Raw genomic sequence first — 288,358 nt, forward strand, 5'->3', positions numbered from 1 at the left:
TTCCAAGTGGATGGGCTAAGCACCAGGCTCTAGTGTTGGCTCCTGAGATAGCAGCAGCAGCACCAAGTGAAGTGCAGTAGATTTGAAGGCCCAACACCGTATTTTAATGCCTACCTTTCAATTCTGAGCTAAGAGTCATAGCCCTGAGGAGAAAGGAGACTACAGCCTTTCTCTGCAGGATATATTGTAGCAAATGCTTAACTTGAACAGTTTGCCTTGTGAGCTAGCTGCTTCTATCCAATTCTGGTTAAAACCACTGCTGGGTAAGGAGGATTGTGTGATTCGTATATGGCAGCGTAGAAACTCACTACCTTGGGCAAAAGAAGCAACCTGCAGAGCTCAAGTGATGCATGGAGATTTTCTAGAAAATAAAGGTTTATCATGTAGAGGAACATAGATCCTTCGGGCCTGTCTATCATAAGGTGAATTTCTGAGCTGGTGAAAAACCTGATACAGACATTCTTGCATCAGCCAAAACCAGGCATCTGTTGGCTTCACTTGCGTTCATGTCTGGCACAAGCTGAAATAAGAATGCCTGACTGCGGCCGCTTAAGGGACACCCACAAGAGAGTTTGCACTGACATAACTAAATTAATTTCAAACAGATTTTAGTTAAACTAGTATAATTATCATCTCTTGACAAGGTTTCAGTCTATTTTTGCGTATCTTTTTCCTCCAGAGTGGTGATTGCCACTGACAAATAGCATAATCTAATTCTGTTTCGTTAAGTCCACAGCACTTTGTTGAAGTGAACAGGGATTACTCTGGCAAAGCCAAAATATGTGTCAGGCTGTTAAACATGTTGCATATTTACTGACACCTCTGGAATGAGTTAGCTTTAAAAAGGACGAGGACAATAGCTTAAATTGTTTTTGAAAGGCTTTGAAACAGTGTCTAAGGAATAAATGTGAAAGGCCTGTAGTAGTTACACCCTAGACTAGTTCTGATGACATACCTGTGCAAAGCCACTGTAACTGTGGGAAGAATAGAGCCCTCGGGGTGCTTTTTGGGGGTTGGGTTTTTTTCTTTTTTTAAAGAGTATCTGTGAGCAGTGAGATTGTCATGCAGAAGCACAGCATTGCTCCAATGTATATGGTGTCATTTGTTCTATGCTGATAAATTCGCATCTGCAGCCACCATTGCTGTCTATCAAATCTGGGTATAAAATTGAGCCGTTCGATCTCACTGCCACTGAAGTGTGTCTGCATGATCACGGAAGATGCGTATTATCTCATCTGTTTTTCACAGACCCTCCGTGAGACGGTATGCTTCAAGGTAACGGATCAGACACAAAATGAATTCCACTGCAGACCACTGCCTCAGAGGCATCCTGCTTTGTCACAGCATATAAAAATTTGGCTTAAGAGTAATTTTATTCCTTCACAGCAGGTCATTTAAGCCCTGTGCACACTAGGGAAATTGCTAACTTTGGCTCGGCTCCTTTAGCGATAACGGTTGCCCCAGTGTGGACATGCGGCTGTCTCTGTTTTCATTAATGTGTCAAGTCACTTCTCTCCAAGGCGGCCTTACAAGACACTGGTTCAATGAACAGCAGCTGCTGGTGGCCAGTTTATTTTTGGGCTGCCACTGCCACTTGTCCAGATGGAGCCAAAATAGTGCCAGCCATGGTGAGACTTCTGGGGAAAACACCAGAGGTGGGAGGTGGCACAATGTCCCAAGCACTGGCAGTTCCTGCAGCTGGGATGCCCGGCCACCATGCTAGCATGGCTGGCGGTGCTGAGCATCAGTCTCATCAACCGAAGTTTGCCACGCTTGCACACTAGCTGCAAACTAGCCAGCTATTCTTGTAGTAAAATCTTTTGCTGGACTTGCCACATGCATTTTCCTCAGAAATATACATTTTCGTCTAATTGCCTAGGAAGAGAGAAAAGTGAGACAACTGCAAGTTTGATTTTGAGTGTAATAAAACTAGTTTATTTACACAGTAACATGAATGCCACAGAGTACACAGCAAAGTACCACAGCAAACCAGAGTGTAACTGCCCCTGATCACAAAGGAAGGCTTGAAGTTTATATACTTATTTATATAAAAACGTGTAAATATCAATATGAAGCACCAGATAAAGCAATGCAACAAGGAATTCCAAATACAAATTACCCACAAGCATGGAGTTGAAATTAAAAAAAAAAAAAATCCCTTATTCAAGAGATTTAAAGAAATCCCATTTATAAAAGTCTATCAATTTTGGAATCCCTAATTTAAAAATAAATTTCCCACTTTTATTAAAAACAGTAACATATTCTTAAATGCTCAGCATAATTAAGTTTTAAAAGAAAAAAACCCAAGAATTTCAACTGCAAAACCTTCTAAATACCAACAAGCCAAAGGACGAAGAAACAGAAGTTTTGAGTCCTTTTTGAAGAGGTGTTATTTATGAAATTACTATATTCAAATTTACACACTCTTAAATATATATTATATATACAATATATAATATATATATTTTCAAGCAAAAAGGGGCAAGAATACTTTTGGGATACCAAAATTCATATACATACATATATATATTAAAACATGCCCACACACACTCTCATATATATATGTATGTATATATATATATAAAACCAAATATTTCCTCCATATAAAAAAAAGTTCCAACCTCTTCTAAATCCCTGAAATCTTCCCCTTGGATTTATGGAAAAAAAAAATCTTTATAGTCTGAAGTACAAACCAAATTCTAAAATTCTGTAGAGTGGTAAAATGCTTATGTACAGGTAAGTTGAGTATTTCATTTCTCACTGGCAACTCTGCTTGATCTGAAAGCATTCTGTGGTTTCCAACTAAATGCTGAGCGGAGCACCAATGCAAGGAGACTTAAAGGAAATTATTTAAATTACATTCTACATGTATTCAAAATCACCATCCCTCTAATACTGCATCCAGTTGAATAATAAAATCCATACAAATGTCTACTAGAATTTCTCTGCTACACAGCAGTGGGAAAGACTTGCTCCTCCTTCTAAAGTTGAGGGTGCCCTAAAGAAATTTCTCCCGAGTATTTCCTTTGAAAAGTATTTTTTGTGTATTCCTCCCTTGAAGTGTTTGGAATCCAGATGATTGTTTACAGAATATTTCCACAGGTGTATTTTTATAGAGGTATTTAAAATTCTATTCTGCAATTCTTTGATGTTATCTTACTACATAACGATCATCACATCTCTCCCTACAGGGACTGAAGGGCTCTGATTGTGCTCTAGGTTTTACAGGAGTTTTGGCAGAACTAACGCTACCTCTGCAAAATCTGAGTAAAATAGATGGCCTAGTCATGCAGGGAATAATGGTCGTGTACTGTTTCTACAGAGAAACAGCTTAATTCCTATTTGGGGAAAGGACAGTGCTTTAAAAGGTCTGATTTGGTTTCCATTATATCCCTCAGAAAAGTTACAATTGATTTAAATAAAAACAGGACTATTTAATTTATATTTACATATTAATTTAATTGCTACTACAAAAAAAAATTAATTTAGGTGGGGCATCTCAGCACAAGAATTGATAAACAGATACATTTTATTTCAGCAGCAAATACTGTTTTTACAAAAGTTAAGGATCTACAGTGTGAAGCTGCTGAATAAATTCTCCAAGTAGCTGAACCCTAACACACATGTGATTTATTTAAATAATATATTTTTCTCTCTAATATGTGGGAATTCCCCTGTGTTAAAATGTCAAGATGATCCATTCATACCTTGTGGGTGCTGCTGGGATGTGCGGAGCATGAAAGATTTAAGGTGGAACATTTCTGTAAATGCTACATGCATTCTTGTCTGTGGGCCAGCAATATGATATCCTAGCTTGAGTTACTGATGTCATCATGTCTGAATATTGAAGTGAGACCAGGCTTCTATATTGGGACATTCCAGAGGCTCCAGAATAGAATTCTGGATTCCCTCATTCCTGAAAATTTGTAGGCAAGATTTTACTAATAGATTCTCTTTATATTCACCTGGTTATGCATATTGACTGGATCAGATCTGAGGTTTGAAAGATAATTAGTGAGTAAGTAATTCCCATTTAAGAAATACAAAACAAAACCACTTTCCATAACATCTCAGGAGTAGTTTTTTAGAACTCCTGTTTTAACTGAGGTTTGCATTTCACACCACAGAGTACGGTGTGCGGCACATCCACTACCTACAGCAGGAGCAGCGCATCTTACCTTCACCGCTTCTTCCAGACTAACCGGATTCCTCATCTCCTAGAAGCTGAGCGTCTGCAGTAGATTGTCAAAGCAATAGGCTTCTTTTGATGCTGTGGTCAGTCTAGACCAATTGACTTGTTATCCGCTACCTTCCTGTGCACATCCCAAATTTGAAAGCCCACAATTTTTTTACTTCAGGTTTATGCTGTACTACAAGCAACTTAAAGGAACTCGTTCACATAAACTCCAAAACCGAATCTCATTGAATAGATCAACTCAGTATCTTACGAAGTACAGCATTTAATTTTGTAAGGTCTTTTGCATCTTAATATGGGCAGTATTACTTCTAGGGCTATTATGAAAATAATAAGATTTCCACCAACTGACCAGCTACATTTTAGTTTTTTGACAAGGCACTAAACATTGTGAATCCAATCACTGTGCTCTCTCTGTAACATTAGAGAGGTTTTTAATGGCTCTAATAGGATCAGAAACCACTCATAATTCTTCAAACAAGCATTTGATTTTTCCAGAAATTAGTTTCCACTGGAAAAATCTTTACAGTTCACGTTAAAAATATTTGAATGACAACTTTTATTAATAGAAAAATATATATTTACAGTCAATACTGTTATCTTAGATTTGCAGCTCTTCCTATTTCTTGAGCTCAACTGAAAGTGCGACATTGCTAAAAAAAAATTCAAGATCTGTGCACATATTCAAGTAAGTTATAACATGCACAGCCAGGGGTTTTGTTCCTGTCATACACAGGATCCCAGTTACAAACAGAGCGGGTTTTTTTCCTTTTGCTTAGCAATTATGCTGTAGCATTCTTAGGATTTGTTTACAATCAGTTTAATGCATACATTCTTGGACATTTATTGTGGCACAATCTGTTGCCAGGATGGAGACCCACCACAAACACAGTTACAATCATCAGTTATGGGCATATCTGCAAAGTGAGCCTCAAGCTCCCCAAGGAATAGCTCAGGCCAGATTGTGTTCGACTACTTTGACCATTCTTTCTTTTTTAAAGAAAAAAAACCACACAACACTACAAATTGCTAAAGTTTACCCAGTGCTGCACAAGAAAGAGATTGGTAGTGAACATCTATCCATGCTTGATTATACTGCAGAGCTAAAGTGAGTATTGGTTCATCACAAAAGATACAAACTGAAATTAGATAGCTAGAGATAAAAAGGCTTCGGACCAGCTGCATTAAATACATATGGTTGTAAAACATTCAAAATTCAACTTTGCATGTGCGTGTTGACATGAAAGTGACACTGAGAACATGTGTCCATAAACACGGAAACACCTAACAGCTTCAAGGAATGAGCCCACTGCAATGGCAAGTGGTCCAAGAATTGTTCGTACAGCCTATATGAGTTAGGTGAGAAGTTATGTGCGCACTCGCACTATGAAACAAACACAAAACCAGACCACAGAGAACAAGAAGCCCTACTCGTAGCTCAACACATTGTGACTAATAGCTAGCTGAAAGCATGCGAGTGACTTGTCGTGCTCGGTGTATTTAAGCTATGAGAGCATTGCCCTCCTGTGTCCAGATAAAGCAGGGCTGCATTGAACATGTGTGATTCTTTGTAAAGGTTCTTCTATGAGCTGCTCAGCAGTAGTGTAGAAACTTTCTTTCCTGATGTAGTAGGAGTACCTGAACTACATACATTGCACTTGGGCTTTTAATGCACTGTCCTCTTTTTCTGCCTCAATGCCGCCATCCTAACCTTTTTGCCAAAAAGAGAAAGAAAAAAAAAAAATCACAAAATATATTACCCTTATCCCTGCCTGATCCTTCACTGATACAGGTGAATCAAACAAAAGAATAATAATCAGAAGTTTCAAAAAAATCTTTAGAAAGGTCACAAAGTCTATATACCATGGCACAATCGATGTAGGCTTCCACACACTATTCAGCTTAGCTCCGATAGATGCCAGAGAAGAATAATATAGACATTTCAACCCCTCCAAATGTACGGTGTGGATCCAGAGCTAGTTTTGCTGACTTTAAGCCTGCAAGACTGTTTGTTCAGTTTCCATGCATCTGGTCCAAGCATGCATATGCTGTCTAAAGTGGCTATTTGTTTCAAGGCTGAAGTGAATTGAATCCTCACAGTTTTAACAAATAAAATGAAACGTCAATCCATAAAAAGAACACATGGATATCCGTGCATTTATGTGCCAGGAAAATAAAGGAAGGGGCTGCACATCTAGCATCAGGTAAAGGCTGGTGTGTAAAGTGAACACTGTAATGTACAGCTTTAAAAAATACATACAAGAATTGCACATAGATCCATAAGAAAGAAGCACAGGCTCATAACTAGGGCTGTCAGATACCTGGTCAGAATAGTCGGTATCACTTTTTCCCCTGCATCCAGATCAACTCTTCAGAGTGATGCAGGAAACAATTCAGAGCCTAGCAATACTGAGCAAACATACCGCCTGTACAACTGCAGAGGTTCCATAGGAAACGGCCATTAGATCAGGGAAGGAAGTCAGCAGCGGCCTCTAAAAGTGAAAAGCTCCTTCAGGTTGAGTTTTTAAAAATTCTGTCTCTTTAATCCTCACTAATTCCTTCTCTAGTCCAGAACTCTGCAATGCTCTTTGAGCTATTCTGACAACATTCCATTTTTAGGGTGTTGTCTATAGCAACATTAGAAAACACTAGTTACAACAGACAAGAGATATGCAGCCAAACACTGCTGTGGGAAAAACAGATCATGATACTGTTAGTTGTGGCTGCCAAACTTAACAGCTCCCTCAATAATTAAACAACAGTGTTTTTGCCCCCTTGTTTTTACCCTTCAGAGAACTGTGTCTGCAGTAAAAGTGTCTCCATGTGGCCTGTTAGCTACACACAGACAAGCTCTAAACATTTCTATCTCCTGCCAACATACCAGCAGAGCCAATTTCAGTCCCACTTTGCAATATGGCACAAGTGACAAGAGCAAACCAAAATAAAACAGAAGAGGTGGCTGTTATTTTCATCCCCAATTCATAGCAGTGATTGTCAGAGAAGGTTATGTACGTCCTATCCATTTCAAGTCAGGCTTTAGTGCCTTTTGCGATGGAAGGGGAATTTCAATTGCCCACCATGTGTTGTATTGTTCTTGTATAAACGTGATTATAGCTACAGTACATCAACAGTCCAGACTGGTGAATGTCATGTAGGAAATGGGATAGACAAAGTGTGCATATTCTGCTTTTTAATGCAGAGGTCTTAAGCTAAGGGTAATGGTCTGATTAAGGCAGTATTGTTGAAATCACGGATCCGTGGTTAGAAAAGATACGGGTAGGCAGTGAGTCAGAGGCAGAGAAAGGAGGAAGAGGACTGAACACAGATGCTAACTCCCCACTGACACTTGCCACAGTCAGCAGGATAACCACATCTGGGCAGGAAAAAAAGAAGGCGTAAAGTGTAAGAGAAAGATGAGAATCTGTTTGGTTGAGACCAAAGGAAAGAGGAGTCCAGCCCACTTGTGGGGGACTGACTAAGCTGAGAGAAAATTTTGCATGGTATACGGGATGGAAGCAAATGAATGTTTTGTGGCATGGTGGATCACTCATCTCACATTTACAACTAATCCATTTCTGCTTATGGTCACTGCTATTCACTAACCAATGCTACATACGAAAATGACAGAAACTACCTAGATGAGGAGGGCAATTTGTTTACTGCAGTGGTAGAAATAGTGGTATCAAAGTTTGCTCTCCTTTTCAGCCAGATATTAATCAAGTTACATACTGTCTGATCCAAATGCAGTCATGTATATATAATCAATCCCTAACAGGCCTGGCAAAAAAGTAGTTTCTGTCATATTGGGTACAGGATGCAATTTCTCCAATTAGAACCTATTTGCTCAGAGTTGCTGGCTTTGATATCTAGGCTATTTTTTAACACTTACACAAAGTGTGAGCCCTAGGGCAGGCTGGAATGAGGGCTGGAGTGGAGATGGGGGGTGCTTCATGAAAAGCAACAGGCTCTACAAACTAGTGCTGCTGCATGATTCTCACAATGCGATGAAGTGAGTCTATAGTGGCAAAAGCCAGATATTGACAACAAAGCCAGTCTTCCAGAATAACTCCACAGTCCCTGTCCAAGGACTTCTCTGCAAACTTGATCATCAGCAGCGTCCTTTTGATATCCAGCCAGTTCTGAAGTACAGCATCTCTCCGCGAGGGGTTGGAAGATGTACTTAGAGCATGGAACAAGTCCTCACGTGGACCCCAAAGCAAACACTGAAGGATTCCCTTGGCTTCTGATATCAGGATCCTCTCTGAAGGGTTGGGATTCAGCAGGCAGCTGGCAAGTTGTTGAAGCCCTTGAGAGTAGAGGGAACGGCAAGGAATCTTGGGGAGATCAGCACGAGTATACTCCTTCTCCTTCAGCTCTGGATTCTCATCAAAGGGATTGGGTAAGTGCAGCATTTCGTAGATGAGGATGCCAGTCTGGAACTCATCACACTTTTTGTACTGTGTTGCAGTGATGATTTCTGGAGCCAGGCGAGACTGATCCCGTAGGACCTCAGGATCCACCATATGACTCTTCTGCTTGGCCTGGGAGAAATTGCTCACTATTAACCTGGCTGGGCAAGCAGTGTTGGGACTGGGTTCCATGGACTCAGAGCTCAGAGGGCTGCCTCCTGGTCTGGAATGAACCAGCAGCAGGTTCTCCAACCGCAGATCACAGTGTGTGATATGATAAGGTTTCAGATGCTCCAGACCCAAACACAGCTGTAAAAGGAGTAGACAGACCTGTCTTTCATATAAATCTGGGCTTTTTGCATGGCGGGGTGCAGATTCTCGCACAAAGTCGGCCACTGTTAAGTATGGGACCTCCCGCGTGATGACCACAACACGGCTGCGTGGCTTGCTGATGGTCCCCTGGTTGCTTGAGCTGTCTTTCTGTGAAGCCTCTGTATTGGAAGGAGTGTCTCTGTTCTTCTGCTCAGGCTCTTTCTCCTCTTCTTCCCGCTCTTCTTCTTCTACCTCTGCTGCATCAGCATCCTCCCATGGAAGGAGACGAACTGGCACTTCAGCAAGGAAATGGCCACAGTCCTGTTGGATGTTAAAGTTGATAGCCAGACTCTGTCGGATAGATAGGCTGTGGTAATACTGCTGGGATTCCTTAGCTTTGCTCTTACAAATCTGGGGGAAGAAAATAAACAGAACAGACATAACATAACTCTTAAATTGGTAAATTCTGTATCTTTTTTTTTAATATGTATCTTGTTAATGGGTATCCACAGTCTAGCCCTAAACACAAGCACTGAACAATTTTTTACTGAACTGACCTTGGCAGATTATCTTAAGGCACATGAACAGTTTCCACTGGATAGTAAGCAACTGCAGACCAATATGTGTAGGCAGCTCTCCCTGTGCATATATTATTCAACAGAAAATACCGTTCAGGCAGGTTGTGCTTTTAGTCAGAATAACAGCTGATATATGGTAAATTCACAGTGAAGCTTACTTTACAGTTACTTGCTTATCCATATAATTTTATTTCGTGTTCTTCTCTCAGCTTTGCGTGAAGCTTGAACAAGATAAAAATAATCAATAGCAACAGGAGTTACAAAGAAACATGCATAGAATATTTGAGGGTATGATCAAACGACTGCACATGACTGAGTTAGCATGGCATAACAAGTTACCACCTGTCAGCAGAGTTAAGTGACTGGATGCATGCTCCTTGCCTACTGTAATTGGAAACTGAAATCTATTAGCTGGAGCTGTATCAAGCTAACATATCATGTCTGGATAAGGGGTGTATGTGTGCATGGCAGGGGCTGTTGGCAAGCATAGTTGCTGTGGCTCAGGTGATGAATGGAAACTCATTAGAACATGGTACCTTAATTGCTTTCAATCATTTGTCAAGATCTTAAGTATATGTGTTTATTTTGCCATAATAGCTGTATTTAATTTCTGTCCAGAAATATCTTGTTGATACATACACTATCACCATAATAATTATCTTTATTAATTGTTTGCACTGCCATAACAACTGGCAGCTCCAACCCCCTTACAACAGCCACTGGACAACCTCTATTAGGGCCTCTGTTCTAAGGCATTTACTGATTAAAATTACAGCCCCACAAAGACTCAGGTGTGTTGACCTTTGCATATTAACCTTAGTTCTACTGACTTCAGTGAGATCATTCAAAGTGTGTAAAGTTAAGTGTATGTTTTAATCTTTACAAGTTTAGAGCCTAAGTATTCTGTTGGTATAATGCACCAAAAGATCTAAACTGCAAAGCTCAGAGGAAGAGAAAATAGGAAGACGTCTCTCTTCAGATGAAGTTACAGCTTCCCTTAGCTCATCTCTGAAAGCCAAGGAAAGCCAGATAACTAAGGTTAGTAAAAGTCAGCACTAGTTCTACACAGTCACAACCACCAACAAGCCCAGATCTCATTCTAGCCCTAAATATAAGCATAAGGTGACTCTTCTCCCTGTTTCTTTTTTTCCCCTTCTCAAGAACTTATGTAGGGTAAGTTATAAACTTACCTTTCACTAAAAAAAAAAAAGAAAAAAAGAAAAAAAAAGAAAATGTTTTTCATCTTTTACATGCTTATGCGGTTAAGAAATATATAGTTTAATGGGAAATTTAGTCTTCTACGCTTGTTGATCAGAAAAGTGCGTTGTCAGATAATGATATGAAAGTAGACACAAGTAGTAACACTATTTTGATTGCCCTCCTGTTTTTGGTTCTGTGCATATTTCCATACTTCACAAGCATTTAAATTTCCCTACGTATTATGTACGCTATAGCTTGAACTGCCTGTTTATAACTGCCATGCACAAACAAAACAAATTTGAAAAATGCATTTTCTAGTCAATTTTATTTAAGAGAGGGAAGTCATCATTTTCTGGAAATGTTGATAGTTATCCTCTTTGTACAGTGGCTCTTGCCAATTTAAATTTTCAAATGTATTTTATACTGTTAGAGCTGAAGTGAGTTATCAATGGAAAGTTCCCCCCCCTTCTCTCAAGGGTTACAAAAGTTTAAACAAATACAGTAAAAATACAGCATTAACCTTTGAATTATATATGAAAAGAAAATGTTAGCTGATTGTCTTGGAGACTGAAGTCCCCAGATTTATTAAATACTTAATACTGCACAGAAGGCAGAAGTAGAAAAGTGTTGTATGGACCCTACCAGCGTGTATCAAATCTGATTGGGAGAACAGCGACTAAGGAAAATGAGAATAGTTTTGTCTTCTATGCCCTTCAAGTCCACATCCTTTTTCTTGTACAGCCCGCCGTGGGGATAATCAATTCCAACTGCAGAAAAGGTTCACTGTGTTGTAATCCAGCCTTTAGTTTTTAAAAATATTTAACTGACCTAATCCAAAATATAAACTCATTCTGAAAGAGTTTAACCTTAGCTATTGTAGTATATTTCATGTTACCCACAGAGGATTTCTAATGCCACCTGCCAGCTAAAAATGATATTCTATTAGCAATATATAATCCACAGAGTATTTGCTCTTAAAACAATTAATACTTCTCAATTTGGTGCATAAAAGGCCTTTTTTTAAAGTTTATGAAAAGGATTTCTCCTTGCCTATAGGAAAAGCAAAGCAAAGGAATCGACACTTATTCCTAGTTTCTAATTTTAGTCCTAGGCAGCCTCTTTCTCCTACTTATTTCAGAAAAGGGTTCTCAAATTTAGTACTGGAAATTCAGTTTAAATAATAGGAGATAGCTTTGCACCTCTTAAAAATCAGCCTTGGTTCACTCATTTTAGAAAATATTGCCAATCCTAGAATTGTGATAGTTCAAAAGCACACTTTCACAGGCCTCTGTGGATGTGGTAATGCTTCCTTCTAATTTAGAAATGACTGGCCACGCACATCTGCACCAAAAGGCATTCAGCTATTAGGGCAGAGTACGCTGCCTTTGCACCCATTCCCTTTTCCTCTGAGCCAGCAGAATTGGCCTGCAAGGTGAATCTGATCTGCATGTTGTCAGCTGGATCATTCCTAAAAAATGGCTTTCCAACCCACTTAAAACACCCCAAAAGAGCGTTGTCCTTCTCTATCTTCTCCTTTCTCTTTCTTCCTGCTATTCAATCCTAAGTCTATTTTACTTCAAATTAAGCTGATAGCCCTTCTCCTAGCTGATATTAAAAATATTGATTCCCATCCTTTAACATTACACCTGTACACTTGGGAAAATGTAACTTTTCCCCTCTTCATTGTTTTCTTTTAAAAAATAACCAGCCCTCATTCCTCCTATTTTTATTCCTAACCCTCTGATTCTTTTGCTCTTCTCTGGATTCTCCCCATTTATTACATCTTTCTGAAGAGTGATGCCCTATAATGAATACAGCATTCCAGTTAAGACCTCTCCAGCATCAAGCAGAACAGAGCTTTATATATAATGATCCTTGTAACACTTTCCAGGGTGAACAAGTCACATTGTTAACTCCGTTGTTACTGGGGTTCATGAAAAGCTTCAGAGCAGTGTCCACTCTAAAGTCTGAATCCACAGCAGAGCCAAACTTTCCCTAATGTCAGTTCTTAAATACGGGTTTTTGTTTCAGACTCCTCTCTTTATATCAACAAAACAGAAATTAAAGACTAAATAGTATTATGATTAAAATAAATACTAAAATGACCGCATTCATGAAAACAGTTTTTCCCTCCTTATTCTGCTGTCAAAGAAGATAATCAATAAAGAAAAAAAAAAAACTCTAATCCCACAAATGCCCAATAGTGGTGGCTTTTGGACACTTTTCCTTCTCTTTTTTAATACAGGAAAGTATATGGGTACACGAACATGCGTGCAATATCTACAGAGACAAGAGAGCTGAGATCTGATTAGAGATGTATTTTCTGCTTCTCGCTTTTTGTTTACAAACAACATGAAGTGAGAAGTGGAAGAGGCAGCTGGGTTATTTAAGGCTGATTAAATTGCTGACTATACAAACACTAAAATTTGTACACTAGATACTTTGTAATTGACAAGGCAAAGCTAGGCTGTCTAGAAGCAGCACCCAAAAACTGAAGTATGACAACAAATCAGACACCTGAATGTCTGAATTCATAAAACAGTTTCTAAAAGACAGACCTGCAGTAATCTGATGTTCCTTTAAGCGTCTGGCTACTCTTCAGACTTTTGCTGTGAAATACAGCTGCATGACTGCAGATAAGTCCTGGGGTTTTAGATTGCAGAGTCCAGATTCCAATTTACCAATATCTTATTAGAATGGAGAAAATGTACTGAAAGTAGTGGAGACAAACTAAGTTTTGTTATTGATCTGTTGAAAGACAGTTTATACAATGTAAATTTTATTTACTGACAAACTCCTTGTACTATTTTATAATTTTCTGACTTGCAGCTTCTACTCAGAACTCTATTTTATATTACCATTTTGCAACAGAGTAGTGAATGCTAGTGTTTAATACTATTAATGGGTAGTAACGCTCACCCTAGCATTTTATATTGGAATAACTCCACTATCACCTAAAACTATTGTCTGAATGACCAAGATTTAAAATTTTCAAAATGGCTTGAGTTATAGTAAGTTATGCAGCCAAAGTCTATATTTACATTTGAAAAGATTTAGGGAACAAATTGTGAAATTTGGTGGCCTCATTAGCAAGTATTTTAGACTGCTTGTGATGAATTGCTAAAGGAGCGGATACAGAGCTGCTTTTCTGTTTGTGACAGTTAATGCTTTGTCAAAACTGTGAGTAAATATACGGTCCAGTTTTCTTTGCATGATTTTTAAAGCTTTTGTCTGTTCCAGTAATCTACTCTAAAAAAATATGGAAATCCTGTTGCCTTTTACATATATATGTTGAATTCCTACTTTTGGGCACAGGAAGAGAAAAAGGTGAAAATACTTTGACTAAAACACCAACAGAAAGTAGGATCAATCAGTCATTTACTTTAATGAAATACAATCAGCTGAGCTATGAAGATATGGTATGTGATAATAGCTGGAAGAAAGGTGTTGATAAGGGCTTGGCAAGCCTTACTTCTAAAGCTGATAAAGACTGGTTGTTCAAAAGATGAAGCAATGTTGGTAAAAAGCCCTTCCATATAATGCAAGAAAACAATGAGAAAAAAGGGGGAGATAGGAGTAGGAAGGAACGGAAAGTTTCCATCTTCCTTTTCACTGGAATGCACTGTCGTCATGTATCTTTTCTTTAGTGCACCCATATGAACTACACTTCCATCACGTTTATAGGGACAGGACAGGTTTCTTTACATCCTGCCATTTCAATTCTCCCCCCTGCCCCGCCTCATTCGCATCCCTAAGAAGCAAGATTTTAATGTTTCAGAGCTTCTAAAAACTGTTCTGCATTAGCTTTTCTTTTTCCTTTATGAGTCCAGTAGCCTACTGTGCCATCAGCTGACTTCCACTTTACCAGCAGGGAAGCTCATCTCCACTCTGTCCTATCACTTTACAGGGCGTCAGTGAACTTAAAGGACGATGAATATTGTGGGAAATGAATTTACAAGTGCTGAAAATGAGAAACACAGAAGATCACAGAGACTGCACCATCTGTGCTACTTTGTTGTACTGCACAGAGGGACAACTGCAAATGAAATTCTGTGTAGAATGAAAGCTTGCTAATCCCAAATTGATAGCTTGTTCTTGGCACAACCTTGTTTTCCAAGCAGGCCAGTTTGATCTCTGATTGACCTCATTTTCTTGATCTGGCCTTGGAATAGAGCTTTGACTTTTTAGCGATGTGCCAAAATACAGAATTCTATGCTGCTGTGACTGAACTCAGAATGGGCTAAAAGTTTAACATACGTAGCTTTATTTTGCTCTGAAGCATGAAATTCTGAGATGACCTTTAATAACACTAAGCTCCACTAGGAAACTGAATTACCATAAAAACACCCTAGCACACTGTGACAAACTACACATAACTAGAAAATAATTGTCAGCTGCAACTAGGAAACTGTCAGCCAAATTCAGCCCAATACTATTTACTTCTGCATTGCTCTGTTTTATACTTGGGACAGGAACCTTAGCAGAAATCCTAAGGTTTTACTGCTAGAAGAGCTTCTGCTGCCCTGTAGCAATCAAAGCAATAAATTTTAACTGCTCCTTTTGAGCTGTTTGCATCTTTGCAATTCCTGTTATCTTACCTGAACTACATTGCAACATGTTCCAGAACACCCCTGCTGCAGGCCATAACCCTGCTGGGTTATTACGTATGTTTTGTTCCGTGTGGACTCTGAACCATTATTTGTATGTGTCTGTCTATCATATTGTACATTAATTTCCTTGAGAGTTTAATACTGAAAGTGGAAGTAGTTTACGTCACTGACACAGTAATTATGCTGTCTAGAATCACAGAATGGTTTGGGTTGGAAGGGACCTTTAAAGGTCACCTAGTCCAACCCCCCTGCCGTGGGCAGGGACATCTTCAACCAGATCAGGTTGCTCAGAGCCCTGTCCAACCTGACCTTGAATGTTTCCAGGGATGGGGCATCTACCACCTCTCTGGGCAACCTGTGCCAGGGTTTCACCACCCTCATGGTAAAAAATTTCTTCCTTACAGCTAGTCTAAATCTGCCCTCTTTTAGTTCAAAACCATTCCCCCTTGTCCTGTCACAACAGGCCCTGCTAAAAAGTCTGTCCCCATCTTTCTTATAAGCCCCCTTTAAGTATTGACAGGCTGCAATGAGGTCTCCCCGAAGCCTTCTCTTCTCCAGGCTGAACAACCCCAGCTCTCTCAGCCTTTCTTCACAGGAGAGGCGTTCCACCCCCCTGATCATTTTCGTGGCCTCCTCTGGACCCGCTCCAACAGGTCCATGTCTGTCCTGTGCTGAGGGCTCCAGAGCTGGACGCAGCACTGCAGGGGGGTCTCACCAGAGCAGAGCAGAGGGGCAGAATCCCCTCCCTCCACCTGCTGGCCACGCTGCTGGTGATGCAGCCCAGGGTACCGTTGGCCTTCTGGGCTGCGAGCGCACATTGCCGGCTCATGTCCAGCTTTTCATCCACCAGTACTCCCAAGTCCTTCTTGGCAGGGCTGCTCTCAATCCCTTCATCCCCCAGCCTGTATCGATACTGGGGGTCTAACTATTATTCACTCTGAGTAATTTTTTTTTTTTTAAAAATAAAAAAGTTCCCTGTCATATCACTGCCTTATTCACTCTGTGTAGGGATACTAAGAATTGAACTCGTCCAATCCACTTTGTACGAAAAGCTGGTGCTCTCTGCTGCTTTTACTTTAGTGTAACCTTTCCACTACATATTTGGAACTACTGCTAAGACTGTGGTTTCAGGGGAATGTTTATCCATATTGTCCCAGATCTACCAACTACTTAGAAGATGGTACTGCACTTAGTGAAGGAAAAATACCTCAGGGATTGGAATTGTATGAAAACCTTTCTTGTAAGGCAACTTCTGTTTTTTCCATTTGGAAAAGCAGTTTTCTGATCACGACTTACTTACTGTTTTTATTTATAATGTTTCAGTCAAAGTCATTTCCACATGGCTTCCTGCAACTTTTTTGCACAGGATGTTTACTAGCAGATTAGGTGAGAGTGAAGCAAAAAGCATAATACAATGCTTTGAAACAACACACCCCTATAAACAATGTTTCCTCTAATATCCACACCAACAGAACAAGTTGTGCTTGTTCTCCATCAAATTTATCACAGCATCTTTTGCTGGCGATACCACCAGAATGTAAAGGTGCACTGGTATATTCATCTGCACAAAAGGTTCATTCTTCTAAATTTAATTCAGCAGTAGTCAAAAGGTTAAAGCTTAATTTTTAACAGTGCTTTTGTAATTCTACTTTTGGAGATACAGTATTAAAGCGTAATTTTTTTTGACTTATGCATTAAGACTCTTAACACCGTTTGGGGGTGAATCTCTTGTTTCCTACAAAGAGAATAATAATTAAAAAATCCCATTATTACATTTTTTCTCAAATCTAATATTAAAATCATAGAACTTAAGAAGTGTCTGAATTGTTAGCCAATGTTGCTTGGGTAGTTCTACAAAACTCAAAAGAGCTACATAAATTTACACTGTCCGAAGATGTGGCTCCATATACACTTTCAAAATGTGTTTCTAAGACTTGATCAAAAATAACAGGAAGACTGTATTTTGGATTCAATTTAATTTTAATTAAATTGTAATTTTAATCTCACTATTTTTGCCATCCTGTTTTGGGGACAAGGGATTTAAAATGGCAGAAACACATAGCTTATTTGTTGGAGGTAGATGATTATGTAATTTGGCTCACACAAAAAATACCCATGATAGTAAAACTGGTATATTTGTTAAAGCAAAATTCCCCAAATCTCTGCGTAACGTAATAGCAATCTGTTGTTATGAGATTTTGTACAAATCTGATCCCGGACTGATGACTTGTAAGTCAAAGATCATCTTGGGGCAAATGTTAAGACAAAGTTGAAATTTACTCTAACTGATTTTAGGGGAAAAAAAATCCAGGAACCACAGTTTAAACAATGCTATATAATTCAATATATTAGCATAGAGAATGCAGTAATAAAAATATGCACCAAAGAAACACGCAACTGAAGAGAACCCAACTTAGCTGAACATAATACTTAAGAGATGTGAAAGAGAAAATGGAGACAGCAGTAGTCCTATATGCTGGTCCTGCTCGGCTTTTAAAGAAATCGGAGAATGTGTAGTGAGAGTATCTTCCTATATCACATTAAATGCTAGGGAGTAACTTTTCCTCTTATTGTAACAGCACAACAGCTCATGGTAACCTCCAGCTCAAGGATATTTTGTGGATGCTTCACTCACTCTCAAGACCATCACACCTATTACGCTGCAATAAGTTTTGTTAGTTGGAGAACTATTTTTAAGACATCTGAATTATGAGAGAAAAAAAATATGGCAGTATTTGACCATGCTACATTGTTGTTCTTTATTCTCACTATCTTTCTACAAGAGAAACATATTTAGGAGGACAGTAGATAAGAAAACAACTACGTAGGTCTTGCCTGTCAGGGAATACTTTAAGGGCACATCCATACTGTGCAAAGAGGAATCACATTAGTGATAATCCAAACCCACCTATATAGAAAAATACCACTTTGGTTCCTAGAAGCAATCATTTTTGCATCATTGTATTAAAACTAAAAAACCCCAAACTGAGTAATGCCAGACTGTTGATTCTGCAACCAGAGTAGATTGCCAGATATATTCATGGTCTGGTTCTCGGCTGTTTTGTACCACTGGACGTGGCATCCACAAGACATCCATATTTCACTTCACATCTTTTCAAAAGGACGTCCTTGATAACTAAAGAAATATAAATGTTTATGCCCACAAATCTGCCTTAAAAAGATACTTTTTCAAGTTTCAGAAGAACATACCAGTTGCACCAATCCTACCTTTTTTTTTTTTTAATATCTTTCTTGTAAACAATCATGCAGGAGCGGTAACAACGTTTTGTTCCTGTAAAGCACCACCCTTCTGAGAATGTCAACATGCTCTATAAGGAATAATCGATTAGGCCTCACACACCTGTGTTGGGTAATAAATGTTTTATCTCAGTTTCAACAAGGAGGAGTCAGAAGTTCAATGATTTACTCAAGGTCACACAGGAGGCCTGACAGAGCTGTGAGACTCAGCTGTCTTTCTCACTATCATCCTACCAGATAAGCATTGAGAACTTTAGAGATACAGCGCTCAGAAAGAATTACCTATATAAAAGTCCATAAAGTAACAACATCCAGTGAGCTAGCTGCCAACTATTCATTAATATATTAGCAGTAAATCTAGTAAATCTTATTTCTTTTATGTGTTAGCTGAAGAATAAACTGGACACAAATCAATTGTTTGTTTAGTAAAAGGCCACAAAACTAACACTGACAAGTTCCACTTTTTTTTTTTAGTATAGCTTATAAGGCAACACTGATGGCTAGACAGAGCTTTTGAAGGCTGGTAATGAACACTGGTGAAAATATAAGACCTTGAATGGGAACATAAAGATGTATTACCCTAGAATTTACATTTAAAACTACATGGCTCTGAACATGGAACACTCTGAAATCTTTCCTAACTAAGAGTGATGATTTAGTATCATCTGCATGCAGATGAACCGAAGGATTTTGTTATTGCAAGTTTCCAAAAAAGTGCTGACACATGTTAAAATAATACAGCTTTTTCTTCAATATTTCATTAAACAATGACCATGGTAAAGACTGAGTTGTGTTGATTTGTTTTAATAATTTTGGAGCTGCAATAAAAACAGATGAAACTTAAACAGCAGATACCAATGCCACACATGGTTTTTGATAGAAGGAAGAGCCTGTACCTTGGGAATCTTACTTCTCATGCAGTGCTGCTGCAAGCAGCATGCACTTATATTTGAAGGACCTATCACTACTGGGTGTGTTGCAGATTAGGGTTATTGTTGTTACATTTTGTCACTGACGTCTAGGGTTATCATTTTTCAAACCCCTCTTACCTTGACTGCGTAATTGTTGAGAGGATCTTTTGCATAAGAAGCTGGGTAGTAAACTGCATCGCCTGCCTCGCAGCATGGCTTGTCACTGGTTAGCCTGAAATCCGACCAGCTGTCCACCCCGAATCGCAACTGGTCTTTTTGTCCGGCCATGAACAAGTCTTCACATTTAAGTGCCAGCTTCTTCAGTGAATCAGCGTGAAGGCTTCGGATTTTACCTACCACCTCTTCTCGGTTTTCAATTCCTCGATAAAGTGCTTGCCTTTGCGGCTTCTGAACACCTTTCCCCTGCTTAGTCTGCGAGATACGTCTCCCTGTTAGAGACTCCATGCTATTGGAACACCGGTCCTTAATACTGATAGTGGTTAGGCTGGAAACACTGTTAGTTGCTGAGGTGGTTGCCCTTAGTTTTTCTGTAGGCCTGTCCAAGGAATCTCCTGACTCATTGTCCAGTACCTTGAGCTCCAGGCTGACCGAAGAGCAGGCGCTGCTTGCTTCCCAGTTGGTGTCAATGTCATAGGTGGGATTGGCCACAATGCACAGGTTGTTCTCCAGAGCCTGCTTCTGGAGATCTCTGGGAGTCGGCTCTGTGTTAGCTCTCAAAATTGTTTTCTTTGGCAGTGGAGGTGGTGTTGGCTGTAAGTTGTTCATTGTCTCCTGGTCTACTAGTCCTCCAAAGGCAATGGCATCATCCAAAGCTCCCTTCGGTTGCCTCGGCTGTTTCGGAGGTATCATGGCTGCTCTAGACTGTCCTGTGTAATAAGAAGATAATAGTAATAGAAGATCAAAGTACTTTGCATCTGCTGCTCATATTTGCACTCTGCAAACAAGTTTAAGGCAGAAAAAAAAAGCTGACTAGTACGCCCCCAATATCTGAAGAAAACCTAAATACATATCTGAAAAGATGAACTAATTAGAAAGCAAAATGACCAAATCAGCATTACGTATATATCATCACATACAGGCAGTCTTTATTTGACCTTGGCCTATATATTAAAGTCAGTTTCAGTGCTAGCAATGCTGGCATTTCACATCACATGGGATTAATGACAAAAAGTGCAAGCAAAAACCAAAAGTCAATTTTGGCACTCTGGCCAAATTGTAGTTTCAGTAATTATACCCAGCCTCCCATAATTCCTTCTGCAGGCAATGGACTATAATACTATTCCTTACTTCCTATTCAAATGTGCTAAAACTATGGGTGGATGCTGTTAAGTGGCTTTGGGTACTGTTTCTTTGAGAGGTGCATTTCTCTGGCAGGTGAGGTGATCTTTTTTAATATATCCTGATAATGGTCTGTAAAGCACTTGGGATCACTTGGATTTGAAATGTGCTGAAGAGGCTGAAAGCATTATTTCAGAATGTAAACCAGAAAACTTCAGACACAAATAATGTAATTTAGATACTTCGGCGGTCACATCGGAAAGTCAGGATTGCCCTAGCAGATTCACTAGGTGAAAACAAGGAAGCCTACTTCCACTCAAGTTGACCAGTGTGTTGCCACTGCTTTCAATGAGGGAAGGATCATATTTTGAGATTGCAAAAATATAAATATCTTTTACCCTACAATTTACAACTCACACCCCCTCTACCCTAACCATAACTTTCTCTAATACGTTCCCCTTACTCACTTGCCATGGGTACCTTTGTTGGCAATATTACGTTCATAGATAACCCGACCTAGATTCAGTCAAGAGATTCCAAACAGCAGGTCACATACACGAAAGCATGGGATTTCCACTGACAGACTGGTTTCAAACATTCGTGTGCTTCTAGGGAAGATAAACATCCTGTCATGTGTTTTGGATGGCTTTTAGAGAGAACAATTATGTTTTATAACTGCCAGAGTCCTTGGAAATGAAGAATAAATAAATAACAATAATATAAGAGAGAATAAAAAACAATAAATGGACAATACAAATGACCAACTCGCTGCTCTGGGACAATTAAACAGTTGTTACTCCTATCAAAATGAGATTTTTCCACTCTTAATAATCAACTGCTATTTTCAGAGAAATTATTTTATAAGTTTTCTACTACTCCTGTGAGGTTCATTGACTATCATGGTAAGGTAGGAAGCCAATTTTTACAGTTGCAACCCAGCAGACATGAAACGGATGCTCTGTATAATTGCAGATGAGCACCTTTTCTAATAAGGGAACAGCAAGTAGAAAGACACTACAACTATTTGACTATTTATAATATGTGCTGAATCCTTGTAAAGAGAGGACTGAACTGGCACACTGAACCAAACTCGGGGGATCTCAGATTCAGATTTGAATTACATCACTTTGGCCCATAATTAATAATAAATGACTTTGCAGTCTATGAAAGGAAAAAAAGATAGCTTCCTTTACACTTTAAGATATGTTGTTACAGTTTTTATGAATACTACAGAATCTAATCTCTTGGCCAGGATGCACAAAAACCTGGAATGCTGGGTTAGAATGCTGAAAAAGACTTCCTAATTTCAGAAGATCAGAGAAGACTGTATTTTAAATGTATCCACAAACAGAATAGCCTTGGCTCGTGAATTCTTAACAATTATTCGCTTTTCAATCATTCCAAGGAGACAACATCACAAATGAAAGTTATATCTCTATCTTTTGTTTAAGCTCAAGAAACCCTCAGAAGAGCCTTACGGATTTTGTGATAAGCCTGGATATTCCAATGTTTAAAAAACTGAATTTTGAGCAGGGAATTCCATTAGCTTTGTACATGCCTGATCATCAGGGAAGATTGCATAGGACTACTCCTCTGGGTCATCACTTTTTAGCCCCCACAAAATAAAAATGTTCAAAGGCTAGAAATATTGGAGAATCCCTGCATCTCTCTCTCAAATCATTGTCAAGGTTGCTTAAAAAAATTTAGCACTCAGGGACCCCGTACTGCTTCTTTCTGATCTTGGTATTGCAGTGAGTGTGCTCTACAATAGCAGCTCTTCCTCTCACCATTTGATATGCTGCAGCATATAACACTGGTGCCAGTTGAGCAGTGCAGGAACTCTATCAGAAAGGCACCTTTTGCAGAGATGAAGAGTGGCGTGATTCAGAGTCAAAAGCAGAATCGACGTCTGCATGCCAAACACACGCTTCCAGATGCCACAGTCTTCTGCTTAATCCTGAGACAAGTTCATTTCTACTTCATATCCAATTTTCTTACTCATCCAAACATGTGTTGTCTTCCACAATTGCTTACTCTTACAAAATCTGTGACCTATGTACTTCTCCCCCTGGCAACATTCTGTGTTAAAGATCATTTGCCTATTTTCTCATTCTTACCCTCTTCCCCACTATGCTAAAATAGCCTAACTGCTGGGGTTTTGAGAAAGGCTACTATTTCAGGAGGCAGTTTCCTAATACGCATTGCTTGTGTGGCTAATCCAAGGACCGTACAGATGGTAGAGGGAAACCGCAAGAAAACAAATTACAGCAAGATGCACATCTCAAGCAGTAGCAGCAGAAGCCCTCTCCAGGAAAGGTAAGATTTATAACAGCGTTGTTGTTCTTCTTTTCTGCTTTAATGGCCCTGTTCTCCAAAAGCCATTCATACAGAAGAGACTGTTGCAGCTACAACCAGTGACTTTCGCTAGTTGTTGCTTTTGCATAGCTATTGGAACTGTGACATCAAAACATAACTGAAGAAGGTTTTCATAACCAGAAATTGTCTTTGCAGATGTCTGGTGGGGGTGGCAGGATCCAGAGAACTGCATGTACAAGTCGTTACGTAGTTACTTTTTCAAGTATTCTCAGCTGAGAAAATGAGTATAGTTTCTCCCCACAAGAACAAATTTTCCATATTGAAATCTATCCATCTGTATTACGTGTTTGAAAAGCTTCTTATCTGGACTGTTTTTATGCTGAGTTCTTAATGCTGTACATTTCTTTCATGCCCATTGGGCCAGTCCTTCCAGCTCAGCTTTCCCCAAGCATGGCGTGATACTGCATATCCCACATTTTTTTCAGTTCGTTGTCTAGCAAGAAAAAGGTGGTCTTAAATTTTGTCCCTGTCAAAGGCATAAGAATATTCTTTTGCATACAAGTACTGGCAGAGCATTTGCTGCTTTTTCTTGCCTATCACTTCCTTCTCTTCTTGCATGCTTAAAACCCATCATTTCCTCACCTACGGCACAGACTCCAACATTACAAGGTTCAGGCTGAGCTACACTCTTGGGAGGCAAATGAAAAGGAGGAACAGGTACAGTACTAGGCTACCACTTACAGAGATCTTTGAAGTGGCTTCCAGACTGTTCAAAGACAGAAAAAAATTAACTCTTTACAGACAGCAGCCTTCTAGAGAGCTTTAAGTAATTCTACAGTTCAATAACATCTTCCATTATAGAATCTCACTACGCTATTTAAATATTAAGTCTCCAGACACCATGCAGGGGTCTGAAACTCTAAATCAGCCCTAAAAAAAAGCATTTAAGTTTTATTTTTCCAGGTAACTGATTTATCATCAGACTTTGCATTGCAACCTGTTTATGTTAGCTCATGAAACTATCAAATCTGACACACTGAGCTCAAGTTTAATTCACATTTATATTCCATAAGCATGTTTTTCTTAGAGTAATGACATGCATAATTATTGTTTAGATTACTTGATAGTCCATGTATCTTTCTTTTTTGCTTAGACCAGATCAGCAGTATACATGTCAAGAAATTTCAGAACTGTGAAGGAAAATGCTTCTTTAATTGGAAAAAGAACTAATAGTAAATTAGGCAAGCCAGGTGGGTGACATGCTGCATGCTTCCATCCTTCCTTGAATAGAACCGTTCCTGAGATGTATACTGCCCTGCAATACATAACATATGTTAGTCCAATACACCAATGACAGCAGGCTTCTCCTGTACTTTCTCCAAACTCATTTTACTCTTGACGTGGTAATCTATCCTACAGGCTCCTTTACTCTTGAAAGCATTTTTCTGATTATATGCCATTACCATCTCTCATCCAAGGATAACGTTCCTTGTGGCAAGATGTGAATTAGAAAACAGAGCTGAAAACAATACTCTAGTATTCACAGTAGTAACTAGGCTATTGCCATGATTACTAACTCTGTTCTCAGTTTTAGTGACCATTACAGTACTCCTTAATCCCTAATCCCTAGTGCAAGGATTTAGATGAATGAACAGGGCCCAGAGGGCTAAAATGGCCAAAATGACTCTCAGCTCTGCCATTCACCAACTTATCACATCAGTTTGACAAAAATTCCACATTTTGCATTGCCAAGAACAGCAAAAATTTATAATCATGCATTTACAACATGGGTAACCAATCTTCCAAGACCACAAAACTGTGAACTCTCTACAGTGGAGACCAGCAAGAAAGAGGAATTTCGAGTGGCTCTTATGCATCTGCAGGAAACCCACGTAAGATAGGGCTGGGCTGATCACACAGCTGCATCTTGGAGCCGTCCACAGCATTGGCTTTGGCAGCCTCTGCTGACCTGTTTCTCCTCACAGCCAGGAATGGAGTCAGATGCCCAGTAATTCTCATGTCTGTACATCCCCATTTCATGTTACAAAATCCTGTTATAAAGCCCGATTAAAGTATTCACTAAGTAAAATCCACAGGTTGGCCGCCTCCACTGTACAAATTCCCCCTCTCTACCCTTGTCCTACTACTTCCCCCCCCCCTTATACTTGGATATTGATCATCCTTTGCAATCTGCATTTTTATTATAATACATAGCCTGGAAAAGATTTCTCTGTATAAGTAGCAGATCAATTATACTGATCTTTAATACGAGTACAAAACACATCACTCCTTAATAAACTCATCCTGACTGATAAAAATAACCAAACCATGAAAAAACCCACAAATGCATAAAAGCATCTTCCAGCAACCAGCATACTTCACAGCCCCAATTCCAACAAATGCAGTACACAGTAAAATTATTCAGTACGCAGATTTACACGAATGTGATCGTTAATCCTGTATTATACTCCGTTGTTTACACATTTATCGTTAATTTAATAGATAAAAATCTAACCAGAATGATAATATATATAACAGAAAGGAAAGCTAACATTTGTTAAGTAACATTCATGATGAACCTCCAGTTTCTCATCAATAGTTTGAGACTGTGCACAGAACTATAGTAAGCTGGGCTGCAGGTACTAGATAAATAAAAACTTCAGATGCAACAGCTTGTCTGCCTTGGTGTCTTGTCAGGTCACCCATCCTCCACTACACCATATTAAAGATATTACTTGTACTAATTATATATTATACACAATGCATCAGACTGATACTATAATCACTGTCTGTCACTGAACTGTCAGTTTTAGTCAACAATTATCTCATTACCTTATTTATAGCCTGGCTAAAGCACACCGCCCTGGTCTAGCTTACTGACTGAGGCAATACTCCATGGCAGATGCTGTGATTTGGGATTTTTTCCAATGTCAGTAATCATAAAACCTAGAAACTTAGCCTCCTTTTTTCACCTTTTCTTTGGGTGTAAGGAGAAAAATAGCTGATAATAAAATGACCTTTTTAAAATGATAGAAATACTATCCTGAGTATATTGAGAATATCTTAACCTACTTACAGCGATGCAAATTCAATCAAGTCAATTTCCCCAACAAATTCAGACAAAGATAGAAAAATTTAAAGATTTTTAAAGGAAAGGATTTTAATCATCTAGTCTGTTGTCTTCCTTATCATAAGCTACAGGGCTTACCTGAATTAACTTCTGTTAGAATAAGGGCACACCTTAAAAAAGAAACATCCAGCCGCTTCCTTACACATTTGAACATTTGTTTCTGCACCTAGATTCAAGCGGCGGCCACTGGACTTTGTTAAATCTGTTGATTTTTGATACCAAAGGTATCCCTCATCACAGTTCTGCTCACCACATGAGCATCCACACCATGATCAAGCCAGACTCTGTTTCTTTGATAAGCCAAACAGATTCAGCTTCTTGAATTAGTCACTATAAAGTGCCTGTCACAATACTAGGCATTTTCAAAGCTTTTCTTTAGAGCCTGTACAATTTTTGGTTTTTTAAACATTCTTCTTAAACTGTGGTCACCAGGGCTTGGCTATGGCCATGGCAGTTGCAGGGTAAAAATGAGATATACATAACCTGTTTACTCCTGTTGAAGTTTTCTCTTGTTTATACACCCAGGAACATACTGGGCTCTTTTAGCCTATCATCACGGTGGGACCTCAGGTTTCCTAAGTCTTTTATGTTGTATCTGATTCCCAGAGGAGAATCCTCTATCTTGTAAGGCTTGCCTGCATTTTTTTTTTTTTTTAATTCCTAGACGTATGATTTTACATGTTAGATGAACTAACAAATACAGCCCATATTTATACATGAGCTATTCTCCAATTTTTGCATTTGCAATTTGGTTCCTGACAAATACTTGCTGGCACACTTGCAGTTTTTGTGGGCAGGACCATAAACTGATGATGGGACAACTCCTGTGGGAGCAGGGGAAGGCCAAAACCAAATATGTTTGAGGGCAGTACCTGATATAAACTACTACCTGGTTGCAGATGAAAATTTAGCAAAGCTTGCCATTATTTCTGTTCATAAAATTTCATGTGACATGTCACAACTGAAGATAAGACATTTATCAAAGTAAGGACATAATATTATCTGCTTTTCAATAAAAACCATAGAATATATATTAGATTAGTTTTTAAAAAGTGAATATTGTGCATTATGCTGCAAATTGCAATGTTCACATGAGGTATTTTACAAACTACAAACTGTAGTGTGTAGCTACAAAAAGGTAACTGTAGATACAATTGCAGTTGAAGCAAGAATCAAATGTTATGTAACTTAATTATATTACATATTCTCATATTATCCCTCCTTTCAGTTACACACATCAGTATTTGTTAATTCTACAATATATATGATTTTCCTACTTAGGTGATGCAAGATGTGAAAACAAGTAGGAATTATTCTGTATCCCTACGTAGTAATCTCTTGATAGCTATCTGAATTAGAAAGTGAGGTTGCTTGAATAAACCAGAGAACAGGTTGAACGGCAGCCAGAGAACTCGGTACCATTTAGGGTAGCATTGCTTTTAACAACAAGCAGCAAGCTTGCCAAGCCAGACCAAGTCAAGCCTAAAAGTTAATTTAACTCTTTCATACCTAAAATTTACTTCGGTGACAGCAAATCTGAAAGTGACCCAAGGATGAGGAGAAGATTTTGAATAAAATGCTAAGGGGTTCAGTTTTATAAGGTTTTACAAAGGAGCATTCACACACAGGAACAACACTGACAAAAATGAGGACTGATGGAAGTGATCACAGAATCACAGAAGCATTTAGGTTGGAAGGGACCTCTTGAGATGGTCAAGTTCAACAGCTGGAACAGGTTGTCCAGGACCATGTCCAGTCTGGTTTTGTGTATCTCCACAGGTGGAGACTCCACAACTTCTCTGGGCAACCTGTTCCAGTGTTTAATGGTATTTTATTGTGTTTCCCGTGAGTTGACTACTCCCAGTTTGTGAGACGTTGTGGGAAGGACAGAGATCTATGGACAGAAGCATATCTAACTCATCTAACGATGAAGCAGTTGCCATCAGGTATAACAACTTGCATAAGAAAATTGAGCTAAATTGAGTAAAGATTTAAACAGAAGATTCACAGTATCATTACTTTGGCTATGAAATGCAAGTAATCCCTTGACTGCGTGAGCACTCTGGCTAAAAAATAGCAATCTCACCATGAGGAATAAGAGATATTTCATACATTAAATGATACCTTAGCTTGATCCTTTTATATGTCCAGTCTGGTTAGGAACATGGGCTAACCATGCTATACATAGTTTTGATGTAGCTAGGTCTACTGCCTGGATTCTATCTGTAATGTAGCTATGTCCTAAATACAGAAAATATATAGGTAGAGATATATAGGTGTATCTCAATGAATTGAAAATAATTAATTAGATCTTTGAATAATTCACCATAAAAATATAAATTTTAGTTCTCCTCCTTAAAGTTAAAATTTCTCAGTAGATGTTAGTATCACTCTTGGGCAGGATATTTTTCCTCTTTGTGCTTTATAACCAATACCTAATTAAGGTGTCATTAGCAGAACACACTAATAAGTTCTCCACTAATTCACATTTAAGCAAAAAAATGCAACAGTATCACTAAATGTCTAAGGAATGCATGCACCTGAGGGTTTAAAATTTAGTCCTTGATCCCTCAAACCTGTGTGGACATGCCAAACCCCTGTACTTGTGAGCCATCTCAATGCAGTCAGTTTACTCTTGTCCAAATGCTTAATAAGTTGATATGCTTACAGGACTGGAGCGTTACTGAAAAACGCGTATTCAGATATTCTTGAACGTAAATAAGTGAGAAATTTTTGTTCTTCTAGAAAATCTGGCTGTAGGTATTCCTTGATTTGCAGTACTGCAAATCAAAATGCTTTAGAAAATTAGGCTGATAATATTGATACTATGTATCGGGAGATGCTTATTTGCCTTGCTTGCTTATCTTCCAGAGAAGCCCTGCATCCATGTGTCTTTTTAATATGAGTCAGGAATTCAGTGACAGTTGAATAGACTGTGCAGTACCTTCAGGACATTCATACCTCAAACTCTTCTGAAGGAGCAAAAGTAAACTCTCAGACTAGGATAAGAAAGGTTTTAGTCAACAAAAGATGACTACAAATATTTTAGCAGTTACTGATTCTCTAAAATAAAAAGTCCTATCTTCTGTTGAAGTTTGGAAAAATATTGAAATCTACTTATTGTTTCTAAAAAAATTAGGTAATTTGCTCTGTATTTTAAACCTCTCTGATAAAAATTCCTCCAAATAGATAAAACAATGTGTCTTTTAAAAGTGTTTGAGATGTTTATCATTAAGGGCAATTAAAAGATAGTTTTAAGACAAAGAAAACCTTTGAGTTTGTTGAATCTTCACTTTCTTGGTTGTGTATCTCAGAATGAGACAACATAATTTTATTTTCTATAAATTAATATTAAAAAGTTTGTCTTTAAAAACTAACCTTTTGAAAGTGTATTGAACTGTTCAGAAGAAAAGGTTCTTCACCTTCTCTGGAAAGGTGTCCAAAATCTGATCTAATTAAATTTTCTTCTGTGAGAATACACTTACCTAAATTGCTGTACGTAGCACTGCAAGGATTTAAGTCAGGAGAATTTGAAGCTTCTTCCTTTTCTTCCTCCCCTTGTGGGACACGGACAGATGATACTGGTATGACCGAGGCACTGCCACCATTGTCCTGTTTCACAAACACGGCTCTAGGAACACGAGGGGACAAATCCTCCAGTGTCGTGTCATCGGGCACTTGACTGAAACAAAACAAAATCACCTGGAGACCACAGCTGGGTACCACATCCTACTGGCAAAATACCAGATTAGGCACTAAATATCTTCAGCAAAGGGAATGAACTGGTAAAGAAATAAGCTCCTTTCACCCTCCTTTTTTTAAGAACAACTTTCTACAATATTTATTTTCCTTAGTAAGAAGAAAGAACTTTTGACTGAAATAGTAACATGTAGTAGTAGTTCATGCCTTTCATCAAAAGGGATAATAAAATGTTTTACAGCTGACTACAATCAACATATGTAGGCATATATATGCAGGTATGATTCTGCATAAAATGTGTAGGACTCATAGGACAGCAGCAGAGTTTAAGGTGCTTTTTACTAATCAGAACAATTTTGCTTTAATCAAAGATACCAAGGCATAGCAAGGGGGCTGTTAAGTCTTAATAAATGCATAAAACTTTAATGATACATTTTCATATACTGGTAGGATTTGGGGAACTGACACTTTGGGAAACAGACCAGTAGCTCATCTAAGCCAGTAATCTATTTCCCATATAAAATTCTCCAGGATTAAAATCCATCTCCATTAGGCCAATTGCAAAAGGCCATGAAATCATTCCTCTGTGCTTGCTCTTAGCTATGAAGTTTTAATCAACCTGTGATGACTTATAGCACAGAACTGTGAAATCATGGATTCAATCGGTTTCCATGGATATATTTACTGCAGTATGATTTAAAAATTATGCGTGTTATATATATATATTAAAAAAATGTTCAGGTTTATTCAGTCCTATTGAAAACATAGCAGCAATTATCAATAATATGCCACATAAAACATGTCCGAGCAAAAATATTTCTGTGCCTTTATGCTCTCTCACTCACAGAAACAAATACTCATCATAGGCCAAATCTCAAGAGCATATGTCCTATTCTCTACTTCTCATTATTAGAGCCTGATCAAATAGAACAGCAAGAATGTTAAGTACTTGTGACTTCCATAAGGGATAGGAGTAACACACTTCCTTCAAAAGATGATCACCACATCGTATGTCTGTACAGATATTTAATTTTTGTGGTAAAGATTTAAAACTTAACATAACTTCTGATGAACAGAAACAAAAATTATGCATTTTTAAATAGGCAGAGCAGCCGAGTTCCCGTAATACAAATCCTTATAGTGGAAAGAGAGATTAGATCCTCAAAGAGTTAACATAAATTGTAGGCATATGTCTCTCTATGCCAAAGCCAAAATACTGAAAATCATGATACACAATCTTCTAGCAATCCCAGACTACAAAGATTAAAACATGCCAATACTTTGCATAACACAAGACCCCATGTACAGTGCAGCACGCACATGCTGTTTCTACTCAGACTCATGAATTTTAACTGCAGGCTGATACAAACAAAACTCATTAGAACTTGTTAGTAAAAGAGAAAAAATGGCATAAGTTCAAAAAGATGTAATCTTTAATCAGCATAAAATTTTTTGTTCATTTTAGTACCATGCATAGGAATGGTGTGAAGAACATTCCATGTGCCATAAATATATCCACATTAAAGAGTTAACCTAATATAATTTCAGAGTAAAGCATACATAAAATTAAAGCAGTAACAAGGCTCTCAAGATGGTGAGAAATTAAACTAAAGACTTGTAGTTGCTGTAAATCATATACATACCTGCATTCCTCAGTAAGAATGTTTTCTTTAACAAGAAATAGGTTCTAATAGCTTTACAGTTCTGTCATTGCCACAAACCAGGAATTATCATATCTCAAAGTAATTTTTTAGTATCGATTGGTGAGGTACAGAACATATTCATTCTCCAAACCAGACACATGCAAGCACATACACTAAACCTAAGCTCAGAAGCGTTTTGCCAAAGTAAACCAACAGCTAGAAAGGAAGAAAGAAAAAAATACCAACTCACCCACTGTACTCACTCACACAATTCCCCATTAAAGGAAATTCTTTCAGGGCCTTCTTGAGTCTTTTAATCATGTCTTGAAACTCTGGCGAGCCATTGATTCCACAGTGTTCTGATGTGCTACAAGTTGTGCAAGCTGTAAGCAACAGGGCTGAACTCTGCACAGAGTGATACACCTACTGCACCTTAATGTTTACCTTAGGGGGTTGGTCCCAGGGACTTGCCAAAGCGCCCCAGGAAACCAGTTAGTTACAGCTCTGCCTTCTTAACTCTTCCACTGCCTTCGTGGATGAAAAATAGTTCACAGCCTACTACATCACTGTTTTGGTATGACAACTATGGTCTTAGTCATGTTAATTAGTTAAGGAAAAGCAGGTTCAAATTTCAAGAGGAGTTTTAAGAACTTTGACTAACCTACTGTTAAAAGTAAGTGAATATCTCAAATCTGTATTCCAACCAGTTTTAGTGTCTGAATCGAATACATTTTAAATCACAGCAGTTAGATGTCAGGCCATAAAATCTGTGGGGAAATGCTTCCCTGTAGCTTAACAGTAAAGACTGAGAGATCAAGCATACATACGCAGTACAGTGACTCAACAAGCAAAATGCCAACCCGTAATCAGCGTCGACAGAACACAGAAGGAACAAAAGGGGAAAACATCCTTACTCAGTAAGCTACAAGAGCCAAATTCCCAATTGCTTTTGCTTCATGAAATAGTCTAAACAGCTAAAACTACTAGTTTTTGAGAAAAGTAGAGCATCTGATAAACAAGCAGTTCTCTGAGATTGGAACCATTAAAGCCTGATAACTTTGTATCTGCTTGTTGACAGCAAGTGATACTTAAAGCTATCTCCTTATTTGGGATATTTATAGATATTTTGCCAGGATGGATTCTTTGATGCCTTGCATAAGAGCACATATTTAGCTTTTACCATAGTGGGCGCAGCCTCCTCTGTCCAAGCCTTTTTCTTTTCCCTTTTTTATTTCAAAAACAAACTTCATAGGAAATGAATTACCTTAGAGAACTCTGCTCCTTGGGCACATGTGGCTGCAACTAAACAACTACTGAGCTAATGGAGGGAGCAGCACTCTGCGCACAGAGAACACATTTGTTTTCCTAAGAAACTGAGATTATGTGCAGCAAAAAAACTTGCCATAAAAATGACTGTCCTTCAGATAACATGCCACTGAATTCACACACTTGTCATTCACGTGTGCACAAGCTCAAAATTGTCTTAAAAGTGTTTTTTCTGCAGGGAAGAATGCTCCTAACTCCTTTCCTCAGGCCCTCCTCCTTCACACAGTTTTTGGAGGATAGTCAAAAGATGATGTGGTCTAACTTGCCTTGGTCTTTTGGGAATAGTAAGAATCCAGAAAGCAGGCTGTGTAGTGTTAATTTTTCTAAGGACAGTGGAATCACAGCTATTGTTTGACCTGTATTTTCCTCTATTCAGAGCATGCCTTCTCAATTAGAGTGATTAATAAACAGCAATGAATATGAGGGAGATAAAGTGGAATACTTGTAAGAAGTGATTCTGAGAATGCATTCCTGAATTAGTGTCAGATCTAGAGGGCAAACTGAGGGACTACAGTTCTCTGTAAGACAGCACATAAATCCAAGTGGCAGAAATTAGTGACAAAAACACAGAGAAAAGCTGATGTGGCCTTAGACCCAGCTGAGACTCTGATCCCCACCCTGACTGGACATCAGCAAAGCAATAATGGTAGTTGTACAGTTTGAGATGCGAGAGCCTGACATGGAAGATGACTTAGTTTTACACAAAAAAAACCCATGGAACTTGTAGATACATTTAGTTTCAAAGAGATCCCTTTGAGATCCCCTCAGGCCCTACATTTTTAAGCTAATAAAGCTAATATAAAGCCTAAATTGACTGAATAATGCTTGAGGAAAAATGCAGAGAGGTTAATGGCTTGAGGGTGGTCAAAGGCCACCTTACACAGGAACTTCCACTCCGAACACAGACCACTTTATTTCTGCAAAACACTGAGCAAAGATGATCGGTGCCCAGGTTTCAATCAGAATACATTATGGGTACAGAAAACCCATTCCAGGGGCTCATGCAGTTCAGCTCCTCATCACCACCATTAGCCAGAAATAGTCACTTAAAAGGAAAATGAAAGAAACTTCTCAACTAATAATCTGAAATAAGCCATGAAGTTTATTCCTAATTCTTATTTAGAAGTTGGCTTAGTCCTGAAGCATGAGAATTTATATTTTTTTTTTAAAAATCTTGTATAATGCAATGCTTGCATGGATAATGGGAATACATTTGATAATCCAGTAAAGACATCCTGCTAAGCTCTTTAGTGTCAGTGAAACTTAATGGCAGTGAGTTCCACAGATTAATTGTGCATTATAAAAAAAACCCCATTTTTCTTTATCCATTTTAAGTTCTCAGTCTTTCCATTTTGCAGACTGTATTAGAGGAGTTAAGAACAATAATACATGATTTACCATATCTTAATCTAAATTTATAAAATAATAAATAGTAAAGTCCCTTCTACTTGGTTCTTTAACAGTCCTCAGTGTTTACAAATCTTCACATAAAATGTTACCAAACATTTTGCTTAATGAACACGCATAAATTTCCAATTCTGTTAGCATAGAGGTATTCTAGAGAAAAATCTCACAAAAGTTTTTCACTGATGAATCAGGGTAAGATAGATGGTTAATGCTCTTAAAAGCATTGTAGAGCACTGCTGAGTAAGGTAAATAAACCTTGCTGATACTAAAAAAAAGCAAATCAAGATAGTTTTGGGGAGAAGGGGGAGTTGATAGTTCCCCCTGAACTTTTGAGGTGAGAATTCCTCCCATTTCAGTAGACTTGCTCAAGCAAGAATTTTCAGCTATAATATCCTTCAATTCTCCTCACCAATTTATGCAAGCTACACTTAAAAGATTTTTGGATTCAGGTGAGAACCTTACCTTAGCACTTACACAAGAGGTTCTCTAAACCGGGAAGGACTTTTTTTTAAACACAGCCCTACTGTGATTTAAAAGATTTTGTTCTCTTCTCAAGTAGTTTCTGAAGCAGCTGTGGCATCTGCAGGATTGGATCAATGACAATGAGAAAGTGGGATGTGGCAGTGGTGGTTATTCCTGCCTGTCTCTGGATGTGATCCTGGTCTTAATACATGACTACATTTTTGAAGAACAATGATTCCAGTTGTTTTTACTGAGTAATCTGTTATAACATTCATATTCCTCTAGATACACAGAGCACTTAGAGTAATTTCATGGCTCCTGTCCCACTGAATCAAGAGAGCCTACACGTAAGCTCCATTCCCTACGCTGTTCAGGTTCTCAGTCAAACCACAGATGATATGCAATGTGGCACACCTCTAGGCCCAGTCACCTATACACCTATATTTTTTTTCCTTAAATAACAGTTAGTGGCATAACAGAAATTACTAAAAAACCCACTGAAGAGATAACCCGCTTGGGGCATTTTAAGTCTTGGTGCTCTAAATCACTTCACTGGAATTATCTTTTTGCATTGCCTGTATATGGAAATTCGATGCCTAACTCAGATTCTTGAAATCACATTTGGCTTACTGTAATTTAAACCAAACAGTGTGAACAGTCGTCAGTCAAGGCAATCAGCACAACAAAAAGCATCTACTATTGAAACGCTTCCACAGCAGCAGGAACTGTGCAAGTCTTTGGCCAATTTTCTAAAAGATTCTCATCCGTCACTGACATTTATGTTAATTTCAGGAGCAGCAATCTGGCTGGAAGTTATTCGAGGTGAACTATTTGTACAATGAGCGTGGCACTGGGGTAAGATTTGAAGGATAACAAGAAATTTCCAAAAGCTTTGATATCTATGTCTTCTGATAAGTATAGAGCCCATGAATGTGCCCAGTAAAATGCCCAGGGGCTACTTTCACAAAAAGTAGCCTTAAAAGAACGCAAATTGCTGAGGTAGTGTGTAACTGCAATGGAGAAGCATGTTTTTAAGAAAAAACCCAAATCTTTAAAACGTGTGTGTGTGTATATATATACACACACAAACACAAAGCATTTCACTCCTTTTGGAAGCAAGATTAAACAACAGGATAGTAATCTGTAGCTATGGAACAACAGAACTACTAGCTTAGTTTCAAATCCTTTTGACAAAGTTAACATCGTTTTAGGAATTAGGTTGGTAATCCCAACTTTAGCTGTGAAGAAATACTTTCTTACCTAAACCAGAATGGAATGAATATACAGACCTCACTACTTGAAGGAAGTACTTCAGTAAACATACAGTTTTATCTTTAGTTCATCCAAGTCTGGCCCAAAGATCCTATAAAGGAAAGTTATGGCTGACTTGTAGCTATGAAAGGAAACTGTTCAGTTTAATACGTAACTGAAATGGAAATGGCTGTGCACAAATCAGCTGTACCTTGATTTACAACGGCACTGCCATCTACAACAGTGCTGAATGAGGTTTTAGTTCTGCTCTGATGTGGTTTATGAAGATAGGAAAGGAAGAATCAGAAGGCTGTGCTGCAGTTTTCTTTTAGGAAACGTCTCAATCTAAAAAGCCGCTACTGGGTATAAGCAGTGATCTCTCAATGAAGGAGAAGAGAAACCTTTATCTTGTGAAACTCCAATAGCAACAGTCTGATCCGCTAGATAACAAAGCCTTTGAAGAATCTTTTTTTTAAACATCTGTATGGATTCCACACTGTGCTGTACCACCTTCATCAATTACAATGACTTAGGCCAGAAATATCATGTTATCTTTTTCAGAGGTCAATTTTAGGTTTTGCCTGAGAACAACTGCTGCATCATGTACTACAGGTGTTCTAAGAACACAAGATTTTCATTCCAATTAATGATAAAGCTGATGTGAGTGCTGATTTTCAGCAAAAAATCCATCTACAAACTTTTGGTAAATTTAATACATTAGTACTTGCTGGCTCCTTTTGAACCATCATATGTGCATCCTGGCACCAAACAGAAAGAAACAATCACATGGATAAACAAATACCAAGTTCTTTTGTATAACAGAGAGATAGTTTTCAACTTTCCAAAGAACTATTTTGCAAGTGCTGTTCAAAGGGAAAAACTGACCTTTCTAGTGATAACTTGAAATACATTTAGGACTGTTTTGTGCTTATGTTATCAATCTTTAGCAGCTATGTTACATTGCAAAGTAAGGAAATATTGTGTCTTCGTTTAATTTTCCTTCAAGACCCTCCAGTAATTTGACATTTTTAAAGCTTATCTTATTTTCAAGGTCATCAGTTTGGTTTTTCAGTGAGCTTACTTTTGTTGGCATTCTCAGTTAGAAAAGTGTCACATTCATTGATTGCTATCTGCATGTCTTCTGTTTTCTCTAAGCCTCTGCAAGCTTAACTCAAGATTTTAAACATCTTTTCCATGCACATATTTTAATTTTAGCCTGAATTAACACTAACCTCTTACTAATACCTGAAGAGTTAACACAGAACAAGTATAGCATCTCGTCTGTTATGTCTCCTGCTTGTGCAAAAAGTTGACAAGTCTGATCCTCACCTACTATTAAAAACAAAAGCCAAAACCCTTAAACAAAAAAAATTAAATTTATTTTTGACACTACAAGGTTTCACTTGGTCTCTTTAGCAATATTAAAAATTAAGTAAAATCCCTCATAACTTAAGGCATCAAATTGCATCAAGGTAACTGAATATAATAACTGAAGGATAAAGATATCCACTGTCCAGTGTTCCCACGTATATTTCTCAGCACTCAGTATTTTCTTTGAAATTTGTAGAAACCATAGAACAATATTGCTAGAAAGAAGAAATTCCAATTCTAACATTTGGAGAATTCCAATTTTCACCAGGGAAAACTGTGAGATATGGTTTTAGCCAATATCATCATGACTTGCAGAAAAATAAAGAGTAACCATACTTTTTGAAATAAGTGAATGAGACAGGACAGAATGACCGATTGCCTTCAACAGTAAGGGCAGAAGGTATTCCGGTAATAGCGCAAAAATATAAAACATTATAACAGCACCATCCCTAGGGTAATCTAAGAACAAGTGCCAACTATGACCGCAGCCATTAGCTTGTTATTGCCCTTTTGCCACCGAGATAAGCAGCTGCTCCTTCCTGACTGGTCCCCCTGTCAGATCAGCAAATTGATCTGGCTGAAAAATAACTGCAAAGTTATTTTTCACTCGGATAACTTCCCCAGTCTGGTTCACCACAGGTGACCACATGAACTGTCTTGCCAGCACTAGAGCCGGGCACTAAGGAGGTGGGAGCAAGTGAATCTCCTGATGGCAATCTATTCAGTAACGCTGCTAAAAAAAAATGTTGGTACAATCTCATTTTCTCTAGGTTTCCCTGGAGATAATAGAAAAATTGGGTTCCTCTAAAGAGGGGTTGAGAGCACTTCTCCAATTCTTTAACTTGCTCTCTAAAGCTGCCTACTTCTCCTCATTTAATTAGGGTAAGTCTAGAGACACTAGACTCCTATGAAGGGTTATTCTAACCCTGGGTACATTCCCCACTGTCTTCAGCCTTAAACTGTAATGTGTCCCTGTATTTACATGTCCCTGTAAATACAGGGACACCCCCTTTTGTCATCGCCCCCACCCCTGTATTATTGTGGTACTGTACATCTTGCAGAGATGCTGAATGCTTAGAGCTCCTACTGACTTTAATAGTTTGTGAAAGTGCTTAATGTTTCTAAAACTCACACCCCCAATTTGTACTGGGATTTTTTTAAACCCCATTTGTTAATTTTCACGTACCTTTTTTTTTTTTTTTAAATAAAATTCTTGACCTTGAGATTGCAGTTCATTCAAGTCTGCAGAAACAGACAGCACACTAAGGTTTTGGAGACCATCCTATTTTGTATTGGGGCAATTACTTCAAACGTAAATCTACAGAAACCAGCTTTACATCATACTATGATAAACCCTATCAACACCTTACATTACAAAACCCAAAGCTGTCCATGTCTGACAAAAGACAAATAGCCTGAAAAGTAGTCCTGATCTTCACGAGAATGCTGTATCAGTGTTCCCAAGATGTGATAGAGAAGTGATTTAATTATACTTGATGCAAACGGTCACTTCTTGGTTAATTTAAGACATAGTTATTTTACCTTAAGGCAAGCAGCAATCAGTTTACGGTAAACTCAAACTATGCTCACACCAAGATTTCTATTAGTTTAAGTCAACTTTAAAACCATTTTAACTAAAAATCACTGCAACTTTCTTGTATAGACAACAGAGGAAGAAAAACAAAGAAGACTGCCATGATATATTTTCTGAAGCTCACACAGAGCTCGAACTTCACAAAATTTTTTATTTCCTACCACTAGGTTATTGTTATAATGAGTTAAAGAATGCACGTTTGAAGCTATTTTGGAATTGGTTTGTATAATAACGTTGGAAGACATATTCCAATACATCGACAGCTGTGGTCTGTACTCGGGGAAATGCATACTATGCCCACGTGACTGATTGCAGCAAATGTCTCCAGCCCTCTTAGGTTATGCATTGTCATGAGCTGTTGGAACTCAGTGGTATGTTGAAAACAACGCGTATCTGGAAAGAAACACGGTTCTTTGTGTTCAGAGACAACCAAGAAAGCATGTGTACCCTTGATAAGGGAACAAACAGACCTTTAAACCAACAGACAAACCTAAAACGTGCAACTACCGTGAACTTACAGGAGTAAAATAAATATCTACTGACCAAATACTTTCACAGGAACTGAAACAACGAATCATTTTACTAAATTCTGATTTAAAAAAAAATTAAAAATGAAATCACTGAACAAAACTGTCAGGCAGAAATGGAGCATCCAGCTCTACTGAATCCAATATTGTTAGGGGACAAAAGATATTCATCACTAAAGGCCTTACAAACAAAGATAGATTATTTTATAGATAATTTAATTCTATTATTACTTTTTTACATGGTTTATTTTGGGAGTGCTGCAGTGATGTTGCAGTGTAGCATCAGGTTAATTAGCATCTCTTGTATTCTTGGGTATGTGAGATAAAGTTAGCACATCACCTTTTATGAGTCACAGATCTTTTAATTTCTATTATACTTTTCAATAGTTGCCTTCTATTTCTGCAGAGGAATTCTTTAGTTTCCTACAACATAAGAACACTTTCTTAAACTAGAAATTCTGGAAAATGTATATGATTCAATGTAACATGGCTATTGTGACATAGTAGTGAATCTGCAATACAAACTCCAAATATTAGGTACTGTTTCTAATATTTTTTTTTATCCTTTCTGATATCCAATATGCTTTAAGTTACCTAAAATAAATATATTTTGGAAAAATTACACTTAATGTAATAAAACTCCTTAATTTCTTCCCTTTTCAGCAGCATATACAGGACAGTTCACAACTAAGTAAGTGACTAAAAAGATGAGCAGATTACCTGGGGATTTTCTTGGGAATCTGAGGTGGTGATGAATGGCTTGCTATTTTCTGTTCAGAGCTCTCTGGAGACTTTTCCTGCGTTTCTCCTTTGTCTTTTGCTAATGCATCTGCGATAGCAGACTCCGCTCCACTCCTGTTTTGGTGGTCAGCCTTTGGTTCAGCTTGTGCCGGTTCACATCTATACATGAAAACAATCGACGGCTTCTCACTGGAGTCTGACTTTGCCTCACTGAACCAGTGATGACGTTGAACTGGAGGAGGGGGGAGCATATGTATAACAGTTCCATCAAGACCCACCAATTTTCCTTTCTCTCTTTCTTTCTCTTTGTCTTCCTCATCATCAGTTTTCCTGCGGCGGAAGAAGCTCTTAAACGATATCCAGCGTTTGGGTTTTGCATCAGCAGCTCGGCGACCTTCTGAATGAAGGATTGACTCAGCCTCTGTTGACCTGGTGGGACTGTTTGGTTTGGTCCAATTGCTGAAATGTCTTTGCAACAAGTTACTTGCATGATAGGGTGAAGAAGTGGACCGTGGAGGAGGAAATGGCGGTGCTTGCTCTGTTTTGGGACTTGTGGTATTTGGGGTGGCTCTCACTGGCTTTGGAGAGTGAGTGGCAACTGGCTGTGAAAGTGACTCTTTCTGCATTTTAATGGCAGTGTTTTCCACCGTCTTGGATGACTCTATTTCAGACTGTGACGTAAACAGAGACTTGGGTCGTACCAGGGTGTTTTTAGTAGCATCTGCATCAGGGGGTAAGGAATACAGTTCTTCTACGCTACAAGACTTGGGTCCAGACTGAGGCGTTTCTGGAGGAGACTGCGGAGGCTGGATAGAAGCCACAATCTGTGAAAGCACCATGCTTGCGTTCTCTCTACCGCTGCTGCTGCCAACAGAAGCCTCTGGTGTTACGTCTATTTTTGCTGCAGGCTCTTGTGTTGTCTTCTGAACTCTTGATGGGGAGCTGTGGTCAGAACTATGACTCCTCTGTGGTGATATCTGACTTTTACTGAGACAGCTATTAAACTCTTGGACCTTTTGAGCCACAGAACCCAGCCTGCATTCAGAGCTATTAGTCACCCCCTTCACTTGGGAAAATTCAGTGGGTTTACTTCCTATGGCTTCAGTCATTTTGCTTTCTGTTTCTATTTCTTCATATGTGTGGCTTATTACACTAGTAGTTTTATCTTTGATGGATAGCTCTCCACTGGTCCCTAGAAAACTTTTATAGATAGCCAGGTTATCATATGCATTTGGATTGATTACAATAGGAACTTTAATAGCATTTTTGGAACTCTTAGCGTAAGTGGGCTCATCATGAATGATAATAGGAAAAGGTGGCATGCCAGCATTATTGTAGCTGTTGAATTTTATCTCAGATAAATTGGGAGACTTAACTGGGATAGTTTTTGAAGAAATGTTTGTAGCTGTAGGTGAAGTAGGAGCTGACTTGTGGTTTGTCTTCCTGGGAGGAACAGAAGGTCCTGAGCTGTTAGCACTTAACTCCACCTTAGGTATCTTCTGTCTTGGACTAGTACTAGAAGTCCACACTTCTTGATATCTGATTGCACTGGATTTTTTCAGATTAGCATTTACTCGTACAGGTGATGCTGCTGAGGATGTAATAGGTGTGCCTGGAGTTACTGGTGAGCTTGGGTTAGATGATGTATTCTTGGTTTCTGAGGTTTCAGTCTGATTCTCCTTACATTCATTGGTCATGGCAGCTGATACATCTACTATGGTATATGGCTTGCAAACTGGTTGTTCCATATTCACCACCCTGTAAGGTTTAGCTTGCTCTTCCACAGGCACCAAATTTATAGTTACAGCTTGACCAGCAATATCTGAAGAACTTTTATTCTCTTGCTTATCAGTCTGCACAGCAATTTTGCCGTCCTTCTCTTCCAGTCGAAGCGCAAGGACTGCCTTGTGAGTTTCTAGACTTTTTGGAGCATTTCTGGGAGCTTTTGACACATCCTTCACTTGTTGATTATCACAAAGACTTTCATATTCTGGTTCAATCGATTTGAGGTCCTGAGGAGTACTAGGAGATAACCCTCCATTACAGAGCTTCTGTGAAGAACTGCTGGTTGTTCCAGAACGGGACTCTTCTGTCAAAGAAGAATCAGGAGATGTAGAATCAGAAGACACCATGCTCTGCATGCTCTCTTGGCCATAAAGAATCACAGCCTCTTCCCCATAACCATTTAAAATTTCATCGTAACTGTCGTCATAATCTACTGCACAGATCCGCTGGAGAGACTTGTTTCTAAGGGGCACGGTATTCCATTTTTTGTCAACACAGAACTGAACAGGAGATAGGGTGTTAGCTCTAAAATTAGCAAAGCGAGGTTGGCCCCTCATACGAATTTCCATTGCTAGCAACTCTTCATCACTTTCATCCCAGCTCTCATGCTCTTCTTGCATGCTGCCAAAAAACGTGTCATCCTCACTCTCGTCTCCGCTAGAGAACTCTGGATAACAGAAACGTCCACCTTCATTACTTATTACTTCAGTGCTTCCACTCAGAATAACGTGCTTACTGTGTGAATCCTTCATTCCACCCATCATGCAGCTTGGAGGGATCTTTCTTTCTAATGATCTTTTATAACAATTATTTATTCTTCCCAAGAAGGTTTCTCTTGAGTTCATTTCATTTCCAGTTAGCTGAGGTGTGGTATCCAAACCCGCAATCTCCTTCAAAACTTCTGTCAGTCCATTATTATTGTTATTTGGTATCTTACCTACACCATCATTGTTGCCATAAGGCCTACGAACATGGCTATAACCTTCAATTTCATCTTCATTATTATTGTTCAGTGGTTTTTTGTTCAAGACAGCTTTGTTTCGGTTCCAACCTGCAGGTACTGATTTATTCTCACAATGATCTGGCGTGCTGATTTCGCCACATACACCCTGCCCATCTACTACCATCATGGTGGGTTTCACAGCTATAGTGGGTTTCTTTGCCACAGGTGGTCGGAAATTTCCTGTATTTCTCCCACGATGGCTGTTACTTTGGTTTGCATTGGTTTTCAGATTTCCATGTGAGAGGGTTTTTTTTTCAGATACTGGGGGTAACTGATGCAAGCTTTTGGGCTTGAAGCAGTTCTTACATTCACCAGGTTTCCAGACGTGTTCAGTGAAAGTGTTGCAAGCAGACATTTTCCCAGAGCTTTGTGCTTGATGCCGTGCTGTTCAGTGCATGGTAAGAATTTCATCCATATGTTTCCAGTCTGTTTACTTAGTATGGCTACTGTTTTGAGCAGTGATCATTCTGAAACACAAAAGAGAATGAGGATAAGAACGGGGAAAAAACAGGTTGATCATTATACTTACATTTTCTACACTATGAACGACTTGGAATAAGCAAGTAGCCTTTTGCTGATGTCTTAGCTTTTTTTAACGTAAATTTACAAAACTATGTAACTGAAATGCAAAAAAAGTTGCAAATATCATTCTTCTCATACATAAAGAATTAAAACTCTGGCAGGTAAGCCCTGTATTACTGAAACCAGAGAAAGAGAGAGAGAAGTGGCAATGACTGAGAATTTAGAATAATTCTCTTGACTAGTTCAGGACCATTGACCTTTAATTTTGCCCAATAAAACAAATGCTAGGAAGAGGATATAAAACCGAAGATTAGTGCACATTGCTTTCAACATAACTACTTAAACATGAGACAGGAAAGTAAGAGTATGTTTACTCTCCTAAATGCAATTGAGATAATCTGTTTTAGCTTCGAATGAATGAGCTCAGCTTTAGTGACAAAATATGTTCAAGCAATTTGAAACTCTGCCATTTTAGCACTTTTTTCCATCAGAGTCAAATTATAACTGGACAGGTATTTTGTTTGAAGGGACGGGCTGGACTGCAATCCTGGAAAAGTCAGATAAAAATGCTGAGGAAACCTTTCTAGAAAGTCACTCTTTCTTCTCTTTTAGCTTATAATAGCAGCAACAAACCATTCTTATATCCTCAAAACAAAGCTATGGATTTTTAGTCCCTGATTTGTTTCACATGTAGCTTTTCTACCTACCTCCCCTCCCGAAATAACAATTGAAAAAGAATTGAAAATCTCTTCCAAAGTGAGCCTTTTTATTTCCTGAAATGACCACCCTTAAGTAAAAAACAAACATGAATCTGCTGTGCTTTACAGTCATTGGAGTATCCAGGATTTGAGAGTTTCATGAATTAATGCCTGAAGATTTTTAGCCAAATCCACAAGTCTGGTCTCTTCGTCACTGTTGCATAACTCAAATTATTGGAGACGTTTTACAGGGATGAAAGAATCTGTATGTCACCGCTACTTCTGTAAACACAGGCACTGAAAATCAATAACTTTATATTCTTATAGGCTTCAGGTGAAAATATACTTGCTGATCACATAGGTACACGGTAAGGGTATTAATAACCCATTCAGTTAAAGATGCAGCTCTCTATAGAGCCCATGGTTAGTAACTCAGCAGCAGAATTCATGCTGGAATTCGCCACGGGCACAACTGGTTTTCATCAGTGTAGCAAACAATAGAAAGCATTAGTAAAACTGACACTTGTATGAATTTGTCAGTCTCCTCACGTACTGCTCTGTGTTTTGGCAAAGGGCTGTCCTATGCTGGAAAACTCTAATATAGCAATCCTGTTCCAACACCAGATGGGGCTGAAGTCTAACTCTATTAGTACCTTCAGACACATTCGTGGTACCAGGGCTATCATATTTCATATGCTGACTAAATATGTTTCCAGACAAAGCTTTTTGCCAAAAAGCCAGTGCCAAAAGCTTTCTCTGTATGACCTAAGAGATAGAAAGTCTGCCAGATAGAGATCTGCCCAAACTTTCAGCCTTTGTTTTATATACACAAAGTAAAATGCCTTAGTATTTTTTTTGATCTCTGCCAAGATTTGTTGCTTCAACACTTTGCGAGCCCATATATTGTAAGCAGAAAAATTATATTAAAAAATAATTCTCCTAAAATCAGAGAGAGAGAGCGCGAGTGAACATACTAGAATTTTATACCCTGGTTAGCTCCTTCCTTTCATGTATTTAACAAATAAAAGGAGTAAAGTTACACTAATGGGAATCTAAACTAAATGTTTTCCTGGAAAATATATTTCTCCATTACATAAAACCTCTGAACAAACAATTTAAACGAAAGGGTTAGTGCATATGTGTGTGGTTTTTAAGATTTAACTGGGTGATATTATTTCTCAGAAATTGCATAAACTGCATTTGCTCTAGAATCCTATCACAAACCAGACAGCTTTATGGTGTTCCAGGCTAAGCATTTTCTGCTAATAATGCTGGGGTAGAAATGAGAAAGCACTCTATTACACACCTTCATATGACTATTTTTATGTTTTACTGCTGGCTGTACTCACTCTCATTAGCTCAGATACACTGCTACTAATCAGTTTTCCTCTAACGCAAATGAGAGCTACACTCTACATATGAATGCAGACTACAGGAAACTTAGCAGAACCATAACGCAACGCTCCAGTTGGAGTAAAAACAGTTGGAGCATGGTCATATCTCTGTGTGAACATACATCCCACATCCCAGGAGTACCACCTGCAGCAATTTGGCTTAAAAATAAAATACATGTTGACATGTCCGTGTAAATGCAAACATGTAACTTGTACACAGAAAATACCTAAGAAATGTACAGCTATTTTTGATCTTTTGCACTTCAACACCTAATGGAAATGGTTTAAACACAACCACGCACTCTAACATGATTTTTGACAGAGTCTGTGAAATAGACAAGAGCCACTGACTTCTCAGATTTATAAACTACAGCTGGGTTTCCAATTGGCTTCAGCACATGCAGGATGAGCAATTCCGGTAGCATGCTTTGACGCTGCCTGCAGCTGTAACAAAGAGGAAACATGCACCTTCAAACAAGAGGAAATGTATGTTAAAAAAAAACCCCAAACAATTCCAACATTGTGCTACTTCTATACTTAAAATCAGAAGCACTCCTGTGCTATTTCAAATTAAATTCATAGTGACCTTTATATGTCTAAACAAGTATTTGCATTCTAACAAAAAGTTTCTCCATTGCTGTACCACTAAGTGATTTTTCTGATGTTTTCCTCTGCCTTTAAAGAAAATATATTTACTGTTTCAACTACAGATTCCCTATTATGAGTGATAATTATAGTGAGAGTGATTATGAGTAATAACAGAAATGAAATCTTTTTTCAGTATTAAAAAAATGTAAAACATTCTTCACGTGTTCAGGCTACTGCTTCCATTGCTGTTAACAGCAGCTACAACTTGGTAAGGGGCAGCAGAGTCCACTGAAGGTAATGAAAATGCACACAAATACAAGAAGAAAAAAATATCCTGACATTATTCATTTCTAGATTCTTCCCCTACTCTTCAAACAAACGAAGGTCAACAAGAGATCCAGGCAGTCGCACATCAGATCTCTTAAGCTCCTATAGTGATTAGGTATCTTTTCTTCCGTAACTTCACTGCTTCTACCACAGCCGATTTAACTGCTAAGGAATGGGAATGTGTACTCTACAGAGCTCCTGGCTCTTCTGAAATGAGTAGTTCGGATGACAGAACTTACTTGAAGATACTCAATCTCTGCAAAATCAAGGCAATAACAACCTCAGATGTTAAATACAAAACAGCATTAGGCTTCTAAAGAAAGCATTAACAGTAAATACGTAATATCAACATTGTGCATTTCATCCCTGTACCTCAAAACCTTTTATGTAAGCTGATAAACATAACTATTCACCATTTATACATGGAAACACTGCAGTGCAGTGACGCTAAGTAACTAAAACTCACCAAGTGAGTCACAGTGACAGGAACAAGTACAGACAGACAAGTTCTGCTCCTAATGTGGTGCTGCAGCCAGCAGATCGTGATACTTCATTCACTAAATGGCTGAGTCAGCACAGATAGTTTATCAGCTTTAAAGGCCAAATCACTCTTTGTGTAAATGAGCCTAATGCTCCTCATTTCAGCAGATACACAACTGCACACAGGAGGGCTCAGTCTGGCCCTGTTAAGTTGGTATCAAACAAACAGAAATGCAAAAACGTATTTCACTTTCCAGGTCAGAGAGAGAAGATGGCAGATTCAGAGTTGCAGTGCAGAGATGAAGTAATCAGCTGAGATATCCTCATGTCAGGAAACTGAATCTTGCATAGAAATGCAGAAATATTTTTGTGGCTCTTTTTTGTGGACATCATATTTGTTGAGTGCATAGAGATGTAATAAACATGCATTTCAGGCATTTTCCCTTTGTTCTAAGTAATTTCAGGCTGGCGGTTCTCCCTTAGATGCATGCTGGCTGAATCACAATGAAGGCCTTCTCCAGTAATACTTTATACTAACATAATCCAATTAAAAGGAACTTAATTGGTGTGCAACATTCCCTACAATTTCAACATTTTAAAAATGAATAGTCTCAGTAAGTACCAGATGGTGACACGCACTAATTAATCAGGCCTGCTCAATGAATGAGCATATTAAAATGAATGCACCTATTAGACACATTTTCAATGCTGTATGCTGCAAAAAACTCCCCTTAAATGAATGCCTGCTGTATTACTGAGCAATATGCACAAGTGTGCATTTCATCATTTGTAATTGTAACACTATCACTCTTTGATCTCTTCTTAGATCACTAGATACTTGGTACAGATTTCCTTTTGTTTGTCCTCCTCCAGGGATAAGGCATTTAGCTTTAGCTATCCATGAAAATGGGCCTGCAATTTTTATGCTGCAGAATAAACAGCATTGATCAGCCGTCTTATCAGACAACAGTCCAATAAATCGCTGCTGAACAACCCACGAACCTCTCACCATTGGCAAGCATGTCCTCGGACTGAAAAACTCAGCAATGGGAATCCAAACTAGGTTTCCTATATAGGAGTGCCCAAACACCACAAAACCACTACGGCGTTGTGGTTTTGTCGGAACCACTTACAGGGATCTGGACAGTCACTGATCATCATAAACAATAGTGTAAGTCTAACATAACAAGAATAAAGTGATGGTTATTCTTTGCCAGTATCTGATTTCTGTTTCTTTTAAACTTTTATATAATTGTAAACATTTTAAGAGACTTTTTGGAAAAACTGAAATGCTCCAACTTCACACATACTGTCCTGCCTGGGTGGCAATGGGCTGTGGAAACACTCCATCTCCCAGAGAGCGTTGAGACGTTCTGACTCAGGGCCACTGAACCAGCCAGCACAGATAAATGGCACGACAAACAAATCTGACATGTGCTAATTAGGTTTTTTTTTTGTTCTTCATGCCATAAAAAAAAAATTATAATTCTTCTTAAATTTTATATCATTTGTCCAACTTCAAAGGAAACCAAAACCCCAAGGGAAGCTAACTGCAATATCTGTTAGATGCGTGAAATATAACGCAGAGAGAAGAGCTTCACAGCCAGAGAAGTCATGGTCCCAATTTGAAGGCATTTTGAGAAACACACTTGTTTACATTCAGTACCTAGAAGCACTGTGCTTTGAATAATTTTGCAGCATGTATTAATGAAATGTAAATCAAGGAGGAGAAAAAAAAAGAAAAAAGAAAAAAAGATCCTATATAGTATCACAGCAGAGTTTAGAAATAAAAACTAAAGTAACAATATTAAAAATTGTGAGTAGCGCACTCACAGATCTCACAGCACTTCACCAAGGTGAATGAGTGTTTTGTAACATAGATTTTTGTAGAGAGGAACAGCGACTCACAATCTGGTGAAAGATCAAGAAATAGACCCTGACTCTGAAGTGTGATGCCCAGTTCAGTCACGGCACTTACTTCAGACGAGGTATGCCAGGAAAAAATGTGAAACTAAATAATGGCAAATGGCATTATGGACTGCCACAATTTTATTCCCAAAGTGGACTAATATTCACCCAATATCGGATCATTGTTGTAACAAGCCAGAACTGTGACTACGGCAGACAGCACAGGTGGAAATTTCCATTAATGCTAGGCATTATCACTTCCGTTAAAAAAGAGAAGTTCTATCTTGTTGCAGATAGTTTTTTCTTTTTTCCTTCCAGTCAGAACCGAGTGCCCTGGTAACTGTCCAAGGCCATAAAATGACAGTTCTGCAGAAAATGCAATGAATCTGCAGTGGATATTGAGGCGGCAGTGACCTAGACTAAAAGGTTGCCGACTTACTTTAGAACCACTCTTCAGCTCCGTGGTACTATGCTGCTGAGATATAAGGGGTATGATGGATGGACAGGACAACAGAATCACTTCTACCTGAAGTACTGAAAAAAAACCTAGTTGCAATCTTGCTGCAAGACAGTGTGAAACAATCAGGAAAACAACTTCAAACTATTTCTGTTTTTAACCTCCCACACTATTTTCTCTCATTTAAAGAGAGTTTCAATTACGGAAATATTTCGTAAAACTAAGTGAAGGAAACCCTTGAATGTTTTTGCTACCTAAAACCTATAAGAACAAAACATGATGGAAATAACCAATGAACTGGAGCGAAAACCTGCCTAGGGTTAGACAATCTGTAATGCGTCAGAAGAAAACAGGCATTTCTTTACACTTTACCTAACCCAAACAGATAAGCCACAGAGCAAGGAAAAGGCAAGAAATCCTCAGGATCTGCCCCGGTAATCTGATTAGATTCTCCATCATCACATTGAGAACACAAAAACAATAATAAGGACAAGCTCTCACATTTGGTGTTGAGGCCCAACAGACCAGCCAAGGCATGTATTGGAATATGAACTCTTCTGAGTTCCAATAATAAGAAAGAGATTCTTAACTGGAGAAAACTATTAAAAGTATTTTTTTTCCTTTTGGAAAAAAAATCACCGTTTAGCATTAATAAAACTTAAATTTATAATGACCATTCAGACATCTATATATATGATCATATAATGATCATTCAGACAACGATATATTCTTTAGGGATGCTTTTTACTTGCACAGAAAATTAGTTTTCATTTTTTACTTTTTAAAAAGAAAAACCCAGTAAGATAAGCCAGACTTATAAATAGTTTGTCTACCTTGCTTCATAAAAAGGGCTGTGTACAACATTCTAAAATCTAGCAGCAAATTAAGGGTAAGCACATCAGCTGACAGGAACAAGCATGATAATGATAATTAAAAAACCCCCTATCTTCAATTTTAGTGCATTTAAGTTTGTCCCATCTCTATTTAAGCAAAATTATGAGAATTAAGCCCTTCACAGCATATTAAAAATGCACTGGTATAACTATATCTTGACCAATCTAATTATCTTTGATTTACCTTTCCCAGGCTTACTTGAAATCCTGCCCTTTGATCTTTTTTGTTTAAGCACATGAAAACATCTAGAAGAATAAACTTTACCAAACCTTTCCTAAACCTCTCCAGAATGTAGTCACAATAAACAACAATGAAATACCTGAAAAACATCATACTGCTGCTATAGTTACAAAACACAGTAACGGTTGTGGTTATCCTTCTGCTGAGCACAGCTTGAGAATGAAAACAGTGTATATCATCACTGTATTATTGAATCCATCAATTCTGCAACTTCAATTTACTTAAAACCCTCTCCCTTGGACTACTGCAACCTCTGGCTCCAAAGATCTTTATGCTGAACCTCTGATGCAGCAAAAACCACAATTGCCAAAAATACATTAATTTCAGTTTAGCAAAGTAACTTGTGGATAGCAAAGTACAAAGTAGTATTAGAAAGGATATGAAGGCCCTTACTAAAAAGTAGCCAAAGACAAACAAAACACTGTGGTATCAGGAGCAGATAACTTATGAGAGAATTAGTGGCTTGCAGCCAGTGTAAGAGATCAGCTATAAAACAGAAGATAAAACACATTGCAGAGAAGCCACATGATTACTCTCCATCAGTCTCAACCCCCTCCCCAAGATCCTATGAATTATTAAATAAAGACTCGAGAGAATTAAGTTTAAAAATAAAACACTATCAGCCATTATAAAAAATGAGATATTAAAAATAACTGATAAATTAAGAGCACAGCACAGTAGGGCTGACTGTGTAAAGCCAAGAACTGCAGAGAAACTTGAGAACCAGGCGGCTGAGCTACACATAAAATTATGTGGCCCTTTATCATCAGAGCCTTAGCAAGGAGCTAAGCACAGTATGAATGGGACATGGTTTTTTATCATTTCTGTGAAGGAAACTTGCTCTTCTTCCTACCAAACAGTGAAATAACGGGCAAAAGAGAAATGACCAATTACTTGAAATTTTTAAGAAGTTCTCTCAAATTACTAACTGCAGGACATGCAAATGGTGCAACAGAATACGCAAGGCAACCAGCAGATTACATGCTTTCAGTGTAAGAAAATCAATGACATGATCTACTGAATATTGTGTTCAGTTCTATTTATGACATCTCAGGAAGAAATGCAGCATAAAACAACCACAAAAATATTTTAAGGGACGAAAAGCTTTCCATATTAAGTGAAACAAAAAGATTAGGATAGTTTAGTTCAGAATTGAGACAAATAAAATAATATTATATTAAATGAACCATCACATAAAGAAGATAGACTGGGTGTTCCCATTTAGTGTCCGTCTCAAAAAAAGGGCAACAAGCCCAATGCAGCATATTTAAATCAGTAAAAAGAAAATTATTCCATATAAAATGCTTCCTGAAACAAGCTGGCACTGAGACCAAGAGGTCAGCTGGATTCAGAAAACGATTAGACATTTATACACAGGATAAGACATTGACAGTTGTAGTAGGTGGGGTGAATCCAAAGCTTCCAATTTCAGAGCTTAAGCAAAGCATTAACTATTTGAGTTGAGAAAAAAATTCGCTCATTAGCAGATTATTCCTTTATTGTCCATTTAGGAAGTTCGGGCAGCGTGAAGGGCAGGGCCGCTGCTGGAGTGCGGGTGCCTGACCACAGCCAGCACTATTCCACTGCACACGCTTCCTGGCGCTACGCTGCATGCAAGTACCTGTCTCATGAAATCGTGCCCCAGTTGTCAGTCTCTTCACACTCGCAGATCCTGTTCTCCCACTTCACCAGATCTGATGCACCAAAGAACAACAGAATATGAGATGTCGTCTTAAAGATTCCTGGTCTCTACTCTTCCACCCAACCTGCACTACGTATCCCTTCCACCTCTGTATGGCACGTCCCTTTTGCTTAGGATTTTACCTATACAGGCCTTCCTTTTGCAAGGCCCTTCTCAAAATTAGTCTCTTTGATAACAACATCATTCTGATTTTTCCTTTTTATCAGATCCTACTCTTTACTTTCAGTGGTTTTAGTTTAATGTAGCAAATTAACTAAACGGTGACATACTACTGATATCCCATGGCCTCCCAGTGGTAAGGCCTTTCTCTTCTCCTCCCACGCTTTGTTTTGTCACTCTTGTTCCAGGCTTATATTTCAGCCCTGGAAACATTCTTTGTGTTCATTTCTACTTCTTATGACTACACAATCATGTTTGATATTGGGCAACTGGGACCTCAGGCTATAAACTACTTGGGGCAAATGACTGCGTGTTACACTAGCACGTCTTGCAATGATCCATACAAGTCCATAGCAATGCGTAAGTAAGATGGTGGTAATTACAAAGGTAAGGAAGCCAGATGGGAATCTTACAAAAGATTAGGATTAGTACTGTTTGAATGTTGCCATACTACAAGATAGAAAAATCAGGATAAGATGACAAAGGAATAATATAAAAGGAATTTTTCTCTACAACTAACCTAAACAATTTAACTTTTTAAGACACATACATTACTAGTTTATGGTGGGAAATATAAATAAAAATAAGCCACATACGGATATCTCATTCACTACTTGGAAGAGCAAGTGCCTGGAAAGGGCTTGAATCTTTGTAAAAACTCCTTCAGTTTCCCATTCCACAGCAACCATCTCCTCCCACCGCCTTCCCTTGGTGTGGTCATTTTGCCTTGTTCCTTGCATCTACAAAGACAGACATTCTAACTTGAGGATCTCTTTGATAATCTTGAGAAACTAGCTACAGGTAATTTTTTCGCCATCAAAGCTAGTTCAAGCAGCTTATTCTCACTCAGACTATTCTTCTAATTAGTATGTCATTTATTCATCCCAATAAGCTACTTTACCAGGCATGATGAATGCAAGAAATTTTAATCTGCAGTCATAAGCCACAGCAATGAAATGAGCGATGAGCTGTAAGTCAGAAGGTTAAAGATATTATTATTTACTAGTGTTGAAGTTAAAAAGAAAACAACAACAACGCTTTACAACAGATATTCTTAGGTACTCCTTATGCTTTGCCTAGAATCCATCCCCATAAAATGGGAAGCCACTGCTGATGAGAATGCTATTAGGGATAAAAAGCACCATCATAGGTGAAATTTTATTCAGAAAAGGAATTAGCAGATACTGAACTTGTATGCTTTTAGCATTCATAATAAACAAGAATTGATTTTTTACTTATTCTGATGATTAAGTGTTGTGTCTGACCATCTTTTAGGATAACACAGCCCCAAACACCAGGATTGTGTTCTCTGCAGTTTCTCTATGCATCACCCTGCACACATTTCCACTACGCAATCCTGCTTGCAAAGCAGTATTGGTCAGGGGTGGGAAAAGATGCTATTCCAAAACTGTGTGCACGCAGGTTCTCACAGAGAATTCGGTTGTACAGAAAAAAAAAGGCTTCTGCTAATATAGAGCCTTCTGCTTCTTTTTACCATTTGGTATGAAGGTGGATTTACCATAATGGTATCAAATACAATTACCTACATTATAAATGATTCACCAAGTATAAAATCCTAGTATGCTTATAACAGCAGTGTGGAAACAGACCCCAAAGCCAAGAAAATCAATACCTTACTTAATTTTAAACATTGTGTTGTGGCCCACTGAGAAGAACCCAGTAGTTTTCACGCTCTTTAGCCTGATTATCAAGTGAGCAATATCACAGCCCCTGGAAAATCTTGAAGTCCACAACACACCAGGGTTCCAGGCACCTTGGGAGGGGCCCCGTGATGCAGCTGTATCCCTCCATGGTGACAGAAAAGGACTAACAGCACAACACAGGACATCTAACAGTCAGTAATCATGGTTTTTGGCTATCAAAAAAGACAGGATGTACGGGGGAAAAAAAAACCCAAACCCAAAAGTAATTTATTTTAGTCCATAAAATCTGATTCCATACTTAAAAATAATCCATACATGGGGGAGCTATGCAGTGAAGGCATCATTAAATGTAATCAAGGACAGAATCAGAAAGGAAATGCAATAGAAATTCTGTATTGGTTTTTATCTTTACATTCAATGACTGTTTTTTGCAGCTAAGGGATTTGCTCAATTTACTTAATGAGAGGAGAAACACCCTGAATTTTCAAAGATAGATGTTTAAACCTATCAAGTATGTAAACCACTCTAATCTTTACCCCAATACTGTAAGACAAGGGAAAGAAGGAATCGCTAACTGCTTCTGAGAAAGCTGACTTCATGCAGGCAAAACCTACCCTAAGAACCAATCTGCTTTGTGGGCAGCAGGAGCATCCAGCTGCATCCAGCCACTTAAAACCAGAGGTGGCTTATCACAAAGAGCAACAGCACCCAGAGTCCAGCCTGGCACTCCCCCCCACCACTCCCACAGCCCCTTCTACTCCGAGCGTTCCTGCGAGCCCAGGGTGCCCACGAAGCTGTTCCTTCCACCTATGACAGCCATGCTGTCAGAGCGCTCAGATACTAATTAAGAGGCTGCTGATCATACTTGAAAATAACTAGTTTGAAACCTAGCCAGTGCTCATTCATGGATCAGGACACAGTATGAAACAACAAAACTGAAGCACTATAAACAAGCTCTAGCAAAGGAAAGAGAAAGAAAATCAACACGAACATTTGTTTTCAGAAATGGTACTCTTAAATTCTTTCCTTAGTTGATCTTTCCAGATATAAATGTTTTCCTAAAGGAGCTGATTGCCAAACAATTTTTGCTGATTGTACTTGACAGAAGCCTAAAAATGCAAAGCTTTTTCTATCCAGAAAAAACACAATGTGAATTTTCTAGTCTTGTACCGCTAAGATAATTGAATACTAATCTACAGGGATCTGAAGGTAAAAGCAGAATCACGCTCATCTGAATTCTTTACCTTTCAAACAAGGTTTTTCTGACAGTATACTTCATTAACACACAGGATTGCTACAAGTCCACCATTATGCAGGGAATGGATTTCACAGGAACCACACTAAGCCCAGGGCAATTATGTTTTGTCACTGCCAACCCAAGTAAAATATGAAAGGCTGCTAGTACCTGCCCTCTTGGAGGGTCTTGAGGGAGGTTTTATTCCTGCCATATGCAACACTATGCCATTTTGAACTAAACTGTTAACGATACTAAGAACCGGTCTAAGAGAAACTGAGAGACCAAGACCTACTCCCGCGCCCATATAAGCAGCATCAAGTTGCAAGGTAGTAGCAATACTCTTCCCACTGCTCCCTGTTGAGTCCTGGGCTCAGTCTCTATAGACAGGTCAGGAGACAATATAAATACGCCGTCGAATGAGGAAAATTGCTCAGGAATCTAGATCATGCTTCCGCAGTACTGCTTCATCAACACTGTGCACAAGAAGGTGATGTGTATGCCAGGTCTCCCAAGCATGCTCCATAGAAGAGACTACATGCTCTCTGTAGTACTTAATCTTGCAATTTATACAGAAAAAAATCCGTACGGCAGATTTCAAGGTTATGGGCTCAAACTTGGCTTAATAACACATGGTAGCATATGTTTTAGTTATATAAACAGTATATGGGATCCCAACTGTTAGTCAAATGGTGAATTGCGATGGTAACTGCAACAGCTATGCAACACAGTGTTACTAATATCTTTTGCCCTCATACTTAAGAAGTACTATTGATTCTATGATTCTACTTTGTCTTTTTTTAATAAAAAAATGAGCAAATTGAACTCTCCAGTCTTCTTTGTAAAACAAGCTGCTCAAACCTTTAATCACTAATGACTTTTGCGAATTGGTATTAGCACCCTTGGACTGTTGCTCTCCAAAAGACAACACAGAGTTCCTGGAGCTTCATACCAAACACAATGGAAACAAACCCTTCCTACTCTTGAAATAGATTCCTCCGCATGTGGAGTCCAGGCACCATGCTTTTAAGGCCAGACTGTTATCCAGAACTCATGATAATGGGGTGGTCATGACTTCCACAAGCTTCTGAGGATCTTCGCTTCTCTCAGTGGAGTCAGGCAAGCCTGGTCTAAACCCTTCATTCCCAGTTTACAATTGCACATAATAAATACAAATTATTTGCTCAAGCCTTTTTTCGATGTAATCAGTGAATATCTCTGCTTTCAAATTTCCTGCTCTCCCTATTTACATTTTCTTTCAGACTACTCATTAAAAAACCTTGACTAATTTTAGGGCAAAGATTAACACATAGTATCCTGTGCAACTTGGTAACAACCCCCTACTTACAATCAGTTTCAGACCTATCACCTATAGCCAGGTCTAAACCACATAATATATACTGCATTTTTATCATTTTAGTTTCTTAATAATAATATAGCAAAATATGAAATTAAATTAAAACATATTATATTTAAAAGTTAATTTAGCCTTTTGTGTACTTGTTAATGAAGATACCTATTCATAGCTCACTAAAATTCAGCATCTGGAAAGAAGACATACAGAGGCATGAGGAAGAGACAACGTGGTTTTGCAAATGCAGTGAATTTGTGTGTTATTTTAAAGGTATTTTAAAAAGCAAACCTTTTGGTTTCCAACAGTATCAGGCAGTTATTCAACAGAAAAAACAGTTTGAGCAATTTGCATAAAGATTCAAGGTTTAATTTTTCGGATTTCCACAGAGATTTATAGAAGTATTTTTTGGCATAAGCAGAAAATTAATCACTACTAACTTCACCTTCTATGGCTGTTTTAAGTACCCCCTAACTCAAATAATTTCTTGTATAACAATCACTTACAAAAGTGCCAGCTTTTTTAAGTCAGCTGTTTCAAAAAGCCTTTTGTTGAAACCAAGTATGTTAACAGTGATCTCCAAGCCTTAATTTTGATAGAAATTGCAATATGTCAAACTCAATAAAGGCAGCAGAACTATGTTTGGATGCCAGAATGTAGTATATATAAAAAAAAATTATGAAATTCAATAATAGAATATTTATCAGCTGCTTATCACGTCTGTATGCAGCTGTAGCACTTGGCCCCTGTGTTGCTTCATACAAGTATACTGAGAAACTGAAGCAGATTTGCTCTGCACTGTGCAGGTTTCTCAATACATATTAATACAAAAATTTTTGCTACATGAAAGTATTTTTTTCTCCTTTTTTCTGTAGAGAGCAAAATAATTTCCTTACTTTCATATGGTATTGCAGGGACAAGAAGACTAAAGAGAAAAGTGGAAAGACACAAAAAAGCTAACAGCATTTCTCAGAATACACTGCTTATAAAAAGCAGCTTCATATAACCTCTCATGTACGTTCACCTCCAGTTCTGCCAAAGCAAGGTACTGCCTTATAAAACACGGCCGTGTTCAGCAGACACCACTGCGATACAGCCGACCCGCTCTGTACTCTGAGTTTCTCTCGGCTGGTGTCAGGAAGCAGGTGCACAGCCAGCTACACTCGCACCATTTTAGTGGTGCTTCTGCTTTGCTCCAGTTGACTGCTATTCTGCTGCCAACCCCGCTGCGTTTTGCCAAGCGCAATTCAGTACCAACATACTGTACTTCTGTTCCAGCTGAGAATTCTTCCAAGTCTGATATAATTCAACATGATTAACAAAAGGACGGTTTCATAATGCTAATTAGCATTGTGTAGTCAGAAGATAGACTGTAGGCCTATATCTCTAAAGTCCTGTGTTAAATTTGTTCTCTAGACATAAAAGACTGGTATATTAACCATGTCTTATTTTCACATTTTTCTTTTCAGAGAAGCCTGGATGAATCATAATGCACACAGATAGTCCAAAACACTCAGCAGATGATTTCGCTTAAATCTCAAGTAAGACAAATTAGACAAGATCTTCAATCACTGCCTTGGGATGTGTGGGCGATGTATTACATTTTACAAGTAACAGCATTTGGAAAAATTCAGTTTTCACTCTTCAGCCACTGTACTCTTTTAATTACATGCTAAAACTTGGAGAAATAAGAACTGGAAAGGAAAAGAGGAGAAGAGAGACTTCACAGAGATAATGAGTTGGCTGCTTGCTGAAATTAGGCAACTCATCTTTAATGTCTGCAGCGCTGAGCTACAGAAAGAAAAAAGCAAATTCCTCATACTGCAAGTGCACTCCCTTTCAGCAATGGAGCCGTTCTGTAGTAAGTAGTTTTAAGCAAGATATGAAGCTCTAGCAGCAAGTTCACTACTTGAGTGAGGGTTTTTATTTTATAGGGTGTGATGGAAGAAGTAGTTTGAGGCTATGTAAAAGTAATAAAATAAATTCTGCCTCAAATCTCTGTGAACCTTTAATATGCCAGGATCCACAGACAAACGAAAGCCTCAAAAGATCTCTGGAATCTTACTGCTTGGTATGCCTGTTCATTTCCTGGTGCACACTTTATTTTTACACTCTAAAGCGTAAAGAAAGGAATTAGGAAATGCTGTCAAACTAATTTTTCTTAAAAGTCCAATTTCAGTCTTCCCTATGAAGAATGTGATTCAAAAACTTTTGTAGTTATTATTGTCCAAGGATTGTAATTTTTTTAAGCTGTTTGAATGGATTTGGTCAGTCAACCCACAACAATATGGACAATACCTTTGTTTTCTTGTAGATGCAAACATTGGATTGTTATACCAAGATTCGGCATTACTACTACTGCTAAACATACTCAGACAGATCTCAGGTGAGCACATGCTTTTCTTACAGCGGTAACCAAGTTGAGAGCCTTACATGTTCAAAGGTCCACATCAGGTGGCTGGCTTAAAAGTTTTGCAGATAGAACTAAAGCACAACTGAGAGTATTATTTTCCTTCAATATTATTATTGTAATATATGAGGATAAATGTAATGCTGCAAGTATACAACTTCAGTTGAAACATAAACTGCTTGTTGATATTGTCTCTTTCAGTTCTCCTTTTCTAATCATGAAAGTGATTCTAAAAATCGCTGTGCCCAAAACATTTGGGAAAGATTGAAATTACTATCTGAAAGTTAAGCATAGTAGTAGTTTAGGGGTCAAAGTCACATAAATAGTGCCTTCCTTAGAAATACACCTGTATAGTTTGTATATTGTAGTAGCAGAGAAGTATATGTTATACATATTTATAAACACAGACACAAAATTTAGAAATTCAGAAGTATGAAATATGTTGGTGTATTTCTGAGATCTTCAGCTTGAGATCTACATAAGATACACACATCACAGGCAGAAAGCTAAAATAAGTGTGACCAGATAGGACAGGAATTAAAATTGAGGAGTTGATAAAAAAAAGAAAAAACTATACTAGTATAGTATAGGAAATATTAATTTCAACAGCCAGCTTATCCCAGAGAAAGATGTAAACCCACTGAATGTTTAAACATATCTCTATAGAAACCAGCCTATCAGAGTACAGCTGGCAATGACATACTAAAACCCACCTAGACGCTTCTGGATACCTATTGTAGCTGACTCCATGTGAGATCATACGGCTTTGCTCACAGCAATGGTTTTAGGAACGATTCCCACCGTTGCCTTCGCAGTACCAACACTACCATTTGGAACATTTCACCACCACACCATTTGAACTGTTCAAAGCAAAATTTTAGGCCATGGTGAATGTAAGCAGCGACGGCTGTTTGCTGTAGCACTTTGGCTGGTTAAAGGAGGTTCTTTTTTGTGTAGTATTTTCCGAAATACCAAGCATAGAAACCTACACATCGTTTACAAAGTTCCAATAAATAACTTCCAACACAGAAAATACAATCCAGCTTTTAAATAAGCACTGTGTATCTTCAATTAATATAGTAACTTTGTGGACACGTGCACATACAATTTATGGCAATTTATTTATTTTAAAGAAGAGGTGGGGAGAGGTCATAATATATAACTTTATGAGTAAGGAACTTCCAAACCCAGTCTAAACTTATCTTCAGCTTTGATAAATCAACAAACTCTATTCCTCCCTCCCTTCTGCCTATTTCTAAAGTCTTTCTTCTTTCTCCTCTCCTTGGACTGCTGATGTGCTTATTCTGATCAAAATTCTTTAAGGATGTCAAGGGGATAAATACTGCTATTAACAGCTACTAGTTTCCATTTGCTTTTTAGAAACGGGTGCATTACACTTTGAGGCATTATATACACTACTAGGTATTCACAGGATGCACTATTACCGAGAGGCAACACGCGGAGGAAGTAGTGGAGACTAAAACATTTTTTGCAGTAACAGGAGGATCCTCCAAGCGGTTTGCAGAGTGTGCTCCAGGGCCATTCAATTGTTCTACAGTGTTAGTATTTCAAGCGGAAGATACTTTGTTTTTTCCAGGACCAAAGTATAAACGCAGGGAATCAGGTATTATCCAGTACAGGTAACAGACTTCTACCTAGCAATTTTCTGCAACTTAAATGTAAACGATGCATGAAAAACGTACTCTTATTAAATGTTAAACACAAGCGTTTTAACAAAAAGGTAGGGAACACAGCAATAATCTCTGCATTTTGTCATCACCAACAACCGCAGGCCTACAGCCCCGAGGAGCCTACAGCTCCTGTCAATGTGCGATCAAATTAATAAAGAGCAAGTGCAGCGTCAAAGAAATTATGGGTACGTTATTATGTGCATTCAGAAAGAGACAGCCATGAAGCATTGCCTTGCTAAATGTTATAAAAGTTCTTATAAATATTCATATGCAGCATTTGTACTCTAAGCATTTAATAATTTCTTTAAAAAAAAGGAATGGGGGAAGGGGGGAGGAAGAAATTACTGTTTCCTCAGTTCTGAAGAGCTCAAAGAAACTTGTGCACAAGTGCTCTATAAATTACACAGCAACTAATTGTTGCTGTCTAAAACCAGAAACTTACAAACTTTACAATTTTTTCAGGTAGATTTTTTTTTTTTAAATTGCATCTGAAGTGTTAAAATAGTTTGCAGGTACTAAACTAATGATTTTTTGTTCCTTTGAATTACTTGAATTTGAATTTTGATTATTTGAATTTCTATGTCATTAGCTTTTGAAAAACAAGATTGATCTGTTGCTTCTGACATTTGTATGAAGACAGATTTAGTTGGCTGTACTCTGCATTTTCAAAACCCCATTGTCAAGATGAACCTAACGTCACAGCATCAGATAAACATGGCTGCTTTGCAATGGCAAGGCATTGTGCAACTCGGAAACTCGATCCATCCATACGCAGCTGTTGTGAGCTAAAATAGCAAGACTGAAAATCCTGCCATCGCCCCTTGAAGGCACTGCATTTCTAACTATATTCTATGGCATGCAGCCTCTTGATTAAGCCTCTCTGACTTAAAGTTTATCAATACTACTCTGAATTAATATAGATTACTGTAATACACACTGACAATACAAAAGCCTGTTCACAAAAGAGAAAAGATACTGCAAAATAGCTTTGACATAAAATTATAAACCTAATATAAGAGCTAAAAGATGTAGAGTAATAACATCTGAACTCCTCAGAAATCACACAAGTAGAGACAGCAGCGAGGGACCAGCTTAGACCTCCTGCCTTGCTGTGATCCTGCCTCCAAGCCAGACCAAGATAACTGACTGTCTGCCTCTGACATTCTTTTACCTACCCTTTTGTACCAGGAACATCACTTCTTGTCTGAGAAACACATGTTACACTATAGCTTTGAGTATGTATATCTTTGCAGTATCTTTTCAGATACTACACTCTGGATATACATCCCCACTCAAGATGCTATAGCTATGAGGAAAAAAAATAATCTAAGGAGATGCTTATTAGTGTAGAGCCAACTTCTTCACACACACCTTAGTTGGCAAGTAGACCCAGTGTTGGCTGCACAGGATGGAAAAGCAACATTAATAGCCGAAGAGGCTTATTGCTATGGGACTTGTATCAGTCAAGTCAGATTGCTGTCAGATGTACCTGACACTGCTCTCAGGTGTATCGGACAAGTCTCAGTGGAGTTATTCCAGGCACATACCATGTTTAGAAATACAAAGCAAAATGAAAAGTGATGCTGCCTTTTACTTCCCTCAGGAAAACTGCCTCTTGCAAATGGTTTTATCATTTTCATTATATCCTGTTTGATTTGCTTTACCATCTTGACTGGAAAAATAGCTAAGACATAATAGAAAAAGATTTTTCCACAGGCTGGTTCTAATTACATTAAATCTCAAGTGAGATAGGACATTTAAATAAGAAACAACAACCGCAGAGTCTGAGATAATAACATACCAAGATACTAGGCTTTTTGAGAGTACCGTTAAAATGATACATTAAACATTACAGTGTACTCCAATCACGTTTCAACACGAAAGCCATTTCTTCTGTGGCACACCGCTGCAGAAAGAGGGTTAGCAGTTATTGCAGTCAGTGATCAACTCTGAACAATTATGAAACATGATCCCTCATGCTGGAAGTTACATAGATCTTTGTAACATGAACTGCAAGATACATGCTTAAACTTCTGCATGAAGTGAGGCAGTTGGGAATGCAAGGTGACTGTAGGATTAACCACCTCATGAACCACAATGTAGAGTTGAGGAAGTTTTGAAGAGCTCCTGGATTTTGTTGCAAGTTGTACCTTTAACATTTTGTCATGATAACTGAATTCTCTTTTAATGTGCTTGGGAAACTTATCATCTTTAGATTGCTGAAAACCACTGAAATATAAACATGCTAAATGAAGACCGTGGCTATGTGGTCTGTAAACACAGTGAAACCTGTCATAGTCCCAAAGTTTGTGTCTTTAATGTTATAAGCCACTGCTCAGCTGTGCCTCCAGTATTGGTGCTTTTGGGACCCCACAACAAATTCCCCTGCTGGAAACCAAAACTGAAGAAAGAGAGCTTATGTGGGGAGAGAAAGAATTGAATTACTCCCCCCCACGCCTCCCTTTCCTTTGGCTACGTGCTAGACCAGGCTAAAGGGAAGGAGAAGGGTTGGCCTGTGGGAACGGGGGTAGAACAGTTCATCAATTCCCTTTGCTCGCAGATAGTTACTAGACTGACTTAACTAACATCAAACCACGTATAAGTGATTCACTAGTGTATGGCTAGAGCTGAAACAGTTATGTACATACAGATTTTGGATATCAGTTACATACCTGTTCAGCTGTTTTTCTGTAGTCGTCACAGTAAAGTTTCAAGGAAATTATCTAGATACTGAGGATTAAGAGACTTACTTTCAGTCAATAAACAGAATCTGTGATTCTAAATTCTATGCACAGAGAATATAAACTGCCACAGCAGGAGTTCAGTAAGTAAAGATTCTTGTCTAAATAGCAAAATGTATATTAATTCTCTATTAAAATGTAATCAGGTACGCAAAGTAAAATTGAAAAAGTTTATTTCAGCACACAAAATAAAATTTATTTTCCTGTGTGTATATTCTACACTTCCGACTTGCAACACTAAAAGTGCTCTTATGCACTAATTACCTATGTTTGTCTAGTGAACAATGCCACAGCACTGAAGAATGATTGCTCACATGCAGAAAGTTGAGTAGTAACACTTAATATGACCACATTGCAAAAACATTTTCTAAATGCAGCTCAGAGATATCTGCACAGCCACTGCTGGAGATGCCTGTCTGAACAGATCTAAATATGAAAAGAAAATGCAGACAGATATGAAGGTAATCAGTAAAAGACACATGCAACTTACTACCTATGAAAATATTTAATTTGCATTTAACAAAGAAGAAGGAATTTAACTTGTACATCTTTCTCTATCAGCTATTGTTTTTGTTAACTTCCTTTAGGCCCTTATGCTTATAAGACATTTGTAAACTAAAATTAGTTGAAGGCGCTCACCTTGATGTACCCTCACCGCTTCTCTTGTACTGGCTCTGCTGTTGTGCCGACACCTCTGAACCAACTCAGCTTTCAAACTGCAGCAAATCAACCTGTGGATGGGGAGGAAGAGTCATTTTCTGCCAGGTCAGCAAGTTGAATGGGCTCATGAAGATAAGCAATAAGCACCAAACATTCAGCCACAGAGGGGACAACACTGCATGGCTAGGAGCAGCAGCGAGGTAGCTGTTGTAGCTCTATTACCCTCCGCACCCCAAGAAGTAGCGGTCAGTAGAGATTTCAGCAGATGAACAGCAGCAAGTTTTATGTAGGTATCATGGCAAGACAGATACTGTTCTGAAGCTCTTGGGCTCACATTGATGTACTGTGTTGCATAAAAACTTTCCATTCTGCTCAAGTATACCTTCAGAAGAATACTTCAGTCATTTAAAATTCCTGGAGCAGTCTGTCACCACCTCTGCGGCAAGGGCCACATTAGCACCATTCTTCTGTCCAACAGATTCCCTAGGGCCAAATGTTTTCCTTGGGAACTGTGAGTAGCTTGGGTAAGTCACAAAAGATATGACCTTGTTTCACCTGTTCTCAAGATACAGACTAGTGTACTTCACATGGGGCTATGCACTGGTATTATCTATTTGCAAATGCTCTTAATCACGTTAATTGCCTCCTCCCCTCCCCTTTTTTTTTTTGCACAGTTCCTGGCATATACCTTCCACTTGGGTACCACTTAAATACCAATGCGTAATTTTACATGCAAATTAAACAAAAGGCTATTTCTTCCCCAAAGAGAGTAATACTTTGAAAACCTGCTAGTCTTGATCGTGAGTTGAAATAAAGGCTGATAACAACAGAGGCTGCACAGATCATGATGACCTGAGTACTGAAGAGAGAAAGTAAGGTGAGGAGTGTTTTCTGAAGCTAGGACATCCATAAAAGCAAATGCCACTACTGCAGTGCTAGTAATTCAGCAGCCTAAGGGCAAAAAAAGGGAGACTGACTTCAACAAATTGGATGTGATATATTGCACTTTTAGTGCTGTATCCCATGGCTACTAAATTACTGAATCTTCATGGATTGTTTTATGTCACGTGCACTCCTGATTTGCTATCCAAGTTTCTTCTTACACAGGCTGGTGGTCTCTCATTAAGACCAAGATTTACAGAGCACAGATTTCAGATTTTATAGAACCCTCTGTGCTTTCTAAAGATCCACCTTTTCTTCTAATCAACTGAAATAACACTTTTTGGCTAGGACTCCTGGTGTGTGGTGCGGGGCTTTTTGGGTTTGGTTTTTCTTTTTTTCTGTGTTTATTCTGTTTTTTTTTGAGACTTGCAATGCATATGTCTCAGTCAGACCTCTAATGATATTAGTAAGAGTTACCTGTACCGCCTCTCCCACTATTTGTCCCCCTTTAATTCTTTGAGATACAAATACTTTTATGTTACAGGAAATGAGGACAACAGAAAGCTGTAGATCCCATGAATGTAAAAATTGTCTTGAAGGCATGGAACAATTCAGCCCTAATTACAGCCAGCTGGAGTCTGCTCTCTTTGCAGTGATACTTAGATAATTAACCAAATACTGCCTGATACAAGACTCAAGTACGTGACTACCACTCAGATATTCAAGTTTAATTTTTGTATCCATCACTGAAATCAAGCTTAATAGATATTATCAGTTAAAGTCTTGAAAATCAGTGACACACAGTCATACGAGTTAGGCAAGGATTATTTTTTCTTTAATGAGCTTGGTGCTATCTTTCTTTAGCTGCAGAAGAAATGTCTTTTCCATTAAAAAGGCAAACGCATAAATTTTGATTAATTTAATGTCCCCTTAATACCTGTGAATTCGCTCAGTTTAAGCCCTAAACTTAAATACACAACACTGGTGTAATAAAGTAAACCCCAAAATGATCAGATACGCATTATTGTAGTAATACATGTTTAATTCTCACGGTATGCTATCTTTAAATTTGTGGGTTTGTGTTTCTTCCTAAGTAAGCTTTACATGGATGTTGAAACCAAACAGTGCTATGTCAAAAGTCAAATAATACGGATTTGACTGCCAATATTTATACTCTGAAACTATTACAAAAGAGGATGGCAGAGAGAGTGCTCAAGAAGTCTGAAATGTTTGGAAGGCAAAACTGCTAACAAATCCCTTCTTCTGCTTGTAATGAAATACATTTTTAGATTGTTATGTACCTGAATTGTATTTGCAGCAAAAAACAAATCTGAAAGAGGAAGTCAGTACACACAAGAGAAAGTTGTCTTCCCCAATTCTATTTTCAGCAGTCCTTTCCCTGAGAATATGAATTTTTTAGACAGATTCAATCCCTCTGACTGGTTATACAGCTAGTTAGTGCTCCACTGATCAGGAGAAAACAATTTGTCACTGCTTTTTATCAAGTGGTAGCTCCTGCGACTTTTATTTCTAGTTACTAACTCAAGAAATCTACTGCAAAAAATTTGGAATATTTTAACCTGGAAAAGATGTTTGTAAAAACAGCAGTACACCAGAGAAGTTGTTGGTAAAGACACAGTGCAATGAGAAACATAACTAATCAGTAATTGTAAGATCTTGGGTAGGGGCATAAAGAAGAAAAACATCATGCATCTCAGTAGCATACTTGCAGTGTTCTTAAAAAAATCTGGGTTGGGAGGCAAGAATCTAAAGAATCTGGAATAGGGATTCTTTTCATTTTGTACTTTATTTGTCCTCACACCTTCTTATCTAGTATTGAAAAAGGAACAATCCCAATTATGTTTGCACACTGCTTAACATACTCCTTCAGTAGGAAAAGTCTGAATTTCATTAAATATCTTTGGAATGCCACTGTAATGCAAATCACAAAGCATCACCACAACAGTGCAATTTAAACTGTAACTAGCAGTTTTTCTCTGGAGAATACACAGAATTTTTATTACCGGAAATGGAAAGTAATGAATAAAAATAAAAGTTTTAGCCAAAAAATAGGTTAACTTATATAAATAATGACATGTAAGACACAGCTGAAAGAGAAAACAAGCCAGGTATTTTTGGAATTATTTAGAAGTCTATTAAAACCCCTACCTATTCACCTATGAGGCATTTTTGCTTAAAATATATATATGCTAATGTTCATATTTAAGATCGTGATGATTGGGCTGAAAAAAAATCCTGCTTTTAAGAACAAAAGAAGAAAGACGATGCATCATCAGCAATTGTTTCTGAAAGCATTTTCAGAGAGTTATACTGAAGAGAGTTAAGGAAATTCATGTTTGAAAGAAAAAGTTGCATTGTGGATAAATTAATAAGAAATGCTTTGAATCTGAGAAGCCTCCATTATTCCTATTATTTTGTGTTAAAAGGCGAGATAAGAGATGCTGCTGAAGCAACCCATCGTATAAGGTGGATGCTGTAGTGTACGGGGGGAATCTGACTCTGGCCAGAACCTGGGAACAGTGGGACTACCTGCGCTCGACAAAACACTAGCAGCTTCCAGCGTTTCAAACACATACCTAAGTGACTGCATTAAGGAAATGGCTGCACTGTAAGAAGTGAAGACATCCTCTCTTAACACCGAGTGCAGCACTGCTATCTTTGTTCTGTTTCTCAGGTATATTTTTAGATGTGGCTGCTTTCTGTTCTCTCATTCCCTCACTCTGCTCTTAATATTAACAGACAGGCCAGAAGTATGATATTTACCTAACTGCCTATATGCCATTTCCTAATAGGGAGAATATGGAGCTAATGTGACAACTTTGATTTACAGGTTGTAGCCAAAAAATAGCACCAGTATTGTAGGCTATAACTCTTGAGTATCTGGACAGCACTTAAAAAAAGAAAATCTTTTTATAGCAACTACATATGTAATCTCTTCCAACTCAATAAGAAAGTTATTCATACAAAATGATTCTTGCTTGCAGCAGGTTCAAGCGTGTTGATTATCTTTTTCAACCCTAGAAGTTGATCGTTCTCTTAATTAGCAGGATCTGAGACATGTCCTTTTTTTTTTTTTTAAAAGAATGGGAATGTGTTTCTTGCCAAGAGCACATCAAATAACAGGCTAGAGAAGAATGAAAGGACCCAGCATGAAAAATATAATCTAATTATCACCAATGGAACAGCTGATAAATGAAATGACAAAGTAAAATACACTAGTTTCATGTGATGAAAATTAAGGGAGGGTGAGTTTGTTACGAATATTGAATGAATGAAAATTGGAGACCTCACCATAAGCAAAGCCTCTTATCTCCCTGTCACTGAAAATTCACTGCCCCCACAATAAGCAATCTACCATCCCATCACAAAAAGAGCTAGAAGATCTGATACCCAGCAGCAGAGTTGTTTTGATGTAAAATACAGGAGCCTGTTCAAAATGAAGAGCAGTACTGGTTTGGAGCTTTATAAATTCATGAGATGATTTTTCCATTTTGCCTGTCCTGCTTATTTGAAGTTTCCAGGGACAGCCATCAAACCAGCATGAATTTAACAAACACAAGCATCAGTCTCCTTTTATCAGATGAACTGACAAGGACAATATTTTTAACATACCTGTGATAGGACAGATTTCATAGGTAAGTGTAAGCGAAAATGGAGACTAATGCAAGCTAGTGAAAAATCAGAATTGCCCTTTGGAAAGAATTGTGTATAGGGACATTTAATAAATCTGTTTATGCTACTGTTGCTTATCCTGCCAATGTTTCCATTTTGAATCATCACCTTCAGACATTTAAACCTCAACTGAAAAAGCCTGGTTGGACCTGAAAAACTAGCAAGTCGGATCTCAGGGGAAGAACAAAGTCTTTTCTTAACTCCCAAAACCCAAACACATCCTGAATTTAATATCTTTAGCTACTTTTGAGATAGAGCTAAAAATCTTGGGTTTTGAATCTTTCTTTCGTTCATATGTAATTGAGGTTAAAATGTTACTCTATCTCTTCCCTGGTTTAGAGATATAATTCTGCAATTGCTGCAGCACTGATGGGGAAGGCAGCCGGCCTGTTCTGGACAAGAAGCACACAGAACACCGTGCCTCTGCTCCCAACGCTTTTTCAAACTGTAAGTACAAATTAATTGATACAGGAGTTGAAATTTGGCAAACTGTTCAGGAACGCACAAAGGAAATGCAGTACAGAAATGTAAAATCATTAAAGGAATATTTTAATTGTTATTATCTTAAAAATACATTTAAGCCAATAGCCCCTCCCTATCTCCTGCAGGTACCTAGCTTTATCTACAGTATACATCAATCACACCAGACTCTGCTTCAGTGCCAGTATTTTATGTTCCTTCCTTGCTCTACGTGCCAAGCCAAAGAGAAGAAACAAAGGCTGGTGTTGTTCCTGGGAAAAAAATGGGTTCTGCAGGAATTAGTGGGCAGTTTCCTTTCATGCACACATAGGCCTGCATTCTATATGACAAGTTAACCTATGCAAACACGTTCGTAGTGCAATGTCTTTTCAACGGAAAGCGTCCCTACAGAAATGTGTGTGGGTACTGCATGTGGGAGAGGAGGTTGATAATAGTTTCAGAAAAATGCTCTTCGATGGTAAATTACTGTGTGGCTGGAGAACTAGGGAGGCTGTTGAACAGAGGTGTGTTCAGCTGCCTACAACCTTCCATTGTTCTTGAAAAGGCGGCGACTTCCTCGTCATTGAATCTTTCCCCTTATTTTGCTCTTCCTTCCTGATGATAAATGCACTTTTTATTATTCTAACCAATTCAACATAACTTTTAGAAATTTTGTCACTCATTTAGATTTCACTCAGTGAGTCAAGCGGAAAAAATGTGTTCTCAAGCTGAGAGAAAACCCTCCCATTTAAATCCGAGCCAAGAGCACCTCCCATGCAACATCCTCCAGCTGTTCTCAGAGACAGAGAGAATCTGTTCACGTGGCATCCTCAATCAGTTTCCACCTAGGCCACTCTGGAGCATCTCCAGCAGGAAGGAGATCTGCCCAAAACAGCAACCCCTGGCTCTTCCCAGGCCTCCTCCCGCACGGCTCACCCGGCACTTTCTCGAACTACACAAACCTCTTGATATTCAGCCTATTAAGATCTTCCTGTGCCAGCAGACAAATCTATCGCACAGCATTGTTATTCCTGTTCCAGGGCCACTGATTGTCACTTTTATCAGCTAAATAATAGTAATTTGAATACAGCAACAATTATGAGAACCTATTTCCTCAGCTACCATTATCCCCGCTAGATTTACAGTTAGTGCTGTTTTGACAAAGGCTGGATGCATAAAGTTGCTCTGCCAGGCAGCAATGTACAAGATAACAAACAAAACATCACCTTTCAGTTTTCTAAGAATTTTTCCTCTAAAACGATGACAGTTGTAAACTATTTGTATCTTCTGCTAACCTGCTGAATAAAGACATGCCAAGATGGTACATTTTCCTTAGTAAGAATGAGTAAGAGTTTGTGATTGGTATTGCTTTTTAACTTGTGCTGCTAATATTTCAGGGCTCTACAGTGTCTTACAGAAATCTGAAAGCACACTAAAGTGCCCCAGTTCCACAGCTTTTGCAAAACAAGGACATGAGAACCGGAACTGTCGTCTTCTCTTGTTCTCATTAGACACGTCAACGAATTAGAGATCTATAAGTATATGTGCACACATTCAAAGAGAAAGGACCACAGAGATAAGGAGAAGAACAGAGAAAAAACATTAAAAAGAGCACAGTAAATATGAAAACTTGAAAGAAAAAGAAAACCATTTTTCTTATAAGTCCTTTTCAAGCTTCATTTGTCACCACTGCAGATGAATGGAATCTGCAAGCCCTCCCATCTTGCCAATACAGAAGGAGAAATAAAGACAATATACAAGCAACTCTGGCAACAAACCAGACAACTGGTAAGATGGGAAACCAATTAGGGAAAAACCCCACCAGCCTACTGACCAACTGATGCATCGGCCAAGCTGTAAGTTTTTGGTTGGGAGGCTCCTAAGGGCTGGCCTGACTGTGCTCTCACAAGAGACATAAGGAGCCTTAATGTGGATTTCAGATAGGAACAGTTACGTATATGCTAAACATTTTCAGAAAAAATGTTGCTGCCTTTAACCCTTGCAGAAATTAGGATAGAATTGTTCTTGGGCAGTAACAGTTCTCCCATTAAAGTTTTAACACAGCCTATGATACATGGGTGGAATAAAAACCTCACCTGGCCTGGTAAAGGAGAACAGCTATACTTGTAAGGTTCAGAAATGTAGTACTGTTTTTTCTACCAAAAGTCACATAAAAATACTGTCAGATCTGTTCCCTCTCAAGAACAGAGGGTAATATAAGAAGAAACTATTATAAATGTCTGAAAAATTGAATTCTTAACATTTTTGAAATTGTAGCAAGCAAAACCACAACACATACAGATTTCCTTTTTTTTATTCATGCCAAATGGAAGACACATGGAGATATGTAATTTTTGATACACGCAGTTACATTACTGTTTTCCATCAGCGTAACCAAACTCAGGAAAATTCTATTGTACAGAGGTTCAGCGAGGCTTTGAGAAGTTACCGAAGACCTTCTTTTACTCTCTTCTCTCAAAAGACATCGCATCATCATCTCAGACTACCAAAGGTGTGGGAATTTTCCCCCCCACCCTTAGATCTTCTGTTTTTAGTGGCTGGTTACACTTCACCCACTTTTACAAATGGACAGAGCCTACAACGGGATAGCTAGGAGAAGCTAGGGTCTTTCTACTCCCACTTTAACTTTAAAAAGTAGCACATTTTTGTATTCCTGACTAGTACATTGACATGATGAAGACATAGTACAGGTCTCAAGTATAAGATAAAAGTATTTTAGATGTTTCATATCTGATTATGAATGGATGAAGAGCAGAGAACAGGATAAGCAAGTAAGAATGGCAAAGAAAAGAAGAAAATGGAAAAAGAAAAAAGATTTTTGAGGAAATGTTGATTGTTAGCAGAAATGAGCAACTTTCATAGTGTACTACATAAGTGTGTCTTTTCCTATGTTTCAGAAGTCACACAAATTACTTACCGTGTAACTAAAAACAGGTACAGAGATGCTTCTACAACTTGTTCCAAATTGCAGTTTTGCTAGGCATTTGGTAGGAAGACAGTCACTAGCAGAGTAATGGTGAAATCTGATTTAGTTTTTCAATGATGAAGAGATGGGATGAACCCTCAGGAAGAAATTTCAACTACCAAGTAAACCATCAGATACTAAAATTACAACTTCTTGCTAATAAATGAAACTCACAAAATTACAGATTCATCCAACATTTGGCTCTTGTAAGACTACTCTCTTTAAACTCTAGTAGTAGTAAAACAATATCCTCTATAATCCATACGAATTATCTTATGATACTGTATTAGGGAAATAAAAAGATGTCAGAAAAATTAGTTACCACTTAAGTTCGAGGCATTTCATCCATTCTACCACCAAGAGTTGGCTTTGCAAAACCTTCTGCAGCTACTGGCAATAAATCCCGCTGAAAGTTTCAAAACTTCCTACTTTTCCAGACAAATTCGCTTCACCCCCTTCTCTTCATGACTACTGGTCAGGACAGCAACATTTTCTGTAAAAGATAGACAATGATGTTATTTCAAACAAATTTCAAATGTGATTTATTGTTAATTTTCCTTCTTCAGTGGTCTCCTGATCTCTTAAATGCTACAAGAGCTACATAAAAAGACACCTGAATTCTTTTCAGAATTCTGGTTGCATAGCTGGCACACCAGACTCTCTTCCTCCTCCTTAGCATTCAAATTTCTTTTCTGAACCCCAGAAGCATATTGCTGCAGTTTCCTTTTAATTTTATCTGCTGTATAGCCACACTACTAGCTTTGCAATAAAAGCATGGGTTGGAGCGCACACACTGAAGAACAGCCTGTAGAAGCTAGCTGGTATAACTGAGGACTTCTCCTAGTACAAGGAACAGGCAATCTTTGATTTTTTTTTTATTTTTAATTACAATTTCCAAACAAAATATAAAGAATGAGTTAGGAAAAAAATGAAGAAAACTAGCTACATATATTACATCTTTTAACAGAACGAAAGCACACAAGTTTGTCACTTACGTTTGCATATAAGCAGTTCATGGTGGTTAGACTTTCATTCCAGTAAGTTACTCAAATAACTAACTTTCACCTTAATCCAGCATAACTGAACAGTCAGAGACATTTATAGGCATTCTCATCTCCTAATAGAGCAGCAGAGAAGTATTTGTTGGTTTTCTGACAGTGTCCTTGCTATGCCTCTAACATTCCCAGAGGTCTTTTAAGTTACTCAAGGAGGCAGTGCTGCCTAGTTCTTTTTTGGTTTTTGTTTGTGGGTTGGGTTTTTTCCCTCTTTCCCCGCCCCCGGTATTCTGCTACTGTGACTTCAAGTATGAACACATTTGTGGATGACAAAGTTGGTGGAAAGAAAGTAAACACAAATGCCCAAGGAAATTATTTGTATTATGAAAGCCACAGATAACATGGAGCAAAGCGCTTGATAACTTCTATGAAAAGAAATTGGTCTGGTGAGCATACACAGACTGTACAATAGCAAGACAGCACTGATGAGCATGACAAGCAAAGCCATCAACTGCTGAGCAGCATAAGCAAAATGCCTTGACAACGGTTATCACAACAAAAACAGTTTTTTAGGACATTTGAAAGGAAGATACTGAAATAGCTTCGCAGATGAGCAGCAACAGGTGAGATGAGTAAGAGCCATAACTATGCATTATGTGCTTAAAAATGTAATTAATGAGAAGGGTGAATACCCTCCTAATGAAGACAAATAAAGGAATAGCACTAATTTAGTCTTAAACTTCAACTTGTGGCTCATCATCTAAATGGAAATATTAGAGGTAAGTCAAGAGGTTACTCTGGATGGAGAAGATTTAACGTTCTCTGCCCAACCTGGAAGTTACCCAGGGAGTTACCAACCAATTCGCTTTTGCAGATGGGATTAGCCAGAAATACAATGTAGGGGAAGAACAGAAAGGAGAACAGAGCCCTGCAAAGCCTCCGGAAAGAGTGGTGAGAGAATATCACAATCCTTAGTTGTTCAAGAACCTCACTTGGCAGCAAAAATTTTTGCATATTATCAAGTTCTTTGAATTAAGAAAAAAACAGCCCTGACAACAGAGAAATCGGAAAACGCTTCATGGCATGGAATGGCTGCATTGAACGTGTATTTAAAGTCTCTCAATAAGGCTATGTGTAAAATTTTAATGCCTTCCAGAATATTTTTTTTTCTGGCTAGAAGAGCAAGGGACTGGGAACTTTATGGATTTAGGCAGCATGCTCAATTTAAAGAAGCTGACTAGGGGAGGGGGCCAGATTTCTCCTCCGTCAGTACTTGAGGTGGCCACGGCTCTACCGGCTTGCAGTACGTGTTCTCAAATTGTAGGCACCTCTGGGCATATCTCTGTAGGAAACATCAAGACAGAAAAACATTGCCATAGCCATATCTGTGTCTAACTTAAAAGAGACATAATAACGATAGAAATAGTACTTAATGTATGGCAATATTAAAATTCACCAAGGGCTAGCAGATAATGTACATAACATCCTCAGGGTTCCCAGGACTGTTATCCCAGGAACTTATCTAAACCAAAACCAAAACTAACAAAATTGTAACAAAACCAAATGCAGTTACATTTCTAACTGTGCTACTTCTTTAAATATAGATAAGCTGGAATACTATAACAAAATACCAACATTTACATCCATTTTCTAATTGCAGGTGCACGTAGGCATTTTTACTTCTGTCCTAAAATCCTGCAGACTTTGCACAGCAGTAGTGAAGGGTTTGCTTTGCCATTTGCCTTTCCTTGCAGAATTGCACTCCAACAGCTCTGGCACAGCTGGAAATGGCACAGATTCACAGCTTTATATAAATCAGGTGTTCCTGTGGCTGGTAAGGAACATTTAGGTGACTTTTAAAGCTGCCATTACATTATATTTTATAGGTGCCACAGAAAACATTTTATCTCCAACATAAGCATATTGCATATTAAAAGTTAGCTAAGTCAACAAGTGGTATGGAGATCATATATAAAGTTGTTACTGCACTCACAAACAGCACACTGACTTAAAACATGCAATTTACTACTCAAAAAGAAAAGGATCAAACCCTGGCACAAACCCTGACCACTCTATACTTACTTACGTTTCAGTGCTCAGTACTATAGATTAATTTACAACATTTTAAGTTAATTGATAAAGATGACATGAAATCCTTACTTTTAGCTGCTGTTCTATATTTATTAGACAATTAACATGGATGGAATAAATGAAGATGTAGATAAATCCCTCTCAATTTTTTTCCTTGGCTTTCTGCAGAGGCTGCAGGCAGTATGAAAAGAGCTGCCATGTGACTCAGTCCCATACAAGCTGTCCTCACAAAACAAAGAGCGAGGAATGCTAAACAAATGAATCGCAAGCCATTTCTGCAAAACATCCCCTACTTTCTAGCAACTGCCAACGCTGGGAGCTATCTGTCCTGTCAATCTGAGTGACAGCCCATGAATAAAAGGGCACCTAATTACAAGATTAGTAACAGGAAGTCTACGTTTCAAAAACCACCATACGAGTTAGGATTGCTGACTGTGTAAGGAGGCAAAAACTGAAGCAAATCCACAAGGAAACAAAGCCATGATTTGGGAAATATTTTTCCTACTAATGTTGACTGCGAGTGAACTCTTCATGGGCTGTGAATGAGCGGTGATACTTTAGCATTCTGTACATTGCCTGATTTTTATCGTAAGAACTACTCTTTGCTTTCAGATGGCTTTCAGATTTGCCAAGCTAGGATTCTGGCAACACTTATGCTGATTAGTATATCAGCGTGTTGATATCTTGGACAGAAAAACCTGTAAAAATACATAATTATAAATATGCATATTAGATTATCCTTTTTGCATGATACAGTGGAGAGGGAAAACAGATTCTTTCCAAATTGACTGTATCAGCAAAGCATAACACAATATCACAGGGTCAATATCCACAATCAAAGCACTTCATTAAACCATGGGATTTCCTTCACAGGCCTCCCGCACACAATGGATGCGTGACAGCTTTGCCAAAGAGGCTGCAAGAATCACCTGGCACAGAAAATACAGATCTGAAGACAAGAATTTCTAGAGCTCCCTCTGAAGTGCCTGGGGATGTTGCTGTTAGTTATTACTGTGCACGTAATAACTCGGTGTTATTACCCATGGCTGCTCGGGTGCTGGCATTTTAAAGTGGCATTACCTAATGGTTGACCAGGTAGTAAATAGCGCTGCATTCTGTTTTCGGAGGGTAATAACTTCATCACTTCAAAATTGTCTCCTTGGGTGAAGAAATGCTGTAGACAGACTACATCCACTCTTAGAGAAAGGGAATGAATCAATACAGGGAATGTGCCTTCCTTTCCAGATATACTGATGTTTTTAATATAAATTCATACATGTACAGGAGAAAAGACTCAGAAAACGGGAGTTTAAAAGTCAAAACTTTTTTTACTTTTTAAAATATTAAATATAGCATGAATATACTGTTTAAAATAGAACTGATTCATGGAGAGAAAGGAAGTACTTAATGACTTGCTTATGCTTAAGGACTCTTAAAAACAAGTATCTGTTACTCATGCATTCGAAGGATTTGCTACTCCTGAACTACTGATTTGAAAAGCTTTTGACACCACAAGATGAAGACACATCCCAAAGGGCTACCATGTAGGTTGAAATTCTGTGTGCTCTCAGAACACTATTCCTTTCATTGAAAAAAGGGAAGATTAGCAAGAGGAGAAAAAAAATAAAGGCATTAATTGTTTTGGTTCTGGGCATGAGGTGAAAATAAGGTTCTCTGCCCAGAAAAGCCACCAGCTATCTTTCTTGTAGTCTGATCATCCAGGCACAGGTTAAAACCAAACTCTGAATATACATCTACCTACTATTCTGTGAGCACATCCAGCTGACCCTAAACGGAACAGAAAATACTATATCTTATAGCTGTAATCGCCATCCTAAAAAGTTGGAAACAATTCACTGTAAACAAACTGACTTTCTAGAACACAAACCTGCCAATCGTACCTGGAAGTGACATCATCTTGGGTATATGTGTTGGGAACATATTTTCTTTTACCAAATAAAATACCTTGCCATGAGCTACCAAGATCAGGATGTTAAACACAGCACCTCTGAACTGAAATGGTTCAAACCAAAAACCAACTACCCTCATCCTCTCGCCAAAAAACCCCAGAGAGTCATGTCAAGAACTAGTGATCGAATTCTGAGACGCCAGGGACTATCCAGGCCCTCAGCTGCATCTTTCCTACTGCAATTTTTATTAATTAATTTTTGGCCTAATATTACAGACCTAATATTATTTACTAAGAGGAGAAAGTTAGTAGAAAGAAGACAGAAGGTACTACTAATCAGCCATCCTTATGAATGAATCACGTAGTACAAACTTCTTCTAGATTAAAGAAACACATGTTTATTAAAGCTTGGAAGAGAGTTTCAAGCTTAGCCATAAGGAACTTATTAAATTCAAAAAGAGCTATACAGTCCTGTGAGGGAGGCTATGGGATAGAAGACAGGAACAGGAGCAACACCTGTCAATAAAGCATCAGTTTTGCTGTTCTTTGCTGTAACAACAAGAAAAATTTCCTGTCTCAACTGTTACTGAATATCTAGGCTTTTACTGGTCTTTCACATTCACAAAAATCTTATGAATATCTGAATGTGGCTTTCTAGAGGAGGACTCTGGCACAGCAATACAAGCCTCAGGTAGCAATATGGAGGTAGGGATACAGGAAGAAGGAAAAATCGCAGTACTATAGCAACAGGAAAAATTGAAAGCAACAATAAAAACCCCACCCAAACCCAAACCCTCAAATGGCTGTTTATGCAACTTTCTTTCACAAACTAAACCCAAAACTTGCACTGGGATTATGATTTGAATTTCAATCCACTCCCCCACTCCTTTGCTGTTTGCCGAGTTTTATTAGAACCATCTGTGAGATCCTCCCCTTCCAGTTTCTTATGTCTCTTAATCTGGCAGCTGCACTTTATCATCTATTTAAGAATCTTTGTTTCAAAGTTGTTGAGACAGAAGGTCTTTGACAGGCTAAAAATTATCTCCAAAATCAACAAAGAAACCACATCATATGCTGTGCTTTACAGATTAAAGGGGAAGAACGGAAGTTGGAGAATATATATATTTTTAATGGGAAGATAAATGAAGGTTTTAGGGATCAAGAAAATTTTTACCAATGCAATTTATCTGACAAAAGCCACAATTTACTGAAGAACTGCAAGTTGCCACTGCAGAATAGTTTCAAAATCATCATTAGCATAGATTGACAGAAGAAAAAGAAATGCAAAGAAGTATTTCCTTACAGCATCTCGCTGGCAAAAGATAAGCAAGGGGAGTGCTAAGAGGAGGAGGAACGTTGAAGTATAGTAGCTGAGTTTGAGTGATTTCCTTTATACATGATACAATTATTAAAAGTTTTTGAATACAAGAGTAATTTCTTTTTATTAAACGTACCTCAGAATCTAATTGTCACTGCAACATCCTGTACTGACCTCGCCATAAATCCTGAACACTGAGTGTGTTTGTATACACAGTCCACACACATGATATTGTGTCTCTCTACTACACCTTTTAAAAGTGAGTTAACTTTGCAGTGTTGTTTGTACACATACCAGTCATCCCAGGAAAGATCCATTCATCAGTTAAAAAAAAAAAAAAAAAGCTTTGCAATCCTCTCCTTAGCTTTATTAGACTGTACATGCTGCTGCTTCTTAAGCTTCAGTCTTTCTATATAACACTCCTAAAACATATTTGTTCACTTATATGTACAGATATACATATTACCACCATGCACTTTATCACGACAGGATAACTGTAGCATATGGCAGGGTGCATCATCACTGATGAAAAATGGCAAAAATCCTTGTGGCTTTAATTTGTTCTGGTATTTTTCTCCTCCAAAGTGTTTCTGGAGAAGCATTTGCCTACTTGCACAAGAATGGCGCAACCTTAACTTTTGGGGGATTAACAGAGACAGACTTTTCTTCCAGGTTTCTCCAAATCATCTCATAAAACATTTTTTTATGTAAAGAAAATGCACTTTAAGTATGAACACAAAACACTCATGTTTTTAATATTTGAGGACACTACTTCTACTTTTTGATTTATAATATTATGAACATTTTCTTTCTTTTTCCCTGCAATTAAATACTTTGCTCTTCCCATGTTGTTGCTATTGAAAAGGTAACAAATATAGACAACATTAAACTGCCGTCAAATAATGTTTGTATGTGTGTAAATTTGAAGAATCTGAGAAATTAACTGGACTTTTTAAAATTTCCCCAGAGTTACCTCAATACTGGAAATAACTTTCTCCACATATGCAAAAAAACTGAGTTGCATTTAACTCTATAAATCATATCTGAGACACGTGCCTTGTCGTCATCTCTCATGACCTTTCTGATTCTGTTTTATACAACTTAAAGTCCATGTCTTCCCTGACCAAATTCTTAATTCCTTGTTTAAATAAACAAGATCATTTAAAGTTTCCCAAGTACTCAGACTTTGAGAAGACTTCTACAGCTTCATACACTGGGATTTGCCATTTTCTTCCCACCCTTTCCTGTCAATCATTATAGAACTTTTTTGATTTTAAATAAATGTATTAAGCAGTATTTCAAAATTGTCATGAACAAATTGGCTTATCTTCTCCCTTGAACTTTACCATAAAATAGTAGAAAAATTAAAGATAGGTTACTTGCACAGGCTCTACAAAAAAGATGCAAATGTAATAATTTGAGTTGACAGATCATGCAAGACAGACTTTAAAGGTGGTTTCAGAAGCCCTAGAAACAGTACTGTCATAATCTAACTTTATAAATTTTATATGCAAATAAAAATTTAAAAATAAGGTAGACCTGTAAAGATTTACATTAAGAGAAAATCCATATATATTTTCAAATAACAGTATATTCTGGAATCTCTCACGAATATTTCATATTAATGAAATAAACAGAGTGTGTGCATGTGTGATCAACTAGGAGGAGAGATTTTTATCGAAATACTTAACATTACTTTTGTTAGCACATACTTCATTCCACTGACTTATTAGCAATTCTGGTAAAAATAAGATCTCTTGTGAAAGAGCGAGCTTTGAACAAAACCAAAGCTTGAGAGAACAAACTTATTCTATAAGCTAGAAACAACAACAAAAAAAGCAATTTAAAACAACCCCACCCTCTTTGTATACCCCTCTTTCAAGGTATCATGAATATATTTAGCCAAAATTGCAAACAAAAGAATGCTTGGGACCATAAAAATAAAATTACACCCTGTTGCAAATACCATTTTTCTTGCTCTTGAATACATAATGTTGATTCCCTGGTTTCAATTCAATAGAGAGAGATGTGAAATGGCACCGAATTTTCTGATACAACTCCAGGGCTGCATCTCAAACAAGCCTACCATTAACACTGCCTCAGACTGCGGCTGTCAGCTTCAAATACCCTCCCCCACAGGACCAAACACTCATGGATGTACGACAAAGTTATCAGAAAATCTTCCTGAATTGTGATATGAAGAGAAACTGGCAGATTCAATGCATGCATGGCATTCTCCTTATGAAATCTGTTCATATAAAATGTTGCAGAATGAATTTCCTGAGAGAAGAGGAAAAGAGTCTGTTTTAAGTCTGCTGAATAGGTTAATACCACATACAAAAGCAAATAGACAGTCCCCAAGATCAGTCTACTTGAAAGAACTTTTGTACAGCTGCAATTTGAGTACCAAAACAAACACAATGTGAATCGTAACACCTCCTTCTTGAGTCTGTAACTTTCAAAAGGACAGCAAGTTAATGCAGCACTCTGCAATCCATTTAACTCGCAGGAATTGACTGTCACTTACACTGTACGCATACGTACTGTTGATTCATTATGCGGTTTGTTCTTTGCTTTCGCTAAGAGAGAGAATCATCTCTGTTGATCCTGTGTGTCCCTTGAACCGAATCGCAGACAAGCGAATATGTCACCAGCATTTAGGGCGTGAAGTAATGTAGCAGGAAGCTGGTATATATTTTGACTGACCCTTAGCACAGACTTTATCAGAGTGTTCACTAGTTAATTATAAAATTCCTGTGAAAATTCTGGTGGATGGCAATCAAAAAAAATCAGTAACAACTCATATCGTGGGAAAAACTGAAAAGCAAAAAAAAAAGAAAAAGATTCAAGATTGATATTGGATTGCAAATAGTACATGGTTTGTTGTTAAACCAGAAAGAAAAAAAAAAATTTATGAATTATGTAGTTTTAGAAATGACCTTGATGGCTCTGTCAGACTAGAATCTCGATTTTTCAATCCTGCCATTTCCCTGGCTTGTCAAACGCACAGTTTCCCCATGCACTTACACTGAGACTACCGTTCTCACGTGGATTGCCACAGAAGTATTTAGCCCAGAACACTGACTCAGCTTTAACACAAAACATCACTTGGGCCCAGAAAGCCAGCATGCCCTGGGAGAGAGGGCTCGTGGCTGCAAGTGGAGTGCGAACAGCATCCCGGACAAAGCTGGAAAATTCTAGAGATGTGTGGCACTGAGCTCTTCCCACAGCTATGGCCAGACAAAGAAAACTTAATTCAGCAGGAAGCTGTAGAGAAATGCTTTAGCTGAATTTTTCTAATCACTGAAGTCAGAAATGCAATCTTTACTTAATTGTTAAGCCACATACACGGGCCATTAGTCAAAATTCCTTTTCTTTTAAATAGTTTTACCAGCTTTGACATTTCATAGCACTATGATTTTAAGTCTGGTCTGGACAAGAATTCACACTGATCTTTAGGAAAATTATTTTCAAAAGACTATGCTAAAATATCTTCCATGTATTGCTATCATTTGTCAAAGTTTTACTTAAAAGCAGGTATTAAGATAAATGAAATGGATCAAAAATGGAGTACTTCCAAGAACATAAATGATGGTTAAATTAAGTTTGTGACAAAAGCCAATCCACACATTTTGCCTTCTCAGTGAAGTACCATTTGACATTTCAATGAGAAAGGCACTAATATAGTATATAAATCTAAAGCAAGTAACTACAGCAGAAAGCAAATGGAATTGGTCTAAATAGCCAGAAGACAAAGAAACGCAACAAATACTCCTAGCGTTGAATTAGTGAGATAATGTCAGAAAATGAACATCAGCTCAGTTAAAATGACCAGAACTGTAGGGTCTGTCAACAATATAAGCAGAGGTTGAAGACAGGTCAAAATTTACAGTGCTCTGAATATAAAATCTAATTGAACACTGACAAATTTAACAAAACTAGTAGTATTTGCTGAAAAGCCACCTTAAGGCAAAACAGCACTCGGAGTGAGACTAACACCCCACAGCAAAGGTCTGAGGGCATTAGAAAGAGGCTTTGCAATTTCTCACCATGCTATTTCCCTCCCCTCAAGTCTTTTAAGGCACTTTTTCTTGTTCTGACTGCAGTTTAAAAATACTGATGGAAATAAACTAGAGTTGTAATAGGGAACTGCAAATAGCACTTAATATTTCTGAAATATTAAGATACATACTAGGCATTTAAATGACACAAAATTCAACAAGTGTTCAATGGTTCAAGTTTTTTTCCCCCAAAGTTATCGAAATTCTTTTCCATGTGACCTGCACTGTCCTGTCCTTATTTCTTCAGTGTGCACAACATAGCATTGCACTGTTTAAAACCAACTGTTTAACACTTCACCACAGCATACTAATTGAACACACCAGGGAAATTTTGGATCATAATCCGAAGCACCTCCATTTTTCAACACAGTGAAGAAAAGGAAGATAATTTCTTTAAACTTTTACTAGAGACAGGTTGGGCATTAAATGGTTTTGGCAGCTACACAGATTGAGCTGTATAAAACAGCTGCAAGCTGGAAACAATTGGTACTGTGCAATACAGAAACAGGCAAGGACAGCGGACAATACACAGTAAGTATTACTCTAGTTCTGGCTTGTCATTAGACTAACAATACAGTTTAGCTGTAGCATCACTTCATGCTTCTAAATAGGACAGAGCATTTTCTCAGAAAACGTATTAAAAGAATGATACTGAAGTTTAGTATCAATGTAAGAGTTACACACTTGTGTTGATGTAGGAACTCATATGAAAAAGGAGAACCTGAGAAGCTTTAATTCTAAACTCTCTTGACAGAGAAAAATGTTTATTTGAAACCTTCAGTTAAAGCAAAACGAGACACAGTTTAAAATAGGGTAGTAAAGTACGATCAAAACAGTAATGAGAAAGGAGTCACTTGATAACATGCATAGCTGAAAACCCATGTGTGAGAAACAGTTCACTGGGAATACACAGAAAGGAGGAAATAGGTGAGAGCAATAAGGGGGGAATCCTGGATCAAAAATAAGAACTGCTGCTGGACAGGAGCAATTTGACTGGTCAAAGTGACATGGCTCAATTAGCTAAAGAAATTGTCCAGGGTGTAATGACCTCAGTGAACGTTATGCTTCAACAAAACAGTTACCAAAGCTACAGAGAAATCTGTTAAATGCTCCGCTAGAAAATGATTTTATTATATGTTAGTTCAGAATAAAACTCCAAATTGGAAAAGCTGAAATTACAAGTTACTTTTTCAAACATTTTATTCTTAAACACAAATTTAGGGAAGAAGAGTCGACTGTCAGAGTTCTCCATCTGTGGAGGATAAATTATTAACTTACAGTAAGTATTAACTGACCATAATAGACTTCATCTAAGAAGAGATGATGCAATTCAGCTGATAACATTTGAAATAACAGAGGTAACAAACTGCAGATAAAGCAAAGTTGCCAAATATCAAAGATGTTGAAAAGATGATCAGAAGAATCATAAATACCCCAAGAAAAGCCCCAGAGAGGACAAAAATGGTTTACAAAGATGCCAGCAGCCTAGCAGATCAGAGCAAAAGTCCAGCTCGTCCGTTAGTCTGTTTCTGGCCGCGGCCCAGAGCATAAAGGCATAAACAGCAACACTTTCTCCAAACCCTCTCCTGATCTCCAGCAATTTGCAGCTTAGAGACTTCCTGAGAAAGAAATTGCATCTTTGTACTTGATAGTCTTGCATGGAATTTTCCTTCATAAATTTATCCAATTACCTTTTGAACCCATTTACAATTTCGTATCCACAACATCCTGTGGAAGGACATTCCACAGCTTAACAGCTTTGTCTGAAGTACCTTTGTGTGTTTGTTTTGAGCTGCCAGGTTCTTGTCAAGGGGGAGTGGGAGGAGGGACACCAAACCCAAAAACTGATTAAGAAACTTCTGTCACCTCTATTTACTTTTTCCTGTGCCATTATGATTTGCGCTTTCTTTTACAGGCCTCCCTCAACCTATCTTCCAGTTTGAAGTGTCCTGATGTATGTAATCATCCTGAGTGGATGCTGCTCCATACCTCCAACTCTCCGCCCTGCATTCCTCTTTTGCATTCTTTTCAAGTTAGACTGCATGTCATATTCAGCTGCTTTTGAGAAGAGAGTGAAAGAATTTGAGAGTAGTGAGAACAGAGAGGCATGTTTAAAAGTAGAGAAAATTTTTTTTGGAAAAAAACACATAGAAAATAAATAAAGGTTCACTGCAATGCTACATATTTGCAAGCAACAGAACTGCTCAAGCATTATTAAAAGAAGACTTAAAATAGGGAAAAAACCTTTAAGATTTGTAGTGGAAATCAAATTATTTTTCTGTGCCTTCATGCTTTACAGCGCTGAAATAATTTCTGTGTGCTGTTTCCCTCTCAAATGAGCACTTCACTGCATTTTGTAACTTTCTACCCCATCTACAAAGAAACAATCATGCTAGAGGCAGTACACTAACAAGACTTTGTATTCTAGTTGTATTTATATTTAGCAAGGAAAGAAGAGAAATAATGGCAGTGAAACAGATTGCAAATAAATGGAGAGTGGGTGGTGGTAAAGGAGGATGAAGAATGATTACTAGTCATCTTACACTTTTTTTACCTGGAAGTTACTTTTATTTTCCAGTATTAAAAGGGATCTTTATAATTCACTTCCAAAACATTTGAGAACGCATTTTGATCTAGTACATTGGTCAGTCTCCGAAAAAAGGCTCCCCTCAGACTTTGGATGCCCTCAGGTCACTATTGCCTGCACTGAAACACTATGGAGCAACCTGTTATAGGCAAAGTTGCTTTTCTCAGCTTACTACTACCTGATTGTACACTGGTGGTACAGTAGGAAACAGCTTGTTGTAACTGTTCTTTACTAACGGAGTATTTAATGAATTCCAGCTGAGGTCAGATAAGGTCACTACAAGTACAGTCTCCCTGGGATAAACACCTTGTATTAAGAAAATGATTCAAAATATACCCACGGCAGGCTCTGCACATACACATCCAGTTTTCCTCTCTTTTGTAAGCTTCTATACAAGGTCAAATGTGAGTGCAAGAGGCTTGGTAGTTCTAGAGATTGATATTGCTCATTTGCTGCTACAAGATGTATTCTATTAACATTTTTGAAAAACTGCCCACTTCTAACCTCCAGTATCTCAAATACCAAAGAGTCTATTATTAAAAAACAACACAAAAAAACCTCCCCCCCCCTCCCCCCCAAAGTCCCCAAAAAACAAAAGGAAGAAATAAAAATCCCACAGGAGATGCACATGAAATGTATTCCACACAGAAATTTCAGGGTATATTTCTTCAAATCAAAAATGTGCTCATAAATGCTGTAAGTTGCATTAAAAATGTTGGTTTCCATTATTTAATAAAAACTACCTGCAGGTGTCATTCATGAGAATATTTTCATTTTTGTAGTCTGCTCAAGCAATCTCAATTTTTTGTTGCTGTTAAGTTGCAGCAAGTATATTTCAGATTTTCCTGAGAGTAAGATAGAGGTGAGGAAAAAAAGATTTTCCAGTGCTACCACATCGCAACCAAGCTGTCCTGCTTAGGAATTCACTTTATAATTTAACTTTGGTGGCTCTAAAACTTTTGCCGTCTTCATAAAATCCCTCTAATTTGGCAGAGTTATGAGGGTTTGAAAAAAAAAATCCATTTTTGTATTTTCAGTAGACTATATGAAGTGTTGATAAAATCCAATATTTACTAAATACATTTCAGGAATCTGGGAACTAGAGAAAAAAGCAGGGCAAGACTAGAAGAAACCCTAGGTTTTCCACATATGACTGTACTTGAAAATATGCACATAAATGAGAGAAAACCCACTGATATTTGCACACTACGTAACACTTCCGAGATTTTAAGACTTTTCAGCATATGACTTCATAAACGTAATACTGCTATGAACAGCTACAGTACATTAGCAGTCAGTGGAAACCAAATGAGCGTATTATGCTGGTGCTCCGCAACGACTGCAGTGGGGAATTCTTCACATCTCTCTGCTGCTCACTCTGCATAAATGTATCCAAGTCTGAGCTGCTGCTCTGCCACAATTTTCCCACTGTAATCTGCCACCTATTATTCTCTCAAACCCCATCTGCAGATCATTCTTCTATCAAATGAGCTGGTTAAAATTCCTTCTCCTTTTTTCTTTTAAACCCAGGGGAATTTCAAGTAGTCCAGCACTAACTGACAGGAATTTATTTTAACCATTTATTTAAAATACCAACGGTTTTGTATTGTTGCAGCTTAACAGCTCTCCTTGGTTTCATGCAGTCTCCCTTCCCTTTACCTTTTTCAGATACATGCGTTAGCTTGCTGGGTTCTGAGACGTATGGCTGAAAGAGTGATTTCCATTATTTTCTTTTAGACTCAGACCTGTTTCCACGCAGAATTTTGAGCATTACACATATATAGACAGAAAAGCACGTGCCATTGTGAAAATAGCTACTTAACAAGTAAAAATATTTAAAAATGTATACTAAGGTAACCATAAAACCTCTTTCCCTTTGCAATTTAAGAAATTTGGAGGTAATTTTCCTTATGTATCTGTCCAAGCTGATTGGACCTCGATCTTTGAAGATGACAGTACTTAAGATTAAAAACCTATGTATGCATATTGAACTGAAGTTCTTTTTCCTCTACAAGATACTGCTCTGAATAAAAGCATCATACTTGTCAGCATTTTTCTCCATGCCAGAGGGCTGAGAAGGAACTTGACCTGGATAGGATTGTTTCCTAAACTTTGTTTTTAAAATGATGTAACAGGCCACTTGGTTTCATGTAGGCTGACTAGTTTCACGCAGACTGCCGCATATACTCAAACTTTGCATTTTAAAATAAGCTGTTTAATATATTTTTGCTGACTAGAGTTTGAGAACCTCTTTTGTAGGACACCAACAGAATAAAAAACAATGGAAAATTGTTGGCTGTAACAGGGCTTGCAAGTAATAAAGTTGAATATCGCTTACATCTATGCGTTATAGAAGAAAGGCAGAAGACAGAAGCCATGATACCTAATGCTATCACAACTTGCTCCCCAGAAAAATACAACCTTAGGGGCACGGTTACAAAGCTACCTAACCAAGTGTCAGGTGCCTGTACTTCATTGCTCATCACACACACAACACTTATTCGTGAGTTTCAGAAGTTACACTTAAACTAAAGGTTCATGCTTCACAGTAAAAATCAATTGCAGAAAGTATCAAGCACATGCATTAGGGTCCTTCCCCCTTTTAGCAAAAGATCCTTGAGCTATCGTTTTGCAAGCTAAAGGGAAAGTATTTTTTCCTCTGAATTATGAACCATGTACTAGCTTACAGTTGTGTTTCAGCTTGGCTATGCACCATGTACTTCTTAGGTGAAAACTAACAGGGAAACACAAGGGGAAGGAAGACACAAACTGGAATTATATTCTGATCATTTGAAATCAAAGCAGGAGCTCTTGGGCTTAGATCTGAGCACTAATAACCTGGCTGTAAGCAAGGAGAGGCAGACGCATGGAGACCACTCCCACAGCACAGAATAGTAAAAGATGCCAAACAATGGAGAAAGCTGTGTCATGAATATTCTCTCATTCGTTTTATAGAGATTTTAAGCCTGAACCGGTTTCTTGATCTGGTTTACCACATGGCCAGAGCATCATCTGCTGTGCAGCAGTTTGGGCACAGGCCATTAAAGCCAACAGTGCCCTGAAAGCGCAGCATGCCCAACAGCCCCCGCCACCAAGACGCTAGAAAGGGGGCCCGCTATCTAACCTCCCCCCTTCCAGAGGACAGATGTGGAACACAAGATTGTCTTGCTCTCCCTTTCACAGCAGGTGACAGAACCTATGAGGAGACTTCTTCCTCTCTTATGCTAAAGCAGCCTACTGAACAGTGAATTGAATTCTCTAACATGCAGAATGAAGGTAAAAGAAATACTCTGTAATAGCCACTTCTTCCTCTATCCTGATATTCAACAAAAACTCAAACTGAGCATCCTTGTTTTGGGTTTCACTAGTTACCTGGACTTCAGAGAGTTTGCCAACGTAACAGTGTACATCTTGGCTTGCTTTCTCACTTCAGAAAAGTTGACTGCAACCTTAATTAGGTTCCTCCTGAGCATAATATACTCTCTAATAACTTCTTCCTAATTTTTACTATTAACTATTATATAAAATCACTTAATTCCAGTAACAGAGCCTTAGCTTTGTTTCAGGGTTATAGGTGACAGCACAGAAGACAGCCTTCGCAACAGAAGGCCTATAGTTAGATACCTTACACGTACACAGCGTTAATGGTATAAGCAATGCGCCTTATCTGCATTACCTGTATCATTAAGAGTGAAGTTACACAACGCTGCTGTTACAGATGAAAGACTGAGGATTCACTCCTTCCCCTGCCTTTGCTGCCAGCCATGCAGTTCTGCTTCCTCTTCTGTGCCCATCAACTCACTAACACAGCAGAAAACTATCTACTTTTGCCAGGTTCATGTTCTGCCGAGTGAGTGAGTTAAAGCAGCTGATAAAGATCTGAGGTGGTAGCACCAACACAGGTGGGGAGGAAGGGGAAGGGCAGAGTGCTCAGGAACTTCCTTAGCAGCAGCAAGCTGCTAGATTGGATTATGTCCTTGCAGATAACTTCGCTTGGAGAATACTTTCCGAGTTGCTACATCTATCTTAACTCTATTATCTGCAAGGCATACAGTAGTGCTAGCATACAAACAACCGTGCAGTTGCAAGTTTGTCTCTAGCGTTAGAGAAAAATGAAAAGTAAGTGGAAAAACTGATAGCGAATACTTGATCCATAAGGAATCTTTCTCCTCCTCATTTACCCTGATAGACCCAAAGCTGATGAGTCAATGGAGCAATGTGCCCACAAATACGAACATTCAAAACCTGCTAGTATGGTTCAGCTGGCTGCACAAAGTTCAGCCAGTGACTGACACACCTGTATTTCAAGTATCAACTTCTACAGTGTTCCTGAAAGAGGCTGCAACCTGCAAACCTAGTGGCTTACAGAAATTGCATCGGAAAACCTTGTTGCAGTAAAGTAAACTTCAGCAATCAAGTAGTTTGCCTAAGTTTCATCATCATTGCTTGTATGGGTACGCTTTATTTACTCAAGAATACTTTATTGATTTAATTTAACTTAGTAAGGAACTGACCTGGGCTAAATCAACACAAGGATTTGAAACAAACACAAGAATATGCACTAATAAGTGGCTATCATTTTTAATTAAACCTGCTCATGGTTTCCCCTCGTCCCCAAATTTACGTATCACTTATTTTTAGGAAAAACCTTAATTTTTAGGCTGTGGCTCCATTATAATTTTTTCAGCAGAAAAACAAACTTAAACAAACTCCTACCTTTTCTCCCCCAGCTGTTTGTTCCTATGCCAGCCTAACCACCCAAGACAACATTGCTTTATGCTGGCAGTTGGTCTTTTTTGGCAGGGTTTTCCTTCCCCAGTTGAATCACTTCCCTGCTTCGGTTCACCACGCGGCTGCACAAACACATGTGCTGGCACAACACAGGAGGCAGCGCAGAAGTGGAAATGAATGACCAGGAAACGATGGGAAGTCAGGCTTTACCGGGCTGCAGTGCCACCATAGATGTAATCCTAGCTTTAATTTGCGCTCTGTTCTCCACACAAGATAAGCTAAAGAAACATTAAGAGATGGGAAAGAGTGACATAAAACTGAAAACGAGGGAGGGATATGGCAATGATGAATAGGGAGCAGATTCAGAGTAAAAGTATTTAAATGGTTAAATACTGAGATGATAGCTTTTAAGCACTCCACAAGTCACAAAAATTCTAGGTTCCAGAGAAAATTTAAACACACTTCACTTTGCCAATGCAAATACACTATTTGATATCAAAGTCTTCAGAACAGTGCCATGTAAAGTTGCCCAAACTAATGATTTACTACTTAATGCAGAGAAACATTTCTAGATTTTGTTACATTCCAAGTTTGGCTACAATATCCTCTCAAATGTACAAAGAGAAAAATGTCTTTTGTGAATAATGCCATTCCTGAATGGCTTTATTCAGAAAATTCATGAAAAGAAATATCAATTTGGTTAAACACCAGAGTTTAAGAAAATGTCTTAGTTCAGACTAAAAAGTGGTTTTTGAAGACGATGGGGATGGGTGTGGAATTCAGTATTTTGCTTCTGAAGACAATATGCTTTAGTGTTTGCAAGTATGTTCTCAAGGATGCCAAATAGCCTGCTTGATGAGTTACAGAAGAGCTAAGCAACATCCTGGCAGTTGTTAGAGCAAGCAACGAACTTGTCATCTGATGCCATTACACACCAGCGGGCGTCAAGTCTCGTGAATGGAAGGTTTTTCCAAGTTTCCAATGACCGTTGCAGTCCACTAGGCAGGATGACGGGGACAGCTAGCTGCCTGGAAGCCAAGCTGTAAGAAAACCCTTCCTAATTCCTCAAAAGCCAGTTCAGAAGGTCAAGTTGGCTCAGAAGGCAATTTCCATAGATCCCTGCTTCTGAGAAAGTCTACGTGGCTTTGCATGCTGATAGGTAACAGATACGAGTTACTGGAGGCTTAGGAAATGTTCTAGCAATAAATCTAGGCAGAAATCCTTTACAGTCTTATCTGAAGTTCAACATTAAAATTACTCCAATGAGACATTTTGACATCATCAAAATCTTGTAGAAGCTTTGCAGAAGACTTTTGACTTCTGAGCTTCTCAATGATAAATATTGTTGACAAGGAAAATCAGAGGAAGACCAACAAAAATGCCCCACATCTATTAGATACTTACTGCCACTTTTCTGCCTCTAAGCAGTATTTGTTTCCTATGATTCTGTCACTAAATGTCAAAGCAGTCCAGACAAGCAATTGCAAAAATAAAGATTTAACTCCATTTTACAGTAAGTATTATTGTGCTATGGTAAGTAAGAAAACTCATGCTTCAAACTGAAATAAAAAGGTCGGGATAGACTTCACGAGTCAGCTAAAAGGCAGTTTTTTTCCTCCAGATTCTGATTTTATTCTAACTGTAGCTGTGTCAGATTTATGACTGATTCCACGTACCACTTTTTTTTTATTATTATTACTACATGCTCTGTTAAACCATCTGCGATTTCAGTGACCTCTGAACAGACCATTTACAATCTGCACTGTTTTAACCTGGTAGTTGCCTCTAGCCAGCACAGGTGGACTGCAAGTCCTGTATCCCAGCCAATGTCCTATTACAATTACTCTACCTTTTATTTAGCATTGTCCTGGTTTCAGCTGCGATAGAGTTAAATTTCTTCTATTTAATACAAATGCCTTGATACATTGTATCCTCCTCCCTTTCCGTTGTCAGTCATTACATTGTGAATTTCCAAATATACACTTTTCTGTGATTTGTGATGTGCCCTAGCATGTCACAGACATTACGAGAAGTAAACAAAAACATATAAAACCAATAAACATTTAACAAACATCAGCATTTAACTTAGCACATCATCTAAGCTATGTTGTTCAAAAAAGTGGTCATAAACAACAGAGTTTTATACTAACACTAAGTTTTGATGACTAAACTGGTTCTTTTATTCGAACAAACTGAAGGTACAATGGACATAGTAGCTGATTACATGCTGGAAACTACAGTTATTCTGTTAACTAATCCACAGGATTTCAGCAGTTCTAAGCATACAGTGGTGGAAGGTCTCATGCTTATGACTCATGCTACAATTTTTCTCTCCCCTATTGTTTTGCAAATTCTCTGCTTAATTTAAAATCCATTTCAACTAGAAACTTCCAGGCTCAGCGGAAACTTGAAGATAATATATTCCAAATGAGTGATGTTTCAAAAGGGTGTGTATCTACGACATCTTAAATCAATCTAAATCTGGGCTGGCACGGCCCTACCTCTGTCACTGCTTCTGAGCTTCTGCCGCTTCCTGTCTTGCGTGATCCCACGGTGAGCTAGTTCAGGGAGTTGATCAAGCTGGAAACCGTGCAAGTGCCACCATGAGGAGCCAGAGAGAATGGCGTGTGGCAGTGGGGTGGGAGGGATACGGGACATGTCACACAATAAGATTATGGCAATCCAGATTTAGATAGGCTTAAGTGGAGATACACCACCAGGAGTCATTAATCATCCTGAACGAGCCAAGTCTTAAAGGAAATTGGCATTCTGAGGTTTGGGTTTCATTTTAAGGCATTGATTTATTTTCATAAAACATTTTAAATCTGTACATTAGCAGAAAAGCTATCCTACATATACCAGCAATATATTCTCTTAATGGAATACATAATAATGAATTTTTGTCTCTATAGATCTTTAAGAGCAGATTCAAACTTCAAGGATTATGAGTTCAGTCAGAAGAATGCCCGATTTCTCTGCCTTACAGCTGGCAATAACACTCAAACTGGTTTTGATAATATCTAGGATACTACAGTAGCTATGCTGAAATCTAGGACTCTTCTGCTTCATTGCTTTAGCTTTGCTTAACAGCCCATTTTTGTGTGGTAAAACAGTGATAGGAATTACAATATATTGATAAAGATACACTAAATAAAATTGTACTGCTTTTACAGGAATACGCTTCAGATTATATCAGAGTTATAATAAAAATCTCATGGGTCTGTAAGAACAGTAAGAGGGGTGCAAGACAAGATTAAATCTACTTCCCAGTAATAACTTTTCATGCTGAGTATCCCATGGCATGACTCCATGAGACACACACATCTTCAGAAATAAATGCACAAAATGGCAAATCTTTTAACATCACCTTTCCGTGCAAAGAATTTCTATCAGCCTATCACCCGTTTTCAGACAGGGAAATTCCCACCAAGTCATCAATAATAAATACATCCAGCTATCAGTTCACCTACTAATGAGTAGCTTTTAGCATACAGTGCCTATTCAAGGAAATCAGGTCTGGAAGATGAGAGCATAGTCCTTAATAATTTAAAAGACTCATTATTCTTATCCCAAAAGACAAACAGAATTTGACATCTACTCAGATTTCCAGACCAAATCAAGATACAGCATTTCAGAAGCCATTAGGATCTATCAGTCAATAAATATTCTCAAAATGTTCTTCTGTAGAATAACTTGCCAGCGGCAGAATTATCCATCTTAAAAAGCCCATATTATTAGAGACAAAACATCAGGAATCTTAAGAAACATGCACTGTTGAAAATTAAATCAAAAGGTTTGAAAATTATTCAATATAGCAGATGCTAAAGATCTTTAAAATTTGCTATTTTAAGTAGAGAATATGTAGGTCTAGTCTGGTTGTGCATAGTATAAAATACTAGTACTCTACACATGTTAAGTATGCCCAGAGACAGAACTAACACTCAACATCAAATACTGACTGTGACAATAGAATATAGAGAAGCAGGAGAAAGGGAAAGATAGCTTATAGACTCATCCTGGGACTAAACACTCAAGTTCTGCACGGCCATAACGATGATGCATATTCCCACCAGGTATTAGAAGGGGTAACACAGTGATTGGTAAGAGTATCTGGAAAAGAACAACTGTTATGTAATAGCTAGGTCTACTTGTTATGGCCAGAACTGCAGCGTATGTCTTAAAAAACCAACAGAAATAACCCTAATACAAGTTGCTTAGTTTTCTTGGTGTCTCCTACTGTGAACATACACCTTACTTCTATAAAACTGCTTTTCGTTTCACTCTGCACAAACACTCACTGGTAATGAGGGTTTGCCTACAGAGAAAAGTCATCTAATTAGATCCCTACTTGTATCTGGTCCCATACTTGTTCACGATATTTTCTTCTGTTTTGAAGTCCTCCTAAATGAGATAATCTAAATGCCAGAGTAGCTGGCTGGAACACCCGGTCATACTCTGTGGGCAAGGAGGGAGGTCCTATGTTCTCCCACTGGCTTTGTTAAGCAGGCATAGGAACAGGAGCTAGGGAGCTTTAGGTGCTCCACCTCATTTCTCACTCCATTTAGATTCATCATATACTCCAAATTCCATGGGTCTTGGATGGGGATTTTTTCCAGGCATTGTATATGAACTATTGTACCTTCCTTTCCTTAGCTACATAACTAGCGAAGTCTCCCTTCCATCAACAAAATCAATGGGCAGAATTACTATGAGATAGAGGATAAAAACGCTAAAAACCCAGATGTGCTTACAGCCCATGCCTGTTATATTCATACAAAAAGGAGGACACAGACCACCCACTTTACTATAGATCATTCTGAAATGGCAGTAATTACGGAAGACGCAATTTCCTTAATTGCAATTTCCTTTTTATAAAATACCCCTTTACCCGTATCAGTTTATATTACAAGCAGTGAACCACAGCACTACACTGCCTTTTCAAAGCTAAATGTATATGACACTTGTTCTTCCTTAAAGTTCTCTTTTACCACATTAATGTTTACCTTCCACTTAAGGCTTTTAAAGAGCATGTCATAACACAAGGAGTGTTCAATCGATCAAGCTATTTGATAACATTTTGGGGCTACACGGAGAAAAAATGTCACTTAAAAATTATAAAACAGAAGAAACATGAAATAAAACAATGAAGGGATGACTATAAATTCTTTAAAATAGTCAGTACTGACACAGATTATCAAAAGAATAATTGTTATCTTCCTGTAAACAGGACAGTTTTTACTGAGGTTTTTGCATTGCATATTCTTTTGAAACAGGATGCAAAGATTAATGAATAGGTAGTGTCTTTTCAAATTTTCTTTTGCTACTAGAGTGTATGCACTTAAACCTAATTAAAATCAAACCAACTAATTCAAGGCAGTTAAGAAAACCAGCTTAGAAGAAAGGTGATCTGATGGGGCAAAATTATTATTTTAGTGCATGATCTGGGACACGTTGAAGATTAAATATTAGCACCATATGTTCATGGAAGGAAAATAAAAAGACGTCCTGTTAAGAAATACAGTTTTTCCTTCCAGCTTTTATGAGGTTATATCAAGTTCATTATGTATAAAAACTTAAATGCTTCAAAATAAAAATCTGTGTATATTAATTTGTCAGTCCAACACCACTGAATGCCTCAGCCTATAAATATCACTCCCTGACCCACACAATTCTGGCTAATTAAACATTATTCCTATTTAACAAAAAAATTACAACTTCCATTCCTCATTGTCTTTAAACTAGCAGCTACACTTAAATTTGTTCATCCAGAATGTCGCTTCGTAAGTGCACCCTGCCCCCATAGACCTCTGGATGATCTGCAGTGTGTCAGAGGCTCACAGTAACTGGAAGCCAGTCTCCTAACAGTACACGCTACTGCCTAGCCGGGATAGTCACCATGTTATTTCTCATGTGTAGATGAACATACAAAATTAGGGTGTACAGTGGATGAAGTATAAATACTGCAAGAAAAGCAAGTATTGCCAGATAAACAAACCTTGGTTTTGAACCAAGTGGTGAACACTAAGAAATGTTTAACACTACTTTTAATCAAAAGCAGTACACTGAAAACAGTAACTAGTGGAATTCATCCGGACACGTATTCAGCTCACACCATATTTCAGTTTTGACATACAAATCTTTTTTCCACAGAAAAGTGCTTTTCTAATATCCAGAAGTAAAAGAATTTTTGAAAGACCATTCTGTCTCCAAAGAGACCATTAGGATCAGTTTTCCATTCTAAACAGAAATTCCTATCATCTCAAACAGCTCCAGCTTCTCCAAAATAACCAAACTATCCTGAGCTTTCTAGCGTACTTACCTGCCAAAAGAAACACACACTTCTAAAGGAGGAATAGTAGAAAAACGAGAAGGACTATTTAATGGCAATGAAGTTTGAATGAGCGAAAAATATTGTTGCTTTTCTTGGAATGACAATTATCAAAGGTTTAGTTTAAAAATGCTCTTTTTTAATCAGGCTATTAAGATGAGCTGCCCTTACCCATTTGATTTTTCCACAGATTGTTATCTTTAAAGATCTGCTATCTGCGAGTTAGAGATGATCTGTGTTAACACTTTAAAGATTTGTTATCTGTGCATGTGAACATTAAGTCATGTGCAAGCTATCCTGAATTTTCTAGATCAATATTTCCCAAAGTTTTGGGGTTTTTTTACCTCAAAGTCTCAGTCCTTAGTAACTTGTATTTGCACATCCCATTATAAAACTTTTGATGTAAAATCTTAATGACAACACGGTCCTGACAGGCACTTCCTAACACACAGTAATGAGCCATATACACCAGCTATTTTGTGCTATATGTAGTCAAGAAATACACATAACATATATACTCACATAGAATAGAGCGTAAGTATGCACCAGAGTATCTAACTTTTCACCTTCCCAGCCTGCATATTACTCAGAAGGGATTTGTGCAGTTATGAACCTTATTTTTCACATGTACTCCTCTCATTGTCTCAGACACTAAAAGTTTTAGAACTACTTTCCCATTCATAACAGGTCAGAACATTTTGACTACAGACCACACACAAAATGCACAACTTAACAGCTCAGGTATTTCAAAGGCTACTGCGATGCTGCTGTGTAAGTTACAAAGGTCATGGTGCTTTCAGCCACCCTCTAGGAACCGCCAAGTTAAGAATGCCAGAAAGCCCCTCTTCCAGCTCAACTGCAGTGGAAAATAGGGTTCAGTATGCACATTTATTGTCCTTGAAAGTTACAGCACAGAGACATTAACTTACCAGGTGTATACAGAACACAGGAAATAAGTAATCCCCGAAAGGAAGAGTCCCACGCTTTCTTGTAGACAGGTAAGAAAGATTACACGTATAAATTACTTTTTCAACTGGCTTTCAGACTAACATTTCACTAGGTATTTCCTTCATTAAGTTATTGACAATCTTTATTTTTCTTTCCAACACTGTGTGGGGTTTGGTTTTTTTTTCCCTTTTTTTTTTAAAAAAAAACAGGAGAAGGTACATACTCCCTGAGGGTCTTAAGTTACTTCATTGCTATAGATTAGTTTTCTCTAGTTTTACTCCTTTATAACTCATTCCTCTGCTCAAAAAGATTTTACTCTCCCTGTGAAGAACTAACATAACATCAAAGCTGTAATGCTACACTTTTCCCAGTAGTAAGAGAAAGGGATAGGTGAGATACTGGATCTGGATTTATACTGGAATTTTGTACGGTATTTTGTGATACAATTTATGGCACAAAATCTTACAAAACTTTGAATTTTCTACTTTTTATGATTTGCAGTTACTGTATACAGCAATAAAGTCATTAAATATATACCATCTTCATGAAAAGAATCCAATGTTAAGTTCTCCATTTTAAACATAACACAATGTAAACTCTTCTGCAAATGCCAGTCTTTCTGTCCGTAGACACACACAAGCTCATCTTTGTACTGCTTCCTCTTTTCTCTGTTGAAGAAAGCCCTGAAATCAAATAGGAAACGCTCTGAGGGACAATTGTTGAGGTGTTCCTGAGGGGCAGTTACAGTTTCATGGCTTAATCACTCCAGCTTTCTATTTTGTTAATAATGTAGCTGAATAAAAATGATCTGATACTACTTGTGCATTCATTTTAATGAGTCCCTGGAAAGAAACGCCTGGAGCCAAGCATGCCCAGATCTCCTGAATAAGCAGGAAAATTTCTGCACAAAGATTAGAAACATCTTCAGTTTATAGACATCAATAACGTCTTTTTGATCCTGAATCCCTGTTTTGCTCCAAAGAAAAAAAAAAAAAAAAGAAAAAATTACAGAAAGTTTCTTAAATACAAAAATCAGTGCCTGAGCTAACAAAATCCTCCAACCCCAGCTTCCCCTTCCAAGTCTTAGTATATTAATCTCTTTTCCTTTTAGCTGCCCCAGTTCTTGCATAACAATGCCATTTCCTGAATTCAAATCTCCACAAATAAACCTTAAAGCTGCATAATACTTTATTAAGCTCTATCAATATTCCCTTAAGCAGGATATCCTTTTAAAACTGGGGTACACTGTCACAACTCAGCATCATTTTCGTAGCACTTTCAGAGTAAGAATCAGAAGCACTGCAGCAATCAACAACCTAAAGATCTTCTGAAACATAAAACTACTACCCTCTCCAGAGGAGATTTTTAACAAGCTGCCAATGTTTTGTTTAAATTCTCATCGCTCCATACAGCAGCCATTTATTTCTCTGTGGATATGTATTTGGGCAAGCTAATAGGGAAATCCTTTACAGGTATTTTTAAAGGAAGAGAAGCACACTGTTAGCATCTTCCACCTTTCTGTACAGCGTGAAACCATGTACCTTTCCCGAGTATTCAAACGGTCAATGCTTAAACCTTAACATAAGTGGTTATTCCAGTAAAATACAAAAACTAAAAAAGTATGTGATCTAAGAAAGATGCTCAGTTTTGAGCTGCCTGCTAGGTAGTTCTTTTCATTACTGGTATTCCTAGTGAAAATGCTCACTAGAGGCTAAAAACAAATGTGTAATTATTGTGTTCAAGCTCCTACCTGAACGCAGGCTGGAGTTTCTGTGTGTTAGGTATCATATAAAATGTTCTACCTGAAGTGTGACTTGCAGGATGAGGAGGACGCCAGTTGATGGCAATGAAGATTGTAGATGGACATGGTCCAGAGGAGACTTTTGACTAAAATTATATCACAAGCAAGGAAAAAATAAATCATCTTGAAGAGCAACTACTATGAGGGAAAAAATGTACTGGACGTGAGAGGGCAAAATTTATTTCACAATTAGGTTCATTAAAGAAAAGTATTCACTATCATAGTGAATCCCTGTTCTGCTCCAAAGACAGGAAAAAAAAAAAAAAAAAGAAAAAATTACAGAAAGTTTCTTAAATACAAAAATCAGTGCCTGAGCTAACAAAACCCTCCAACCCCAGCTTCACAGTGATTCACAGTGAAGTGAATCTACATATAATCTACTCAAGACCCATGAGGTATCTTTTCTCAACGGGGTTGGAGAATAAAAACAGTATTACTAAGAAAAGATTAATTACCTGTTGTAAGTTTAACATTTAAAAATGTATTTGTAGTAATCCCCAGTGAAAACCACTGAATGACATTCAACAGGACAAGACAGTGTTTTGCACATTGAAACTATAAAAGTTCATTGCACAAGGAACAATAAGTAAGGACTTAAACAAGAAGCAGAAGGACACAATCTTTCAATGTCCCTAGTCTACCTTGGTGGCAACTTAAACCTTTTTTTTTTTTTTAATCAGCCACACAGCAATATGCATACTGGTCTGTCCCACAACATACTACTTGCTTGATGGAGCAAGTACTCAGTACCTTTAGAGTCTCAATTATTTAACACAGCAAGCAAATGCTGAGACCGGAGTATGCCATGGCAAGATGAAATACCAAGCAGTAGAAACAGCTGAGCCAAAACCACACTGTGCCAATCCAGTCTAAGCAGCACTTTCCTAAAGGAATGAGGAACAGAAAGCAATGCAATTTTTAAAAACTGATCTTGAAAATATACAAACCAGGAAACAGCCTTATAGCTCTTGGAGTGGTGCTACTATGATCAGCATTTCGTCACTCCCTCCCCATGCCCTCTTTAACATAAGTTCTCTAAAATGAACCTGAAAAATCAACTAAAATGGAAGTGAAGAATCTAGAATGACGGATTAGATCTTAACGTATAACTATCTAAAAAAAATGGAAGCCTGAAAACAAAATTATGGTTTATGCCATATTTCAGCTCACTGTATTATACTGACATCTCTAATTCCTAGTATCTTAGAAGTCTTGACATCTGTATCAAACTTCTAATCTGAAACTAAAAATTGGGTGAAATTTATGTAGTATGAATACAGCAGTGTACAAAACATTATGTACTATAGAGCCTGTTATAGCTTGCAAAGGTACAAAACATGCTTACAGGGTTTTCTGCTCCAAAACATCCAAACTTATTCAGTAATAAGTTTACTTTCAAAATGATCTATTACTGCATACTCAAATATGTTTAAAGCAACAAGCTCTTGGGTCTTTGTTTTTCTCTTTAAACAGTATGCAAGCAGCTGAGCCTTTCTGAGCTCATCAGTATGTTAACAAAACATTTCTTAAGGTGCAGATTTACAATCTGCATAAGAAGATAAAAATCTGCACTTTTGGTCAAATGGACTATCCCTCCACTTTGACTGTGGATGTGCTGATGAAAGTGCTTGTGGGTTGTGTGATCAGCTAGATAGATGTGATTCCTAATCTGGCTGGAAACTAATCCCCCACACAAGAAAATTTCCAGCCAGAGTAGGAATTTGATTCAGCTGGTCACATCTCCAAAAGTGCTAATACCACCGAGACACCCCTTTTTTTGGCAGCACTGCCTAAGATCAGCTTAACACAATCAAGAAATTGCATCTGCTGAACCACAGTTAAGTACCTCTGGGATGTTCACTCGTAAACAGTTTCATGCTTTCAGTATTACTCCACTTCAGGATTATACAGAAGAGGCAACTCTAATTTCCTAGCATGTCATTTCATCTTTTTTGCAAGTTATTTCTGACCACAGAAACACATTTAGAGAAAACACTCTTCCAAATATTACTATAATTCTTAGGTAAAATCTTGAACTGGGCATGGTATAACAACGTATTTTCAATAAGTTCTAAGACTTGCTCCATTGTACTAACTTCCTATAAATCACATGTCTATATTGGTATTCTAAAAAAAATGAAGTTTGTTGCTATGTGTCCTCCCTTAGCAACTGCCACCCAAATAAAAGGAGAGTTAGGACTACAAATGCACCTTAAAATCTGCAGATTTTGCAAAAAGTACTAGCTAGTAAAGGCAGAAAGAACCAAGGTAGTGCGCTCCTGATGAAGACTTGGCAGAGTTCAGTAATTGACTGGCCAGCCAAACAAGTCTTACGTGTGCAGCTCCGGCCTAGACACAACTCTGCTGCCTCCGTCCTTGGTAGAGATGACAAAAAGGCCATGGTGGGATGCACTGGGTGTGACAGAAGGGGATGGTAGTAGTGGGAACAGACTAGAACAGGGAAGTGAGGAACAAAAGGGCAAGTGTCTTGGAAATTAAGCTCTTTTCTACTTACAGAGATAGTTAAAAAAACCCAAACAACCAGTTTTCCAAGAACTTGTTTTTTTCCCCAAACTGAGAGGAGTAAAAAACTTCTTTTCAAAGATATTAAATATTCCACAGCATTTTTCAGTTTTGAGCTTATGCCAAGCAATACCACCACGCCAAACAATTCCAAGTTAAAAGGTTCAACAAAATATATTTCAAGTCTTTTTTTGGGGGAAAAAAAAAATGTGTAAAGTAGCTCAGGAAAATTAATGCACTTTTGTGAATCATTTTGGTCATAAAATTGACATTTTTCACTGCAAAAACTTCCATCCACTTTTTCTAAACATGAACCAATAGACTTGTATTTCCACCCCAAGTCTTATCTTTCCACCCCAACACTTAAAATTTTCCAGTGACCTCAAGCGCTTCCATTTCCCTCTAAATCCCAAAAGGATAATAAACATCATAAAAGCCCCATCTGAACAGATACCAGATCCATTACTGTGTAATCTATTTGGACAACCGATCCATAATTATAAAATACTTATTTACATTTGGCATATGGATATCAAACACAATCAAGTTCATTAGGCAGTTTGGTCCAAGGACACATTTCTTGCAAGAATTATTCCAAGCTTTCGCAAGAAGTTGGGGTATGTTTTGAATCATCCCAGTTTATTTAGAATATAATCAATCTGTAGAAGAATAATTGTTTAATTTACAAATCACATATTCAATAAATTCTCACAAAATCACCTCAGTAATTCCTCCTCCACACACACACACACAGAGTAAAAGCCACAGGAAAGAGAATGCTCATACTGATTTAAATTGGTCACTTCAGTTTTGCTTTGTGTTTTTTCTTCCTGAATAGAAAAATGGAAGTAATTTTCTTACCCTGGCAACAGCTTGACTCTTGAATACACATTAACAATTGGCTTTCAGTTTTGAAGATCAGATTTGAGTAGTTCTCTGAAAAAAATCCAAAAATCAGCAGCTAGTACCTAAAGAAACTATTTTCTTTTGGGGAGAAATTTGTACCTTGTTTTTTAGACTCTCACAAAAAGGATGTAGTCATTAGAAGAGAGACAGAATTTCAGGTTGGTCATTTTTTATGTGTCTCTGAGTTAGGGCTGAGTCAATAGGATAACAAATTCACTAAGTCCATCTCCCATATTAGTTAAGCTGAACTTGTGGGAAAATGGAAAATGACACCTAATTTAGCATCTGGAGGGAGATGGTAACCAAAGTTATCAATATATGATAGTTATCAATATATGATATAGGACAACCCATTTGCATTTTATGCATATGTAGCAACTGAAGAAGAAAAGAAAAAGAATTGAAAGTTACCAAAATACAACTGCTGCAATGCATCATGTCAACAGGTATTTACTGTCATAGCCAAATTTATTTGTTAATATGTAGTGAATATATTTGGCACATCAGAATGAGATAGCTAAATAATTCTGCCAAAATGTTTTTGAGACAAAACTTCTTCTATGAGAACCTGATGGTAAGCAGACAGGCTTTTTATTCTGATTTTCATTAGCGATGCAAAACCAGCAAGACTAATCATCAACTGCAACAAGTTACAACCTCACTTGTGAAAAACGAACCATTTCAAATACTATAAAGACGATCAAAATTATCTGAATATAGGCTATGCAGCCTAGGAGGAAGACTGGTTTTGAAGATGGGGATTACAGTTTGACAAGTTTCACTTTTGTTTATATTCAGTAGAAGAATACAAGTAAGAAGGTAGTCCAAAAAGCAGTTTTCTCAGTTTATAAAAAAATAAACAAATATTTTCTGTATATTCCTAATTCCATGAAGATGAAAGTCCTAAAATTTTGAATAGTGGGGAGCATTACTTTAAACCCCAAAAACCTAAACAAAAATGATTTTTCCAGAACTGCGACACCACTTGCAATATACTCAGAAGACAAATTCTGCTCATGTTTTCCAGCATTAAAAAACAGATGTTTTTTCTTGCATTAACAACACTTGATCATAAAATAAATTTAGCCTCTGTGCAGAGAGAAGAGTGAACATAATGTCTCCCTTAAGGCACAACTTTGAGGTATGAGGGATATTAGTTCAATTCCTTTTTCAAATGCTGTAGAGAAGGATGACAGAAAGAAACAGCTTCCAGTCGTTATGCTCCTAATCTGTCTACTCTATAGATGGCTTTGCTCCAGATTTCTCTAATAAGCTCTATTGCAGCACAACCCTTCACTGTCCTTATAATATGCATACTGCAATCTGTGTGGTCTAGTTAGACTAGTTCAGGGAAAGCTTTTTGGTTTTGAATTATTATTTTTTTAAAACCTGGGATAGCAAGAGAAGGCAATTTCATTTAAAGAACCCACAGGAATCTCATAATATTTCACATATTCTTATTTCTGTGTGAAGATAGACATTTGTGCGGGATGTGGTGGGGAGATTTTGGGTTTGTATATTAGTTTATTTTGGGCAGAGGAAGATTGCTAGTTTCCTACCAGTGTTTTTGTGAGATTATTTTGCAAAACTGCCTATAGTATTGACTGCCTGTTAAAATTTGAAATATTTGTGGAATTCATGAAGCAGAAGCAAGACATTGATGTAATCAGTCAACAGCAAAAATTATCAAAAGGGGAAACAAATCTGTGTTGTTTGGGTGTGGGAGAATAATGAGTAAGTACCACTGGTACATTTAAATAGAACAGCTACATTTAGGGAAATAGATTGCATTCAAGTATACACGGAAGGAGGAGGAAAAACAGGAAGAGGCATAAATAAAGGCAGAGGAATGAACAGAATGAAGACTGACTGGGTAACAAAACCCATGCAAAGTGGACCATCTTGGAGAGATCTGACCTAGCGTGCTAGGAATTCTTCGGCAAAGGACAGATAACATTTAGAACAGTACACAGGATTTAAAATTCAAAGCATGCTGTTTCACTAAGCCCAAGTCCTGAAAATAACTTTATTTTAACCACATCCTAGATTTCGTCACAAATGCTATGTTTAGCCTATGAATGTTTCATTGCATTTTTAAACAACAAGTTACTGACTATGTCTCCAACTTTTTCTTTTAATTCAAATAAAAGCATCAGAAATGTACACAAATAATCTGAGAGTACGGGTAAATAGTATTTTCCAAGTTCCAAACAACTTGGAACATTGTCATCTCCTCACCCAGCCCTCCCAAATCCTACTACTGCCGTTCTGCAGATTTGGTGCTCCCTTGGGTCCACTGACACAAGTTGTTGCGAGGGGAAGCTGTAAAACAGGGTGTTTGCACCCTCTGAACTGATTCCATCCCTACCCGTGACGCCCCATCCCAGGTACTAAGCCCAGGTATAATGTTTCCACAGCCTGCTTTCCAGTGTAGCCCTATGAATCTGTTTTCAGCACAAACAAGGGAGCAACAAATTGTGATAAGCAGATAGGAATGCCAAAATGGCTAAGGAGATGAAAAAAAAATGTGTAACAACTCATTCTTGGAAATGCTGATAACCTGCATGACCACAGGTTGAACTGATTTGGGTAAACAATAATTCAGCTAAATAAGCACCGCTCATCTCATTCCCAGTTTTTCTGGGATCCATTTCTTGACACAGCTATAACAGCACATGTGCTAGCATAGCACAAACCCAAGAGACAAGAGGCAGGAGGAGTAGGGCAACTTTTTAAGCTGGCTTATGCAATATGTCCACCAAAACACTAACCAGAGACTGAGGGTGCAGATTCAAGTAACAATTAAAGGATTACATGGCTAGCGACAGCCAGAACCAATAGTGCCATTTCCTTCTCTTCTGGCCCAGGAGTGTGTTCTGTTACCTTCTCACATGCTTCAGTCCCATGTTCATCTGACTCAGATGAGCTCTTTCAGGGACCAAAAGCAACATAAATCTTTAACAAAAGTTATGGTTGAGCAGAATTAACAGCTTACTGTTATTTAATTATATTCAATACAGCAATATTGCATAGGTCCCTCCCCCTTACCACATTCCTGGTGCCAGTCTGACTCCTTCCTTTGTGCTGGTTCTGATGTTTACGAGCCTTCTCACCGAGCCAATCTGAATTGCAAACCTATTGCTAAAACTGTCTTTTCTTCACTGGATTAATTTTCTGTTGCTTTAACAAGTTGAATCAAGTTCAGTGGAGGGCCCACAGGTGCTGGTGACAGGGGAAGAAGCAGAAGCATGCAGCTGGTGAGAAGAGGGAAGATGGAAGGAAGAACTAGGCTATTATTTTTGGATTAATTTAGGTGCTGTTTCATGCTACAGCTGAGAGAAAGAAAGGAAATAAGATCTATAAAGAGAAAAGTACTGCTGCAGGGTAATTAAGACCTAGGAGTAAACATGCCAAATGGTGTTTGCCACATGACAACAAACAAATGTGAATCAGAATGTGAATCAGTACTTGAGCAGAGGAAGGAATGTTTTCTCTACTATTCAGGAAGCACTTCAATTATTTGGAAAAGGTGTGAGTCATTAACTCCCGCATGTACAAGTGAGACATCCAAAGCTATAAATACCTGACATACTTCAAGGGCTCTTTGGAATGGAAGAATGGAAATCTAGATGTACTTTTCCAAAATTACAGAAGCATAAAGCCATGCATCATTTCACAGATTTTGATTTGTTGTGTTTAGGCTCTTCTGAATTGCATTATCCAAGCATGACGAGCTATAACCTTGAAAGGACCTGTTTTCTTGCTTCTGATGCTTTGGATAGCTAAACAGCTATTTGGGATAAAAGACAAGAGGTGCACAGGAGTTGATGGTATGCTATTTTAATGCAACATTTTTGTATGTTTGAATTTGTAGCTTATCGCAGCCATTAGGTGAAATTACTGATGGCAACCAAGAATCTCACTGGCAACAGTTGCGTGTCATAAAAACAACCCTCCTCCTCCTCATTCTTTTTGATTTCATGTCTGCTTGTAGGAGCTTAGCACCAAGGCAGTAAAAAAGTTTTACTGTGATCTTGCAACATCGATTTTTATAACAACTGTAGGATTCTTCAGAATATAACACACTCAAGCTCTTCTTAATCTGTTTATAACTCCTAACATAATTTATTCCCTTTAAACACAGGTTAAAAGGCTAATCGGACTTCAGAGCAGGTTTTCATTCTCAGGTGAAAACCAACACAGTATCACAGAACACCAGTGCATTAAGATTATCAAGCACTGGTGAAGGGCTTAGTTCCTAATCTAGATTTAGCCAGTCTGGCTGCTTAAAGCCGAATATTACTATATAATCGAAGTATAGATTCTGTTCCTTCAGATATGCAGCTTTAACATTTTTCACTACGAAAGTCATCAAGTTGAGATGGTATTAAACTCCTATACAATCCTTCTAGAGAAAAGTATGTTTTCTCCACATGATGTGTTCTTCAAAATGACTCCTGCAATGCCTTCTACCTTGGATAAGAGATTCCAAAGAATACTGACAGACTATACATGATCATGCTACAGGCGCCTTCCAGAAAGGAATCATAAAATACCCCAAGAGTTCCGGTTAACCCAGGTTCATAGAGTAAATGCACATTACTCCGCTGTGACTGACAAACTCCTGGGAAAACTGATTGCACAACAGGAAGAGGGCAAAACAGGGCTTAAGAGCTTGGACGCACATAAGACTCATTCATTTACCCCTGACCCCAAATCTCGGAATAGAAATACACAAGAGGAACACAAAAAACATGCTTGCCTTTGTGTAAGCACATGGAAAGTATGATTTTACAGTACCATAAATATTTAATTACACTTTTATATCACTAGCGATATCCTTTCTTAATTCAAACTCCTTTAAAAATTCCTATTAAAAAACCTCATTAGAACTATATTTCTATTTTCCTTAATTTCATAAACAGACTTATGAAAGAAATACTTTTATGAAGAACTTACTTCCCCCCCCTACATCTATTTAAGTTTTTTGGAATGTAAAAGCCTGACTGCCCAGACTATTGCTGCATTTGAAACACTGCAGTCTGCATTTAACTAGTGCTACATCACACACAATTTCATTACTGTTGGGAAACCAGTAGAATGTAAGGTGATATCCCTTCCTTTGCTAGCAAGTTCCGCGTTTTGTTAAATTCTGTCACTTGGTGCAAGCTTTTAGCTGTTGCATACTTCATATACAGTCTTTTCAGAAAGTGAGCAACCTTCTATATATTTGACAAAACAAATAAGGCTGTTTTGAAAGCCTAGAAGTCTGGAACAAATATTGCTTTAGAGCAAGTAAACAAAAAACCACTGATGAGCTCACCATCAAAAGTTTCTGCAGGGCAGACTGCAATGTGATAACACGGAGAACCTCGCAACTACAGCTGGATTATCCTATTGATGTATTTGTACATAGTCACCAGGGTAATGCTAACAATTTGTGTAATAAAAGACATTTAAAGAACATTAAATTAGCTTGAACTGTGCCATTTATGAATCTTATCTCTCCTATCATTCCAGGAAGCAGAAGCAAACTGCTACTGTACTGAGACCTGATGCGGTTGCCTTTGTGTAAGTGTCTGAAGAACAGTAAGGCTTAAATAGCTGTTGCTGTTAAGTCATGAGCTGAATTTGCAGCACATTTCATACAGTGGTTCTCTAACATGGCAGCAATAAGAAAAACATTAGTTTGTCTCACTTTCAAGAAGTCTAAGGTAGTGGTAAGGCTTTTCAGACTGGAATCACAAATCACTTAACACTGTGCAATTTAAAAAGAATCTAGAGGATGCAGGTTTTCCACAGCAGGGCCCCTATCAGGCTGCTGAGCCAGCTAGCAATCTTCCATGATCTCCTTGAACGCACATTCTTGGACTAAAATGCACAAGTGGAAAAATCTAAATATGCAATGAAACAGACATACATGTATAAACTCATCTAAATGTTTAAGAGAAATATCTCTTAAAAAGTCTCATTCAAATGATGGCAACATACTAAAGTGATTCTTCTCAAAACAAACAGCTGTAGAAAGCTACCACAGAAGTACATTTTGGGTTTATGCAGTAAAAGTATACTGTCAAACAGTGGAGGCACAGCCAGTTGCTGTTCACTCAGCCTAACAACTTTTGTCTTAAACAAGTGGATTGATAGATTTTCCTACTGCATCCATGTATTGTTTTCTCACATTACCAGTCATCGGAAGAATGGAAAAAATACATCATTCGAGAGTGGGCTGAAGGTATCAGTCAAGAAGTAAAAACTTGCTCTTGTCAATGGAGTAATTTATCAAGCTACTATCTCTCAGTGAGAATATGGTGAATGACTGCGCAAGCTCATTTCAGTGCAAAGTAAAGCAAGCTAGGGTTAAGAAATTTAAATCCCTAACAGTGATGTAAACTAACCTGCTTCATTCTGTACTGAAATCAACTAAGAGGTATTGCAGCTCTGTTCTGCATCTTGGATGCAGGAGCAGTAACCTGTAGTTGAGGGATGACTGACAGGTACAGGACAATATCCCCTTCACGGGTTCCAACTTGATCTAGAAAGAATTTATCAGACTGCACTAACAGAGAGCAGAATCAAGTTGAGGGAATGTGGCTGGCAGGTGTAAGAACTTTATAAATATCTGAATCAAAAATAAAAGTCTAAATGTATTAAATATTCTGAAAAAATCTTTATTAACCAAATTTTATTTTTTGGTAGTAAATGGCCTCATTTTTAGAAAGAGTAGTGGTAATGAGACACACACAATGGTCAGCAACAGTCATCCACAGGAAAGATTTTGGGAACACATCAGTGCTGCAGGCTCTCAGCTTTGCCCCATCCCATTTTCTCTTTGATGTCACTAAGTTATTCATGTTATTAGTTCGAGCTTTATCTTTTGATCAAACTTTTGTAATATGTAATTTGGAAATTAGTTTCTTAGAGGGACAAGAGCTGTCAGATAGTAACCTGTATCAGATCAACCCCAAAAAAGTGGTAACAGCTTAGGACAAGTCAGAGCCAAAGTTGGAATTTCAGAGCATACGTGCGAATTATTATTTTTTAAAAACCACAGTGTTGACACTACAAGGGAAGAAAAGAGAGGAAAGATCATATCTTCTGAGCCCTTGATCAAATTACTTCATAATTCACCCACTAAATCCATCTCCTGGTTCCCATAAGAGACAGCAATCTGAGACAGAACAAGCTTGTTGATTTTAGGGCATTAAGGGAGAAAAGGGAACAAACTACAATGTTGCAACTAAATCTCTAGAGGACGTAGAAGCATTCAGAGATATTTTAAATGACAAAGTAATTTTATGGAATTTCTCAGATATAAAATAGGGGGTCAACTTGAAATTATCCACAATCTATGTGCGAGATATACAAACTAGGAGCACAGAACTATATAGTGTCTGCAATTTCCTATGGTTTCTCTCAGCGAACTTTTTTCAAAGTAATTGTCAAAGATATTAGATACCAGTATTTCGAAGATGGTATCTGATAGTTCTTAATTTATCCTAGCCTCTCATCTTTGAAGCAATTCCATTTCTGCCTCAGTGCCTAATTTCCATTTTACACATCCTGTAATTGTGTTTGTCCTTTTGTCCTTTAAAGTTGACTTCTAAAAGATTCCCATCATTAACACATCTACAAAGAACAAACAACTTGCTCCCTTTCTGGGTCCTTTCGTTGAGATATAATTATTAAAATTATAATTATTGTTCCTTATGTATTTTAGAAAGTTGAAAGTTGCTTTAAATTGCTCTTGTACAAAAAGTTGTGGGCTTGAACATTACTTTCTTCTGGAAGGGATGTATGCTTTGCAGAGGTTTCCAATCCTTAACCTTAAACTAACTTGTTGCATGAGTTACTGTTCATTTTGTCTTCTATCAAGTCCTGGCTATTTTTGATCATATTTAAATTCTTACAGTTTCTCTTTGCGTATTTAGGAACTACTCCTCAGCTCAGAAATCTTATGCAGGGTTTCTAGAATTCCTTACTCAGATTTTTAAACATTTCACTTCAGCCCATCTACCTTCTCTCTCCTTTCTTAAACATAGTGTTCTCTTCTTATTTTCTTAATAGGTAATGCATGACCTTTTTATTCTTAGGATATGGACGTGCTAACACTTTTTAACCTGTAAAACTAAAAGCTGGCAAGTCCTCATCAAGATTAAAAAAATGTGAAAAATAACTTACAACATTGAGCTATGCCTATTTCATGATAGTATATGAAAGTATAAATAGTGTCCACAGCTGTGCAATTTATCCTTAGCCATTAAATGTCTCCACAATCTTACAATTTCTAAAAGTGTCTGCACTGCCTACAAATGAGCTGCATCAATATAAACAGCACATGAACAGCCAAAGAGCCTATAAAACAAAAGCCCTAAGTACAGAACTTAACTTTAAAAAATAAGAGCTCGTAAGTATTTCACAGTTGATCAATTTGCCAAAAACACTTTAAAATGTTTTGATCCCACAATCTTGAATTCCTGGTTTATACTCCTTGAAGAAAAACGAGATCTTGTTTGAAAAGCATACTGCCAGCCATCTCCTCTGTACCCTGACTTGTCAGCGTGCTTATGTACTGGAGATACTTTGCATCCTGCTGAAAGTTCGAGAATTGTCTAGTTTGACCAAAATACTCAACACCCTCCTGATAGAAGAGATGATGAAATAACCTGGAAAGACTGACAGATTAAAACAAAGGATCCGTCTAACAGCTAGGCACAGTAACACAACTAAATGAGGGTTCATTGTCTCAAGTCCTAAATAAAGAAGTTCATCATATAGACTATACTATTAAACAAACCAACACAATTCACTTACAGCACTTTGCAGAGAAATAAGCAAGACTAAAATAAGCTGTACATTGTATCTTATCTCCATGTTAAGAATGAGCAAGTTTCTTAACCTCTTTGTCTCAGTTTCCAAGGCTACAAGTGAGGCATGACAAAGGCAGGAAGAAAACCCAGATATTTTTTGGCTCCCATTTTTTTTTTTCCTTCCCTTTTTGCTGTTCAGCCATCTTATCTTCCTAAACTATAGGCTTTAGTTATTTAAGCATACATATTATTCTATATGCAGCCTGTTTTTTTGGTGATTCTAATCAGCTTTCCTTTTTGCAAATCTGGCCAATTGTTTGGTGATTAAATTTGATTGCTTCTTGCTTATATGCACTTGGAAATAATCAAGGAAACAATACCCCGGCCAGTACTAGCTGAGGAAAGGACACATTCCTATAAAATAAAGTTAAACCAAACTATTTTCAAAGGTATGCAAATGATGTGAGAGAAGACAGGAAACCACACTTAAAGTTTAAATCAAACCTATTGTTTTGTAAAATTTCTGGAAAAGCTTTGAAAAATGGCTTCTACTTTTCTCCCCCAGAATTTCTTTGTTCACTACAAAACGAAAAACAAAGCAACAGGAAAATGAAGTGATGTCCCTCCTCCGCAGAGAAGTAATGAAGTCTCCTCCCCCTTCCAAAGGGGATCACAGTTTGCCAGCTTTGGCAGCCACTGTAGTATTTAAAATAGAAATGAATCCCAAAATGTGATTTGGCAAACAACTGCTGAAATATTCAGTAAGTCTGTTTTCCCTCTTTTCCTCTTCCTTTCTACCACTCTAATAATACCTAGAGAAGCTTTTAAAGACCTCAAAGATTAAATGCATGCGTAGCTAACATCTAGACAAAGAGCCCCATGAACTTTAACACACATGCAACATATGAATCAGACAGACCTATCTTTGTAAGGAGAGTGCTCCTTGTATGGCCAGTTCCCAGACTGCTGTGACATTTCAAACAGCTGTTCTTATTCTTACATACAGCTTGAGTTTTAATGGAGGCACCCTACATGTCTCCTAGACCTGAAAGCATCAGTTGATTTCTCCCAGTTGATTCATTAGTAAAAGCCAACACTATGAAATTTTGTAACTGGTTCCATCAATTTTTCAGCACACATAGGCAGGACTAGGATTTCCACAACACGATAAGTTTTCACTTACAATGAAGTGAATCCTACAATCCAGAACACACGATATTTTATAGATATTTTAGAGACAGCATGTAATGCTGTGTTAAAAGAAAATATAAGAGCAAAAGATGATAGATGAATCAGAAAGATATGAACCCTTCACAGGGATATCCAAATACACTGCCAGACTGAAGCACACTGGCTGGAGCCAGTATGCAAGAAACTCCTCCCAAAACAATTGTTTTTGAAAAAAATTATTTAATATGAAACACAACTTGGCACAGGGTGGAAACAATAAGCTCGTTGTCACAGATGTTTGAAGCAACAACAGAAAGCACGTTTTACTAACGTAGGTAAGAAACTAAATGTGAGGAAAACACCACAGTTTGGCTTTAAACAAATGTTTTCAACAAGAGGAGCAGATCATGTGGCAGGTATAACTGCTATTTCATTGGACTTAAATCTTTAAAACCACTGACTTCTCACTAACTAGGATGTGTTGTATATAAATTAATCCATCTTATGCATTCACAGAATAAAAGCAGTTAAGTATTTCTGAAACCACAAAATGCTAGTTTTCACATGCACCTAGCCAGCCCGCAGACTGCTTCGTACAGTAGTTTCAATAACTAAGATGGGCAAAATGTCTTCAATATATTTATGCAATATCATAACATTACCAAAACATTCCTGTTCAGCATCTTGCAACATACCTCCAGAACATTTCAGGACCAAAATTTTCTCATTCAAAGAGTAGAGAAACTTTCCAAGCGTTTTTCACCAACTTTTTGTCTTCTGTATGTTTTAAGTTTTAGAATTTTTATAATGCAATCCTGAGGCCTGACAGTCATTTCTACTTTGCCATCAACGAAACTGTTCAAAGGCAGCATCAGGAAGACTCAAAGATTGATTTCACAGATCATTGGTCCATGCAGTGTTTGTAAACTGCTGACCCAAAACCATGGAGAATTGCTAGGGCCTTGTGGATCGAAGGGAGACTTACAGCTTGCTAGACAATTTAAATTGATTTGAAACTTGAGGCTAGCCTGTCAATTTTTCCTAAAAGAACTTTTAAAAGAGTTCATTCTAAATGAGTCATATTAGCCCACACAAGCAAATCAGAACATTGTTCTGGTTTCCCCTCCCTCAAAATGCATCATGTTCTCTCAATACAATACTACTGCACAAATAATTCAGGGCTTGCCAAAAGCTACCGCCAAGCTCTAATTACAGCAGTCCTATTCTGTATATTCTTAAATCAAACAAAACCTAAATCAGTCTTCTAAAAAACAGCCAGTACTTCAAAATCTCCAATGCAGATTAAGAAATAAATCTCTGCAATAAAGTATTAGCCAGACCAGCCTGCTTCAGAACCTCTGTGCAGAAAGGGCCTCACTTCTTGCTGCAAGATAAGACTGTGGTGCACATATGAAAACTGCTATGCAAAAGAAATGACAAAAAGCATCAATTAATTTCACCAAGTTATTTTAATGCAGATCATTACTACTAAATGTTTCAGGCAACTTAATGGTATCTCCATTTTGCCTTTTTGGCTGCTGTTTCCAACTGATTCAGCTCCACAAGTGAGAATGTTTGCATTGTCAAAGTTTTTGTCACAGTCAGCATCTTGTTGAGAACACTATGCCCTATTTTAGATTTCAGTATATTTTACAGAAGAGTTAAAAAAAAATTATGGGTGCATGTCATTCTGCCAATCATTCTCATCTTATCAAGCTTTAGTCACGACCTGACAATACCAAAAGATTTGAATGCATTTTAGTGTTTTGCAGACAGCCTGTCTGATCCCTTGTCACAAATGATGGAAAAAGTGATCCTGAGGTCAACAACGCAACTTGTAAAAATGAGGCTTCCTTACTTAAAAAGTATTTACTCAGTCTCTGACTTGGGAGTTTAAAGGCAGGATCTTCCATACCCTAAAAATGGCAAAAACCTATTTACTCTAGGTGCTGTTCTCCTAACTTAAAATTGAGATTTTTGATTAAAACAATCTGAAAACTAAGCAACAAACTAAGCATCATCCCAGTTTCCAAGCTTTTCCTGTTGCTGAACAACACAGAAGTTAATTCCAAATATTACTCCCAAATCACATGCTAACTTTAAGTATTCAGCCATGAGAAAAGTAAATACTCAAGAGCAGGTTTGACTGCAAGCTTTGATATGCAGTGTAGCTCTCCCAACTCACAGACAGAAATATTTAACTAGCAGAACCTACAGTTGCTCTGAACAGACCATAACACATGACCTGGCATATGCTTTGACAGCAAGTTATACGAGAAAGATGACAATACACAGAGTTACAAAACCAAAATATAAAAGTGCCAGGATAAGCCTCTAGAAATACACTTTGTGATATAAAGCCATAAATCTTTCCCATTTGAACTAAAGATTTAAACCTCTCTGAAGCAGTAGCCTAACTCAGTCTAACTGCTGAGGTCAAAAGACATACCCATACTGTATTATGGCAACTAAATAAATATTTACCATAGCTGTTTTCAAAAGGCTGGGTTAGCAAAGTAAGTAAGACTATGAGAGTGTTTTGGGTCCTCTTTTAAACGCTGGAATAATTGACTTCAAGCAAGTTTTTAGTTCTCTTATTTGTTAAATCAGTGAATTATGGAGTTTTGGGTTTTGATTGGAGATGATTGAAAAAGCCATTTCACTGTACTACCTATCTGCTTCTAACGCACAGACAGCTGGAATGCTCATTAAATGTTTCCTTAATCAGCACTTTAAAGGAAAAAAAAATTTAGTAAACCAAAATCAGACCAAATTTCTGGAAAGAGATGGGAACTTTAGTCTCACTCCCCGGACAGTGAAATGCTAGGTTGATACGCTGCTGTGAGGAGTTTTTAAATCACCGTCACCTTCTACTGCACTACTCTGCAGATAAAAATGGACTCTTCCTGAAATATGAATATAACTGGAGATTTAACACTACTTACTAAAACAGCATTAACAGCTGCTTCAACACAAATATGTCTGTAAGATGTACATATACACAGACAAATGTGAGCTCAGACACACAGTTCTCAGTATGAAAAGAATAAAAAAGTCTCGTCTTTGAATGAAAGTTTGCAGAATATATTTCTTCCCAATAACACTAAAAAGTTGATTTTGAGATAGAAATCTTTTCTTAACCTGTGGCTTTCAGAGCAACATTGTGTAGACTGATCACATCTGTCTAAAATCCTCATGGCCAAAGATATTTACAATCAGACAGTCCTCTTCAACTATCAACAGAAATTATATACCTTAACTTTCACAAATACTAAAATGGATCTGTTAATAACTTTAATAAGTGTTTTCTATAAAACTATAATATATAAAGATCTTTAAAAATCTATGAATACATGAGATATGAATTAGCAGAAGTTGGTGCATGAAAGTGCCAGAACTGACTAGTTTGCAGAGCCAACAGCAGCAGCCAACAGCAAAATAAGCCACAGCTCCTAAAATAATTTCTTCAGTTCAAGGACTTTTTTTTTTCCCCCCAAAAGGCATATTCTCTTTTCTATGTCATCGTCTTTTCACCAGATTCCAAAGTAGGCCCTTCAGCCCCAAGATTGCTTTGCCCACTAGCCTCTACCTACAAAGCGAAAGAAGAAATAAAGCAGAGAAAATGAGTAATTTGAACAAAAGTTCCAAAACCTAACAGCTTCCACAGTTTGTGCCAATATTTTCTCAGGAAGTTATAATTTTATACAGAGCAAATTCCAACGATTTTCAATTCTAAAGGTACTAAAGAAAATATTTTCTAATCAAAAGATTGCACATTTAAGACTCCCATATGAACTGTGGGGGACTACAGGTCTGACAGAGCTAGAAGCCAGGAAAATCTCCTAGGTTTTACAGGGCTATAAGCAGCAAACAGTTTACTAAAACCAAAATAAAAACCTGAGGTCATACTTAGAACTTTAGAAACATAAATGTTATGTAATGAAAAGCACAAAGCTCAGAGTTGCTCATCTGAAAAATATGCAAAAAAACTTTCAAAAAGACACATTTATTCCAACACATCTTAAAGAGGCAGAAGAGATTATGTCCCCTCTATTTTCACATTGTGTACAGCTTTTCCAAAAGGAAATGCTTACCACAGATCCTCGCATACCCTGTAAAACAGTGCAGACACATTAGGGTTGCACCAATTAGCAAAGCACTGTTAAGATAGTTATCTTAACAATGAGAAGTCTTCACTTTTCTCTCTCATGGAAAAAAATAAAGGCGGCGGACTTATATTTCAATATTTTTTTCTTTATACTAAAGGCGAGATTTCTGATTTTTCAGGTACTGCTCAATTATTTTCAAGAATCATATCCCTTCTGCTCTCTGCATATTTTCTGTTCTTAAATGACACTGTCATGTACAGCCAAGGATATGAAAGTGATGAGTTAATATGATGTATAGAGTGTGTTCCTTATCAGCCTGAGAAAGGTGCCTTGTGAAGATATGATTGTCCATTCTCCCTGTACTTTTTAAGCTTTCAGAATACAAATTGACATTGAGTTCATCTCTCAAACTAATGAGCAGAATTTCTTTTTTGTGGTGTGACAGCTCTCCATTCTAAACTGGATCATAAAACCACTGCCAAAAAAACCCCAAGCATGTTCAAGAAAAACTGTTAGAGGTACAGACTGATGACTGCAAATCAATCAATCCCATACTGACTAGTCCTAGAAGGATACAGTTGTCCAGGCTTTTAACTATCCACTGGAAATAATTTTTCAGAACTCTTAAGCAGATTATGCAGGCAGGGCAAACATTTTACCGTGCATCATCCCATGAACATACATATATCTAATACACATTTATCTTCCCTGCAGAACGATTACCCCTGAAACTTCTGGGAGAGCTCATGGAAAAACAGTGATGGAAAAGAAACCTTGAACCATGTGGCAAAATCAACTAAGTTAAAAGTAGCTGGGATCTACAGATTTAAAATACCTAAGTTACAGACATTTCATAAACTGGGAGGAGAAAGCCAAATAAAATTTACGAGAAACCCTCTATTGCCTCACATTCACAAAAACGAAAGAAAAAGTTTTAAAATTATAATCAAAACTCTTCCCACATCACTTGAAATACAAGTTTGAATGGAGAAGCATCTCGCTCATTACGAGCGAGAGACAAATCTAGGACACCATTCCATTATAGAGAAACTTACTTTGATATGAGACTGTGCTGATGAATGCTCCTCTATAACATATACACTAAAACCATAACCATGCTATGATTTAAAAAGTAGAGCATACATTTATTTAGAAACTGATACTGCTTTCCAATTATTTCATTTGTTCAATAATTTTTTTTATCCACAGCTCAGCTATTTGCATCCAGCACAACCACTGCAACTATGAACCAACACCGGCTTCTTGTTTTTCCAATATATTTTCAACCTTTTTTTTGTGATTCTTATTTGATGGAAAAAGTACACCAACTCTTTTAGCCAGCACAATATAAAAAAATTTCAGTGTGTTATCCATATACTACCACTCCAAGGACTACTGGCTGAACTTATAACCCCCTCTCAGTAAGCAGCGCTTGCTACTGAAGACAACGTTACTCATTATATGCATTCATATTTCCTTCTGCATTCTACAGATTTCATTTTGTTTGGATGTTTAACAACTTTTATATGAAGGCACCCAAATTCAGCTTTCTATATAGACAGACTGTGACTTAATACGCAAAGAATTGCAGGTACTCAACTCTAGGGGAAAAAACCCAGTTATGTAACATCTGAAATCTTAAGAAATCTAATTCCCACTTATATTTAACTGCTGTTGCTTTGGTATTTCATCTGTTTACTGTTATTTCCCATATGAATTATTAGCATGCATGAACCTTCCATCAAGTGTTTGGCAGTTCTGTAAGAATATTTTAGCAAATACTATTACACAGCCTTTTCCATAATCTCCTCTGTAGGGGGTTGAGCAGAACCCCCTGATAACCCGTGCCGGTTATCTTTTTCAACATGCTTCTATACAACACTGTTTCTCAGTCTGCAAATTTGGCTTCAAAAGGTCTGTCCATTGCTATCTCCATTGTTCAGGAATAGCTCTGTTGATTCACACTGATAAACAAAGGTAATGTATGACCATAAGCAATGAATTAAATCTACAAAGGACAGAGTAGGAAAAAAGCCTGCAATGTTATCACCATTATGCACTGTAAAGAAAAACTACAGGCTTGTAAAAAAAAAAGGGGGTAAGAACTTGTTTTTTTTTTTTTTAATGCACCACTTCTTGCTATTTACAATATTATGCTATCTAGTATGATTTGCAATACTGCATTTAAAGAATGTATTTACTGAATACCATACTGATGCTGAGTGGTAATACCAATCAGAAAGGAACCTGATTCAGCTTCTCTCTTTGAAAGCAAAGAAACAAGCAAAACAATCAAACACTTTGCACATTCCAACAAGCAGAAAAACAAGAGATAATTACACAGAACACAGTAGAACTCACCATGACTAAAGCTCCAGTGCAGCTGAGGAATCTCGGTCTAACCGCTTTGCAATCTCACCTTAAACCTGCAGGAGGTTTTTCATGGCAACTGTTACTAACAGTATCTATCAACTGCTAAAACCAGGTACTTTATATACCAGAGTGCAACATTCCTTCTGATGTACCAGTTTCTGAAAAACTCTCCTAAAAGAACCACCTTTGGAAAAGATTTGCTCCTACTCTAAGAACATAAGTGGGTTAACTTGTAAGGAACCATGAACCAGCACCCTACCTGCCAATAGGTTCATAAAGCAAGATGACAATTATGATACGGCAGCCAGAACCAATACAGATTACAGGGTAAATGCAATGTACTTTAAGCTCTGCTTGTACTGACATTTTCTCTAACAGGGATACTGCCTTTGCTGTAGAGGAAATACTTACTAGGCAAAATTCATAGGCACAAGAGCACTTCAAGCTTCAGCAAGCTTTGTCCTAACACCTCTTGGTTTTCTGCACTTCCCAAGCAATCTTTTCTAGCCAGAGATAGTGACCTTTAAATATGAGTCTGCCTCATTTTAAGGCCTGCCGTAGTATTTTTTACATTTTGCTGTTACAATTGAAAGATACATTACTGACAGCTTCATTAGCAGAAGTGCAGATTTGAGACTTTCTTGCTAATAATCTGATATTGCAGCCCTTCAAACAACCAAATTTTGAAAAAAACCCGACATTATGAAAACACAATTTTACAGATATAAAGCTCTAAAATAGTCTACATTTATGCCTTGGATGTATATTTAACACTAAGTTCAGCGAGTTGTTCCACTGACTAAAACAGACTGCAAACTGTTGCACGATCAAAGCGTATGTAACTGATCATACTGAGTTTTCATGTGCCCCATGTTCTCTACATCTTTACTATGAGCTATCTCCCTGCTTCTAAAAACCAAGAATGTCTACAGTTTACAGTACAAAAGTCATTAAATAAACTATCTTCTCCAAGGATCATTCCACACAGTAGGAGTCACACTCCTTAACCATATAGTTACAGACTTAAAAGTCTGAGACTGGAGAATATTGTGCAATCTGTTTTTAAGCAAAACTACCCAATCTAGATGAGGGAGGCAGAGAAAGACAATAAGCAAGGCTTAAAGCAAATGAAAAAACAATTACACAATATGACTTACTCCTCCATAGAAAACTCCTATACTAATATTTATTCTTGTTGAGCTTATATATATTTGCATTAAACTTCAAAGATTATTAAAGCAATATTGATGTAATTCTGAGCCTTTACAGAGAGAATCAGTGATTTTAATGGGGTTCCAAACAGGCTGAGGGGTTACTCTGCAGAAGAGAATTCGGGGCTAATACAAGGTAGAGAGAAAGGCAAAACTTGCATCAGGAAAAAAAGTGCTAAAAGACTAATAGTTACACAAGGACAGTTTCAACTCAAGAGCTATAGGATTTTTAAGTGTCTCCATTACTGTCATTCATGCACGTTTTTGAATTTACTGGTCAATTTGGGGGGGAGATGATAATATTTTTCCTTTTTAAAGCTGTTCTTCCTTCCTCTTGCCACGTTGTTAAAGCCCACAGAAAGGACACCAGCAAGTATAAAAGCAAAGCAATGATACTCACTAAGAGGCTATTTGGCAGCTGAGACAACAGCAAGCACATCTGTGCTACCTACAGAGACTTACAGTAAGAGGGAATATACATGAAGTCAATGTAGAAGGATGTCTATATTTGTTCATGTTTATAGCGTACATTTAAATGTCTTTTGAATGCATATGAAGGTTTTTCTGACAGGAAGAACCTCAGAGCTGGAAGACTGGATATAAATATATACATGCAGAATTTACATCTTTTGTATTATATACTGTCTTCCTTCTTTGGTGAGCTTTGTAGAGAGGCCTATATACATACAGGCATCTATCCAAGAAAGAACATTTTTGGATTGAGATTGGCACTTATTTAATGGTTTTAGAAAAACATTTAAGGTCAAACTGTGAATATATCACTAAATAGTTTCCTATAGAATCTCTATCAAATAATGCAATAATCCAAATCTGCTTAAACACCAATAAGGTTGTACTTGGCAAATTATGTGCTAGTAGCAATGTTTTCTGAAATAGCACTAACTTTATGAAGTCAGTGATCTTACTTTTTAGCGCCACACTGAACTGGTGTCTCAGACAAGATGTTACTAAAACAAGTATTGCTAGAAGCCTACAATGTTTAGCCTGGCATGATTTTTATCCATTTGTTTACCTTCATTTCAAAAACTTTGCTAAGAATGTCTCCTGCAGTCAACAGTGATGGTTGAGCATTTTTCAGAACTTATGTTTAAGTGCATGTAAGGTTTTTTAACTGAAATATTACTCTTAAGTAAAATGTGGGATAAAGCCTACAATGGAAAGGTCTAAAAATGTCTTTCCCAGGTAACATTTATAATTTTTTGCACTTTAAAAGGATAAAATAATTTTTTTCCCCCGTGTTGAGCATTTCATTTTATGTGGAAATTAAACATCCCCTGCTCTAAAAGCTGGTAACTAAGAAAAAGACTCCTAAGCAGGAAGAACCATGAATTCTGGAGGCATTTTGAGGTACAGATAGTGAATGAATGCTGTTAAATACTTTTTACACCCCATATTTACAAATCTTTGAAATTTAAACGTAACTATTTGGTGATCAAAGTGCAGATGTTCAATAAACATAATTGTAATCTTTGTTACTGCTACTATACTTCATGCAAAAGCATCTCAGTTAAGGCCAGGCCCATACATGACAGGCACGAGTAGCGAGCCCGCGAATAATTACTACTATTCGGAGATTTTTCCAAGTACTTACACAAAAAGTCAGGATTACAATTTTCCCAAAATAAAACACTTTTAAAAAATCGTTTACGTATTGATTACAAAATACTTCTCCAAGTGGTGCACTTTAAAACTGATTTTGCACTCATCCCGCACAGCAATATGTGATTACAGGGAGGAGAGAAATAGTGAACTAGGCTCCAGAGGGGTTCTGAAATTCTCTTGTTCTTTGTGTCATCTAATAGACAAACCCAAAAACATTTGCGGTAAAGCTGTTTTGTAACTCAGTGTTTGAAAAGCTAATGTGGTAACTTTTGTAATAGCCGATGGGGTCCCATAAGAAAATCAATTTAAAGAAAGTGACCTCAAAGCTACTCCCACTACGTAGTTTTCCTCTATCCACATTTTCAACAATCAGGCAATCTCAAATCAATTCAGTCCACTTAAAGAGGTATGGGGAAAGAAATTGCTTTAGTGACTCAGCCACTTATCTATCTTAAGAAAAAGGAAGACTGAACATTTCTCACATGGTTGATAATTTCTGCTTATGATTTGGAAAACCCCAAAGAAAACACACAGCCTATGATACTAAACCACAATTTATTGAAATTGCAGCTCAAATATTGGACAACTAATTAGAATTGTTACCAAGTAAAAACAAGTCATTTATCCTTGTCACTAACAGCTCAGAAATACTAAAGCTCTCTCATTCTTCTCAGCGTATACTGTTTACTTGTTCTACTTCACTCTGCTTTGAAATAATGAAAGTCAACTAGCGAGTCTCATTCCAGTTTACAGTCTGTATTTTTCCACTCTAAATTTAAAACTGTATGGTAATGGAAAGTCTACATTATTGTGCTGATACATATGAAACAATGAAAGCATTTCAGCCTTAGGCCAATGTAAATCCCATTGCAATGCTTAGTCCTTAAACAGTGGTCATGTGTGAGAGCACATATGGGTGGGAAAACTGGTAAAACCAATAAAAACTCTACAGACAAGGTCTCTGTACCAGCCTATCACAGGTAATGCAATCATAGAAAGCGGCACCATGCTCCATCAACCCTTTCTGGTATTAGGATGGAGAGTCCAAAGCCTCTTTCCCTTGGCTGTGGACTGGGGCCATGCATCTCCTCCAAAATCCATGTTACTTTACATACCTACAGAGTGGATTTTGCTTCACTGGTGATTTTTGGCTGCCACTAACAGGCAGTAAACACTACATATGGCTTGCAAATAACTTGACATTATTTCTTTGAACTTTGCTTCAATAAGAAACCAAAACACGTTTTACGGATTATGATTTTTGTATCGTAAGTAGATTAAAAACATCTGGAGTTATCACATATTAATAGGAGAAAGATAAGAAAGTTTTATTTTCAGCTTCCCCATGTCAGGTGTTTTATTCACTATCTCTTTTCACACCACGTGTACTCACAATGTTCGCATTACCAGTGCTTTTCACAAGCGCAACACTAGCTCCTCATTATACCCATGTTATTTGCATTTCGATATCTGCCCATACCCGAATGTCAGGTATGACACACTGACTACACGGGAGGGAGCAGCTCGGCAGGATTCCTCGGGAGCTGCAGCAGCACAGGAAGTGGGAACAGTGGGAACAGCACAGGAGACCGACCTCATCTCTGATCTGTACCTAGAAATCCCCAATTTAGACCTTTTGGGCTCTCTTTTCAAGGTCTGTGGAAAAGAGGGTCTAACACCCATACATACAAAAAAAGAGAAAGGACTGTTGAGCTAACACCACCTGAAATCTGATCTCATCAGGAAGCAACTAGAACAAGAAAAGCAGTGGCAAGGAGTAAAGTTGCAGATCCCTTCAGAGAAAAGGGGAAAGAAAACACAGGCAACTAGCGGGGATGGGAAGGTCTAATTCTAAACTGGGATGAGAGGCAGCTCTAGGAAAAAGGGAAGCCCCTAAGAGCAAAGACTAAACAGGAAAAAGGAAAAGGAAAGTAGAGACATAGGAGTGTAAATTCATGAACAAGGTAGAGGAAGCATGTTACAACTTGTTAACTTACAGTAAGCTTTTCACATACATATTTTTCCCAGCACAATACAGGTTAACAGTGATTACCAATGTCTGTGACCCTAATCAATAACTTACAATAGTTATCTTAATATTTTACTACCCTCTTTAGGCAGGGAAATATTTAGGAGCCATTTAGCCAAATAGCATCCACTCCTTATTTTTCTTTAAGTGATTGATTCCAACCAGTTCCTTTATTTGGAAAGTAAATAGAAAAGAATATGTATTTTGGTAAATATGTTTGCAAGTAGATTATCTAAAGAAATGAAAAGTCAGAAACACAAATTACCTAAGAAGTTGAAATGGTATTTTGCCTCTTCACTCTCTCTTTCACTGAAGCAACCATAAGACTTACTGATACATAGGGAATGCTGTTGTTTCAGAATAACCGTATATTTATTTACATGGTTAACGTATGTTCTAAAATAGAAGGAAATGCAAACTTTGTGTCCATGAGTGAAGCTTGCTCTCTTATCAATTGCTCATTTCCACACGCGTGCAGCGGGGTGAAAGTGCCTACTGGCACAAAGGCCAGGCAGGAAAGCCTGTTGGCTCCTCGCTCTGCAGCTGGTACCTCCTGGCCAGGCTCAGGAATCATGCCCTATGTGTCACTGCTATTCAGGTGAGGAAGAGGCACTCGAGCCAAACAGAACAATCCAAGAAAGTAATTTAGGAAGTCTGTGAATTAAGTTATAATACGTGAGATAGCCTAACAATAAGGTAAATCCATCATGAAACGAATACATAAGATTAATCATGGAAAGTTACTCATGGAAAAATTGGTAATTCACTTCTTGCATACTTCTACATTTTAGAGAACAAAATGAGGTTTTCCTGAAAACACACTGCAGCAGTATCTCTGCCAGGAAGATGCTTCATCTGGATAAATCATCTTACAGACAAAACCTTTTAAGCTGGTGTGAAACTAGATTAAGAGCTCTAACTAGTCAAAACGACCAACTAAAATATCCACAATATTCTGCTCTGCTACACCACTGGAATCAAACTGTCCAGATGAGGTTGCAAGTCAAACAAAAGTCACATAGAATTAAGTGCATCTAATTTGTAACAAAGGTAGTTGTTCAGCTGGGAATTTTATACAAGTTTAAGTAAACTTTCTAACTATAGAACCTAATTACTGGAATTCCATAGAGTCTTGGCTCCTGGAACAACTGCGTGTTCTTTCCTTCCTGCCTATATATCTTGTGTATTATTTTTTCCTCAAATATCCGAGAATAAAGTGCTTTAGCAGACATTGGACAGCCTTTAAGCCATGACGAGTAAGGGGAAAAACTTTGGAGCCCCTTATGAAGTGATTAAAGAAGAATGAAAGCCAAGCTCTACCAAATAAAACGGCAAAGACCTAAAGCAAACAGCAAATCTCCGAGAAGGGACCCCTATTAAATTCGAGGTCAGAGATCCACCAGGCAACGCTCCTCCTCCTCCTCGCGCTCACCTAAGAACAGCCTGGACGTTCTGTGTTAGGTATCAGCTGCCTGATAAGTAACTAGCCACTGCAATGTATTTACATCGCTTCACTTGCTGTCCAATGCAAATCCCAGCCTTTCCAGTCTAGTCTCAACCTCACCCGCAATAAAAACAGGCAAACAGACCAACCCACCTAAAAGTCCAAAATAACCTTCAAAAGCAAGCACCGAAAGCCTGAAAGGAGGATGGAATGTAGCTACACACGTATACACTAACACGTAAAGCCTTTTATGTCAGGAACACACAGTAATAACAGAGTAAGGACGGAGCGCCGACAGGGACAGCATCCACCTGGCACCTACAGCGGCTTTATCGTCGTGAAATTCCTAGAAGGTGTCAGCTCCGAAGCCGCCCAGCGCTCCCCGGCAGGCTCAGGCACAACATATTTAGCGCAGGATCACACCGCAAAACTTCCAGCCGAGGTGTAGGCAGAAGAAAGGGCCCTTTGCCGCCACGGGCCCCGGGGGCTGTCGGCGGCGACCCGGGGGCCCAGCGCCGCGGCTCGGGGCGAAGGCGCCGCACAGCCCCGCGGGGGCCCCGGGGCGGCTGCCGGCGCCAGCCGGACCCTCCGGGCGCAGCAACGACCAGCGCCGCCCATTGGGGCCGCGGCAGGCCGGGGCGGAGGGGCGGGGAGGGCGCCGGCGGGACCCCCTCAGGAGGAGCGGGCTGGCGGCGGCTGCACCCGGCCGCTCCCCTCACACCCCGCCGAACCGCCCCGGGGCCCCTTCTCACTCTCCCCGCCCGGGGCCTCGCTGAGGAAACCCGCGCCGGCGGCGCGGGCAGGGCACGAGCCGGCGCGAGGCCACCACCGCCGCCGCCCCCCGGCCTCCCCTCACAGCGAGAGAGACCGTCACCCCCCTCCCACTCCCACTCCCAGGCTCGGACCGGCCTCTCACCTGGCAGGGGCTCCCCGGCCCCGCGGCACCTTCCGCAGGCGGGCGGCGAGGGGGAGGCGGCGGCTGCGCCGAGGAGGCTTCGTCAGGGCCGGCTCCCGCGGTCGCCGGGCCCCGGAGACCAACCGACTCCCGGGACAGGGCTGCGACCGCCGCGCCCGCGCGCAACAACTAACTCCAGGCGCCGCCGGCCGCGGCCCGGCCCCGCCCCCCCCCCGCACGCACCGCCCCCCGCGCGCGCAGCAGGGGAGGGAGACCCCCGCCCCGCCCCGCCCCTCCCGGCCCGGCCGGCCGGCTGGGCAGCGAGGCCGCCCATTGGCTGGGGAACAGCGAGGGGGCGCGGCGCCGCCACGAGTGGCGCGAGGCCGGCTGGCGGCCGGAGGAGCCTCCGCGAGGTGGGCGGGGCTGGCACGGGAAGACTACAACTCGCAGCGTGCCTCGCGCTCGGCGCGCCGCCCGGCCCTTTAAAATCTGTCCGCGCACATGCGCGCGCAGAGCGATGTGTGCTTCCGCTGGGAGAAAGTAGTCCCGGTGTGTTGTTTGAACTCCCGCTCCGCGCCGGGCTGCTGGGCGAGGGGGGGCGGCGGGTACTCCTGGACCGGCTGGGGGCTCTCCCGAGGGGTTCCTCCGGGGGAGGCGAGAGGGCTGCGCTGAGGTGGGAGGCGGGGGCGGAGAGATCTGAGCGGGCTGGGGGAGCGGTAAAGTGGCCGTGCGCGTGCAGGAGGCGGCAGCGGCTGCGCGGGCTGAGGGGAGCGAGCTCCGCCGGGCGACCCCTCGGCCGTGCGGGAGAGCCGCCCTCCGGCAGGTCAGTAGGGAGGGCCGCGGCCGCAGGCTCTTCTCTCCCCCTCTCCTTACCTGGGGCGGGGGAAGGGGGTCGGTGGGCGCCCCGCTCCCGCCCCGGTGGGCAGCGGTGAGGCGGGGAGCGGTCCCCCTCGCGGCGCTGCTGGCGGCCCAGGGCCGGCCTTCCCCAGCGGCCAGGCCTGGCGGGCTTCGCTACCGGCCTCCCGTCCTCCCCGCGCCCCGAGCTTGCCGGCGGGCTGCCTGTTTGCTGTAGCCCGCCGGTGAGGGGGGCTGCGGGGATCCACCAGAGCTCGCGTTGGGTGAGGGGGAAGAACTGGGTGAGGGTCTAGGAGCTTGGCTGTCTGTGTTCTTCCTTATAACCCTCATCTCTTCCCTCAGCTCCCGCAAAGCGATAAGAGGTAATAATATTTGATGGCCCCTTAATTCTATTTATTTGTTGTTTCGTTATGTCCACTTATTGTTCCCTTGTCAAGCAGGTCGTTTATTATAGTACCGTTTTCTGATATGTCTTTCCAATAATAGGTTTTCACACTGTTCCTGAGGAACTTAAGTGTCTTATCATTGAGGTGGCAAAAAAAGCCCCAACCCTAGAATTGAAAACACTGGAGCCACGTGCCTTGTGAGGCGGTATTCATTCAAGTCCCCTGAAATACCAGCACTAGAGTGAAACCGGCCTGGTCCTCGCTTCCTGGAGCAAAGTGAAACTGGTTAGTATTGTTATGGTGTTGGACTTTTGAAGAGGGTTAGGAGTGGATGTGGAGCTAGCTGTTGGAGATATTCTAAGGAAAGAACCCCAAAATCATCTTGTGAGTGAGAAAGATTTGTGTATCTTGGTGTTAACTTAGTGGCATCTAGGAAAATGAGGGAAGGCAGGACAAATATAAATCCTCTTTTTCACTCGGCAGAAAAATGGAAAATCCTGTTCACAGAGAAATGGAGCTTCTGCTTTCTAGAGAAGTGGCCTCCAATTTTTTTTTGGCTGCGCGTGCCTGTCAGTAAAAAAAAGTTTTTAGCATGCACTCCCAATGTATGTATATTTATTGATTTATCAGTTATATACAGGTACTACTGTACTGATATATAGATTATAAAACATACTCAAAAATAGAAATTAAGAAAGGATAAGATAAAGATGAAATAAACTATTTTAAAATATTGTTTATTAAGTTACAAAAAAATGTTGTCTTCCCACACCTCAGTGGATTGCCTTGCATGTGTGACCCACTTTACAGACCACTGTTCTAGGGCACTTAGGTTTCAAAATTTGATTAGGACTACTCTCTTCTGGGCAAATAGAAGCTGGGTGTCATGTCAGTGCTAGTGCCACTGCAGGGGAAACTTTTTCACTGGTTTAAAGTAAATGGCTTTTTCAGCAGGCAAGATCTTGTTAGATCTTTGAAAACATCATTCTGTCCTGTGGAAAGTAAGTTGTGTAGGTGGACTAAGCTTGGCTAAGGCCACATAGTGACAGAACTGGGCACAAGAATTTGGGGGAACCGTGCTCTAGCAAGTTTATGTATGTTATTCTGAAGTGATCATTCCTAATTTCATAAGAATATAAACATAACCAGCTGTTGAAAACAAAGAATTTATTTTCATGACCTGGTTGATTGGTGTGGGGTTTTTTTTTTGGTGTGGTGTTTTTTTTTTTTTTTAATCCAGGCCATATGTGTAGGGACACAAACTATCTGGTATTTGAAGATATTAGTGAAATGCCTTTTTATGTTTTTTGTTTTCTCACACATCTACATTATATGCTTGTTAAAAAGGATGAGATACTCTGCATTTCTAGAACTATATCAGTTGCTGGCAAATACTGTAACTATAGAGTCCAGGAAATTGAGGGAAAGTGATTACATTTTTTTTTTGCTGTCCTTAGGAATCTGGCATGTCTTGAAATAGAAGTTGATATTACTAATTTTAAGAAGATCTAGGCTTAGAAATGGTAGCCAAAACAGAGTGTTGAGATTAATCTTAAATTTCTTAAGTTAGCTTTTGTATAGGATACTAGCAGTTTTCAAAATAGAAAAACTGAAGATTGAGTGGTCTAACCCCATCATCTTGATTGTAAATTGAGTATTTTTTTTCCTTTCATTGCTCATGGTGAGGCATATAGAGGGTGACCTGACAGGTACACCTTTTGTGGCTCAGAAAAGGGAGAAGAAAATCATGTTTCTTACAGGGATGTTTCTTTAATAACTGAGAATACGGTTCAACTCCTCTATGTGTACCTGATTGTTAGGAGGTGGCTGTAACAAATTCTAGTACTTTGCAATAAAGCAACCAAGAGGAGAGAGATTCTTACTGTCTTCCATCTTCTGTCCTTGCAGGACATCTTCCCTCGACAAGCCTAGGCTTTCTGCATATGATGGCCAGGGACTGCACAAAGAACTGAGAAGACGTGACGATTTCCCCGGTGCTCCTAGACTTCTGGATGAAAGCAGTGAGTGTGAGCTGTGTTTTTGCTTTGTACGCGCATCACAAGAGTTATTCTTAGTATTAGAGCACAGGAATTGAGAAAATTGTAAACTAATGTGTTCAAGTTAACTTTGTAAGCTTTCTTTGTTAGTGCATCTGTTTGCAATGTGTTTAAATAAAGGGTCACTTAGTATCAAGGTGTGCCCAATTAGCAAGGTATACCTTCTCACCTGCCAAAGCAAGCTCAGCCTTCCATAGTAAGTGCTTCTCTTTGATTAAATAGGATTTAGTTTAGGGCCAGTTCTTGGATGAGATTTTTCTCAAGCTTACCACTGACTGGGGCAAAGGTTGCATGCAAATTTAGAGCATGTTTCACTGAAACAAGCTGATATAGGTTTCTGAATTCTTGCTGTACCTCCTGCCCTCCCCAGGCTGTGGCTGAAAAACTTCAAGTACTCCCACTCACTGTTACAGAAGTGCACACAGAGCTGTGCTGATTTGTTTGAGTATTGTGGCATGTGCTGTGAGAAACTGTTAGAACACAGGTGAAGAGGCTGAACTTACAATAATGGGGATACTCTTCTGGTAATGATCTGTGAGAGAGAAGGGTAACTCAAGGGAATATGCATGTTCTTTTTCGAGGACAGTAGGTGAATGAAGAAAGGTGATCTTTTTTTCTTTTTGCTAGTTGTTCATGTACCCTAATAAAATGCCCTTTCTAATCTATAATTGATGGGCTTTGGAGAGCTCCCAAAACTAGGTTGCTTTTTGCATCCCCTTAAGCTTTTTTATTTTTTTATTTCCATGATTTCCCTTAGAAAGAGAGGAGGAATGTTTCTTGCATTCATGGGAACTGTTCAGTAGGTATGAATTTACGAAGAACAAACTAAGTGTGTTTTCAGAAACCATTATTATTTTCCCCAGTGGATTTGTTCATGAAAGCAGCTAAGGCTAGTTGATGTCTGTTTGACATATACAATGCAAGTGGTAACTAAAACTGTTGTTAGTAATGTAGGTTGGCCTCCATGGGCAAGATCTGCAACGTTGGCCATGTTGTGTTATTGTCTGACTACAGAACTGGCTTGTTCCTTTACCAGTGACGTAGTTGCTTCAGTGGTGTTGGTAGTGCAGTCATTAGTTTTTATTATGTGTAGGCTAATACTGGTCTTTGAGTTTTGAGGGCAAAACAACTGGATCTGAGTTTGTACATGCACTGCCAGTGTTACTCCCACTGGGATAGGTCAGGTGGTAAGCAATTTAAAATGGACTAGCCTTGTAATAATCTCTTCTATAATGGGATTGTTGGGATGTATCTGTTAAAGCTTTTTGTATGCAAGTTAATCCCACAGAGGGTTAATTCTTATTAAAGGAATAACTTGCAGTGTTCATACCTATCTGTTAGGGACAAACCTGAGACTGATGTTCTATTTCTGAAGGGCTACTTCATAACAGTTTGATAAGGACAGCTTTTGGTGAATTGCAGCTAGAGCTAGTTTTGAATGACTCTGTTTATCTGGGAGAAATCTTCATTCTGTGTTACAGGGTAACAAAACCAATTACGGTGCAATAACTGAATACTTCTAAGTTCTAAATGAGGAAATCTTCCTTGTTCCTTGACCTTACTCTCGCAAATGCTGATGCACTTTGAAGAAAACTTGCCTTTCAGAACTGACATTAAGAACATTACTGACTAGATTTTTTAATAATTATTTTTAATAATGTTAAATGGAAACTGTGCTAAGTTGTCTTCAAAGAGGCTTAATAATGATTTTGGTCATAGAAACAAATGATCCTGCTCTCCTTTACAGGAGACTAGGGCAATAGCTGACTTTGGCTGACTGATTGATTTCAGTCTTTTGGACCATACATCTTACATGGCATATAATGAATAACAAACCTTATACTTCACTGTTTCTGAAATGCTTATGGCTTGGATTGTTCGTACTGTTTCTTCAGGTAAAAGGGAATCTAAGACTATGGAATGTGTCTTTTGAGCATTATGGCCAGGATAAGTAATGAGGTGAGCAGCTGACACCCTTAACCTGTAGTTCAGAAAACTGTGGTACCGTGAGAATGGGAAGAGTTGTTTTAGTCAAAAGACTGAGTAGCATAAAGTTTTTTTTACTGATGATAACAGTGCGTGAAGTATGTAAACAAGAGAATGAGGATAGTGAAAGTGTCAGCTATTAATTGAATTCAAGAAACTTAGGACTGACGAAATTTATTTCTGAATGCTTTTTACATTTTTTTTCTTCCACTAACCAGTGCAGAACACAGAGGATTTCTTGGCAATTGAGTGAATTAACAGGGGGGCGTCTACTTTTGTTTTATTTTTGTGTTCAAATACGAAAAGATAAATTCATAGCTTTAATTATACTGTGGTGTCTGAGGGATTGTTTGCAGCCAAAAGAAACTCTCAACAAAGTGTTCTTAATTGTCCTTCAAAATATTTGTCATGTATAGAACTTGCTAGGACTTTAAGTAAGTGGTGGTATATACGATTTGTGCTTTCTGCTTGGAGGTGTAATTCTGAAGGAGCTTGAGCCAGTGAATCTTTGCTGCTGTTGCCCTCTGATGCTAGTGCTCACGCATGTTTTTGGCAAATTGTTTCGAAGAGCTTATGAGATCAAAACTTTTTTTATCTACCTGGTAAATTAGTTCAAGGACTTGGACAAATTGAAAACCAAACAGTTTGCATGAACACCAGTGTATGCGTGGGGTAGGTGAGCGTGGCTGGTTGTGAAGAAGACTGGGAGTAATAAGATGGGGAAGCAGTAAGGCCCATGGTTTAACTGTAACATAAAACTATATGATGTAAGAAATCGGGGGGGTACTCAACCATAACTGCTCTGGATCCATACTGCTACAATAAACAGTTGCTGAATGGCCAGTTCTGTTCCTTTTCTTTATCCTGATGCTTACCTGATTATGCAGCAGTTCAGGGGATGTTACTGGCGGGAGGGGGCATTGCTTTGCTTCCACTTTAGCCCCCGAACCAGCTTGCTGCGTTTTTGTGCACCACTTCTGGCTCAAGAGAAACAGACATGCAGTCTGTGGGAGGAATAGGACAATCCCCTTAGGTGCCGCTAGCTGTGATGTTAAGTTAAACTGCCCTGGTAAACTAGCTACTCAGATGGTACAACTGTTTGTCCCCTGGATGTGATAGATGTCCCAGCAAGTGCAGGGAATGAGAGAGATCTGGGGATTTTTTTAAAAACAAGCTGAATGGATGACCAAGGAATATTTTTTACTATTATGGTGGGAGCTAAATATGTACATAAGCCTGCAGTACCGTTGCCTGCTTTAGTTGGATGCGTTCTCAGACAATCTTAACCAAATGGCGGTCAAACCAGGTCTGACTTAACTGTGTCTGTTCTGTAATTCCTTTTATTTCAGGTAAGTGGTATGAGATGAATTAGTGTTTTTTTGTGAATTTTTGTGTTTGTTACTTAAGAAAGAAACAATTTGTTTCTCTTGGAATTCCCTTGGCTGCTGTTTCAAAGCCTTGGATATAAGATGGTGTGTTTTCTAACTTTGGAGTATTGTTTGCTGAAAACTAGTAATTGACAAAACATCAGTAATGCAAATGAACTTTTTTTGGAAGAATGGACTGTCTTTGTCATTTCTGTAAGAATAGACTAAGTAGTAATCGCAGGCTTATGAATCTGAGGCCATAATTATATGTTGATCAAAGGTTGAATTTCTGATGTTATGGAGTTATTGTCCCATACTAGTGTTCAAAATATGCTGTGCCTGACAATATATGGAAAGAGAAAGTGTCAGTCTCCATAGTTGGAAAAGCAGTGGACAGCTGTGGCAAAAGAAGTTCTGGTAATACTATGAGACTATACAACAGAGAAAACAGATCAACACCAAGCAAAGTACTGAAAACGGTAAACCGTGAATCTTCTTTCACACTTTTAAATCTGGAGTTCTGTAACATCACATTTCCGCCAAGAAGACTGGGGGGGGCGTGGGGAATGTTCCCAGAACAGGATAAATGGCACACAAAGGTGAGAGAACAAAGCTTGTTGTAATTTTAGTTTTAAGTTTTTTTTTTTTACTGGCCTTCTAAACCTTTTCCCTTGGTACAGTGCTTCTCTCATGTCCCACTTCTCCACAGCTTACTCTAAGAGTAAGCATAAACTTCGTTGCTTGCACTTTCACTTATCCAGTGTATTTACAAAGACATCTTTGGATACCTAAAGGATACAAAATTTAAGACTTCCTGTAGAAAGATATTCCATTTAAAGCTACCATATCTTCAACTACACAAGCGTCTTGTTGGAATACCTTATTAATCACAAATTCTATAGGATTTCTAGAGCAGATGAGCAAATCTTCAGAGTCTCCAAAAGTCCTAACTATATAGGCATATTAGAATGCTCTTATTTTTCCTCCAGGATGTATTTCTTAATGAGCAGGTTTTACATTAATTCTTGCTGCTTGGATCTGAATGTTTGTGATTGTCTCAACAAAGGAGGACTCTAAAACAGGAGCTGGAGGTTTGTGATTCAAAACAGAGTACCAAAGCAGTGATAAACTGGGAGAAATTTGGAAAACTTAGTGGAGGCAGTGTAGCGTTAGAAGATTCATTGTTTCTGTTGGAGTTTAAACTTTGCCAATGCAAAATCAAATAATAACCGCAGGAAAAAGATGTTCTTCATGTGTGCCTGGTTAGCAGTGTAGTTATGTAAAAAACATGGCATAGTGGTTTTTTTCACTCCTGACATCTAGTCAGGTACTATCATAGGTAACCATGCTAACGTCTTCTTTTGGAGCAGATTTCTGGCTCGGGGTGCATTTACTGCAGTATGCTTTAGTTGCACATGACTCATGCTACTGATGAAATTAAATCGAGATAACCAATATTTGACTAAATCCTCACTGTTTCAATATGTGGCAAGCATGACAGAATAGACTTCAACTACTCTTCTGCTGACTTTAATTAAGATAAGAAAGTATATTTGCTGCAGTTGATGTACAATATGAAGAGCCAGTGCAATAAGTATCCCTTGTTAGAACAAATGAATCAGAATTTGTGGAATTCAAGTTCTGTTTCCAGAGTCATGGGAAAGAATCTTAGCTTTCGTCAGGAGAATAAATGTTGAGCTTTAGATTGGAAAGAAAAAAAAAAAACCTGAGAATGTCAAGTCAGCTTATAAGATAATCCTAATTTTTTCTGGTAATCATATTTCCTCCCACTTATGACTATTTTGGGGCCCTCAGTTACTGGAATAGTTTTAAACGTTCTTCATTTCTGACACCACTAGAATTTTAGTGAAAGCGCTGAATCTCAGGCTATAGGGTTATAGAAATGTGAGTCGCTAACTCTTGGCTGTGCTACTTGCATCCCTTTTTCTTCTGCCAGCTGCAATGCTTGTTGGATCCTTTGCTGAGCCATTTCACCCTTTAATCTGGCATAAACTAATTTGATAAATGAACTAAAAGCTATTCTGTTTCTTTACATGCTGAAACTCATGACTTGTCCAGTGAACAGAGGTGCCAGGCTGAAGATGGTGGGATATGAGTAGTTAGATAGGCTTAGGCTGCCATAAAACTGCAGCCTTAGGCAGTGGAGAGCTATTGTCTGCACCTGCTAGCACTTGGCGTATCTTCATGCAGGCAGACGACCTTTCTGAATGCTTCTCCTGATGTCCTGAAAACTCTACAACAGGCTGCTAGCAGAATGAGTCCCAACAAGTTATCTTTGGTGATTGGGGGTGGCTCATGTAGCCTAATATGACCATTTACCACGCATGGAAGTGGGAGGTTCCAAACACATTATTTTTTTAATAAGCTCTGGTATTTATTTGAGCCCACAGAGTCCTTTTGGCTATGTACCTCAGCTGGTAGATGATACCCAGCTTCCTCTCTTCCCTGCCATTCTCCCAAAGGGGAAGAGTTAGGGAGTTAGAGTAGCTCTATGAGAAGTCCAGTAAGTCGTGGAGACTGCCATAACCAGGTGAGAAAGGAGGGAGAAAGACCTTCCTCCCTCTGCAGCAGTGAGCTATTACTCTGTAACCTATCCTTAAATCTAGGTTGTATCAAAATATGCAAATCTTGAGAAAGAGGCCTGAAAATTGTGTTCATCTAATGCTCAACTTATGCCACCAGTATTTTGCCAGTTTCCCATTCTGCTTCATCAGTTGACAGTAGTGTATAAATCGTTGTGTGACATTATTAGGATTCTGTAAACTGTTCACTAACACCAAAGACTTAGTTGAAACGTGGAAGCACAAATCATATTTTTGTTTTAAGCTCCGAGTATAGGAAAAAGAAAGGCAGAAAAAAGCTTCTGAATCATATTAGTTTGTGATCCCTGGCTTTTTAAATGTCAATTTAAAGTCACAAATAGTGCCTGATTCATCCTGCTTTCTGAAATTTGATGTCTTTGAACAAAATGGCATAAATTTAAAACTTCTTGGTTACTTGGGGAGAGGTAATGTGACAACTGCTTTTTCAATAGTTGTGGTTTACTAACCTGGTTTAGCTTTTTGTTTTTAAAGACTGTACTCCAGCAAACCAGACTTTATATTTGATCACATTTAAACTAGTATACCTCAGGACAGGTATAGGCAGGGGAAGGCCTCCTTGGAAGCAGTGGAAAGAGGTATTGGAGATGACTGGATAATTCAGCTGAACATTAGCATTTAGTGAAGCTCTGAGCAACTAAGTCTTCGGTATAAGAACAGATGAGTCTAACAGGCAAGGTAGTAATACATGTCTTCTGCAGCTGGCACTACTACAGCTACCTTTGGAATTCAGAATGGGTTGCTAGCATAGTGGAAAAAGATCCGAGCCTGAAAACGAGGCATATTTTCAGTCCTAAAAATGAATGCAGGTCCTACATTTGTTTAACTTCTTGAAAGGATACATTTATCAAATAGCAACTTAATCAGAATTTATTGATATAGGTTCTTAGCTTATAGGGTCCAACCTGCAAAAGCATAACAAAATCTAAGTGGCTGCTACTGTAGAAAGTTGTACAAATTTACTGTGTGCATAACTACCGCGTGGGACAACTGATATAGTGATGCTTCTCTTACTGTCAGTCTTTAAAACAAGGGTGGGTAACCATTATGTAGATTTGAATTCCTCTTTGTGTTTCTTTTTTTTACAGAGGATAGGTGACTGATGCTAAATGGGTCAGTCTGGGTGATCACAATCATCCCCTTTAGCCTGTGTATGTACTGTAGCTTTCCAGACAGGAAATAAGCTTTTTTAGTTCTAGCCCAGGAAACTTTCAAGAAAGTACAAAAATCTTGCAAGTATTTGTATTAAACTAACCAAAGTGGTCTTTGTCTTGACGTAAGATTTGATTTGATTGTTCATCTGTTTACATTTGGATATAAAAAGCTATAGAATTAATAACTGCAAGTTAAATTTAGACTGTGTAACTTTACGTGAATTGTTTTGAATGAGTAGTGATATGAAAATCATCTTAATATCAAAGATATTTTCCTTACTTGAGAAACCTTTTCTGTTAATATCGTCTTAACCTTATAAAAACTTAAAATTCATTACAAGTATGAAAAAATGTGAGTTCTGTTATAGATGGGTTACTTGCATTTCCTTTATAGGAAAATGCTTTAAATGTTTGGGTTTTTTTTTTAGGCAAGTTACTTGCATAATTTTATTGCCAATTGTAAAAACATACATTCTGTCTCAATGCCCAATACATTTCAACAAAGTATTTCTCAAGAGAATTACAGAAAAGACATTTATCAGAAGGGTTTGCAAAGCATGCAGAAAATAACAGATTACAAGAAACTTTCCAAGGTGTTCCTAAAGTTTGTTCTTGCATTGCTGTTATGTGGAAGAGTATTGTAAGTATTGATATGCAAATAAGCACACACAAAGGGTTTAAATTTTTATAGTGAAGAAGAGTGGGAAGATGGGGAATTTCAAATGCATAGTAAAGGCTAGAAACTTTAAAAAAAATCTAACTTCAGCTTTTATCTCTGTGTCTTTATATTACAGACTTGTGGGAATTATGTTTAGAAAAATGTTTTTTCTTTATTGATGCACAATTCTTTATTCTCAAGTCTGAGGTCAGTAATGTTTGTCAGATAAGTGTTTATAATTGACTTTTTATGGAGAGATTTAAATAGTGCTGTATAGATGTAGGAACTTACTGGTCTATAGCTCTATTGCATGGTTGGGTTTTTTCCTTCCAGCTTGTGTGAATATGGATCAGTGACTGACCTATAGAAGACTCTGGGCAAGTGATGAGGCAGGGTTGTGATAATGCAGCCTTGCAGTAATATATTAACTGAAAGTTATCATGAAAAAGGTACACTAGTTTGTCATATGCAGATAAATTTTACTCAAATGAGTTGTCAGTTTACAATAGGAAATGTATCTGTCATACCTCCATTTTTGAGACTTGTATAAGTGTCTCTGGTTCCGAACTTGCTTGGTAGCATCTCACTACTGAGGATGTATTTGTATACCATTGTAATTAAAAAGACAGAAATTTGAACAATTGGAAGTTTTTGCAGATCAGAGAACAAGTTTCCTGGCATTTGCTGTGGCTTTCTACTGCTAAATAACTTGGTGCTTAAAAGATAAATGAAATGCAAAGTAATCACCCCAAAGAAGCTAGACAGTACATCAGCAAAAGCTGACGAGGAATTAAAATGGCAATTTATTTGAAGGAATAGAGAAGAAACGACAAATTAGTGAAATAGTTGACAAATCAGTTGCTTTTTGGATGTTGAATGTGTAGGAGGGGTTGTAAGTCTATTGTGTTAAATACTGCAGTGACAAACCATGATTTGTAACTGCCTTTGAGAAATTCAAAGACTATGGGAGGCTTGTTGAAACCCGTAAGGAGATGGTGCCATGTGAGAAGAAGGTGATGGAGTTGAAAGAAATTGTATTGATGAGAGGACGCAGAGAGGTTGATAAGATCTAATTTTTAAAGCCATAGAGAGAAATTAAGGCATCAGATGCCAGTTCTCATTGTAAAAATGAATTTGTCTCTCTCTAAGTGATGTTGCCTCTACAATCACTAGCTGAAGCTAGTGTGCCTCTAGCCTTCATTGTAGAATTAAATGACCACTTTGAGGTTACAGTATGGTCAAGCAGCTCATTCTTGAAGGAATCAAGAGACCTGAATATTCCCTGGGTTCTTTCTACCAGTGAGTTCTCTAGCAAGTTTTTTGCTTGTCTCTGCTCTGATTTTTGTGACCTTTCTCTCATACAGATAGACCCACCTGCAAACATAACAGCTCCCAGCCTCACTCCTGGCAGCAGTCACTCTTAAGTCTGAACTGCTGTACTTGTAGTAAGGAGGAAATACTTGGTTATTCAGGTAGGGCTTGCATATTGCTGTGAAGGTGGTTGCATGGTACTAGTGGCATGAGTGTTAGTTTGTGAACTTTAATCTAACTTTGGCACAGAATGTCTCTTCAATTTTTCATATAGTGGAGACTTCATTTCTTTTCAGATTTAAACCCCTATTTTCATGCAAATAATAGTATGTCCTCTGTAGTCTAGAAGTGAGAACTTATCTTTTGCTTATAAACAATGAAGAGCTTGATGTTACAGTATCTTCTTGGTCCCTCAGTTGTCTGTCCCTATTATTTTGTGAAAGTGTATGCAGTTCATTATGCTGTGTCCTCCACTTGAAGGACAGAATATATTGAACAAGTGGACTAATTAGCGGAGTGGCAAGCGTAGCAGCCCCAAGCTAAGCTTTTCATTTGAAGAAGAGAAAAAACCTGCTTAAAGCTGCTACTAAATTAAACCTACTTGAAATCACTGAAAGTTGGGTTCTGTGTCGTGAGCCTCACACATAACTCCTCTCTGAAATGACAACTTGCCATTGTTTTTTACAATTTGTTTGAATTGGGGTAAATACTGCTTGTTGTACTCAGAGTTGAGAGTAAGTCTGAGCTTAATACAAAGGGTGAGAGAATCTTTGTAGGGGCAGTATAATATTGGAAGTCCAGTTCTAGCTTCAGTAATTGGAGAGAAGATCCTGGGTTCCTTGCTAAGGTTGCTCTCGATGGATTTTTCTAGTTAATAGGTGAATAAAGTGAAAACTTTCCATCTCTGTTCTGGTGGTAGAGGAAAGAATTGTCTTTTTATTCTGATACTCCTCTATTCCTGTGGCCATTGTAAGGAATTTTTTCAACTGCTTCTATGTCCTGTCTTCTATTCATCACTGTCTCTGTCCTGAGAATAAACAGTGCTTATCTCTTCAGCTGTTGGTAGCCTTCCTAACAAAAAAAAAGCAGTGAGGGCATTTGCTGGTTTACTTCTGTGTTGACCAGAAGCTTTGAGTCGGACAGTCTACCATGGTAATGTCTGCCATAAAGATGACCTTAATTTTGGTTTTGAGTAGGTGTTGGGACCAGATGACCTCCAGCAGTTCCTTCTAGTCTAAAGCAGTCTTTGAATCATTAAATGTGAATGATGCAAGAGATGTATTTCTTGATTTATGGAAGTGGGATTAATTCAATATAGCAGAAAATGTGGACTTTCTCACATTGTTTCCTTTTTGTTCCTCCACAACTGGGCAGGAACAGCCAACAAAGAAAACATGGTGACTAGACACATGCCTTGCTCATTAATGCTTTGCTGGGTGGATCTTAGTCAGCAAAGCCAGCTGGAATCTGCAGATTTTTTGTATGTTTAGAAGATATTTACATATAAAATGTGTGATTATCAGGTGATGTTAGGAAATGTTACTGAGAAAGGCATTTTAAATAGGAATACAAACAAGTTCATGGTGATTAACACATGGATACTTGAGTAGAGGAAAATTTCAGTGTGAAGTAGATGAATGTTTCTGCTTCTTAATTGAACTGTTAGCTGTAAATGAAACATTCTCCAGTTGTACAAAAAATACAATTTTTACAAGCTGAGATTTCAAACAGTCTTTCCTAATCAGCTTGATTACTTGGTATAGTTTCAAATAATAGGCTTCTCCTTTTATTTGTCTTTTACATTTTAAACTCCAAGTACCTAGGCATATTATGCTGTGGATTGGAGATACTAAGTAGTGTCTGGTGCAGTAGTGTTTCTGGTCTCTCAGGACTCTCTATTTACACATTGCAACCTGCTCTTAGAGGTTTACTTATTGCTGTTCCTTGTCAGGAAGCAATAGGAGAGGTGACTAGCCTGTTTTGAGAACTATGTACTTGTTGCTGAAGAATCAGTGTGTGCTACTTATGGCAGCCAGGTGAGGGTTACTTAAAGGTTTACTTACTTAAGAGTTACTTAAGGGTTTCTTCTGGAGTGGATATTTTATCATGAAAAACAACGCTCAGTTGAGATGTGAACTGAACCTGCTGGATTCTTTTTAGTGAGCTTAGCATGGAGCTTTGGAATGCCATGGGCATATTTTGTCTGCAGTTAAACATAGATGACCCTTTCTAGAGGTCAGGAAACAGTTCCAGGGTGGGAATTAGCTGTTTTGGGAGACTGTTACAGTCCAGGAACGCCAAGCTTCCATTACTGTAATAAATGTTTTATCTCAGGAAGTCTGTAAGCTCAAATATGATTGTTAAAGTTTTCATAAAAGCTGAATACTTTCTGCTTTTAAAAATGTAATGTTTAAAAAGCAATGTCATGCTCTTTTGAATTTGTTCTGGGAGAGGTGGGGAAGAGTAAAATAAAAATGAATGCTTTTTCAGAGGAGCCTTTTTTAAATGAAAAGGGAGTGCTGGTGACTGAAAAGACAGTTGTCTAACTGAAAAGCCCTTGAGCTAACTTTCAGGATTAAATGTGGTAATGGATCCTCAGGTAATCTGTGTACTCACTTATAACAGGCTGCAAAAGGTAACCAAGAAAAGTAAGTTTCCTGAATTTGCAGCACTATGCCTGCATTTCTGTTGTAAAATGTTTAGGTTCCACAAATCAAAAAAGACAGAATATTGCCTAAACTCTTGTTTTCCACCCGTTTGCTTTGTCTGTTTCTGATCAAGGCAATGAACTTTGGATTATGAGGTTATACTGAGGTGAAATCTATGTTGTAGCCCTTCTGAAAATACAAATATTTTTCCATTTTCCCACTATTTAATGTTGTGTAAACCAGAGTGTTACTGACCTTTTGTCAAGGATCATGCAGACTTTAGTTCCTATTTCTCTTTGCAATAAGAGTTGTATAATGCGTATTCAAGTCAGATTCTCTCAACCACGACTAGATGTCTGAAACTAAGCCATGACTAACAGTTAGTTGAGATGCCCAAAATAAAAGGGTTAAGATTGGTAGCATTTTAAAGACTGTTTTGGAAGTTTACTTGTATTCTTAGCTCTTAGAGATTTTGTATATGACCTTCTTTAAACCAGCTATGCCTCTTTACCCATATATAGGGGTGTTGGGATAATATTTATGCTTTAGCTCAGAGGAACCATATTTACTTAACAAATATATATAGAAATGAAATCATCAAAAGGCAATGTAAAAGCAGTATAAATCTTCGGTGTTTGCTAAATACGGTAAATACTCAAACCTGAATGCGAAATATCTTTCAGAACGTTTATAACTAAACATGAATTAGGACTCTTTTCAAACATGAGCGCTTGAGATTTTGTGTTTTACATGCGAGATCTCCATTCTTGTGTCTGTTCAGTCTTCAGCCTGTTTGAGAAGATTTATATTATCTTTTAGGACTAAATTTATTGTGTACGTAGATCAACTCTATTTTGCTGAGCTTGTGCATGTTTCCCATCTGCAGTTCCTTGTTTCCAGCATCTGAGGAGAAGCTGTGGAAGAGGGAAGTTGGAAGAGCAGGTTATTGTAGGTCTTAGCCACACTTTTCCCAGGTTCTTGTTTGCTATTTGGCTCCAAGCTCTAGGCAGTGATGCTCTGCTCTTAGTCACTATTTTCCCCTGGCTTCTTTTGACTTCTTGCCTATGATATGACAGGATAGACACAAAGAAGAGATTGCAGCATCAGTAAGACAGTAGGAAGAAGTTAGCCATGTCCTCGCAGCAATTTATTCAGGCCACTGGAAGTGGCTTGGGGATCAGATGAAATATTGCAAATGTTTACCTCTTGTTTTGAGCACTCAGCCTAGGATATTTAGGCATGCTGCAGGCGTGGCTTCTTTCTTTTCTATCCTACTTCACTGCAAAATTAAGTATTTTCATTATGTATGCCACAGATGTTCCAGAAATGTGCTCTCTACCTGCCTCTTCCCACACCTCACACACATCTCTGGATGTCTGATTTATTGCTTAAAACTGGAGAGCAGTAAGACTGCTCCAGTAGGTTTATGCCATTGTTTCTTTCCCTTGTTTTCCATTCATGACGCTAAATAGCATGATTTCCTGTTGCTTTTGGAGGATGAAGATGAGGATAGATAAAGCTTTATTCTAACTTGTCTACATTCTGCTGTGGATATAAGTTAATTCTTTTATGGAGCCATGGAGGTATCTGGGTTCTTGTATGATTTTAAAATTTCTGTGTGCTTTCCCTTTTGGTGGTGAGAGAGGAATCCTGGTATGTGCCTATTAAGAGCATATAGTTACAGTCTTTTTTCTATTTCCCTAAAATTTTTTGTTCATGTTTTGGGTGTAGTCTTTTCCTGTAGTATTTATCTTTACACATTTCATCTGTGGCCTCAGACAACTTTAAAATTTTGTTAGCACTGGTCAAGGGAGCTATCTGCTGCTCCAGTAGAGAGGATGCTTTGGCAGGATTGTGCTGTCATTTCTATTTCTGTGGGTGGTGTTTGTTTTGTGGTTTTTTTTTTTTTTTAATTTTTATGAATCCAGACAAGGTTCTGTAACTGGTGTCCACTGATATCTTGATACTTGCTTGAACCTCATGTCTGTTCTTTTGTGCTTGTTTTCCTTATTTGTTTTTCCATCAGTCTGTTTCTGAGGTCTATACAATTTTTATCCTGTGATGCCAATGATATGATGTGTGCGAAACAATCCCAAATTAAAGAGTGTTAGAAGAGCTTTGGCTGAAAAGGGATTTTGGTGCACTTCATGCAGTATACATCCAAACTTTCATTTCTGATATGTATTTATCTATTATCAGAGAGTTTTAAGAACAGATTAGAAACAAACAGTCCAATCCAGATCTTCATTATTCTTGCTATTAGAAAGAATTTGCTAGTATCAGTTCTGTTGATCTTCTAAAGGGAAAGAAATAGCAGATCAGAGTGTTTATATACCTATTATTTTGCAGAACTAAGGCTATCTAAAAATTGTGATTTTTTCTAAACGACGGGTTTTTGTTTGCTCAAACTCATTTGTTTTATGTTGGAATAGTGCAAGGCAACAGCAAGAAAATGAGAGCAAAAATGTATGGAAGCTGGCACGTCATATTTTTTCTAAAGATGGGTCTTTTCTGAAAACAGAATTAGTTGCCTGTTTTGTGTGAGAATCACTGACTCTTCCCACACTTCATTTCCTCTAACCTTTGTCCCTGTACCCATATCAGTGCATTTGAAATATCCAGTTCCATGCTGCCTTTGTGCCTCTTGAGGTCAAAGTAGATGCTTTTGTGTTGGGTCATGAAGCCTGTGGTGAGTCATTCTTTTAAGTATATACTCAGTCTCTTTTTCAGTATATTCTCACACCCAAAGTATTCAACCCCATATTCTGTAAAATGGTCAGTAATGACTTGTTTTGGTGGGTATGTGCATGAGAAATTCCAATCTGTATTCCTCTGTGGCAGCAGCCAGAGTTTCCTCTCCTAGAATTTAAGTGAGCTAGGAGTATATGCTGTACTTCCCTCACAACTTTTGTGATGAATAAGGCTTTGAGAGAGAGCGAGCAGAAGTGCTAAAATACCTTTAAAACAACTTTTCAATCTTAGCAGGTGTATCCACTCTTCAATTATTTTATTTTCAAATATGTAACTTTTTATTTCACTGGCCAGTCACAATCAGGATTCCTTGACATTCAGAGTTCTCTCTAGTTCAGAATACTTGTTTGGTATTTTAAATCAAAGTAGTCCTCAAGCATTAATTAATACTGTTTCCTGTTTCACTTCTGTGATGCTGGTAAATGTTAGAGCTGGGCAAACACCATGGAAAAACTTCAGTCTGTTCATTTACATTTTTTAATAAACTGCTTTGCTCATGGCACTTCTATGTTTGCATTCCACAAACAGTGAAATGATTGAGTCTTACTGACATAAATGATCAGAGGAACTGAACTTTAATTTTGAAGGAAAGTAACCATTTACTTACTGATGGGGAAGCTAAAAAGGATCTGGTAAAGTCTTGGATGATTTATAATCACTGTGGTTTCAGAGAAGCGTCTGTGCTCTAGGCATGGTTTGTGTCCATTACAGCGTTGGTGGCTGTGGGTTTTTTATGGAGTATCCCTTTTGCCTTGTTAATGTAAAAGTAGCTATTGGAAAACTTTGTCCTGTGAAATATGAAGTCCTCAGATCCTAGAGAAATTTTCAAATGACAGAGCAGGTAGAGGTAAACTGAATTGCCTATGGAAATTCAGAGGAGGTTTTTACGAACAAATTACAAAAGCCAGTGCCATCCCTGGTAGTCAAATAGTGGACTTACCTTAGGTAGAGTGATTAATTAAAATAAAAAATTCTCAAGATTTATTTCAATACTTACTTTTTGTCATCTGAATGGTTTATGTTTTCTGATGTGAGATCTATAACACGAGGATTAAATTAATTTTGCAGAGTTGTATATGTTAGTGGTATTATTTTAAGTGGCATCTCATACTATCAATAAGAAAGTTAATTCAGAATAAAATGAACTATCCTAATCCGTAGATGCTTAATACCTGCAATGAAGAGGCTGGATAACAAAGCCTTCCCTCTCGGTACCTGTACCACAGTTACTGATTTTAGCTGTCTAGGGGTGGATAGCACAACTAACTGTACAGTCATCTCATTGTGGGGTTTTGTTTTTCCTTGAGTGATCTAAAAAGCTTGTTTATTGCTGATGCAAAATTTCTTTCATGTATTTGAAGGGAGAAGGGACTTCAGTGTGAAGCTGTTATTGCTTTTGTCTGCAAAGTTGAGTATATACCTTTCCTATGTGAATAAGGGGTTAAATTCCAGAAAACAGGAGGATTTTATATATATATGAGATGTCTTGTATATGCCCTATCCTAATGCATTTATATAAATAAGAGTAGAATATAGAATTTAACACTTGTGGTTTTTAAAAATACATTTTTGCAGATGTTTGGCAGCTGTTACTTAGGTTTGAGTATTAATAGCTTTGTTAGTGTTTGCCACAAAGATCCAAATAAGCTAAGCATAAACCAAGCTTTACATTTTTCCCTTCTTTCCTTAAGCTGCTTGGAAATGCAGTGGAACTCTGGAATTTTTTTCTGCAAGTCTTTATTTTGGTCTCTAGTGTTTCTCTGTTTTTACTGGCAAGAAGTAAAAATAAAAGCAGTTAGCTGTTCTCTGGTATATACTTTCTGGTCTGACAGAAAAACCTTCATCCCATTAGGTTTGGCTTACAGTTTTCCTGAAGCCACAAAGGCCTTTGTCTAATGAGTTGCCTGTAGGGAAAAAGTCAAACCTGATTTTTGCAGTCAAGGATGTTGGATAATATGCTTCTGCTCCAGTTTGATGGAAGAAAATGCTGCTGTCAAGAGAGAATCCGAACTTCCTCTAACAGCTCCAAAAGCATTGTGGTTTTAATTGGAGATGTTGCTTCAGTTTTCTTTCGGATATTCTGGCTACGTGTGGACAGACAGAGGAAGTGATGATCCTACGTTTTTTTCTTCTCAATAAATCATCTGAGTTTAAATTATTCATGTTTTGAAGTGCTTGGATTCTGATGCTTAGATAAGGAATACTGCGATTCTTCTGTGACGTAGCAGAGGATTATTTTTTTTAATCTGTTATTCTCTGAATGGTAAGGTTTAGAGCTATTTGTTCTGGCAAAGAAGGATGAGCAACTTCAGGAATAAGAAGTATGGAAGAAAAATCCTCCACTCAGCAGTAACGTTTCTAAAACTAGAGCTGGCAATGAGGTTATTGGAACTCCTGCAGTGTTTTATAATTGGGCTGCAAGCTGGACTTCTGAAGCTGACTTCATATTTAAATATACTTAGCTGTAATAAAGATGTATTTATAACCTTACCTTTTAATTGGGTGACTAAATAGTTTAGTAATTATTGATTTTTTTTTTTAAATTTTATTTTTTGCTTAAGATCATCTGATATGATGTAGTCATTGAAAAGGCAACATTGCTAAGGACTCTTTTCACCCTTCTTTTCCAGTGTTCAGGGCCATCTTAAGACTCCATGTGGCCTTGGGATGAGTAAGAAGTTGGTCTGCATTTGACAGTGACGTATTGCGTGACCAGACCTGTGCAGACACTGTAGAGTCCAGCCTCATTTCACGTATGTTGTGAATCACTTTATACAAGCAAAGCAAGTTACATTTTGTGGAAGCAATGAACATTTTGGAGAGCGTACAGTAATTGCTTTGCTTTGGGTCTGGAAGAGACTGTTTCTTCATCTGGGGTGAGCCATGAGACAGCAGTGCACAGTGTTACAGAAGAATGGCTGCTTGTAGCTTGCATTGTTGTAGCAGTCTGGCCAGAACATGTTCTACTCTGACTCTCGTCTCCTTTGAAAAATAAGAATGCAAATGTGCTACACTGAGGTGGTCTGCTAGATAAAATTGTTTCATTGCACGTTTTAGATGGCATCTTTGCTGTTTGAGTAAAATGATCTGCTTCCTTGAAGAAAAGGTTGACTGACAAGTTTTACCCTTCATTTATTGCATAAATAAAAGGCTCTTAAAAAAAAATTACACTTTAGGTTATGCATCACCCATGTGTTTAGGTCTGCTGCCCCATAATAGCATCGTTAACAATGGAACCTAGTAATGATGTTATGGAAAAGTCAGTCATTTTGTCTAGCCCCTATCATGGATTTGTTCTCACCTGTGATTTTACAACTACCTTCTTTTAGCTTTTCCTTTCTAGTGTACAGATGTGACTAGAAATTAGATCATATGGTAGCTTTCAGTCTACCCAAAATACAACTCAACTACTTCATCTTTCCTACTAGAATAACGTTATAATTATATGGCATTCCTACAGAAGTTAGTGTGAGAAGTTTATTTAAACTATACTTCTGTTTTTGAAAGGTATTTGATTGCCTACTGTTTGATTCTTCCCTGTGTATTGCTGTGTGTAGTAGCACTTAGGTCTTTATGCTGTATAAGTTCTTCTTTCATTTCCCACCTAATATGCCAAACCATGTTGGTATACTCTAGTATTAAGTATGATCTCTCATTGCATGCAAGTGAAGTGTCCAGCTAGAAAATTTAAAGTTACACAATACTGTTGTAGATTTTCTGGACCATGAAGCGTTTGCTTTTGCTGAGAGATGAGGGAAGGGAGGGAAAGAAAAATAAATTAAGCCAGTTATTTGGTGGCTTAGGATAGTGTAGAATCTTCTCTAGGCTCATAAAGAGGTTTAACTAACACTAGTGTAGGTGACTAATGGATCTTTGGAAATCTTATCAATGTTTAAACATTGAGAGCATGGAACAGTAGGAAACTTGTTCTTCATTGGTATTTTTCTTGGTCTCATCTTGGATTTTTGCACAAAATACTGCTTTGTTTTCTGGAGGTCAAGCTTGCAGTCTTCCTCCTTGATCCTTGTACTTGCTTTTTTTTGCTTTTGATTTTTTATCCTTTTTAAATATCAGTTGGTAGTGCACCCCAAACCAGATATCCAAAAACTCTTCCAGCCTCTGTAGGTCAGGTTGTTACTGCTGTTCCACAATTGACCAATGTTATGCTGGATGTAGGAAATGTAAGGGGAAAAAACCCCTAAATCTCAGGTTCCTGTGGAGTCTGCACTTGGGAGTAAAATCAGTGCACGGGAGAGACTGGAGTGATTGGAACTAAAGTAAAGTCAGAAAAATGTACTCCTGTCTGTATCGGCTTATTGATAGTAGAGTGGGAGGTATATGTCTCCTGCTGGCACTCTGAGAACAGTGTTTCTGGTTGAGCAGTATTGTGCTTAAAATGGAAGCAAAATCTCTATGGAAACTCCAAGTGGTGGTAAGATTGAGCATTACAGTTTTGGTTTGGCTGCAGTCTTTGCTCCACCCTGCAAAAGTTGTAAAGGAAATATAATTGAGTACATGCTGGATCTTCCAGAACTGATCTATCCCAAAATAAATCATGATTCTTCAAGCACTTTATCAAATGCTGCTGTTAATAAATAAATCAGTCTTTCTGTATTCTGCTTAGCTGGTTGCTTCCTTGAGCCAATACAACTAGTAGTGTAGCAGTACAGTGATCTCAGAGCTGCTCTGGTTTGAATTAGTTTTATCTGAAGGTGGTGCTTACTTGCATTGAATTGTAGTGCTTGTAAAGGTTTAGAGTTTAACATAAATTTCAGTTTTATTTTTGCATTTGGGTAGACATAGTTAAAAAATTAAAATTGGATATATGTGTTAGCCATTAAAAAAGTAAGAGTACATTGTTTCTTGTGCCTTGAATTTAGTCAAATATGTCTCGTTAGGCGCTTTAGCCAGAATTAAATTGACAAAGCTGCACAAATATTCAGAACAAATCTAGATGGGACTTGCCAACTGTCCTTTTCAAGTCCTGTGAATTCTGCAAAGGCTCAAGTTTGAGAAGCAGCAATTCCCTTCCTTCCCCATTACTGTTCTTTTCCTCAGGTTTTTGTTTTGCCCATTTTGTTACATCCCTGAAATGAATATGTAGCTCTGCAGTGGGGTTGAAACTAGTGGATAGTGGCTTTGAAGCAAAGGTGTGGGACAGTTATCCACGAAAAATGTGACTGAAAGACTTGTGTAGGCTGCCATCCGTTCCCAATGAGCTTTTGGGAAACTGTCTTGTTTTCTTGCTTTCTGGAATAGATTAGAATCCATTGTAAATTCACTGATGTTAAATTTTCTTTAGGACATGGCTCAGTATCAACTGACAGAGTATCTAAAGCATATGATTAAAAAAAAAAAAATTAAAGAATGAAGCGTGTGTTCTCCCAGCTTCCTGTGTTTGTGTTCTGTTTATGTGTTGTTAAGGTTGATGTCCGGCTGCCTCCCCACAGTTTGAAAGCAAGCTTAGACTCTACTGCTGCTGACTAGGTCCAGATGTGAACAGACATATTGGGATCTGCTGAGAAGGTCACAGTGGGCATGAGGGACAGAAGCACTTGGTAATGGTATGTTCAGATGCAGAGGATGTGTATTCTTTTAAGGCATGTGTGGGAGTGCTAAGTGCCAGTAGATTGAGGTGGTGAGGCCAAGAAGAGGTTCTTGACCCCAAGAAGGCTGCTGGAGGTGCCTAGACAGCAAAGCAAGCTATTTTATTTTTTCAGACATGCATAAAGCTTTTCATATTATATATATTAAAATAAATTTGCAAGGTTTTGGTCTAATTGCTTAAGCTTCTTTTTTTGAAGTTATTAATTTAGGACTTTTCGCTGACAAAACTAAAAGATTGTGTAACATAAAGCAAAACTTCATTACTCTCTTACTTGACAACTGCATGAAGCAATTTATGTTGTATATTTAGTAGCTGTGCTTAAACAGCTTTCTGGGCATCAGTGAAGAGCTCATTCTTCAAATCTGTTGAATTTTCAGATTTTCTTGTAATACATAAAGTCCCAACCTTGATGTAGATTCTTTTCTATGTGTGAGGCAGTACTGTTTGTGCTTTCTTCTTTAAGAATTAAAATCCTATATGTTCCACCGGAGTATCTCGCCACTTTTCCTAAAAGCATTGTATTATTTGAGTTTTCTTCCTTTTCATGTCAGAGATGCTAGTATTTGAAAGAAAGCATAATGTAGAGTTCCGGTTCAGAGAACTGCAGATGTTGCTTGGAAGGGACATCTGGAGGTCATCTTAGTCCAGCCTCCCACTCAAAGCAGGACTGTTGCCAACACTAGTTTAGGTCAGTTACAGCTTTGTGTAACTGAGCATTTAAAATCTGCAAGGATAGACTCCACTGCCGCCTCTCTGGAACCTGTTCACAAGTGTTGCACTGCCATCCTGGTGTCCAGTCTGAATGTGCAAAGCCAATATAACTACTGAGAGTTTGGTTCTGTCATCTCTGCTACTTCCGTCAGGTAGCTTTAGGCTCCTATAAGGTTTGCCCTTAGCCTCCTCTGCCAGACTGAGCAAGCCCAGTTTTCTCAACATCCCTTACCAGGTCAGGTGCTCTAGGCCCCTGACCATCTTGGCAGCCCTTTGCTGGACGGTCTCCAGCTTTGCCACATCTCTCTTGCAGCTGAGGCCCCAAAACTATACTCAGTTCGTGGTTTATAATGGTAGAGCAGGAATTAGATTTCTTCATTCCTGGTTGAGTCTTTCCTATACATGAGTAAAGGATGTTTCTCTGCTAGAGGTCAATGTCTGTACCACCTAGAAGCAGTCTGCTTAGCTTTAATTACTTTCTAAATAAGGAATCAGAATGATGGGATTCTTAAGGATGATCTAAGGATCTCAACAGTTGGAAAAGCAGAAGAGAAAAGGGTGAATGTCATCTGAAAAATGAGAGAAGATAACTACTCTTCTTTCTTGCATTTTCCTTCTGTATAGTCGTCTTTGGAAACTTAAATGAACTTCATTATGGAAATTAGATTGACACAATGTCTGTTGCATGGAGACCTTCAACTGATCTACTGTGAGCATTCACTGAACATTTGCTTAACTGAACAAATTGGAGACTTACCAGAGATTCATTTATCAGTTAACATCTGTAGTAGCTTGTGAAGGTGTAGAGCTGTTGCTAAAGGGAGTAGATATTGTTACATTTTCAAAGGGAGGCATGAAATGAATAGAGCAGAGCTCACGATCTCAAAACAATGTCAGATGTATGATTACACTCTTGGTTCCTGAGAATAGCCTTTTGACTCCTTTGACCAATTTTAACCAAATATAGCTGTGGAGTAAATGTCTCTCACATCCAAAGTCCTTTGAGTAGGAGCACAGTTCTCACCCGTTTGGGTGGCCTGCTGTATTCACTGCTTTGTTGGCACAAGTTTTGTGCCATATCAGATGTAGTACTTGTGATAGGGATCTGCAAGTGATAGAAGATGCAAGAAACGGTGTCGTTACTTTTGTTTGTAGAAGACCTTTACCTGTGGAACTGGGGTGGGGGAAAACACGTATAATATTAAAAACATGGAGCAGGATTTTCTCTCGGATCACTTTGATTTCAGCGCTGAGTGGAAAGCATACCAATCCAGGAGAAAGCAGCACAAGATTATAACTCATATCAGTCCCTCCAAGCTTAAAGCCCAAGTATACCAGCTGAAAGGGATAGCAATACTCAAGTTGAATAACTGCTAGCTCATCAAAGGTGACTTCTAAACTGAAGGAACAGGAAGTTAACTAGTATGCCCCTTTTAAAATGGGCTGAAACTGCAACTTGTAATTGTAGAGTGAGTTTGTTAAGGCTTTTGATTTTGGGATTTTTTTTTTCCCTACAATACAACAGTTCCGTATTTTAGTAAGAAAGGGGATGAATAAGTTTAATTAGTCCTTGGATTTCTTATCTCACATCAAATTCCCATGGCAGGCTACAAGGATACAAAAGAAGCTAATTCTAACTTGGGATCAGTTTGTATTGAATGAGAGTATGTTGTCCCGTAAACTGCTTGCTTCTGTAACTGTTCTATGGGAGTTGAAGCTTAAAATAATCTAGCTAACATTGCTGTGTTCTCTTACTTAACAATAACACTCAACTACATGCATAGATATATTGTGAAAACGTGGACAAAGAATTATCAAATACAATCTTAATTTGAAACTTCAGGGGGGACCTAGTTTCAGTTTTCTTTTGGGGTCAACACAGAAACCTCTGTGGTGAGGGTGTGCAGTTGAGGATGAACAGGAAGGTGGATTGGAAGAGTAGGATCTATGTACCTATGGACCGAGTATGATGAATTAAAATTTTTCTCAAGAGATAAAATAGAATGCTACAGTGTGATTTCCAGCAACACTGTGGCATTGGCACAGGGCTCAGTTAAGAGAGAAACTCTGAATTGAAGCATCATTTATGATCTTTCTTCTCTGATCTTAAGCACAGCTACCTATAAGATCTGTCCTGAGGCCAACCAGCTATGACTGGCCAATTGTTTTATGGGGCAAAAAAATCTGTGGTATGTTGTGATGTTTAAACTGAAGTGCTGCTGAAGGGAAACAATGAGATAATTAACTTACCTTTTTTGCCTTTTTTTTTTTTTTTTTTAACCAGAGGTATGGAGAATTTAGTGGCTGGCTCCAACCTTCCTCCGCTTTTTGCAGATGAAGATGGATCTAAGGAAGGTAGTGAAATTACTGTAACTGGGTAAGCAACTACTTCTTTTTAAACTTCAGCTGATAAGTACTATCTCTAGACTTGCCAGGGAAACTGTTTCAGTGGGAAGAGGGCATTCTAAGTAATTGGAAAAAAACCAAATAAAACCAACAAAAATAAATCCTGCAACACTCCCTTGGCCTTGATAGAACATCACAGGACTCTATTTAGGAGAAACCAGGGCTTTTCTGAACTGATGGAAATGATCACTTTTTAAACTTTTTTAACTTTTAAAACTTTTTTTAACATCTCTTATCTTTAAAAGTTTGCTTCCCTAGGATTTTAGTTGTTAAGACAGATTTAGACAGCATGATGGAGGCAGAGAGGGAGGGTGTATCTGTTGGCTACAGTGGTCCCTGCTAAGTAAATCATTTCAATTAAAGATATAATATTCATCACTGGTCTCTGAAAATCACTGAGAAACTGATGTCTTTCATTTCTGTCAAACTGACTCTGCTTTTACAGACTGAAACAATGGCCTCTTTTAAAATCACAATGACAAAAGAAGTTGTCTTTTAGGAATAGATAGGATTCTTGCTGTGTTTTGATATGTGAAGTTTCTTTTCTGTTTTGTAAAGCACCAAGCAATAAAATTCAGACTTTGCAGGTAGGTAAAGCCCTGTAAAAATGCATGTGGACACATTTACTCCAAGCAGGTCTGAATTTGGATTTACATATCTGGGACTTCAAACTTGCTGGTGCCAAATGAGGTACATATTCAAGCTAGGTTTGTGTTTAAGAGGTATTAATGTATTGAATGTGCTTTTATCAGCTTTCCCTGCAAATGGATAGATCACATTGAAATTTTTCCTGTATGTGTAGTTTAGAAAGCTTCCCTGCTAAGGGGTAACGGATGGAAAGCTGAAATATTCTTCAAACCATAACAGTGATTCTAAGAAACTGTATTGTTCTGTTTTCTTTTTGATGCATACCAAATGTAATTAACTTACAGGAGCATGTACACTTTTTTCCTTTTCTCCCTCTCTAATTGTTAGTAATATGAACTCAATCTGATATCTGAAAGTCAGGCATGGATCTCTCCAGCCCTTGTGTCTTTACCAGTAATTATGCCGCAATTGCTGATTATAATGAGTAATAAAAATATGCTGTTCTCTATTTAAAAACAAATTTTCCTGTAGGCATTCAACTAACAATTCTATTAATATATCTCAATTTTCTATAGCTGTATTCTACATTAACAGGAACAATTATTTTGAATATTTAAAATTCGGCATGCATGTAAGCAGCTGTAGATCTGCGTACATGAACAAAGTAGACTTGAAGCATACGCTGCTGTTATAGTAATTTTCATGAATGTAACTGGGCAAGGCCAAGTAATCTTTAGCCTGGCTCAAGAAGGGATTAGAATCTGAGATGAGTCCCAAAATCTTATATTAATTTGCCCACTGAGCACAGTGGTGAGAATGTTTATGGGGTTGTTGCCCCAAAATACGTGCTCATCTCTGTCTACCTACCTTCAGAAATGTTTCTGCATACTTGCTTTTTTTTTTGCCTCCAGACAGCTTGCCCTTTCTTGGAGTGAGGTTGATTGATACAGCTCTTGCAGCAAAATTAATTAGTGGCCATTCAGGAGCCTGTTGGCAGCTAGTCATGTGTGCTTTAAATACCCACATGTATCAACAGGAGATTATGTTGAATGAAGTTCAATCCAAAATCATACACAATCACAAACCTTTAAGTGTGTTTGTAGAGAAATATATTAAATGCATCCAGAAAGGTGTATATTGGTTGAAGACGAAACCGTTCATTTCAAATTCCTTATAGTATTTTTGAAGATTCATGCTTTCTGATTTCTGATCCAAATGTTTAATTGCTTGACAATTGTTTGTATAATCAAAAGCTTCACTAAAAATGAAACAAAATAACACTTTAAAAATCAAACTGTCTTTGAAAGTCTGTAGTAACTATGGTAGTTATAGCAGTTGCTTGGATGGAACAGCCAGTTCTTCAAAAATGACTCTTCAAAATCTTTTTTTTTCCTTGCTAGTGTAGGAACTGAATATATTTGCAACATTTTTGCATGTTTTAGAAGATTAGGGAGGAAGTGATTTAGCAATATGATGATTAAATTTTTTCTTTTGCTATTATGTGCTTTTTCAGATTAGCTCATTCTGAGAGTTCATTCAGTGGTGGAACTTCACAGTCTGTGAATAACCCAGATTTGGTGGAGGATTTGTCACAGGTTCAGCAGCTGCAAAATGAGTCCTCCAATACTGCTGAAAACACTGAGCAGAAGCCTGAGGAGGAGGTGAGATGAAATAATAGTGACTTCTCAATGAAGTAAAAGCATGGATCTTTGTCGTTATAGTTTATTTTACCTACTCAGATTTTTTTGGATAGGATCACAAATTTTCATCCATTTGCCATTTTCATCTTTTGATTCTCTCTAGTTTTCTCTTGTGTTGCACAACTGCACACAGATAGTCAAGGAAAGCTGGCAGTCCTAATGTACAGAGAACAGCACGCGTGTCTCTAGCTTAGCCAGCAGGGTCCACAGATTGGTGCTGTATTCAGTCTTCTTCTGAAGACTGAGTGTTCAACTGCCACAACTTATTTTCTCTCTTGTGAGTCAGGAAAGTGAGAGCATTGTACTCTTCTGGGGATAACTGATGTCTTTGAAAGCATTATGCTTACTGATTTAGACTATACCTTGTATATACTACTTTAGACTATACCATCCTGCACTGATTTTTGGTGACTAAATCATGAAGGAACTGAAGCTTGACAAGAAGGTAGTTCTGGTTTTTTTGAAAGATGCATTTGATATTCCTCCTTGTAGTTTGTCGTCAGCTGTGAGGTCCTTGTTTAATTAAGGAAATAGTAAAATTCCAGAAAGGAAATTGAAGCTAACATGATAGCAGAAACATGTTGATCTGGGGAGAGATTAGAAGTACTGAAATAGTTGTATGTACATAGCATAAGAAAATAGTGTTGTCCAGAGATTGCTATAGTAGTAGTATGAAGCCAAGAGGATGAGTGGTAATTATGTTATTCCTGTGAGCTCACAGCGTGCCATAGCAAATCTTACAATGTTCTCTCCTTTGGAGTTTGTTCATCTCTGTTGGAGGTGATTAGTGGGGAAAAAAACCTATAGAATAAATTAGAATAGAAAAGCCTATGTACTGTCCTTTCACCCACGTTTTGGGCACATAATGCACAAAGGCAAAAGATTTGGAAGGGGCAAAATAACTAGTTAACAATTTTTAACTAATACACAAAATCTCTCAAACGTGATATTGAGGCAAATGATGGGGCGGAAGGGTATGTGAGGGTGAGAATAATTTAAAAAAAAAAAAAAAAAAAAACCAAAAAAAACCCCCAAACAACTAACCAAGAAGAAAAATGTTTGCAGTTGCATTAGCTAGGATGATAATTTCATGGGTTATCAATCCTCATGGTTTTACAATCAGAAGTTGATGCAAATGTTATTTTATTGTCCCTGTGGACCAGGAGGTGCTGCAAACAACTTTTCACAATGAGACTTCTTTGGCTTTGCTTAGAGAAAAGTCAGGATTGCTCTAAAGTAAGGTTTGAAATTTACATCCATGGAGAGGATGTATTGCAGTGGCATACTCCTGATGAAAATGTTTGAGACATGAATGTTTATTCCTTCCAGAGGTGGTAATTCTTTTCCTTCAATCTGAATTTTCTTCCATTTTCATTTTGCAGCAGCAAAGAACTAAACGAGGAGGCTGGGCCAAAGGGAGAAAGAGGAAGAAGCCCCTTAGGGACACCAATGCCCCCAAATCCCCCCTCACAGGGTATGTGCGATTCATGAATGAGCGTAGGGAGCAGCTTCGAGCGAAGAGGCCTGAAGTCCCTTTCCCAGAGATCACCAGGATGCTGGGCAATGAATGGAGTAAACTGCCTCCTGAGGAGAAACGGGTACCATTAAACTCCCTTTTCCTTGTTGGATTATGATTACTGTTAAATGGGAATATTGTTGTTTAGTGAGGAAGTTAACATAGGCTTTTGATTAAAGTTGTGTTTAGGAATATATTTCAAAATAAGGGGCACAGGTTGTCCTCAAATAATGAACCCTGGTAGGGCCGTAGCATCTCATCCAGGTGTGACTTGAGGAGAACTGTATCCTCTAGGTAGTGCAAGAATATATTCAGAACGGCGGATTGCTCTAGCGAGACATCCCATGGTTTATGCGATTCATCTGGATGTAACTCTGTTGTACCTAACTCGGATACAGCTGAGACCTACCAGTTTCCAAGGCCAAAGCCACTGGAAGGGTGGGGCAGGCATTTATTCACTGTGGCTGAGGAGAACTTGGCAGGATTTTAGAGCTGCTTGAAGGAATTTGCAGTTCTGTTTATTTTACAAACTCATGAATGTATATAAACATCTGGTGTCTTAGAGTAAGACAAGCAGACCTGAAAGGACAGGTTACTGAAGGAGATGATTAACATGAATAAACTTTTAGACAATGTTTTAAAGTATTGCTAGCCCTAGAAAGAAAGTTGAGATCTGTATGATGGACAGGACAGTGAGAGTTACGTATTCTAGTTTCTACACACGTTACCTCAGGAAAAGGGCTTTTTTTCCACCTTTCAGTCAGAATGTGATGTCTTCTAATTGGGACTACTGTGGCCTTCTGCACTGTCTGATATGTGAATGAAGACCAAGGCAATGTTGGGTCTGATTCTTTAACTCCTTCTGGAGTGGACCAGAAGGAGTTATTGCTAATGGGTGTCTTACCATGCACACCTGATTGCCAATTGGAGATGACAGCAAAGCAGTAGTTGAATCACAGTGCAACTCGATGCTATCATATGAATTTATCAGGACTTTTAAGCTTTCGAAGATACTTCAAGGACAAAATAATACTTAAAAGCTTTTACGATGGCTGGATGAAAAATGGGACGCTGCAAAAAACAAGAGTTCCTTTTGTCAGTTTTTACTAAGCTTGTAGAATACAAGTTATATAGAGATATTATAAAATGGCGCATAGGCATAGTGTTTTAACCATAATGGAAAATGTGTGTCAAGGCAAAGCACTTGAATTGGTAACACATCTGTAGTGAGAATGATGTTGCTGTCTGCTGGGAGAGGGAGAAAAGAGAATAAGACATTCTGCCCTTCTACCCCCTGCCCTTAACATATTCTTTTCATGTCTGAGACAGATTATTTTTTTTTTTTAAACCTAGGAAAAAGGAGATTGATTTCAAATCTCTATTCTATGTGCTGCTTTTTAAATCTCCAGGGAATCTGTCTTTTTTTGAGTAAAGCTGTAAGTCTCTAACCTATAGCAGGTCAGGGAAAGACTGCTAAGCACTTCCTTCCCTTCAGTTTCTCCTGCCCTTTTTTATTAAGGCAGTGAAGGTCTCTGCTGCTTCAGAACCCATGTCTGTAATACAACAGCCTAAAATTCTTGTTGAAGCTGAGTAAGCTTGGTTTTGGTTAGCTAACAACTAAGAAGTCACTCTCCTGAAGCAAGCAGTGGAGTCATAGTATACTACTGCTGTGCAGGTTAGTGTCCCATAATCCAGGGGGAAAGCATGTCTGACATTCTGCTTTTGTGGCTGATCTCCAGCAATTAGCAAACTAGCTGTCTGATATAAAAGTTGAAGGGAAAGTCTCGCATTTCCCCTGTTCCAGCCCTGTAGTCTTGCTACTTCCCTTTTTATTTGGCGAGCATAAGGACAGGTCGGTTGAGCTGACTGGACTGACCAAATAGTGAGTCTCCCCCAGAAAAAGACCATTACTTCAGTCATAAAGCAAACACCCTAATAATCATTCTTCTTGTTATTCGTCTGTATGGGGAAATACCTAATGAGATATATAGATCTGCACTAGAAAACCTAGGACATCTACTTAGAGGTAGTGCAGCAGAACTCATTCCTATTGATTCAAAACAATCCATCCAAAACACAAGTTAAGGAGGAAAAACTTGTGTTGTTTTTAACGCAGTTACTGCACTTTTTCAGCAGCACATTGCTGGAGATGGAAGAGAAGACTTAACGTCTTATGGAAGAATACAATGTCTGAAGGCAACGCAAACTCAGCATCACCAAATTTGCACCCCAATCTAGAACGTTAACAGCGTCCTCAGCAGGGTCAAAACAATGTTGCAAATGATGGAATTTATAACTGTTATGTGTATTGTTGTGATGACTTAATAAAAATAAAAGGCATGCCAGGTGACTAAGAGTCACTTTGATTTAATACTTACTTCCATTGAATTTTAAACTCATTGGGGGAAAAAATTGGGAAGGCAACTTTTTTCTTGAAAGGATCCCATTAGTAAGTGTTGCAGTCACTCCTTTAATGGTTTTCAGTTCATCAGTTCCCCTAAGGAATGTTCCCCTAAGGAATTCTCCAGATCATTCCGTTATGCAGATGTGTGAAATATCTTCAGGCTAGAAAAAAAATGATTTCTTTTAACCTAAATGCAAATAGCTTAAATTGATATAATCTAGGCTCTTTTATCTTTATGCTACTCTTTTCCAATAGCCATGATGTTTTGTTCATCTCTCAGATGGGCAAAGTGTGCGGTTCTAGAATGGTAGTGCTTTTTGTATGTGGGGCATGAAAACAAGAGTGTCTTGGAACCCCACTGTTACAGATCTGAACCTTAAAGCATGATCTGTTAAGGCATTCTTGTTTGGTGGCATTTAATCCCGGCCATAGAAAGGCAATTCTTAAGTATTTGGTCTATAATGTGTAGGTAATATTCAGTTGAGTTGAGTAGCTTAGTAGCAGGTTACTTCTAGGTATAACAAAAAAAAGTTAACAGAATAGTGATTTGAATTTAAAAAAAGAGAGAGAGAAAAAGGGACACCAGAATACAGTAATTTTATCCAGAAATCTTATGCCTTTGCATCTCACATACATTCTCATTGTTTCTTCACTCCTTTCCTGTTTGCATAGGTGAAATGGATCAGCACTTCATCTGACAAGTTGTTTTTCTTCCCTTCCTCCTGAAGGGGAGGAAACTCCCTGAAACTCTTGGACTTTTTTGTTTCAGCGATACCTTGATGAAGCAGATAGAGATAAGGAGCGTTATATGCGGGAGCTGGAGCAGTATCAGAAGACTGAAGCCTACAAAGTCTTTAGCAGGAAAGCACAGGACAGACAAAAAGGCAAATCACACAGACAAGGTATTGAATGGGACAAAAATATGTGCCTAGCTAGAACAACAGAAGACTCACAGCTAGTCATGTAGCCTGGTACTCATTTAAAGCCTTTGATTTAAAGGCTTATTAAAAAGTGAATGTGTTCTTTCTATGGCATCTGCATCAGCTGTCTGTAAAGTGATTAGATTTGTGTAAATTTAACTATCTAGATTGTATTGGAGGATGTGCATTAAAAGCATCAAAGTTAGACACAGCTTCTATGTGACTTATTAGGAAAGCTGCGCAAGTTTTCTGTCTTAAACTGGTGTGTAATTATTGTTGTGTAACTGCTTTAATTCTTTGGTTCTTGTTTTCTCAAATCTTGTGTATTTTGGGGGATTTCTTGTTTGTTTCTTCTTTTTCAGATGGAGCAAGACAGCCAGCCCATGATCATGAGGTAAACCTTTTCATTCTACCCTTACCCTATCAGTGGGTAGATTTTCAGATGACAAAAGTTTCTAGTGAAATCAATAAAAAACAGTTTATGCCAGTTGAAGACCCTAATCAGAGGTTTAGAGTATGAATTCTTCCTCTTCCTATGCAGTTTTTGATCAAAAGTTAGAAACAACTGAGTACTCTTGTGCACACATTAGTATGATGAAAACTAAATTTAGTAAGTCTTGGACAGTTACAAGTGATCTAAGATAAGGTGGGAGTGTAGGGTACATTTAAAACATAGATCTGTTTTGTAATATTAAATAAATCAATGGGTACAAGTCAGTATAATTAAGCTTTTAAGTATCTGGTGTGTTAGAGGTTCAACCTGCAAAATTTTTACTTTGAAATTTTTCAAAGCATAGAATTTTAGTTATTATTTGGTAAGTAAACATCGAGGTAAAACTTAAAAATAGCTTGAGACCTGGATAAACGTTCTAAGTTAGCACCTTTAGGTTGCTGTTTTGAGGTACTGATTTTCTGCAGCAACATGAATGCTTGTGGCTTCCTTGAGAAGAAAATTGATAAAGTAACAAAATCATTGGGAAATCTCTGGCTTAAACCTCCTCCTGCCCCACCCCCCCACCATTGCATATGTAAATATTGGAAAAGAGTAATAATGTCTGGAGATAAGATGCCTATGCTTTAGTTGATGAGACATATCACAAATCTTGTGCATCCTGGCTGACTATGGTTTCTCTCCCCTTGAAGCGCTAAAACTTTCTCCAGTTGTATTACCTAGGGCCACAGAGCTTCTTTCATGGTTACCAATAAATTGCAAACAAAAAGCAATGAAAAATCTTGTTTATACACAGCCTCTTCCCTTGTAAGCAATAGGCCTTTCTGAAAGATCTGTTTTTCTTTGTGAGGTTTTTTGCCTTGGGAAAGCAATCAAGTTGCTTTTTAATGTGCTCATTACACTAGTGACAAGGCTGTGCACTGCTGAGGGGCAACTACTGGTCTTGTCTACTTTAAGGAAATTAAGTTTCACTTCCAGGAAAATGCTTCGGTAGCATGTTTTTGATATGTCTTTTTATTAACTCTTAAAGGAAGTACTTGCAGTAAGATTAATCTTTGGAAGTACATGGTCCCCGAGATTTCCAATTCTATAGTCACTGGACCTAAGGTTGTCTTTAACTGTACAAAAACACATTACTGAAGGCTTCAAGTTCTAGGTTGACTGTGGCATTTACATAATCTTTAAATTATACAGGTGGCAAACTACAATTCAGTCTTACCTCTCATCCTTCTAACTCAAGCTATCATTGCTGAAATCTCAGGTCAGGAATGCAGTTAAAAAGGAGTCTTCCATACCCTGTGGGGCTTTTAAGCTTCATCAGATGGTTATTATGTAGTTGAGCTAGCAATGTGTTAGGCAGGCATCCTCTTCTGAAAGCCTGTGCCTTTGACTGCTTAGCATTTTTCATGTTTATATTTTAAAATTCCACATGCTTATCACCTGATCTGCTTTCACATCTTTTCTGCAAGGGAGTCAAGTATTATAATCCTGCACAGGCAAGGAACAAGCAGAAAAGGTTTAGATTGCTTTTAGAAGTATATACTCAAGTTGTTACTGGAAGTAAGACTAAAGCTTTTTGTTGTCTTGCTGCTTTCTCTTATCCACATTGACTATTATTATTGTGTTTGTGATTGGTAGGTAAGATCTGATTAAATTATTTCTTGAGAGAATATAAGAACATAAGGTCAAAGAAACCTTTCCTTCTCCCCTCGCTCCACTTAGGTGTTCATGATTTAGTTTCTGTGAATCAGTGTTGAACTAATTTTAAATATTGTATATAGATATATCCTCCAAAAAGTATTGCAATGAACAATTCAAATACTAATTATAATAAAAAATAACAAAAGGATGAGGCTTGGGAAGGTGAGAGGAAACTTTTAATAGGCAGATATAGCCATGAAAAACATGGAGACACTGTCTCAATGAGCTCATCTGTGGGCATTGAAATAGAATTTTTTTCTTCCTCCAAATCCTAGTTTCATAAATATGACATATAGCAGTGTACGCTAGAACTATTAATTGTCATCAGCAGTGACCAAACCATTGTTAATTGTTCTCCGTTGTTCTGTTATTGCTTCTTTCCTCAAGCTGTTTGATTCAGAGTAGGTCTAGCTTCATGCAGTCAGTTACACCACATCTTACTAGCAAGATTTCAAAGATTTATACACACATGTCAGGGAGATTAGGCATTGTCTGGTAGTATCTACAACCTTTGAAGATAGGGAAATGGCTCCGTAGTATGAGCACACAAGAAGAAAAACTTCTACTCTGAGAACATTTTTTTATGAAGTAGTATATTTATTATATCTGTTCCTTATATTGTCTGCACCTGGCCATACAAGGAAGGATGAGCTTAGTGCACATTAATGTTGAGATCCTAGATTTTGGGGTGAAATTAATTCCTAGCCATCTAGGGAGTGTTCAGACAAAATGAATGCATTATGCACACTTCTGTATGTAACTTCTCATTTCTAAATACATACTCTTGAGACTTTTTCCATATAGTAGCAAGTATCAAAATTTCAGTGAAGAGTACGTGTGATTATGAACCCCTAGCGACACCCTACTGTGTCTCACAGAGCTGGGAAGGTTTGTTTCCCCCCCATCTAGCCCCACCTGTTTCTAGTGCATCTTCACTTGATTCAGGCCAAGTGAGCTTTGAGTTCTCACTCAGCAAATACAGAGCTTCCCAGCTGTAATTCTACCAGACAATAAAACTCAGCTTATCTACCTGGACTTGTGCAACGCATTTGACACTGTCCTGCACAACATCCTTGTCTCTAAATTGGAGAGACGTGGATTTGACGGATGGACCACTCAGTGGATAAGGAATTGGCTGGATGGTTGCACTCAAAGAGTTGTGGTCAACGGCTCGATGTCCAAGTGGAGACCAGTGACAAGTGGTGTTCCTCAGGGGTTGGTATTGGGACGTCTTTGTTGGCAACGTGGACAGTTGGATTGAGTGCACCCCTCAGCAGGTTTGCCGACGACACCAAGCTGTGTGGTGCGGTCGACATGCTGGAGAGAAGGGATGCTATCCAGAGGGATCTTGACAGGCTTGAGAGATGGGCCTGTGTGAACCTCATGAAGTTCAACAAGTCCAAGTGCAAGGTCTTGCACGCGGGTCGGGGCAATCCCAAGCACAAATACAGGCTGGGCGGAGGATGGATTGAGAGCAGCCCTGAGGAGAAGGACTTGGGGGTGTTGGTTGTTGAGAAGGTCAACATGACCCGGCAATATGCACTTGTAGCCCAGAAAGCCAACCGTATCCTGGGCTGCATCAAAAGAAGCATGACCAGCAGGTCGAGGGAGGCGATTTTCCCCCTTTACTCTTGTGAGACCTCACCTGGGGTACTGCGTTCAACTCGGGGGACCTCAACATAAGGAGGACATGGACCTGTTGGAGTGAGTCCAGAGGAGGGCCACGAAGATAATGAGAGGGCTGGAGCACCTCCTATGAAGACAGGCTGAGAGAGGTGGGGTTGTTCAGCCTGGAGAAGAGAAGGCTCCAGGGAGACATTATAGCAGCCTTCCAGTACCTGCAGGGGGCCTACAAGAAAGCTGGAGAGGGACTTTTTACAAGGGCATGTAGTGATAGGAAAGGGGTAGTGGCTTTAAGCTGAAAGAGGGTAGATTTATATTAGATATAAGGAAAAAATTCTTCATGTGTGGGTGGTGAGGCACTGAAACAGGTTGCCCAGAGAAGTTGTGAATGCCCCACCTCTGGAAGTGTTCAAGGCCAGGTTGGATGGGGTTTTGAGCAACCTGGTCTAGTGGAAGGTGTCCCTGCCCATGGCAGGGGGTTGGAACTAGATGATCTTTAAGATCCCTTCTAACCCAAACCATTCCATGATTCTATGTTCTTTTACTTTAAAAACAATCAATTGACAGTCTCATCAGGTAAAGACAGAGTATCAAGTTCCATCTTGTCTTGCCTATCTTGGTTGACTGCCAAATGGCATTCAGCTCACCCCATCTAGCCCCTTTACGTGGCAGACACCTGTATGATACTCTGAGCTCAGGTGCCAGAATTCCCTTATCAGCTGTTAAACATTTAGGTTTTCTGCTGGGCACCAAATCATGTTTGACACTACATAATTTTGGAGAATGAGTTCGTGGTATATTATCAACTGTGCTGTTTGAGAGGTCTGAAAAGCTTTTGTTCTCCACAGACATTCGCTCATGCTTAACTTTGTTTCTATATTAAGTAACAGGTTGATTGTAGTTGCTGCAGTTTATCAAACCAGATTTGCATTGACTTTGTCAATCGCAATGCAGGCTTTAAAGCAAGCATTAATTCCCGTTGATTTTGACATGCAGAAATGGTGACTGAAGTATACTATGGTAGTTTTTTTCCTTGAGTCAAATTAAGTTTTTTTTTTAAAGAAAGCCTATCATAGTCACAAACCATAAATAGACATCAAATCTTCTGCAACTGAAATGCTCTCTTAAGATTTTAATAGCCTCAAGTTCACATAGTTGAATTCACCAACTTTGTCAGAAATTAGGTGAAGAGATCTGAAAGTTGGGAGGAAACCCTTGACTACAGCCTTTATCCTAAGATGACAAACTTCTCTTGTGTCTTAAAGTGAAAAATTTTGCAGTGTTTGGTTTTGCAGTATGTAGGAGACAACAGTCCAGTTCCTTGAAGCCATCACATTAATGCATACCTGCCATAGCCAAGGTGAACGATTGCTTTATAACAGCAAAATATGCCTATACATATTCACCTTTAGCCTTCCAAGATACTACATACTCTGTAAGCAGGTTTTCCCCATAGACTCTTACAAATCGTGTTTATACACTTTCTTTTCAACCGTGGCAGCATCCATCTGAATGTTTCAAAAGAGATGTGGCTTGCTTAGAGCACTGTGCAGCTCCCATCTCTTTGGGAGCCAAAATGCACATCTCTTCCAGTTTGGAACAGACATGTGGAATTGGTACACTGTGGAAAAGTTGCTTATTTTTCCTTTAGCTGTTCTTTTTCCTGGCTGTTTTCTTTTTCGCTTTGGTAGTGAACGACAAAGAACGATGAAACTCATTGTGCGTTTTGCTCGCTTTATCTCCTGTTTGTTGATGTTCCTGTATAGACTATTTCAGAATGTGTCAGTTGGTTGATGGTGGAATGCTTTCCAGTGAAAACATAAATGAATTCAGATGGTTTTAAAAATGAATGGTTCTGATGTGTAATGTCATTAGAGCGAAAGGGTATATTTTAGTATGTTATACAATATTTCTTGATAATGGCATTTGGCCTTTATTAAACCTAGAGTCTTAAAAAGCCAAGATCTTCCCTTTGACCTTTCTTGGTAGGAGCTGGAAGTGTCTTCCATCCATCCAGCTCTTTATCTGCCTCAGTTTTTGGTCTCCCTTCTCTTTCTATTTTCTTGACCAAAACAATTTCATGAATTCCTGAAAACGAACAATATTTAGCTATGTATTACTCTGTCTTTTGTAGAAAGAAGCAGATACAAAGGAGAGATCTGTTTTTGATATTCCAATTTTCACAGAAGAGTTCCTGAATCATAGTAAAGGTAAGTTAAACTTTTGCACGGCTCCTTCTTTGCTGTTCCAGTGTTTTTGCCAGGTGCTATCCAGCTGAAGAGTCCTTGCATTCTCTTATCTCAGCTCAAGTAACGACTTGGGTATAATTGATCGTTGTTTCTGATGTTACCTTACCTCTGTGCGAACACAGTGGCTGCAACAGCAGTTTTTCCTGGCTTTGTCTTCCAAAACTATTCTTTTTTGATAATCTTTCTGATGTTTAAGCTCTACTTGCTGTTATTCCAGCCAGTCCAAACTGGATCTGCTGTTCTATAGGATTAAGAAATACCTAAGATATAGCATGACGATGACTCAGCTAGTTAGCAGTATTTTTTTTTTCCCCCTGGATATGTGGAAGATTCCACTGATATATTTTCTGTTACCCTACTTGGTTTTCATAGCTGCATGTCCCAAGAGTTAAGGGGTTTTTGCTAGATTTCCTGGAGACTTTCTTGACTGAACAGACTTCAGATTCAGATACTTTTCCTGATGATCAATAGAAATGTATTTTTGTAACTGGTATCTTGTCTGTAGGCCTCTTAGCACTGCTGCTAAGCTATGTCGTACTTGAATGCATTTGAAATCAGTCTTGCAGTCTTCCTTCCTAATCAATTCCCCTATTCACTTCCATTCTGATGCTTTGAATGTCTTCTAATTTGTCTATCTCTCTAGAAATTAAGCCTATTTAAGTACTACTGTAGGCCCTATCAGTGCTCCATGATATGATGCTTTTTCGTCTATAAACCAAAACTGCATCATTTGTAATCATCAGTTGAGCACTCTAGAACATTCTGCTTCATTGCCTACTAATCATAGATATGGTTTTCTATAGTTTTTTGACTACATGGGTGTGGGTTGATATTCATAGCACGTGAAGCTGAGCTGCGGCAGCTGCGTAAATCCAACATGGAGTTTGAGGAGAGGAATGCTGCTCTGCAAAAACATGTTGAGAGTATGCGTACTGCGGTGGAGAAATTGGAGGTGGATGTTATACAAGAGCGGAGCCGCAACACAGTGCTGCAACAGCATCTGGAGACCCTACGCCAAGCACTCACAACCAGCTTTGCTGGAGTCCCGCTACCAGGTAAGACTTTTTTTTCCTTATGACTGTCTGACATGTTAAATTTAATTTCTAATGTTTATACGATGTTGTGAATTTACAACACGTGGCGTGCTGTTGTAGTTCTATGGTCTTGACTGTTTCTGAGCTTTTGTTGTATTAGATAATGAAATCTTAAAATGCATTCAGGGAAAGGTTTAATGTCAGTGCTTTATTTCAACATGGCATTTTTTTTCTTGCTACTCTTACCCTTCCTAATAAAGTGAGACACATATTCAGTCCTTGCTGTCCTTCACTTGTTTTGTGAAAATATTACTGAACAGAAAAGGCAGGACCTGCAAGTTCCTTGATTAAAAGAAAGGCTGCATCTGTATTGTCAGATGCCAGGGAATCCACTTAGATACTATGAATGCCCAGCTGAAAGACTTTGTTACAATCGACTATGAGACCCAAATCAAAGAAAACCATGCTCATTAGTCCTTATATCCTTGGAACTACTCACTTTGTGGAGTTAGGAGGACATCATTTTACACAATCTGTCACAAGAGGTGGTGCATGGCAAAATCACCTTGCATGTTGGCACAAATTGCCCTTAGCATAGTCTTAACTTTCTGGAATTGCTGCGGTCATCTAAATATTCTGTGGCACATTTTACTATGTTAACTATAGGTAGCGGGGAAACGCCCACAATGGAAACTATTGATTCCTACATGAATAGGCTGCACAGTATTATCATGGCTAACCCACAGGAGAACGAGAACCTCATAGCCACAGTCCGAGATGTGGTAAACAGACTTGAACGCTAATGACTGGGTAAGTGCTCACTTAGGCTGCTTTTGTTTGGCATCTACTTTGTACCTCTAGCACTGATTCTTGTGCTGATCACTATATTGTGTAATCAAGAAGTTTTCTTTTCAAAGCCACAGGAGCAGGTTGACTTAATGAAAGTCAAATGGGGTTGAAAATATCCAACAGCATTAAAGGGTTCTGAAATTCCCCTTAGCTCCAAGATATTTTGTATAAAGACATAAGTAGCTGCTTGTCCTATTATTCATTGTATTTGTGTAAGGTGAATAAGAATAGTGACAGATCGGTGTAAAAAAAGAAAGAAAAAGTATTTACATTTTAGTAACAGGGTGACTAGTTTAGAAGAAGGTTCCTTTCTTGAGTGAAGTGAATCTGAAAAATTCTGCATTAATTGTAGAATCTGATGGTCACGGAGAAATTTTATTTGTCTCAAGAGGTTACAGGTGAACTCAACTCTGTTATGCAAATACCCTGCAACTACCTGCTCTATGGCACTGGTAGTCAAGCTTTTCTGGTTATGAAGGTTTACATGTAAATGAAGGACTGATGTGTGGTTCAGGCTATATGTAGCATTTGCTGAGACTCTAATGATCATGTGGCTTATGCATAGATTATTACTGAGCTTATGATTCTGTAGTTTTGCTTCTGTTTAACAGCTTAGAAAACTGTAATAGGGAACTGAGTAGAAAAACAAATCAACAAAGAAATACCAGTCTTTCTGCATTACTGTGCTGCTTTGCATTTCCCACACCATTTACTGCCCCACTTCCCCCATGATGCACAGCAGTAGACAGCCATTAGAAGTTTGCCTACTTGTATTTTAACTATGTACATACCTGCATTCTTTAGGCATATATTTTGTAGAGATCTACTGTACATGTCTTGAATAGTGTTTAGAAATGCAAATAGAGCTGCATTGTGCCATCTGCAAATATGAAGACAGGGCTTTTCATCCTTTCCGATACTGACCTTTTGTGATACTGTGTAGAACAGTTAATTACACATTCCCCCTTATAGTGTGGCTTAAGCTAAAAGATCATTGTCCTTCCAGAGGGTAGCCAGATGGAACGGACTATAGGTCTAAAGGATGACTGAGCTCCCAGCAGAATAAAGAAGTGCCTTTACTGCTGCTATTTATGAAGGGAACAGCTTGTCGATCCAGGTCTGGGATTTTTCAGTAGCTCATCAACCTCCTCATTTTCGTATACTGTTTTCAATTAGCCCTCAAGCTCAGAAAGAGAATCAAGGGATGGGGAGGTTTTACAGAATGTGTAAGAGGGAAAGCAGTTTCTCATCCATCAGTTATTAGAAGGGCATGCCAGGCCCTGAAACAGATGTTTGTCCTTTAAGCATCTTGCCAGAAAAATCATATCTCAAGGCTACTTAAATCTAGACTTTGGTTCTCATGTGAGGTGGATTCATATTTCCTAAATGATGGACAATTTCTGTGTTCCTAAAAATTCAAGTGTCTTTTTCTTGGATAAACTGAATTCAACTGTAATTGGTTTGGAAAAAATAATTCTTGCTGTAGAATTCTTCCTTCCACTTTATAGTTGAAAAATTCCATTCCCTTTTTCCCCCTCCCACCAATATCTTCTCTTTTTTCAGCAGCAAAACAGTGTAAGGCAATTAAAAACATGATTAATAATCACCTAGTTTCATTAGATAAAGACATGCATGTAACTGGATATAATGACCAAGTAATTCATAGGGCTATTAATTACAATATTCACTTGGCAATGACTATATTTTGTGACAAAATCTTAGAAGGAAGAAAGTTGGCCTTTATTGGATGCAAACCTAGAAAAAAGTAGAGCTTCCCTAGAAAAGAAGGAAGCTTTGGATAGAAAGGTTGAGCGGGCATCCGATAAACTGTATCAGCAAACTGTTATCATCATTGTCCCTTTGTTAACATGCATATGAAGTATATTAATTCTCCTAAATGTAATCTCTATCAACCAAATAGTCTGTTTGAGGTTGAGACACATTACAAATCAATTTCATAGAAAAATCTATTTATTATGATACTTTTGAAAACCACTGTACTTCACAGAACTGAGGTGTTTTTTGGTGGCTTAGTACATTGTATTTAGTGACTGTTATCTGTACTGCATGATAAAGAGAACTTCTTTGTGCAAACAGTATATAGGGGAGAAGAGGAAGTTTTTTGTTATTTATCACACTGTTCTTTGGATGGAAACAGGAATTCAGTTACAGTTCTGTCTCTATAGGCTTCTTTGCTATACTTCTTAATATTGTGTTTTCAGATAAATCATCCAAAAAATAATGTCACGATGCTTATTTAGTCCTGGCAGATTGTAGTCTTCTAACATTTATTTTTCTGTTTCATCTGCAGGTCTCGTGACCCAGGGATGCTTTACAAAATTTTTTTGGCCAGTGTGGAATAAGAAGCCATGAGGGAAAGACTAGGGGTGGGAGGCAGGATTGCAGGTTTGTCCTGGTACCTGCCTGTGTGGTTTGTCAGTGAGACAAACAGATCAGTGCATTAAAAGGTCTTAAGAAGCCACGGACACCACCCACTAAACATTTGGAACTGTCCTCTGTGTAAACATTTAAGAGCATGCAACTTCTGTGCAATCTTCAGTTTCTTACTAATTTTGCTGGGTGTGAGGGTGCATATGTTCTGTGGACTGGCTGATGATGGAGATGAAATCTTGCAGTTTGTGAAATGAAGTCAGCCTATGTGTTGTAGTAATAACGTGTTATATTGCCTAATGTCTTCTAGTGTCTTTTATTTTGTTTTCATGTTTATCTTGTGGGATTACCTTCCTCCACTTTAGTTTTCTTCTTTTGATCTTGTTATCTGATACTTGCAGTACTGGATAGCAGCGCTTGTGTTCTCTGCTATAACAGGCAGTCTTCCTTGGTGCACTGTCTTGTCCTACCCTGCCTGCTATGTTTATATAAGCTTTTCTTAAGCAGAATTCTGTTTTTTTTGTGTTAGCCTGCAACTTCTACAATGTGAGTTTGCTCCCTGCTAGAGACTGGCTGTGATTGATGCTTTGTGACTTGATTCTACTATGAGACAGACTTCCTCTCGCTCCGCTCTCTTCAAGCACCTCTCTTGCACGTAGCATCCTGCTTTTCTGTGAAAGTCTCCTGTTATCTCTTGAAAATGTTTGGTGGAGCATTTTACTACCGCAAAGGTCAGTGGTAATCAAGATGGAAAGTGAAACGTTAGTTCTTCTCAGCAGGGAAAATAGGAATCTCCATTTTGGACTAAAACCTCAAAGCTTGCCCTTCCTCTGGTATGTTGCTCAGTCTAATTTAACGTTACTGCCTTGCTTTTGAGAGAATGATCTCGTGGTGAGAGCGGTATTCTATAAAAAGAGAAATGGGCGGGGGGATTGCATTGAGAAGCAATATGCCTGGAAGCAGCACATGTATTTTTTGCATGAATTATTAGAGCAGAGAAGGTTATTAGCACTAGGCCACGAAGCAGCCCGCAGAATTCTACATTACAGCCCATAAGTGCTTTCGCTTTTTGTACAGTTAAAGTACAGCCTGTGGAGCCTATAGCATTCAGCATATTAAGTTCCAGTGTAACCTAAATGGCCTTTCACTTACATCAAGTAGAACTCTGCATGCTAGAGTCTGCAATCTTGCTGAGCTACACTGCACCTCCTGTCAAAGATGAAGGCACCTACTGTCTGCACTAACTTACGCAAATCATTTGCTACCCTTTGGTTCCTGTCAAATTGTTAATTCACTCTTTGGTTGAGCACTTGTTGGATATCTCTGGGCTTTATGATAATGGTTGAAATGGTCTTTCTTCCACATGACAATCTCCTTGCTCCTCCTTAAGAAATATTTAAGATTTCCCTGTTATGATTTGGAGATTGCTTTCGTTACTGGAGTGCATTGCAGTCAGCATCACTTTAATGTATCTGTAACGCAAGTATTTGAAGATTAAAAAGCAGTTTCTTCTTTTCCCACTCTGTACACATGGACTTCATGCTTGCCTGAAGCCATCTCCAGGTCAACACCTTGTATGTCAGGTCACCGCTTACTCATGGGCTTATTGCTGTAGCCAAGCAGCAAGGATTTCCCTGTAAATTCAAGTCTTCCTTCGGGGAGGAAACTCCTTTCTCTTGTCTTCGGTCTCATTTTCAAGACTTCACAAAAAGGAACCTCAATTTGCTGTATTGACCTTCATTTTCCTTAGCATGGATGAGACCAACGGATGTTGGCTTGAACTTTTTTAGTCGATTCTATAACAAATATTGTGTGGGGGGAAAAAAAATCCTACAGGTTAATAATGTCTCCAGAAGAAGCATTGATACCTTCCTCTCCTGTGTGATCTTGTTTTTTAGAATTGGTGATGTTTGACTTCTATTGAAGTGGCCAAAATGCACTGCATAGCCAAAAGTTGATTTACAAAATTCTAAAGTTCAGTCTGTGGCATCTTACCTAATATCTGGAGTTGTATCTCATAAAGATTCCAGAAATTGCTATGTAATATGATAGTAGGATGCAACTCCAGACTGTAACATAACGTACTGTAAATAAGGTATGGGTGGCTGCAGGCTGCCGCAGCTTACATAAATTCAATGCAGCTATCAGCTCGTGGCATACTGCTAATACATCATTCTGTTGAGTTGCATGCAAGTGTTATGGGATAGGTAATTTAGGGTGGTATTATTACTGGGGGCTTACAAATCTCTTGCTTTTTCCCCACAAGGAAGGGAGAGGAGGTGGTATACCCATCTTAAAGCATCTGGGGGAAGACTAAGTTCTTGCTCACCAATGATGTGACAGATGATGTTTTGTCTCATTAAGAAGCTTCTTATTTACATTGATTAACCCTATAAAAATGGATTTTTGTCTTTCCAGTGTTTTCTGAGTGTCACTTCAGTTTACATTTTTCAGTGTTGGCTGATAAAAAAAAAAAGTAAAAAATGAAGTGGGTGTCAAGGAGAAGAGCGGGATAAAATGCTTTTGTCACTTAGAGAAATGTTAAGAGAAATACGTGAAAACAGAATCCATTTGCTGGATTAATGTGTTTGGAATTGTTGAGATGCCAAGTTTTCTGTACAACGTTTTTGTAATTAAACTTTGGAGTACCTTTGTTTTTAAGAAGTTGATGTGCTTGTTTGACACTTGCTTCATTAAAATTGTTCAACATTAAATCCATTCTGATTCAATTTTAACTGCATTTTCATGAAGGAACTATTACTAGCATTGCTCTCTTGTCTGAGAGATTTTGGCAACTCCATGTTATCCTTTGAAAGGAAATAATGTGCCCCTTCCCCCTCTCCATCCTAAGTGTATCTCCCTCTGGAAAAGCTAAAGGAAGTAGTTGTTATTTATAGTGATGAAAACTTCAGAGATCTTTGGTTATAGCTAATTATTATCAGGGTCGTTCCTGTCATCTTTGTTCCCCAACTTGTGTAACTTTAAAGATGTCATGAATCTCTCTCTCTCGGCCCTTTTTTGACATCCTTGTCTTCCTTTGTCCTCCCTAATTTCCCACCACCATATTTATTTTCTCTTCCTATAAGAACCTTCTGTATCATACCTGTTGCTCCCCACTTGGTTTTCTTTTTTTTTATCATGTATCTTCCTTTCTGCTTGCTGAGTATGGAGCCAAACTGTAGCCTCGTGAAATTTGTACTTTGGGTGTAGCTCCTCTGTGGAGGAGTTTGGATGACTTCCAAACTTCTGCCTGCACTGGTGCTCTTTCTGAGGTCACGGTGCTGTAAGCAACCATGTCTTTATGTTACTTTTGTGGTCACATCTCATTATTTTGATTGCCGGATTAATGCCTGATCTTTCTGTATATCAACAGGCTTGGTTCAGATACTATCTGCTGTCTGGGACAGACCGCACATTTAGATTTACAATGCTTTGGAGATTTTGTAAAACATCAATTATGAAATGATAAAGATATAAAAAATAGAAGGAATATAGGGAAATCTCCTATAGGAGAATAGCTTTCATGTGACACTGGCTAGTCCAGAGTTGGAGAAGGTAATAGCAAAACAGGTGCACACCTGGAGGAAGAAAAACCAGAGCAAAGCAGCAATAAGTTCATTGTAAGACAAAGATCTAGTTCCTTTCTAACCTGTGGTGCTCTACATGGCATCAGGAGCAGATGGTGGTCAATCATGCTCAATTTAAGACTATGTAGTGTAGTGTAATATTTCCGGTGGTTTTTTTTTCTGTTTGTTATCCCCTGTTTACTCTGCTGGTCAATTGGACTGATGATAAATAATCATTTAAGGGAAGTTAGGGGGATTTGAGGTCTTTGGGTTCTTTTAAGACAAAGAGATCACTTTTTTTAATCTTTTGCTTCAGTTCAGTTTTATCATTCAGTCAGGAGTACACTCAGGCCTATCCTCTATTTCTACCATATAATTTTTCTGCTTGTGAACCCTGAATAGTTTTGCTGCTTCTTTCTTCCTCATTGATCATGATATTGGGGGGGGGGGGGTTAACTTTTTTAACTTTATCTTTTTTGAATATATTCATGATTTGCCATCTTAATCACAAAATCTCTGGATTTTGTATGTATTGTACCATTTTGGTATGTGGTAAAGTATCCACATCCATTATGTAATACAAGGAAGAACATTTATAATAAACTGGTTTATGGGTTATACTAATAAAACTGATTCTTATGCTGTGGGTTTTTGGGTTTTGTCATTTAATATGTAGAAACTGATGGTTTGTGTATCTGAATATATAAAAATTGGAGTTTGTGAAGGTTTGAAGCTTAAGTCTGTATTATTACTGGCATATGGAGACCTGTGCAATGCAAGTTGGTTTTGAATATTTGTAGCAAAGTAATGGCAAGCAAATGCAGCTAGGATTTTTCTAAGCACAATTTTGGAAGGCAGCAAGAAGAAAAGGTGGCTGTACAAATCGTACTAAACATGAAAACTTTAGAGTAGGAAGCCGTGCATTTTCTAACTTAGAGAAACACCTTAGAAGAGAGGTGTGATGCTGATGGCAGATATTGCTGAACTATGGCTAGTGTGCGATCTCTATTTCAAAGTTATGTTGGGAGGGAGATGGGAGAAATGATCTACTATTCTCTCATTTTCCATCTTTGACTTACATTTCACCCCAGTACGAGGACAAATGCAACACAGGTTTATTGTGTTTGTGTCTATTTGTAGCCACAAAACAGTGTTCGGACAGCTCTGTAGCTTTGAAAATCGATGTTTATTTTAAACTATCCAGATTTTATTTGCATGCGTATCCTAATAAGGGAAACTTAGTACTGAAATGCCATCAGTTCTATTAATTACTTCATGAAGTGTTGAAGTAATATTTGAAAAGATCTGCATGGAGATGGAGAAGTAGAGAAACAATGTAGGAGAAGGGATTGCTTGTTCAGTTGAGTGGAGAATTGGGTCATGTGAAAATAGTTAAATTAGGGTTTTAGGTCCTGATCCTGAAGTGCTTAAGCATGAGGTCAACTTTCTACTTGTGAATGGTTCCACTGAGTTGACTAGACTCACACTTATAAAAATTGACTCCCCAAATTACTTGCCACTTCAGTGCTGTAGGTCGGAAATAGAAAGGAAAAATAATGAAGCACATCTTAAAACAAAAATCCTGAGGAAGCATGTATTCTTCAAAAAATATCTGGAAATACTTATTTAATGAGAATACATTTAAGAAAGTATTGAAAACAGTGTACCCAGTTAACCCATTAATGGGATTTGAAGCCATTGCATGTTGCTAACCAGGTACGTTGTTCTATTTAGAATGCTCCTTTTCCTTTATCTCCTTCATGCTGTGTCTTTATTGGTTTGTGTCATCATAAATTAAGTCCCCATCCTTCTCTACAAGTATATGTAAATAATTCACTGATATCAGAAACTATTCTATGTATCAAAACTTCTACCCTAGCTTGCATGTTTTAGGGGAAGAGAACATATTCTCTTTTTAACATGATAAATAGTACAGTGGGATTCTGAAGGGGCCTGCTGGGGGCTCCAGCAGTTCATGATAGTAACATGGGACAAATTCTTTTTGCAATACTAAAAGGAAAATTGTTTAACATTAGAGATTATGGAAATACAAGATTCTCCAAGAAAGTGTAGGTATCAGTACATTTTGCTAATTTGTTAGGCAGGTTGCTTGTGGCATGTGGAAAGGAAAGTTTTGATTAAAGAGTTGAGAAGCTCTCTGGTTTTAATAAACAGAAAACCTTGATTCACCTGCTGATAACTGGAAAAGATTCCAGCTGGTCACAAGCGCTACTGTTAATAGAATATAAGCTTTAGGAAAAGTAAATAAAGGGAATTATGAAGAACGTAAGCAGGATACTCTTCTAGACTTACTAACATGCGTATGTTTAATTTGAATATCGTAAGCATAAATATTTAAGCAATTTGTTAGAATTCATTCCTTATGTGCATATCTGCTCAGGCTTGGCAACAGGGTTCTGGTGCTGATTTACCCTGCCCCGTAGTTGGCCCTGTGCTTATGCTAGTACAGCGTGGTTGAAAAATTTGGTCTTGTTGATATTAAGTCATAATGGTCTATATGTTACTGAATTGATGCAAGTTACTCTAAGATATAAGAGGATTCTAAGATCCTCTGCTTTCTGTTTTCCTGTTGATGCAATTGTTCGTCTCCTAAAGTTAAATACTACTGTTTAGAGGTTTGTAGCTTTAGTCCCTCATGCTCTGGAAGGTGAAAGGCATTCTCACTTTTCCCTAGAAGTATGTCTGTGCATTGAAGTCCATCTGATTTTTTTGTTTATAAATTTGGATTCTAAATATTTACGTATAAAGAGTTCTTGCCTGTCCAAATCCTTGGCTGCTAGATGACCATCTGGCTTTCTTGAATTGACTAGAAGAATGATACTCACATCAACCGAATACCCAGATGTCTGGGAATCAGAAAGAGGTCTAGTTTTCAATCTGGAGTAATAGTACCATGGGATTTCTTTCTATCTCATATCGGCAGTTTTAGTTTTATTAAATCTGTTCCAGTGTTAGTCAAGAGAGAACTCCCTCATTTAATTTATTTGAAATAATATTGCTTAAGCCCAGGATACTTGCAGAGAAATCCCAAACTGAAATTTTAGACCTATAAACATACTGTTTCAGCCCCTCACCCTTCAAAATGGATGTTAACAACTATATTAGTATTCTAATTTTTCTCAGAGGAAGTTTCTTTTCCTCTATGACGCTTCAAATTCCTACCCAAGTTGTTTTTGTTTCTTTAATATTGGAGGAAGAGAAGTAAACTGTTTGGACTGGGAGAAGAGATGCAGAAAGTTTATCAGAAGTGCAAGCCAGCAGGATGGCTGAGTCCAGGATAGTGAAAAACTCTGGAAAATTAATCTGATGCCTTTCCTGGAAAGGACTGTAGCATTTTTAGCATGAATGTTGTATATACTCTGAAATGGCAGCACACATGGTGTTTTCCTTGTGTGTAAGTATGGATTATGGAGGGTATTGACATTGTCCTCAAAAGATTTCAGTTCTCTTAAAACACTTCTACAGAAGTAGAGCATCTGCTCCTTTAGAAGAAGTGTAGCGGTATACTGGCATGTGGCTTTCAGGCATATGCTATGAACTTGATATGCAGGAGAGAAGGGTGTCATTTTTCTTCTGCTTACTAGCATTAATAATCAGTGGCCCTGGCATATCTAAATGCACAGTCAAATTCTGTTTGCAATCCATTTTTTTCTGAAAAAGGTGAGTAAGAATTATCTTCTACCCTCACCCCATTAAAAATCTGTTAAGAGAGTTTGTAGGATAAGGACACCAGGAATAAGAGGATACAGGAGTAGAACTTGCATTTATTCTTGAGGTTAATGTTTATCTACTGCCAGTGCAGAAATGGTTGAGTTTTTAGCCTCAGTAAGTTTGGATTCAGACCTGCAAATTCCATAAACGCTTGAAATGCTTTTGAGCAGAAAAAGTAGCAAATGTGAAAATGGAATTCCAGCTGCACCCTAGTTTCAGGACTTCACAGTTATGTGGTAAATGTGCATTTCCAAATGTCTGAAATATCTATCCACATAAGGGAAAGAACCCATTTTCTACTGGGGAAAGCAGTGCCCTCTAATGATAAATCTTGGTATCTCAAAATGAGAGTGAAAAGGCCTGTTAGTGGGAGCCAGAGAGCTTCTGCATGTGGAAACTTAAGTCAATTCCCTGGTTTTGTTCTAGGCAGATGGTGGTTTCTTGGGTTTTGTGTTTGGGTTTTTTTAAGAATTATTTTATTTCTTTGTTTCATGCAGGTACATTATCCTTTTCCTACCATGCTTTGAGGGCTGGTGAGGGTAGAAGTGGTACAGCAAGCATTCTTGTGTTACAAGGAAATGCTGTGTTATTTGCTGGTACGGCAAATAAAACATGAACTCAGTTTGCCTGTTTTTGAAGTTGTCATTCTGACAGCAAGGAATGGCTGTGGCAAAGGTTTCTAGTTGGCTGCAGCTGATTCTGTGTGTTGGCTGATACGTAAAATCAGCACAGCTAACTTTTTCTCTAGCTTCCTAACTAGCAGGAGCTGTGAATACATAAATCCATGTAACGGAAGCTTTGCAACTGTTGGTATTTACATACTACTTTGTCTTTGCAGAGCTGGTTTTCATTTTGGGAGCCTGCAAACAGCTTCACACTTAAACAGCACTGCCAGCTCTCTGGAGCTAGAGCGTATACAGCATGGTGGTAGCTGCCTTACTATGATCTTACTCCAGCCAAGAGCATCCCTGCCCAACTGTGAGCTTCACTAACTCACCAAAATAGTAGAAAACTACCCAGCTTTTTTCTTGCTGAAAGTGTTCTGTGTTTTGTGAATTGGCTGAGCTCAGTAGAGGTCTGGCAAGCACCAGGGTTTGCACAAAGTAAGCAGAGGATCAGAGAGGAGGGAAGGGAGAAGCAGTATCTCCTTTCTGGAGGTATCTTGCTTGCATTTTGGCTCACTGTTTCATAAAACTGTACACTGAAATGATGTGGGAGCACAGACTGTAGAGAACCATCCCCTTTTCAGCATCTAAAGTTGTCAGTAAATACATGACAATCTAAATCTAACTCCTGACTTCATGCTGTTGGCCTTATCTGTATGTTTTCCTGTCCTGCCTTTCCTTCCCTCTCTTACCTTCTTCCTTTGTGCTAAGCTTAGGCTTTAAAACCAGCTAAAATCAACTAAGTGCCTCTGCCAACAAAGATATTTTTTTTTTTCCTATGGAGAAAGTTTTTTCACAACAAATGTCACTGGAGGAGTAGTGAATTTGGAAGGGGCCCACAACTACTGCGGTTGAAGTGTTTAAAAAAAGTGTTTTAAATTATCTTGTCTTCTGTGAAATGGGGGCAACAAATCAACCCAGCAACAGTGCCATTCTCTCTGGTACCCGTTTCCAAGCCAGATACTGACAAAACAAACAGAAGGTATAAAATCAAGACTCCTTAATCTGGGGGCGAGGGGCAAGATCATGTTACTGATAAAAGAAAATACACAAAATAACAAATTCCTAGCTTTCTCTCTTGGGGTATGCGTTCAACTGTAGAAAGAATGTTTATGGAAGAATATGTTGTTTAAGTATGCTTCAAAGAACGTATCCTTTCTTACCTTGTAGAAATTCCTCCTAATGGAATTCACTCCCAAGCATCTCAGTTTTTTCCTTTTCTTTTTTTTTTTTAACCATAAGTCAGTAGAACTGATGTATATTACCCATGGGCCAGCTTGTACAGGGGTAGCTTAATCTGGGCACGTCCTTACCTTGAATTGAAAGTCTGTGGTATTTAATGGGGTGTTAACTCAGTTTATTCTCTGGGATTTGTGCAGTAATTTTATTGCCTGCAAAAGGAACAATTTGAAGCCAGATGAAGTGTAGGTATACTCTGTAACATACCTGCTGAGCTTGGCAATGATGCCTGGACATGCTTGCGTTATTCTGGTGTTTATATTTTCTCATCACATCTCTTGCATCTCTTTTTCTCATAGTCCTGCTTTGAGTTTGAGGATTATCTCTCTTCTTTCAGAAAATAGATCTATATGTTCTGCATCTGGTCTGTTTCCAAATCTAGTATCCCATCTTGGACTAATGCAGCCCTTTGATTTCTGCAGTTTTTCATGGGCGTAACTACAGGCAGGATTTGATCTCTACATCTTCCTCAATATATCCCAACTCTGACTTAATCTTTGTCCCTTCTTACCTTCAGTCCTGGCCTCCTCTATGACTCTTCACTGCTGGAGTTTGCTCTTTGGCTTGCATGGGAGTCATTATTTGGTGCTTTTTCCATCTCTCTGAATCCTTTTGATGTTGTATAAACTTCCTTTTCTCATGTAAGTGATTGCAGAAGGAATTCCAAGATCCTCCTTAGGAAGTGACTGTTATACAGATGCAATTTTGCTTTGGTACCAACCAGCAATACTGAGTGTCACATGGTATTTCACGGACAATTGCTGTCTAGGCATTCAATTTTTAGTTAAACTATGCTGTAGACTACCATCTACCAAGGCTTAATCACACTCTGGTTTTGTTTTTCCTATCTTGTTTTGTCCTGATTCAGTCCCATACAACAAGAAAAGATGTGCCAAATGTTCTTGGCAGTGCAGACAAGCATAAGAATAATGGTGGATTCTGAAGTCAGTTTTTACTAATAAGGCTCTTTGGTAGTTCAGTTTAATGATGATGTAGCAGAACCTACAGTGAATTACAGCCCAAGACAATGATAATGTTAAAGAAATGGGTTCCTCTAATGCTGAAGCACCAGCAGAACAAAGACGGGGGGAAATCAAAGACAAAGAACAAAAATCAACTTAAAGTTGACTGACTGTGCAGTGTGACAGACTTTTTATAAAGACTTTCCTCAGATGCAGCTGTTCTGGGAGGGAGAATGGCATAGATCAGCATCCATTCCTTAGGACACAAAGCTGAATTGTTCAGTCTTCTTATATAAGTGGCCTTACAACTTCCTCATGATAAGAGCACAGACAACAGTTTAATGAGCATTAAAAACCATTTGGATGTTGCCGAATTACTAAGCAGTATGTGTTTAATGTCACTTCTGTTGAACTAGCCTGAATACATTATGTGGTGTTTATGCTGGTTATAGAGGACAGGCAGCACTAACTTCATCAGAAACTCTTCTGGAGCACAACTATGCCCTGAACTAAGATGAAGTATCAGGTTTATTTGTCTCAGTTCAGCTTGTGGTTTTGACACTTTTGATGTAGTGGTAGATACTTCACAACTAGATCAACTGTTTTGTAGAGCTAAAGCTTCAGAGGAAAGTTTTGGACCACTTGAAATTAATGAAAATTTAGTCACTCAATTTGCTGGAGCCAGGATTTCATCTGCAGTCTTCTGCAATTATATATGTGGTTATGGATTATCAATCTGTAGGGAAGCTGAAACTGGCTCTGCAGCTTTTCCTAGACTCATCCAGTATCTTCAACCTGCAATACAGCTTCACAGAGGAATCTGCATGGGGTTTCTCCTAAGAAAAATCAAAGAGGAGCTCCTGCAATGCAATACAAGACTGAAAAAGCATACATTTCTTCAGCTAAAACAGCAATGCTTTTTCACTTATAATGGGGTCACTGTTTCTCTGCTGAGTTTCTCATATCATTGATACTTACCAGCTGGATTCCAATTTGATGATAAAATATCAGCATTTTAAAATCCTAGTAATGAGAGAGTTTCAAATCACAAAAATGTCAGTCCTGTCACTTAAAGAAACACTTTTGTTACTTTCCGTCACTGCTGCTACTTTTTCTTAATGATAGGAAATTTCAATTTGACTCTGAAGTTCTCTAGTAGTAAAAGAAAGTCAGTATTTCACTATCCAGGGCCAATGCTTTTTCACATCACAGGGGATCTGTGAGAGGAAGGTGTCCTCAGGGTGACGTGGGAGGACTGAGCCTGGATCCAGATAATCTAGGTTCCGTTTCCAGGCTCTGAGATACTATTTCTCTCTCATGGTCTGGTCAACATACCAGTGAAAGATACTTGGATACTTCAGTGATGAGGATGATAAAAGAACTGATGTAGACAGAGTTCTTGGGCATATGATTTGTTTTTCTCTGCTTCAGTTCTTCATTGTGCAAAGGAAAAGAGTAAACATCAGCCATTTAGACTGAGAGTTGCCTGAAAAAGGGGCTGTGTCTTAGCCTATGTCAGCAGTGTCCAGGAAATATCACTGTGACCTGAATAGAAATCTATAGGCATTATTCTGTTAAATCATCTACCTCCGATGATAGTTTTGGATATGTTTAAGAGGATTAGGGATTGGAATAGTAATTTCTTGTTGGCTTTTTTATTATCTAAGGTAGAATTGCGATATCTTTTTTCTGTTTGAGATGTGCTGCCTAAAATAGTACAAATATTGCAGTTGAATCTTATTTTCATTATTCTTTCTCAAGCTCTGGCCTTTAAGAACGCAAGCAGAAATGATATCTGTACAAGGAGGTGGCAAAGGTCTTGTGTAGTTTTCTGAAAACAGTCCTTTTTTGTTTGCATGGCATGGTAGTCAGAAAATGCATCCGGAAGGTGTAGCGGATAAGAGAATGAATGACATGACTGAGTGTGGGAGCCAGAAATAACCTTTTGACTGGGCTTGTTCACCTAGCCAGAAATTATGAATATAATGAAAGTGTGATTTTTAACCACCTTTAAGCATAAAGGTGTAGTTTGCCTGGACATATATTTATGTCAAAATACTTAATTTTGGTGTGGATGCATTAATAAAATGACATGATCCAATATTAAAATCAGTATCCATACAGTCTTACATAATTTAACTGTATCACTTTAGAAGCTGATTTTTAGCATACTAATGAGCCCTGTCTGGGTTTATTGTCTACAAAGACTGCATAGTAAATAATACCATTACAGAAAAATTGTTTCTCAGGTTCCTAAATTCTCCACTCTCCACAATCTGTATCTTCTTTTCACTGGACTACTTAGTCTCTTCTGAATTTCACTCTTGCTCCTCACTCAGGTCAGGGTGAAGTGTGTTTCCACTGCTTTTTTGAAGATTTAGAACAAATGGTAGGCTGCTACAAGGGATTTAACTGGGGAGGCATGAATACCGAGTGCTATTTCAGCTAAGGAAAGAGTGGCACTGCCAGGAAACTTGTATTGTGATTAGGAGCTCGTCATCACGCTGGGAGGATGGAGCTGCGTACAGAAGAAAACTAGTCAGTCAAAATGACCTTTTCCCACCTTTTTTCTTCTACACAAGGGGGAAGTCACAGGTGAGAAATCTTGTTTTAGTAATGTGGTGTGAAGTTGGGAGAAGAGGAGAGAACAGCATAAAACAGATCAGATTTAGGCCTCACTGGTAGATTTAGAGCTGGCTCAGCTGCTGCCCCTGAGGGAAAGGTTCCCATCAGCTCCAGGTCTCCCAAGAGACATTGTTTGCTGAGCTTCTGTGATGAGAAGGTTCAGAGCTAGTGTTGGTCTGGATGGTTCATTAGTTTAAATGTCTGGTTTTGGGAGGTATGTTCTCAAGCAAAGGCTTCTAAATATAAAATAGTCTAGTGAAGTTATCTTATGAATATTCACTTGTTGAATTTACATTTTGTTTTTCATCTCTGAGCTTCTAGAACAGAGCCTTACACAGAGGACAGCCCTCCCATCTGTCTGAATAAACTCTATGATAGAAAGATTTTGCAAAAACAGTACCTTGTGTTTAATATATCCATACTATCTAGTTAGTATCTTTCAGAACAGTTTGAAGACTCAGCCGTTATCACTTGCAAGCTCTAATAATCTAGGATTTGAGCAGAATTTTGATCTCCTGTGGACCCTTGAATGTATTGACTGAAGTGGTGGAGGTGCAGGTGAAACTAATAATACAATTTTGCCTTGAGAGACTGAGGTTATTTGGGTAGCTGTTCTTGATGAACTTGAGAGAGAGTAAACACATCTGACACATGCTTGTTGGGCATCTGGAGTGGATGCTTTGGAACTACAGGGGGGACTATCTGTTAGGAATGAGGGTTATCACTAGAACTTGCAGAGATTGCCTTCTCTATCTAGACATGCTCACCATGGTTCATGACCTCTTCTGAGAGCATTAGCTATTGCTGTCAGTCCTGTGCTTTCATATACTCTGCAATCATTCAAAAAAGAATGAAATACATAAATAAGGGTATGCATTCTTCACAACCCCCCTCACAATACTCTCGGATGCTTGATTGCTTCTAGGCAGAGGGTTTTGTTTATACTGTTCTCATTTACTTTCTTTTTTCAGCTATGTATCAAGTTATTTCCTAATCTGGCTTCATATGGTGGCTAATGGAACAGAATTGATGCAATTGCTCCAAAAAAAGGCTTTTAGCCAGTAGATTCTAATTAAAGCAACCCTTTTTTTTTCCAGAGGAGAAAAAAAAAAATCCTTCAAAGAGCCTACTTTCTTTGTATCAGATGAATATATATGCAATAATTTGCCAGCCTGATGGAGACAGAAGTTGAAATATGCTTGAAGCAGTTATATTCAACCATATGTAAGTGCTGGCACTACTTGCAGCTTATTTCTCCCACAAGGTGATATTTCTACCATGTAATCTTGCTGCTTCCTGCTGTAGGCAGTATTAGGGAGAATGTGTCAGAAAATTTGTCAAAATGGCTTTCTGTCAGAAGATTCCATTTTAGTTATGCCCATGGGAAAAAATGCATAGATTTAGTTGAAAATTCATAGTTCTTGGGTTTGACCAGCTTGAGTTTTAGGGGCAAGTCTATATGCCCAATTGCAGAAGCACTTGCATTTACAAATCCTGCCCTCAGGTGAGACAGTTTCTTTGATCTTGCCTGCTTCTTCCATGTGCTTAGTTGCTCAAGCAGAGGTGGAGGAGAGGGGCTTTTCCTAGTAGAGCTCTGCTTCCAGGAAAAAAAACACCACCACACCTATAAGCATTATTATTAAAACTAACCAATTGACTTTCACATGTGTGGTAGGTTCTCAGGGACCAAAGCCAGGTGCAGCCATGAAAAAGTGGGAAGGGGTCTAGGCTGTAGTTAAGGAGCTGTACTGCCATGATGTGACGTGGACTGCTCATTGTACTGGCTGAGTCTAATCTGGTGGTGGTGGGGGAATTACCTTATGTATAAACCTCATCTCCCTTCCAAATCCGCCTGTAATGTCAGACTGAGAAATTGGTGCTTAGGAGAACAAAGAGTCATCACAAATGCAGCTTCCACTCCAAGTGCCAGGAGCGTTCTTTTTTTTTTTTTAAAAAAAAAAACTTCCTTCTGTATTAGTGAATCTACTTAACAAGCCTTACCAAGGTAACTCATTGCCTGACCCACAGCCATCCCCAGGAGGAAAGGGCGGTGGAATAAATGAATTGCAGCTAATACTTACTAGCCTCAAGACTTGGTGAAAAGACATGGTGGATAAGTGTGCAGGAGGCTCAGTACATGAGAATCTCTGATTTTCTTCCTTCTATAACTGTCCCTGTGCTTCAGAACAGCTCTTCATAATTCCTTTCCCTTACTGTCCTAAAGACCAAACAGCCTCTTACTCCCCAGTTGGAGCATTTGGGCGCTCTATTCATGGGGAACCGTTCCCTATCACTCCCTGCAGAGCCCAATAAGTTCTATCCCTGAAAATCCTTCCTGTCCAACATTGCCTGGTTTAAAAAAAAAAAAAAAAAAAATAATCCTTTCTCTGTCTCTTTTTTTTCTCCTGGTCCCTTGCACCTAAGCTGGCTGTATCTGTGAAGCTCCAAAGCCTGTAAGTGATGCTGTTTCTCTCTGAGACTGAGAGGCTTTTAAATCTGAGTGTAAAATGAGACTCCTACAGCAGTAAACAGAGTGATCATATACCTCCTTTGAAGTTACCATTTAAATAACCTCCAGGGTTTTACTAATGCGGGAAGCGAGCAAAGAGGAAATAATTCCCTCCTTCTCCCCCCTCCCACTCCCCTCTCCAAAGCAGGGAAAATGAAAATGAATTCCCTGGCAGAGGAGGGACACTGGTTTTCAGGGTATCGCAGAAGAGATGAACGGCTCTCACTTGCAGCTTAGTTAATGAGTCAGCACGTATTCATTCATGGACACAATTTATTAACCCATAAACACTGCAGATGATGGTTTTATCACTGTGATAAAGTAATTTTAATTTGCTGTATAATTTATAAGGTAGCTGCTGCATCAGAGGGGAGCCTGTGTCTGCTCATGTGTCCAGGTCCTGGCTTGGTGCTAAGGAGGGAAGAGTGGATCAGGGAAACAAAAAGGAAGGGGTCCTAGCAGGACTGTGGGAGCTGACCTGGTTGCAGACCATTTTTTGCTGGTTCCCCACCCCTGTGGGTTGTTCCTGGTGCTGCTAATCCATGAAAAGATGGATATGTGTTTTCAGGCCTCCAGCTCTACATCTGAATTGATGCTTGGATTTTTCCTGAAGGCAGACAGACACATAGCAAGAGCACAAGTGAGTGTGCGTGACATCTGACAGCACTGGAGGGGTGTTCAGTGATGTGCTGGAAAGGAGGTTATCCTGTGCTGAATGGGATACTGTAATGTTGGATGGCAGCATTATATGCTCTTGAGATTATAGTAGGGTCTTCTATGTCGGCTGATGGCATATGGCTACCAAATACGAGTGTAGTGTAGCCACACTAATGTGTGTGCTGCAATGATATAATGGGACAGCTTTCCAGTGAGACAGCAGGTTTACCCAGTACTGGAAGGATTGGGAACTGAGGAACCTGGAGAAGTAACACTCTTACTTGCCTGGATATTATTTGTTTGCCAGGTAGTTTAACTAGTAAATACCTAAATGAGTTCACTCCTTTGTTAAGTGATTTATTAAATAGTAAGATTTATTCAAATACTTAAATAGACTTTATTAGTGTAGCATATTAACTGGAGAATGCCCTAAAGACATGTTAGTGTAAGTCTGAAGCTTACCAAGCTGCCTGAGGTCAGTTTCTCCTGGGATCAAAGATGCAGTGCTCGTGGATTCCTGTGTTTTCAGACTGCTCTTAATCAAGTGTTTGGGGCTTATCTTTCGTAAGGAGAAATACTTGCTTGCCTGAACATGTTACTAGCCAGTCCTTGGCCTGGCTGAAAATGTGGAGAGTTACCAAGGCAATTATACCTGCACTAATCATAATTTGCTCCTTAATTTAGGAGTATCTGTCTCTATGTCTGTGTTGATGTTAAGTTGCTGAACAATTTGATTAGGTGCTTTGAATAAACTGTGTAATTATGCCATAGATATTCCTGATGCATACATTATTTTCATTATCTAAGTTATCACCGCCCACTGTTACAGTGCAATAATGCTTAGAGGCTGCTATTAGAACTGGAGTTCTGTTGTGCTAGATATTGTACAGACATATAGTAAGCTGCTATCTCTGTCCTGGAGAGGTTACAGCTTTACTGTACTGTTGTACAACAGCCCATTATAGCATCCTTATAGATGTTAGTGCCCAAAATAGTTCCATGGGTTCCATAGTGGAAATGGCCTAGCAGACCTTTTAACCCGTGAAGGCAGCAGTGTTCCTGAATTCACCTTTGTCCATATTCTTCCAGCATTATCAGTGCTGAGGCTTGTTAGACAGAATTTTAGGAAATGATAGTTTCAAGTGTGCTTGGAACTGGCCACTTCTGCTCTCTGTGAGTCCTCCTGAGGGTGGAAGATTAGAGCCAGGCCATCCTCCTTCATAACGGCAGCATGGGTTCTATTTTGTCAAATGCATTTTATTGTGAGCTGAATTCTTTCCCAGCTTTTTTGTACTTCACCAAATTCCCTTGACCTTGCGCCAATCAATCATGAATTGTACAAGTCCCCATTGAAAACACTGCAGAAGCCAGAAGGAATGCCAGCCTTACTGTGTAGTACATTAAGTCAAAATATTTTAAGCTTAAGACTGATGGGTATGATTCTTCTATTTCAATCTGCTCCTTCAGATTAAAAAGCTGCTAAAAGCTTCGGCTTGTCTTGATTCATCTGCTGCTTCATGACCAAAGAATGGTATGTCCAGGACTGGAGGCTGTGGGTAGGAGGATGATATTTTGTGATAAATGTATCTGATGGTGTTTTATGTTCAGAAAGTTTTTTTAAAAGCCTTCTACAGCAAATGATCAATCTGTTAGAGAGACTGCTGAAATAGCATCTAGCACTCCTTTGGCTTTGAGGAACAAGTTGAGTTTAAAAAGACCATAGACCTCTAACATATGCAAAGTCACTTTTTGCTTATACTTCTTTCTTGCCTTCCCCTCTGCTGTGCTGTTACTGTGTTTGATAGACTATAACTGCAGAATATCATGCTGTAATAGATTATGTATCAGATCTCTTATTAATTCTGTAACAGTTTTGTGGCTATATGATTAAATCTGCAAAGCATTTATATGAAAAACTATAAAATAACAGATTTTTCACTTGTCCTGCATTCAGTTTTCAGTGTCAAAGGTTCAATGAGCCAGATTCTGTGGTGATGGGAATCAATGGTGGTAGAGTTGATTGATTTGAATTTAATCATATCAAAATATGAGGATTTCCTGAGTAAACTGGAAGGCTGGAAACATGCTCAAAGACATAGCTGATAGAGCCAGTCTGTAAAAACCTTTGAAATTATGAAAAGGCATAAATATCAGGCTTCTTCCTGTCAGACTACTGTGATCTGTCACAGCACTAGTAGAAGGAGGAGAGATGCAAAGGCTACAAAAGGCAATTCATATTTCTGGAAATGGCTGGTGGGATTTAGAACTGGTTTTAGCTCGCATGAAATTTTGGGGCTGAGGCCAAGCACTATTTCCAGAATTTGAGCTTGACCCATGGCTAGGATTAAGGGCTTGAATTTGATTTAGTTTAAATCTGAGGATTAATTTAGTTGACATCTACTGGTTGGGATTCTAGGAAATCAAAGGAAGCTTCTGACATGAAATTCAGTTTTCAAATACTGGTGAGAAATCAAATATGTTTGAGCCATGTTCCAACAACAAAACGAGAACCCAAACTGGTGATGCTTAGATCTGACCTCCACACCCTCATTTCTTCTCTGTTTTGGAACCTGGGGGTGGGCAGAGAAGAAAAAAAGATGTCTGGTAAATAGAAATTCAGTTGGTTTAATATACAGACTATTTTGCTGCAGTCTAACTGGAGCCTCTTATTAAGAATCTGATGGCACTTCTAAACAGGGAGAGCTGCTCCCTTGGTGGGGGCAATCTCCAATCATACGCCAACATTGCTTTTGACATATTTATGACTCCAATAAAATCTCCCATCTGGTATATTTTAAAATAAAATTGAAAATTTATCACTTTCCTTTAGTTGGTTTGTTGTTCTCCCCGAGAGAAGATAGCCAGGCTGAGATTATTGCATCGGCAGCCTGTCAGCTGAGGTTAGGCTGAGGTGTGATTTAAATTTCAATACTTTCCACATTACAGCTGTCTGGGGTGGGAAAATTACAAGGAGGAAAGCAGAGAGTCTGTTATTTTTATTCATTAGTCTCTCCTGATTTGTTTTGTTTTTCTTTTGGTTAGCTCTACTCACCACATAGGGTACCGGGGGGGAAAAGATATTCCCCGTTTTTCTGGATTTCCACAACCTTTGCTTGGTCAGAGGCACTTGGGAGGGGATGAAGCAGAACCCGAGTGAGTCTCTCCCTTCACTCTACTATTAGGCTGGGCTTGTGATAGCAGGAAGAGATCCTTCTCCATATGAGGTACCATGCAAGTTTATAGCGTTTATAGAGCCTGTCTTAAAGAGACTGGTAATTTTTGCCAGAGCAGAGCTAGGGGAGCAGTGTTGATTCTGATTTCCCTGATGAAGGATCAAGGGAGAGATGTGGGTGGCATTTCATGTCACTTCACTTGGACAGCTGTATCTAAGCAAATCTGGATTTCATGACAACAGAGAGAAATGGGCATTTCTGGAAGCAGGAGCAAACAAGCTGTGGATGTGTCTGGCTGATTCTAAGCCTTTATGATGAGTTTAGGTCAGATACTTTAAACAGTCTGCAACAGGTGAAATGAATCACCGGCCACGGGATTTCTTTGTGTGTCCATAGCTGAAGTGGGTCTGGAACTTGAAACAGCTGAAGCTGAGTCTAGTGCTCTTAACTGCAGGCCAGAATCTGGCCCCCAGTGGATCACTGGGATTTCACATTTGGCCTGTAGTGGCCAGAAATTGTGGAATAGGGGTGACATGTGAATAGGGTGCTTCCTTGCAAAATTGTATGCAAATCCTTCTGAAGTGGAAGACTGTCTCTAGGCCTTATGGGGCCCAGGCATACAGCAGTGTATTCTGCTTTTGATTAATATTGGAGTCATGCCTGGCTGGCTGGTCTGGCATTGCCCACTGATGCGTTTGATTAGGTGCATTTGTTTCTGTTTAGATACTCGATCATCTGACTGTAAAATTATCAGAGGTCTTATACAGGGGAATAAAATGCCTTTATCCTCCACCTCCTGCAGTTGCTTCATTGCTCAGATTGTGACTCGATCTACAGTGGAACTTGTGACTGATGCCCTCCACTGTAGTTGTATAGGTAGTAAGGTGGGAGGGCACAGCGGTGATTAAGATGCCCATGTGAAGTTTGCAGTAGTTTACCCCCCATAACCTCGAATCCTGGGTCCCCTAGTCTGGGGGAAAGAATGGGAGAATTGCAAATGAATCTCCAAATGGTCTCTTGGCCGGTGCAGCAGCATGGCAGTCCTGACACAGGAGCTTATGTAGTTATAGGCTAGCTCTGGGGAATTACATCCAGCAATGCAGGTGCTTACTCTGGGAGATTAAATCCTACGTGTGATTTATGAACTATAGGTATTGAACCCATGTGGGGCCAGCTGGGACCTGAGACCCACTGTTCTATGTGCTGTGGTGTGCTCTGAACTACAGGGTAAAATGCAACCCCCAGTGCATTAGGCTTATTAAATGCAGCCTTCATTTAAGAGATGTGAATTATTTTCTATGGAGTGCATATAAAACTTTTATGCATGAGTTGTGTATTTGGATATTTGTGTAGTGTGTTTCTTATTTCTAAAGTGTGCTTTTTGGGCTCCTTATTATGTGCAATGGGCTTTTTTTCTTCTGATACATATTTGTGCAGGTGAACATATGGTTAAGGATGTGCCTGTGTGCGTTTGGGCGCAACGTTAGTGTATGGGTAAGTCTTTTGGGAATACTATGTTTGTTTATGGCATTGTGCTTTCACCAGCGTACATTTTGTACGCATAAAGTACGTATGTGTGTGCCGTTTCATTTAATTGTTCTGTTTTCCTATTTTCTGGACTGAACAATTAAGGGTGTTTTTTGAGTGCATCAGATATATTATTTCCTTTCACAGCAATTGTACATTTGCTAATGTCAAATTTATTCTAAATGGATATACACGTGCAATTCTCGATTTGGTAGACCTAAATCTTTGTTACATACAATGGATGGATGTTTTGTTTGCATGCTCAATGTATGTATACTCCCTCAGTACCCATGCTTTTGCGGTCTATATAAACAAGAGGTGCTTTGCACTGAAAATAACGTGTCTTCCTTATGTGCTGTAAATGTGTGTTTGTGAAGGTGGGGGTTATAGCATGTGTGTGCTCAGTGTGTAGTAAAAGTGTGTTTTATGTCTAAAAATCAGTGTGCTCAGTTTTATATTGTGAAGTATAAGCACATATTTTCCTGCATTTGCTGGCAGAGTTACAGAAGTGTTGAGTCTTCATATTGTTAAAATAACAGAAGAGTTGTCCACATATTTTCTAATTTTTTAAAATATCCTCCAGCTTCCATGGTTCAAATTTCTAAGTGTCTGTCCAAGTGATATATGTCAAAACATCAGGAAGGATATTTAAGCAGTTATGTCAGTGGAATGGAACAAAGTCATGAGTTAATGCTTTTCTGATGCTATATAAAAGGGAAAATGGTGAAGAAGAGCCACAAGTAAAATACAAAATTAACAAGATCAACCAAGGTAAAGTCAGGAGGTTTGTTCTTAAATTGGAGACATCTACAGCAAAAGAATTCACATGACGATTTCTATTTTATGCCATCCTGTGATCATACCATCCTGTCCCAGATCTCACACCCTCTAGGGTCAGTCCCCAGGAACCAGGAAGGATGATGTAGCCCTCCTAACCTTGTTGCTTCCTCTTGGCTGTCCTGTCAGGTGCTTTGACAGTGAGTCAAGGCCTTCATTATCCCACCATTTCTTCTCAATGACATTTTCAAAGACCTGACACAGAGTAGGAATGATTGAAGCGCCTGCTGCTTTTCTCTGTAATTATCCAGTTTCTTTGTTGGGACTGAAATTATTGCCCTGCAAGAGTGCAACGTCCCTATTACCACGTAAGAGCTAGCCAAACGCAAACCTGCCTGGCTGCAACTAGCACCATTCCGCATAGTCAGACATAAAAATGATTTTCCTTGGCTGCTGGGCTGTACCGTGGAGTACGTGACCCAGACTAGAGTGGTGGAGCTGGAGGGAAGGTGGTATGTGGCTGGAAAGGCAGCACGCTTTAACGAGGCTGGGAAAAGGAGAGAGAAGGAGCACAGTGAAAGGGGACGGGCAGAGAATGGGGATGGCAGGAGGCAAGCAATGCCAAAGGACAGGACAATGCCCTGAAGACGAGGATAGGAGGGACACAGCGTGGCTTTGGGAACAGGGAACTGTGAAGGACTTGGGAGGGCCGGTGCACTTGAGGGCTCTGTTGGGACGGCTGGAGCAGAGTGTCTGACCAGGCTTGGGGGGGTCTCCAGCCTGCAGGGTCGGTGCACCAATCTGAGCAACAGTGGAGCTCCATGCACAATCCAGGAGAGGTGGTGGCGTGCTCGTACATTGCTAGGAGATGGTTTCAAGTGGCTTATCTTCTTTTTTCTACATGTCTCTCTCTTAATGGTAGCAGTAGTACACTGAAACAAGAGAATACGGTACCTGAAGTGTAATTGGTCCTCAAACAGCCTTTGCTGTGGATTGCCCAACTGAAGGGCTTGCCTGTAGCCTGCGGAATGAATAGGAGAACACAGCCAGGAGGACATATGGGAAAAATGAAGAATGGGTTGAAGTCAGAGGAAAAGTCTCACTCAATTATGGAGTGCCTTCTGCAGCTTTTTAGAAGGTGTTCAAGGAGTGTCTGCAGCCATTGCCAAGAGAAACTAGATCTGGAAAGATGAGGAAACACAAAAACTGGGAACAGTTGAAGCTTTCTCAGCCTTTTAGCAAAAGACAGCAGTGTGCCAGAGATGGTGTGAGACACCAGAGGGAGCTGACAGGGATTCCTGTAGGTATTCATTGCCCAGCTGCTTTTTTTTTTTTTGTTAAATCCTGAAGAATCAACAAATAACTAGCCCTGATGCTCAAGAACTGTCCCTCTGCAGTCTATCAAGTTCCCTGTCTCCACCTGGACTGTAAATTCACTTCCAGGATGGATGCTGGAGTGTTAGTGGATGTGCAAGGTGAGAGAAGGAGGGAAAGAATGGGAGGATTAGGCTGAAGGGTCAATGCAGTACATGACTTCCACGCTCAGAGAGCTTGCAAGCTCTCTGTAATAAGGAAGGAGGCAAAAAGAGATCCTGGGTAGCCTCGAGGTGTGTGGATAAGCCCTGTCTCAGCCTACGGGGTTTTCATGGAGCTCAGCTTGCACCCCAGCTGCCTGGCCCTCGCTACCCTTGGCAACACATGCTGCCTCTTTCCTGCCCCCTCTCCCTCCAATTCCTTGTGACAGACTTACAAATCGCGGGACCCCTGATACTGGAATGGCATTTTGGCCTAGCTGGAATTGTTTATAAGCACAGAGCTTTGATGCTATCTCCAAAGCCTCTGGAGAGCTGAGAAGGGCTATTTTTTATGTGATGATTTTGGAGAATGCTATGGGAAAAGGTCAAGGGACAGAGTGGGAACAAGTAGGTCACATACTCATTGGTTTAGGGCACCACGACAACATCGGTTCTTTAAGATCTCAGAGCCTGCTTTGTAAAAATAAGCACCTCTCACTGAGCTGCCTGGGAAAGAACAGGGGCACGCTCCTGCAAGCGGATGTTTGCTGCGTTCCTCTGGGTTTGTTCTCTTGCCTTGGTAATCGCTGCGTCTCAGTGTCCCTGTGAACTGGACAGATCCTTCAAACAGTGTGCAGCATTTTAAAAAGCCTCTTTGCTTACCATTTTGACCTTTGTAATGCAAGGAGAAATTCTGTAAGAGCAGGGGCTAGCCTTCTGCACCTGACACAAATGGCTGTCTTTTAGTGGGGTCCGGGAGCAGTGCTACAGGATTCCTTAGTCCATCCCTATGTCACCATGCTGGATCTGTGGGCAAAAAGAGCTCAGGGCTTGAACAGCTATTTGACCTTTGTTTTTGCATGTTATCTTTGCTCATTTAAATTGCAGTGGGGAGAAGCAGTCTAACAAGGATTGTCATTTTTCCTTTCTTCCTTCCTGATGCACACATACTACAGATATGGAGTGTGGGGAGTGTGTGAAGGAACAGGAAGCAGAGGGGTGAGGTGGCAAGTCATTTACATTGGAAATATAAGCTGAATGTGCATTTCCCTTCTCTGCTGCTATCAATCACTCAGATTTCCTGTACGCTACAGAATAGAGGAGTGGAGTTTGCTTGCTTTCCACTTCCCCCGGGAATGGAAACACTCATTTGTTTCACTGCCTAGAAATGCTGATCACTCAAAACATTTATTGTTTCAGAGACACATGCAGTTCTGAAGCTGAACTTTTCAGCTTCCTCTTATCTAGTCTTCAGAAATGTCTTCAGATGTCCTGAAGAGAATTACTCTGCTGGTGCTCTAGCTCTGTTAGAGATGTAAAGGTGCTGCTGCAGTAGTACAGAAAAGCCCATGGCCAGCTGAGCAGATGCTTTACTGCAGAGCACTGGCAAATACCCTCTGTTTCCCCATCAAACCAGTTGCTTTAATTTGTTCCTGTGATCTGACACCTGATGCAGTGAGGTGAGGTTTTCAGAGGCCCAAGACCTGCTTGTCATTGGAAACCTTTTAGTGACTATTTTATGGGGCTAACGAATCTGTTGAGAGAAAATTATAGTGCGGAATTATGTGGAATAGACAGATCAGCATGTGTTCACTGTTTAGCTCTGTTAGAAGGGACGGGGACAGTAGTAGAAACAGCATGGGGTTGGGAAAGGAATGGAAAAAGAAGGAAAACAGAAATAGAAGGAAGGAGTAGGGCAAGCAGGAAAGTGAATGAAAAGTCCATCTTTTTCTATAGCAAATAGCAGAAATGAAATAAGTATGGAAGAATTCAGATAGTCTTGACTACTGAAGAGGCACAATAGAAAATGCCCAGCTGCGTATTCATTCACCTTGTGATAATGCTAAGGTCTGGCATACTTTTGCGGTTTTTAGATGGTATCTGGTCTCAGAGGAAGACATTTCTTAATCACATTTAACAATCTCTCATTAGCCAAATTCTTGTCCTGCGGAGGAGGTGCTGACTTAATGGGGGCACTCAGGCTATGGACAGTTTGGGACTCATGGATAACCAAAGGGATGGAGCACTATAAAGCTCTTGTGTGACTTCAGCAGTCCTTGTTTGGTTATGGCATGATGTCTCTGAAGCTTCTGTGATATGGCTGGGACTGGGATGTTGTTAGTATTCAGTTCAGTTGCCGTAATAAAGAGGCTGATGAGGCACCATGTCCTTGAAGCACAGTCATGGCCAGGAAACTTCTCCTGGCTGTAGGGGACTGGAGCCTCGTTCCCTGGGGGTGTGAGTGCAGCAGCTTTTATGAGCTCAGCCACTGTGGGTCTGGGCAGTAACTCACAGGGGAGACCTGTCGGGAAAACCCAAGGGCTGGAAGGAAATGCTGCTCATGACTCAATAGGCAGAGCTCTTCCCTCTGTTGATATTGGAGCTGAGCCACACAGACACATCCCTCCACAATTACCTACTAGTTACTTATAGTTCATGTTTTGTAACCACTGGCATTCTCATTTGTTGTCCACGCATCCAGACATGCGAGGCTAGAATCCATACCATGAAATCTGGTATCGCACTGATGCTTGCAGCCTCCAAGAAGCAAGAATATGTTTGCCTCTAGAATGAGGCATGTTTGGCCCACACGTACACATGTCTCAGGCATGTACAGATGTCGTGACCATGCAGACAGATCATGGACAGCGTTCATTGCTGTGGCTCAGTCTGTCTTCTGCTTGCCCAGGAAAGGTTGCATGTGGGATTGCACGCACAAAAAAACCCAGAAAGATGTGTCATTAACCACAGACTGGTGAGAGAAGATGATGTGAGGTGTTAGTGGTTTGGTGTTCTGCGGAACTGTGGGATTAGCGTGAATGGGGGAAGGGATGAATTTGGATGACAAAACATCATGACAGAGGGAGAAAAATCTCTGCTGTGTCCCATATTAAGCAAGAGAGACCCTTAGCGGTCACCCGGAGAAAAACAGTGGTGCTGAGTTCAGTGCTGTGTGAAGGATTTGTTTTCTTTTCCATTTGCTCATTTCAGACATGAAGTCATGTAATAACTTTAACTCTAGAAATAAAGAAAGCTTCAGTTTCAAGTGGTTTAACTGCAGTGAATAGTTTCACTTTTTTTTTCATTTCTTAATGATCGACTTTGAAATGGGGAGGTGTTTTGTAAAACTGACACATTTTCAATCCGTATTGATTGCCATATGATATTGCTGTATTTCATTGCAATTGCTGCCTTATTGTGAGAAGTTATTACTTCAAATCTTCTTGTAAATCTATTTCACCTGCTCTTGTGCTTCCATCCAGCCTCACTGGCTACCTCTTCTGCCTTGCTCCCCACCAGCCCAGTGTCTAAGTGTAACTGAATTTGGTGAATACCTTTAGCTGATCTGATTCTGCAACACCCTCGTCCACCTTGTTAGCAAATGCACAGATAATCTGCTTGCTCCTGTAGGAATTATTTCTATGTAATTAGTCTCTTTGCTGTGGCTGGCAGTGGGATCAGCCCATCCATGCAGTGGATACTGTATTCTGGCTCTGCAGCAGCACTGCCTTCCTGTCCCAGCAGGGACGCTGACACACATGGGCTGCCCCGTGCAGCCTCTGACAGCTGTTTGTGAGAACAGCCTCTCTAGAATTTACTCAGGTAACAACCAGCAGCAGGAAAATCATCCTAGCTCCTGTGCTCTTCATGGAGTTTGCTCACTGTCATCTCGGTGGTCAGGGACTGCTGCCTTCCAGGGGATCTGTTGTAGCTTGATGAATGACAGGCTGTGAATCGGAAAAGATGGGCTGGACATCTTGAGGGGTGGCTCATTTTTATTAAGTCACTTTGGGTAAATCACATGGAGATGTGCAAAACAAGGATAATGGCCTGACTCACCTTTGCAAAGAGCTTAGAGAATTCAGCTGAAAGGTGTTTTGAAAGAGCTATGCTCTGTTACAGCGACACTGCCTTTTTCTGCCACCCCTGAACTCCAACAAAGGCAGACTCTCAAGACCTCCCTCAGGACTCTGCCAGCAGGATTCCTACTGGTCTAGTAGGGAGCACAGCAATATATTGCAGGGCTCTTCCTTATTCTTCTGTCTCTTCTGGTGATGTTCAGCAGTGGTACACAATTTACCACAAAATCATCATTGCTATCATTAGGTTGCTGTGTGTAATCACCATCCAGTGTGTTCACTGAGTCAGCTCTTTCCTGGCTTCCACAGGTAGAGCTGACTGATCAAAACTAAAATGATCCTGCAAAAAATCTAGAAAGCTGAGATATCTTTTCAACGCAAATTCCCTTCTGCATTGTTTTTATTATTATCTATCCATGTTATAAGTAGTAAATTTTCTGAGGTCATGAGCTGTTACTGCATCAAGAAAAGCTGCAAGTGATGCTGCATACAAACAGGTGATGGACAGATGGACTTAGAAGAACCATGGGATCCCTAACAAGTTCTCTGTAGCTGGGTAAAGGATTCCAGTAGAGACCAGACCTTAAAGTTAATGTCTTGATCACTGTTAGACCTCTTCACAGAACTTCCAGCTCTTGTGTCTGTAGTAGACAATGTGTGTAAAGCCAGTGGTGGTTCTTTCTTTAAGGTCCCTGTCCACTGCTCCTCTAAGTGAAGCCTGACTTAAGCAGCTCCACAGGTGACCCACAGAAACTAGTCACTAAGTGAAGATGTGCCTTTAGTTAAAGGTCAAATCAACTGACATAGAAAACTGCAGGGATATTTTAGAGAGGTAGTAGTTGAACAGGAGGCTTTCCTATCAGATCTAGATATTCAGTCTGCCTATGTATCATTATTATTATGTTATATACTCGGTATGAACCTACTTATCTACCTACGTATGCTAAAGGCATTGCACTCAGATTCAATATCACAGAAGACAAGCTGACTGAAAATGTGAATTACCACATTATGTTCTACTTGAGCCTTCAGGAGAAGCTGCCTTGCCTTCACTCCTGCTTTAACCAGAGTTAACTAAATTGGGTTGGTTATATTTTCTTTGTTTTTGGTTTTGGTGGTTTGTGGTTGTTTTTTTTTTTTTTTTTGTAAAACCCATTTCTCTGTAGCCAGAAGGACTTAAAGATGCGTAGGAAGGCCTCTGTGGTCAGGTTTCAGGAAGCTGGAGTGTGGCGCCAGGTGGGAACTGGTTAGAGGGAGCTGTGTAGGAAGCTGTCAAATGGATGGGGAAGCCTGAGACTATTGGGGCAGCAATGTCCACCGAGTCTATGTGTACTTCCAGCCTGTTGTAGTTGTGATGAAAAACATAGTCACGTAAAGTGTTTCTGATATAGCTTGTTACGCCATGTTGCATGCCTGGAGAAGCGAGTTACTTGCTCAGAAGAATAAGTACAGATGAATTTATATCTAACTTTTGAAACATAGATGTGATCCCTGGCAGGATCTTCTTCCTCACAGCTTTCTGTGTGGCAGACCTCCCAAAGTGGACTGCCTGGCGCGTTACTAATACCATTCTGTGTTCTTGGCTATTCCCCATGGCTTAGGGGCTGTAGCACAGTCCCTAATCTTCCCCAGTGCGCTTATGCAAGCAGGGCTTAAGAGCCTTGGGTAAGGCCAATGTGATTCAAGAAAAAGCTGAAGTGTTCCGCAGGCCCTGTGAACTGACAAAATAAATGTGGTGAGGTTCAAAGTTATATTGCAGAGAAAGCAGGGTTCCTTGGAGTCTGGGTGGGGGTTAATCAATGTACATTCATCTTTAATTTATGCATGTAAGGGGGTTTTGGAGTAGAGTTGTCATGCTGGTTTTGATAATGCTAACTCTATCCACCCTGCCAGCTGCTGCAATGTCGTGGTAGTTTGTGTTGCTGCATGCAGAATTATGGTGCTTTTGTGGGAATATTATGTTCCCTGAATAGAGCCCCACAGAGCAATTTGCTTCATCCTTACAAACCCATCCAAATAACTGGCAGTGCCTTACAAATACAAAACAATTGAGAAAATAAATGTATTATACTGTACATCTGTGACAAAACAATGCTTTCATGTGCAAAGAGAGAAATGTGTTTGTTTAACTTATGGTCTCCCATTTGGAAATAAATGCATTCATTTAAATCAAAATGGGACGTTCTTCACTATTACAGTATTTTGCATGCCAGATGTAAGAAATACACTGCTTGAAGAGCAGACTAACAACTTGGAGTGGTTGATATTACCAAAAGCACGTATGTACTAGCTTATTCTAGACACTGCCTCTCTTCCTGCAGGGTGTCCTCTACACTGGAGTGGGAATCCCCGGCTTTGCGTGTGAGGGATCTATGTACAAAAGGTTTGGGAGTGTGCTTCTGCCTTGTGTGGCAGTCTGGTGTCCTGTGTGCACACATGAAAGCCTACTTTTCACCTGGGTTGTGCTCAGAAGAGAGTGCAATCAGTTGTCATGCATTAGAACTTTGCATTGCTATGACCATGAGGAAGACGGATTCCTTGCAAGAGTTGTAGCAGTCCAAAAGATTTTTGATCATTTCCATGTTTTGTGTTAAAGAAATGTTAATTTAATTTATATGCAGCAGTAAAAGTGTTAGACAGAGGAAACGTAATCAATAAAGTACAGGTTGAGTGTTCCAATATTTGTTTTAAAAAATGTGCCCCCTCTTGTATTTTTCATCCTTTTAAATGGTTGAGCTCTTGTAATGAAAGTCTGCTGCGTTTCAGTTTACACATAAGCTTAACGTCATCAAGCCAAGTTTGTTCTGGGAGTTAATATTTGCATTTTTGAAAGCAACAACCTAATCCAGAGCAAAACCAGATGAGAATGTGCTTTACTGGTACTCTACTGGTAGGTGTGAGCATTTTCAAAAAGGTGCTGAAATTTGATTTCAGTAGTTTTCAAGACTCTGCAAACTTAATTGAACAAAACTGAAGATCACTGCTACCAGTAGTAGGAGTTGTAAACTGGAATTTCATTGTGCGTGATTATTAGAGGGAAAAATAGCAAGAAAAAAAAAAGTAGATCTGAGCTTTTCTAACCTGATTTTTTAATAATAATAATAATAATGTTCAGACCATCTTCTAGGCTCATTATTCTTCCTTAATTGAAATAACTGCTCATATTATAGATGAGAAGGGAAGAGTTAGGAGTTTTAGCCCTCTGCCAATCTTGGCTGACACACACTGTTGTGTAATGGTATTTTTCATGTGTTAGTATTGGTCTGTGCAAGCATGTGATTGTATTTGTCCTTTAGTAGCTGGAGGGCCACAAGTGATGAGAATCACAATTCAGTAAGTCTAACATTAATAAATATGCTTTAGTTCAGTTTGAAAGCATCATGGCCCGTGTCTTCCCCATTTGAAGTGTTATATCCATCTTATTGTTATATCCAGCTAGCCAGAGGACTTAATGTTATACCCAGCAGGAAACATGTCACATTTCTGAAAGCCAGCACCCGTGTATTGACTGATTGACCAGCAGGGCTATGCAGCAAGGGTAGTTTGGCCTAGCTCTGTTTTTCCTTTGGATTGATTAATCAAATACTTCAAATAATTGCTGTAGTTGTGATTAATGTCAACTGCATAGCTAATTACCCAGGAGATTAAAATGACTCCTTCTGTTTTAAAAAAAACGGTAAATGAGTTAATTATTTACTCTGCTCACCCCTCTAACCTTGTTATGTTTGTAAATGAATAGAAATATTGATCTTGGAACCCATCTTGCATCAGTTTAATCAGGAGTTTCAGTGTAACCCTCTTGCTTCTGACCAAGCACGCACTCTTCCTGCTTTGCTTTTGTATAAACCGTGAAGGTGGGGCTGAGAGGGACCATTGGGGTATAACTGACCTCCAGGACTTGTAGGACTTCCCTGCATTAGCACCGTTACTGCTCTACCTAAACCACTGTTGGCTCCTTGCAGCAGTGCCTTCTGGACCACATCTCTTGGTAGCAGACTCTACCACCCAGTGGCTGTTACTGTTAAAACAATCTTCTGTTTCCTCAGTGAGCTGTTTCCTTCCATTAGCTTCAAGTCACATCTTATTTTTCCATGTTCTCAATCTGTGAGTACGTTTTTCCCCACACATGTGCAAACTAAATTTTAATTACATCCCTGGTTGCTGTAACAGGTTTCTCCACCGTGACAGCGCAATGTTAGAAGGCTACAGATTTGCTAATAGAGGTGCCTGCTGTATTCACCACCATGGGACAGAGACCTGAATGCCTCCCAAGTAATTGGTTCAGCTAGGGCTTCTGTGCCCCATCACTTCTCCCCTCCCAAACAGCAAGGCCTCCTGAGTTCCTAGGAAAATCATAGAATCATAGAATCATACAGGCTGGAAAAGACCTCTAAGATCATCGTGTCCAACCGTCAACCCAACACACCATGTCCATTAAACCATGTCCCTAAGGGCCTCATCTACATGTCTTTTAAATACCCCCAGGGACGGGGACTCCACCACTTCCCTGGGCAACCTGTTCCAAGGCCTGACCACTCTTTCAGTAAAGAAATTTCTCCTAATGTCCAATCTAAACCTCCCTTGGTGCAACTTGAGGCCATTTCCTCTTGTCCTATCGCTAGTTACTTGGGAGAAGAGACCAACCCCCACCTCGCTACAACCTCCTTTCAGGTAGTTGTAGAGCGCGATGAGGTCTCCCCTCAGCCTCCTCTTCTCCAGGCTAAACAACCCCAGTTCCCTCAGCCGCTCCGCATCACACTTGTGCTCCAGGCCCTTCACCAGCTTCGTTGCCCTCCTCTGGACACGCTCCAGCACCTCCATGTCCTTCTTGTAGTGAGGGGCCCAAAACTGAACACAGGATTCGAGGTGCGGCCTCACCAGTGCCGAGTGCAGGGGCACGATCACCTCCCTGCTCCTGCTGGCCACACTATTTCTGATACAGGCCAGGATGCCGTTGGCCTTCTTGGCCACCTGGGCACACTGCCGGCTCATGTTCAGCCGGCTGTCAACCAGCACCCCCAGGTCCTTTTCCTCTGGGCAGCTTTCCAGCCACTCTTCCCCAAGCCTGTAGCGTTGCCTGGGGTTGTTGTGGCCAAAGTGCAGGATGTGGGGTTCCTTGCCAAACTGGCAAAAGAATGCTAATTTTAGGAACATTATCAAGAATGTACCACTTACTGAAGGGACAGCAACCCAGAAAGCTCCTCTGCTCTTACATTAGTGTAGATATTTGTGTAAAAGAAGCATTAAGGCCAGCTGCTATTTGAGGTCGTGTCAACTCCCTGTGCTTTCTTTCCTTGCAATTTGGTTTCCAGAGTTTCCAGAAAAAGGTTGGGTGTCTCAGCTTCTGGAAAAGCTGTTTCAGACATTGCCAAGCTCAGGTCTTTGTCCAGCTCTAATTGACTCCCTCCTGTATGTGGCCATCAGGATGCTTTGGTGGAGCTGTGTCTGCCTTGCTGGGAGACATTCCAGAGCTCTGCTAGAAACTGCTGCCATTCTGTTTGCTTCACTACAGCCTGATGCAGAGGAGACAGCCACAGTGTTCCCTCTATGTTGGGGAGACTTTATGTAGCACGCTGGTCTGTGTCTTATTTTTTCCCCTTTGTTTTCAGTCCAACGAGGATGCGAGTCAGACTTGTTCCTCAGCTCTGGAGTCATACTGTTCATATCAAGCTGTAGAGACTCATGTTTGCCCTGTGAGCTGCATGTGGCTCATGGAGAGCTAAAGTGGTGGCTACCACATTTTTTCTCTTGCTTTTCCCTTTGTTTCCTGAAGAAACTGAGTTTTTGAAAGGAAAACATGACAATGTGGCCAGCAAACAGTATCTCTGCATCATGGGACTTGTCTCAACTCTTTCTCTGATGGCCTTTGAACAGGTTGGACAGTGACTGTCAGATATAGCCTTTCAGAAATGCAATACCAGCCCTCAAATCCTAAACCATCTGTCATGGTCAAGTTAATGTAACCTTCTCCCTGCCATCAGTGAGAGCTGGGAGAGTATAATAGCGGCCAGTGCTTGGTCCAGTAGGATTTGGTCTGTTCACATGGCTTTCTCACATACTTGGGTCTGTTCCACTGGCTGCTTTGTGGCAGGCTCTGTTCTCAGTCCCTGCCCAGACAGAAATGGGCTCAGTTGGTGCTGAGAGAGATGCAAATTTTCTTTTTTTTTCAGCAGGAGGCTCAGTTATAAATGCAGTCTCAGGGCTATACGGACTTGGTGCGGGCATGGCTGGTGCTACAAAGATCCGATGCAAGAAGGATTTTTGCTGTGGACTCAGTGGCTTGTATTACTCAGTGCCATGACTTTGTAAGTCATGTGCTGAGTGCCAGACTGGAGCTAGCAAAGTTTGCAATGTCTGTGAATGTGACTGGTGCCAGGTTGGGTGTGCAAGATCTGTTGCTGTGGAAGGGCAAGTGGTTGTACTCTGACCCAGTTCCGATGTGGTCAATGCCAGGTGCCATCATGGGAACTTGGCTGCAGCTCAGTTGTTTGAAAGTTATGTTATGTTTTCCTGTAGCTTTTGAATGTGGCTGTATTTTCGGGCAGCTGGAGAAAATGGCTTTGAAAAATAATAGCAGCTTTTAAGTCAAATTGGTGTCAACATTCACTCCAGGCTACTAGAAGCTAATCAGTTTAAGTTCCTACTTGGCAAATGAAATTCCTGTCTTGCTGGCCTCTCTCTGTAGCTCAATTCTTGTAACTGCTACTTGTTTTTCACTTTCTTTCTTTCCTTCTTATGTGTCTGGTCAAAGAGATGTTTGGTTGCCGAGATGTAGGTTCTGGTGTGTTTTTGAAGGAACCCACGCTTGGGCCTCTCTCCTTTTTTATAGGATCTCTCTTGTAGGAGCAGAGGAGAAGAAAAAGGCAAAAGTTGGTGAAGTTTTAGCACCTGCCTTGAGCACAGTTCAGCTGATGAAAACCACCAGTCACTGCTCTCAGCAAGGCACTGGATTCCAACCGTCATGCTTGGACCGAGACAGGTGGGTAGTGAGGATCCATGGGGGAGCCATTACAGGCTATTCCAGGTGAACAGAAAAAGGAAAGAAGCAAAGCTGCTTCTGAATAGAGAGAATCAGGAGAGCAAGAGGTAGATGGGCTGATGAAATAATGCTGTCTTCAACTGTGAATAAGTAACAGCATCACAGGAGGCATTCAGGGCAGCAATTCTGGGGGGTTAAAATGGAGGTTGAAGATTACATTTAGGATTAGGATTAGGAAAATCAGGACCCCTAAGGCATACTCAGTGAATGCTAAAGATAAAGGCATAAGCAAAACCAGATATATCTGGAGTAAAGTCTAGTAATTAGATATGTGATGTATTATACACTATATCATCTTTTGTGTTAACATCACCTATGTATATGGTATCTATTACATGTACAGATATCATGTACATTATACATATTAATAGCAGATTAGATGTTACAATATATGCAGACTAGTTCCTTGGATTTATGGAAGTGTTAGAAGATGCTGTGCCAAGAAAAAGGTTTCCTCTGGCAGCTCTTTACATCAGCTGCTGTATGACAGCAGCTTACACATGAGGCTTTTCTGTTGCTCTGAGTGACTAGCTGTGAATGCAGCCTTTGCTGAGACCGTAGATTTGACTGGAGCTCCTCCTGCCTTCCCTTGAATGTTCAGGGATAGTGCAGGCTGTGTTAGCACGCAATGCAGATGCTGGTGCATGAATAAAGTGGAAAAGGAAGAAAGAGCGAGCCTGTCTTTCTCATCCTTTTCAGAAAGCAGAGGAAGGCATTAGCAGCCTCCAGAGGGAGTTTCTCTTCTCAGCTGGGCTCTAGGCATGGGGAACTGATGCCTCAGGGAATCTCTTGACGCATGAGCCTATTTTACTCGGTTCTGTCATGATCCTTCAGAGGGCATTTGTTTCCTGTTTAGTTTTAAAAGATTGGGTTTACTGTATGCTAATTTTGTATGAGGACATCAAACCTTGCAGAGGAACCAATGCGCCAGAACAAACTCATTTCCAGCACTGCTAGGAATCTGTATAGCACTTGGCGTACTAGTCCTGGGCTCTACAATGTGGGGCTCAAGTAATGAACCTTCCTGACACGTTTGGGACTGATCAGCTGTAACTACAGAGCCATGTGTGTGGTGTGGGGACCAAATAACACAGTTGTTCCTTCCCACTTCTAGAGCCGTATCAGGTCTGCTATGTAAGGGTTGACTGAGTTGTTTTGTAAATCTCAGCAATAAAAATGTGTCCACAATCACCCAAATAATGGAAGAAAAAGATGAGAGCATAAAATGATTATGCTGGTGAAAGAAAAGACGACTAGTGGAGTCTGAAAGAGATGTGGGCAGGTGAGCAATGGGCCTTGTGAAGCAGAACGAAATGCATTATTATTTTTAATGGAAATTCAAAAAAGGCTTTGTAGATGCACTGGGCAGAGGACAAGTAGAGAAATTGCTAATTCTATTTCATAAAGATGGTGGGAGTGAAACTGGCTTTGTTTGACTACTCAGGCAAATGGATGTGGCAGCTGGAAAGGACTGTCTGGCAAGGGATGGGAGGAACCTCACATGGGGATTGCACTTCGCACCTGCCAGTTTTTCTTCCCGTTTGTGCCACAGAAGTCCATTGTGCTGGTGTAAAGCTCTGGGTTCCCTGCGGAGGGAAGGAGATGTCTCTGAAATTTCAGTGAGATGCTAATGCCAGGCTTCTTGCTGCCCCTCTGGCTTGAATCTCAAACCTGGCCACACCACATGTTTTCTCTGGCTTACTTAGTCCCTAAGCAACCTTTCTGGCCTAGGCCATCCTCCATCTAGCATCCTGCCAGTATGCTTGAGGCTTTCTGCCCTCAGAAAACTTCCTGCATATGGGATTTGCAATAAAAATAATAGGATCTCTGGAAACAGTGAGCTGAACCATTAATAACACTTGCTCTGAGATCATTAAGGGAGGAATTGCTGCATAGCAGTTTTGCCATCAGACCGAAATCTGTATGGAGGTGTTCTCTTATGTAAGTAGGTTAACTATTTCTTCCAAATTACAGGTAGCTAAAGCTATGCTTAGCTTCATGCTCATGAGTTACAGGGAAGGATCTCTTTATTGGTTCTGATGCCACCACTAGGGAGCAGAAGTCCTGAGACTTTCACAGACTGAGGTCCTCTCTCCTTCTTTCTTCTGGGTTGCGTGCCTAAAGCTCAGTTTGAAAAATGACAATAATCTGTCTAGAATATATGATAGTGGTGTCGTACAGGACATTCCCATTGTGTTCAGTGCTCCTTAGAAAAATGGTCCCTATCTCCTATTCCAGAGGCTGCTAGAGAATGTGGCACAGATTTAAAAAAAAAAAAAAATTAGCCTGTGTCCATGGGGAGAGCATTCCCAAGAAAAGCATTTGCTGAGAAAGAGCATTTACTCTGCTTTAGGCAGAATCAGAAGTAATTAAACATGCTAGTGAAGCACTGGGAGTGGGCACACTTTGGGGAAGAGGGTGATCTCTCAGGTAAGAAGAATCTCAAAAATGGTCCCAAGAGAAAATGGTTGGTGAGATTTTGCTATGGGGGTGAAGGCACTGGAGGTAGTTTTACCCTCTTACTGGCTTGAGACAGGGGAGAAGTGGAACTGGTGCTGCTGGTGGAGTGGATTCTTCCTGCCTAACCAAAGCACCTTCAAGCTTTTTCTGTAGACATAGAGATGAAAAGTAATTCAGCTCTTAGCGTCCTTGCTGGCAGCCCAGCTACATATGGATGGGGTGACTCTGGGCCTTTGGCCAGATGTATTGTTGAAGGTTGAAGCACCAAGTATTAAGTTCTTTAAGTCACTGAGCTCCTTCTCCAGTCATGAGGGCTGGCCTACCTGGAGAGTGTGCTGTGATGTGCTGCAGCAATGCCCTGTGACTAGCATAGGTTGGTTGTGCAGGGTTTGATGTGATCTGTGCTAACCCCCTCTTGGATTTGCAGGGAAGAAAGCTTGAATGTGGGATACTCAAGGCAGTGAGTTATTCAGGTGAGCAGCAAAGAGTGAGTTAAGGAGTCAGAGAAATACCAGACATAATCTGGAAAAAGAGTGATACTGGCAGGAAAGAGCTGCCCCAGTCTTTGGGCACGTCCCCAGTTTGAACAACAGTCTGGCTGGTTAAAGGAAGGTCAGTGCCATGGGGTAGGGGAAGGGGTGCAAGACTAAATATTTGGGAGGAGGGGAAAGGAGGTGTAATGTCTATGGCCAGGGCTGGAGCAGAAATCCAGAGATTGGTCATGGTTGTGGGGTTTGAGCTTAGAAATACCAAGAGCTTTGACAGAAGGAGCAGACAGCTGAAGGAAGAGGCTTGGAAGGAGCACAGCTGGACTGAGCCTGCAGTTCTGTGCATCGGACTGGGGTCGAATGCAGCTCTTTCATATGATCCGGTTCAGTTTCAGGAGCTAATATGTGACTGTAAGAATGAGAGAGAGTGCAAATACAGACTTGAAAGACAAATCTGACATCAATTTAGCTTTTATGCTGCAGTTTTTCTCTGTATCAGATAACCATGTACAAGGAAGGATGCATGCTTTTCTCCTGTCTTTGTGAAGGCCTTAGCCCTAGTGGCGGGGAGTTGGGGAGTGAGATTTCGAAGTGTGAATTCCATACAGTAGCAAAGCACAGATTCTCCAGGGGCAGGCACAGCACCTGCCCAAGACAGCTTCTAAGGTTGATGGTTGGCTAATGTAGAGGGATTTAGATGATGATAATGGTCTATGATGGTATTTAATAGAAAATGGTGGTGGGGTTGTTATTTATGGGGGATTTAACCATCCTGGATGCACAACTTTGCACAGCACAAGCTTTCCTAGCAAGAAGTTATGCTACATGTTGTGGAGATGCTGAGGAGTCCTGAATCACTGTGTAACTTCCCTGTGCACAGCTGCCTGCCAGCCAGATGGTACAGGTGCAGGGTAGGACCACTCTAACCTGATGAGAAATAGGTAACAAATGATGTATCTCAGGATGCACCTGATTACTTGTGTCAAGTCCTCTCTTACTGAGAGATACCTGTGCCTGGATGGGCTGGACAGTCTATTGGGCTACATGTTCTCATTCTGGCTCACACAAATTTTCCCCGTTTGTGCCTGTGTAGTCTTAGATACTGGCATTCAGCCTGACCTTCATCTGGCATTTCAAGGGACAGTCTGAGCAGTGCCAGGGTCTTCATGAGAGAAGCGCTGTGCCCTGGTACAAAAATAGGAGCGTTTGCTTTTCATAGACAGCTCAAGCTGGATCTTGAGATGACAGGACCAGGCTCACCTCCTCTACAGCTCCCCAACATTAAGGGGGAAGCAAGAACAAAGAGAGAAAGAGGTTTTAGGATTTGCTGTCTCAATGGCAGTTCGTTCTGATCCTTTGTGCGTGTGCTTGTGGAGTGCAGGAATGGAGGGAATGCCACTGCTTCATTCAGTGCTCCAGAAGACTAATGGACCTTGACAACTGCAGCACAACATGGAAACTATTAAAAAGGGAGGACTGATTAAAGCCCCAACCATCCCAGCATTCCCCTGGGCTCTTAACCCCGTGTTGGAGCTGAGCAGCCTAGCAATGCCTCCTCCCAGTCTGCACAATTAACATCTCTTGTCACTAATTGATTCCTGTGGTGCTCACAGGACAATTAGAATTTAAATTGCCTTTTACAAAGGTCATGAAAACATGATAAAAGACGAATCTATTAGGAAGGATCACTCAGGAGTCTCTCTCCTTTTCCGCAGCACTGGCTGTTGGTTATCATGCAGACATGAATGAGGGGAGCTACGAGAGCGGTTCATACCTTGGGTTCATTTCTTCTTGATTGTAGTTCATGGCAGAGGCTCAGCTCTTTGTGACTTGTGAATATTCTTGCACTGAAGATGGCATTTAATTTTTTTACTGCCTCTTTTAGAAGAGTTTTGTGTCTGTATGTGCTATCCCTTGTCTATCTTTTCTGAAAAACGTTGAAATAGCTGTTTTTGCATTTGAATCTTGAACTCACTGCAGGGGGGGAACCTGTTTGCAATGCAGGGCAAAAGATTTGCCTTCACAGGGCAAAGTTGTCCTAGTACCAGCCTGTCTTTATTCCCAGAGGGTGAAGTAATGGATTAAAACCTGACGTGACTCCCTGGAAAGCAAAGGCTGTGAGGGAAAGGTCAGCTGGAGCTCTGTCTGCACAAGGATGCATGTAAGGATGTGAGTACATGGTTCAGCAGTACTGTCACTCCAGCTTTCTGTAAAATAGTCCTCAGTAAAGAGGTCCTAGAAGAGAATGCACGAATACAAGCGCGTGAAAGCATCGCTTCTAAACCCATCCTTGCAGCTTTCCCCATCTGCAGCTGATAATTCTAGGAATGGCATTATGACTTTTGAAACCTATGGAACTCATGCCATCACATCTGAGCTGGATACAGGTGCCTGTAGCATCATGGCTTGGCAAGCTGTTTGAGTTTTGCCTCCAAAGTAGAATATGGCAGTTTGGGGTGAGCTTAGATGGAAAACTGGTATTTTGCTGACAAACAGGAATATTCAAAGTTATTACAGTTATGGCAACACTCCCCTCTGTCACCCAACAGTGGGAAGAGATTTAAAGCCTTGTGTGTCAGGTGTAAGGCAATGTCTTGTAATTGCAGCAAATCAGCCTGGAATGGATCCTGGAAGGTTACCTAATTCATCTGCCTTCTCCAAGGCAGGATCATGTCTACCTGTATCCCTAATCTGTTATCCAGGAAACCTCTCACACAGGTGCCTTTGCTGCAGTGAGGATTGGGATGGAGGGCAGATTACCCCTTGTAGGATTTAGCACATCTTGTTCTGACGCACCCGGTCCTGCCTTAGAGACAGCATTCTGGTCTAGCTGTATTTTAGGTCTGAATGCAGTGAAAAGCAGTCTTAAATCCTGTGGTTTGGTCATTTCTCTTCTGTCACATATGCCCCAAGTGTGAGGTTTGACAGGAAAAACAAAGTTTGAGAGCCACTACTGTGGTCCAGAACCAGCCTCATGTAGCTACAGCAATATTTCATGCTGAGAGAGAAAATCTAGCCAGAATATCCAATTGCCATCCCATCCTATCCCAGTGGCATCCCCATTATAAAGAAAGCCGGCTGGCTATTTGAGAAACTCATGTCCTTTCCAAGTCCTGCCTTTGACTTCTTGCTATTCTGGTTATTGAAATTGATTTTGCACTCCAGGCATGGGATTTTCCATTGCCAAGTTTAATGTCGGAGATAATAGAAATTATGTTTCCACTCGCACATAAATCTCAGGGTTGTTTGTGCTCAGATGACTGGACAGTAAGTACAGGTGAAATTGCTCCTGTGATTGTTTCAGTAAAAGTGTATTATTGTTGTAAGGTTTTATAAAGTGTGTTTAACTGGTTTACACATATTTCTAGCCATCACTGGGTAGGTTAATTTTATTTTTTTATTAGAATAAATATAAACCTCTTAAGGCATCTAATATCTCTTCTTAACAGTGTGGTAAATCAGCTGGCTTTGGAAGTAGACCAAAGAGTGAGCAGCAAGACCACCCGGCAGTTGTGCAGTACCCCTCCACTGTGCTTGCCCTGCAGGTTTGCAGTCAGAGAAGCCAACCTGTGCAAAAGATCACAAGGATCTCTCTGCTTTTGCACACCTCCTCATGTGAGGCAAGCATCAGGCTTTGTAGTGACTGCAGCACAGTCTGGACTGCACTAAATCTTGCCATCGTTAGTCAGTGCACATAGGACCTGGCTTTGAAAAGCTTGGGAAAGAATAAGCAAAGGTGAATCTCTTGAGCTTTAAGGGCAAAACAGTCTGAGAAGGTTTATTCAGCTCCCAAGATCTAACGGAGATAACAGTGTTAGTGTCAGGCCCACAGAGATCTGTTACTGGATTGTGGCCTGAAGGCACTCTAGCCTTTGGGGTCCCCATGTCCTAACCTGGCAGCTTTTTCTGCCAGGGAAGGAGGACTACTTGTTCCTTTTCAGAGCTTATGAGATAATCTCACACTCTAGAAGGATAAAGGAGTGGGAGGAAGGACTCTGTAGTGATGGAGGGGCTAGAGTCTACATCTACTTCAGCTACGGGCTCCTCTGGTTAGATGTGAATCTGCTCAGCTCTGCAGTCCTCACCTGGGCGACATTCCCATGATCTGAAGGCCTTGATCAGCTTCCCAAACAGCTCTGTGTAACCCAGCCAGCTGGCTGCCAACCAGCCCTGCTGCCATCTGCTACCCTGTGCCTCTGTTGTGTCTGGGCCCTGGATGCCAAAGATGCTGCTGTAGTTCCTTCCTGAGGGAAGCCCAGACCCTGATAATTCAGGTGTTCTTCAGACAATATTCTTCCTGCAATAAAGTATCAGCCTCAAACAGCCAGGGCATGCTGCGTGGTGATTAGAGCACCACAATGAGTGGAATGTATGTGAGACATTTTTTATGTGGCTTCCTACCAGCCCTGATCCCATATTCTTTTATGCTTTGCATGTCCTGTGTCCTTGGCTCAAGGAATATCATTAGTGTGCATCAGGTAGTGCCCAGCATGGTGAAGTCTCAGCTTGAGTTGGTGTTTTAGGTATTGCTGGACAGTTAAAAATGATGCACTTACCTTATTTTTGCGCTCGCATGCATTTGGCAATGTTGCTTTGCTGTATTACATTGCTTCCCTCCCAGAGATCTTCACTTTGGCTGGGAGCAAAGGGGCTCAATTTATCTCTTCCTTACCTTGCAGGGGTTTGGTGAAGCTCAGCTAGCAAAAACTTGTAAAATTGCTTGGAGATCATTAGAGGAAAAGTGCTGTAGAAGAGCAAAGTATTATTTATTAATGTGCCTCTGTCTTACAGTGCCATAAATATCAAGGTTTTAATTGCGCAGACTTGTAATCTGAGTAACTTCCTGGATATTCTTTTTTTTCTTCTTTCTTTCTTTCTTTGATTGCCTTGGTAAATAATTTCATGGAGCAGTCACTGCACAAAGCGATGCAGGAGTAGTGTTTAAAAGCCAGGTCTGTCAGGGGTAGAAGGCAATGGGATACCACAGTACAACTTTCAGCTTTCCTTTGGCTGCTCTAATCTCTACTGCCTCAGTCTTATCCTCTTGCATCTAAACTTGCTTTTCCTCTGTCCTTGTTTAAAATCTCACCTCTGCTTGTGAGAGGAGTGTGCAAAACAGTATTACAATGAACAGAGATCTTACATTGCAAGAGGCTCCGGATCACTTCATCAGCAGTATGCAACCATTAATAAACTCTAGCCATGCCTGAAAATTTGCATTATGCCCACTTTTGGGCAGGATATGAACAATGTGGCTGAAGGGCAGAGGAGGGAGAAAATCCTTCCCCTCATCCCACTAGCTTCAGTTGGCACAGGGAGGTGTGAGCTGGCAGCGGCTGTGGGGCTGCACAGCCTGCCTTGCTCTCCAGACCTCAGCAGCAGCTGGCTCTGTTGCAGCCAGTTTGAAGCGGCGAGGCTGGGTGTGAGCTGAGTGTAGTTACTCCAGGAAGAGGTGCAGTTAAATACCTCTTGTGAAAGTGCTGAAGTCAGGAGTTTTCTCTGCATCTGAGCGCTGTCTCCAGACGGGTGATATTAGGGGCATATCAGCTGCCATCTTGCCCATCCCACTGGGACTGGGCTGGCATCTTTCAGCTTCTTATCTCTGAGCTTGTGAGAAAGCAGCAAGCCTGGTATTGCAACAGACTGATCCGTAGAGGCTGATGTCAGATGCTGTGCCTGGTGGGATGATATCAAGTGATCCACAAAGAATGACGTCAAACACTGTGGTGTGTGGGCTTAAAACTGAACTCTTTGTGCAGTATTTCTAACGTGCAATGAAGAAATGCCTTCCCTCTTTCTCTCTCTCAATCTCTCTCTCTTTCTGCCTGTCTTGTTTTTAATTGCCTCAAAAACATGGCAAGGCTCAGCCTGCTCCTGTTTTCCCAAGTGGATGGGCAGCCAGCTGCTTGCTCGTGCATTTCTATACTCTGGGATAGGCTGTTCTAATACATTGTTCATAGGCCTCTGAGATTACCCCATTTAATACAAAATTCAGCAGAAGCAGCAGCAATTGTGCGTGTGTGTTTTTACTCCTTCCGAGCTCTGGCAGATCAGCACCAGCTTTAAAATGTTTGCTTTGGCTATCAGTGAAATACAGAGCTGATCTGAAGACTTTCCTTTCTTCTGGGGTATGAGATACGAATAGCACAGTGCTCGCCCCTCCGTGTCTCCCACACTGCTTGTACTTTCTGCTTCTTCCCAAGCTTGCTATAGGATTCTTATAGCTGCAACATAACCATCTCATATCAAACTCAAGGGGATACAATCCCATCCACATCAGCATTGCAAGGAAACCTTCAGGTAGGGTGATGAGCTTGTTTCCAGACAGTCCTAGGGTATTATACCTCCGGTTTGGTGATCAGACAATTTCTCTGTGGTTGTCGCAAAGGTATGGAGAAGGAGAGAATATCTACTGTTGTGACCTTCACCCTGAGACCATCACTGAAATCCCTAGTCTCCAAGGGATGGGCTTTCAGTTGGCAGCAGAACTTAAAGCTACATCCAACTTATCCCTCAGTCATAACCATCTGCCTTTTTTGCTGCCTCGGACAGTCTCACTTCCCATTCAATTAGCAACATTCCCCAAGGACTCAATTACGCCACCTGAGAGAGAAGAAGGGGAACAAATGGTCCGTGCTTCAAGGGAGAAAAAGGAGTGTCAAGTCCTAATTCAAGCACAGTGGCAGACTGGCCTTTCCTCATGAGATAGCACTAACACTTTAGAGAGGAAATCACTAACATCTGCTGCTGCTGAGACAAGCATGACTTCCAGAGGCTCCATGAGTAAATGTGAATGCATCTGCAAATGCTGAGGGGCATGAAATGTGCACCAGGGGAAGATCTCCAGTAACGATTGCCCATTACATGGGCAATATCAATCAGGACAAGTCCTAGTCCTTTTAGCTATGCCAACGATCTTCAGTGCCAGTGATTCATACACTCTCTATTTTGTTTCAAATATGTGGTTGATATTGAAAAGATGCATTTTAAGCATAACAGGTCTTTAAAGAGCTGTGTTTATGCTTACAGAAAGGGGATCCATTTTTCAAATGTGTAGATGAAATGACATCAAAGTGAAAAAGGAAGAAGACAGCACATTTCTGGACTCTATGAAGATTTGAGAAGTATTTTGAAACCTAGAGAAACTCTTTGCAATGGGAAATGTTTTCTTCATGCATTTTGGCTGAGATTTCCAAAGATTTTTGCAGCATGACCACAAGCTGGAGCTTGGGGAGATAGTGGTGGTGGACTATACGTGTAGGAGCAACAGCAATTACAGTGCTACTGAGTTCACTGGGCAAGCTTTGGTGTTGCAGGCGGGAGGTGTAGGATGGGAGTTACAGAGGAAGTTGGTATTCACAGGGATGCCCTCAGGAGCATCTGTAAAGGTAGAGACAATGGCTGGGCCTGGCCTGGGCTTTATTGAGGATGTGTCTAGAGTTCAAGAGTTGACTGAATTAATATATTGAACAACCCTGATTAACACTCGAATTCAGCCTCAGCTCAAGGTCCTCAGCCAAGGGAGTGATCTCTGTGCCTTACACATGCGCATGATGGCTTCTGGCCTCGCCTTTGAGCCTGGTGGAGATGGAGATGGGTTGTGCAATATGCTAGGGCCTTGCTCATGCAAGGCTTGCTAAAGTCGCAGAGTTATTGCCTAGTAGGAGAGCTGGTGTAGGCTGGTCGCAGTGATACCACCCTGTCCTGCCCAGCCCAGCTCTGAGCAGGCCTGGGGTTTCAAAAACGTCTGTATGATCAAGCTGTAGTAACTTCAGACTCCTGCTTACTTGGCTTCTAGTCGCTGCCCTTCAGCTGATGGTTGGTAAGTGATCCCTTTAGTGAGGGGAGACTCTGAAGTTATTATGAGACTTTTTAAGGTAATTGGGTGAACTGCATGGTGAGGCCTACCAGGAGTGCTCATACGGCCATCTATGATCACAATTGGTGCATAGAAGCCAAGAGGCAGTAATTTTATCTGGGTTCTCGGTAAAAATATTGACACCCATCAGCACATTGTTGCACTTGGCTATCACTGTTGCTGGCAGAAGACCTGTGGGGAGGCTGAGGAGCCTGGTGGTAAAAGCATGCTGTCTGGGCTAAGGAGTCTACCAGCATTCAAACTGTGGCTGAACTTAATTCCAGCTCCTTGAGTACGGCTCAGTTTGGGACTCCCAGCCAGGTCAGTGCTGCAAGCATACTCATATTTATGACCAGAATTAATTGCTTTTATATCAGGGAGCAGATGCAATAAGGCAACAGGGAGAAGGAGGAGGGGCGTGGTGCAGATCTGGTTCTCTCAGCTTGAGGAGCTCTGCAAGCCCATGTGGTTGCTGCTGCTGTATTCAGCTGAATGCATGCTGCAGTGGGAGGCAGCAGCGAAATGGTTAAGATGCATTGGCCAGGCTGCTTTAGAAAGCCAGTGTGGGAATAACAGCAGCTCTTAAGACTGGGACTAAATTGTAATGACAGGCTTGTGTGGACAAAGCCAGTGGGGAGACTTTAATTTCACCAGTGCTCAGGAATGGAAAAGAAATGAAAGCTGGCACATGATTCTGTTTCCACTTATGAAGCACCCATCTGCCTTTTTAAAATTCAATTTATGGGAATGGTGAGTAAGGCTGGGCCAGTTCTTAGCTATTAGATCCATGCCATTAACATCCCAGCCGCTTCATTGTATCAATAGTATGCGCTGAGCAAGGAACATCTCTCAAGCAGGATTGGCAGAAATTGATATTAATAAATGGATCTAATATTCTTGAATTTGTATTCCTTCCCAAGACTCGCAGCGACCCCAAAGGGCAGAAGAAATAATAAGTAAAGGCCTAATTCATTATTTATAACCAGGCAAACCAGGGAAGTAACTCAGGGAGATTACCCGGATAATCCAGCATTAGCATCTTGTTTCAGAGATCTTTATTAGGACTCAGGAAAGGCTTCTGGGAGAGCAAAGACGGTACAGTAAATTCATACGCTAGCCTTTGACCCTGCCTAGTGCCCTGGCCTTCTAAATTACTTTGGGATGTGTGTGAGTTTAACAGAAAGATAAACACTGTTGGGTGAAGAGAGAGGAAAGGAGGCTGAAGAGGGGCAGTACCATTTTAAGCTGCTTGGAGTGGATTTCAGTAGTCAGCAAAGCTGCCTTTGCAGTCATGCACCACGAACACTGTCCAGCTGCTGTCTCCTCTCTTCCCTGTTTATGGGGCCAAATGAATTTTGGGAGGCACTCCTCAATCTTTTAGTCTCTGTTTTACAGAATGGAAAGAATAATATCACATCCTGGAGATCAGGCTTATGAGATTAATGTTTATCTGATGCTTTGAGGTTAAAACACACTAGTTCTTCTAGTCCAGCGTCGGTTATTCTTTCTCAATGAAAAACTATTACTTTACTGTCCTGTCCCTTGTTGCTTTTGTATATGGTATGTGGATGATTTTGCAGAAGGAGGGGACCAATTGCTGAGCTGCAGGTTGAGAAATATTGTCCTTATTGGAGTTTTCTTTGTTTTTTTTTTTTTTTCTCTGAAGAGGTTTAGAATGGTCTTAGGTTGCAGGAATGAAATCAGCTAAAAGGTCACAAATAAATTTTTGGAGGAAGATGCAGAAGAGACTACCATGGGACAGAGGGGGAGACCCTCCTTCTGAAATTCCCAGCTCAGTTTTGCAGATGTGAAATGTTTGAATAAGTTATGGGAAAATAATTTAATGCATGTTTAGTCCTGATAATGCCTTCAGCTCTTTATGCTTTGCCGAGCAGTCCTTTATTGCATAGAGGGGTTTGCTTTTGTGTACTAATAGCAAGGAGATGGGAGATACGGTTCTTGGAAAATTCATGGGGACTCCCCTCTGGATGGCTTTTTGATTGGGACTGTTACTCATCTTAATTCTTTGCATTCATCATTGGTTCAGAAACGTGGGCAGACAGTTCAAACAGGAGCGGAGCAGGCTGTCAACAGTTAATAGAGTAGCAGTGCAACTACTTTGCATTTATATTGTACCTTCCCTCAGAGGATCTCAAAGTGTTTCCAAATATTAACTAATCCCCACTAGACTCTTGCCAGGCAGGTACAGTCAATAATAAGCCCGTTTTAGATGAGGAAGGCTGAGGTAGAGCAGTTTAACAGTTCCGTAACAGATCAGTGGCAGTGCTGGGAATAAAGCCCGGGACTCCCAGATGCCGGTCCCTGGCTCTGGTACGCTCTTCTTTGCTTCTTTTTAATCTGAATGGATTTACCCATCCCTAATATAAAGCAGATCAGATCACCTACCATGTCTGCATACACAAATTTCCTTTAAACACTAGCTGTCAGTGGGCCTTTTCGTGAAATTACACGCAGAGGAAAGAGAGAGTATTACCATCTGGGATATCATATCAACACTTCTAGAGATATTTGGTGCAGGATGTATCCAATTATAAATGAGCTAGAAGCCTACAGTCTAACAAAAGCAGGTGGAACCTTATCAGCATCAATGAAACAGTTTAGGAAAGGAGAGTTAGCAGGATTATTAACCCTCCTGAAATAGATTTTGCCTTCCAAAAGGGAAAATAATAATGTCCATAACTGAAATAATTAACAGAAAAACAATTTGCAACACTTAATTAAATGAATAAGAATATACTAATGCAGAGTTAAGACTGCACAAAGGCTTCTGCTACATTGCATGCTAAGAATGCAATTTTCATACACTCATAACTTTGTTAAATCAAAGCCAAATTTTTTCCAATTTAGAAAAGCACAGACTCCTCATTGGACTGCATGTGCCAGGTTTCAAGCACCAGCCATGCTTTCTGGCTAGAAGGCTTTTGGGGTTTGTTGGGTTTTTTTCCCCCGAAGTATGCTTTTCATCATTCTGTAACTCACAAGCAGCTGAAGTGATTTTTCTGAGATGATTCAAAACATTCTTCAGCTCTGGGAAAGCATTACATTGTGAAGTAGTTTTTCAAAAGTGTGTTGAAATGGATTGGGAACGAGAAGTGTCTCCTAGCCGTACCTGCTGAGGGTGCTGGCAGCTCCGCCTGCAATAAGCTTATCATTATGTGAATTGCATTACTGCTACAAATTGTGCCTGGAAGCCATGGGCACTATACTGCTGCCAGAGCCGTACTGTGATTCCAAATATACCTGCTTTCAAATGGCACCTAAATTACTAGGTCCTGATAGTGTTACGGTACTGGTCCTGTGCCACTATTTCTGGCCCAGCTGTCCCACGTGCTGATGTGGCCTTATTTTAGCTAAGGGCTGGCAGGAAAGAAAAACCCAGTCCTTCCCCCGAAAGGGCTTATGCATGTGCTAAGAGCGGGGGGATGAAGTCCAAGACTGTTTTGAGGGGCCTCAAAGTGCTGTGTGGTCTATGTGCTAGCTCTCTGCCTGAGATGTACCAAGGACTGCAAGCTGCAAGCAAGCTGATTCTGCCCTGTTCTGCTGGTGTGTGGCTGTGTGTCATGGAGCCAACTCTGTCATAGGAGCGTGGTAAATTAGGTGGCTTTAGGGATGTCCTGTAGCGTGTCTATGTGATTCCTGAGATGGTGACAAAATTGGGGTGGGTCTGAATCTGAAAGGTGCTACTGATCTCGTGCGTGAGCATAGCATGAAGAGGTGCTATGTCTCTCAGGATGAAGTCCTTTCTGCTCCAAAAGCTGACAAAGGAAAATAAAATAAAAGGAGAACATTTTAAAGCTGCTTTTGGTATCTTCTTTTCTGGGTTTCCTCCCCTGCCAACACAGGTACGTTTCTGAAGGTACTGTTAGTGCATTGCCTGTGTGCATTTTGTGGTATCAACCTACAAAATTACCTAGTAACGCATAAAGTGTCCTAATAATCTTCATTTGGGCAGTGTGCATTTTTTGGGACCTGCTTGCCTTGGTGTGGCCACCCCTTTGGGGTTTAGATTTGCTTTCTCAGTGGTGAGAAACCACAGGAGCATTTCCAAACAAACAGGACCTCTGTTGCAGAAGTGAGCCCTACTCTGGGTTAATGATGTTTTAAGTCAAATATACCTCCTTACGTTGCAGTGAATGTACTGGAGCTGACAAGCGTACATGATACCAACAACATTTTCCTGGAAAATGCTATTAAATACAGGCTGAGAAACCATGTTCTGGACACATCAGTATCTGCTTTGGGAGGTGGTTCAGGCCTTTTAAACTGATTCCTGACGTTGCAGATATCTCTGCTGAGAGTCCCAGTGGCATTCCTTACATCTACTACTCTCTTATGCCTGGAGTCAGCTGCTGAAAAACTAGTTCTAGGGTTGGGATGTGGGAATAGGGGGATTTGGTTAGGAAGGGTGGTCTGGACTGGAGAGTACATGAGTGGAGGGCTGGGGACTTCCCAGGATGAACATGAACCACTGTTCTTCCTCCTCTGCTGTTCACAACACCCCGGCTGACTTCAGCAGGTGGGGACTGTGGGAGAAAAATGACAAGAGTGTAGGAAGAGGAGTGTACGGTTCTTGTGTTTTCGTTGCTTAGCTCTGTGCTTACTTTTTTCTCCTTATGAGAAGGTTGGGAGAGAAATTCCTGCTAAAGTCCCAGGCGCAGGGATTTTAAGAGAAGAGTACAGCAACAAGAGGGAGGAGAACATGTGAGAATGGTTTTTAGCAGCTCATTTGAGTCAACGTGACCCAGAACAGAAGGCTCTGGCTCTAACACAGGATGACTTATTCCCATGCTGCCAAAACACATACTTTTGCGTATGCTATCTACTGCTTCACGGCTCTTTAAGGCTGAAATGATAGAGAATTCTCTCCCACAGTATATGATTGCTGGGGTTGTAGGCTGTTTGGTAGGTCTAACACACCATAAGCACAGGTGCTTAGGTAAATATTGCCTCTTCCTTGTCTGAATCAATACCCGGGCTGATCACTTTGTAAATTGACGTGCTTTGATGAGAGAAGAGGGTGCAGTTTGCTATTTCACAGTCATTCTGGAATATCTTTTTCTAAAGATTGTTTTGCTTTTATGGCACTCTGGCCCGTATTCTGCAAATAACCCTGAAATTCTAAATAGTTAAATATAGTTGGCCAAATTCTTCCCTTGGAGATACCCATGTAGTTCCCATGGCATTGCTAAGAACCCAGAACACATTTCTGAGGACAAGCTTAAGCCCAACAGAGCCATTTCATTCCAGGCATAACACTGTTCAAAGTCAATGGAAGCATGATTTGAGCACATTGTGTTTATGTTTTTACAAGTGCTTTTCTATATTCCTTTATTACCAGGCTAGAATCCAACAGTGCGAATGCCAGAGAGAAAATTGCTGTTTTCTTCTCAACCCCTGTTTTCAGTGAGCTGTGCATGTGTTTGGGGAGTGTAGCATGGTGACGGTGGGATGTCACAGTGGCAAGGTGGGGTTGTGTTCAGGACACTCAAGCTGAAGAGAGCAAAAGGTAGGAAAATCGGCTTGGATTTTTGGAGACGTTAAGTTTGCCTTGATTTGCTTCCACTGAAGCCGGCTTATAATGTTGGCTTCCACAGTGGCAGAAAGAAACTGGAGTGGAGTGCCTTGGAAAAATCTCATTGCTCCCCCAAAAAGGTCGGTTTCTGACCAGTTAAAATAATTTTCCTCCCAGGTCAGCTGTCTGAGGTCAGCTCTAAGTGCTGGTAGACCCATTCACTTGGGTTAAAGCACCAACTGCCTTGCTTTCACAAGGTTTAACACACGATTAGCAAGATTGACATGACATAGGTTAAAAATTCTCCGAGGGGAGACACAGGCTAGTGCTTGTCGCACTAGTGCTAGGCCTGGGAGGTACCTAGGCTGGGTCAAGCTGTCTGTGGTAACAGCCTCCACCCTGCAAATTCTACCTGCATCCCCGAGTCTTCCCTGTTTGGTGTCTCTTGCTGTGTGTACTCAGGGCTTTTTATACAGTTCTGTGTGCTGAGCTGCTGTGGAAGCTTTTTGTGGCCAATTGTAGGACAAAGTGTCTCTTAAGGGAAACCATGAAAAGGCTTTGGAAGGCTACCAAGCTGGGAGCGATTTGGACGGCTGAGAGGAAGCAGTATATGGCATCTAATCTTTACTCACACCCACAACAAAAATAGGTCCAGACTTGGGCTGAGAGCTGTCTGTGTAGACGATGGGGCATTTTGTGCTAAATCCTGGGTCAGAGTCCAGCATGCACTGTGTGCATGCTTTAATTGCACAGCTCGCTTGAGTCCACTTAGATAGGTTTGGGCCTATCTTGGGAAATGATGTAGCCCGCGTGTGGTTCTGTTGCGAGAGCAGTTTAAGATGTGCAAGTCCAAGGTAGTGAGTGCAGTTGGGCATATACAAAGTGTCTGGGCATGTGCAGCAAATCCTGTTCTTGGACATTAAAAAAATACTCTTGGCAAATTCAGCTGTCTCCCCAGCAACTGGCAAGGTGACAGGAAAATTGGCCAGGCAGATTTCCAACTGGCTTGATGGCAACCCTGATTTAAGATTAATATTCCCTGTCAGATTTATTTAGAAGCTAGAAATATCTACTTCCTGGTCTCTCCTTATCCGCTTCTCATTTTTTTGTTGTCTGCTTCTCACCATCCTTTTTTCTGTCGATTTAAGGCAACCGTTGGCTAGGGTGAGTAACCTGCAGTTACACAAGACACGTGAAAGCACCTTGCTCAGCATTCTGCTCTCAGACCGGTTCCCATAGGAAAGGCTCATGCCTTGGGGACATCCCTGCTTCCCTGTCCCATGGTACTTTCAGGGTGGGCTTGCTCTGGGTGGCTGAAGACTTGTCCACTTCTCAGTGTGCAGTTTGTGGGGGGGGATTGCTTTCTCCAGGACCCTCAGACTGGCAGCGCTGGTGGCTGGCAGGGCAGCGAGCGCCAGGGGACTGCTGCCCTCGGGAGTCAGCGCTGAGTGCTGCTGCACTGTAGAGAGATGCTCTGGGTGCAAAGACTCGGGGTGCCTGTGCCCTGGTAGTACTGTTTTGACAAGTCACTTAAGTGTGGGCATTTAAAGCCTGTGATAACTGTGTGTAGAGAGAGAGAAATAAAGCCAATTCTGCTGGAGAGAAGTGGCTGTGAAGCTCTCTTGGGTCCTTTAGATCCTTTTCCCATCCAAGCTGTGCTCTGGAAGAGCTCTTAAGGTAGAGAGGACTTTGGTGCAGGCTGTGTCCCCAAACCAGGCTCCCCTTCTGCCTCTGGGCTGCAGCCGCGGGTGCCAAGACAGGGAGAGGCAGCACTGCGGGGAGCCCCAGCTGCTGGTCGCTGCAGGAGGGGAGCGGTAGTGCCTCCTGAGCAGCGGCAGCTCCGTGCCCAGCTCTGTGCAGCCCTTTGCTACCCTGCCTGCCCGGTGCTGGTGCAGAGAGCGCTTCTGGGGTCCCAGAAATATCCCTGGGTGCTGGCATGTGTCTCAGTGCAGTCTGCAGGGCTGCTGGGGAGAACCCGCATGTGTCCTGCCCTATCTAGTCCCTGCTGTCCTTAATCCATCGTGGAGTCACTCTTTGCTTTTCCTTTGTATTGCTATTGTACCCTAAGGAGGAGCTGCCCCCTTTGCCTTTGGGCAGCTGGAGAAATAGAAGACGACTGTTAACTCAGGGCTTGATATTGCAGCTTCTCTGGAGAGCTCAGGAGGGCAGTTGGTTTGTGCCAGGCCTTTTTCATGGACATTTGCTTGGAAGATCATTAGGGGCTGGGCATACTTGGATACTAACAAGGAAAAGACATTAAGCTGAAGTATTGTAGCTCAACTTTTGAAGGTGCAGTTTTGCAATAGCCAAACCTTGCTCTATATGGCCCCATGGTTGTGTATGTCTCGCTGCATAACCAGGGTGCATGGAACAGAAGGCTAGTTGGCCCGTACTAATAGTAGAGCTGATGCAGCAGGAGGATGCACTGAGACTGTTTTCCTCCAAAATCTTCAAGTTTTTGATTTGTACACCTTGAGAGGTTTCCTAAGTGAGGTGCAGATTGCTGCAAAATAAGTTTCAGACTTCTGACAGTGGGCCTGCTAATCCAATTCAAAATCAGTCCCTGGGCTCCCAGGGACATGAGGAGCATGGGCTGAACCCTACTTCTGCAAGCTGTTATGGAGGGAGGCAGTGTCCTTTTGAAGCCATAAAGCTGCTGTGCTTGTCCCATGCAATTTCCTGATTGTTCAGCCGAATAGCCTTCAGGAAAATGCCAGAGACACTCCACTGACCTCCTTGCAGTACATCCCAGAGCTCTACAATCTGATATTAATTACAGTGAGGCTCTATATTAAAGCAGAGATTTGCCAAGTTACCGTAGGGGTTTCAATGCTTGATTCACATTAATTTAAAGTGGAACTAGATAGTCCCTCAAGCAGCTTTGGAAATCTCATAAAAACAGAAAGATGGGAATTTTGCTGAATATGCCCTATTTAGCCAGGGAGCTATCTAGGGGTCACCTGTGTGAACTACAAACTTATTGTTTGCTCTGTCCTGTATTTTCTCCCTTGTGCTCTCCACATTTGGGCCCAGCTGTATTACCTTTAGCTCTATTGCTTTATAGAGACCCTAAAAAGTTGTGACACCTCCATATGCAGAGCCTGATTCTCCCTCACTTGGCTTAGTCCAGTGGCTCATGCTGCTGTCTTACAGCAGTCCTCTTGCACTTGGATCTCTAACGTAACTTCTTGGTTTTTGTAGCTTGGGAGGACCTGGCAATCAGTCTCATGGGGCTGGATAACCATGTGACTAAGCAGTGATGTGGCTTTGTAGGGCTTCCACTGGGATAGAAACCAATCCTGGGATGCTTCTGCAAGGTAAATCCTTTTTCCAGAGAGAACCCAAAATGCACTCTACGTGTGTGCATCATCAGGTGAAGCAATGGTCTTTTGGGACGTGGTGAAGCTGCATTTGTTTTGAATGTTCCAGAAAAAAAAGGGCCAATTTTTTTCTAGTTTAGTGAAGTAAGCTGTCTGAAACAAGAAAATCTCCTTCAAGGTACCCTGGAAGTTGCTAGGAATAAACTAACTTCAACTATCTGCAGCAAGAGCTGGTCATTGTAACAGAGCCTCTGCTCTGCATCCTTGTGGGATCTGGGTCACCTCTTTAAATGTCCTGCAGCAAAATTTCTTCTGGGATTCTCAGCAGAGGAGATGTTGCCTCTGTTGCCTGTTTTTGCTATGTTGATGTTGTGTTATTGGCTTGGTGACTATGTGCCGTGTGGTCTGCACGTGAGCAGGCAAGAGTGTCCGGGAAGGCAGTGGCCGTTGCCGGTACTCCCAGGCTGCGCAGTGCTGGTGGCAATCCCAAGCAGTACTAAATTCCATTTTGCTTACATCTACAAAAGCTGATGCAGTCAAGTAAAGCTGTTCTGACAGCAGCATTTAATAGTCTTGCTGTCTGCAAAACCCCAGGTTCCTGTACTCACTGACAATGAATGTGTGTTTTTAGAAAGCTGAATGTACTGTCTTAGAGCTAGATTTACAACCCAACTGTCTACTGAGTACCTGTATACACAGACTACTATAAAAGACAGTGAAGGGGAGAAAGGAGGGGGGAGGTGTTGCGTGTTCAAACGGACCAACAGGAAAAAAGGCAGCAGCTTTTGTGCATCTTGGCATACTGAAGTCAGCATACAGTTAACTCCTCCATCCTGGGGGTAAGGAGGAAGGCAGCGAAGGGAGTCCAAGCCAAACCAGTGGCAGCCAGACGTCTCTTCTCCCACGGCACTTTTGTTTTCTGTGGTGTGGGAGGGAGACGTGATTGAGGACCTGCTACAAGTTGCAGTGCGTGGAGCTATGCCTCGTGCAAAATCCAACAGGCTCTTCATCTTCCTGGTGCTTTGCTCTGTTCTTACAACATCCTCAACCCCTACCACATTTATGCCAATGAGGAAGGTGCAAATTGTCAGTAGTGGGGGTGTTTTCAAGATGGGATGTGAGCCTGTGAGGTGTCTTTAGCCCTTGGAGTCACTAATGAGGGTCACCATGCATCAGGGCCAGCTGCAGTGTTAATAACAAGAGATCTGCTTCTGGTTTCTCCCCTCTGATTTTAGGAAAGTTGTGGCAGGGAGGAATTTTGGTGCTCTCTGCCTTGTTTCACTTCTGTCTTCTGTTTTGGCTGGGTACAGCCATGCTCATTTCTGCCTTAATAGATTGGGTGCTGTCACTGCACACAGTTGCATCCCACCCTAGAGGTGGTTGCATTTTGGTGATTCATATTAGCCCAGAGGAGTGCCTGCTTCTTATTCCATCAGTTTGATGGAAAGAGGCAGTTAACTTGTTGGTCACACGGTTACTAGAATGCTTGCATGGCAGAAAGCTGTATTTGTAATTAATATCTATACCAATGGCCTAACAGCTATCTTTCATTACTGTAGGGGGATTCTCTCTCCTTCTGCAGCTTCGATGGCTGGGCCTTTCCTTGGTGTTGTGGCTAACAGCTGCTCAGTGGTCGGGGGCAGTCAACTGATAGCTTTTAGGCTCAAGCAGAAGTGGTTTAAGTGTGCTGTATGGCAAGGAAGGCGTTGCAGTGTTCCTCTTGTTGCTTAATATCTAAATGAAACTTCCAATCAACACCTCAGGTAGGATGTTAGAGACGTGTTCTGGCTAGCCCAGCTAAGGCAAAGGATTTTTTCTGGTGTTTTTCCTAGGAGTATCTCCTATCCCCTCGGTGGGCAGAGTTGGTGTGGTGAAGACACACACACATCTCCAGGCCATAACGCTCTCTCAGGACCAAGGTTTCCTGGCCCATTTCAGGAGCAAAGCTAGCGGTAGGTAACTCATCCTTGTTGTAATATCAAGGAGAAGGGACTGATTTGCAGATCATTTTCCCAAGGACTTCATCAGCCTCTTGCTTTCTTCCTGCTGGACCGCTTGCCCTGCATTGAGGTGCACCACTCGGCTCCTCTGATTCCTCCTGCAAGTCCACACTATCTCCTCCTCCTGCCTCTGCTCTCCCTTCTGCTTTGTTCTTTTGCTTATGGCTGTTTGTATTCAGGGTACTCCTGCTGTGCCAGGCTGCTGGGTTATCCCTGTACAAGTTTCTTACAGCTCTCCTAAGTGCGTGTGTGCCAGCGCATCCACAAATCATGCAGATGTGTGGTGAGAACTAGGGGGATTGAGCAACTGCTGGCTCCCATAGCATCACAGACCCTCAGAGCTAACAAAGGGAAGGCAGGCCCCCTTTTCCAGAGACCTCACAGTCTAGCAAAGGGGCAAAGCTCCCTGGGTCCTGGAGAGCAGCCTGTCAGCTTGGCAGGGAAAAGGGAGGGCGGCAGTAGGTTGGGAAGGAGGACAGCCAGCGCTGGGCAGGGTGCTGAAGGTAGGGCTGGGGAACTGACTTGCAGTGTCACAAGGGCAATGAAGGAAAGGGTATGAGATGAGAAGATGCCTCCTTTTGAGAGTGGGAGTCTTCTCACATGGAGTCCTCAGCCATTTTCCAACTCAGTCATGCTTCTCCTATGTATGACTGACTGCTGCCCAGGGCTTGTGGCGGGAATATGCGCTGTTCTCTCAAGGAACTCTATCCATAGGGTCAGAAAGAGAGGGACTCTCCTCAGTTGACTTCAGGCCTAGTGAGCAATGTGTCATCCCTTTCCCCTTCAGCACTTGCCTCTGCCTTCTTGGCTGACTCTTCCTTTGAGAGGGCATCTCTTTTCCCAACCATTCCTGTGGCTGCTATGGAAATCACTTTTACCCCTTACGCCAGGCTTCAGCTCAGGCTGAAGGAAGCACTTTCTGTGGGCCCCCAGAAAGCGTTTAGGTCATGCGTTATTCACTGGGCTGCGGGGATTTCGGGGGTGCTCGGCGAAGTAGAGGCAGATGTGGGAGTGAAGCAGCTAGAGGAGAGGTGGGAAGTTCTATAATTGGGGGAGTGGTGGAGGGAATGGAGGCCTTCTATGGAGTTCTGGGGCACATCCTCCATGGGAATAGCCTGTGGTAAAACAAAAAAAGCAAGCACAGCCCACCTTTCTCTCGGGCTGGGTGACAGTTTTGCAACAGGTCTGCAAGAAGCTTCATCTTGGCGGGTCTCAGACATGCTTCATTCTCACCCGGTCCCCTCATGCTTGTTTTCCCATCTCCCCTTCTCTCCATTTAGAATGAGTGCTTTGGGACAGCAGCCTCATCTTCCTGGGTGTTTTGAAAATGCTTAATACATACTTGGTGCTGAGTAAATTACTGCTATTGTTATTATTATTGCGTTAATTAGCTCAGGGCCCCTTTGCATGTACAAGACCAGATCATTATAGCAATTTGTTTATAATGCCGTGGCATAGCAATCTAAGGCTCTCAAGCAAAGCTCTGGGCCTGCTGTGCCGGAGGCTGTCAGCAAGCAGGAGGGGTACGGACTGAGGCTGGCTGGGAAAGGGCTGGCTGCAGCGCGTCCTCCTGCCCCTTTGGCTGGTGTGTGGTGGCTGATGCGTGGGAGCTTTGGCATGCAATAAAACGGTCTGCCTCAGCCACTGCAGAGCTGGGCAATCCTCCTTGAAAGTCTCCTAGTTGGGTGTGGCAGGTTTTCCACCTTCATTGCACATGGCAGTGGTGAACTAGATCAACGTAAAGCCATCAGCGACCTGAAGTCCTTTGGTACTTTTTCCTTTTTGCAGTGTTCCTCGTTTTCCCCCTCTTCCTCCACAGCTGGCTTGGCAGACAAGACGTGCTAAGTGAATGCATTGTTTGGCCTAAAGAGTTAGTGTGACTTGCCCAAGACAACACATTAGTCAGGAGTAAACCCAGGGACTTTTGTTGCCCAGTCGTGTGTTTTAACCGCTCCGTCTCGCTCCCCAGGACACTTGGATCCTGTTGGAAGCACAGCAGATGGAGCCAGGCGGCAGGTCCAGCTCCAGCTGGCTGGCAGGGAAAGGGCGAAGCAGCAGCACCAGTGACCTTGCTAATTTATTCATTAGACAGTGCTTAGAAGAAGGGGAGGATTGATTTGTCTGTCAAATGCAACACCAAACCATGTGGCCTGCAAGGGGAGGACTAATTGTGCCGCTGACACAGAGGCCAGTACTGACTCACACAGTCAAGCACCTTTTTATTATATTTTCCTGCTTGTCAGCCCTTCTTCTTTTCATCTATCCTATTATCTTGGGCAATTTATTGATGCAAAGCCAAATTTAAGTGGTTATTTTGCCTGTGAAAATGAGGAAAAAATGCCTGAACTGAATACAGTGAGTTGTTGGATCAGTCTCTGCATTATGGTTATTTGGAACCAGTTTGAAGCCGTCAGGCTGTACAAGGCACAGTAGCACCTCTATGGTAGCAAAATGCCTTCAAGAGGCTGAGTCCCTTTGTTCAAAAGCACTTTATGGGCTCTTAAGAAAAGTGTCCCAAAGCATTCAGGATGTAGGTTCTTGATTCCTGAATCCAAGAGATTCTTGAAAGCACCAAACTGCCTGCCTGCCTTTGAAATCAGTGCCAGAGCTGCTTTTTTGTTGTTGTTGTTGTTGTTTTTTAAAAAAAGAAAACTTTCTGTAAGTACAGTGTGATTGCTCTGAGGCTGCCATTCTTGAAGACAAGGCAAGGGCCAAATTTAAATTAGCTGCTTCACATGCAGGTAGCGGTACTGCTGGGGTAGCTCTCCACAGGCAGCCCAAGTGGGCTCTGCTTGTTTCGTGAGCGGCTCAGGCATTGTCAGGTCCAAATTAGCATGATGCTGAGTTAACATGTGCCTGGCTGGGTTTCAACATGGGGCAAACGTGAGCTCGTGGCCCGTGATACATCATAACTGCCTCCACAAGTGCTCCCCTAAACTGTCAAGCAAGTTGCTCTTCATCCTCATTTTTGCAAGAAAGATACGACGTTATCCTTCCTAAAGACAAATGACCAGTCATGCAATCAATGAGGTCAGCCTTCTTTTTTCAGACTGTTTCCTGTCTTGTTTGGCAGCTTCACATGCACTCCAGCAGAAGGCTTTGGTCTGTTCCCACAGAGCTGAAGAGATTCCAGTTCATGTGGGATACCTTCAGAGACTTCAGATTTTGTTCAGTCCTGGATGGCTCCTGCTAACGGCTTGTAATCCAGGCCTGGCTGGCAGTCTTTAAGGGTCAGTACAGTCATTTGGAAGATTTCCAATGACTGCGATGGGTGCTGAGTTGAGCCTGCACTGAGGGCACAGGGAAGAATTCATTGTCTTTACTAATTTGGTTCTTAGATTCTCCCCCACTGCTCTGCTAAATGGACCTCAACCCTGATCTTGAAGCAAGCACTTTGCAGAAATTTACACCCCTACAGGAATCGAATAGCTCCTCCTTTCACTTCCAGCCTCTCCTTTCCTTGCAATTTCTGTTCCTCCTCCACAATTTTTGGAGGCCATTTATCCTCTGGTTGCAAAGTGTGCCTCCCCCTCCCCTACTTTAGCTCCTTGCTGTCATTAGGCTGTTGAACATGATTCCGTCCTGTGTTGCAAAAATAATCACCTTTTAATTATGTAAAGGGAAGGGGCTTGTAAAAGCCCTTCAAAGCCCAGTGTCTCTGAGTGCTGCTGCAAAGCAAAAGCAACGTGAGCCTGGCAGTTTGTTTGTGTGTTCACAGTGAGCTGTTCCTTTAAGCCACGTATTACACCCTCCACCACTGTTTAGTCATGAACAAAAATGACAGCTGAGAGATTCCCAGGCTGTTTAGAAAGCAAAGAGGGATTAATCTGAGCAAGAACTGAATGCCTTCCTCCTAGCTCCTTTCATCCCCACGGAGATAAATTAGGGATACGCTCAGCATGAGGGCAACACAGTTGGAAAGCCAACTGTTCTGCAGAGCGATTTCAGAAAAACTTGTGGATTTGGCAGAGGGGACATCAGTGAAAGTAGCCAACTACCTCCCAAAGGGTACACCCCACCCTGGAACAGAGGGTGTTGCAGTTTGCAAATGATGCTTGCAGTTTGATTTGGTGCTTTCTGTCTCACTATGGTGCTTTTAGGACTTTACAGGGAGTAATGAATCAAGGGACTCAACTTACTCATTCTTAAGACTTCCTTTTTGCTGTGATGCCTGTGTGAAACAATAATAGCAAGGGCCTGTGAGAGATCCATTAATGACCGTTACTCATACTGCCTGGTTTACAGATAGTCATCAAATAGGATGCTTGCTAATAGATGCCATCTTGTGCCTTTTTCTCTTTTAGCTGAGCCCTTCTTCTTTTCCCATCATAGTTCATACCCAAAGCAATTCCTACCCAAAGCATCTATAAGAGAGTAATATTCTGCATTCTGCAGTCGCAGAGAGGCTTTGGGGGCAGCAGTGTAGTCCGCTATGGGACCCTGACCCTCTCTTGTGTCCCAGGATGAATGTTCCACTGGGCTGAGTTATTGAGTTATTGTACCGGTTTTTTTGCCCCTCCTAAAAAAATCTGCCTCTACCTGTAGGCCTGAGGTATGACCCCTTGGGATGTGCTGTAATGTAAGTAAGAGATGGGAGTTTAAGGGGCAATTGCTATGCATTTCTTATAGATGAGAAAACCTTCTTGCCATTCAGATAATACAGGGGCAGATACAGCGGCAGATCTGGGATCTCCAGTGGCTGGGTCATGTGCATTATACTAATCACACTTTCTGTTGTAAGGTTGAGGAGGAGAAACTCCAGGCTTGGATACTCGCCTGAATTTCTGTGGGTGACTGCTCAAAGGGGAAATCCTGCGTGACCACGTGTGCTTCTAATTCTTTGCACCTGAGCTGCGATGAAATTGAAAAAGCTACAGGAATACAACTTTCCTGCCAGCATCTTGGTGAGGCTGGGGTGAGAAAGCCCAGGAATGGGTAAGCCTGAAGAAAGACAGACCTGGCAAAAAACAACAAGCAGACTTGAGCTTTTGGCATGAAGGATTGGGGGAAAGGTGAAAGGGAGGTGGGATGGTGAGGGACAGGCAGGGGGAATCTGAAGATGTCTATCCCAACTCTGTACCTACCTTGAAAGACAACCTTGGATCAGTGTTTTCGACCTGCCTTGCCTCAGTTTCCTATTTGCAAAATACGGTGAGCGATTCTGAGAGCTATCGTATGGATGCAGTTATATCTGGGAGGACTGGTATCTGCAGAGTGTTGTGATCCTTAGTGTGAAAGAAGAGCAAAGTCCTCTTTATTGATACTGCATTGTACCAGTCAGCAAACAGCTGTGTTTAACTTCGGAAGCCTTCCTACCCCAAGAGAGGCCCATGATTAAATCCTTGTCCACCATCTTGAGAACAAGAGGACCCTGGAGGTTAGGCAGTATCTTTCCCTGGCGGAGGTGCATGCCGTAAGCCTGTGTTAGCAGTTCATTTACATATTACACACTGCCGCAGGCCTTACTGCAAGCCTGAGAATCAGTCAGAGCAGCAATGCATTCAGCTGTTGCACTGGGATTCAAATCCTTTACAAGTCAGTTCATCTCTTGATCTTGAAAAGACAAAAGTAATGAACCTCTTGAAAGAAGGTTGCTGTTTGTCCTGTTGTACTACCACATTGTTTGGACACCAGTTAGAGGAGGCTAGAGCCAAAGCAAAAGACTGTTGAATGAATAAATCGGCTTAGAGAGCTTTGTAGCGATTTATTCCGCTCTTTGGTCCTTCGGGCTTGTGTGCAGCTCATAAATGAGCTTATTATTCTATCATGATTCATAGCTTTGTGGCAGAAGCAGAGGGTATATGTGCCGCCAGGGAAGACGGGGGGCTGGAGATGGAGTATTTGAAGTGGAGATCAGGCAGAGGTCACCAGTGGAACGTGGAAGAAGAGGGAGACGCTGACGCTGTCCCTGCAGCCAGCCAGTGAACGACAGGGCTGATGGATCGCTGTATGTGCAACGCAGCTGGTGTGGGAAATGACCCTCCGTGATCAAGGCTTAATTTTGTCACTGCTCTTTGGCGTTCATTCGAGAGATTTCAGAGATCTCCTAGTGACAGGAAAATGCTTTATAGATCTCCTACTGATAGGAAGCTTTGTGACGAGTTACATACTGGCTGTCTTGAGGGAAGCTTCAACCCTCCCATCCGTATCCTGGGACTTCTCTATTCTACTTCCCTCTTCACAACAGCAATTTCAGCCTTTCCTCACATCAGTGGCAGAGTTTCTTACTGGGATGTTCTGCCCTAGCATGCACCAAGGCACCTTAGAAGTCCCTTGTGCTCCCCTTAGCATATATGACATGGTGTCCCACTTACAGTGCTGCACAGCTGGTTTATGCATGTTGGGGGCCCCTATGTCACCGGAGATTAATGCTGCAAACAGAAATCGGCAGGCAGCTTGAGATGGGGCTTCAAGATGTGCCAGCCCATCATCCATGTGTCTGATCTAATCTGCAGTCAGTCTCCTTGGCAAGGGAGTGACAGCATGGGCCAGACTGCTTAGCCAGATGCTGTGGTATGTTTGGTGTTTCAGAGCTGTCAAGGAAAAAAGGAGAAGCCCCGGCCTTTAGCACCTCCCTTTGTTCTTCCAGCGTGAGGCTGAACTGCGTCTGAAGGGATGGTGCACAGCTCCGTGCGCAGGGAACGAGCAGGTGGCCTTTATTCTCTGTACCCAGGTCAGAGGAGCCCAATACATGCTGCCGGTATCTAGTCCCTGTGCTCAGTGATGCCCTTTATTTTCGCAGAGACTTCCTCAGCAAAGGCATCTCGGCAGAGCCTGACAGCTGCTGGTGCAGCTGCGGATGTGTTTTCTCTGCCATGACCTTGAGAGGCCTCCTTTGCACATCCTTCTCTCTAGAATCACGGTGGGACTCTGGTCTTGTTTGCTTTTCCTTTGGCCGAGTGCACGGATTACTCTGTTGAGGTTATTTGCCCACAGTGGCACAAGACACAGGAGTGTGAGAGAACAGCCCTTCTCGTAGTGTTCACAGAGACGCTGTCCTGTAATTCCTCAAAAATATTTTTCATGGAAGACTCAGACTCCGGCAGTGTATTAGTTCATCATACTGGGCAATGAGGTACAGATCCACTTCTCTGCGTGTGTATGTCGTTGAAGTTTGGATTCATCCCATCCAAGCTGAGGAGCGCAAATAAACTGCGAGTGCAGTCGTGTATGTTGGTGGTGGTAATCGCAGTCAGGTAGCACACAGTCTCTGCACTCAGGGAGAGAGAGAGAAATCAGGTCATCTAAGGCCACTCGCCTTCTGGCCATGCCCTCCTCTCTCGCTGGTTATAAAATGAGCTTGGGATGACTATTCTCCTGTACTCCCGTGGGTGTTTAAGGTAATAGATGTAAACGTAGGTCTCTGACCCTAGAGAGGAGCCCTTTCTGAATTGTATCAAGAGGCAAATCGTTCATCGTGACACTGTGGCTCTTTGTTGTAGCTCCTGGTGTAGTTTGGTGATGGGCAGACATGGTGGACAGACCTGTGAGGGTTTGTGCAAGTAGTTTAGAGATACAGCTGAATTTGAGAGTGCTTTGTTTGCCTTAGCCTACATAAGAGCAACTGCGCTATGTGACATCAAATGTCCATCCAGCCAAGTTTTCTTTCTCCTGCAGTGGTAAATAGTAGATGCCTGAGGAAGAATGTAGGAACAGGGCAAGCATGTAGTGACACCTCCTTGATATGCTCTCTGCACCTCCAGAGATTTATTACTTTCTTAGCCAAATGTAATTTCATTACATTCAGTAGCTCTAGATGGGGTTTTCTCCCTTGAATTTGTGCAGTCACTTTTTCAACTTATGAGAATTTATAGCATCCAGCCCCCTGAAGCAAGGAGTTCCACTGCTCAAATCCTGTTTGTGTCCAAAACACAAGATTTTGTGTTGGCTTCACTAGTAAAGCAAACCTAATAACTCAAAGAGCTGGAGGTCCCTGGGCAAATATCATTGATGCTTCTGAAAACTGAATGGGTTTCAGTGGAAGTGTGAATCAGCACAGTGTTGCCTGTAGCTTAGAAATATTTTCAAGACTCCTGGCACAAGTATTTCTTCTAAAAACCAGGCTCCAGTTTGTATCTGCCTGTGCTGCAGGACTCTGGGAGTTCCCTGAAGATGGATCTGCAGACAGGCGTTTCTTCAAATCAGCTGGGAAACAGTAAGGCTGGGAAAGAGAGTAAGTTTCTTTTTTCTCCTTCACATCGGGTTACAGTTACATGCAATAGTGCAATCGCAGGTGCCTCCTACTTATGCAAGGTACAGACTGTGTTTGACAGCCTCCACTACCTGTGTAGTGCTATCGCAATATTGGTGTAGAAAAGCCAGACGTTGATTGTGTGTTTGACAGGGTCCCTTTGCTGGGTACTGAGGAGCGTATGACACTCTTTTTGCTGGGAGGGGACTCTGAATCGGAGAACCTTGCAATGGGACAAGAGCAAAGGAGAGCACAGAGTGGCAGAGTGATTTGCTGGTGGTGAGAAATGTAAATAAAGGTTCTTCTGATGCCCCAGGAGCACCAGGCAGTCTCGTCAATCCCTCTGACCCACAACGCTAATACTCAAGCTGAAAAGAGTGCATTTACATTTCAAAGAGAGGTAGAAGGTGTATAGGATGAGGAGCTTATTCGTTTGGTGATCCTAGGAGTAGGTTAAAGAGGCAAGAACTGACTCCTTTTTTTGGGCACTTCAGTCACATGTGCAAACCATGAGACCGTGCTTTCAGAAATATTTGGGAGCAAGAGGTCTCCATCAGGGAGACAACTCCAATTCAGGGTGCACACAGATTGATGTCACTTTGTCAGAGCTGCACCTGCTTATGCTGGCTCTGAGGGTGGCTGAGGGCCAGACAGCACTTGGGTAATCAGATGGGAAATAAGGAAGTGACTTTGATTAAAGCTGAGAGACAACATGTGGGGGAACAGTGAGAGGAACCACTCTGAGCCAGTGGAAGGGAAATCTACTGGAAAAAATGATGGGGAGGGACTTCTGTTGTTTGAATGGATGAAGTAATAAGAAAAGAAAGGCTCAGAGAAGGCTGTGAGTCTTTTGGAGATGTGATGGCTTGGGACAGCAGCAGGAGAACAGCCAAATTCTCCTGTCATCAGATTTCAGACCCACTATGGGGAAGTGGCACAGCAGCTTTTGGAAAGAATGACAGAATACTAAAACCCAAAGACTTTTCCTAGCAGCATGCCCCTCTGCTTAGGGGAATATGGAATCAATGAGGGGTCTGATCCTGGGATGTGCCAGCCACCTTCTGTTTTATGCCAAAGGTCCTCCTGAGCCAAGAGTTCAGGATTTGGCCCTATGCTGTATAGTGTACACTGTGAAAAGCTTATGCTGGGTTGTCACTGTGGTCGAGTCTTTGCTCCCTCTGGGATCCTGCAGGGAGTTGGCAGCTAGGGGACTCGAAGGGGACGGTGACATCGCGTGGGCGGTGGAGGCAGAGCTAATTGGGAACACTTCTATGGTGACTATGCAGCAGGTCAGGCTCATGAAGTCTCTGCACCCGTGAATTTGTTCTACAAGCCTGCTTTACACCGTTTCAGGACATGGGCAGGGCGGGGGTGTTTGCATTAGCGTATCTATCAGAAAATACTGCAGGAACATGCTCGCTGGGGCGGCTGCTCTCCAGCAGCTCCAGAATGCACGTGCAGTTTGCATGATGTAAAACTGGTGGGGTCAGCAGAGCATGGTGGGCTTTGCTGCACCCCCTCACCATTTTTTTTCTTAGCTTTGCTGCATAGCCTCCTGAAAGGAAAATGTTGGGTTTTTTTTTTAAGAGCTTCTTGGCTATAAATTTGACCCCCCAAAACAAGTTTGCTTGTTCTTCTAGTGAAGGATGTTCCCTCTGGTTGCTGAGATATATATAAGATGGCAGATGAGCAGTGGGTGAAGGAGGAAACTTTGAATGAACAGAGAGAACAGTCACCTAACCTTCCTCTTGTCCTGAGGGTGTGACTTGTTAAAGCCATTGGATTTAGACAGGAGGAAATACGGGGGTGGGGGTAGGGGGAGTGGGGGGTGGAGCAGAGGGGAACGCAAAATGCATTAGAGCTTTGAGCAAACCATTTGAGACCCTATGTGATTGAGTCACTCTGAAGGGAGGTAGAGTCTGTCACACATACCCACTGTAATGAGTATGAACAAACCCAGAACAGCTGGCTGTAGCATATGGAGCATCCAGAAGGGAACAAAGCTGAAATAATTCCCTTTCCTCTGCTCTTTGCTTATGCTGGCCCTGATTCAGGAGCGCACTGGGGACCGTGCTCATCTTTAGGCCTGCACTTTAGGTCCCAATGATTTCCATGATAACGAGTTTCAATTTTACTATTGACTTAATGAGTTTTCCGTGCAGGTAAGCACCTGCCTGAGTGCAGTTGGGGTACAGCATCCCTTAATCACAAATTCCATAAGGGCTCTGGCTCCCCAGTGACCAGCACTGGCTCCTCTGTGGAGCTCAGGTTGGGAGTCCAGCATGCTCCTGGATAGGAGCTGGGGCTGTAGATGGGTCTTCATGAAGAAGGCAAGGAAGAAACACAGGATGGAGTCATCTTGCCACTCACAGTTAGCTAATGAGCCACTTTCTGGGCTATGATGTTTTTACTTTTCCTTAGAGTTGATCAGGTTTTTGATTTTGAAATCAAATAGTTTCCTTCATCTGCACGTTACACATGTGGGAATAGCTGCTCCAGGAAACTCAGAGGTGGTAGGTTTGCTTGAGCCTTCAGAGAGAATTTGGTAGAGCTTTTCTACTCTTTTCCACTTTTTTTCCATCTCCATCAGGAGATGTGGGGACAGAAGGGCACAAGCAGATAATTGTGCCCCATTGCCAGTACTTCTGTGGCAGAGCAGTGACAGAAGGAATGAATTGTGACATAAGCAACATGTATGCGTGTATGAAAAATGTGAATGTGGCATAAGCGATCTCTTTTCTGGCTTTAATGCCCAAGAGAGGATAATTATCAACTGCTCTTGCACAGGGATGCAATAGTGGAATCAGGGAGAGTCTGTCAGAAGCTACTAAGAGGAGCAGAGGAATTCACAGGAAAGCTGCTTACTCCTTGTTAAAAATCCCTCTGCGTGTGTGCACATAAGCATGTGTGTGTATGGGTTTTGCACTTGCCTCAGCATTTTTGGGTGGGCTGTGAAGCAAATTTCCTAAGCAGTCTGCACCTCCTGCTATGCAAAAGCTGGCCTGAACATTTGTTAGGTTAGTAAAATGCATCTTTGTGGTACCCTTTAAGCAACTGCCTCATTTTAGATAAAAATCTATTTGTGATTTTTAGGGCTCTTCCAATTTATTGGTTCCTCTGATATGCTAAACCTATTAGTTCTTAACCCATCCACAGAATCTTCCAGAGAAACAGGATTGACAAGACCTGAATGTCTAACTGGAAAAAAAAAAAGTAATTAAAAAAACCCAAGCAGGAATGAAAACAATCAAATTAAATTAAAAAAATCAACAAAACAAAACCCTGCCCAAAGGTTTCTGGCTCTACTTTGTATTCCATAAGAAGGGGGTATAAAAGTACAGCTGTTTTCTTTGTTTCTTTTCCTCTGCACCTCCCTTTTAAACAGAGCATACCTAATCACTCAGGCTCCCAGTGGATGGACTGGGGTTGTACCCTGTAAGCAGCTTGTGAGCCGGCAGGGCAGCACTCGCCGGAGAAGCAGCCTGAAGTGAGCCAGAGCAGCTGTATCGCATGGTCATTTATAGCTAGTAAGCGCTGCTGTTTGGGATCCTGTAGCCCCTAGCTCTCTTTGTGCTGTTGTTGAGCAAAGGCCAAAAGGAACGAGAAGAAACAGAGAACCTGGAACAGGAAAGAATTTTCAGCAAACCCCAGCATTGACATTACAACATATTTCCTAGCTCAGAGGCAGAAGCAAAGCCTTGCTATTACCTGCTATTCTCAAAGGTGCATTTCACCTCTATTCAAATAGTCATTCTACACCAGTTTTTTTTAATACGGTCTCCAGAAGACTTTAATGTTAACATTAAAAAGATAATGAAAACAGGCAAACAGACAAATCATGATGCCCAGTGCTCTGCTTCCTCATTGATAAAACATGAGAGCAGCTCCCCCCCGAAAGATTTTGACTTTCCAGACTGCTAGTCATTTACGTTTTTATTTATGAAAAGGAGAAAAAATGCGTTTCCATCACAGCACCTAAGCATAATAGAAAGGGAAAGCTTTCATGCGTTCTGCATGGGGCTGTGCTGTCAGGCTGTGCAAGTGGGTAATAACGCGATTTCTTTCGTTACAGCCCAAAACCTGCCTTCCAGTTTGATCACAGAGCTCAAAAATATGTTTGCATTTGGTAATATCCCTGTTCTGCTCAGCCACAACTTTCTGCTTTGTACTTTTTTCCCTTTGCAATGTTTTTGGGGATAGTGCAGCCCTGTCCCTGTCAGTGCTGCTTCCATTGTTACTCTTAATAATTATCTGTATTAAGTAGTTATTAGAGGCCCCAACTGTTACAGGCTCCGTGCCTGTAAGAGACCATCTCTGCCTGAGGAGCTTAAGGTCTAAATAGGCAAGGCAGATAGTGGAAGTGTTATCAGTCTTATTTTTACAGAGAGCTTAAATGACCTGCCGAAGGTCACACAGGGAGTTTGTGGTGGAATCATGACTGGAATACAGATTTCCCAGGTTTTATTTAAGCATCTAACCCAGGTTCCTTGTTAGGGAAGGCAGTTGTGAGAATGCTGCCTGTGTTTGTGTGAGTCTAGGTGCAATTCTGGGTCGTGTACTGGATTTGCATATGCCCTCCTGGTCCAAGCACGTCTGTGCGGACCTTCGGGTGCTGTAATAAATGCACAGCTAGCAAATAGGAGCTACAAGATGCACGCTCACCTGGAATGCTCATCTCTAAGTAGTTCAAGGACGGAGCCTTCAACAAGGTGGCAGATGTTGTTAGTGTTCTTATTTAAGCCTTCACTATTTTTGACTATGTTACAAAAATATGTGCAATACTTGTGAAATATTAAGGATGGTTATCGGTCTAATTTTGGGCTGATGAAGAGCACAGTCTTGTGGCTGGTGTGCCTAGTTGTATGGGCCTTGATGTTCAGAAGCAAGTACGCTAAGAACCTCAAACTTTGCAAGAAAGCCAACGTTTTAAAGTGTTGTTACAACATTTTGAAGTGTTATGACGAAATACACTTTTAAAAAAAGACTGTGAGGTACACAGGTTCACGTGTGATGGGAACCACGTGAATGCTGAAAGTAGCATCCACCTAGAAAAGTAGCTGTCCTACAGAGCTTCCTTCCGCCAGAATGATCTGTGAAGGACTGGAGAAAACGGTGATCCTTCCTCTAATTCCCTTTTCCAGGTCAGGAGAGTTCCCTGGACTGTGTCTCTGCTGTATCTGAGGGTGTGGAAATGGCTTCTCTTGAGCTGAAAACCTGTGCTATATAGAGGTCCTGTCTCTCTGCGTTTGGCTGAAGGAATGCCGTACTGTAGTTTTGACTATCATTTCTTGGAAACTAGATACAGGTGGGACTCGAATATCACAGAATTAGTACAACCACCTTTCTTAGCTAATTGTTTTAAACGACATTTTAAAGAACTACTGTTTTCCTTAACATTTCTAGTCTACTTTTCCATTGCCTGCAAGTACAAAATTCAATTTTCTTAAGTGTCAATTTTTATCTAAAATATAATACTTATTAGCAGGTCCAATGCATCTTTGTTTTTTTAAATTATTTTGCAAAACTCTTTACATGTGTAATTGAAATTGACTTTAATTTGAAACTCAGCCTTAACAGAGTCAATATTTCTGCAGTCTGTCTTAGCTCGTTTCTCAAGGAAATGTTATTCCTGTTGCTGCAAAGGAAAGGAAGGGACGTGATGTATGCTACAAGAGTTAGGAGGCTCAAGACCCAGAGTTTAAAGTTGTGGCCAGTTGTGACTATAAGATTTCTGAAGCCTGTGCTCACGTTATGGACTCTCTCAGTATGTGCTGTAGTCAGGGTACAGCTCCACAAAACTTTCGGAGGAATTTCGGCCTGTGAGTAATATTCGTGGTTTCCTGAGAAGTCAACAGTTTTTTTTCAGTGGCTGAATTGGATTAAGGCAGTTTAGTTAATTGAAATGTGAAGGCAGACATTCGAGAGCTAATGCGTATTGCTGAATGCAATTCCTTTCCTTTTTTTTTTCTGGATACAATGTGTTCTTAGATTAAAGTTACATTTATGGCCAAATAATTTCTCTTTAACTCCCTTTTGTAACTTACCTCTCAATTAATGTGTTTTTCCATTGTTTTAATTTTAAAACTCTATCATTAGAAAGCTTTTAGCACACTGTGAAAGGACCGTAAGTGGCGTGGAGTACTGAAAGTGCCTCCCCGTGTTCGTTAGCCTGAAAGAGCTTAAAAATTACTACTGAACAATCCGATCCTCTTCCCCTGCACCAAAGTCACTTCCAGTAGCTTAAGAACATTTTAAAAAAACCTTTTCAAATGTAGCATATAGAAATGCCCTGTGGGAGCACTGAGACACTTTGGGAGATGAGTCAAAAAGACTTAAAACTTTACAACGCAGCCTCCTTGATGAAAGGATGATATGTCCATAGTATACTTGCTATATGATATATTCTTATATTCCATTAGCCTTGGGAAATAAAACCCCATATACAAATGAACATTACCAATTACACGTGGAGAGAGTTTGCCAATATTGAAATAATTTCATTACAGTAAATCTTTAACTTTTAAAAATATTCCAAATGAAATTTCAGTGCTGCTTTCATAGTAATCGAGAAGACAATGGGTTGCTTCCTTTTCAGCTTTGTAGTTATACATGATTATTGGAAATATTTTTATATTTCCAAAGGTTGTAGCACCAGAGAAAACAAATAAAATTGTCCTTCTCCAGGATGTCTTTATTTCCTGTACTGAAAAAGAAGTTAATATATTTTTGTCAATAAACAAAGATTTTGCCTTATGAAGATGCAGCATTTTAGCTACAGGTTAATCTGGTAGAAACAACATTATTTAATTTGCTGCTGCATTCAAGAGATCTGTGCAAACAACTAAATAGTGTTGTTGTGTGCCTTTGTGGTTTCACAGAAGCCGCTTTGTTAATTTCTGTATTTCCAACCAATAACCCTTTTCAGAAATGTTGTTCTTTGAAGCTATTCTGTAGTAACCTTTACAATGTTTTCTTTGCATGCTGTCTTACATCTGATAGTCCACCATGAGCAACTGAGAAACAACTTCTGCAAAACGCATTGTGAGTCTTCTGATAATTATAGCTGCCTTCAGTGGTTCATGCAAAATCATTTCTCCACTCATCTTGGAAAATACTAAATCTTCAGGAGATGTATCTTGAGTTATTGCTATAGTGCTGGCATTGAGGTTGTTACTTGGCCAAGAAAAAGTAAGTAAATAATTCTTAGACTCATTTTTTACTACAGATCTCTTTTTTTTTTTATTTATTTTTTTTTTTTATTCTGTATCATTCTGGCTCATGGGCTTGCAGCCCTCCAGATACTGGGACTCAGGATTTAGGCCACGATAAATATTGGGGAAAAAATAACCTTTAGAGATCAACAGGCTTAGAAAATACGATAATCCAGGTCTTTGAAAAATAGCTGTAGTCCTAGTGACAGTTGAGACGATTTCTGTATGAAATTTGTAAAGACATTTAGGGTCCATTGGTCTTGAAGATGCTATACAAATATGAACTACTGCTGTTTGCGATCACTTACCCAACACTCGATCTCAAATAATAAGATAGTCTGGGGAAACGAAGCAGCCTTTGCAAGACAGCCTGAGTCACTCCGGACTGTCTCTGGGGGAGTGAGCAGTTGAAGTACCTTTCTCAGTCACTTCCAGTCCTTTGACTCATACTCATTGATTTTCTCCATTCTCAAGCTCTAGCCTCGCTGCAGGATTGGAGGGAGAGCCTGTGCTTGCTTTTGAGGAAATCTTCTTCTCTTTTGTCCCCAAAAACTCTTTTGTTTCTTGTCCTGAGTTGTAAGGGAGCTCATTATTTCTGCTGTGCTGCTGGCAGCTCTTCTCCTGCAGCTGGGAACAAGCAGGCATCCCAGCACAGGCAAGCCCCGAAGGGGATGGAGGTTCCCTCCACGTGTAGGATGCTGGAACTGGGCAAATATTGTCACAGTGCTCTGGGGCAGCTTCCACTTAAAAAGTTTGAGGGCCCTACCAGAAAGATCTGCTACCATATTTCAAACTCCTATTTTGCACACGGTAGCATTAAATCTTTGCAATAAAATGAAATAATACTCCCTGTGGCAGTTGTTTGCTTTTCATATTACCTTAGTAAACTCCTGCAGAATTGTTCTTCCTGGCTTTTCTTTCCCTTAACTGGGTTACAAAGCCAAGAACAGAGCTCTGGGGTAATATCAAGCAAAGCCACCTTCGTGGTTCCCATTTCTGGTCTGCAGTCTGGTGCAGGCTTTGTACAACAATTAAAAAGGCTTTTCTTTTTATCAATGGAAATGCATGGATAATTTTTGTTAAAAGTTTAGGTTTGTTCAGGTTGAACTCTCAACTGAAACAAGGTTTAATCAGCAGTTTCGCTGCTTAGTGGCTTTTTTGGCAGTATTCTTTGATTCGATCTTCTCCTTTCTCTAGTGATAAATGAATGAAAAAAGGATGTTTTCTAAAAGAAGGGATGCTGGGCTGCTCTTTGCATTGGGATTAGCTGAAGGGAGTGAAAATGTGTCCCCTGGTGTCTCTGCGTTTCTACTGTATTGGAAAAATGGATCAAATGTGCACCGGATTTTAAAGTGTTTTGTAAGCCAGGCAAAAAATCTGTATGTCCAAATGTGTCATTATTAAAAAAAATAACAAAGTAAAGGGAAATGTAGGCTGAGAGCTTAGACTTTGGAAATCACCCAAGGGAAACAGTTTAAAACCTGTTTCGGGGGGTCTAGAGTGAACAAGGTGTACTGTTCAGTGAAATTCAGAATTTGTTATCATTAAGTCACTTAAACAATATTCTGAGAAAGAATCAGTCACTCAAACATGCCTGAGTAAGAAATATTGTCCGGGTATATACCAATACTTCAAGTCTCCATGTCATAAGTTGGACTCCTGAGGGGCTTTGTTCATTTGTTTTGTGGAGGTGCTGGAAACCTGCAGCTTCCACTGAATTCGGCGAGTCTCGAATGAGGTCCCTGGCAAGCTGACAAAAGAGGACAAGGATAGTTGAAACGTTTTCCATCTCAGCCTTGCCTAAGGCGCTGGTTCTGGTGTGTGTAGGTGTCAGTCAGATTTCTGTCTTATTGGCAGTGTTTAAAATGGAGACCCAGGCCCGGAGCAGCTGCTGCTGCTGCAAGTCAGAAGTCGGGAAGAGAGGGATTCATTGCCAAAGCTGCTTTTTGCCTGGCTCTAGTCCCTCACCCTCACAAGTATTAAAAGTTGTCCAAACTTATCTCACAACAGAAAGATGATAAACAGCCAAGACCTCCCCTGAATTACAGGCTGGTTGCAATGGAAAGCAGATGTGCAAACCCCTCCCAGAGCAAGGGGCTGCCAGTGGGCACCCACTGGAATGTTAAGAGGGAAAGAGAGGATGGTTTTCTTGCTGATGAAATTCTGCTTTGCTCAAGGGACCATATTATTGCTGTTATTTATTATTTATGCACTGCTGGAGGTGTGCACAGTGCTTTATAGTGCAATGAAAAAAAAATGCCCAGTGTCCAGTCCCTCGGGGTGTTGCGCCGCTGCTGAAGTATGGCAAAGGAGCAAGATGAAGGGGTTGATTCTCCCTCCGCAATGATGTGGAGGTTTGTTATTGTTACAGGGTGTCCTCTTCGGACCGCTTGGCTGGGGATGTTAGAGTAGCTTTGTCACCGTTTTGCACAATTGTCTATGATCGTATTTGCAAGGGCATGTACCCTGTTTGATATGCATTCAGAGTCTGGCGGCAGTGGGAATGAGCGAACAATAAAAGTGCCGCTGTCACAGCCCCAGGTTTTTTTTATTTTTACAGATTCCCAGCCATCTGCTGCCTCACCAGCTGCTCACAGTGCAGCGCAAAACTTCTCTCCATTCAGGAACTCAGACCCTCAAGGAGGGCAGGGGTGGTGGGCTTGAAGGTGCATAACTGACCTCCTGTGCACTGTCTGCAGGACACAGACCCAGACCTGGTGCCAAACTCCAGAGAGACAGGGAGTAAATGCAGGGAAAGGGTGGAAGAAGTGAAGTTCAAACACACGGCCATTCTCTTGTTCACCCCTTACAAAATACTGGCCATAGAGATGTGCTGGCCTGGAGAGCAGTGGCAGGGGGGCTGTGGCCTGAGAAGACCACTGGAGATGGCCCAAGCCCCAGATTTGACATCTCCTTTAGCCATCATTAAGTTGACAGGAATGAGGAAAAGGCATTCCCCCAAGGGCATGGAGAGGTTGGAGCTCTCTCGCTGTTGTGCTGCTGCCGGCCCTTTGCCGTGAGTTCGGTTTTGCTGTGGAAAGGGAGCCAAGACTGGTGGCAACGTAACTGGAGGCAGCAGGGAGAAAGCAGCAAGTTCTGCCTTAGGGAAGCTCAGCAGCTACCAGCGTGTATAGGGGAACAGAGGGAGACACAGCTATTGGAGACTTGTGGGGCCAGAGGGCCCAAGAAATCCTACTGCCAAGAAAGCGGCACGTATTATTACTCACTGTGTTTGAGGCACCTAGGTGAGAATTTCCTAATTTCATTAAATCTTATTTTTATAATCCCCTTGGGATCAAGGCAGCTGACCTGAATGCTCTTTAAACCTACCCCTTGATCCCTCCTGTGCCTGCTCCCCAGCAATGGGGATGATGCCGGAGCAGGTGAGGGAAGAAAAGGCAGGTTGTCTGCGGGAGCCGGGAGTGACCAGGTTCCCTCCACTGTTCCCAGAGAGCTCCTCTGCTTTGCATGTGCCACTTCAGACCACTCAGAGCACCCTCCTCCCTCCTCATGCTTTTATGCATTTTCCAATTAAATTTCCTCCACGAGAAGGAGAGAGACACTCTGAATCCATTAGCATTAGTAATTATGCAAATGCTTCAGGGAGTTGACTGCCCATCATTACATATAATTAATGTTTCTGGTTATGAATGGAGGGTTTGTTACTTTCCTCCCGCCCCTTTTTGTGCTGGAATGGGGTGGGGTAGAGGTGCGGGGGGGTGGGGGAGTGGGTGATGTTACTGTATTTAATTTGCATAATCAGGAGGCCTGATTGGGTATGCATGAGGGTAGGGGCGGGGGGACCTTCTCCAGTGTGCACTCTATTAAGCTGGCAGCAAATCTCAGGAGGGAGATGCAGAATGTAAAGCGAGGGTGAGTGCAGCACAGTGACTGCAGACAGCAGACTCAGATTTAGGTAGCACCACCAGGAAGGTACAAAGCAGGAAAGGAGGTGCCGTTGGACTGGCATGGCTATGCACAGGTGTCCTATACCTGGACATGCTTATCCTGTCCTTTTGCTTTACTTGCCTGCTAGAAATGACATGGGGATTCTGCAGAGAGGTCCCATTCCTGCTTTTATCTTGGGCAGCACACAGAGTTCATAATTTGCGACCTCCAAGGCACTTGTACACCATGTATTGCAGAGCTGGACCCCAGGTACCCCAGAGAGCACTGGGGGAACAGGCTTGGAACTGGCAAGAAGACTCAGCACAGCATCCTCTTGTGCCCCATTTCTCAAAGCTGTGCACAGAGATCTGGATCCGAGTATCTAAGTAGGCATGGATTCTCAGAGATTCTCTCTGCGCGTTATGTGTAGCAGGAGCTGTGGATGCTCAGTACCTCTGGAAAGCAAGGGGCTTAGAAGGGAAGTGTGTCTGGATGGACTTGGCTGCCCATGTAAAAGTGGTCAGGACAGACAGTGAAGTAGTAGTTTTAGCTCAGGGCTGTACCTCTGAGGAGGAAGAGTCAGACTTTACCTCCTACGTCAAATATTACAAAAGCCGGGGGTGGAAAGTTTCCTGCGCGTATTCTAGCTACAATGAATGCCCTAGGAAACCTCCCTGGAGATCTCCCTCCTTCCTGATACATGTGAAAAAAATGCATCCTATCCACTGTAAAACATCTTCCTTATATTCTTCTGATTCCCTGGTCATTATCTTTTCACTTTTTGTCTTTTCTATTCCTCTTCTCTCAGTTTCATTCCCCAAGAACTCCTTTCTCTTTGGTCTCCATCTCAAGCCTATCTTCTGTCCTTTCCCACAACCCCTGGATGTAGGCAGTCCATCACTGGCCTCCAGACTTCCTTGGTTTTTAAGTGACAACTGGTGTGTTCCCTCACTCCTCGACGGAAGCCGTATAACCCTTGGTTTTGGCGGATCAAGGACTTACAGAAACAGATACACAGTGAAAGGGATCTGGAGGCAGGGCAAAAGATTCTGGAGACAATATATGCTCAATAGGATAGTGCCCTAGGACCCAAGCAAAGGAGAACACAGAGATTCTCAAAATAGAGGGAGATGAACCTAAAAGTACCATGGAGATGAGAAAAGCATCCATGCACCAGTGATCAGATTGGCCAGAGAGTGTCTCAACCGAAAAAAAAGAGGGACAGCAATTGCTTAGATGGAGTCTGGAGGTCCCATGCTTCCTGGAGTATTGTGTCCTCCTACTCTGTGGCTATCATTATTTTCTGTCTTAATTAGAATCCATTGTTTGCAATGCAGATACTGGAAATTGGATGGTTCTCTTCTGGCATCTCCCTGTTTGGTCACCATGGACAAGGTGTGAGCTTTCCCCAGTGGTGCAGGAATTTGCAGTGGCTCAGCAGAGGTTCCCAGAGTAAGCAGGGACAAAATTGGCTTTGTTTCCCACCCTGCTATCCCCACAGCTTGTAGAAATGTGAAACAGATTTCCAACACAAATTCTAATAACCCTTAGAAGAGGTGAGGAGCAGGACACACATAAAAGAAAGAAACAATCCAGAAAAAATAATGTGTTTCTGTGTATGTGTTTGTGTGTGTTTGTTTTTAAAGCAGAAGAAAAATCTGTGTGCGTGTTTGTACGTGTGTTTGTGTATATGTTTTTAAAGGAATAGAAAAGTGGGGAAAACGTCAAACATTAAACTTTCAAAAAAACCTCAGACTCTTGATAGTGGGGCATTATGAGAGGACACCAGTTTTGCTCTAAAATTGGCTTTTGGTACAAGAATCTTGAGGCAGTACTGGATTCTGTTCTTGTCAAGGTTTTGTTTTCTCCGACTTGAAGCTGCTTTGGAGATTTGTAGTTCTGAGGTTCATGTTGTTCAGTATTTTGTAAAGCATTTTTACACTTGGCCTGCTGCTAGGGAAAACCACTGGGAAAGACTTTCAGTAAGTAGAAGCACCTGTAAAATCCCCAATGTACACAAAACCAAGAGATCTGATTTGCTTAGACCAAGAACTTCTCTTAAGGATGAGAAAGGTCCCAATACTGATCAGGAAGGCGATCTCTGAAGGCTTGGGTGAAGTCCCAGAAGGCGCTTGCTAGAAGTAGAGTGGAGGTCTTGGGGAATTATGTGATGAATAACTGCTGTAAAATCATAGCAGCAGGTGATGGTGCTTCCTTATGTGGTAGGGAGGGAGCTTTCTGGCTGTGAAATGGGAAGATGTCAATAGCTCTGCTCTGTTTTTGCTCTGGGTGACATTTATCCCACAAAACATGCCCCTGAGGCACCAGGACAGAGGGGAGAGGCAGCGCTACTGGCAAGAGGAAGGAGGAGTTGTCTAGGAAGTAATCACCCATGGCAAACAAGGTGGGCCCAGCCTCTTGAGATGGTCCATTGGCCCAAGCCTGGGTTTATGTTCCCTGAGGTCAACTCTGCTAACTGTGCGGTACCAGACAAAGCTATGCTGTGTCCTCAGAGAAGAGGAGACAAGGTGAAGACCTTGCTGTCCCCCAGAGCCAGTACTGAGGTCAGGAGGGCTAAAAGAAAGGAAGAGGGAAACAATTGTCAAAGCAGGAGAGAGACTGTGATGAGAACAGGGGCAGCCTGGACTCAAACCAAGGGGAGGAAGAGGAAGAGGACGGCAAGTTGCATGATAACACCACAATCGCACACTATGTCTCATCACCCAGGAGGATGCTGGATGTGAACATACTGTAGCCATGGTCCAGGGACCATGAACTGCAAGAACAGAGCTTCCAGTACACATCTGACCTTCTATATAGGGCATCAGCTCCTGTAACACTGCTCTGTGTTCACTGAAGTTAACAGATGATGAAGTGCTTGAAGATTTCACTGCGGGAAAAGGCAAAGAACAAAGTTCCCTCTGAACTGTGCTCAGTAGCAACTCAACAAGGTTCACATCGCTGCTTTGTGTGGTCATGGCATTTTCTGTTTTTCCCTTCACCCCCCCCCTTTTTTTTTTTTTTTTTGCATGTGTGGGTGGGTCAGGTTGTGTACGTGCAGCCAGGACAAACACAGAAACACACATATGGATGCATGCAGGCATGCAGTGCATGCATGCACAGCCACTTGAGATTGCAAAAGGCATAAGTTAAATCCCACATCAAAGCAGAAAGCTATTGGAGCAGCACTGTTCAAAGGCACCAGCTTCCTTCCTGGGAAAGACAGATTGTCACTTTGATTAAGAGATTTTAACAAGAGAGAAAAAAGAGGGAATGAAAGAATGGAGAAGAGAAAAGACAGAGTTTTCATTTATACCTTTTTTTCCCTTTGGCCATCCAAATAAGGTTTTAGTTTGATGAGAAAAAGACCCCAATTTAAAATAAGCTTAATGTAACAATGAATTATTTAAGGGAGAAGAAAATACAAGCTGCTGCTTAAAAAAAAATAGAAAAAGCTATTATTGAAATGTCAGAACAAATACCCAGCTTGATCTGCATTAATATGATAAATACTAATATATTCATTTCCCCTGGTGCTTCTGGGCTTGCAGAGGTACATCTGCAGTGCGTTGCTTATGGTAATCAGGTCACAGCTTCAAAGGGAGACATGCAAGGTATTCTGGGTGATGTTGTGCAAGCTGCTGTTAGAGACCTTGTGGCTCATCATGTAGAGTGGAGGAGAGCTGATCAAGGGTCTTCTGGAAGATCTCTGATTGCTGAAGGAAATTGAAAACCTTGTCATGTTCTTTGGTGGACCACCAGTCATGGGACAACACTGGTGTCTGGTTGTCAACTTCAAAGTTGCCATTTTTATGTAGACAACTTAGTGAGAGAGAAAAAACCACTGAGACAGAGGAAGCAAATGAGCTTCCCACCTTCTGTCTCCGCAGCCTGATTCCCAGTGTCTCTGTGGTTGGGAATAGATGCCGTGGGCAAGCTGTAGAGCACAGTCTCAGTTTTCACTTCCAGAGTCTCACAGTAAAGTTCTCAGGAACAATTTAGTGGAGCTGATAGCTTGAAGCTTCAAGAAGCTTCACACAAACATCTGTGTTTTCAGAATCTAACAATCTGGGAACTGCAAGTAGGATGTTTTCAGTAGGGACAAGTACTACCTTCTACTAGGCATCGTCTCTGCCTACCCCATCCTTCTTGTCTATTGGACAAGAAGTTCTGTTGTAATGTGCATCAGGTTTGCTGGTGTCAGCACCACCTATGCCCTTGAAGGAGTAAGCCTTACGGATCGTATTTCTTTTCTATAGCCAAGGACTAGATTTAGACAACTGTAGTGCAACCAGGTATCAACAGAACCCGATAGTTCAGAATTACGAGAGCTCATTTGGGAGTGATGTGGTGCAGGTGGTGTTGAACTGATGTTTCCTAACATTACAGCTGACAGTTGAATGACAGATTGGGAGTGTGGTTAAATTAGGAGGCAAATGAATTGAGCTGGTCTTCTGGTTGGTAGAATGAGGAGAAAATTTTGGAGAAAAACAAGGGAGGGCCAATTTTAGATGAGAAGATTGGAGTACAGAGAAGCTCAGAAGCAGGGGGTGGAGGAGAGAGGTGGGATGTGTGTTTGGAAGGAGATGGAAGAATATAGTTACCTAATGTGAACCTATCAATGTGGCAAAGTGTTTTGAGATAAAATCAGGAGACGTTCAGTTAGGTTTTGACCTTCTTGGTCAGGACTTCTTATTGAGTATCATTTTAATTGGGATAGCTCAAACATACTTAATGAATACATTGCTAACCTGCCCTGAATTCCTTTCCCAGTAAAACTCCTGTTGGGTGCCACGGTGAAGCTATTATCTCATGAGACGTTTGAGCTCTTCCTGACAGAGGACATCTAGAACGTAGGCTGAAGCATGGCTCTCTGAGTTGGTCATGTGCGCACCTCAAGGAAGGAGTTATTGCATCCAAGGGAATTAAGCTGGTCATAGTGCCTTGAGTTCCCAGGTAGATAAAAAAAAGTGTGCCTAAAGCCTAGATAAGGCTAGTTAGAGATCTGCAGAAACTGTGCCTGGGAGTCTGTTGCGATAAACTGGATTTACGTGAGAAGCTCCTCTTCTGTGCGTGTGTTCCTCCATGAAATGCTCTAGTTTCCAAGGAGCACTAATGTGCTTTTCTGGTAGACTTTACTCACAAATGCATAGAGTCTTAGTCCATCTGCTTCTGTCCCTCTTTCCCTCCATTGCCTACATTTGAATGTTTAGTGTTGGCTTTTGGGCACAAATGTGCTGTGCCCAAGCTACAGACCAGTTCCTTAATTAGAAGATGCATAAGCTTTATTATTTATACTTTTTTTTTTTCCTTCCCCCCTGGAGGTGCTCCACAGGGTCTATAGCTTGCTGGAAACCCCAGCAACAGCCCCTGGCTTTCGACTTCAGAAAGTGAACCCTCCCAGTGGCCATTTTCAATCCATTCACTAGGAAAATGTGATTACTTCTTATTTATTGAAGTTAAGTATTCCTGCTTGTAGCCACTATGGCATTAAAGTAAAACGTTCAGCATTTAACACGATGAATGCAGAGACATGAGGCTAAATGCACTGCATAAAATCTTTATGGGGCTGTAAACAGACGCCCAGAATATTTTCAGCTCTGTTGTTGTGAGTCAGGCTGGGGTCTCCCCTCTGCCAGGCAGCCCGCCCCAGGTCTCCTTGGGAATCAGCCAAGACCGTGTCAGCACCGCCTTAGCCTTCACAGGGGAAGGGGCCTGGGGAACAGAAGACGAACTGGCCTGTTTGCTGCGGGTATTGTTCTTGCCAAGACCGGCCTTGGCCACACTTGGTGGCTGTTGCTGCATCAGTGCAGGTCTGGGGGGTAAATACAGGCTGCGATTGCTTCACAGCTGCTTTCTTCAGTATCAGTCTCAGATAAACACAGAAGAGAAAATCAGTTCAGAGTGAGTTTTGTCAGCTTCAAAAGAGATTCATTCCTGGTGTTGTCAGTCACAGGAGACTGATGGCTGAGATTACTGAGGAAAGCAAGGCCTCTGGGCATTAAAACAGATACTGTTACTGGAACTCAGGGTTTAAAGGTGAGATTTAATCTGGAATGTGGATTTGTACAAAATCCCTTCCCGTTTCTCACTCTAAAGACCTGGTTCCCCTGAGCACACTCAGCCTCCTGCGCTCCATTTGCATTTATCGGCTGCCTGATCAACACAAAAATCTACTCCCTACCTCCTGTGTGCACTGGACACCAAGTGCAGGGGTGAACAAGGGAGCTGGGCTCTTACTTGACCTTGTTCTCTGTCTGTGGTGGTGTGGCTAGGCTGTGTCCTCACCCATGGATGGAGGCAGGAAAACTCTCAGCAAAATGAGCACCTCCTGTCCCTGAGGAGAGCGGCTGGGGTCCCAGGGAGCCTGTGCCAGGGTTTGCGCAGCTCAGCAACTCCTCTGCAGAAACCCAACCAATGCATTGTGGTATTGTGGCAGATGAAAACCATTTGTGCCACCCAGAGCTACTGCTTGCTAACACTTTTACTTGCAGTAATCCATGCCACCATTAGACATCTCTGCAAGTTCTAGGTATAGTTCATGGTAAATGGGGAGACAAAGCTGAGACTCAAGCTGTGGGTATGTTTATTGCTTTAATAAAAGGCTGTAGAAGGCATTTAAATAGCCTCCTGAGAAGCACTGAAAGAGCATCATTCCCACAAAATAAAGTCAAAGGCCACAATTCCATATTTCATGATACAGAATACAACTGGTCCTGTTTGTGCTGCAGGGAGATTAGCACAGCACTGACTGACCTTCCAGAGTCCTCTTTGCCAAGCGTGAGGCTCAATGACAAACGTGAGAGAGTTTCTCCAGGGGCTGATCTTGTTTTTGATTGTTCCAAAATTGTGTCCTGAAATTTGGAGTGGCATATCCCTAGAAAGTTAATATTTTGCAAGCTTTGCTCTTGGTAGAAAACTATAATGGGCCTATTGGGAATGCCCCTGCCTATCTGCAATAAAGTGATTAGGACAGCTTTACATCTTTGCCCTCCCTTGATTGCTTTGGATGCTTTGTTGCTACAAAGGTTCCTGTCCCACATCCATGCCTCCTCCCTCCTCCCCCCCACCTCCTCCTCCATTCAGGAAGTGTCTCTTGCCTCTCACGTATGGTCAGAGCATATTCTCAGCAATGCTGACACTTGCTCTGATAACTGCTTCTTCACTTCAGCAGAGCCGCAATAACTGTTGAACGGGAAATCTGTCGTTTAACTCGGCCGTTTGCAGTCACTGAGAAGTAATTACAATGGCCTTAATTGGCTGACTGCAGAGCCACTGCCCAAGTAGTAATAAATAGTACATGCTTAGGAGCTGGATGAGGTGTAACCACCCAGGGTTTCTCCTCTCTTCTTCCAGCAGGCCTGAATCCACTTCACTTGGGAGGCTAACAAGGGTGTCAGGCTGCTGCCTTGAGGATCCAACCCGTATACAGAAGAGATGCTGGTCAGCTGAGGTCCCAGAGGTCTCTCCTGAAATTCTTTTTAAGGGATCCTGGCAAGGCAGGCTCCTGGCAGCTCTAGTGCTGTCTGCTTCTGCCTGGGTTCCCTGCCTTCCCCTTCTCCCGCTGCTGCCAGGCTACAGCACGTTTTTTTTCATTAGCAGTGATGCAGGCAGAGCGGGGCCAATTACTCACTGCTTTATGCTTGCTGGAAAACCCACCCAGGACTGGTAATAGCCATTAAGTGAGGGTGCAGCTTTAACTACGTGCCATTACATTAAGTTTCAAGTTGATATATGGCCAGAGCAAATTGAATTCCTGCTGCTATCCCGTCTGACATTTGTTACATTACAATGCCTGCTCTTTTGTTTTTGAGTCAATAGCTGCTGCTTTCGAGAAATATGGATTATTAGAATTTATAGCCCGTCCTACACGTCTTTTCAAACACTCATATCCTTTTATCATTTCGTTTTGTTGTTATTCTGCCCAGCACAGTTTGTATTTCTTCAGGTTTTAGCACCTGGGACTCTTGATACTTGTGCTAAATCAATACCCTTTGTCCTCATTGCTTTAATATACACAACCATTTGTGTGATGCATGAATTGCAGTGGGTTTTCTGCCTGCGATAGTCATTTACTCCTCCTGCTCAAGCATTCCTTCCCCTGTCTGCACGCGGGTCGTGCTTTGCAGTAAATATCACACATCTACATTTAAATTCCTTTATATGATGATTTCCAGGCACCTGGCTGCACAGGAGAAGGTGAATTTGCTGGCTCCTTAGCGGGAGAGTATCACAGGTTTGACAGTATTCCAGTGCCTCCTGGAAACTGCTGGTGTGCAGAGTTTAAAAAAATGCACCTTTTGCTCTTATGCTGGGTTCACGTATTCAAAATTTGTGCTTTAATGCAGCCACACCTTTTCATAAAGCAGATGTGAAGAATCTCGAGAGCAACAAAAGGGTAAAAAAGGCCTTTGGACTTCTGTTCAGATGTCTTCAGGTCCGTAGCAACTGAAGTTATCACTCATCAGCTGGCAGTTCTGGAGACTTGTGGGAGGGGAATTGCTCTGATAACTGTCCTACAGACCAGCGCTGTGTGTGACCGGAGTGGAGAGACCCAGGCTGGTGACTTGGGTCCAACCCTCCAGCTCAGAGTGGATTTAGAGCGAGAGCAGACCACAGCCTGTGCTGTCACTGCGTCCGCTCTGCCTTTCTGTGCTTATGGAGATGTTCCCAGGCTGTTCATCTCATACCTTTTACGTGTGGTGGATGCTGGAGCAGGCCACCAAGCTACGTGGCAGAGATTTGGGGTTGTTTATGCATGTACTCATCTGCTGACCCTTTCGGGCTGTTTGCCCTTTCCTCTGCTGGCTGTGGGAGTCCAGGATGTGCAAGGACAGCAAAGCTGCATGTTCCCTCTGAATTTTATACTCTTTTGCCAAATCAGGGAGTGCAGGAAAGAGACAAGAAAGATGAAGGCATAAAAGATGAGATCAGAGAAAGGGAAGGCTTAGCTTGACCAGTCTGCATTTCCCACGCAAAAAGGAAGACTTTGTCCTCTGGCCATTACCCTTCTTCCAGGCATTCTTCTTTTCCCCTGCTCCATACACTGGCAGTCGCACATCCACCCATTCATCCCCTGGCTCCCTCCTGGTCCTCACCAGCCCCCTGGCCATCCCACAAGCTGCCTCTCCTTCAAGCCCTCAACTCGAGCTGCTCAGCTTCATGCTGCCGTGTTTCAAGTCCCTCTGCTGCTCCTCCGGAGTCATGCCACTCCAGCATGTGATGCCAGATGCTGCCCCGGCCGTGTGGCTGCCCCGCCATCACCCCGCTGGCTCCACTCTCCTCCCCGCCGCCTGGGCTGTCCAGCTCCCGTGCGGAGCACAGCCCCGCGCTCGCCTTCACACTTGAGAGGTGACAATTTAACTAAGTGCAATTTCCGAGAATGATGAGTGTGATTTTGAATGTCTCATTGAAACGCAGGGCAAATCCTTCATCCCCAAAGGGAGGTGCGTTAGACACTGCTTCAGAATTAATCTGCGGAGCGTGAATGTCCCTTGCCGCGTCGGGGAGAGACACCGCGGTGTCTTCCTTTTTCTCCGTGTTCATGGCAGTCTCCTGGTTTATCTCTGCCACTGCTGCTCTTTGGGGCTCTCCCTCCCCATCCTGCCTGTGAAAAATGAGATGTCAGCTCCCTTCAGGACGTGGGTATTCCTGATAATATATTTTCCATGTAAGTAAATGGGAGTGATTTACCTATCAGTTACATTAACTGAAGTAGAGACTGTGAGCAGCAGAAAAAGGGGTGACCAGATCCTTTGCTGGACTGACCCCCTGCGGCTGCGCTCTGCTCCTGGGGGGCTGCGGTTTGGGCATAGCCGTGGTCGTCTGCACTGAGCGTCAGAGCTGCCTTCCTCCAGATTTGTAGCAACATCACTAGAAGTGGGGTCTAACGCCCCTGACTTCAGGGAGGAGGTGAACCAGCCCAGCATCTGACCTTGACTGAAGGGTTTTCCATGGGTTTCAAGTCCTCCCCTCACTCCCTTTATATTCCCAGTGGAACCTTTTCCATCGAATACAGTTTCAGACCTTCAGATGAAGCACCCATGTCGCAGACCCGGGAGGCAGAGCCCAGCAGGGATGTCAGAAGGTCCTTCAAAAATCTGTCGGCACAGGTGGCACGTGCCTGCGTGTTCCTTGAAACCTAAATGCTCCTGAATATAAAGATTATTTACATTCCTAAACAAAGCTGCCAAACACTTTTAAAATGCACTAACGGTGCCTCTCTCTTTCCACTGCGCTTGCTGATAAAGGGCCATAAACAAGCTTGACACATTTATAATAACCTTTCTCCCCTCCCTCTTCCCTGTTCTCTCCTCTTCCTCTCTTGCCTCTCTCTCAGGCTGCGTCAGGTAATTTTTTATTCTACTGCCATTAGCTGGGATATATTGTTTGATAGGGGGAAATAAAATGTCGAATTTCTTTTTATTTTTATTTTTATTTTCTTGTTCTAGTGGCAGCTGCTTCAAATGCCAACAGCGGATGTTTGCTTTTAAAATTTTGTTTCCCCCAGCTTTATTTTTTTCTCTGTTCATTTTCTCCCCTTTTCCTGTGTCTCCCTTCTAAAAGGTCATCGTAAATGATGCAAGGATACGTGCTTTTGCAGGTTGTTTTTATCACTTATCAGCCTATTCCAAAGGCCATTTAGTCTTCTAGGCAAAGGTTGTAGCTTTCAGCCTCCACTTCCCATTTACAAAGGAAAAATGGATGCTACATTTCTAGGTATATAAATTAGGTATAGATATAGATATAAACCAAAATGCTAACCTATCTAAAATAAAAGATCCTTGTAATTTCTTTGTCTTCAGTCTGAAGAGGTCTCAGGTTCACCTTTTTTCATGTCACCTGTTCCTCTTAGAGATATTGATGGAAGTGCCACATCTAACGATTCCTTCTCCATCCTGTATTGATGGTGCTGTAGAAAGGCCCACTTGCTGGAGATGAAAGCCAGTGGTGAGCGGTCCGGGTACAAACAGTTCCTTTGGGGCTGCTCTTGAGGCTTTTTTGTTCAGTAACTTGTGGCTGCAAGAGAGGGTTTGTGTGCAATGGGCGTGGGGGCACAAGGGACTGCGCCGTGGGGCCTGCAGAGTTGAAAGTGTGCGTTTCATCCGGCTGGCTTTGTGATTTTGTACCCATAATGATAAAGCACATATTTGTTTCGCCTTCCCTTGAAGCACTGGCCAGAGGGAGAGAAATGGATGTGGTAGACCTGGCCTGGAATTGCTCATCCCCTGGAAGCAATGAAGCCCTGCTGAGCTGGGCTCAACTGCTGACACTGGGTTAGCCTTGCTTGGGGGCGTTGCGGTCCAAGAAATCTGGCAAAGATGCAGCAACTAAGCAACTGTGTATGAAAACATTACCTGAGACGTGACTAAGCTAAGATGAAGATCTCTCTCGCCTCTCCCCACTTTGTCTTACTTATATAGGATGTATTTTGGGGCAAGGACTGTCTCTGAGTATATGTATGGGTCCTGGTACCGCCAGGGCAATAATCATGGTGTGCAGACCTTAGATGGAGCCACTTTCAGTGCTTGAGTGTTTCAGATCTGAGCTGAGGAAAAGGTTTTTTTTATGATTGAGACATTAAAGTTGTTGCTTTTCCTCTTCACTTGGCATGTTCTGTTGTATGTGCTCTATAAATTTGCAGAGATATGGTTGTGGTTATGGAAATCACACAATGGAATAATTAAATGGCCTAATTGTAAAGTGTATTATCTTCACCATTGCACTCATCAGTTATTCTACTGCACCTCATAGAGGAGGGCAGTAATTACAAAAAGCTGACACAAACTTGCACTCAGCAGGTGAATTCAGCCAAATCCAAATTTGATGAACTGATCCCACAACCCATTAAGCCCTCATGGTGGTCTTTGACTTAGTCAGATATTGAGGGAATTGGAGGAGGGGACGATAAAGTACAAAAGATAGATCATGAGGCATTAGCAGCAGAAAGAAAGCTGGGACCATTTTAACTTTGGTACCACCCTGGCCTTCTAAATCTGCTCTATGGGCCTCAGCTCTGCGTCGCGTTCAAGTGTTTCACTCTCTGCGGTCCTGGTGGGCCTGTGCTAGATATCCTGGGGCTTGTGTCAGGACTGGGGGCTGATGCTGTCTAAAAAATGAGGAAGGAATGAAGTGCCCTCTCTAATATGACACAAAACCCTCATCACCCGAGCCATTTTCCAGCGTATTAATATTCATTTTGCACTAATGTGGGATGAATACATTTCAGTGTTTGGCCAGAGCACATTTGTCATTTTTATGTCATACTCACAGAATGCATCAGTGTGATATATTGTGTATTTTACCATAATAGTAGACAATACAGCTCAGTATTTCATTTGGACAAGTAGCAAGTATGAGGCAAGGAGACAGCCACTGCTGGACAAGGGGTGAGCTCAGGAAAACAGAAATAAATTAAAACATATTAATCTGGAGTGAAAAGTCGTTTCTCCAGTAAATTAAAAGCAGCAGCCTTCACCTCTTGTTGAGTTGCCCTATTAGGCTGCTTTAGAAAGGCTTGGCCAGGAGCTTCTTCTGGATGCGACTTCCAGTGTCGTGAGTTTGCCCATCTCAGCCGTGCAGATGGCAACATCGGTTGTGAAAGGCAGCACCCGAGGGTGACGGCGCCTGGGGGAGGCGCAGGACTGGGAGATCTGAGTGGTGCCGGGTGGGCTCGGTACCTACTGCCAGATGTGTGATGGGAGGTTCCATCGTGCCTGTTTTCAGAGCACAGCTGTGGTGGGGTGAGGTGCCTCTGTGTGCTGGGAGGGAGGGAAGGAGGGGGCAACTTCTAGGAGGAGCTGTAGGATGCCCACAGAGGGGAGGCTGAGAGGCAGGGAAGGAGGGAGAAGGGGCCTTAAAAGTGGCTGGTGAAGTCACGGATACTGAATGGACTTTTCCCTACTGCTTTATTTGGTCCCATGTTTTGCCCTGGGCACTGATGTTTAGTAATTGAGACCAAAGGGATCTGAAGGGTTGCCATAAAGGGTAGTTCAAAAATCAATGGATGTTAGAAAGGGTCAAATGATGCCATAAAGAGATTAACAGCAGCATGGAGAGATAATATTCCCCTGTCTGCAGAGCTGGCCCTGAGAGCTTTATGACAGGGAAAGAAAAGAGCAGAGGCAGCCCAGCACCTCTTTCCCTGCTTGACTTCTCCCCCTCCTGAAAGCTCAGGGCTGTTTGGGGTGAAAGGGTGCAGGACTGCTCGGGGCAGTGAGCAGGGAATGGCTGTGGAGACAGGAATGAGAGGAGACAGGCAGGTGGGCCATGCCGCTGCCTGATGAATTCTTCTTCTAATCCAGACAAACTGCAGCTCCGTTGACAGTTCCTGCTAAATCACCCAGGAGGAAATTACTTACTCAGCAATCAGCCACAGGTTTATTGCACAAAGGTCAGATTTTACGAGGGTCCCCTGGAAATGCATGGGAGAAACGCGACATGGCTGTGTGTCACTCTCCTGGCATTGGACCTAAAACCAGGGCAGGCAGTGTGTGCTGGGCAAGGAACAGATCCAGCTGGAGCAGCCTTTCCCCCCGCCGCTTTCTCCCCAAACCCATCTGTATGGCCTCCTCACTGAGCTAGGGAATAAAATCAGGAGCTCAGCCCAGGCGACCTGAGGGCTGAGGAAGAGATCACATTTGGTGATCAAGTGAATGTCCTTGTCAGGAGCAGGAAAGCTGCTCTCTGGCGGTTTGGTTTTTGCTTCTTTTTCAACCATTCTTTGGTGCCATGGCATGTTCTCAGCACTGACAACAGTGCCATGTAGGAACACATTGAATTAAACAGCTCTGTTTCCTCCTGTCCCTCTTCCAAGGCACTGCCTCCCTCTGTGGGGACAGGCAGAATGAAGCATTGGCATTTTTTTCCTTAGAAAGCACTCTCGATGCACATAGATCTGCTCAGGATGGGCTTGTGGAAGGAGCCTGAGGGAAGTGAAGAGACTAAAACCCACCATGTTCAGCAAGGATTGCCTGGGAAATCTCAGCCTGACCCTCCCAGGAAGCTTTTCCCCTCGGAGAGAAGGCAGAGGCCGTTTCCCCACGGCCCAGCTGATGCATGGGGACCCCAGGCAGGAGCCAGTGACCTGCACACAGGGATCTTGCTTCAAAGTGTGTGCAGTCCTTACAGGCACAGCTCCCTGAGCCTTGCGGTGGTGACAGTTTATGTCAGGATAAAACCAAGTCGAGTAACAACAGTGTTGGTTTCCTGGTATCGCATTGTAGATGTTAGTGTTGCAGGAAATTAAAAATCACACCCAGAAGTACTTGTCGTTTCCTGGATGAAGGGTCCTTTCTCCTGGGTGCTGCAGCTGGCAGGCCTGTCTGGAGCCCAGAGGGGTCCCCCCACCTTTGGGGTCTGGTAGGAGACTCTCCGAGGTGGGAAGAGCATGGGAAAAGTGGGGTTGCATTTGGTGCTGCACTTAAGTGAATCGACGTGTGAATCAGTGTGTCTGGAAGAGATGTGTTGAGGAGCCAGCAGACTGATGTACCGTATTAGCAAGCCTGAAAGGAAAAGAAAGAGATAGCTAGCCCTTGGGAAAAGATGACCTTGATCCACTGCCCTTTAAAGCCATGAAGGCATCTGTTTACTGGAAGAGACAGCTGCCATTTTATGTGGGAGCATTTGAGTCAACACGTGCTAAGAGGACTGCACATGCTGAGCTCTTTCTGCTGCCGTGTTTGGGTGGCTTTTAGCCAGCGTCAGCTCAAAGCCCACTTTCCCCCAGGAGGAACTTGCTGTGATTCTCTTGCCCTTGCCCAGAGGGATATTTTTCTCTTCCGCTTCCTTGCTGAATGTAGCAGAGACCCTGGTGGTGATCAGGACGCGTGATCCCTCCCAGGGGAGCGTTGTCCCTGCTGGGGACACAGAGAATCCAAATTGCTCCAGCTGTTCCTGAATCCTGGGGCCGAGCAGCCGGGAGCCCTAGGCAGGGCTTCCAGACCCTGGGGTGGACCAGCAGTTTGACCTTTGGTCAGTCTTCAAGGAAAGCAGCATTTTACTGACTGACTTTAAACTTATGCATGTACTGGCTTTGCTTTTTGCCGTATCGTCTCTTTCCTCTCTCGCTCTGTTCCTTTTTATCACTGTGCCTTTTTATCTCGCTCCCTCTCTCTGCATTTCTCCTTCTTCTGTAGCTTTGCTTCTTATTCTCCCCCCCTTCCCATTTTTTTCACTCTTCCGTGTACTGCTGGCCCCGACCTTGCTCACGTCACGGCCAGCCGTGCTGGGGCGAGCTCCCGGCCTGGTCCTCTTTAAGACTTTGTTTTCTTGCCTTGCACCCAAGTGACAGCAGATGAGAGAGTGGGGTGCTGCCACGAGATTTCTGTGCTTGCTTCCATCAGTGCTTCCTGCAGAGCCTGGGCGATTATTATCTCTGTAAACGACTGAAAGAAGTATAGTGATAAAAGGATTAAGCTAGACATATTTTATTTTATTTATTTATATCTTGCCGCTCCTCCTCCCATCCCCCTTAACAAGTTGTGGAGCATATTGTGCTGCAGCTGCTGCAGCTGTTCCAGGGAGGAGAGGTGACATGGGGACCTGGGGGACGGTGCAGAGTGGTCCGGGAGCAGGCAGAGAGCACAGATGGGTGCTTGGGCAGGGGGTGCAAGGGGCTAAAGCAGGAGAGTGACAGACCACACTGTGAAAGGGCTGGGGATGCAGCGAGGCCAGCTTGCTCTCTTTTTCCTCGGTAACAGTCTCCTGTGAGTCCCTCTTTTCAAGACAGGGGTAGAGAGCCCACAGAAATGGGGTCACGGAGCTGAATCTGGAGCTGCTCAGAGCCAGCGTTTCAGTGGGTTATGGACCAGAAGGGCAGCCAGAGTGCAAAGAAAGCCCACAAATTGCTGCATGCCTGAGACCCCCGCGGGCATGCCTCAGTGGCACAGCACCATTCCCATGAGCAGCTCTCGCCAAGCTGTTCCTGCAGCAGATCCCTGCAGATGTTTCTGGAAGCAGCCTATTCCCAGATGAAGTTTATTTCAGGTCTCTGTGTGTGTCTGCTAAATAGCCTACAACCCACAGACTCATACAGACAACCTAGTCCTGTCTGGGAACTCGCAGAGCCCTGCCTGCATCTGTGGCCTCCCTGATTTCCCTCATAAGGGCCCCCATGGTGGGGAGTCAGGGTGACTTCCAGCCCTGCTGGAGGCATCAGAGTTGGATGGGGCTTAAACCAAGAGAGAGGCTCAGAGTTATGCAAAGCAATTTACCCTGAATATTCAGGTTTTGATACTGCACCCCCCTCCCAGCTCCTTGGCATGAAGGGACCAGTACATGATGGCAAACTCTTCCTGGCTTGAGCCCTAGAGGAACAAAGCTGGAGATTACATTCCTGGCGAGGACTCCTCTCTAAAGCTCATTTGTACCAAGGTTGTATATATATAAATATAACGATCCAGGATCCAGTCTCTGGTCCTGAGGGGGTGTGGTGTGGTATGATTTGTGCCGATACAACTAAACTTTGGCCTCTCCCATGCAGTTCACTGGTGACAGTCCCTGGCTCATGCCATCCCCTGAACTGTGTCCAGGATCGTCTGGGAGAGTGCTGGCTAGCGCGGGCCAGGGAGCGTGTGAACAGTTAAATGGCTTGGATGACCATGACACAGTGTCTGAAGCCTGTGCCCTGGCCCTGTTTTAGTTACCGATATAGATCTCTCCTGAGACGCTTTTGCAGAGTAAAAGGAGTTTCAGAGACCCACCGGTTGGCGCCAGGCATGCGGGCTTTCTCTGGAGTACTGTTCACTAGCAGCGCAGGGTCATCACGGCAGGGAGCAGGAGCAAGGGTGAGGTTGGAAGGGAGCTGGGGAATTTGGATGGAGAGGGAAGAGTGATTTGTGGCAGGCTGGGAAGCCTCAGCAAGCAGGAGTGGGAGCAGGAGGACCCTCTCAGTCTTTTCCCTGTCGTCCCTGTGCTGGCATGATTGCATTGCCACTGCCTGTATCAACAGGAAGAACTTGGCACCCTCCATCTCGCCGAGTGCTGTGTGGAGACAAATCAGCTCTGTATTTGTATGACTAAAGAGACCCAGGAGCACAATCATTCAGGAAGTGAAACAAAATGATGGCAGCATTTGGGCCAATACCTTCAGCAGACCTAGGGAGCTCTTCAGGCAGGTGAAGGACTAGCTAAAACTATATAAAATGATTGCATATTCCCCTGGACCCCTGGGACCATGAACTAGCCCTAAAGGGGCAACAGATGCTCTGTGATATTCCCTTAGGAAGTCCCATCCCTGAAGTGGCATTGCAGATATTTGCCTGGTAGGTGTGTGGTGGCAGCAGCACCCCTTTATTAAATCCTGCTGTCTGTTCTGCCTCATGCTGCGGCTGCAAAGCAGCTGATGTTTGCTGGGCTGTTTGTGCTTTTGGACCTCAGCCTCCATCACTAAACCTAGAGTTAAAGGACATCTCTTTGGGTTTATGGTCAGCAACAGAGGCTGTAGGTGTGACATGACCCACCTCTATGAGGCAGCCCAGGGGCTCAAGGCCAGTGTAAGTGTGCTGCCTTCACAGCCTAAGGCCAGACCCATGGGTCTAAGCAGAAGCAACAATTTTGTCTTTTCAAGCAAGGCATTTGGGAGGTGAAGCTACATCAGAAAGGTCCTTCGTGGACTCCTGTCCATCCCTGGAGAATACAAGCCAGGTGAGATGGCCAGCCATCACTGGAAGGTCACCTGAGGGATGGACATCTTCTCACAGCCTGACACAACTCCGCCTAAAGTCAGAGCGATTCCCCTGGGCTGGCTCTTGCTATGGTGGCTTCTCCCCACAAATCCCTGCTGGCATTTGCTTTTCCCTGCCTTTCTCTTCTCCATCATTTCTATCTTCCCTTCCACCAGTGCCCACAATGAGCAGAGCAATCCAGCAATGGCCCAGTTTAATATTCCACAGATCCTCCCAGGCTGATAAATGAGAACAAGTGTGGGAAGGAGGGGGTGGGAGCCTGGTGCATGGGGGGGGATATAAAGCCCTGAGCCTGTATTCAGAGCGGCAGAGATAACAATAAGCGAGAATAATAGTCTAACAAGTCGGAAATGTCACACGCGATCTGGTGCCATTAACACAACATGGATCTGAAATATCACATAATTAGTTTTGTGCCTGTTGTTCTGATTTGGAGAGAAAAAATATTAAAGGGAAGAGATTTGGGGGGGCAGAGAGGGGAGTGCCAGCAAAGTGAACTCATAAAAGGGCGAAGCCTACAGCGTCTAATGTTTTTGGAATAGTATAATAAAGCTCTATCTCCTTTCCCATGTTTGAGGCAGAGATTTTTATCTGGCAGTACGGGATAAAAAGAAATGAGAACTTGAAAAGGGTAGATAAAATTGCGATTGATCTCTCTAGGACTGCCTTGCCTCCTTTCAGGGAAGCCTGTGGGCCTCATGAATTGCTCTACCACTGAGACACATGATCCCCACCCCTTCCCATGCCACCTCGCTAAGAGATGAAAAAGCCCGATGTTTTCAAGGCTTCTTTCCCCATCTCTTTATAATGCAATGCACAAAACCCATGTTTGAAGGCTGTGAAATGACTCAGAAGCTGTTTGTCCCCTGAGAGCAAGCCTAATGCATGGGTGTTTTGGGGACCCCCGTCGCTGCCGAGGTGTGTGAGTTCCCATGCCTTCGAACAGGCTGCTCTGAACATTTGGCCTCGCAGGCTGGTGTGCGCTGCCAGCTCCTGAGTGCAAAGCTCCTGCCTCTGCCTGCAGAGCCCGCTTCTTGCTGGTGGCATTTTGTGACTCTCTGAGGGATACAGACACTTTCAGAAGAGTCAGAAATGCCCAGATCTCGGTGGGATGGGCACTGTTTGGGGACAGGTTTGTAAGGATTGGAACAGGATTCTTCCTTTTCTCAAAGGTGTTAGGAAAGGAGAAAGTTGCAAATATCACGTGGGACAAACACTGTCCGTCCTTTCCTACCCTGCAGCCCATTGCGGTGCAAGTAACCTGGTGTACTGGTGAGGCTGCACCTCGAATCCTGTGTTCAGTTTTGGGCCCCTCACTACAAGAAGGACATGGAGGTGCTGGAGCGTGTCCAGAGGAGGGCAACGAAGCTGGTGAAGGGCTTGGAGCACAAGTCTGATGAGGAGCAGCTGAGGGAACTGGGGGTGTTCAGCCTGGAGAAGAGGAGGCTGAGGGGAGACCTCATCGCGCTCTACAACTACCTGAAAGGAGGTTGTAGTGAGGTGGGTGTTGGTCTCTTCTCCCAGGTAACAGCCATAGGACGAGAGGAAATGGCCTCAAGTTGCGCCAAGGGAGGTTTAGACTGGACATTAGGAGAAATTTCTTTACTGAAGGAGTGGTCAGACCTTGGAACAGGCTGCCCAGGGAAGTGGTGGAGTCCCCATCCCTGGGGGTATTTGAAAGATGTGTAGATGAGGCGCTTAGGGACATGGTGTAGTGGGCATGGTGGTGTTGGGTTGACGGTTGGACTCGATGATCTTAGAGGTCTTTTCCAACCTTAATGATTCTATGATTCTATGATTCTACATGCAAAACCCTTGTGAGACTCTGTGGTTGTGTCAACTGTACACCTGACTATATCTGGCTGGGGTTAGGAGCAGCTTTAAACTGAGAGCAAAACCCTCCGGCTGGCTGGGACAGCCCCACAGCCGCACTGAATTTGGGCAGTCCTCCTTTTCTGGCAGGAGCTGCCCCTTTCTGCTGGGCCTGCAGGTGCATTTGAACCATGCTCATTTGAGACAGGAGCACTTGAAACAGGGGTGTTGCACACTTACCCACCCCTCTATCCTGGAACAACTTAGCATTTTCATGGTCAACAAGGTCGTGACACACCTTATCAGAAGGCAATGGGGAAGGATTTCTTTTGCATTTAAGTGTTCCTCTTTCCACATGCTTTTTTTTTACTTGCAAAAAGCCCTTTAACTCTGGTGGTCACTGGGACATGAACAGCAAACCCTTTGCCTCTTCCTCCAGTGAGAAAGCTGGAGCTGCTTATACTGATTCAAGCGTGGATTTCGTTATCTCCTCTGGCAGAAAAGTCCTCCTCTCCGTCCCCTGGCTGTACGGTGGCCTGAAGTTGATGGATGCCTCAGTCCTGCTTGTGTAGACAGGCACTAATCACCCATTGGTACTCTTCCAGGCAATGTTAGCGGAGAGGCTGAAGGACCACATGATGCACAGAGACCGGAGCTGGATTTGCCAGGTCGTTCCAGGGACCGTTTTTCAGAGGGGAAGGACGTTTGCTGCTTGCTCTTGCCCTGTCAGTGCAGAACAGCTTTGCACCCATCCAGGCCCACGCTGCCCTCTTCCCTGGTCTCTCCCAGTCTGGGTGAATGGAGAGCAGAGGAGATGTGCTAACCACAGATTTGAATTTTAATGTGTAATGAAGCTTTCTGTCATTTTTTTACCAATTGCCAATTGCTAATCACTTTTAAACATATTCTGGGAAAGAGGTACTTTAAAACAAAAGCGGCGCTCCTGTGCCAAAGGCACGGATTGCTGCGTCCAACTCCTGTCTCTGGAGGATGCCTGTAGGATTGGGATTCAATTAATTCAGTCCTGGCGGATTCAGCGCTTTGCCCGCTAACGGCCGCGTGCTGACAGCGAGTGCAAGAGGAACGTTGATCTATGCCCGCTGCTCTGGCCAGTCGTGGCAGGAAGCTGCTGTCACTGTAAGGCTGTCGCCTCCAGAGCCAAAGCCTCTCGCACGTGAAATGGGGATTTGCAGAGGGCTGAAATGCAGCTGCCTCTGGGGTGGAGCGCAGCAGCTATTTAACAGAAATCTGCTCCCTGCATTTGCATGGGAAGTGAAAAGTATTTCTGCATTTTGTTCTGTTCACTGAACAGAAGTGATAAATATTAGGACTGGGGAAGGAGTGAGTTTTCCTTTTGACAAGAAAGTCTGCGGCATCAGTTTTTCCTTCGACTCTGAAACGAATGTTAAAAATTCTGATGAAGCATATGTTCTTCCAAAATTAAACATTTCATTTCTATTTCAGCCTTTGCAGCTTGCCACTATTTTTAAAATACAAAAACAATTCTTTTGTTTGGAAAAATCATTTTGAACAAGGCATTTTAGACTTATTAAAATGCTTTGTTTAATTTTTAAAAATTGAAAGACTGTTGAACAGTCTATGTGACATTAGTATTTTTGGAAATATGTTTATTTAAATGAAAATTGATTAATTTTTTTTTGGTGGAAAGCAATGTTTTGATGAAAAATTTCTGACCTGCTCTAGTAAGATAGGCAAGGTCTGTATTATATATTGGCCTCTATCCAGAGAACGAGGCAGCTGTTACTGCAAAAGGTATAGGGAACCTTGCATGAACAATGCCATCAAAAAAACCTTAAACACATAACTCCTTTGTGTCATACGTCAATGTAAAGAGTTAAATTTCTTATAGCAGTTTGCAGGGAAATTTATCAGAATGATGCAAGTTGGCTTATTCCTAAAGCTTTCTCTTCTGTCTTTTTATGATGCTGGTTGCAATCCTATCACCTCCAGCTGGATGCATGCGCACCATTTAAAGAGTCATTGCATGCGTGGTCGCAGGCTGTACCACATGAGATGCAACTTCTGGAGCCATTTTCCCCTTTGGAGTTTTCTGGGTCTCCAGCCGTGGAAAAAGGCTGCAAGATGAGCTTGGCAGCGCTAGTTCTCCCATCCATTTTAGTCTGCTTGAGTTCTCAGCAGATCAGCTAAGCCCTGACTTGTGATGAAGGTTCAGACAGACCCTAACACCAAGTCGAGTGTCTGCTGAGATTACAGGTCACAGGAAACCGGGCAAACCCCACCATTTCTGTGAATTTGGGTTGCAAGTCCTGCCCCAGCCAAGATGCTTGGAAATGAGGGGGCAACTGAAATTAGAGATGTGCTAGCACAGAAGTTTCAGGTGGTAGTAAGGACGGGGAGGGGGGGTAGCCCACCAATAATGTCCCTTGCTCAGCCCGGGGGTAATTGCAAGCAGATGGCACCAGCAGGGGGGAATAGCAAAGAAACCTGATGCCAGGTGAGCCTTGCAGCACCTGGGGTTGGTAACGAGAGGTAATAAATCTCGTTGACCAGAGGAGGTGAGTGTGAGATAGTCAGGATAGTGGGGAGAGGTGTGCAAGCAAGGAGAAATTTGGGGGCCGGTCTTTTGTTGTTTCAGCTTCAGGGGAGAGAAGCTTCTGCAGAAGCCTGAGAAGGACCATGAACGGTTGATCGGTGAAGGGTGAGTGATTTGAACGGGAAAAACTCAGGAATTGAAGGTACGCTTTGCTGGATGTGTTTTGGTGGTGGTTGTGGCTGGAGATGAAGATAGCTCTTTAGACCTCGTTCCTTCCCTCTCCCTCAAATGCGAAGCTGGGTTGCAGTAGTGGACTGAGTTACACCAGCGCTGTGAGCAGGGGCAGGCTGGTGGGTGTGGGATGAGGGGCTGCAGCGAGTTGTGCTGGCTGGTGCCCTGGGGCGGGGGTACCCTGGCCTCAGGGGGGGCTCTGCGTATGCCTGGCTTGAGAGGACAAAGAAAGCCAACCGTGTGGGGGAGCGGGCTGCAGGCCGGCTGCTTCCCGGGCTCAGAGGGGCAAAGTGTGCCCTTTTTTCTGCATTTGTGGAAATAGTATTACCAAATCTTTCTTGGGAAATGGCCTCCAAATTGTGCAACTCAAAGAGTAAAGAGGAGGGAAAAAAAAAAGTAAGCTTGTTCTGTCTGGCTTGCAGCCCTTTGAGGACCAGCTCTTCCCCCCCTGTAGCCATGCGGATTAGGAGCATCCCATCTTCTTTAGTTGATTCAGAAAGCGAGGTTAAGTGCAGTGCCTAAGACTCCAGGACCTGAGGGTGGGCAATTCCCTGAACTCGTAAAATCATGACTTGGCAAAACCACGATAGCTGCAGAGCTGTTTGTGCTCTTAACCTGCATTTTTCCTAAGCCAATTAGGCTGAGTTTCTAGTGAGGGCAATAATGGCTGGGCACACTCTTTTGAACCAATAATGTAGGTGGCTGGAGTAGACGCGTGGCCTGCTAATGAGGGAACGGCTGCCTGCTAGCCATGCATAGCTAATGACCCCTGTCTCCAGCAGTACACAGCCAGGCGGAACAAAAAATCCATTTCCACCAAGTGCTTCATTACCATCCAGCTATACTCAAATGAACAGCTCGGTTTGGTGGAGAGAGGGGAGGGCAATGTGACTGGGACATGTTTGGGGGGGAGGTAGCATGTTTTCCCTGCGTCACCCTGGGTAAGTGTCTCTGCCTCTTTGGGCGTTGCTGTTCTTTCCCCTCCCTGCCTTTGCAATTGTGCTGCTCCGAGGATAGCGTTGGAAGTGAAATGGGTTGTGATACATGCTGCAGGTTATGGTGGAGAGGAGGAGTGCCAAAATCTAGAGGTTTTAGTGCCACACTTTGGAGATGCCTGCCTGGTTAACATCTGTCACCTCTTCAGCCTCTTCTCAGGGGCTAATACCATTCTGGGTTTGGGGAGGGAGCTCTGGGAAGCAGGCAAGCCCCAAGATAAAAGGTTTGTAGTCCCTGTGAAACACAGAGATTTCTCCAGGATTGGTCCTTGTCCTTTGAAACCAGCATCAAAGATGCAGGCAGGCCTGGGCTCTCGTGCCTGGGCTGGGCTCTGGGCTTTGCTGTATCTCTGCACCGGGAGGAGCGTGCACCTCTGGAGCTGGGATGATCTGGTGTAGTGCGGGGGGGGCAATTGGTGGCACTGGTATAAGCGCCCAGCTCTGAGTCCCCGTATGCCAAAGCTCAGGTTTGCAAGAGGCTGTGTCAGCTTCTCTGAAAGGGCTAGGCTTGCTGTGTGCTTCTCATTCCCGATGTGTGATGGCAGGGCAGGCGGGTAGGTGGGCAGGGTAGAAGAATCTGCTGAAAGATTTCTTCCTTTCAACAGATTAAACTTTCCTTGCAGAGCTCCTGTGCATCTCCCCTCCCACTTGAAACTATAAATACGTTTTTCAGTGAAAGAATGAGTTAGTGAAAAATTCAAGCTCTCTGCTGTAAAGACCCCATCTTTTAACCAGGCCGTGACATCTACATGTGTCGGTTGATTTAGCCTCATTGGACTGCTGTGGTTGGTAAAATGTATTGACATGCCTCCAAGATGCTAAAGAAATATAAATGATTGCTGTTAGGCTCATTTATTACTATTTAGCAGAGAACAAATACATTTTTAAAGGGATAATGGCAAATTAAAAATCCTGTTAAGCAAATTTGCTTACCTAGTACTTAGTAACAACTTGGGCTTAGATCCCACAGTCACTTAAATGCATGCACAACTTTACTCAAGTGTGCAGGCCCAAAGAAATCTTAAACCTTGTGGAATCAAGAACATGGATATTAAATGCAAAATAATTAAAACTAGAAAACTCCCACCAAATTATTTTTTTGCTCTTGATACCAACAGTCTCCTCCTGACTCTCTCTCTGCCTTTGCTTGGAGAATGAAAATCAATGAGGTCAGTTTTACTTCTGTTTCTAGTCAGTGTCAAATTGGTGACCTCAACGCAGTGCTGGTTTTGCAGGAGTGTGGTATTGATCCTGCCTCTGACCTGCAGCACTTGACATCAGCAGACAGAAACCCGTGCTGGCCTAAGAGGGTCTGTACTGCGGGGTTGGGTGGGCTGCGCTTGCCCTTCGACTCTGGGGATCTGCAGGATGTGATGCTGTGCTCCCAGTTATGTGAGGAGTGTGTTGGCTGGACGGATTTGGAAAGCTGGCTGCTGTCATCCAGCGCAGGTGGTCTGCGCTGCCAAAGCGCTGGCTAGCCAGGGGCAGCCCAAAGCAGGATTCACTATTAAAATGTTATTCTGAAAACTCTTTTTCTTGGGCTGCTGGATGGGCACAGTTAACATTCTTCAGGTGTTTCTTAACTTGCCTTCCACACCTGTGCAGCAGCAAAGCTCATGGACTGTTCTGCTCTGTGCAATTCCCACCTCCCCTTTGAATGGACTACAAACACCCAGTTAAAGCTCCAAGAATTAGTAGAAATCAGTCTTGCTTTTCTTCAAGTTCTAGTTTGTATTGTAAATTAAAGCAATAATCTTTCTGCACTCCTAGGTCAGAGACTGGCATTTATTTATTTTGTTAGCTACAGTTTTTCATGTGTTCTCGTGCAGATAATGGGATGCCCTCTTACCGGTATGGCTTGCTAATTCAGTTGTGTGCAGGCTTCTTTTTGGCATAGGGTAAGTGTTGTGGAGGTGGCCCTAGCTGCAAAGGGCTAGCATGGGTGAGGTGTGTTGTGGCAGAGAGAAGCACCAGAAGTCAGCCATGGTGCTTCCACACAAGTCTGTGCAGATGTGAGCAGAGCAAAGCCAGAATGAAGCCTCAGCTCATCAGCTGAAATACTGCTGGGGTCAGTAATCCTTAAACAGAGAGCACATACTGAAGTGTTTTGAGCAGGGATGTATGCCTGTGGCGTTTTGTTGTGAAGATGGCTCGAGAAGGTCCTACATGGCTCCCTTGGTTACACTGATAGAGCTGTTTACGAGGCTTCACTCTGTTTCATCAGTGAAACGGTCTGGTTATAAACACAGCTCCTGATAGCTGTACAGCACAGCGGAGGTGTGCAAGCATGTCGTGAGCTGTGGTGTGAGGGCAGGAAGGAGCTGCTGGAGGGGCTGAGATGAAAAACGGTGGTTGTGGAGGGAATTTTAGCAGGCTTTGCATGGTCAAAATCGGTATGCTCTGGACCTCTGCTGAGATCCAGCTTTTAGGTGAGCTCTGGCATAAAAACAAAATGTGTAGAGCCATCCTTATTTCCATCGCTTGGAAAATGAAATTGTGGTGGCAGTGAGAATAAACTCTCACCCAAAACAGCCGTTTAGCGCAGGGATGGGTTCTCATTGTTGTCACCAGCACTTTGCTTTTCTCCACACAAGCCTCATCCCTTGCAGATCTTGGTGCTTGCTGGAGTCTTCTCTCTCCTGGTCTCGCTGCATCTGGCAATCCAAGTGACGGTCTACAGCAAGGTCTGCCCAGCCCACGCAGCGTGTGGGAGCTGGTCCCCTAGGATCGGTCGTTACTAGCTCGTCATTAGCAGTTGACTTGCTGAGGAAGGCCCACAGGGAGGCCAGAGGCAATTCCTGCTCCAGGCAGCCACTGGTTTGTGCCTGCTCTGTCCATATTTCAGATTGGAGATGTTAGTGAGTCCTGTGCATGTTCTTGTTGGAAATGACATGTGCTATAATTCCTGTAGCAAAAAATATACTTGTGAATGCGTTCCTTGGGAAAAGCAGTGAGTTCAGATGACTGCTTTCAGAAATCCTTCTTCACTATTTGTACAGTGACTTCTATTTATTCTTCTATTCACAGCTTCTGTGAGCATCCTAAATTTGAGCTGAGTTTGGTAAAAGGTTTTTTTCAGCTGAGAGATGAAATTTTCATAGTCAAAACACTTTTGTTTTAAATTACTTTTTGACCAGATTTCCCTGGAACTAATCCTTTCTCTTGGATATGACATGCTTTAGACCAACACGTGGATGCTTTGATACAGAAACAATGTTTTTCAGTTGGGGCCAGCCTAAAGCACTTTTGGGAAGGGGATTGGGCTCATTCAGCAGTCAAGGATTCATACAGCTGTGCCTGCGTCTCCCTTAGGTGCTGACCGGTCACTGCTTTCCAATTCAACAGCAGTGGTCATCCAGGCAAGGAAAAGAAACCACATGAAGTGACCCACTGCGGAGCATGATTAACCACTGAAAAATGAGGGTATTGGCCCCAGCTTCCACAATGTGATTCTTACTGAACTGCAAGGATGCTGGGTGGCCCCTCATGGCCATGGTCTGTCTGACTGTACCTTAAATTGCGATGCACTGTGATTGAATTTGATAAAAATCAAATATCAGGAGATATTTTGATGTGAAAGTAACACCTTTCTATGAAAAGGGACCCTTCATCCTATTTTTAGTCTGCAACAGTGCTATCGCAAGCTTCTTTATGACTTGCGGTACGCTTTTATTGTGGTAGATCCACTGGGCAAATATTGTTCAAAATAGGCTTTTTATCTTCTCTGCCCCAGGCAGGTGTTAGCCTCAGTCTGCAGGAATGCAAAGAGAACTCTTACGGGGAAAGCAGGAGCCTGTTGGTGTATCAGTGTCCTTGGCGGGCTCGCGGGGTGGGTTGTTCTCCGGGATGTGGGAGCGGGGTGGATGTGAGTCATGCCTTGCCCTTGTCATTCCCTTGTTTCCTGAGCTGCGCTCGCTCATCTTTCTGAGAGCAGGATGTGGCTGGCTTTATTTGGAATGTTACAAGCATCCCTGTCCAAGTTAATTGACCAAGACAAATTTTGTTAAAAAACCTTGACATTAATAATGAGAAATAAGAGCTGGGAGGTAAAACACATGCTCTCTAGACATGCATTAGCAGTACCCCCACCCTTCCAGACTCCTCCTGAGGTAGTGTGGCAGAGAGCTTAGGTTAGTTAGTTTTAAAATTAACTTCTAGTTCTCAAGGCAGCCTTTAAATAGAGTATTTGAGCTGTGACTATCACTAGTCTTTTTAGGCTGTGTAACGGTGTGAGTCAAGGAGGGATGGAAGAGCATGGACCCAGAGAAATCCATAACTTCTGGTGACTGGTTCCATGACTGATCCAGGGCAGATCCTTCATCTCAAGCCCCCAGGCCCTGCAAACTGAGCTGGGATATGGTGCACTAGTTAGCACCAGGAGTGGGGATATTCCTCTCCTCCAAGGGACAGTCTCCCTGTGCTGTTAGGCTGCCCTTCGCAGCCCTAATCTGTCAAGGTCTTGCTGTGATAGTGCAATCCATATGGATGTTGTTCCTGCTCCTCTCACCTTGGGTGCCGGTGTGCTGATGTAGCTGTGCAGAAGGCTTGCATGTGTGTGGAGGGACCAGCTGGTGTTGCTTTGGGCACCAAAGATGCACTGAGAAGCTACATCAGTCCATCCGCGAGGTGCAGAGCTGTTCCCTTCTCTTGGAGCAGTGGGTTGAGCCCAGGAGATAGACAGGTTCCTTGCACAAAGGCAAGACAGAATTTTAAGGGGAGAAAATTCCTCAGATAAAAAAAAAGCTCCAGACACCCTCCAAGCCTGGTTAAGCAAGGTGAGGCTGCTGAAAAAACATCTGCTTCTTGGCTGGTGTAGTGATATGACAGTCTAACCTGCAGTGACAGTCTTTCCGATGTCAAAGCATGGCAACGCTTCACCTTCCCTTTACTGCCAGTGGGAAGGAGTCTCCAACAGGACTGTGGCTGCTGTGGTGCAAATCACATAATATATTCCTCCGAAGAAGTGAAGTTATCCCTGTTCTCTGCTTCCAGACCCAGATAGAAATTAGTGATAAAAAGATGCTCCTGAGGGCATCAGGACAGCAGCAAAAGGGATATCTTCATTTGCTTCTGGAAACAGGCAGAAGCTCGATGCTCGGGATGGCTCCTGTCCAAAGTCACGGTGCTCTCCTGGTCTCTCTCGGGACACTGTGCTCCCCTGCCTTCCCCTGTTGATGCGCGTCTTGCAGGCGATCCATCAGCCCCCATCTTTTCTGAAGTGGCAGGACTGCAGCCGTACATCTCTGATCGATACTGCCCAACCTTGACATGGAATCAGTCACTCGTAGCCGGCTCATTACTGCTGGCTAACCGTTTGCCTGCAGCAGCCCCTTAATAGCCTTTCCCGGCTGCTGCCGAGTCGCAACAGGAGTGTTTAGCAGTCTTATTTACATGCAGCATTTCACCAGTCCCTCCTTCCCCTCGCTCACAGCTTGCCATCTGCTCCAGAGCCTCGCAGGAGACGGAGGTTGCGAAGCGGGGACGGGAGCATCGTGCCTGTGTGTTGTCTCTATGGTGACTGAGTGCCCTTCCTTGTGATGGCTGGGGGGGCTGGTCCCAGGTCTGCCCATTCTAGGCCTCCTCTGCTAAAAACCTTTATTTTTCCAGAAGATTTTGGCATCGTGCTTTGCTTTTATTCTGGCTTTGAAGCTGATTTTAGTTACAGCGATTTTTAATCCACTGTGTGTTTGTCTTCTCATCTCTGTCTTTACACTCTCCAAGGGGTGGGGAAGGTTCAGGATGCTCTTCCTAGAGAGCAGCTTTAAAATGGCAATTTATTATTTATAAATCGGGGGATGGATGAGGTCTGGGAATGGAGTTCCTGTGAGTCTATTAGCTGGGCAGGTTGTGCCCTGTGTCACTGCAAAGACGCTTTCCTTTATATCGGCAGCAAAGTCTTAGACTTGACTCCTGACCTTGGTCATGAGCCATTAATGATCTCTGAAGGAAGAAATACACTGACACATGCACGTTGGGGGATATGTGGTACATCTGCTAACATGCCATTGATTTACATGAGCAAACTCAGAGTACAGGGTTTTTTTACCGGCTTTTACTTAAACTGAAATCCAAGTTTCAACCTTGGCCTCTGATTTTCATGAGAAGAAGCAATTGCACCCTTGGGAGAGAGGATGTGGGTGATGGCGAAAAAATGATGCGTGTGCGCAGGCAGCAGGGTTGGAGAAGCAGCCGACCCGGGCGGCCAGAACTGAATGGTGAAAAATGGGAAAAGGCAGTGGCACTGGAAATGAGGGGAGGTGGCATTTGAGACAAGCGGTGTTGTTTATGTGGCACTACCAGGGACCTCTCCTCCTCTTGCTGAGGTGACCCTCCTCTTCCTCCGCATGCAGTCTCTTACAAGGCAGCGTCACAGGCCTGGACAGTGCAATGTTGTGGCAGAAAACCCAGGCAGAGCAGTATCTGCATGTTTGCTGCTTTGCTGACTGTTGTGATATTTGTGATGCTCAGTTGTGGTATAGGAACCCCACGCTCCGGCACTGCAGTTGCACAGAACTGAGATGCAGCCCTGCTTTCAAACTCCCGACATCAGTACTGAGCGTCAAACTGATGTATATGCCAGCTCTGCTGAATAAAAGTGATGTTTTTGTGAATCTTAACTAGTTCACTAAATTACTTCAAGTGATTATCCTGTTTCTTTCCTGATTAGGGAAAATCTTATTTAAATACATAGAGGGTGAGACTTTAGTCTTAGACGTTTGGGGAGGAACCAGCAGTGCTGTAGAATGAATTGTATTAAAGGTTTCTTTACTCTGGTGTGAAAGATGGGAAGGTTTGCTCCAGGAAACTTATGGCCAAGGAACGTTTTCCAATCTTGTGTCTAGAATCACTATCTTAGGGCCTCAGTTTGTTTTCAGTGGTGAGAAAGAAATGGGTGCTTTAATTTCCTTATTTCCGTGCAAGCAGTGTTTTGAGTATTGAGGTGCACTGTCCACTGCATTTAATGTCGGGGAGGGAAAGGCCCTTTGCCTAGAGCTTGAGCTTGGTGGAGATTTGAAATTGGAGAAGGCTGGCAGCTAAACGTTTTCCTTATTATCAGGGTCTGTGGTCAAGCAGCTGGCAGACTCTGGGAGCTCCATAAAGGGTCAGGAGCAGATACCCAAAGACTTTTTCTCCCTTATAGCGTGGGACAGTCCTTGCCATCAGCACATCTGCACTGCGCTCTGCGTGCACCCCATGGACTAGAGGTACCTGACTCGGTGAACTGAGGTTTTCATGCCCATGCCTTTCCTCGCGGAGGTAGATACAGTGTCCCTGGGAAAGCTGGGTCTCTTGGCATGTTTGCTGGAATACTGCCAGCCGTTCGGGATAGGGCTGAACATTACTGCTTGTCTTTGTACTGAGACCAGGCTTGCGCAGGTGCAGAGTGTGCGCTCCCCCAGCTATCCCTGCAGCCGGCCTCGGCAGACCCCGCGAGGTTATTAATGCTCCCACCAAGGGAGAGGCTGCAGCGTGGAGCTGCACCGTGTTAGCTTACAGGATTACAGAGGAGGATTATGGAAGAGAGACTCTGAATGCTGAAATCATGGGAGCACTTCAGTCGGCATTTGTGCTTCCTGCCATGGCAGTCATTGAAATATGAGGCACAGTCGTAGGAGATCAGGCTCAGCACAGTGCCTTGGTCCTCTTCTGATACTTGTCTTCCGTGCCGTGAAGGGGCATGGCTCTTCCAGTTCATCTGGGACTCTGTCCTCACATTGGTTGCTAATGAAGGAGAGTTTTGTGTTTCAGGGTAAAATTTGTAGGCCTCTTTCTCCTCTTAATTTCAAGAGCTGAATATATGATTTCACAAGAGAGGACTTTGTGCTAGGTTCTCTTGTGTACAAATGTAGCTCCGGAGACTTGGAGGACAAAGGCAGCCTGGAATGGCTTTGCGAAACAACTTTTATGCAGCAAAGACTGTCTGCAATGCAACCAAAGTTATTTATTTTAAGTGTTTCTTTCCAAAAAGTTTCCCCCCTCTCCTCTAAGTTGGAATTAGCAGATTAATTTTCTTTTATGTGGGAAAAGTTGGAGCTTCTCTGTGGGGTGAAGTAAAAATAGATCATCTTGACTGGTTGCATGTTGCATAATTTCCTGGATTTTTTTTCCCCTTGGAAAAGTTGTTAGGAAAACAAAACACTCCTCCTTGGCTGGATGAATGGCATGAAGATGAGAGAACTGGGCTGGGTGGAGAGAAGGCCAGGCTAACAAATCGTCTCGCTTCCCAGGAGGCCAGCTGAAGGTTGATATGTTCTGGGAATACCAACAACCTGGTTGGTGGGCAGGCAATGGGTGAAGGAGGTGGGCATATATATATTTTTTTTTTTTTTTATTCCAGAGTCAGAAATTGAACAACCAAGTTGTTAGGCTTCTAATCTTCATGGTTCCAGCAGCTGGGATGTTGCATCCTACCTGCAGGCTGTGTGCTCTGGAGTGAGTAGGGCTACACCAGCATAGATGACGTAGCACTGGGATATAGTGTTCATCTTCTGTCTGAGACTGGGAAGATCTGTGCAGTCCTGGTAGCGCAGGGTGATGCACGACATCAAGGTCTGAGCAGCTGTCTAGTCCATCTCCTTCTCAGCTGGACCTCAGCCCCCTCCGCTGCAGTAATCCAGATGCAATCAGTCTGACACTTTCAAATATTTATGAATCACTGATGGATTTTTTGAAGTTTGAAGTTGTAGCTTTCATGGAATTTGGTTTGATTAGCTGGAAAGTCAATATTTTCACTGCGCTGTGTCTGAGCTGCATTAATTTCAGCTAGGCAGCAGCAATAACAGCACTGCAGTGCTAATGGCTCTCTGTCTGCAACGGCTGGCATTTAGGTAGTCTGGGATGAGCTTGGAGCATGTGGAGGAACCTTAGAGAGACGATAATAAAGCAGTACAGCTCATGGTGAAAATTGGCAGAGGCAGGTAAAGAAAAGGCCTATAGCGATGTTTGGGAATCTGCAAGAAGAGGTGTTGAGGCTGCCCTTCCTGATAAGTCATCTCTTCCAGCACATCCAAAAAAGGTGGATAGCTTTTTACAACTCCCATTAACTTGTCTTAAAAGAATAAGGCACCTTCAGCAGAGTGAATCAGAACCTCATGGGACCAGACCTTTATTCTTTTTAGCTGATGCAAATAGGAAATTGATAGGTGAGCAAAGTTATCCTTGTCTTTACAGATGAGGGAGCTAAGCCGTAGGGAAATTGTATGAGCTCAGCAGAGGCACAAACACCATCTCTTTCTTTCTGTCACTTCATGCCGTGGTAGTCATTGCTTGCATTGGACAGTCCACCTCTCCCATTCATGTCTGTAATACCTGTCTTGTTCCAAATAAACTGTCCCAGTCCTGTTCCAAAGGAACCAAACAACTTCCATGCTAATTTGATATGGCTGAACAGGCTGACCGAGAGCTGGTAAGCTCTCCACCATTAGTGTAGCTTCCTGTGCTCTGAGGGTCTATATCTGAGCATCTCTGAGTCACGCGTTACAGTGAATGTGCCTGCATCTGTCAGGATCTGGATATTTCAGGGTCATCCCAGGGGTTAAGTGCCTGCAGTGGAAAGTCATGTTCTAGGGTATTTGCTTTAAATCCACATGTCATGGTGTATTTCTGTCAGACCAGGTAGCCCAAAGAAACCCAGTTGTTTGCAGCAGGAAATGTTTGTGATAACCTGTGCTCCCTGGGCAGAGACAGCTCAATGAGGGCTGAGAAGGTTGTCTGCTATGTATGGATGCGATCAGCCCTTGTGAGGCACAGTGGTGCTCTGCGATGATCAAATGTGCCGTGCCCAGGACTCCATCATAGGAAGGCAGCCTTAGCTCTGCTGATGAGGCTACAGGGGCATGAGGGCCAAGGCCTTGAGTCAGATTTCTCCTGGATCTCTGCATCGGGAGCTGTGAGGCAGGGGACCAGCCTCGTGTGGTTGTGGTAATGGGATTATGAAGCACTTGGGGATGCAGAGCATATTTCAGCTAGAGCTTCTTGCATGTTGCAGGGCTGTTATATTGCTGCGGTCTAGCTGAGAGGTGATGAAAGGCATGAATAACTGTGGCTGTGGCACTGTTCTCAGGCTGAGATGAGCTGAGATCCTGGCATTAATAGTGTGGATCACAGGTGCTCTGACATGGTAGCTTATAGGCAGCAAGGGATGCAAGGAAGCGTAAGCTAAGAACTGAACTGACTGTGCCAGTAGCACCACTAGCCCCTGGCTTCTAGTACTCAGTGCAATTTTTGAGGTGAATTTACATACCCTGTAACTTCCATTCAGCTCCCAGTGTGGTCCCTTAGCTGTGAGCTGATCTTATCTAAGTTCTAGGATACCCTTGTGGCATTAGCATCTGTCTGAATGACAGAAGCGATGATAATCCCATTTTAAACTTCACGGGCTTTTCGGCAGTGTTAAGTGTGCAGTAATGATGCCCAAGCTCTTCTGAAGGAGGAAATGCAATGGCAGGCTGCGGAGCCTCACCTGGCTGCTCCAAGGTTGTCAGATGCTGTGAAGCTCTTTCTCTGGAGGAGTGTGTACAGATGTATATGCATCTTCAGGAGAGAAACCGCAATAAGTACCGGTGAGAGAGATGGCAGATCCTCACAGATTTATGCTGGTCATAGAGGTGCTAATGCCTTGCTTTTATGGCTTGATCTTGCTCCTGTCTTTTGTGTTGGCTAATAAATACAAGCCAGTTCATCTTCTGCTTTGGCTCTTCCTATGACCTTTCTTTAAATTTGGTCAAGTTCCTGATGCATAGATTGTCTTGCCCCTCCCCATGAAGAGACCTGCCCTGGGATGACCCTGAGTCTCACTATAATTTCTGCTGCAACGCTTTATTTCAGGCTTTATTCTGGAGGGATAAGACTGTATTCAATCATGCTCCAGGGTGCTAAAAGCCTGTGGTCTGGGTGATGCTCTGTGTAATCTGCCTTGTCAATACCCATCACTCACACCCACAGCAGTGAAGAGGGTTTTGCCAGCTGACTGGGTGCTTCTGAACCTGAAGTGCAATGCTGACTTTCCTTCCCTAGTCTGGCTCTCCTGCTTTCATTTCAAGCATTTGCTTTCCATTCTGGGTTCTTGGAGCATGTGGCAAAAACGTACTGTATTCACCCCCAGGAGATGTACACATGGGGAGCGTGGTACAAGGATTCCCTCGCTACATGTGAGGGAAGTGTCATCTTAAAAAGGCAGCTGTGGGGGGCACTGCCATCTAGTCCTCTGCCTTAGTTGTTGGATCGTGTTTCCATTAGTCACCTCCATAGGAGCCAAATCAATCCATTGCTGCTTCGCAGTCTTCCCTGCAATTGGCTGCCAAAAGAAACTCTTTTAAGGAAAAGAAACGTCACTTATTTGGAAATTCTGCTTTCTTATTTTGGCAGTGAATGAATTTACCTGGGATATCAGAGTTCCCAGGGCTGCAAGGTCCGGTTCCCTACCAGCTCACAGTAAGATAAACCAAATGCATGGTCAGAGAGGAAAGCCCAAAGATCATGTGTAGAATGGCTGCAAGTGTCTTCCCTGCAGGCTAGAAATGTAGTTCATTGCAGGGGCGTGGTCATGGCTTTCCATAAAAAGTGCCATATCTGGACATGCTGGCTCATTATTTTTGCAGGGCATTTGTGCTTTGCTTCCAGTGGCAAACTCAACTGGAGATGAGAATTCCTTGCCTTGCAGAAACTACAGGTTAAAATTGTGTGAGATGTAGCAGGGGAAGAGGAAGATTACTTGAGAGCAGAATCAGGTGCAGCTGGTTATGGGGAGGGCTTGAGAAGGCAGTTGGGACAACTTTATGAACCAGGTATGGTGTGCACAGCAGTCAGGTCTCGTATGTGCTTGGCTGTCATCATTAGCATGATGTGCTGCTGGCACAGGAACACCTTCTCTGCTGAAAGCAGTTCTCGGAAGAGACAGTGAATGTGCCGGTTGCAACGAGGTGACAGCGATGCAGTACATCAAGAGCAGCCTGGGAGTGGGAATTCGTGTTTTCTGACCCTGTTCAGGCCCCTTTGAGCTTGATATTGATTCTGTTTGCAAGCTGCTTGGGAAAGGATGCCCTGAGTACATGCCTGCATAACACAACATGCTGGTAGTCTGTCCTGGACCCTGGACACTACCGTCATAGGGTCAAGAACAACAGGCCCCAGACCCCTTGCAGCATCAGTAGCCCTTGATATGCAAGAGTCGTGAAGCAATCGTCCCTGAAAATTTGTTCTTTGTATTTGGACACTTATTCTTGGACAGCTGATTATTCCTGCCTGAGAGAAAAGCCTGGCCCTTGTATCTGCCTGAAAAAAAAGATGATTTCTCAAGACATCGAGATCTTCTAATCCTGTCTTCTAAAAGTACCTGCAGTTCTTCCCACTTCACGCTACCTGCAGATTTAATAAGTTTGCTTTTTGGTCCATCATCCAGGTCAGTAGCGAAAGCCCTGAAGAGAGCCAGTATGTGAGAGACTCCTACAAAATCTTTATCAACAAGTTCCTCCTGTGTAGCAGAGGAGACCACTGGTGTCTGCCCCCTGCATATGGCTATCTGAAAGTTTTATACCTGCCCTGTCATAGTTTCTCTTAAGACCATATTCCCCTTGCTTATGGGGATGGCAGGCAAAGACAGCGTCAAAAGCCTTACTAGAGCTGAGATGTTTGACAGTCAGTGCTCTCTGCCGAAAGCCTGTTATGCTGTTATAGGAGGAAGATAGATTGGCTTGATGTGATTTGCTCTTGACAAATCCATATTGGCTGCAACTCATCTCCTTGTTATCTCATTGATTTTTGGAGGGCTTGGAATTGGGTCCTTAGGGAACAGGGCAGTGCGTGTGAAGGTACAAGAGCTTCCTGTCTGCAGGGTGTACGTTGTGTGTTGGCCACTGTCACTGAAGTGTCTCTCTCCTGGACCCCAAATTGCTTGTTGCTCCTTAGCATCAAAGTGGCGATGGGGTGGTTATCCGTGTGCCCTCGGTGGTGTTTTGTCACACCCTAGTGGCTAGATGGCACAGTGGCCATGGATGTGGTGCTGCTGCAGGCTTCAGGGGACTCACTATTCAGTCTTCCTTTGGAAGATTTGTCCTGTGATCCCATGGCCTGGGATTCAGTCCCCTCTTTGCTTGCAACATGCCTGGCTGTCTCCTTGCAGGCACTGACAGCATTCAATCCCAAATCTTCCCACTGTACAGCAGCCCTTGGGGTGTTGACCAGCTGCACTGAGTGGAGGAGAGCTTGTTTGTGCTTCTGTTGCACCAATTCTTTTCTCCTGTGTTAAAAGGGACGATGCTTTCCCTCCCCCCCCATTAAGAGGCTTGGCTAGGGAAAGGCAGGGTGAGATGCGGTTTCCCTAGTCCCTTTCCTCTGAGCTCCCATCAAAGACACGAGTTGCTTTCTGGTACTGTAATGATGATGCCAGCAAAAATGGCCTTGTGCAGCCAGCACCAGTTCCTGCCCACTTGGAGGAAGGTTTGGTAAGATAGGTTATTTACTTACTCTTTTGCGGCTGCTATGGGATCATTAGCGTTCAGCATCTTCACTGATGGGTCTTGCAGTCAGCACCTGGCTGATGGTACAACATGCAGATCCCAAAGCTGGGGCAGGGGGAGCTTGTCATATACCTCCCTCAGGTGTTGTGGGTTTGAGGCCAGACTGGCTTGTGGCTCGAGCCCATTCCCTCCAGGCTTAGAGGAAATGGGTGGAGGGAGGTTACCACCATCCTGAAGAAGACATGTCATGCTGTGGGTGCAAGCTGAGCTGCTCTGACTCACCAGTAGACACAAATACTTTGTCACAAGCTCCTTGGTGGCTGTTTCTCTTTTAGAGCTCCCTGAGCTATGGTGGGTGATGAAAGATTGTTTTGTGGTTTTAGGGTTATGAGTGCCTAAGGAAGCACTCGTGGCTCAGTTGTGAGACTGCTTTTGCACTCTTAGTAATTGAGTCTGAAATCGTAGGGCTGCTAACATGTTAGTGCTAGCACTGAGCTGCGCCAGTGGGAACGCTGCGCAGACGGAAACCTTTGTCCTTCTTGTGAGGCGAAGCAGGGGATCGTACAGCGAACCGTGCTCAGGTCTCCTGGCTACTAGTCCCATTCCCGTCCAGCTAGAGGATATTCTGCCATACTGAGAGTAGGCTGCTGCTCCCTAGGCAGATGTCTGGGTGCTTGTATTCAGACCTGCAAGAAGCAGAAGCTATTCTTGGGCCTTTAAAATCCAGAAATAACTGGCGCTGTGAAAAGTCTGCTTCAAATTCCCATCAACCTACAAAAGAAAACTGCTGAGTTTGTGCCCTTTCCCATATGGAAGCAGTGAGCATGTTTTCTGCTTACAGATGTTAAGGAAGTCAATGCTGCTGTGATCCCATGTTGTCTTCCTCGCAGAGCTTTTATCTCACCTTTCTCTTGTGTAAGGGATGTAGCTGAATTTGCAATTCCTACTAATGGGACTCTTGTGCCCTTGCCCTCTTCCTCATCTCACTTTGATCATGATATCTTTAAATATCCATTTCCAAAGTGTCTGAGTAGCATCAGGAGTGGATGGAGGAGAATATATTTGAACCCTAAAGTTAAAGACAGGTTTTTCTCAGCAGTCTTTTTGCTTGTTCACAACATGTCTGTCAAAATTCTTGCGTGGTTCTGGGTGAGATTCCCATGGAGGGGATCTGCTGAAGGCTTGAGGGTCTGAACCTGATGCTGGCTCAGGACTATTGCGGGGAGAAGTTGGAGGGGATGGGGACACTTGCAGATGACACTCATGGCAGCTGATGAGTGGTACCTGGTAGAGGCTGTGCCATACTCATCATCTGGCTGTGCTTTACCAAGTTGAGCTTCTTTAAGTCACAAAGCAGCATAGAGATGCACAAAGCCCGCTTTGTCATAAGGATGTTGATAGCAGGAGGTGTGCTGAGAGGCAGTGGGGCCTCTGAGAGCTGGAAGTGACTGGATCCAGGGGCATGGGGAGGTGGGGGCAGCAGGACAGAGGAGAAGGTCATTCCCTCTGTTCTTCAGAGCCTCAGAAATGCAGATGAATCTGGGGCAAAATATCTGAGCTGTCCTTGCTTTGTTTATGCTCTTTCCTACCCATATCTCTGATAAGAAGCAAAACATGCTCTTGAGTCAGGTGGAAACTCAATGTACTGGCCTCTCCATAGTCTCTACACAGGTAGCACTGGTGGTTCAGATTCCCCCAGAGATGGCTGAGGTGTCCCAGTAGACTTGCTCTGCAATGGTGCTCAAAAGAAATGTCAGCAGCTTCAGGGTCACTGAAGCTTCCTGCTGTCCACCGTGGGGTAAAACAGGCCTTTGCGGGTGCTGGGTTCCTGGGCTTGCTCTGCTGACACACTTAGTTTTCCTCTCCTCCTTAGCCACCGGAGGGCAGGCAGGAATCCCGCAATTACCAGCCACCGGGAAGGAAAGCACTGGAATAATTAAAAAGCAATTAATGTTTGCTCTGCTAGATCTGTGGTGGTATTGCTCTTTCCAGTCGCATTCTCTGCCTCTGGCCCCCTCACCACCTTTACTTTGTGGGCTTTCCTTTATCAGTTGCTTTTCATTTTCAGTTGAGATGGCTGTGAGAGCTGAAGTAGAAGTTCAGATTAAGTTGCAGCTGAGATCTGCCTTGCTGGGGGGGTTATGGAGTTGGCTGTGATGTGTTAGCTGCCAGGTAGGGCAGGAGGAGCAAAACCTTTTAGCAGGCTGTGATCAGACAGAAGCCTCTGCTTTCCAGGGCTGAAAATGCTGCTGTGAGGTCAAATGCTCCTGGGCTTGGTCTGCACTGGTGTAACCAATACTACTTCCTTTATGGAACTGGTTGATCCAACCTAAACAGGACAGCTGGCTGTGTTGACCTCCTTGGTGAACTGGAGCTTCTGGGCTAGCCCTGTAGAGCTGTCAGCACTGGTGGAGGTTCAGGCAGCAACTGGAGAGGAGCAAAGTCTGCTCTCACTGATGCATTTTAGTCTGATGCAGATCCTAGGTGTAGTAGAGAGAAAAACTGGAGCTTTGAGATATATCTCAGCTTTTTTAATTGTTTGGGTGAGCTCAATTTCTGTAATCGCTTCCTCCAGGAAGCTCCCTGGCTGTCCTTGTTGTGCATGTTGAGGAGATGCATCACCTGAGGATTAGAATGCCACTGTGATGAGTTGGGAGGCAAAACAGGCCAGGGCCAGCAGCTGCCGTGGAGGGAGGGGTAGGGCACTAGCAAATGTACATGCTGTGGGACTGGTCTGAATGCATGGACTCAGTACAGAGTTAAAATAACTGACGCTGAGTGGCTGTTTCTTTCAAAATGTTAAAAATATCCAAGATCCTCCATGAATCCAAGAGATGCAACGGTGGTTGCCTAGCATAAGTGCGGATGACTGTCCTCCCTCAGAGCCCTGGTGGGAGCTGTAATACTCACATTGAGTTGATATTTTAAGGACCCTTACAGAGTAAATTGCCTTAATCTGTAGTTTGGCAGCTGGGATGTAAACCAGTGGTTCAGGGTGACCGGCTCCTTCCAGTGACTGAGTGTGAACTGACCTCTCATTCATTGCTCTCTTGGGGCAGAAGGTCCAGCCCATGAAGTTGTCTGTATGTGATTGAGACTAAATATTTTGAACAGACTGCCATATTTCCCAGAGAGTCCTCCGGAGGCGAGAGCTTCCCCCATCCCAGCGTGGAAGGACCTTGCTCTCATTTTGGGGGGAGGCATCCCACCTCTCCCATCTCCGAAGCTTGTTGGGCTGTAGTACCACCCTGCCATCATGCCACAGCACTGGGGCTATATTGCTGCTGCTGTGTAACAAAAGCACACGATGGCACAGTGATGCTGTACCTTCACTCTGCCCTTCGTGCACAGCTTTTCATTGCAGCCTGCTGCCAGGTGCCACTGGCATCCTCTCTCTCCAAGCCCTGGCTGATGGAAGACCGATTTCCATCCTGCCACCTCCAGGCCTTTCTTTCCCCACTGCTCTCACTTCCCTGAGTTACTCCAGGAGAAATTCAACAAGGAAGTCCGCTGTTGCTGGAAGGGCTGCCGTTTTCAGAGCTGTAATCTCCCCACCCAACCTGTTCCGAGCTCCCACTGTCACAGGCACAGCCTTGCTTGCTGTGTGCTTCCAACTCCAGGACACACAGCAGAAATGCTGCACGGCTGAGCAGGGGCCAAGGTGATCTCTAAAAGCATCTGTGTGTTGCTGAGATAGCGCTTATCTGTTGGGAGGGAATGAAGGAGTGAGCTCTGACCTCCAGAGCACAAATGAGACTAAAACCTCATGCCTGAATCTCTCAGCTGATCTATCAGATCTCCCTCCACCTACAAAACCATGAAAAAATCAGTAAATACGATAGCGAGGTGCCAGAAGACCCTTGACGGAAAGGCGATTGTACTAATGGAGAGCAGTAAGAGGGTAGTGTGGTACTTGCAGCCATGAAGTACGCTATAAATTGGGTCCTGTGTGATGCTGAGCCACCGTTGCAACATATGGCAGCCAATGTGGGTTGTAAAGTCTGAGCCCCTCGGCGGGTGCCTACTGCCACCCAAAATGGCTTGAAGCCATCTGCTGTGACTACCCCTCCTCCCACCTTCTGCTGTAGTCATGGCCTGAGCGTGTATTTCCTGCCCGTAGCCTTCGCAAAGCAGCCACATTCTCCTCTTAGAAGAACTTGGAAAGCTGTAAACCCAAATGTTTCATGTAAATCTTCATGTCAACAGCATGTTAATGTGTTGGAGATGTTACAGATGCTTCCTGTCCTCCTCAACTGTTTGTTCCCTACTGAAAGGGGTCAGGGGTGCTGCAAGAGCAGCAGTCCCAAGAGTTCATGTCCAGGCTGAAGTTCCTAAAACAAGGGACAATGAATGTTTGTTTAAAATTCCCTTCCATCTAATCTCCACAGATGCTAGTGAGATAACAACATTTTTTGCAGGGTTACTCAGCAACGAAAAAATATTTGGGTCAAGTTGAGCTGTTTACATTCGTCTTGGTTTATCCATCGTGTAGGGAATGAAACAAGTTTCTTGTTAAGTTTTTTCCCCTTCATTTTATTTTTATCTTGGTACTTTGTATAAAAAGTCTTCCATGTGAATCATGGATATTATGATTTCAGTCATGATGAAGGCCTTGTGACATCTCTTTGCTGTGGTGGTACGTGAGGGATGAGTAAGCTGGGTTCGGTGCAGTAAGACCCAGCCTGGTGTCTGTCTCCTGCACTTCCTTGGCCTTCTGGTTTTGAATGGGATGACCCTAGTTTTGAACTGGTGATGGTAATAGGAGTAAATTTAAACTCTTGTCTTCTAATGAGATACCCAGTGGCCCAAGGTTTCACACACGATTCTCCAGTCTGTGTGTGAAAATGTTCTCAAGGGAACAGACTTGTTCTTTACACTCATATTATGTTTTCATGAACTCTTCACTTTCTGATTCTAAGTGAAGGTGCAAATAACAAAATGTCTTTCAAAAGTCAGTTTCTCCTTTTTGTGTGATCACAAAGTCCTGATAAAGAGACTTACTGAAAGATTGGTTGTACTGGCCCTAGTCTTGTGGAAAACTTAGTGTTGTCTATGGGGATTCATCCATCCTGAAAGAGCACTAATTGATGGAAGAGTGTCCTATAGCTTTAGAGGAATGTCCCATGCCTATCCCAATATATTGGCCTCTCTGATTTGTGATCTATGTCCTGGGGCTCTGTTGGTCTCGTTGAATTAAAATGGCCAGAGAGCTAGAAATGATCAGCCATCGCTAAAGGAGATCATCTTGTGTGTTAGCCCTCCGTGCTCACCAGCCAGGGGAAGCTGTCTCCCTTTGGGCCTCCTTGGAAGTTCTGCCACTTGAAAAGGACGGAGAAAAAGCCCTGAAGGAACGGACTGGAGACAGATGATGCTGCACCAGCTCCAAGGAAGCACCAGGCCTGGCTGAATAATCTTGAAAGCCTTATCTGTCATTAAAGTCAAGGATGTTATCCTAGTACCCAGGGGCGTGCCCCATGCACAGAGCTCCTGGTGTTGCCACAGGGCTCCGGGCAAGGGGGGGATGGCTGCTTCCAGGAATACCTGGGGCTGCCGTGAGAGACAAGTCTGTCGCAGGCACATGAATGAAAAGTAGGTCAGCAGCGGGGAGCAGGTCTCCGTGGGCATTACCTTGCTTGTGTGTGTCTGGCAAACTCGAGGAATGGGGAAAAAAAAAAAGCTGTTTTTATCCTCTCCTTCCCAATGTGTGCTGTGGAGGGAAGAAGGGGTCTTCAGGGACAGCAGGACAGATCCTTCTCTGGAGTAAATCTTTGTAGCTCCGTTGATTTAGTTGGCACTTCACTGATTAATACCAGTTGAGAATCCAGGATGGAGTGTTTTGTATGCTTGTAAATAATTGAACACCATGTGAATACAATGATGTAAGGGAGGATGGGAATAAAGGAGAGATTCTGAAAAATTTTAGGGTTTTTGCAACGAGGCTTTTATGTGGAAACACATTGGCATCTTGGCTGCAAGGCACTATGGTTGAGTGTGAGGTTTTTTTCATCTTAATTATAAGGACTAGAGCTGGAGAGCTGTTGAAACTGCGAAAAATGGCAAGCACATGTCAGATAGGGAGAGGGAGACTGCTGCCAGCTGTTTCCCCCTCCCCGCTGCCTGACTAGGTTTGATAAATATGCATTATTTTTTAATACTAAAAATGAGTCCTAGTTCTGGCAAGGTGCTAAGTTGACAAACCTGGAGATTAAAGGCCTTGTTATCCGGGGCAAAGCAGTGACAGCACAAGCTTCCCTCGCGTGCTGAGGGGATCCAGTTAATGCTCCACTGCTTTGGTGAAGGTCAAGAGATGTGACTTGTGGCGATGGCGTTTTGTGGTGTGGACTACGGGCTCCTTTTACGTGCTGGCTGACAAACCCCTGCCTGTAAAAGATGGCTTTTGATGGCAGGGGTTGGTGGGAGCTGATGTTGACCTGTCCCTTCTTACTGGTCTGGGAGCAGACCAAGGGTTCCCAAATTCATGCCTCTCCCGTTTGTCCCTGCGTAACATGCCTGTGACAGCCCCAGCCCCTGCTTGCAGGGAGATGTGAGGTTAGGAAAGCATTTGGTGTATTTAAACCCATCTCTGTGTGTGATTTAGGGACAAGAAATGAGCCAGGCCAGTGGCCCGTGAGCTGGTGGCTGCCCTCAGCTGCGAGGCGGGCGCTCCAGGGAGCCTGGACGGAGGGCTGCTGATATGCAGATGCCAGCTTCAAAGCCTGGAGGCTTCCCAGGAGCTCCTACGGGAGGAGATGAAGCTGTGAGGTCTGGAAGTGGGCCTGCAGATCATGTATGAGATTCCTAGAGCTCTATGTTATGCATGAGCTGGTCGCCCGGCGGAGCGGGGCTGTGTCTGTGTTGTATCTCCTCACAAACCAGGAAGAGTAAAATGCAAA

The 288,358-nt window shown here is 41.2% G+C and overlaps 2 protein-coding genes across 27 annotated transcripts; one reads left to right on the forward strand and one right to left on the reverse strand.

The window, feature by feature from the left end:
* Positions 1-1,907: 1,907 nt before the first annotated feature.
* Positions 1,908-126,264, reverse strand: PEAK1 (pseudopodium enriched atypical kinase 1). Of its 17 annotated transcripts, XM_075160441.1 has the most exons (12): positions 126,051-126,250; positions 102,321-102,395; positions 72,490-72,660; positions 64,127-64,218; positions 52,993-53,136; positions 52,157-52,229; positions 45,993-46,109; positions 40,219-43,494; positions 31,811-31,927; positions 29,704-29,900; positions 19,612-20,360; positions 1,908-9,327 (listed from the first exon to the last, which is right to left on the reverse strand). In XM_075160441.1, exons 8-12 carry the CDS (start codon positions 43,380-43,382, stop codon positions 8,170-8,172), a joined length of 5,385 nt encoding a protein of 1,794 aa, XP_075016542.1. In that variant the 5' UTR covers positions 43,383-43,494; positions 45,993-46,109; positions 52,157-52,229; positions 52,993-53,136; positions 64,127-64,218; positions 72,490-72,660; positions 102,321-102,395; positions 126,051-126,250; the 3' UTR covers positions 1,908-8,169. The 17 variants fall into 17 exon arrangements, with proteins under 17 accessions (XP_075016542.1, XP_075016540.1, XP_075016548.1 ...); XM_075160439.1 differs by lacking the exon at positions 45,993-46,109; XM_075160447.1 differs by lacking the exons at positions 52,157-52,229; positions 52,993-53,136.
* A 264-nt stretch (positions 126,265-126,528) lies between these two features.
* Positions 126,529-172,692, forward strand: HMG20A (high mobility group 20A). 10 transcript variants are annotated; one of them, XM_075160457.1, is made up of 14 exons: positions 126,751-126,852; positions 127,371-127,555; positions 129,179-129,291; positions 146,454-146,576; positions 149,248-149,387; positions 152,427-152,519; positions 154,650-154,797; positions 156,219-156,434; positions 159,526-159,658; positions 160,039-160,070; positions 165,586-165,661; positions 166,540-166,755; positions 167,401-167,544; positions 169,895-172,692. In XM_075160457.1, the coding sequence occupies exons 6-13, from the start codon at positions 152,431-152,433 to the stop codon at positions 167,535-167,537; spliced, it is 1,047 nt and encodes a 348-aa protein (XP_075016558.1). In that variant the 5' UTR covers positions 126,751-126,852; positions 127,371-127,555; positions 129,179-129,291; positions 146,454-146,576; positions 149,248-149,387; positions 152,427-152,430; the 3' UTR covers positions 167,538-167,544; positions 169,895-172,692. The 10 variants fall into 10 exon arrangements, with proteins under 10 accessions (XP_075016559.1, XP_075016555.1, XP_075016565.1 ...); XM_075160458.1 differs by lacking the exons at positions 126,751-126,852; positions 146,454-146,576 and adding an exon at positions 126,529-126,578; XM_075160459.1 differs by lacking the exon at positions 146,454-146,576 and having other exon boundaries at positions 126,761-126,852.
* The last annotated feature ends 115,666 nt before the right edge of the window (positions 172,693-288,358 follow it).

The sequence above is a fragment of the Calonectris borealis genome, chromosome 11, assembly GCF_964195595.1.
Source record: "Calonectris borealis chromosome 11, bCalBor7.hap1.2, whole genome shotgun sequence".
Classification (NCBI taxonomy): Eukaryota; Metazoa; Chordata; class Aves; order Procellariiformes; family Procellariidae; genus Calonectris; species Calonectris borealis.

Bases quoted from the DNA above. Each gene is read 5' to 3' on its own strand.
- PEAK1 (XM_075160437.1), bottom strand. From the start codon at position 43,382: ATGTCTGCTTGCAACACTTTCACTGAACACGTCTGGAAACCTGGTGAA. The intron at 29,901-31,810 runs GTGAGTTGGTAT...GTTTTGTTTCAG, and splicing joins TGTGTGAGTGAGTACAGTGG to TCAAGTGCCCGATGACACGA. The intron at 20,361-29,703 runs GTAAGTGTATTC...CTTATTACACAG, and splicing joins TGCTACGTACAGCAATTTAG to GACAGTCTAGAGCAGCCATG.
- HMG20A (XM_075160458.1), top strand. From the start codon at position 152,431: ATGGAGAATTTAGTGGCTGGCTCCAACCTTCCTCCGCTTTTTGCAGAT. The intron at 152,520-154,649 runs GTAAGCAACTAC...GTGCTTTTTCAG, and splicing joins AGTGAAATTACTGTAACTGG to ATTAGCTCATTCTGAGAGTT. The intron at 156,435-159,525 runs GTACCATTAAAC...TTTTTGTTTCAG, and splicing joins TGCCTCCTGAGGAGAAACGG to CGATACCTTGATGAAGCAGA.